Here is a 207740-nt window from a genome sequence, read left to right as displayed (position 1 = left end):
CTGCAGTATTTTCAGGGCTACAGTCAGATAAATACTTTGATTGGAGAAAGAAATGTGGTTTTTAAAATAAAACTTATCTGCAAAAATGCCACTCTTCTGAATGTTTCCAAAAGCCTAATTGTCAGTATCTTGTCAGAAACAATCTCCTAGGACTGAAATGAAAAGAATGTTGGGAGAGTTTGACTCAAAACTTAATTTTCTTAAAGAACAAAGGGAGAAAGGCTATCATGAACTAGCAATATCCTGGCTTTTGTCAATTAATTGAAATGATTTACTTAAAAAGGTATTGAGGGGCTTCCCTGCTGGTCCAGTGGCTAAGACTCCAGCTCCCATTGCAGGGGCTAGGGTTCGATCCCTGGTCAGGGAACTAGATTCCCTATGCTACTACAAAGATCAAGTATCCCATGTGTCGCAGCCAAATAAATTATTTAAAGAAGAAAAAGAAAGAAAAAAAAAAGCTATTGAGGTGGAAAAATCACATAAAGGTATAGAGAAATGTCCAAAGCAATGCTTATTGCCTTCATTTCCTAAACATTATTTGAGCCCATACTATGCACCAGGCACAGTTTCATACTTTGGGGAAACAGCAGGAAGCAAAGTGAAACCTCTTCCCTAGTGGTGCTGGCATTCAATAATGGAGTGGGGGCAAGGGGGAAAAAGCTAGAAAGCAGAATCCATATAGTGTGATGGTGATGGTGACAGTGGGAGGGGGAGAAGGATGGTAGGGGACACTGAACCCTGGGGAGAGCTGCAATTTTAAATCCAGCAATCAGCTCATGGACTAGATCTGAAAGAAATTAGGGAGGAAGCTGGGGGAGATTTTATGCTTTAGGAAGGAGCAAATGCAAAGGCCCTGAAGGTGAGTTTGTATCTGTGGTGACAACACAACTTCACTGTATTTCACGATGGTAGAAAATTGGAAACTGGAACTTCCCTGGTGATCCGGTGGTTAAGACTCCACTGCAGGGAATGCACGTTTGATCCCTAGTAAGGGAACTAAAATTCCACATGCCGTGTCCAAAAAATAAATTAAAAAATCAGAAACTGAGTAAGAGTCCATTAAAAACAAGGGAAAAAACAGGATAGATAACTCCCAACGACCAAGTCTGAGACAAGTTTGAGTTTGGAAAAGAGGTTTAGCTTGGAAAAGCAAATTTGAAAGTCTTCAACATGTAGATGACAATGAAAGTCACCTTGGCATCTGTGACTTAAAACATAGCCCTCGCAACATCTGGTTCATTTGAACCTGTTAGAAAAGGAGTCTGATAATTATAATAGAAACTAAAAGGTTGAATAAATTGTAGGAAACTAAACAATAACAGGAGGTATCTACTCAAAGAGAAGAAAAGAAAGTGCAATTCTTTCCAGACCTCAATATCAAAGAATAAATGTTTAAGCAATTTCCTACTATCCTTACCCATTCTTAATAACAAAGCAAGAATTCCAGTCTTATTTCCAAAAATCTCTCTAGGAGAGAGAGGTGAAGATAAGGTCGGTATTGGAGCTTTGCTTATGTAACTTCCTAAATACATAACTGTAATTTCAGCTTAGTTTCCCTGCTTACTAATGAACTTCGGCAATGTCCTCTATTGGAAAAAAAAAAAGTTTTTTTTTTTCTATTAGCAAATTTTTTAAAATTTGGCAGAAATAACTGCTGATGGAGAACTCTTAAACATCCATAAAAGTAAAAATTGTGCAAACAATTGAGAAAAACAGACTTGCTATTCTCTATAAGGAGAACAGGGGTGGATGAATGGATTGATAGATGATATAATGATATAATACTAGTTAGGAAAGAGTTAATAGCCCCTTGGTGATGTGGGACACTAACTACAATCAGAGAGTCCTGGAAGAGCAGAGGAGGATGGGCAAGACAAACCTGTGCTAATAGCTCAGCATAGAAAAAGATGTAACGCTGTCAATTCTGCTAGAAGTCCAAGAAAGCAAGGAAAACCTAGAGTTGAAAAGACCCAAGGGAATTCTCAGAGAATTTTCACGGAGCAGGTCTGCAGGAATTGGCATTTACTTGTCAGTTTACTGGCAGATGCAGAACTAAAATCTTTTTCTCACTCAAGTTTCTAAACTGAATCAAAGATTGTCAAGAAAACATAGGGTACATAAAACACGTGGTAGGTACAAACCAAAAGACACCTCAGTTGAGAAGGTGGTAGAGGAAATCAAGTTTATATTCTGAAGGAGAAAAAATTTTAGGCTTGCCAAATTGGTTTTGGAATTGGTTTTGGAAGGAAGTGGAAAAATTAGCATACCTTCACAGTAACTATAGAGAATGAAGATATATTCTAGTGATGATAATGAAACAAGATCTTTTATAATATAGTCAGCTTCCAAAAGAACCATATCCTTTGGACTTTCCTGACAGTACAATAATTAAAACTCTGAGCTCCTATTACAGGGGGCGCTGGTTCTATCCTTGGTTTGGGAACAAAGATCTTACGTACCTGAGTTGTGGCCAAAAAAATTTTTTTTTATTAAAAAAATATATATCCCAAATCAAGAACTATTTGAGTGTGGTCAAGCTCAGTTTGTTTTGGTAAAAACTCCTTCCCTACTTCTATGACAAAATTCAGCCATTTTCCCCATTTATGCCTTGTCCAGCAACTTTAATGATAAACTTTCCAACCCACTAATTCATTCATCCTCTTAACCTCTCCTGGAAGCATCCTGATTTGACTTCTACATTCACATCATCCATTTTCTCTACTGTTTGCAAACAGAGAATTCTGTGAGAGCCTTAGCCAGCTTTGACATCGGAAGACCTAAATCTGCATTAGGTCTTTATTTCTCTTCAGCAATCACTACTATTTTGGGAGCTTTTGATTCTCTTCCTGCCATGAGACCTGTTCTAAGCCTTTATTTTCTTAACCTCCAAAGCTGTCCACAGCCCAGGCTATCAAGAGAGGCTCTTGATTTCTTTTTTACTTCTTCTAGTTTTATTGAGATATAAATGACATGTAACACTGTACCTTTAAGGTGTATAACATAATGATTTGATTTATATACATCATGAAATGATTACCACAATAAATTTAGTGAATAAGCTTGATCTCATGTAGAGGTACTTCCCTGGTAGCTCAGACGGTAAAGCATCTGCCTACAGTGCGGGAGACCCGGGTTTGATCCCTGGGTCAGGAAGATCCCCTGGAGAAGGAAATGACAACCCACTCCAGTATGCATGCCTGGAAAATCCCATGGACCGAGGAGCCTGGTGGGCTACAGTCCATGGAGTTGCAGAAAGTCGGACACGACTGAGCAACTTCACTTTCACTTTCATGTAGATACAAAATGAAAGAACATTTTTTTCTTTGTGATGAAAACTCTTACAATTTACTCTCTTAAATTTTACATATGACATCTAGCAGTGTTATATTGTGTTGTACTTTATATTCCTAGTGCTTATTTATTTTTTAATTGGAAGTTTTTATACCTTTTGACTATCTTCATCCAATTCCATCTCCCCCCACTCCCTGCCTCTGATAACCACAAATCTGATCTTTTTAAATATGGGTTTCTTTGTTTGCTTATTTATTTTTGAAGTGTAATTGACCTACAACAGCCAATTAGTTTCTGGCCCACAACACAGTGATTCAATATTTCTATCTATTACAAAATGACAACCACAATAGATTTCTTTTCCATATATATCATTTTAATTATTTATTTGGCTGTGAGGGGTTTTCACTGCTGCGTGGGCTTTTCTCTAATTGTGGTGAGTGGGAGCTACTCTCTAGTTGTGGTGCATGGGCTTCTCACTGGGGTGGCTTCTCTTGTTGTGGAGCTCAGGCTCTAGAGCATGCAGGCTTCCGTAGTTGCTCAGTTGCGGCTCTAAAGCACAGGCTTGATGGTTGTGGTGTGGGGGCTTAGTTGCTCCATAGCATGTGGGATCTCCCCGGACCAGGGATCAAACCTGTGTCTACTGCACTGGCAGGCAGATTCTTCACCAATGAGCCCCCAGGGAAGCTCCACAAACGATTTCTTAATTACCTCTCCCTCCCTTCCTGAACAGTACTGTTTCCTTCCTTATCTGAAGTTTTTTCCCTGTTACATGGCTGTCCGTTTTCTTGTGCCCTTCAGCCTAGTCTCCAGCTACTTTATTGGAGTATTACTACATTCATGAACCCTTCTTTTTAATCTCTTCAGGCTCTTCTTCACTAGTACCTTCTTGACTACTGTCTGGAGGTCTTCCATGTTTATCATACTTAGGACATGCTTTGGCTTGGTCTTGCTCTCCCGTCTATCTTTAGCCCTATTTCTCTCCATGACAAATTCTATTTCGTGCTGTTTCCTGTTCCTATAACAGCTACTTGTTTCTGAGTCCACTGACTTACTCTCCTCAAGTTACATTCACAACACAGCTTCATTCCCTTTTTTCATGCCCCCTGCCCCCACCCTCGGAGAAGGCAATGGCAGCCCACTCCAGTCCTCTTGCCTGGAAAATCCCATGGACAGAGGAGCCTGGTAGGCTGCGGTCCATGGGGTCTCAAACGGACACGACTGAGTGACTTCACTGTCACTTTTCACTTTCATGCACTGGAGAAGGAAATGGCAGCCCACTCCAGTGTTCTTGCCTGGAGAATCCCAGGGACGGCAGAGCCTGGTGGGCTGCCTTCTATGGGGTCGCACAGAGTCAGACACGACTGAAGTGACTTAGCAGAGCAGCAGCAGCCCCCACCCTACATTTTGAAATTTCTCATCCCTGGAATTTGTGACACCTACGGGCCATCCTGGTTCTTCTCCTAAAAGTCCAACCAAAATGCCTTCACCATCTTCTTCCTCTGGATACTTCCTTCTTCAGACCCTCTTGGCATTGCAAACACTTTGGATCTCCTGGTCCAGTCTACTTCCAAAGCTGACTCTCCAGCCCTGAATGTTTTGGCTCTGTGGCCGCAGTCCATTATCTCTAACCCCTGAAGCCATGTGCTGTGCTCCTCATCTCTTTCTTTGCATTTTCACCTGAGACATGCTGGGACCTGATCTGCTCTGATACTTGTTCCTCGTTACATCACACGTGGTGACTTCTACCTAGCAGGCACATTAAAGCCCCCTGGCTGAATTATTTCCAAATGTTTTCTTCCTCCCTTCTGAGAATTCACTTAAAGTTGTCAATAATTTGGCGAGTCTCTTTTAAACAAATGTACTTTCTTTAGCATTGTGAATAGAGGGGATGGAAAAGCTGGGGCAGATGCAGATCTGCCTGGAATGTACTCCTGTTCTCTCCTCTCTTTCCTCTATATTACTCTCATTCTTGCCAGGCTGGCACACTTACCTTCATCCCTCAAAACCCAGCTCACAAAGCTCCTTGTCTGTGAAACCTCACATAATAACCGAGGCAGAATTAGGAGCTTCGTAGCTCTCTCAACACTGCTTCAGCAACAGTCCCACATCTGTCATAGAACTTCTCACTCATGCCACCCCAGTTACTAAACTGGACACCTCTCAAAGGACTTCTCTTCCTTTTCGATATTTCCAGTGCTAGTTCCTGGTCCACAACAAGGTGATTCAGGACATAAGACAAAGCAGACACCCAATATTTGTTACATGACCCTCAAGAGGTCCTATCTAAACTATCTAAGCTCTCTGATTGCAATTATGTAATTCTATGTGTGCGTGCTAAGTCATTTCAGTAGTGTCAGACTCTTTGCAACCCTATGGACTATAGCCTCTATCCAAGGGATTCTCCAGGTAAAAACATGATAGTGGGTTGCCATACCCTCCTCCACGGGATCTTCCCAACCCAGGAATCGAACCTGAGTCTTTATGTCTCCTGCATTGGCAAGCAGGTTCTTTACCGCTAGTGCCACCTGGGAAGCCCATATCATTCTATATGTTTGCACTGCTGCTGCTGCTGCTGCTAAGTCGCATCAGTCGTGTCCAGCTCTTCGCCACCCCATGGACTGTAGCCCACCAGGCTCCTCCATCCATGGGGTTTCCCAGGCAAGAGTACTGGAGTGGGCTGCCATTGCCTTCTCCATATGTTTGCACAAATGAGGCTAATTTCTTGGTAATCTTCACATTGTCACAATACCTTACACATGACAGAAAATGTAAAGTGCTTGCCACAGGCTCACACAAAGCAGAGACTCTTTAGGTCCCTTTGCCATCCCCTCTTCTTAGATATAAGATGCACTTCAAAAATATCTATCATTGCCTTAATGCTTTCTAAAGCCTTCATTATCTGTAGACTTCTATTGTTTAAAATCCACTGACAACTCAGTTTCTCTAGAAAATTGTTTTTTTTTTTTAATTAATCAATTTCTTTGAATGAGCTGAATCTTAGCTGTGGCATGCAGATCTTTGATCTTCATTGTGGCTTTTTTCTTTGTTTGTTTGGGTTGTGGCATGTAAACTCTTAGTTGCGGCATGTGGGATCTGGATCCCTGATCAGGGATCAAACATAGGCCTCATATATTGGGAGTACAGAGTCGTAGCCATTAGGCCACTAAGAACCCTAGAAAATTGTTCTTGAACAATCCTACTAGGGAATTCCCTGGTGGCCCAGTGGTTAGAACTCTGTGCTTTCACTGTTGGGGCCTGGGTTGGATCCCTGACCAGGGAACTAAGATCTTACAATCTGTGAGTTGCCCTGCCAAAAAATTAAATTAAATTAAAAATTAAAATTAAAAAAATTAAACAACAAGAAATAACCCTACCAAACATCCATAGTGAAGTCGCTCAGTCGTGTCTGACTCTTTGTGACCCCATGAACTGTAGCCTATCATACTCCTCCATCCATGGGATTTTCCAGGCAAGAATACTGGAGTGGGGTGCCATTTCCTTCTCATAACCTCTGAATTATCTCCCCTCCTCAGCATTCATGAAGAATAGTGTTGAACTTCATTAATTTATACTCACTGATAATGTGATTTTGACACTGTTCATTAGTATTATGTATGTTCACATTTTGTTTCCCCAACTATGTGAAAACTTCAGAGTAAGACTCATATCTTCTATTTCTTTTGTGTCTTATCTCTTTAGAGAAACTGATACCATGACACCCTCAATAAATATTCCTGACAGGCCAAATATTGACTGACAGAAGCAATTGGATAATATATCCCATGTTATCTTCTCAGTGGAAAACACTAAGTAAATCCATCAGTGTTATTATTGCTCCAGTGTGTGAATAATATAATTGCTACTGTTGATTGAATACCATCTTTACACATTATACTATACTTTCTAAACAAACATGGCTTTAAGTTGCCATGTAAATGCCCCAGATTTCCAAGTTTATCTCTCTAGCCTGAATCCCATTTTTGAGCTCCAGACTATTTTGACTTAGATCCTTCACGGACTTTTAAAACTCAACATTAAAAAAAAACCTCAACATTTCCAATATTACATTACTCTTAAAACACTCCTTACCACTGATTTCTTTCTTTTTTTTTTTTTTTTTACCACTGACTTCTATACACACTTCCAACCCCCGCCCTATCTTGCCTCTACCATATATCTAGCTACTCCTCCATCTTTTTTACCAGCTCATCATTCTCCAGCTGGCAATTAGGTATTGCAGTTACTCAAGGTTGGGGCTTCCTTGGTGGCTCAGACAATAAAGAATCTGCCTGCAATGTAGGAGACCAGGTTCGATCCCTGGGTTGGGAAGATCCCCTGGAGGAGGGAATGGCAAACCACTCCAGTATTCCTTGGAGAATCCCATGGACAGAGAAACCTGGAGGGCTACAGTCCATAGGGTTGCAAAGAGTCAGACACGACTGAAGTGGCTTAGCACAGATGGACATGCACAAGGCTGAATTCTAGGTTCTCTTTCTCTTTAGCTTGGACTTAACTAATATTGTATTTTCAGCCCAGGCTGCTCCATATATTCACCTCTTCAGTATCTCCTCTTGGAGGTCTCTGAGGCCTCTGCATACTCAATATGTTGCTACCAAGCAACTCATTCTCTCCCCTGGCCTTTCACTTTGCCCTAGAGAAACGACAAACTGATCCTCTTCTAGTGATCCTTGCCTCAGTGAATCCATCCAGGCACGGAACCAGGAACCTAGGAATTAGCTTTGACATCTCCCTTTTCTCAGTCCTTTTACTGAACCACCAAGTTCTATCCCTTTCATCACTTCAGTATGTCTCAAATCCATCCACTTCTGTCCATTCCCATGGCCTTTACTCTAGACCAATTGCCATGTTTTGCAATAGTGTACTCACACCCACTTTTGTCCTATTTCATTATCTAAGCCACAGGCAGAATGACCATTTTGAAATATACCTCACCATGTTAAACACAGCTTAACACTGGCTTCATGTTGCTTTAGGGATAATGTCAAGACTCTTAAAGTGGCTACAAGGCTGCCAGTGGCTATAAGACTTGACCTATTTCTCTACCTCATCTTACATCACAAATATCCTAGTTTTTCCCACTCCAGCCTCAATGGCTTTATTCTACAATTGCAAACCAATAATTCTGTTCTTGTAAACCAGTGAATTTCATTTGCAGATATGTTTTATTTTAGGCAAAGCAAGCATTTTACAGTTCTTCAGTTTAGCAGCTCCCTCTATTATCTTACTGCAAAAGGAAATGGCATCCCACTCCAGTACTCTTGCCTGGAAAATCCCGTGGACGGAAGAGCCTGGTAGGCTGCAGTCCATGGGGTCCCTGAGAGTTGGACACGACTGAACAACTTCACTTTCAATTTTCACTTTCGTGCATTGGGGGAGGAAATGGCAACCCACTCCAGTGTTCTTGGTTGGAGAATCCCAGGGACGGGAGAGCCTGGTGGGCTACCATCTATGGGGTCGCACAGAGTTGGACACGACTGAAGTGACTTAGCAGCAGCAGCAGCTATTATCTTACACATTTGTCAATATAAGGACCTGCCTGAACCCTGGAGGGGCATAGTATGGCAATGCATTTGAAATTGTGATTAGACTCTTGAAGACCCTAAACTCTTCTACCATTAGCTCTGATTCCTTTTTTCTGGAATGCCTATTTTTTGGCCATGCCATGGGGCATGCATGATCTTAGGTCCTCAATTATGGGACGGAAACTTTGGGTTCAATCATTACTTCCTTAAAGAAGGCTTCTGTAAGAAATAATTTAAAAAATAAATAAATAAAATAAAAAGAAGGCTTCTGTAAACTTGTTTAGGTCATTCCTCTTTTTATGTTCTTATATCATTATGCTCTAAGCCTTTTCTCAGAAGTACTTATCCCAGTTTCAATTTTACATAAATTACTCTGGTTATTTGATTAAGATCTCCCTTTCCCACTAGAATATAAACTCCCTGAAGTGCAGGGATCAAGTTTTTATTTACTGTTGTATCTCTGATACAAAGCACCTGCATAAGAAATACCTGTTGACAACAATAAAATTAAATAAGGTCAGTTCTTTAATTTCTAGTTCATTGCTATATCTAATTGTAACTCCATTGAGATAATGTAGTTTGTCTTCTGAAATACTCAGAAAATTCTTACTCAGTTTTCAAGGCTCATTTCAAGACTCTAGCTTTTCTTAATGTTCTTCCCACCACCCCATCCCAATAGACCTGTTTTCTCTCCTCTTTGTACCTTATAGTACTTCTTGCACATCCCTAATATTAGATAGATACTGACAAATTGTACTTTGTGTGTATACTTTTTTTGGAACTGCTTGCTCTCTTACAGAAGTCTTTGTAGGAATTTCATCTTATTTTTATAGCTTGACCATCTAACATAATGGCTGGCATTCAGTAGGTGGACAGTAAATATGCATTGGTTGGATGAATAATGATCTGTTTTGCAGGTCTAGGGGTGTACGTGATAAGGAAATGAAAGAAATATAGCACATACTAAGTGCTGAGCACTGTGGTAGGTCCTTTGCTGAAAGAATCTTATTTGATATTCATGTCATCTCAGGGGAAGTATCACTCACCTTTTATAGATCAAAAACTGAAGATAAGGCCTTTACTGCCTTTAAGATCACTTCCCTGTTAAGTAGAGAAGCAGACAGTCATGTTTCTGTTTGTTTTCACTATATTGTGTTAGAATTTAATGTACAGCTTTGGTGGACTGTAGAAAAAGACAATTAGAAAATGTTACTTTTCATTTTTTGAATACCTGATCATTAATGCCATAATTTTTAAAAAGACACCATTTCCTAAAATTCCTGTTTTCAGGACTTAACTGGTGGTTCAGTGGTTAAGACTCTGTGCTTCCACTGCATGGGGCATGGATTCAATCCCTGGTCTGTCCCTGGTTGGTGAAATAAGAGCCCACATGTCACAAGAAGAGGCCAAAAGAAAACAAAAAAATCAAACCATATAAAATATCGTACAATGAAATGAAAGGTGTAACCCCCACCATCCTTCATGCATTCCACTCTACAGAGGTAATCTCTGCTGACAGTTTCTCGTGTATCCTTTCAGAAATTATTATGATATTTCTTCTAGTATACTAAAATGCTATACTTTATATACATATAAAATAAAATGTGGATGTTTAATTTCATGTGAAGTTGTATAGCATCTAAAGTATTTTAAATTTTGTTTATGGATATATTCTACTAAACATGCAAAGATCATGTTGCATGAGTGCCAAGTTGCTTCAGTCATGTCTGATTCTTTGCGACCCTTTGACTGGAGCCCACCAGTCTGCTCTGTCCACGGGATTTTTCAGGCAAGAATACTGGGGTGGGTTGCCACACCCTCCTCCAGGGTATCTTTCCGACCCAGGGATGGAACCCAGATTTCCTTCGGCTCCTGCATTGCAGGCGAATTCTTTACCGCTAAGACACTGGGGAAGCCCAGATTATATGTTACACATGGATAAATTATGTTGTCTTTGTTGTTCAGTCACTAAGTCATTTGTAACTCCATGGACTATAGCATATCAGGCTTCCCTGTCTCTCACTATCTCCCGGAGTTTGCTCAAACTCATGTCCTTTTAGTCAGTGATGCTATCCAACTATCTTATCCATGGATAAACTATATATGACTCCAGAGTTATTTATGTTATAAGGCATCTCTGATATATGATGCTTATTCCTGGTAAAAATAACTAAATAAAAGTTAATGATCTGTGGTCTAAAAGAGACTACTTAATGGAAGACTTAAAAAGACAACTAAAATTCATGATAATGTCTGTTAAAATGGGGCCTCCTCTGGAAGCTTTAGAGCCCATGCTCCACAACAAGAGAAGCTACTGCAATGAGAAGCTTGTACACCACAGCTAGAGAGTAAACCTGCTTGCCACAACTAGAGAAAGCCCACCTGCCACAAGGAAGAGCCTATTCCCCACAAGGAAGACCCAGCACAGCCAAAAAAAAATAGGGGCCTCTCTTGGATTTGGGGAAGCTTGAGTTGGGGTGGGGAGTGGGCAGGGATGACCCCCTGTCTGCAGTTGGCTTAACCTACCCAAATTTGGTGTATGATTGGGTGAAGGTGGCCTTTCTCTTCAGCATTGTCAACACCATGGTGCACCTCGACCCCTTGGACCCCCGCCAGCCTCCCCAGTGTATCACAGTGCTCTACATTTTTGAGGAGATGTACTTTGACCTTGACATCATCGACTGGCTCTCTAAGTATATATATGACCACATTGGTGGGGAGCACTCTGCAGTGATCCCAGAGCTGGCAGCCACTGTGGCCACATTTGCCATCACCACTCTGTGGCTCTGTCTTATGATATTGTCTGCCTGTGGTCATGCCTTAACTGCTTGGGCCTCAACTTTGAACTCTGGGTACAGAAGCTGGCAGAGTAGGGGCCTCTAATGTGAACTGAAGCCTCACTTTTGGAGCAGATGTTCTGCAGGCTCCAAGCTATCTTTGGGGCCATGCACTTCTGAGCCATCATCATGTACAACCTTGTAAGCCTAAACAACCTTGAGTTCACAGAGCTGGTCGCCCAGCGTCTGCTACCCACAGAATTCCCAAAGACCATGCCTGCTGTCCTATTTGTCACCTCCTGTGATGTCCAACTGGGGAAGAAGCCAGAACAAACCCTGGCACAGGAGGAAAAGCAGAAGAAGGACAAAGAAAAGCTGGAGAAAGAGGGAAGGGAAGAAGGAGAGATCCTGCTCAGTTATCCCTGATTCCAGGTCCAGGCCTGGCCCATGGGCTTGACCGATAGAATAAAAGACTTTTCCACCTCTGAAAAAATAAAGAAAAAAATGGAACATTGATTTCTCCCTGTTTCATGAAAAGTTGGGGTATATGTGGGTTTGTGTGAAGCTTTCAAAGAGGACTTTTTAGGTAGTATTGCTATATTCACTCTATATGATATTCACATATTATCCATATTTTTTTAAAAAATTTGCCAAACATTTTGCCTTTGGTATTTTGTATATTTTCATCTTTACTGTTTGTGCCATAATTCCTATTCCCTTTCTGTGCCTTAAACCTGTCCCTCTTTCTGTTTTCCCTCTTCTGTTAATTCTCCATCAAGTCTCTTAACCACCCTAGCAAAACCTGAAGCAGTTTTGACTTATCCTATGCCTTGCCTTCCATATGGAATTTCTTAGTAAGTACAGAAGGTTCTGTCTTCCATCTATGTTATTCTGGATGATTGCAACGGCTTCCTATCTCACTTCTTTACTGTTGTATCTGTCAGTGTCTGTCTTTCCCAATCATCATGTTCATCTTTTCCAGATTAATTCTTCTAAAACATAGTTGTTATCAGTTTCTCATTAACCACTGAATTAAGTCTAAACTCTTTAGACCAAGATTGAAACCGTTCATGATATAACCTTGACTTATTTCTCTAACGTTATTGGTCTGTGATCTGCCATACAAATGTTGGGGAGTCATGGAGAAGGCAAACTGGATAATTCTTTGTTTTTTGAACAAGTTGAGCTTCCTTATGTGTGTGTGTGTGTGTGTGCAACTTGTGTATATGTAGGTATGTTTGTTTGCCTTGGCCGATGTTTAGCTGTGTCAAAGGACAGTTCAATTACCTCCTTCCTGGGTTCAGTTCAGTTCAGTCACTCAGTCTTGTCCGACTCTTTGAGACACCATGGATTGTAGCACACCAGGCCTCCCTGTCTATCACCAACTCTCGGAGGCCACTCAAACTAATGCCCATTGAGTCGGTGATGCTATCCAATCATCTCATCCTCTGTCGTCCCCTTCTCCACCTGCCTTCAATCTTTCCCAGTATCAGAGTCTTTTCAAGTGAGTCAGTTCTTCACATCAGGTGGCCGAAGTATTGGAGTTTCAGCTTCAGCATCCAATGAATGAATATTGGATTCATCCAATGAATATTTAGAACTGATTTCCTTTAGGATAGACTGGTTGGATCTCCTTGCTATCCAAGGGACTCTCAAGAGTCTTCTCCAACACCACAGTTCAAAAGCATCAATTCTTCTGCACTCTACTTTCTTTACAGTCCAACTCTCACACCCAAACATGACTACTGGAAAAACCATAACTTTGACTAGATGGACCTTTGTTGGCAAAGTAATGTCTCTGCTTTTTAATATGCTGTCTAGGTTGGTCATAAATTTTCTTCTAAGGAGTAAGCGTCTTTTAATTTCATGGCTGCAGTCACCATCTGTAGTGATTTTGGAGCCCAGAAAAATAAAGTCTGTCACTGTTTCCACTGTTTCCCCATCTATTTACCATGAAGTGATGGGACCAGATGCCATGATCTTAGTTTTCTGAATGTTGAGTTCTTTTTTTTTTTTTTTTTTGAATGTTGAGTTCTAAGCCAACTTTTTCACTCTCTTCTTTCACTTTCGTCTTTAGTTCTTCTTTGCTTTCTGCCATAAGGGTGGCGTCATCTGCACATCCTTCCTGGGTGACCTATGACAAATATAATCGGTCTTTCTTCTTTATTCTTACTTTTTATTTGTGTTTATTTATTTTACTATTAGGTTCACATTCATCCCGTGAAATAGTACATTAATCTAGGGAAAGGATTAGTTTTTCTCCATTTCTTTAGCCTCTGGCCACTAGATGCTAGATATTCTAGAAGTGAAAGTCATAGAAAAGTTTGGTCTTTAAGTAGAGCCACCATTATTTACTATCTAGTCAGTGTGAAAAGACATAGCAAATGAACAAAACAGATAATTCCTACCTTCATGGAGCTCACATGCTGGTGGGGGGAGACTGATATTAAAAACATTTTACTGGCTTCCCTGGTGGCTCAGTGGTAAAGAATTCATTTGGCAATGTAGCAGACATGGGTTTAATCCCTGGTCCAGGAAGATCCTACAAGTTGCAGAGTAGCTAAGCCCATGTACCACAACTACTGTGCCCGGACTCTTATTGTTGTTCAGTTGCCAAGCCATGTCCAGTTCTCTGCGACCCCATGAACTACAGCATGCCAGCCTTCCCTGTATTTCACTATCTCCCTGAGTTAGCTCAAACTCATGTCCATTGAGTCAGTGATACCATCCAACCATCTTATCCTCTGTCTCTCCCTTCTCTTGCCCTCAATCTTTCCCAGCATCAGGGTCTTTTCTGGTGAACCAGCTCTTCGCATCAGGTGGCCAAAGTATTGGAGCTTCAACTTTAGAATCAGTACTTCCAATGAATATTCAGGGATGATTTCCTTTAGGATTGATTGGTTTGATTTCCTTGCTGTCCAAGGGACTCTCAAGAGTCTTCTCCAGCACCACAGTTTGAAAGTATCAATTTTGGGGGGCTCTGCCTTATTTATGGCCCAACTCTCTCATCCATACATGACTACTGGGAAAACCAGTAGTGCTCTGGAAGAAAGTGAAAATGTTAGTCGCTCAGTCATGTCCGACTCTTTGCAACTCCATGGACTGCAGCCTGCCAGGCTCCTCTATCCAAGGGATTCTCCAGGCAAGAATATTGGAATGTGTTGCCATTCCCTTCTCCAGGGGATCTTCCTGATCCAGGAATTGAATTGGGGTCTCCTGCATTGCAGGCGATTCTTTACCAGCTGAGTTAAGAGGGGAATCCAATATACATATATTTAATAAGCACTGATAAGTACCATGAAAAAAAACTAAAGGAGAGAAAAAAGAAGACGAAAGAGACAATGAGCCTCTGTTCCTTTCTTTTCTTCCGTTTTCCTCCTCCCTCCCTCTTTTCTCTCCCCCTCCTCCTCTCTCTGCACAGGGGCCCTGGCCATGAGATCAGACCCCCAGGGTTCACTGCCACCTGCAGACCACTGACTCGGCTGAAGGACCCCAAACTGGGAGGATCAGTTGTAAGGCAGGAGGGCCACATCAGTCATTCAATTTAGCATGAAGGCCGTGAGCAGATACTCAGTGCTTGAATATATCTAGTCACCTTGGTCCTGGGGCAGCCCTGCTGGATCACTGCCCCTCAGGGCTCAGTGTTCTCACCTGTAAAACAGGCACAAGAGTCACTGGTTCTCCCCCTGTCTCCTCCTGGCCCTTCCTGTCTCCCTCTCAGGCTCCAGGAGACTTGGCTCTTGGCTTCTGACCTCAGGGCGAGCACCTAAGACTGAGTTCCTGGTACTGCCTTTCTGAGGCCCACAGAGCATATCTTACTCCTGGAGTGATGGGCATGGGTGGAGGGAACTGCCTTAGGTTATGAAGGGGCTCCAAGCTCAGGGGAGGAGGGTATATTTATCAAATAAGCCACAGAGTTGGGCTTCCAGCCCAGGGACCCACCTTCCAGGAGTCACTGGGTCACCACCGTAGTGACCTCTCCACGCTCCCCTCCCCCACACCTCAGGGAAGCAGCACAGCTTTGAAGAAAGCTTTCAAGGACTCTCAAGAGCCCCTCATCCTGCAGTTTTCCATCACCCCTGCTCCAGTGGGCTGCCTGTACCCAGGAAACTCTCTTTGATAACCCCAGAGCAAGACTCCAGCCTCCATGACCTTCTCTGAGTTCCTAAGGGCAGAACAGTTGGGAATCAAAGGAGAAGCAGCCAGGAAACCACCTGAGGCAAGATTAAAGGGACCAGAGAGGCTCATCAAGATTAAGGAGATCCAACCACCACTGCACACACCCTAATCTTGTCAGCAACCTCACCCTTTTGAAACTTTGTAGAAGGAATGAAGACTGTTACTGCCTTGATCATTATCACATACCCTTGCCTGACTATATAATCTCTACCTAGGCTTCCATGGTGCCTCAAAAAGTAAAGAATCCTCCTCCTGCAATGTAGGAGACCCTCGTTTGACCTCTGGGTTGGGAAGGTCCCCTGGAGAAGGGCATAGCAACCCCTTTCCAGTATTCTTGCCTGGAGAATCCCCATGGACAAAGGAGCCTGGTGGGCTACAGCATAGGGTTACTAAGAGTTGGACATGACTAAGCAACTGACACATATCCTCTTCAGGCACTAGCCTACGATGTTCCCCCTCTACTTGGAAAAGTAATAAAGCCACTCTTTCCTTTTCCTCTTAAAAAAGGAAAAGAGAGAGAGAGAGAGAATGAGTTTTGGTAGGGGTGAGGGTGAAGTGGGTAATTTTAAATATTACAGTCAGGAAAAGCCTCCTTGAGAAGCTTGCTGTTCCATCTCCCAGTAATGTCCAACTCTTTGTGATCCAATGGACTGCAGCATGCCAGGCCTCTCTGTTCCTCACCATCTCCCAGAGTTTGCCCAAGTTCATGTCCACTGCACCAGTGATGCCATCCAGCCATCTCATGCTCTGAAGCCCTCTTTTCCTTCTGCCCTCAATTTTTCCCAGCATTAGGGGCTTTTCCAATGAGTTGGCTGTTTGCATCAGGCGACCAAAATACTGTAGCTTTAGCTTCAGCATCAGTCTTTCCAATTTCCCTGGTGGCTCAGGTGGTAAAGCGTCTGTCTACAATGCGGGGGACCTGGGTTCGATCCCTGGGTCGGGAAGATCCCCTGGAGAAGGAAATGGCAACCCACTCCAGTACTCTTGCCTGGAAAATCCCGTGGACAGAGAAGCCTGGTGGGCTACAGCGCATGGGGCCACAAAGAGTCGGACACAGCTGAACAACTTCACTTACTTACTTAGCTTTAGCATCAGTCCTTCCAATGAGTATTCAGGGTTGATTTCCTTTAAGATTGACTGGTTTATCTGGGATTCTCAGGAGGTTTCTCCAGTACCACTATTCGAAGGCATCAATTCTTTGGAGCTCTGCCTTCTTTATGGTCCAGCTCTCACAACTGTATGTGACTACTGGGAAGGCCACTGCCTTGATTATATGCATTTTTGTTGGGAGAGTGATGTCTCTGCTTTTCAACACACTGTCTAGGTTTGTCATAGCCTTCCTGCCAAGAAGCAATCGTCTTCTGACTTCATGGCTGCAGTCACCATCTGCAGTGATTTTAGAGCCCAAGAAGAGAAAATCTGTCACTGCTTTCACCTTTTCCCTTCTATTTGCCATGAAATAACGGGGCCAGATGCCATAATCTTAGTTTTACTAATAGTTAGTTTTAAGCTGAATTTTCCACTCTCCTCCTTCAGCCTCATCAAGAGGTTCTTTAGTTCCTCTTCACTTTCTGCCTTTAGAGTGGTATCATCTGCATATCTCAGGTTGCTGATGTTTCTCATGCCTATCTTGTTTCATCCCTTATAACTCATTCAGCCAGGCATTTTTTATGATGTGCTCAGCGTATAGGTTAAATAAACAGGGTGACAACAGACAACCCTGTCATACTTCTTTCTCAATCCTCAACAAATCAGTTCCATACAGGGTTCTAACTGTTGCTTCTTGACTGGCACATAATCTTCTCAGGAGACAGGTAAGATGGTCTGGTATTCCTATCTCTTTAAGAACTTTCCACAGTTTGTTATGACCCACCCAGTCAAAGGCTTCAGCATAGTGGATGAAACAGAGGTAGCCAAAGATGGAGAAGCTGTATACAGTCAGCAAAAACAAGACCTGGAGCTTGACAAGCTTACATATGTGTAAAATCTGAAGCAGGAGACTGGAGGAAGTTATATGGAATATCTAAAGAAGTACAGGTAGAAAGAACAGTTTGTGCAAAGCCCTGGGAGAAGCATGCCAGGTATTTATGAGGAACAAAGAAGCCAGTGTAACTGAAGGAAGTTCTAGGCATTGAGGTCAGAGATAGAACAGTAAACTATTGTAGGAATTTCCCAAGTGATATGGGAAGTCATCAAAGGGTTTTGGGATAAGATGTGACAAGATTTACTTTAGGTTTTAAAAAACTGATTTGATTGCCATCTTGGGAAGAGACAGTAGGAAGCAAGAGAAAGTAGGGAGATTATTTAGGAAATTAGTCAAGCTTTATGGACTGACAATGGAGTTGTGACTTAATGAAATGAGAAAAGGTTGCAGGTGTAGCATGTTTGCAAAGAAAGATGATGAATTTAGTTTTGGATATGGCAAATAGATGGGCTTCCCCGGTGGCTCAGTTGGTAAAGAACCTGCCTGCAATGCAAGAGATCGCCTGCAATGCAGGAGACCTGGGCTGGATCCCTTCTCTGGGTCAGGAAGATCCCCTGGAGAAGGAAAGGGCAACACATTTCAGTATTCTGGCCTGGGAAATCCCATAGACAGAGTAACCTGGCAGGCTACAGTCCATGGGGTCGCAAGAGTTGGACATGACTTAGTGTTAAACCACCACCAATGGCAAATAGATGCCAATTAGATAAACAAGTTGTGAAATGGGAAATATGAAGCAATACAGTTGGAGAGTGAGTGGGAAGGGCTGGAGATTGAGAGTCATCAACCTATGAAAAGTGGAAGTTAGTCACACAGTCATGTCCGACTCTGCGATTCCATGGACCGCAGCCTCTCCCACTCCTCTGTCCATGGATTTCTACAGGCAAGAGTACTGGAGTGGGTTGCCATTTCCTTCTCCCAGGATCTAACCAACCCCGGGGATCAAGCCCAGGTCTTCCACATTGCAGGTGGATTCTTTACCAGCTGAACCACAAGGGAAGCCCCATCAACCTATAAATGCTATTTAAAACTCTTATGGTGGTGGGTTAGTCGCTAAGTAGTGTCCAACTCTTGCGATCCCATGGACTATAGCCCACCAGGCTCCTGGGTTCATGGGATTTTCCAGGCAAGAATAATTTAAAACTCTAAGGTTGGGTAAGATCTCTGAGAGTTGTGTGTAGTAACATCTGTAGGTTGAGTAATTTAATAGAGTAGCCAGCTGAGTAGAGAAGAAATAATTGGCTATTTAAAGTCACTAGACTTGTCAGTTATCATGTGTATAAACTTTCCATCTTGGACCTGGACTCAGTTTTGGAGTTGAGGGCTGTTATGTGATAATTTAAATCTATAAGGAACGTTTCATTTGAAATGGAAGTAGATGAGAAGAGATATCAGTACAGCTTACAGGACAGAAAAAATATACATGTTAGGACTAGGAACCAGACAATTTTGCTAGTTATTTAATAAGAAAGCATAGATCTTTCTCTTTTTTGATATGTAAAAAAATCTTATGGAAGTTTTTCTAGTACTTTTTAATTGTAATACAACATACTTCACAAACAATTTACCATTTTAACCATTTTGAAGTATACAATTCAGTAGCATTAATTACAATCATAATGTTCTGCAACCATCCACACTTTCAGGGCCTTTAAATTCTTCACATTAGACAGGCAAATTACAAATAATGATAGTATTTTCTGGTGGAAATTGAGTATTAGGAAGATGGGAAAAAACAAGTTTGCAATCTGAACTCTTCATTAGTGAGAAACGTTGGCTAGAAAGACTCTGCAGAGGCTTATCCATAGAAAGAGAAATGGGGGACCAGTGTCAAAAATAGGAAAGGTTGGAGTAAATACTAACAAAAATCTTAATACATACTTTCTGAGAGGATAAAAGTTCAGAACAGCTTTGGTCACAGTGAATAGGAATAAATTTTGGTCAATTTGGAGTTGATGAGGGATACTCAGGAAGAGAATAATGCAGGGTAAGGGGTGGTTTAAAAAGACAGTCTATAATGCAGTGGGACCAGGGAGAAGAAACTTGGAAGTTCCTAGGAGTTTAGGAGTTGGTGGGGAATAGGTCAGAAATCCAGAGCTAAGCAGAAGGCACAGATTCAGAAAGTCCTGGCAAAGCAGAAGTATTTGTGTAATTCCTAGGGCCCCAAAGAAAGAAGATCTTGCTTTAGCAATTATTTCTTTGGCAGAGCTGATGGGAATGGAATTGAAGCTTAGCAGGGGGTTAGGGAGGCAGAAACTGAGGCTCATTAAGAAGTTCAGAGAAGGCAGAACTGATTTGGTAAGAAAGAGTGTGCAATGTGATTACAATTTCCTAAGTTCCTGGAAGGCGTGAAGAACCAAAATTTGGTTCTGAAAAAGGTTCATTTTAGGGAGGTCAGAAGGCAGCCCGATGGACGGTTACAGGACGGGAGAGAGCTTTCTGAGGCGGCGGGTTTGGAAAGGATCTTCTCCCCTGGCCATACTTCCCTTCTTCTGTCTGTAACAGAAGAGGCCTGAAAAGCGAAGCCAGAGTAGGGATGTGGGGTGAAGCTGGGTGAAGGGGAGGCGTCCTGCCGGGGCGACACCCCCAGCTGGCCTTGACCCAGGCCCCGCCCCTGGTATACGTCATCAGTCCGCGCCGCGCGGCGCCGGTGGTACTCCGCCCCGCCCGCGCGGCGGTCGGTGCCCTGTCACTGCCTGCTCCGTCCATGGCTAGGGCCCTTGTGTTGTAAACTGACCACCAAAGCTCCCGACGCGGCCCTGGTCCTGATGGCGGCGGCGGCGGCCCTGGCAGCCGCCGAGCCACCTCCCGCGATGCCGCAGGCGGCAGGAACCGGAGGGCCCGCCGCCCGCCGAGACTTCTACTGGCTGCGCTCCTTCCTGGCTGGAGGTGGGTGTCCCCCTGGGGGACCTGGCCGCGCGCGGAGTGGCCAGGGCGGGTTCAGGGGCAGATCGGGTGTAAGCGGCCGAGATGACATTCTTGGACTCTGGCTGCTCCAATACCCAGCCAGGTGTTTGCCGGACCTGCTGTAATCTCTTTCTAATAATCACTGGACTAGTGACAGCAGGAATCTGGGGAGAAACCGCCTCGAGGATAGGCTGGGGATGTGGAAGGGTATAACCAGGCACTCATTCTTCAAGGTTGGATAACAGGGAAAAGAGGGGAGGCCCGTAAAGGACCCTAGGTTTCAGTGAAACATGCTGGGCACTCCTTTCTTTTATAGAGACTAGGCACGATCGAGTGTAGAATTGGATTTTACTGTTTGCTTAAAAGAAAGCAAAAAAAAAAAAAAAAAAAAAAAAAGGCAAATACTGGAAGACAGCTGTTTAAGAATGACTGGGAAGTTGTGCAAAACTGTCTGCAACCAAAACTGGTTCCGGTGGTTCTAGCAAACTGTGCAATAGCTACTTGACATGTAGCTGGTGAAACCCTACTGTTGGTGTGACTGTGGGGCCGGAAGTTTCATGTTATCTCTCAGAAATTTCCTCTGCTTTCCCATAAAGAGATGTTACTGTCTCTACCCTCTCTTAATGGACTGGGTTGTCATCACTTAATTATTTAAGGCTGGGACTTTTTAAAATTCCACATTATAAGCACTTGTAGAAAGATATGTGTACACTGCAGTAGTATTAAGAATTAGTTTGTTCTGCTGATAAAAAAAGGTCGTTATTTATACAAGGAAATATTTGAGTGCCTGCTCTGTTTCTGTTACAAGCTCAGTGTACATCAGAGAGCAAAACAAAGATCCTAGAGTTTACATTGGTTGGGGACTTGTGGTGAGAAAGACAATGAACAACATGAAAAAATAAGTTGTGCGGTATATTAGAAATGACGAAGGAAATGGGAAGAAGTAAAAAGGATAATGGGGCAAAGAAATGGAGACGCTAACTGGTACAGTATTAAATAGGATAATTTGTGGTATGTCTCATTGGGAGAATGACACAAGAAAACTTGAAAAGGGGAGGGAGTTTAGCAAGTTGATTTCTAAGGTGGAGCACTCCAGGGGGAGAGAAAAGCTAAAGGAAAATCTTCAAAGTCAAGGAGGGCCTTATCATTCAAAGAACAGCAGTGAGACCTGTGCTACTGGAGCCGAGTGGTATTGATGGGAAAAGGAGGTTAGAAAGTTAAAGGGGACGGGAAGTGAAGGGTCTTGCAAACCATTGTAAAGATTCTGACTTTTGCTAGAGTGAAGTAAGGAGCCATTACAGGTCTGTAGCAGAGAAGTGACATGATATGGCATGTTTCCAAAGGATCACTTTGGCTGCTCTGTGGAGAATAACTGTAGGGATGTAAATTTGGAAGATGGGGGACCAGTTTGGTGGTTATTGCAATAATTCAGATGTTAGATGATGGGTACTTAAATCAGGTTAGTAGCAGGGGAGGTGGTGAAAAATTATGATAATCTGAATATGAAAAGGATAAATGGTTTTCTGACAGATTAGAGATAGGGTAAGGAAGAGAAGTCAAGGGGGACTTCTTTGGGTCTGAACACCTGAAAGGATGAAGTTGAAACAGGAAGCTTATAGTTGGAGCAGCATTCATGATGGTGGTGGGGAAAGATCAGGAATTCAGTTTTGGGCATATTATGTTTTGTAATGTTGACACCAGAGTAGAGTCTTATGGTAACATGTAAGCCAGGTTAGCAACTAGGACTCTCATATGCTACTGATGGTAATGCAAATGGGTACAGACACTTTGGAGAAGTGTGGTTATCTATGGACATCTGTATACCCCCAGTTGATCCAGCTACGACCCAACAGTTCCACTCTGAGGTATATACCCAACATATGTATTTATGTTCTTATCTTTGATATTCATAATATCCCTAAAGAATAAGCAACCCAAATGTCCATCAGTGTTAGAATATATAACTGAAATATGGTATTATCATAGAGTGAAATACTAATAACACTGAAAATGAGTAAATTCCTTCCACACCAACAGTATGTATGAATCTTACAAGTGTAATAATGAACAGGAGGAAGCCAGATACACTCACTGCATACTGTGTGATTTTATTTGTATAAAGCTCAGAAACAGCCAAAGCTAAATCCATATTGTTGGAACTCAGAGGACATTTGGTTGTCTCTGAGAAGCAACAAATAGTGATTTGAGTATAAGAGAGGGACTTTTGGGAGACTGGTGATGTTCCATTTTTTTGGTTTGGGTGACCTTTCTGTGGATCATGGAACTAAGATCCCACGCACTGGGACTAAGAGTTCGAATGCTGCAATGAAGATCCCCTTTGTGGGACAGCCGAATAAATAAATATTAAAAAAGGAGTACTTACCTCAGAATGTAATTGTAATGATTAAATAAAAAAGTACCTGTAAAAGCCTAGGCACAGTGCCTGCAGGTGAATCTCTTAACCTAGTAACTTGTACAAAGGAAAGCATACTTGTTTTTTTAGTGATGATTATCAATGGTCTTTGGCAAGTATCTCAAGTTTAGTTGCTTAAAATGAAGATAAAGCCTACTTGACCTAACTCAGTGGACTTTTGTAATGATCAATCGAGCCATAAAGTAATATGATGAGCAAGATATTATAAAAGAAACTACTTATTCAGCAGATTCTAAATAATTTTTATATGGTTAATTCATAATGACTGGGAAGATTAACTATTCTGAAACCAAATATACCCCAATGCAAATTATTTTTAGTTTATCCTCAATTTTGAGTGACCATGACTGTTATTTCCATTAGTTCAAGTAAGAGAAGCTTGATATAGAAGCTTACATGTGGGTTTAATATTTGAGTACAAATAGGCAACTTATTTCTGGATATCTCAGAATATGGATTTTAGCACCAGTTACATGCTGAGCTATTAAGTAAATGTGTGTGGATTTTAAATGATTTTGTCTTAACATTTTAAAAAATTTTGTAAAGACTGCATTCATTCATTCATTGAGTAAATGGGTATTGAGTACCTATTGAGTGCCAGCCCCTGAACTAGTCTCTGGGGATGTTGTAGTGAAGCAACCCATGAAGTTCCAGTACTCTTTTATCTTTCTTAACGAATATGTGATGATGAACATAATCATAGAAAAGACACCAAGGACTTTTTTGTCCACCTTTTTATAATAGTAAAAACTCATTTGGTTGAGTGCTTGCTACATATAAGGTAGTTCGTAAAAGTGTCTTAGTCTGTTCAGGCTTCTATAACAAATATACTATAGTCTGGGTAACTCATAAGAATAAACTTCTTTCTCCAGGTTCTTGAAACCAGAAAGTCCAAGGTCTTGGTGCCAGCAGCTATCTGGGGAGACCCTGCTTCATCATAGCTGTCACCTTCTCATTGTGTTTTCACACAGTGCAATGGGCCAATGATACCTCTGAGGCCTCTTTTTGGGGGGGGATGGTGCTTGTGGGACCCGAGTTCCCTGACCTGGGATGGAACCTCTGCTTCTCATAGAGGGGGCACAGAGCCTTAATCACTGGACCCCCAGGGAAGTCTCTGGGGCCTCTGCTCCAAGGGCATTAATTCCATTCATGAGTGTCCTAATTACCTCCTCTAATACCACTTCCCACCTCTAAATACTGTTACTAGGAATTAGTTTTCAACATACAAATTTTCAGTTCAGTTCAGTTTAGTCGCTCCTTTGTGTCTGACTCTTTGTGACCCCATGAACTGCAGCACACCAGGCTTCCCTGTCCATCATCAACTCCCAGAACCTACTCAAACTCATGTTCATCGTGTCGGTGATGCCATCCCACCATCTCATCCTCTGTTGTTTCCTTCTCCTCTCACCCTCAATCTTTCCCAGCATCAGGGTCTTTTCAAATGAGTCGGTTCTTCACATCAGGTGGCCAAAGTATTGGAGTTTCAGCTTCAGCATCAGTCCTTCCAGTGAACGTTCGGGACTGGCTTCCTTTAGGATTGACTAGGTGGATTTCCTTGCAGTTCTAGGGACTCTCAAGAGTCTTCTCCAATACCACAGTTCAAAAGCATCAATTCTTTGGTGCTCAGCTTGCTTTATAGTCCAACTCTCACATCCATACATGACAACTTGAAAAACCATAGCTTTGACTAGACGGACTTTGTCGCCAAAGTAATGTCTCTGCTCTTGACATGCTGTCTAGGTTGGTCATAACTTTTCTTCCAAGGAGCAAGCGTCTTTCAATTTCATGGCTGCAGTCACCATCTGCAGTGATTTTGGAACCTCCCAAAATAAAGACTCTCAGTGTTTTCATTGTTTCCCCATCTATTTGCCATGAAGTGATGGGACTGGATGCCATGATCTTAGTTTTCTGAATGTTGAGTTTTACGCCAACTTTTTCACTCTCCTCTTTCACTTTCATCAAGAGGCTCTTTAGTTCTTCTTTGCTTTCTACCATAAGGATGGTGTCATCTGCGTATCTGAGGTTATTGTTATTTCTCCTGGCAATCTTGATTCCAGCTTGTGGTTCATCCAGCCTAGCATTTTGCATGATGTACTCCGCATATAAGTTAGATAAGCAGGGTGACAATATATAGCCTGGATGTACTCCTTTCCCAATTTGGAATTTCGGGGAACCCAAACTGTATACAACAAAAAGTCTTTCTATATTGTCACCTTAGAAGCATGCCAAGCTAGTAGGGCTGAACTGGATTCTGATTTATGTTAAAGCCCGTGTATGTACTTTACCCTTATCCACATGTCTGCACAGTGGCCTGTGGTAGGGACAAAATATATAATTGCTGGATGACTGAATGTAGTAGTGAAGGGACCCACAAAGTTCCAGTACTCTTGCATCTTTCTTAACAAATATGCAATGATGAAGAGCTGAACATAGTCATAGAAAAGACACCAAGGACTTTTTTGTCCACCTTTTTATAATAGTAATAACTCACTTGGTTGAGTGGTTATTACATGTAAGATACTTCACAAAAATGTCTCAATCTGTTCAGGCTTCTGTAACAAAACTACTAGAATCTGGGTAACTTGTAAGAATAAAATTCTTGTACCGTAAATGGATAACTGAATTTTACGGGTTAAATTTGGTTATTTCAATGAGAAGTCATCCAGAAGAAGACGTTTCAAACAGAGTCTTGTAGCTGTGTAAATACGTCCAAGTGTTTGTCCCATCACCACTTTTAGCAAGATTCCAGTGTTCATCAGCAATTAGGGGGAAGATTTACACTCTTTAAACTTATTTTCAGGCCTGACATGCTCAATTATTAAGTTATAGAGAATGGGAGCCAATCATCTTCCTGTCTCTGCTTCTGGGCAGTTCTACTTGTAGAGATCAAATGAGAATTAGAGAGTTTGCTAGCTGAATCAGTTCAGTTCAGTCGCTCAGTCACGTCTGACTCTTTGCGACCCCATGGACTGCAGCATGCCAGGCTTCCCTGCCCATCACCAACTCCCAGAGTTTACTCAGACTCATGTCCATTGAGTCGGTGATGCCATCCAACCATCTCATTCTCTGTCTTCCCCTTCTCCTTCAGCCTTCTATCTTTCCCAGCATCAGAGTCTTCAATGAGTCAGTTCTTCACATCAGTTCAGTTGTGTTCAAATTTATTTATTTTTTATTAGCCAAATTTATTTATTTATTATTTGTTTATTAGCCAAATAAGTTTAATCATGGTTTCTATTTGGAAAGAAATGGTATGCCATGTCTTCCTGATCTTTTCAAATTTTGTAGGTATTGCTGGATGCTGTGCCAAAACAACAGTTGCTCCCTTGGATCGAGTAAAGGTTTTGTTACAAGCTCACAACCACCATTATAGACATTTGGGTGAGTTGACAGATGCTGAAGATAAAAATGTCCATTTTCTGGGTTGGTTTCTAGTTGTGAACTGTAGTGGAAAGAGGACACAAAAGGGAGTTCAAGTTTGGAGGCAAATTTACAGGGGATGTAGCTGTTACCATTTTAATATTTTCATTTGCGATAGTGGTTATGTAGTTATCATTTTAGGGTACTAATGTACTCTGAACTAGAATCTTTGAATCATTGAAGTAAATACTACATATTTGTTTATTGAGATTAACAAATCACGTCCTTAACAGACACACGTAACAGCTTAGCTTGATTAAAAAAAAATACAGTTAGTGATACAGATTAGGTTGTTCCTTTAAACACTTAAGTGTGTGTTGTAGATACCTTAGGACAAACAGAATCCAGTGCAGTTAGTATATATTGATAAACTTGCATTGTTAAAGAAATATCAAGTCCTTAGTTGTCCTTTACAGACATAAAAATCAGCTATTATATTTAACTTGATCACTCTAATAACATATCATTGGTGGGAATAAGAAATTTTTATAGCTTTTTTGGAGGGCATTTTGATAATATGCATCAAAGTCTTGAAAAGATAGGTACTCTTTGGCTTTGCAATTCTAGTTCTAGGAAGTTGTTTTAAGAAAATAATCAGAAATATGCCCAAAGAGGTATATACAAGAATCAAAGTATTATTTCTGCTGGTTTAAAAACTAAGAGCCAACCAAAATGTTTAATAATAGAGAATTGGTTAAGTTAAATAATAAATATTATTTAAATAAATAAGTCCATATTATAGACTCTTTCACAATCATAAAAATTATAGAAGAATATTAACTGACTAGGAAGGATGTTTGTAACAGTTAAATGAAAAAATATTGCAAATGATTTAATGACATTGCATTTTATCTAAGTAAATGTGTGTTTAGAGAAAATGCTAGAAGGAGAAATATGAACATTAAATAATGCTCAATTTTCAATGGTGAGATTATAGTTAATTTTTTTCTCTAAGCTTATTTGTAATACATATTGAACATATATTAACTTTTTAATTAGAGGGCATAAGATTTAAAACAAAAAAATTAATGTGGACAGACACCAAGAAAAAAATTAGGTTAAGGCAACTAAGTCATAACACTCCCTCGCTTTTACAGTTTTATGCTTCAATGATGTGTGCTCTGCATGATCTATTCATCATTTTATAAGAAGGATATTTAACCAAGTGAATAGTTCAGTTATTTTAACAATTGGGTTTTTAAAAGATGATTTTATTTTTATTTATTGTGACTCATTTTATTTTCAGTAAGTAAATCTGCTCTTTAAATTGAAAGAAAAAAATTGCTAATATCCCTGTGTCTAGGAATGAATTTATTATCTTTACAGTGTACTGCTCACTCAGGTATAGAAAGAATCAGATCTTTGAAATTATTGAGAGACTGTATATAAAAGTGGGAAGGAAGGAAATTATTTTCTTTTGTTGTCTAAATTGAGGATCAAAGGAATTATATTGCTCAGTATCTGGTGGTGTTTAACAGTGATCCAACATCTGAATGTCTGAGCACTATTGTTTTATTCCTTTAAACTTCTCCCCATGCTGCTGTATGTTGTTTTGTTTCCTGATTTGTAATCATTAGGTTACATATTCACATTAGATTTCACGCTCTACAGGGCTGCATGCCATGGGTTGCAAGTGTACCCTACAAGGCATTCAGAATTTGAAATAGAATTCCTGGAGTGCAGCAATGAAGAGATTGGTGTACTTTCATGTATCTTTGAAATATACAACCCCCCCAAAAAAAAGTATTAGTGGCTTTTTAATTTATTTGAAACATGTTGTTGGGCATTTTATTCTAGATGCCTCCCTTTTTACATGCATAAGGTAGTTTTTAAACTTTGCTTAAATTTAAAAGTAAGCATGATTTTTCACAAAGATGAAAAAGATATGCTATTGAATAAGACTTCCACTTTAGCTTCTTTTAAAAAGTGTATAACATTACCTCCAAGGCATCAAAAACTACTTTTTATTTTGAATCAAAATTATTCTGACCAAATGAAAACCATGAGTTATAATTAGAATTTCTTCTTCCCCAATTTGCAGTGAGTATAAGGAAATTTTTTCCTGTAATATATTGAAAATCTTTGACCTCCATTTAACTTTTTATAACCAATGTGATATAAAAATAGGGAGTTGAATCATAATAGGCTTATTTAAAAATCCTCTCAATTTTGTTATTTTTACATTTTATTTTTATTTTTTGAATGTATATTTTTACAAGTTCATAATTCATAAAGTATAAAGCAAACATCTTTCTCTTTATCTCTTCATTAGAATTAAGCATTTTTACAATTTTCTTCCATTTCCCTTCAGAGCTTATGTGTATATACACAAGCATATGCTTATATTTTATCTAATATTCCTTGCAATTCTAGCTTGGTAAAAATAAGAAGGATACAGAAAAGGATCTAAATAACACACAAGCTCGATATAACATAGACACAGAAGACTTTGCACCCTACAGAGAATATATATTCCTTCCAAATATGCTTATAACACATGCAAAAATTGGTTCAGTGTTATACTATAAAGAAAAATCTCAATTTCCCAAAGTAATAATAGTACAGACTATAGGTTGAAGGAGAAAAAACAGTGTAATTATCTCCACGGATATTTAAATGCCATTTGAAAACATTCAACATCTGGTGTGTTTTTTTTTTTCCCTAACTGAGATTTTTGTGAAAAGCATATGGCTAGACTTGGTCTTTTAACAGAATTTGAGAGTCTTTGGCTTTTAACAGAACAATTTATATAATTTAGATTTCTTTTTCAGTTATAGATTTATGTTTTCTGTTCATTGTGCTTTTCTTGTGTCCTCCCCAGCCACCCTCCTTGCTCTTTGTCTCCTGGTTTCCTTGTTTTGAAAGTACGTTTATCTATTTCGCTTCTACTAATTATTTCTCTTTAAATATTTGTAACAAAGAATTTTAAAGAATAATTTAATAAACATATTTGGAGCCACACAGAACTTCAGAAATAATCATTATCAGTACAGATGAAACCTCCTCTTTACTTCTCGCTCATTGTCAGCCTTCCTGTTCCTGCTCCGTGGCCATTGTTCTAAATTTAATTTCCCCTAAATTGTTAAAAACACATTTGAATATCTTAATCTGAGCTTAATGTTAGTCTTTTCTTCCTGTAGGAAGGTATTTTTGATAGAACTTAGGGGTGATGTCTGAATATATTTAGTTTTATTATTCATATATTTTGGAAGAACTTTATGTATTATATGTATATATATTTATATACATAAATAGAATTCTTTTTAATAATTAGTCCACTTAGATATCTGTTTATTAAAAATGCTTTTGGGTTTATCTTTTCTTGGATGTTAGTAAGTACCTACCAGTTTTAATTTCTGGGAAGAGATCAAAAGGTTTCTTGAATTTTAAACTTTGAGATCAGCCCAGTGATTTACCTTCATATTTGATAAAATTTTTGTTTGGAAAATTTGGAAAGAAACTGGAACTTCAATAGTTTAATGATATAATTTAAATAGTTTAATAATGGAATGTAGAAGTCTGTACTACAAACAGGATTCATGATTGGTATTATTGGAATAATAAACATCAATATGTCAGACCAGAACTTAGTCTTTTGTTTATCTGTACTCCTAATTGAAGTATACTATTAATAAAAATTTGCCCTGAATTTAGTGTTTTGTTTTGTTTTGTTTTTTTTAACTTTTTATTATGGAAACTTTCAAGCATACAGAAGTAGAGAGAATGATATAATGAGACCCAGGTTCCCATCACTCTGCTTCAGCAATTAACAACGTATGGTCAATTCCATTTCTTATACCATACCCTCTTCCCACTGGCATATTTTAGGTTACGCTCCAGATATTATTCCATTCATAATTGTCTCAGCATACATCTCTAGACTAGAAAGACTACTCCAAAAATAATAATAATAATTTATTAATATTATATACTATTCATTAAATGTTCAGATTTCCATGAAAGTCTTGTCAGCTTTCTTTTTGTTTTTACAGTTTGTGTGTTTAATCAGGATTCATATGACATCAATATGTTACAGTGTTAGAATTGGTTGATATTATTACTTGTGGCCTATAACATTTTCCTATACTTCTTTACTTTTTTCCTGTTTATTTTTGGGGAAAGAAAACTCAGTTATTTGTCCTGTAGAATCCTCCATGTTCTGAATTTGTTGATTATGTCCCATGTTATTTTTAAAAATTAATTTACTAATGAATTAACTAACCACTGGACCACCAGTGTCCCATATTATTTAGTGTCTTCTTATATCACCTGTATTTTCTGTAAAGTGATAATTAAATCTAGACTTTGATTGGATATAGGTTCATTTTTTATTTATGGTAAGAATATATCATAGGTGGTGCTGTGTACTTGTGTAAATAGTTTTTTAATTGGTAGGTGTTTTGTTTCTTTTCTTAGCAGTTTCCTGCTTGAACAAACCATACATGTATCTGGGTCAGTCTAGGAAACCTTCCTTCATCCTTCTAGATACCTAGTCATCTGCATTGCAATATCTGGACTTTGAATATAATTTCTATGACTTTTTTTGGTTATTATAGATTTAATTAATAGTTTACTATAACTTGTAGCTGTTCTTGCTGTGTTTTACATGTTTACATGCTGTGCTTAGTCACTCCGTTGTGTTCGACATGTTTACATGAGGAATGTTTGTATTATTTGGACATATGATGTATTTCAAGTAGCTTTAAGTGTTATACAGAAATTACTATTCATGTAATTTATCAAGCAAAATTATATCATGAATGATGGCATAGTAATTTTTATCTGTGATTGTCATGAAAATTTGGATTTAGGTAGTTTTCTCTGTTGTAATAGTATTTTTCTTCTAAAAATCTTTCTAAAAATAGGAGTATTTTCTACATTGCGTGCTGTTCCCAAAAAGGAGGGATACCTTGGATTGTATAAAGGGAATGGTGCAATGATGATTCGAATTTTTCCCTATGGTGCAATCCAGTTTATGGCATTTGAGCAATATAAAACGGTACTTGAACTTTTATCTTTTTTTTTCCTCTTTTATATCTTTGAATAGCATACTTAGTTGTCAAGGCATTTGCTTTGGCCTTTAACGTTTCTTTGGATGAATGGGTAAAGTAATGACTTTTTGAAGGAATAAGACTTCTGATAATTTAAATTTTTAAATATAACTTGAGTTTGGAGTTATCTGTTCCAGAATTGTTAGTCATTTTTTACTAGATTGTTTATGTTCAGACTTATGAAGAAGAGCCAAGTGGATAATAGTAAATCCATAAAATATCAATAGCTTTTTGATGTGCTTTTTGTTTCTCAGTTGTAGGAGAGGAATGTTCAGACTTTGGATTTTCCTAATAAATAAAACAGTGAAACCATATTGTGAAAGTCTGTTTTTAAGTGATGTTATAAGTTGACACCTTTCCCCATCTTACTCACTAAGTTTCTCTTCTCTGCCTGACTGAAAGTCCATCCTTTCAAACATCTTAATGTAGAAAGGGATTAAATGCGTTACATATCACAGGGTATCTTAAAATGAAAAGTAAGCAGTAGAGATTGGGAACAACATTCTAACCTAGTCAGACAGATAGAGTCAATGCTATTATATCAAGACTTCAATAAATGCTTCATTTACATTTTATTCCTACTACTTCCATTCACACTTTAAGTATTTGTGGTCATCAGTGTGTAGTATAGTGTATTTGGCAATATTGTTTCTGTAAAAGTGCATAATCAGAGCAGATGCTACAGAGCAAATTGTTGTTGTTTAGTCGCTAAGTCGTGTCCGACTCTTTTGCGACAGAGGTTGCGACAGAGGAAATAACTGACCTCCTTTTGATGTGATATAACACTGCTCAGCTTTATATAATTGTGCTCATTTCACTCACATTCAGTACTAATTTCCTTTTTTTTAAAAAAAAGCTAGTTCTATAACCCTTTTGAAAACAATCTTTATCATTAAACAGTGAAGTTGGCAGCATTTAAGAAATGTCTCATTTAATTTGTTGCTTTTGGTTTCTAGCTAATTACTACAAAACTGGGAGTTTCTGGTCATGTGCATAGATTAATGGCTGGATCCATGGCAGGTAAGGAGTGGGTTTATTTTATTTCTGCAAATTAATTTCCTATTTAAATACTTAATTTGCTTTAGGTGGTATGTGTGACGTTGATCACATTCCACGCATTTGTTATCTTCCTATGCTTAATTATGCAAGAATCATTTATGTCCCAACTCAGAGGCTTTTACAGTAGGAGATGGTAAGGAGTAGTCTACACTTAAAACTATGTGAAACATATGTTCCCTTTGACAGATCTACTTCTGGAAATGTGTATTTTTTTCTTTCAAAAATTTTTTTTAAATTATAATGGCTGTAGTAATACATATTCCTATACAATGAAAATAGTTCCACTCCCAGGAAGCAGTCATATTATTAATAGCAATTTTTATGTTATACTTTTTTTCAATACTATTCTATAGGATTAGAACTTTTACAATTATCTCAAGACTCTTTGATGTATCAGTACATAGAGCTTTCTTATTTTTGTAAATAACTGTATTATATTTTAAGGTAAGAATGTACCACTATTAAGACCATGGGAAGGTGATATATCAAAATCTTAAATTTTTGTGAATATCACAAGGTTTATAGGATTTTGATTTTTTTTGGACCTAGATTTATAGTGTGCAACCTGACCTACCTTATCCATAGTTTTGCCTTATCCAGTGTTTACTTAGCTCTTTTTCACTTCTGATAGGCTGACCCAAGATCAGTAAGTAGAAAAAAATAACCAGGAATGGTATTCAAAATGTTCAGCAAAACAACTGTGGAGGTGCTAAAAAATAGGACAGGTTTTGAAAGCCTCCAAGTAACTTTTTCATGACTGGATCAGGAAATGGTTTGTGGTGGTGGTGGAAGTTCTGGTTATAGGAGAGGACTATCACAGGCATGATGGGGGGAGATCTTGGGAGCTGGAGCAACAGCTGTCTCTCAACTGGTATTTCACAATGGCATGACAGTTCTAACATGTACTGTACACTTTCTTTGTACTGGTCACAGACCTGAGTACTTGTATTTGACTTGTAATCTTTGAGCACTTGACATGTAGTTCAAAGAACAGTACTATGAAGAAAGTGCTATGATTATCTCTCATTTTACAGGAGAATTTTAATAAAGTTTTCAAATCTTAAAATTTATCATTTCTTACATGACTTAAAAAATTTTTTTTTTTAATTTTATAAGTGACTGGTCAAATTCTTTCTTTCAGGGTTGTAGGAAAGATAAAGTAGGATTATGAGTTAAATCCTGCTTTGTATTATTTTCTTTTCATGACACTTGTTTATTGATTGAACAGCATATTCATTTGGTGCTTTCAGCTTCATTTTTCTGAAATGAAAGGCATCTTAATGTCAAAATTTCATTACATACTGGAAAGTAATACTAAACCAAAGGAACTTCAGTTATAAGTTATTCAAAAATAATTTCATTTCTGTATTTTTGGCTGTGCTAGGTCTTTGTTGCGGCGCAGCCTTTTCTCTGGCTGTGGTGTGCAGGCTCCTCACTGTGGCGGCTGCTCCTGTGGCGCGTGGGCTGCAGGGCAGGAAGGCTGGTTAGCTGTGGTGCACGCATGGGCTTCCTTGCTTCGCGCATGTGCAGTCTTCCTGGACCAGGGATTGAACCCGTGCCTCTTGCATTGGCAGGTGGATTCTTTCCCCCTGAGCCACCAGGGAAGCCCCTCAATTATGTTTTAATTTTAATTTATTATTATTATTTTGGCTGTTACAGGCCATGTTGGAGTCTTCGATCCCTGACCAGGGATGGATCCCTCACCTCCCCTGCAGTGGAGGTGGATAGGCTTAACCACTGGACCACCATTGAAGTTCAATGTGGTATTTTAAAAAAGCTTTGACATAGTCATCATAAAGCGAGTCAGAACTTAGTTGAATAACCTCAAACTTACTTTACAGCACAGTATTGTTTTTTTATTTGAACAATATAAGATGTCATAATCTTTTCTCTATTTAGGGCTTCATAATTTTATACTTAGAGTAAAGGGTAAAATATGATTATCAGAAGAATAGTTCTTACCTCCCACTTATTCCAAGGATAAATAAACATATTTAAAATCTTCAGGAATTTTCAAGATTTATCAGAGTACAAAATTACTAAAAGTTTTCTTGCTAAATTCTAAAGTTTAAAATTACATTTAAATCATCGAGTTGCTTTTAGAAATATCAGACAACAACCCCTCCATACTCCCCCCGCAAAAAAAAAAAAATTGTAATTTTTAAACATCCTGGTTAAAAAGATTTTTTTTTTCCTTAGGAAGATTTGATTAATTGCTCAAATTCAAAAGAAACACACCATATAAAAACATGCTGAAATCAACTGGCTGAAAAATTGTAAAACTAGATCATCAGTTGAGTATTATAGTAATCATAGGCACTGTTTTTACCATTCTCTGAGGTACAGTTATGTTATGGCAGTTCCTCAGCCTGACTGATAGTCTTACAGCTTTTAAGCTCATGCCTCCTTTATCTTTACACATTTCTGTATGACCTCATTTTCTACAGAGTTTACTATTTTGGTCCCTTTGTTAATCCATTTATTTCATGTTAAGCCACTTGAAGCCAGTAAGAAGACAATGAGAAGGCTTGGGGCGTGTAAGAGGAAAGAAGAAATAAATGTAGTCTCGGAGAGCAAATGCGAAAGGCAAGACAGAGTGATCCAGATAGGAAGCAGAAAAAAAAAATACAGGAGTTGCAAAAGTTTACAGAAGTTTAAAAAAGAAAATGAATAGTGATGATTTGGATAAATAAATCCTAGCAAAATCTGATGTTTAACCAAATTGTGTCACCATGATCAAGCCTTAAAAAATGGTCAGTTTTTTTGTTCTTTTCTATAGTTGTTAAACTCCTTAATATGAACCATTTCAGTAAACATGAAACTTGTTTATAGAAAATCTCTCTTCATTTTATTTTGTAAAAATTTCCCTTGCAAAATATTTAGCACAAGCTGCAAAAAATTAGGCCACGCTGCAAAATACGTAGTTTCTTAAATATCTGGATAATTAGATATTTGCTGTGAATTAAACGTGGTATTACTGCCACACCTTGTCTTAGGAACATCACATTTGCACTGTATTAGTTTAGACTCAGACTTAAAAGAGGCCATTTAGAAAAGTCATTGCCTGGACTGCCAGACAAGACTAATTTGAATACCAATAGATTAAAAAAACAAGTTAAATAGTTGGGAAATGAATAACTTGAAAACAAATAGCTCAGATGGAGAGCTTAAAATCAAATTGACTGAAATGATTGACATTTCCAACAACTGGACTGCTGGAATTCTTTTTTTTAAATAATTTTATTTATGGCTATGCTGAGTCGTCATCGCTGCAGGAGTTTTTTCTCTAGTTGCTGCGAGTGGGGGCTACTCTTTAGTTGCGGTGGCTTCTCATTGCGGTGGCTTCTCTTGTTATGGAGCGTGGGCTCTAGAGCCTGGGGTAAGGAGTTGTGGTGCATAGGCTTCATTGCTTCATAGCATGTGGGAGTCTTCCTGGATCAGGGATCAAACCTGTGTCTCCTGAATTCTGGCGGTTTCTTTACCACTAAGCCACCAGGGAAGCCCTGACTGCTCGAATTTTTGAACTAAAAATTTAAATGTTAGAAAGTATTAAGTAAATGTCTGAGAAAATGCAATTATAGGGAAGGCAATATATGTTGTGATATGAACCAGAAAATTTAGTCTCAAATTCTACTCTCTGATACAGAAACTCTGTGGATTTGGTCAAGTCTCTGGTGGTTTACAAAACTGGAAGACTATTTTTAATCTAAAAAGTAACTCAGACGTCGACTATACTGTAATAAAGAAGATAAAAATAAAAACTCAGCTTGTTTATGGAATTTTTAATAAATCATGTTGATAAAAATCTAGGACTTAATAACTAAATTAGCTTATCAAGAGATTTTATCCCTAAAACAAATTGTTTCTATTACCTTGGACATTATATTTTTATTATGTTTAAAGTGAGTCACTCAGTCATGTCTGACTATAGTCCATGGAATTCTCCAGGCCAGAATACAGGAGTGGGAAGCCGTTCCCTTTTCCAGGGGATCTTCCCAACACAGGGATTGAACCCAGGTCTCCCACATTGCAGGTGGATTCTTTACCAGCTGAGCTATCAGGGAAGCCCCTTATTATGTTTAGTCAGTAACAAATTTGTCTAAATGTTATTTATTTTTCAGATTTTTTTTTCCTGTCATGCCACAGGGTATCTTAGTTCACTGATCAGGGATTGAATCCAGGCCCTTGGCAGTGAGAGCTGGAGTCCTAACCACTGGACTACCAGGGAATTCCCCTTACTTAAATTTTAAAAAGAAGATACTAATTATGCTTTGAATTTTTTTTTAAAAAGCGCCCTTCAAAAACAAATTTAAAAAAAAGTGCCCTTATTTTATTTTTAAAAGAATTCTTTAGGTGAGTTAAGCATATCTCCATTTTAGGATTAGAAAAAAATAAGTAAAAAGTCAAATGTCCTGCCTACTGCTATGGAGATAGTCAGTTTTTCTTTCCTGATATCTTATCTGACAAGTAATAGAACTTTTAAAATACTCATGATCCACTAACACTGTACTCTTTTGGTGCTAACACTTTAACTTCACAGTGGGAAGAATTTGAAAAGATGGTTTTTAGCTGATGATATTATTATATAATTCTGTCAGTAATATTATCTTTGATTTCATTGGATTTTCATCATTACTATATAATTTGAGCCATTACTAATGATAGGAAAGATATATATATATAAAAACTAATTCTTACACATTTTAAGTTTCTACTTTCTTTTCAGGTATGACAGCAGTTATCTGTACTTACCCTCTTGACATGGTTCGAGTACGCCTAGCATTCCAGGTGAAAGGGGAACACACTTATACAGGAATTATTCATGCATTCAAAACGATTTATGCAAAGGTATTTCATTTTTACTTTTCTTTTTTTTTTTTTTTCATTTATTTGGCTGCACCAGGTCTTGGTTGCAGCATGTGGGATCTAGTTCCCTGACCAGGGATCGAACCTGGGCCCCCTGCATTGGGAGCTCAGAGTCTTAACCACTGGGCCAGCAGGGAAGTCCCTCATTTTTACTTTTCTTGTCTATAACATGCCCTTTTATACTTAGGCAATTATTTTTAATGTTACCTAAGTAGTTTTTGTTTTACTTGTAATTATTAACATTAATAATAATTATGAAAACATATCTGTGTTTTAGTGTGGGTCCAGGATAATATTTCCATTATAATGTGTGCTTTTGTTCTTTTGCATTTGTCATAATGAGCTCAATGTAATTTTAATTCTAATTTTTCTTCATGCAAAAGGAAGGTGGTTTCCTTGGATTTTACAGAGGCTTGATGCCTACTATATTAGGAATGGCTCCATATGCAGGTATGTTTTAAATTTGGCAACATTTTGGCTTTTTCATTTTGTTGTAGGAATGATTTTAAAGTTGAGCATTTATTATTTAAGTCCCTAATCTATCCAGAATTGCTTTTTTCCTTTCTAAGCATAACCGTTGATTAAATAATTTATTCTTTCCCCAATGATTTGTAGTGTTACTTCTTAAAACAATAATAGAGTGCAGTTTTATAATAAGTCCTTATATTTGGTAGGACAAGTCCCTTGACCTTATGTTTCTTTTTTCCGAGTAATGTAAGGACTGTAGATATCTTGCTATTCCACATGCATTTTAGAATCATTTTTTGATGTTGTACAAAAGTCTTTGTTGGAATTCTGAATGAAATTGCATACAGAGCTTGGACATTTTTTGTTAGATATATTTATAGACACCTTATAAGCGTTGTTGTGTCTTTTAAAAACATTATGTTTTCAGTTTATTGCTCTATTTAATTTTTATATGATTTTATAGCTAGCCATTCTACTTGTTGGTATTATAGCCAGTTACCATGTAAGTGCTTTGGATTTCCTGTGTGGACTATCACATCCTGTGCAAATAACATCATTTTTCTCACTTCAGTTCAAATCATTATTTGTCTGTTTATGTTTATCTTGTACTAGCTAAGGATCTACAGTGCATCAGTGAATAAAAGTGGTGATAGTTGGCATTTTGGCTCATTACTGAATTTTGAAGGAAATGTTTTAGTATTTATTTAACTATTTATTTAGCCTAATGTACTATTTATCATGTTGAGGTAGTATGGTAAGAATTTTTTTTTTTTTTTATGGTAAGAATTTTTATCTGAACTGGTGTTGAATCTTATCAGACACCCTTTTCTGCATTTACTGAAATGATAAGTTTTTTCATTTAATCTATTAATTTGATGAATGACTTTAATAGATGTTCTAATGTCAGCCCAAATTGGTTGTGATACAGTGATCTTTTTATATCCTATTGGATTCCATGCACTAATTGTTTTTAGAAGTTTTACATCTATATTTATGAGGAGATCTGAAATTAGTTTGTAATTTTCTCTTCTTGTAACATCCTTGTGTGGTTTTGGGTGTCATGGTTAGATAGATCTCATAGAATGAATTGAAGAGTATTTCCTCATTTCCATCCTCAGGAACAATTTTTTTTTTCCCCCTCAGGAACAATTTGTATAAAATTATTAGAATTATCTGTTTCTTGAAAGTTTTTATTGTGAGATGATTTTTAAATACTGGTTTAATTTCTTGAATGGTTATATGACCATATAGGTTATATGACTATTTAGGTTTTCTGTCTCTGTGAGTGAGTTTTGGTAATTCATACCTTTCTTTACCATTTTGAACTTGACTGTTTTGTGTTTGTTTTCAACTTTCTTGGCAAAAACTTCTCCTTATTTCTTCATATTTTTTTCACATCTGCTTTATCTGTAGTTATGTTGTTTTCTTATTTCTTTTATCAGTTATCTGATTTTATAAAGAATCAATTTTGGATTTCTTTCTCTTATCTAGTCTACCTTTATTTTCCATTTCATAGATTCTTGTTCATGCATTAATTATCTCTTTTCTCTTGGGTTAATTCTTCAATTGTGTGTTACCTCATTAATTTTTGGCCTTTGGGTTTTTTTTTTGCCTTAACTACCTGCTTTAGTTTCATCCTTTGACTTTCTCATTTTATTCATTTGTTTTTACTTAAAATTGGAAAATTTCAAACATATTCAAAAACTGGCAGTAGTATAATGAACCACCATGTACCCATCTAACTTCATAGTGGTCACCTGATGACATATCTTTTTTCATCTATTCCCATTCCTTACTCTCTTCACCTTTTACCCCCAAAATTTTTTTAAAGCAAATTCACTTTATTATATTTCATCCACAATATTTCTAGTATTCAGCTCTATGCTTTTTTTTTCCACAAGTATAACCACAGACCATTATGAAACTTTTTTTTTTAATTCTTTTTTTTAAAATATATTCTTTTCCATTGGGGGTTATCATAGGAATTTAATATAGGACCTTGTTTATCTGTTCTATATATAAAAGCTTGAAACTGCTAATTCCAGTCTTCCCTCCTCCAGGCCCCTCTCCCCTGGGAACCACCAGTCTCTGTGTCTCTGATTTTGTTTCTTAGATAGGTTCATTTATGTTATCTTTTAGGTTCCACATAGAAGTGCGATCACATGGTATTTGTTTTACCATTATGAAACTTTCTTAATGTTATCTAGTATGTTGTCATTGTTCAAATTCCCCAAATTCATAATTTTTTCACCTAGATCCAAGTTAATATTTTCCTGGGTTATCTTTCTTCATCCCTTCATTTTCTACTTTCGCATGTTTTTGTTTTAGGTATTTATTTTGTAATCATCATATAGCTGAATTTTTTTTTTTAATTCAGTCAGTAAAATCTTTAATTACCAGTTGGTCTACTTAATGGTTATTGTGATTATTGATATATTTGGACTTGTTTCTTTACCTTGATATTGATTTCCACTTGTTGTTTTTCTTTTTATATTTCTTTTAATTCCTTTCTTATCTTGTTTGCTTATTTTCCTGAATCCTTACTCCCCCAATTTTTATAAGAGTAGAAGTTTATCTGCCTCCTCCTATGCTTGGTGGTCTTTGTTTATTTAGTTTGTTATTTCCTGTGGGGTTTTTTCCCTTGGGTGGTCTTTAACTATGAGTTTCTATTACCTTTTTTTTTTTTGCCACATCACATGGCATGTGGGATCTTAGTTCCCCAACCAGGGATTGAACCCATGGCCTCTGCACTGGAAGTGCGGAGTCTTAGCCACTGGGCTACCAGGGAAGTCCCAACATGTTACTTGATCTTAATTTGAGTTTCTGACCCAGTGATTCCATCTTCTCAAGGCTCAACGGCAGGATCGGTCTCAATGACTTGACTGTTGGTATCAAAATGTAGAGTCACTCCACTTATGTCATGGGCCACAACTCTCAAGTGGACCTCAGATTATATTTTTGGAAGGTGGTGCTGCTAGGGATTCCTAGAAACTAGGGATTCCTTTCTGTAAGCCCAGCAATGAATATAGTTGTTCTATAATGATGAAGACTCTTGGAATACCTTCATTGCAATTATGCTGGAATCAGAACGCTTTAGTTTTTTTACTATATTTTCTTCTCTTTCTAATATTTTGTTCTTACTTTTATTTTTGAAACATTTTTTACATTGTTATTGTATGTACATAATTTTGTTTCTTAATTTTTCCAGTTTCCCAAGTCTTTTTCATATTTCTGAATACTATTCACTTTTTAAAAATTTCTGTCATATTTCACTGAATACCATTCTACATAATTTGGTATTTCAATTTTTTTTCTACTTGTGTTTAATTTGCTATGAATTTCCTTGTTGTGATCTTTTTTTGTAGTTACAGTTTCTGTGTTTAAGTTTGGTGAATAGATTTCCCAAATATAAAGAAGTATATGAGTATTCTAAAGTTGTATATCATCATTATTAAATACTATAAGTTCATAAGAATTTTATATAAAGAATAAATGCATATATTGAGTTATTATCCTAGACTGAATTTTTGTTAGGGCTTATTTGTTCTTAAGCATTAAGTATCTTTTTAAATATGTTTTTAAAATTTAGTAGATACCAATATATCTTGAGTAATGTTTGGTTGATAGGAATGCTTGAATTTTGCTTTTTATTTTTTTTAACATATGACTTTTAATGTTTCTATTATAAAATAAATCATGTGCCTATTCAGCCAGTACCAATTGCACATTATCAATAACTTAACTCAGTATTAATTAGATTCCATGTGTCTTCTGAGTCACTCACTGTCATAGCTATTCCTTGAAGACAAAATTAGACACTGAATGAAATAATGCTTTATCACTTCTAAATTTGTTGCCTCTTCCTTACATTATCATTATTATAAATATGTCATATTTATTTAAAATTACTAATCATTAATTTAATTTTTGCTTATGTGAAATCTTATAAAACTGTTAATTCTATTCATGTTAATTCTATTCATACTCAACTACTACCTTTATTCAGTGAACTGAACATTATCCTAGTGTGTGAAAAACCAATGCTATAATTTTTTATAGGTGGTAATTTTGTTGTCTTTAGGTTATTTATAAACATTAATTAAATCTTTTCATCTTAGATTAAGCCAAATGTTGGAAATCAGGAAATGCATAGTTAGTTCCTTGAGTTAATTGGTTATTATGTAGGAATGGTGTCTTCTCACAGCTTACATTCTGTTAAGCATCGTGGTGAATTTATATTTTGTCTTTCAGGTGTTTCATTTTTTACTTTTGGTACCTTAAAGAGTGTTGGGCTTTCCTATGCTCCCACCCTTCTTGGCAGACCTTCATCAGACAATCCTAATGTCTTAGTTTTGAAAACTCACATAAACTTACTTTGTGGTGGTGTTGCTGGAGCAATAGCACAGACAATATCGTAAGTTTCTAATTAACTTAAGTCAAATATGTTTATCCAAGCCTGATTTTTAGCATTGGTTAGTTATTTTATTTTTTTCTAATAGATTATTAAAAACAGGATCCCTTGAAAAATATAGATATTAATTTAATACATTTTCCCATGTGCCTGCCCTTAAAGCATATTATAAGTAAGTTTGTGCAAAAGTGACCAAATTAGTTTGAACCTACTTAGTTTCTGTGGATTTTAAAAGAAAGGAAAAGGAAAGCTAGAAAGAAACACTGAATATAGTCGTCAGCCATGTTTTCTTATGAATTCGCCCATATGAGGTTTCTGAAATTTGAGCCATTTATCATATATGTGTATATGTGTGTGTGTGTGGGCACAACTTTTCTTGCAGTAAATCTTAAGGACCTGCTTTGTGCCAGAAACTATGCTAAGCATTGGGATTTTCACTGATGGAAGAACAAAATTGTTGCCTCAAGAAGCTCATACTCTTATTGAGACAGTAGCAATCAAGGGAATTCTATATTAATATAAGTTGTATTAGGGATATGGGACTTCCCAGGGGGCTCAGTGGTAAAGAATCTGCCTGCCAAGCAGGAGATGCAGGTTCTATCCCTGGGTCAGGAAGGTCCCCTGGAGAAAGAAATGGCAACCTACTCCAGTATTCTTGTCTGGGAAATCCCGTGGACAGAGAAGCCTGACGGATTACAGTCCATGGGGTCACAAACGAGTTGGACACAGCTTAGCGACTAAACAATAACCAGTTAGGGACATAGATAAATTAGGTGGAAAGTATAATGGAAAGGAGGCTTCAAAGAATTTCTGTAGACCAAGAGAGATTGGATAGATGAGATAAAATGAGGCTGGGATACTATGAGGCAGGAACATTTCAAGAACAGGAAGAAGGAAAGATTTCTGTGACTGAGGAGTATCCTAAAAAACAGGAAGACAACAGGAAGTACTAGAGTCACAAAAGCTCAAAAAAAAAATAGTATCCAATGGAAAAAAGAAAAGTCAAAATAAGATAAGTACTGAAAGGTAAGGTGTTCATTGAATTTTACAATTAAGGATTACTTTTGTGAAAGTAGACTCAGTATACTTTGTAGGAGCAGATGAGGTTGAAGGTAAAGAAAAAAGTGTAGTTTACTTTTAGAAATGTAGCTGTGGAACCTTGTTCATTTGCAGAGAATGCTCACCTTTAGCTAGTCTGTATTCTCTTCTTGGTTTTACTGCCCTTTTCTTTATTATTTACTTCCAGTTTAGAGCCTTAAAATCTGTCTTTTCTTTTCCACTTCTCTTCGTGTTCTACGCGCATTGACTCTTACAGATGCAATGGCTCTTCTCAGTGCCTTTATCCTCTTTCTAGTTGTTTTGTTTTTCCTTGGTTTTTGTAAGCAGTGCCCTGTCTTGGCCGTCATCCTTTCCCTTTCCAGGTACCTTGCTGATTCCTGTTTTCCTCCTCCTGCCTGTCTGTGCTGATACTGTTAAGACCTTGCCAGACTTTAGTCCGTTGCTCTTCCTGTAAACATCTAGAGTAGCTCATCTATCTTTAAGGATTCAAAGGTCACCCTCTGTACAGATAACTAATTTTATTGACATCTTCATACCGGTTCCCTCTGGTAACCTCTTGGATGTTTCCACCTGGACTTCTGTCAGTGCAAACTCCATAATTTATATACTGCTTTCTTGTTTTCTTTTTCGTGTCTGTCTTTAGCCCCAACTTTCCTATCATTATTGATAACCATTAATCTTATAGTCCTGATAATACCTTGAAAATCATTTTTCACATTGTACGTATCCAAACAGCTTTGCAATTTTTTACGTAAGAACATTGCCTGAAATGCTGTTTTCTTTCTTTCCCATTGTTACTTGCCTCGTTCTGATCCTTGTATATTGTCTTCTTCGGCTCAGTTCAGTTCGGTTCGGTTCAGTCACCCAGTTTTGTCCATCTTCTTACTTTCTCCCTATTAGTCAATTTCTTCTACCCAGACACATCTTTTTCTGCTTAGAGACTGAATTGTTCAGGTTGAGGTTTTGGTCCCTTTATTCCCCACAAAATTTTTTCATCTCTCCACCTCCCATTAAAAGATGGTTCGTGGGACTGCTCTGGCAGCTACCCAGGTTTGATCTCTGATCAGGAAACTAGATCCCATGTGCTGCAACTGAGAGTTCACATGTCCCAACTAAAGATCCTGCAACAAGGATTGAAGATCCGGCACAGCCAAATAAATAAATGATTTTTTTTAAAAGATGATTCTTAGAGGGGAATTCCCTGGGGGTCCAGTGGTTAGAAGTCTGCGCTTTCACTGCAGGGAGGCACAGGTTTGTTCCCTGGTTAGGAAACCAAGATCCTGCAAGCCTTGAGGCAGGGTCAAAAAAAAAAAAAAAGATTGGTAATTCATGGAGATGCTATTGAGATGTATAGGGGATTTCATATATTACTAGTGTTATTTCTTAAGCTGTTTGGTTGGTATATGGGTGGTTTTTTAATTATGACTGTTGCATAGTAAATTTAAATGTATATAGAAGTATATACTTATTTTGTCATATATCACTATGTGTATTTTATATATGTATTTATAATGTGTGGCTCAGCTGGTAAAGAATCCACCTGCAATACGGGAGACCTGGGCTCAATCCCTGGGTTGGGAAGATCCCCTGGAGAAGGGAAAGGCTACCCACTCCAGTATTCTGGCCTAGTGAATTCCACGGAGTGTATAGTCCATGGGATCACAAAGTGTTGGACATGACTGAGCGACTTTCACTTTATATATATATTTGTGTATATATATATATATATATATATGAATGAGAGCTTTGAATAAGAAAGTAGAAAGCAGTTTTATGGCAGGGAAACTGCCTCTAAGACTCAATTTTCTTAACATTGAGATAAGAGTACCTATCTCACACAATTATGAAAGATGGGATGAGATAATATACTTTACCTTGCTTAGCACAGGACCTAAATAGTCAATATCAGCCCTAAAATTATAATAAAAAAAAAATCACCTGAGTCCTACTCCAAAGAGATTACTTTTGTATATTTAATTTTAGACAATCTGAAAATTTGTAAGTAGAGGTATAATTGACATACTATATTACTTTCTGGCATATAACAATGATTTGGTATTTGTACATATGGCAAAATGATCGTGACAGTAAGTCAGGTTAACATTTGTCCCACCATACAGAGTTACAGAACCAGGCAATCTTTCCACATAAAATTACTTCTGTCCTCTAAATACAATTATCTGTATTGTTAATTTTAGCCCTTAAGGAGAATTTTTGTTGGCCTACAGTATACAAGGGCACTTGCTGAGTACTCTCAGGGTAGTGATTCTTAATTGGGGGTGGTTTTGCCTCTAGTGGACGTTTAGTAATGTCTGGAGACATTTTTGGTCACTATGGTTGGGGGTGTGCTACTGGCCGCTATTGGGCAGAAGCCAGAGATGTACCTACACATCCTACTGCACCAGACAGCCCCCACAACTAAGCATCATCCAATCCAAATGGCAATAGTGACAAAGTTAAGAAACCATGTCTTAGGGTTACAGCCATGGGAAGTACTCAGTTTATTTCTTCAGGAAGTGGCATTTCATTTTGCTTTGGGGAATAAATAGGACTTGACATTGGGTGATGAAAGAGAAGAATCACCAAACCCAAGAGAACCACTTCTGCAAAGCGCAAAGAGACCTCGGCTTTGTTATTTGGTTTTATTCATGTGCCTATATCCTGACTCCCAGGTTAGACAAAACAATCAGAGAATAGGAACACATTATTTCCTAGCATACATAGGACTTTGTATTTAGTAATTGCTGAGTAGAAAATTAAAAATCGTTTTTAAGTCCTTCTTTTTCTTCTTTTAGCTACCCATTTGATGTAACACGTCGGCGAATGCAGTTAGGGACTGTTCTTCCAGAATTTGAAAAGTGCCTGTAAGTTCTGCATTTGTCATTGTTCAATTTCTTTAGGAAATGTAATGTGTAAAATAAGTAGGGAGATAGGACTCTGATCTCACAAGTAGTCTAGAAATTTAATTTTATCTCCCATAGTGTGCTTTGGTTAACTTTATAAGGATTTAATCAGGTCCTAATCCTCCTATTGGGTTTCCCTGGTGGCTCAGACGGTAAAGAATTTGTCTGCAATGCAGGAGACTCGGGTTCAGTCCCTGGGTTGGGAAAATCCTCTAGAGAAGGAAATGGCTACCCACTCCAGTATTCTTGTCTGGATAATTCCATGGACAGAGGAGCCTGGCAGGCTACAGTCCATGGGGTTGCAAAGTGTAGGACCTGACTGAGCAACTAACACGTTCACTTTCAATCCTCCTATTAAAATTTTATTTTAGGGAATTCCCTGGCAATCCAGTGGTTAGGACTCAAGAGTTTCACTGTGGGGGCCTAGGTTCGACCCCTGATTGGGGAACTAAAATCCAGCAAGGCATGAAGCCAAAAAAAAAAAAAAAAAAAAAAAAAGTCATTTTAGAGCAGCTCTGTTAAATAGAAATATAATGGGAATCACATATGTAAGTTAAATTTTTCTGGCAACCACATTTAAAAAGTATAAAAAGAAAAAACAAAAAGTATAAAAAGAAACACATGAAATTGTTTTAAAATATTTTATTTAAACCAGTATATCTAAAATTTATCACTTTGTCATCTTAATTACATCCTTTTTATTTATTTATATTTTTAATCCCTTAAAAAAATACTACATATTTGAAATCCAGGGGGTATTTTACACTCACGGCACATCTCAGTTTTGGATTTGCCACTGAGTTTCATGTACTCAGTAGCCACATATGGCTAGTGGCTAACACTGTTGCACAGCATAGCACTAGAGAATTTTCTATAATTTATAACTTTCGAATCATTCTGTTTGGTGATGTTTTGTCCCTCAGGGAAAGAGCAGAATATTTATTCAGGAACTTGAGTTGCCTTTATTCACCCAAAAGATTTTTTTTAACAATTTCACTCCACATTGTATATTGAAAGAGAAAGACAAAGCCCAAAATGTTGGTTTGAAAGGAAAGAACACTGAAACAAGAAAGTCTTTACTGCTGAAATCTGAAAGACGGTCCTTCAAGCTTTAGTTCTATAACATCTGCTCACTATAGGATATAACTTGAGCAGAAATGAGAGCTTAAAGGGCAACTGTTCATATATCCTTTAAAAAGACTACATCAGTATTTCAAATATTATTATGAAATTGTGTTGCTATTAAATGTCACAGACATAATACAAACAAAATATATTGTATTAATGAACCCCAAAATTCTATGCATAATGCTTTGAACTTGTTCGGAATGAATTCTGTTTTATTGTTAATTTTTAGCTTGTTTTAACACTTGCTTTCCAAAAGCTACTCAAGACGGAATTTAGCTTCTTTTAAAAAAATGCTGTTATGATCCTGAAGTTGTCTCTTCGTGACTGGGCATAAAGGTGTCATCATTTTATCATTCTCTTTCAGTACCATGCGGGAGACTATGAAGTATGTCTATGGACACCATGGAATTCGAAAAGGATTATATCGTGGTTTATCTCTTAATTACATTCGCTGCGTTCCTTCTCAGGCAGTGGCTTTTACAACATATGAACTTATGAAGCAGTTTTTTCACCTCAATTAAAGAAAATCATGATTTCTTTTCCTTAATAACCTCTCAGAGGGAAAAATAAAATGTTAATTTAATTTGGGGGAGAACATTACTTGAAGGGGGATATTTACCCTGTCACAGGAACCACTGGTATTTTAGTACTTGATTTTTCTATTCATCACAAATCAAAAGTGCTTACTATACTTTTTGATGCCAGTAGTTATATTTTAGAACATTGCAAAAAAAAATTCCTAAGCTGATGCTGGTTAATCAGTAAGGTTACTGGAAACCATTTTAAAGTGTTATTTGAAAGTAGAACTAAAAAAAGAAAAAAAAAAAAGAAAGTAGAACTAACTTGAAATGAATTTAAGAGGTTGCCATTAGTTTTATTATGCTATTCCAAGCTTTTAATTTTAATCATGATTTTCAAAGGCTGTAACATTGGTTTTTGTTATTATAATAAACATGCTTGGTTATATTACAACAGAATGATGAGAACTGAAATTTTAAGTTATATGAAACATAGGTTAGAAGCCAGCATTGAAGTATTATTTATAATATGTCTCTTCTTTCTCATCATTCTGCTCCACTGGATAAAAGGACAAACACTTTTTCTTTTCATTTTTGATAAATACTGTATTCAAAAAGTAGCCATGTAGGCATTCATCAGTAAGTCATGAATTTTCAGGTCTTGCTTAAATGTTTGTACCAGTTTCTGAGTGATTTAAGTATGTTTTTAAATTTCACTATATTTCCCAAGAGCAGTAATAATAAATATTGAATATCTTTGCTCTCAACACAAATTAGCATTATAGATTTGTTTTTGTTAGATGATTTGGTGTATGTTAGAAAATTTATTTAAGTGGACTGTGAAATATCCATTAATATAGATGTGAATGTTGAAGAATGTTTCCAAGGTATTATGTTATGACACATCAACTAGTTCTTCCACATAAAATAATTTTAGTGCAATATAAACTTAAGTAGAAATGTAAAACATGATCTGAATTGCTATCCTTTATAGTAAAATGGTTTAAAATGTAAGAATTCCATTTATTATGTTCAGAGTACTTTTTTTTTTTTCAGAGTACTTTTTTATGTTTTATTGTAAGCATGACAAAAAATGAGAGGGGAACAGTTATAGTTCTGTCCTCCAAAATAGCAATTTGTAGAATTAATATGATTTTTAAGGCATTAGAAAACTAAGTTGAAAGTGTTATTTCTGTTTCAATTTTTATTTTTTTGCATAAAGATTTCTTGTCATATCTTGGTGAAATTATATGAACTGGTTTCATTTTCAAAGTCTTTATTTTACAATAAATGTTTATCTTTGTATGATATATAAGTATACCCACAGGTGTACATGTGTTCCTAAAACTATTTTGTATATTTTCATTTGTGGGCTACACTGTAGCTAAATACTGCTATCAAATCTCAAGATAATTTAAATGTATAAAATAAGTATCTCAGTTATGTTATCAATAAAGGGGACTGCAAATATTTTTTTAAATAAAAATTTGCATTCTATGTCTGTTATAGAGTATCTAGGTTATTAAAAATAAATTTTATTCATATTTCAACACTTAATCCTTTTAAAATCTCTCTTTTTACACTATAGAAGCATAAATAAACATAATCGGTCAGAATGGAAGAATACTTAAAATGGAAGAATACTTAAAATAATGACAGTATTTATATCTAATTTATTTCAGATTGATAACTCAAAGTGAATCTTGATAGATTATCTTGCATTTGAAGATCGACTATGTCTGTTTTGATTGCCATTGTAATTCTTTTCTTGCCTTTTGGTGGGTACAGCCCTCTGGTCTATGGAATGGGACAGTGATTTTGTCTAGGGATTGATGAGTGCTGTACCCTTTCTAGCTCTTATATATACACAGTAATGTCTTATCCCATTTTCCCCCAGGTACTCAACATTCATTTATTCAGCACCCATTGTGTGCCAGGGATTATGTCAGCATTTTTAGGGCATACCTTGAGACGTCTCTCAGCTGTCCTTACAGTCTGGTTTGGATTCCCAATAGCATCTATCTCTGGGTATTACACTGGCAGGGTATGTGCCACACTTTTTGGTTACTTCATGCTTACTTATGTTCTCCTAGTTTGTCCTTTCATGGGCAGAGTCATCCTTTCATCTCCTTTTAAGGAGCACAGTGTATGGCACCGTAATAGTTGTTTAGTGATGTTTGCTGATGAGCTAAAGGAAGGTTTGGTCCCTGTTTTTGGAGAAAATGTTCTACTAGGAAGAAATGAGGTATTACTAATGCAGAGAAAGAACAATTTAGGAAGTTTTTTTTCTCCCCCCCACAGAGATGTCTTGCTGCTAATTTGAGCCAGGATGAATGGCAAATAACAAAACCTATATTATATGAGTAATTCATTACATTGCAGAATTGGGCTGATGATATCTGACATACTTATATAGCAACCATATACTTAAACACTTCCTCAGATCAATTCTTTGAATATCAGACACTGTTAGGCACTAGGAATCAATGACAAATAATGAGTCATGTATATTTCCTGAGGATTTACTGTGTTCCGTTCCTTATTTTAAGCACTTCTGATGCCTTAACTCTGTTTCTGCAACAATACTGATAAGAATGGTACTATTAAATACTCCTTTTTTACAGTTGGGATGATTGAGAACCAGGGAGATCAAATAATGTGTCCAGGTTCACACAATAAGTGGTGGATCTACAATTCAAATTCAGCCAGTCTAAATCTGCAGCTTAGTCTACTAGACATGATGCTAGTAGACACACTAGTATCCTTCCTATTCAGGTACAACTCTAATATGTCAAGAAATCCAAATCAATTAATAGAATGATTACAGTTTTTAGAAAGTGCCTTTGTTTTCCCCATTCTTGAAATTGGTAATTTATGTTCTTTTTAGTTACTGCTTTATCTGGAGTCTTATCAGTCTTTTGAATTTTCTCCATTGTCTGTTTTTTATTTTGTAAATTTCTGTTTCTAAGGACAAATAATTGCTGATAAAGTAGAGTGATCTTTGTAAAAATATAATCAGGCAGGGGCTTCCCTGGTAGCTTAGTGGCGAAGAGCCTGCCTGCCAGTTCAGGGGACGCGGGTTCAGTCCTGGTCCAGGAGGACCTCACACACCGTGGGACACCTAAGCCACAATTAACTGAGCCTGTGCTCTGGGGCCTGTGAGCCACAACTATGAGCCCTTGAGCTGCAACTACGGAAAGTCCCTGAGTACCTTGAGCTCGTGCTCTGCAACAAGAGAAGCCACTGCAATGAGACCCAGGCACCGCAACTAGAGAGTATCCCCCACTTGCCACAACTGTAGAAAGCCTGTGTGCAGCAGTGAAGATTCAGAGCCGCCATAAATAAATAAACATAAATCTTTTAAAACAACAACAACAAAAACCCATAACCAGGCAATTTTATTCCTCTGCTGAAAACCTCCCAGGGCTTCCCATTGCATTTAGAATAAAAAGCAAAATCATTACCGTATCTTATACAGCCGTAAGTAAATCCATCTGCCTTGTGTCTACTCCAACCCTGCTGCTACTCACAGCAGGTTGTGAGGAAGCTAGGCAGTCCCTGTAGAGGCTAGCCTCAACTTGCCAGCCATTTGAGTAAGGCAACTTCAAAGTCGATCGCTCAGCTTCCTGATGATGCTTCATGGTCAAAGAAAAGCTTTCCTCACACAATCCTGCCCAAAATGAAAATTCATATGCTAAAAAAATGGTTATCTGGTGGTTCAGTGGCTAAGACTCCATGCTGCCAATGCAGGTGGCATGAGTTTGATCCCTGGTTGGGGAGCCAAGATCCCACATGCTGCACGGCTTGGCCAAAAGATTAAATAAATTTTTTAAATGATTTTTTTTACATAGATTAGATAATCATAGCAGGTATTCATGGAAAACCTACAGCTAGCATCATATTTAATGGTAAAATAGTAAATGTTCTCCCCCTGAGATCAGTAGAAGGCAAAGATGCCCGGTGTCAGAACTGCTGTTTAACCAGTGAACTTAAGTAAATGATGGAGAAGGAAATGGCAACCCACTCCAGTATTCTTGCCTGGAAAGTTCCATGGACCGAGAAGCCTGGTAGGCTACAGTCCATGGGGTTGCAAAGAGTTGGACACGACTGAGCGCTTCACTTCACTTAAGTAAATGAAGTTAAAAACAAAGATCAGAGGAAGAAGTAGAACTTCCTCTATTTGTAGATGACACAATTATTTACATAGAAAGTCTTAATGAATCTACTACTATCAACTTCTTGCAATTACTAGCAAGGTCTCAGGATATAAGGGAAATTTTAAAAACTGTATTTTTATATACTAACAGGAAGCAATTGAAAAACAATCTCATTTAAAATAGCATAAAATATAAAATATTTAAATTTAATAAAATATTAATATACAAGAGTTTTACATTCATAATTACAAGATGTTGCTGAGAGACATTAAAGAAAATCTATATAAATGGAGAGATAAACCTGGTTTATGAGTTAGAGGTCTCTATATTTTAAAGAAATCAATTCTCAAATCAATTTTTAAGTCTAATGCAATCTCAATCATACTTCCAATAGGCTCTTTGTAGAAATTAGCAATTTTTATACTGTGTACAAATTTTTATACAATTCAGTTTTTATACAAACTCATTCTAAAGTTTGAATAAAAATTTAAAGGACCTAGAATGTCCAAAGCAATCTTTAAAAGAACAAAGTACCTGTCTGTATTACTTACTCTACAGCTGTAGTAATCATGACAATGGGGTGCAGACACAAGGATTGACAAACATCAGAAGAACAGAATTGAGAGCCAGAAATGGACCTGCACTTAATTTGATTTTTTTCTTCAACAAGGTGCCAGAACAATCCAGTGGGCGATAAGTCTTTTCAGCAGGTGCTACTGGGAAAACTGGATATGCACATGGTTGGGGGGAAGTGGAGTGGGGGTGAAACATGACTCATTATCTACCTCATACCACACACAAAAATTAATTTGAGATGGATCATAGATCGAAATGAATAAAATGGTGAATTTCAAGAAGAAAACAAAGGAGAATATCTTTACTTCCTAGGAGTTGGCAAAGATTCCTTAGGTCACAGAAGATGAAAAGCATAGATGAAAAATGGATAAATCAGTCTCGATATAGATTAAAACTTCTGCATAGCTAAAGATCTTGTTACTGAACTGAACTTGGGGCTACTCACCTGTGCAGTAGAGCCACTGACACCTTGTTGTGGTGAAGGAAATGGCAACATTTATTATAAGGTGCTAATACAAGAAGAATGGGTGGCTCTACTCTAATATCCCAAAGTCCCTGAAAGCGTTTCAGCAAAGCATGTCTTGATAATTTTAAATGAATAAACATGAATATGAAAGACAACTTTTTAAAAAAAATTCATTGGAGTATAGTTGATTTACAATGTTGTGTTAGTTTCTGCTGTATAGCCAAGTAAATGATTTTTACATATACATATACCCACTTTTTAAGATTCTATTCTGATATGGGTCATTACAGAGAATTGAGTAGAGTTCCCTGTGCTATACAATAGGTTCTTATCTATTTTTTCAAAGTTATATATTTTACATATAGTAGATAAAGATTATTTTTGAGTTGGGTGATACCCTTATGAAGTATTTATTTTTTACTCATTTCTGTATATTTTAAATATTCCATTGCACATTATTTTTAAAGGTGGTTTTTAGTAGTGTATGTTAAAAAATTGATTTTTAATTCAAAAATTAAAAAGTAAAAGTGAATAGGAGTTGAAATTAGATACAGCCTTGATACAAATTTCTTTAAAGCCGGTTTTCTCAGGAAGGTGGCTAAGAGAGTAAGTTCCATCAAGGTAACATCTTCAGGATGGGAGGTGCTGGGTCACATTACAAGCCTGGAAGCTATCTAGTAATGAGTGCCAAACTGATGACAGAAGAGAATGCCCTAGAGAATGTAAGGTGGCTCTAGTGGTAAAGAACCTGCATGCCAATGCAGTAGACTCAAGAGACAGGGGTTTGATCCCTAGGCTGGAAGATCCCCTGGAGGAGGAAAATGGCAATCCACTTCAGTATTTTTGCCTGAAAAACTCAACGGACAAGAGGAGCCTGGTAGGATACAGTCCACGGTGTCACAACGAGTTGGACACGACTGAACACACACACACACACACACACACACACAATGTAAGAGTGCTTGGGATTCCACTGTACAAGTGGAGGGATTGTCAACGGATAGGAGGCATTACTGAAAAAAAAAAATGGAAAAAGGTTATAAAACAGGGAACAGATAGATTTAGTCATGTAGATTTAGTTTGTAGATTTAGTCATGGCATGATGAGGAAGTTCTCATCTGACAGTTCCCATTTTCTCAACTGAGTTTTCCAGGAAAAAAAAAGAGGTTTTCTTTTTTCCCAGAGTGAAAATTTCCAGATTTAAACAAGGGACGACTGAGCTTGGCCGACAGGAAATAGTTCATTCATTTTAAGTGCCTGAGTTGGACACATAGGTCGGAGAGTCTAGTGAAAGGGCGGAAGCATTTAGTATGGGCCAGATCACGAAGACTCCCAGTTTTCCCAACCCTAAGGCAAAGGGGCAAAGGCGCCTTCCGGCTCTCGGTTCCCCAGGTGCGACTCTCCACGACCTACTCACCTGGCGCTGGAGGAGCGGCCTGCGCATGTCTCTTGGGACCACGGCTGGTCGGCGCATGCGCACGGCGCCTCGTGGATTCGCGCTCCTTTTCCCCGCCACCGTTGCCCCCGGGTTCCCCTGATTTTACCCGGCGGCAGTTTGCTATCTCGGCGGCCAGAATGGAGCGAGTGGACGAACTGGAGCTGCTAATGGAGAAGAGTTTCTGGCAGGCGGCTGAGCCGCCGGCGGAGCTGTGAGCGGAGCCGGGGGTGGGCCTGGGAGTATAGCGGGAGATTTGAAAAGAAAGGAGCGGGAGGCCGCATCCATTCCTCCGCGGACCCGGGCTCCGAGCACGGTGGCCGAGCTCGGGTCCCGGCGTGCCCGACGAGCTTCCGGAGCTGGGGTCTGCCTCGCAGCCTCTCTCTGGCGCCGAGCCCGAACCAGAGCTTGAATACTTTTCCTCCTCCAGAGGTTCATTCTTAACCTCTTTCCTAAATCTGGGGAGTCTCAGCCGCCTTACATGTCTTCGGGGAAGGCAATTGTAACTGCTAGATCCTTTTCTTGAAGTTTAGATGGAGAAAGTTATTCAGGAAGTCTGTACTCTCAAGTCGGCTTAAATGATTGGGGAAACTTGACCGGCAAGCATAGTGTAGAATTTCTGTCAGTAGTTATGATAATGAGGCTAATTATGGTTGACGGATCTTTGCGCTTTGGGTTTTGATTAGCAATACCTTTTGGGAGATCCTTAAAGCATCCCAGCTGACTTTGGGAAATTCATGGCCCGTGGGTAGGTGGGGTAGTGAATGAAGGGGTTACAAAATAATTGTGAAATTGACTTGCCCATTAGAAATAAGAAATTTCTGAGTTATTCTATGAAGAATGGTTAATGTGACAGGTATTAAGCTTGCTTTCTCTACAAAGCATGAGCTAGTTGATCCCCAATGGAATTTTATAGGATCTCCTGCATTAAATAGTAGGTTGGACTAAATTTCTAAGTACTCGCCTGATTGCAATCTTAATATTATAATGAAACTCACAGTAGGACTTCCAACAAACCACCCATACTACATTTTCCCATAACAGACATCTTTTATGTTCAAAAGCATAGTGTCCTAGACATTTCCTTTTATTTGTACTTTGGGAAGGCTTGCACCAGTGGTAGGAATTTATTGTTTGATATTTTTCAATTTATCACTAGCCCTCATAATCATAGTCCCAAAGAACTCCTCATAGAGCTTATACTTTGAAAAACTCATATCATGAACGTTTTAAATGGGATTCCTTCTGATAAGTGGGGCTTCCCCTGGTGGCTCAGAAGGTAAAGCATCTGCCTGCAATGCGGGAGATCTGGGTTCCATCCCTTGGTGGGGAAGATCCTCTGGAGAAGGAAATGGCAAGGTACTGTAGAACTCTTGCCTGGAAAATTCCATGGATGGAGGAGCCTGGTAGGCTACAGTCCATAGGGTCGCAGAGTCCGACATGACTGAGTGACTTCACTTTCTTTCAGTTTCTGGGAAGTTTCTTTTCTTTTTTTTTTTTTTTTTCTCTAATAGGAATTCTGCTATGCCCTTGCTCTCTTAATTTTTTACCTCTTTTAGCCAGTGATCATTGTGATAAGCTTTCCGGAAGAAACCTAGAAGGTTGGTTTGTAGATAAAGGAGATTGGATGGCTTCTTATTTCATGCTTGTGCTACAGTAGTTTTGTATGTGTTATGCTTTAGATTTCAGAAGAAGAAGGTGGAAGCTTCCTTTTCTAAGATAGTTCTGAGCCGAGGAATGGATAACCGGTACCTGGTATTAACAGTCAATATTGTACGGAGTGAAGAAGGAAACCATGAAAAGCACCTAACCATCACTGCTTCCCAGTCACTAGAATATAAAGAACTGTGTATCCTTAGGAATGATTGGTAATTTTTGTGTGACTTTGAGCAATGATGTGGCAGAAGCTTAAGGGTACTGTCTTAAAAACTGTCATGTGGGCTTGTGTGGATGTTGCAATAATTTAATTGTTAATAAAGAGAATAGATATGAACTCAGATTAAATCTGCAAAAATAGTGCATCTCAGGTCCCTTATTCTAAAACTTGATTTTCATTGTCATTTGAAAATCAAGTGCAAGGGGACTTATTAAATTACTACTTCCTATTTCCCAGTACTTTCTGGGATTGCAGCTTAAAACTCGTTTAATTCTCACTAAGGGCAAAATTAGTCGTAAGAACATCCTTAGACTCTAGATTTCGCTACTCAAGCAATATATGGTATGTGAGGGGGGAGGGGGAGGGGGAGGTGCAGAGGTGAAGGTCTGACTTTGTCTAGGCTGCAAGTTTGACGGTTTGAACTAAATAAATATGATTTTGTTCTTGGTATATTGGGTTTGACATCATGCCTCAGGACTTACAGAAGCTGTAGACATAAGTTTTACAGAATGAGAGAATGAGAGAATCATTAAGAATGAGAGAATTAGTATTATAACAACCTCATCCATACTTGGAGCTATATGTTACACTATTAATGATTTGATAGTTTTTGCAGTAGATGGTGCAAGACCCAAAAATTTAGAAATTATTTCTTTACATAAAATATTCATTTATTTTTAGAGTCCCTTAACATGTTTAAATGTAGGAATCTAAATTTTGTGTACCTTATTTTTAGGTGCTCTGTACCAGTAGAGCCAGGGGACATCATTCATTTGGAGGGAGACTGCATATCCGATACTTGGATAATAGATGAAGATTTTGGATATTTGATTCTATATCCTGACATGCTGATTTCTGGCACAAGCATAGCCAGTAGTATTCGATGCATGAGAAGAGCGGTCCTGAGTGAAACATTCAGGGTGAATAATATTAACAGCCAATGTTTCTACAGTGTCTTAAGAGTTTACAGAGCACTTTTACACTCTTATTTAATCCTCCTAACAATCTTGTGAAGTAGATGGCATTAATTAGCTGCATTTTACATTTTACAGACAAGGAACATCAAGCTCAGAGAAGTTAAGTGACTTGTCCAGAGTTACTGTAGCTAGTAAATGACAAGGCTAGGATTCAAGGCCGGTACCCCAAGAATCCTTTGCATCTTATTTAACATTTAATAAAATAAGTAATTCTAATAATAAGATAAATAATTTAAGTGATAAAAATTTTAATTTAATACATCTGGGTATTTCCAAACTTGGCTTCATGTGATTCTCAGTAAAAGTAAATATGACAGTCTCTTTTAAAGATATTATAATGGAAAATTTCAAACATACACAAAGAGATGGTTCTTATAAACTCCCATGTACCCATTTTGTTGTTCTCAAAGATTGTATTTTGCAACTTAAAACTATTTTTCAAATTAAAACTGAGGATTTAAAAAACATGTAAGCACAATATTTTTGTCATATCTGATAAAATTAACAGTAATTCCTTAAGTTAATCTAATTCTCAGTTTATCTCTTAATGTCTTTTGTCAAAAATATCTTTTTATTCAGTTTGTTAGAATTGATATGCAAATTAGGTCTTCGTATTGTATTTGGTTGATATATCTCATAGTTTCTTTAACCTGTATTCTGCTTTTCACCCACTCCCTTTCAATGCCATTATTTTTTGAAGAACTTGGGTTTTTAATTGTTAAGTTTTTTTTCTTTCTCCTAGGGTATTCTTCTTTATACAGTTTGTATGTATTTAGAAAATAAAAATATACAGCTAAGTAAGAAGAGAAAAAGGAGGAGAAATACCTAAGTAGATTTTCTAATAGTCTTAGTTATCACTTATTTGTAGTTTTTTTTTAAATTGGTTGTTTTCTTCAGCTGTTTTGGGGGGGGGGGGGTTACTATTAACTTCTGTTTTAACTGCATATTATAAAGCAGACCTGAATACCTTAATCTTTTAAAACCTTATTTGGAAATAATTTTAGACTCACATAGAACTTAAAAAATTAGTACAGGGATTTCCTCTGTAAGTTAATTTTTAAAATTACTGATGGGTGTTTTGGTGGACTTAATATTGTTTTTTGATAGTTTCAAGGGGAAGATCCAGGCTAATAAAAGAGTTAATTGAAAAATAGTTTTTGAGTGTCAAGAACTTGTCAAAATCTCTGCTGTAGGGAATTCCCTGGTGGCCCAATGGTTAGGACGGCACTTTCGCTGCTGGGGCCTGGGTTCAGCCCCGGGTTGGGGAACTAAGATCCCACAGCTGGGCAGTGCCACCAAAAAATATCTCTGCTGCGAGTTTTTTTTGTGTTTGAGTATTTTACTCACATGAGTTTATAAGCTATGCCTTTGTTAATTATTCTATGTGGGTTTATTATAAAGTGAAATTAGAGACAAATATGTTAAATATTAATATTTTAGAATATATTGAACTTTTTCCATATAGGTTATTTTTAATTCTTTCAAAATGGAAATACAGTGATTTGAAAAATATCTTACTCATAATATAATTCAGGTAATTCTAAATTGAAGAAAGTGAAAGTCACCTATAGTTTCACTCACTAGAAAAGAATTGTTTAATATTTTGGCATTTGTCTCACCAGTGCACTTTGGCTATGATAGTGCAATAGGTTAGGTAATAAATATAGGATCATGTCCATTGATACATTGTGAAATAAAATATTTGTATGACTTTTTTTTGATAGAGCTCTGATCCAGCCACACGCCAAATGCTGATTGGTACGGTTCTTCATGAAGTATTTCAAAAAGCAGTAAGTGATAGTTTTGCCCCAGAAAAGCTACAAGAACTTGCTTCTCAAATTGTTCAAGAAATAAGGCATCTGAAGGAAATGTAAGTATTTAGGAGAGGAACTCTAGATAGAGTTTTGTTATATAGCTTCTTCCCTGGCATCTATAAGGTATTTGGCTCTTAGACTATTAAATATATCAGTATAATACTAGAATGCAGATTTCAGGGTTGTTGTATCCCACTGCAATTCTGTGAAGAGCTTCTGAAATTGCAGAGCAGGAATTCTTTGGCTAAAAATATCTAAGTTTTCTCTGTATGCACAGTAGGCTCCATAGCTGCACTCAGAGAATGTGAACTTTTTGCTTTACTTCTAGAAATAGTGTGACATCCTGAAAATTGTATGGGGTTGGGAATCAGATGAACCTCCTTTCAGATTCTAGCTTTGCCAAGTTTATGACTGAACAAATTACTGAAAGATTCTGAAAAGGGTGATAATACCTGTTTTGTAGACTTTCTGTGACAATGGAGATAATGTACCCACAAATGGCTAATCTTTGGCATCTTATGAGTGACTACCTGCAGAGGGATTGGCATATTCTGTCTTTGTTTCCTCCTTTACTTTTATTGCAGTTCATCTTTTTTTCACAGAAGTGTTTTTATTAGTGGAGATTTTGCTTTCCACACTAGTTGACATAAACCTACTTCTCCTGGTTGTAATTCTGTTTATTTCATTGTTTAAATAGGAAAAATGTGTTCCATAATTCCATGCCAATTTACTAATACGTACAACCTATTGTCTTTTTTAAAAAGATTTCTTTATATTTTGGCTGTGGTGACGTGGCTCTTCGTTGCTGCACTTGGGCTTTCTCTAGTTGCAGTGGGTGGGGGCTACTCTTCATTGCGGTTCATGGGCGTCTCATTGTGGTGGCTTTTCTCTTGTTTTGGAGCACGGGCTGTTGGCATGCAGGCTTCAATAGTTGCAGTGCTTGGGCTCAGTTGTTGTGGCCCATGGTCTCCAGAGCTTGTGCTCAGTAGTGGTACACAGGCTTTGTTGCTCTGTAGCATGTGGGATCGGAGAAGGCAATGGCACCCCACTCCAGTACTCTTGCCTGGAAACTCCCATGGACGGAGGAGCCTAGTAGGCTGCAGTCCATGGGGTCGCTAAGAGTCGGCCACGACCGAGCGACTTCACTTTCCCTTTTCACGTTCATGCATTGGAGAAGGAAATGGCAACCCACTCCTGTATTCTTGCCTGGAGAATCCCAGGGACGGGGAGCCCGGTGGGCTGCTGTCTATGGGGTCGCGCAGAGTCGGACACGACTGAAGCGACTTAGTAGCAGCAGCAGCAGCATGTGGGATCTTCCCGGACCAGGGGTCAAACCATTGCATTGCAAGGCAGATTCTTTTTTTTTTTTTTCTTTCGTTTTTTAATTTTATTGAAGTATAATTGATTTACAATATTGTGTTAATTTCTGCATGGCTAAGTGATTCAGTTATACACACATGTATATATTCTTTTTCATATTCTTTTCAGTCGTGGTTTATTACAGGATATTGAATATAGTTCCCTGTGCTATAAAGTTGGACCTTGTTTATCCATGCTAAATGTAATAGTTTGCATCTACTAACCCCAAACTCCCAGTCCATCCCTCCTCTTTCCCTCTTCTCCTTGGTAATCCCAAGTCTGTTCTCTATGTCTGTGAGTCTGTTTTGTATGTGCATGCTCAGTTGTGTCCAACTCTTTGCAACCCCAGGGACTGCAGCCCACCAGGTTCCTCTGTCCATGGGAATTTCCGTGCAAGAATACTGGAGTGGGTTGCCATTTCCTACTCCAGCAAGGCAGATTCTTAGCCAATGGACCACCAGGGAAGCCCCAACCTATTGTCTTAAAAATGTTTTAAAGAGGACTTCCCTGATGGTCCAGTGGTTAAGAATCCACCTTCTGATGCAGGGGATGTCATGGGTTTGATCAATTTTGTCCAATAATGTTCTTTGAAGTGTTTTTTTCCCCTTTAAGACAGGATCCAGTCTGAGAACATTTTTTAAAAAAATATTTATCTATTAATTTATTTGGCTGTGCCAGGTCTTAGTAGTATCATGCAGGATCTTTTGCTGTGGCATGTGGGATCTAGTTCCCCCACCAGGGAACAAACCTGAGCCCCTTACATGGGGAGTCTTAGCTGTTGGACCACTAGGGAAGTCCCCTGGTCTGGGTACATTTAAAGTTTTTATATATACTGTCAGATTGCTCTACAGAGACATTGTCCTGTTTCTTTCTTTCATTTTTTCCTGTTTTATTGAGATGTCAGAAAGTGTGTTAGTTACTCAGTCGGGTCTGACTCTTTGTGACCCCATGGACGGTAACCTGCCAGGCTCCTCTGTCCATGGAATTCTTTAGGCAAGAATACTGGAGTGGATTGCCATTTCTTTCTCCAGGGGATCTTTCCAGCTTCGGGGATTGAACCTGGGTTGCCTTCACTGTGGACAGATTTTTTACTATCTGAGCTACCAGGGAAGCCCACTGGGATATCATTGACTTTTAATATTGTATTAATTTAGGGTATGCAAGATAAAGCTTTAATATGTGTGTATATTTCAAAATTAATTTTTCATTTCTGTAGGCAGTATATTGGTCCTTGTTTCCCCCACATCCTCACCTATATCATCTTTTATCCTCTGGAAGGTGCCAGATTTTAAGCAGCCATTTTCAAACAAATAGCTTTTGCCTTGTGTGAGCTGATTGTGTTTCTGTAGGTCATTTGGGGCACTTTGCGAGCACTTTGGTGTTAGCAGTTGCTCCCTGGTTGAGATATTTCAGTTTTGCCTTCAACCTGAAGTTGGTTTTGTGCTTAGGCCAAGCTATCTTGGCAGAGCTAGGGTGGCTAATTCTGTCTTTCATGCTGAACTGGCTCTCCTCGAGGACTGATAGGGCTCTGCTCTGTTTGTTCTGGTAAGCCAGAGTTAGCAGAAACCTAGGAAAGAGGGAGCTTATTAAATTTGATAGTAGAAATGTTGCAGAGTTATATGGTTAATTTGCAGTGTTCTGGAGTCTCAGAGTTTGATGGATATGTTATTACGGTGCTGTCTTTAGAAGGTGAGAAAAATGGTAAGGTTTGTCATTTGAAAGGAATGTGCAGAGTATTGGTGGTTATGCTAGTACCCAGGTGAACTCAGGCCTGCAGGGAGAAAATAATGCCAGTAAATTTTTAAAACACAGTGTGAAAATGAAAGTCACTCAGTTTTGTCCGACTCTTTGGGACCCCATGGACTGTATAGTCCATGGAATTCTTCAGGCCAGAATACTGGAGTGGGTAGCCTATCCCTTCTCCAGCGGATCTTCCTGACCCAGGAATCGAACTGGGGTCTCCCACATTGCGGGCAGATTCTTTACCAACTGAACTATGAGGAAGTCTCAAAACACAATGTAGAGGGAGCATAAGGGCTAAGAAGTTAAATTCCCAAGCTGGAGCTGTGTGTCCTTTGGAAGTAACTTCTGAGCTTCAGTTTCCTCAGTTCTGAGGAGGGATGATGATAGTAGTATCTCATAGAGAGATAACAAGGGTTGAAAGTGTTCATGTAAAGCACCTAGAATAGTGCCTGGCCTAAAGTCAGCACTATATGAGTATTCAGTGTTACCATCTTCATATTTTGTTGAATTCTTGTCATACACCAAGTACTTTACATGGGCTGTTTTTCTTGATAGTCAAACTAATTTGTGTGGTAGTTATCATCTCACCTTATAGATGAGGAAACTGAGGCTTGGTTCACAATGAATGGCTCAGGGCTTCCCTAGTGGCTCGTTGGTAAAGGATCCACTTGGCAGCGCAGGAGACACTGCTTTGATCCCTGGTCTGGGCAGAGATGCTGCAGCGCAGCTAAGCCTGGGTACCACATCTATTGAGCTTGCGCTCTGGAGTCTGGGATGCACAACCACTGAGCCCGTGTGCCGCAGCTACTGAAGCCTGTGCGCCCTCGAGCCCGAGCTCTGCAACATGAGAAGCCACCACGAAGAGAAGCCTGCACATTGCACCTAGATAGTAGCCCCCGCTTCTGCAACTATAGAAAAGCTTGCACAGCAGCAAAGATCCAACACAGCCAAAAATAAATAAATAAAATTATTTTAAAAAAGAAACAATGACTGGCCCAAAGTTAATACATCTAGTAAAGATGTGTAAATAAAGAGTTAAGGATTCAAACCTAAGTGTGATCTGACACAGAAACACATGTGCTGTTAATATTCTGGAGTAATTATTAAGGTTGTGATGCTTAAATATAAAGATGGAGTAATTATTACGGTTGTGATGCTTAAATATAAAGATGGAGCTGGCAAAACCATCCAGGGAAGGTGATAGCAATTCTCAGAACTTTTTGGTCTCAGGACCCTGTTAACCCTAAAATTTTATTGAGGACCCTTAGAACTTTTGTTTATGAGGGTTATATCTATAGATAATTACTGTGTTAGAAATGAAAGCTGAGGCAGTTTGAAAATATTTATTGATTAATTCTAAAATAATAACAGCCCATGCCACATTAACATAAGTAAGTTTAATGAAAAATAACTATTTTTGAAAAAAAAATGAGACAAGTCACATTGTTTTACATTTTGGCAAATGTTTTAATTTTATAACTTAATACTAGATACCTGGTTTCTTATATCTGCTTCTGCATTCTCTATATTGCTATATTGTGTGTATGTGTGTGTGTGTGTGTGGACTCAGAAATCTCCTCTGTGTACTCAGGAGAGAACAAGAGCAAAAAGGCAAATAATGTTGTAGAATTATTATGACACAGTTTTGACCTTGCAGGCACCCTGAAAAACTGAGACTAGATTCTGTTAGTCTTTCCTGACTTTTGACCCAAGAAGTTAGTAGCCCTACAGATTGTCCTTTGATCTAGTAAGGCTGATGTTCCATTTCTGTTCCTATGGCCTTTTTTCCTCTTTTACATTTCTACTTTTCCATTGCTGGGCTTCAGGACCAACAATTGTGGTTTCTTTTTTTACCCCTGAAGTGTAACTGGGACCTATTAGACTTGAGATGTTAGGAGCTGGAGCAAATATAAGATTTGATGTCATGTCACTGTTACTTGATTTTTTGTGTGTATGTGGTAAAATACACATAGCATTAAAAAATCATAATCTTTTAGTTCTTACTTTTGGCCATGTGGCATTCAGGACCTTAGTTCCCGTGCAGTGGAAGCACAGAGTCTTTACCACTGGACCACCAGGGAAGTCCCCAAAATCACAGTCTTAACCACTTTTGAGGGTATAGTTTAGTGTCATTAGTACATTGACATTGTGTAAACGTTACCACTGTCCACTTCCAGAACTTTTCGTCTTTCCAAACTGAAACCTTACATCTGTTGAACAACTCCTCACTTCCCCCAGTCCCTGGCAGTCACCATCGTTTCTATGAATTTGAACGTAGTACAGGTACCTCATGTTAAGTGGTCATGCAGTGTTTTTCTTTTGTTATTGGCTTATTCAGTAATGGCAGATTTCATATGTGTTGTAACATGTATCAGAATTTCCTTCCTTTCCAAGGCTAAATAATATTCCATTGTATCACATTTAATTTATTTTTTCAGTCGTTGATGGGTGCTTGGGTTGCTTATATGAATGTTTTTGTCCTTGTTTACTTTTTTCATATTTAAAATTTCTTATTTTGACAGGTACCGCCTAAAATTGAATCAAGATGAAATAAAACAAGAAGTAGAGGAGTATCTTCCTTCATTTTCTAAATGGGCTGGAGATTTCATGCATAAACATACTTCAACTGACTTCCCTCAGATGCAGCTCTCTCTGTAAGAAACTGATTTTTGTGTATATGGTGTTTATGTGTTTAGTCCAGGATTTTATTCGAGATGTTGAATTAAAGCTTTTTAGAAGTCAAGTTGAACTTATCAGGTGGCGCAGTGGTAAAGAATCTGCCTGCCAACGCAGGAGACGCAAGAGATATGGGTTCGATCCCTGGGTTTGGGAAGATCCCCTGGAGTAGGAAATGGCAACCCACTCCAGTATTCTTGCCTGGAAAATTCCATGCACAGAGGAGTCTGGTGGGCTATAGCCCATGGGGTCACAAAGAGTCATACACCACTGAGCGACTGAGCACACACACAGAGATCAAGTCATGAAAACTAGCCTTTTTGTTTGCTTACTTTATAAATTACAGTCCTGAGTATCTTTCTGGGACCAAAAAAAATAATCTAATGAATAGAAAATTCTATTTTCATTTTAATAAAATTTGTAGTTTTTGGATGTAGGTATGGTTTTTTTAAAATAAAATTTTCAGTTTGTAAATATTTGGGGGTGTTTCTTAATATCACATATATTTCTCTGTGTTACTATCATGTATGGACTGTCTCATGTTGATTGCCGTGAATTTGTACTTTATGTTTAAATACTGTGTTTAGCCATTCAATACTGTTTGGCTTTTAGTTGGTTTCTTTTTTACTTCTTTTCCTGCTTAAAGTAGTAGCATTGGTATAAATTTGTAGGTAGTCCTTTTTTCCTCCCACTGTTTGCCCATTTAGCAAATATTTATTATATGCCTAATGTGTGCCAAGTAGTGATCTAGGTACTGGGATCTCAGTAGTGGAAAAAATAAAAAAGCCACTGACTTCATGGTGCTTCTGTACTACTGAACAAGTGAACAGCAAGGAGTCAGATCATGATAAGTGTAATGTAGAATAATGGGGAGGGTAAGGAAAAGGAGTTGAAGGGACGTACTTCTGTAGAATGATCATGAAAGGCCTCTAATAAGGAATGTTGAGCAGGAACCTGAAGAAAATGAAGGAGGGAGCCATGCAGCTATTTCTACGAAGAGCACTCCAGGCAAAAGCCCTGTGACTAACGCACCCCGCCAGTGGGGCTGGACAGAGTGAGGTGGAAGAGATAGTAGGACGAGCAGCTGTCCTAGGGCCTCTGCAGCCTTGCAGGACATTGGCTGCCATTCTGATTCCATGGCCAGATGTGATTTGGCTACCATGGGAAGCCATTGCAGAGTTTGCGCAGAGGGTTTTGATATCATTTCTTTCTTTTTTTAAAAATAGGCACTTTTATTTTTCTTTAAATAGTCATAACTTCCTTTTACATCAATATTCTTCATCGATTCTCAATATTCTGGATATTTTATATCATGACATTTTGTGATCTGATCTCATTTTAAGATTTTTGAGTCCGAAATCTTGGGAACAGTGAGTTCTTTGGACCAATATGTTTTCTCAAGTTCTCTGTGGTTCAAAGGACAGACAGCCTGGTTGTGAATCCCAGTTTTGCCACAGTTTTGCTGTGTAACTTTAGGCAAATTCCTTTACCTCGCTTTGCTAGTTTCTATATTTACTTTCGAAAAGATCAGTCTGGGTGCTCTTTTAAGACTGTGTTGTAGGATAAGGGCAGAGGTTGTGAGACCAATTTGGAGGTTCTTGAAGGAATCCAAAATAGATATGGTGGTGGCTTAGACCAGAGTGAGAGTTGTGGAAGTGATGAGTATCACTTGGAGTATAGTCAGATTTTCAAGGTAGAGATGATAGATTTTGGATTGGGTGCAAGGTATGAGGGAAAGACAAGTCAGTGGTGATTCTAGAGGAGAAAACATGATGAGTAGGGTCAAGAGAGAATGGTAGAAGAGAATCTGGAATCAGGGAGTGTAGACTACTGTATTGACAGGTTGTCGTATAAAAGGGTATGTAGAAATGGAATGTTAGCCAGAGGCTTATGAGGGATTGAGAGCTTTGTTTTTGTTTTAAAGTTGGGAGATACAGGACATTATATGCCAATGAGAAGAATTCCTTAGAGGGCAACATTATTCTTAGAGCTGTGTCATTGAGTAGGAAGAGAGGGAATGAGTACACAAGTTGAGGAGTGGACCTTATGGAGACAGTTATTTCTGTATATTGAAACCTCGGAACTGGACTACTTTATCCAAGGTACTTGGAAAATGTACAACCTTTTACATATGGCTAGAATTCTTTGAGAATTTTTTAAGTCATTTTAGAAGGTTACCAGCAATGTTTTCAATGTTCTGTGTCTTCTGGTAGGATTTTATTTATTTATATTTATTATAATTATTTGTAGTTGAGTGACTTTCAGTATATTCATAGAGTTGTACAACCATCACCACAATCAGTTTGTCAATAGGAACTTTGATATGTTTTTAAAAAGTACTTAGTGGTTGTGTTCATTTTGACAGTACCATACAGGAAAATATGAATGCTACAGAGAAGATTATCATGGCCCCTATACAAGGATGGGGCTTCCCTTGTGGCTCAGCTGGTAAAGAATCTGCCTGCAATGTGGGAGACCTAGGTTTGATCCCTGGGTTAGGAAGATCCTCTGGAGAAGGGAGAGGCTACCAACTCCACTCTTCTGGCCTGGAACATTCCACAGACTGTATAGTCCATGGGGTCACAAAGAGTCGGACACAACTGAGCAACTTTCACTTTACTTTATACAAGGATGACACACAAATTCATAAAGCATTCCATATTTTTATAAAGAATGCATATCACTTTGTTGTATACCTGAGACTAACACATTTTAAATCAACTATACGTCAATTAGAAAAAACACATAGTGGTTAAAAAAAAACTAAGGCTTATCTTGCTGTTAGAATTGCGTTTATTTGTCACATTCTTTACTTTTGTTGTGGTCGTAAATTTACAAACCAGGTACTTACCTGAAAAAAAAAAAAAGAAAAAAAAAAGCTAGAGTAAATTGGTTAATGTTTCTTGTTTTTATTTTCTTAAAGCATTTATTTACTATTTAATTTTTGGCTGTGCTGGGTCTTTGTTGCTGCAGAGAGCATGTGCCACTCACTGGCTGTGGTGCGTGGGCTTCTTAAATTGTGATGACTTCCCTTATTGCTGAGCACAGCCCCTAGAGCACAGGGTCAATAGCTGTGGCACATGGGCTTAGTTGCTCTGGGACATGTGGGATCTTGCTAGATCAGGGATCGAATCTGTGTCTCCTGCACTGCAAGGCAAATTGTTTACCACTGAACCACCAGGGATGCCCCTCTTGTAGTGTTTTTAAAAATGAATTTGTAAATGCTTTGTTCTTTGTTTCTTTGGAGCAGATTGCTGTGTCTTGCACAGGGGATGACTCTTGGTGCATAAGTCTTCACTATTATAAATCTGCTAAGTGTTTATTAAACAGTCATTCTTTTCCTGGTTCCTTGCTTTGTTTTGTAGTATTTCTGTCATTTTGGTCTCTTGATTGTCTGTAATAATTACAAACTTAATTTTGTTTTCCATCATTCCTCACTATTTCTTTCTAGTTGTTTTACCTTCCCTCCCTCCCTTTCTTTTTTTTAATTTTTTTTATTTTTCTTTTTTTACAAACCCTTGTGTCGAGGGCTGACTTTCAATAGATCGCAGCGAGGGAGCTGCTCTGCTACGTACGAAACCCCGACCCAGAAGCAGGTCGTCTACGAATGGTTTAGCACCAGGTTCCCCACGAACGTGCGGTGCGTGAAGGGCGAGGGGGCGGCCGCCTTTCCGGCCGCGCCCCGTGTCCCGGGACGAAGGGCTCTCCGCACCGGACCCCGGTCCCGACGCGCCGACGGGGACGGCGGGGGACCGGCTATCCGAGGCCAACCGAGGCTCCCGCGGCGCTGCCGTATCGTCCCTCCCTCCCTTTCTTTCCTTCCTTATTAGAGTCATTCCTTTCTTTTTGAGCCATTTGAATTTTCTTGAGATTTAGAATTGTGGATATCCATTTTTATGGTTGTTTAGGTATTAGCTTTTCTGTCACTGTTATTTTAGATTTTGTTCACATGTTTTTTCTTCTGGCTAACATTTTTGCAGTGACAGTAAGCTGCCATTTTCCTCAGTGTTATGGACTTACCTATTCAGCAGACACGTATTACGTGCTGTGTCTGTGCCCCAGATGGTTCTAGATGTTACAGGGAGACTAAAACCCTCCAAGAATGCAGTGTATTGGTGGTAACTGAAAACACAGAGGTGGAGGGGGATTCTGAGAGAGAACAGCAATCTGCTGGGGGCAGCAGAAGAGGCGTAGAGTCCTGGGAGGCAACCATGTATAAGCACAGGGAGAGGACTTCCCTGGTGGTCCAGTGGCTAAGACTCTGAGCTCCTAATGCAGGGGGCCTGGGTTCGATTTCTGGTCAGGGACCTAGATCCCACGTGCTCCGACTAAGACCTGGTGAAGCAAATAAAAATAATAAATAAATTTTAGAAAAAAAGGACATAAGGAAAGAGTAGAATTCATCAAAGGAGGCTTGGGGTGGACCCTCGAGGGATTTGTTAGCTTAGAAGCAGTGTGTCATGGAAGCTTAGGAAAGTTTGGGATTCCAAATCGTCTTTGATCTGAAAGGGATTTTGTGATTAAGTCTTAGATTTCCAGTAAAGTGAGGTGGTGTGACATGGTTTTATGTGAAAAAATAGTGGTAGAGCAAAGTCCAGAATAAGGAATTTCTTGATTCCCAGGTTGGCATTCTCATCTCTGTGTTTTGGTATGAGGCTCTTCTTTGTTTCAATTATTTCTGATAGGATTTTATGTGCCTGTCTATGAAGCAGGCACTTCTCTGTACTTTAACTTGCATCATTTCCCCAGCAGTTTATAGCTAGTCTTTAAAAAAAAAAAAAAAAAGTCTTTAGGCTTTAGAGCAGAGAACGAGACCTTAAGCTATTTAAAGAGAGAACCCTTCTTCTTTATCTTCATGACATTATATTCTCTGCCAGGTGGTTCTCAAAGGAGTTTTACAACATTATGTTGATGAAAAGAATAGTAGCTAAATATAAAGTACTGTCATTTGTTCTACAGATCTAAGTCTAAAACCATATTGCTTCTTTTTCTAGAGGAATGAAATTTTAGTAGCAACATTAAGTTTCATTATCTGTCTTCTATTAAATACATGGGCTTCTCGGGAGGCTCAGTGGTGAAGAAACCACCTGCCAGACAGTGCAGCAGATGTGGGTGCGATCCCTGGGTGAGGAAGACCTCCTGGAGAAGGAAATGGCAACCCTCTCCATTTTTCTCACCTGGGAAGCCCATGAACCGAGGAACCTGGCGGGTTGTAGTCCGTAGGGTTTCATATGACACTTGATGTCTAATATTAAAGTTTGCTTTATTTTAGAGACATATATTTAAGTGTGTCATGATCAGATAACTTCTAGTGAGAAAAAAACATTAGTATTTAAGGAATCTGATAAGTTGTGGCTTCCTTGAATTCTTTTATTGTCCTCTTCTCAGATTGCAGAACTATACATGTATTCTTGGAGATTATATTTGAAGCATCCTGAAACAGTTTTTAAAAAATTATTGAAGATAGCACTCTTTTTCTTGGAATATTTTCTGATTTATTAAGAACTAGCTGCTTGGGACTTCCCCGGTGATTCAGTGGTTAAGAGTCTGTACTCCCACGGCAGGCAGCACGGGTTCGACCCCTGGCACGGGGAACTAAGATCTCACATGCAGCATGGCAAAGCCAAAAAGTAAGCAAATAAAAAAAACAACCTATGAAATTAGTAAAACAAGTCAACTAAATCATGTATTCTGAGAGCAGAATTTTTATACTTTTTAAATCTTGATTTTTATATGATATAAAATGTTTTATTACTAGAAACTTTATCCTTTTCATTTATCCATTTCATTTCCATTAGGTTTAGTATTCAGTTCAGTTCAGTCACTTAGTCGTGTCCAACTCTTTGTGACCCCATGGACTGCAGCACACCAGGCCTCCCTGTCCATCACCAACGCCCAGATTTTATTCAATCTCATGTCCATTTTACTAAATCTAATTCCATTAGACTTAGTATTTTATATGACTTTGAGTATAAAATAGGATTAATAAAAGATTGCTCTTATCTGGCTTTATTTCTGCAGAATCATTTCCTGCTCTGAAAATGAGTAAATGTTAGATAAGGGTACAGGAGGCTTTAAAAGTTATTTTCGTCTCATCTGATTCCTTCGACATTCATAAATTCATTTTTTTCCTCCTTCCTGTGCTCTTGCCTTGTTTAACAGTTATGATATTAAAATCAGAACCTCTTTGTAATACTAAAAAAATGTTGAATATTAGTTTTAAATATTGATAGTGATAGAGGTGTATTCATTTAATGATTAAGTAAAGGATATAATGAGTATAGGAGCACCCAAGCTTCTCCAAGGATTGTCATGGGGATAGTGGGGTAGGGATGAAGTGTTGGATGATCAACCCCCAGACGGCATAGATAATAGGAAAAGACAGCTCATTCTTACTCAGTTTAATAGGGTGTTCCATGAAGGCGTAGGTCTGTTGTTACCTAGGGTGCGACCACATGCAAGCCATTATATATTCATCTGTGTAATAATTGTATATCAGAATACACAGGTTGTTATAGTGGCTCCAGCAATCCAAGTAGTGAGCGTTTTGCAATAATACAGACCCGAGGAAATAAAGCCCTGAGTTAGGAAGATTGTCAGGAATGAACTGAAAGGGACAGATGATAAATATTAAGAATATTTAAATTATATGACTCAGACACTATAGGATTCAAACTTGACTGTGCATCAGAATCACTTGGAGTTTGTTAAACAAATTGCTGGGTCTCACCTATACAGTTTCTGAACAAGTTGGTCTGGAATGGGGCCTGAAAATTTGCATTTATGACAGATTCCCTGGGTGATGCCAATGCTACTCATTAGGAAGCATGCTTTAGGAATCACTGCCATAAAGGTCTGCAGACGTGTTCCCATCCTCACATTCTGTGTTTGCCGTGGAAAGTCAATGCTAGCATAAAAAAAGTGAGCAGAGTTGTAATTAAATTAAATAAAATGTTTTAATTAAATGTTTCTATTTAAATTTTTTTCTGTTTTTTTTTTAGGCCAAGTGATGGTAGTAACAGTAATTCAACATGTAATATTGAAGTTACAAACTCGCTGGATATTGAAGAAAGCATTTGGTCCCCTAGGTTTGGATTGAAGGGCAAAATAGATGTTACCGTTGGTGTGAAAATACATCGGGGATGTAAAACAAAATATAAGATAATGCCATTGGAACTTAAAACTGGCAAAGAATCAAATTCTATTGAGCACCGTAGTCAGGTATAATAAGAAAATTGTCTGAATGTGTAATATGTTTAAATTTTTTTATATGTTTAAAAAGTAGTCTGCTTTATATATTTTGATTCAGTTCAGGTAATTTTTAATTTAACCCAGCATTTCCTATACGTAATTTACCACAGAGTTATTATCTTCATGTAACATCTACCTAGGATACTCATTTAGGAAACAGCAGTGTAAATTCATTCTTTTGTTTTTGACCTTTAATCTGATTATTACTGATTTTTATTTAAAATGAAATATAGAACTGTATCTTACCATTATGTTAAATTAAGGTTTTTTTATAATCATCTTCTCTTTGGTAAATATAACACTCTTCTATTGGCCTTCAAAATTGCCTGAAATATTATACTATTATACTAATAATAGTGAGTTAACAAAATAATTAACAAAAAGTTCTGTTTTTGTTTTTTTTTTCTAATTATTTCTGATCCCTCTACCAACCTCCACATTGGCTGTCTATGGTATGTCCTAGACAGTTTTAAATAAGCAGATAGGAGCTTCCCTGGTGATCCAGTGTTTAACAAGACCCACACTTCCAATGTTGGGGCCTTGAGTTCTATACATGGTTGGGAAACTAAGAGCCTACTGAATTATATAATCAGGGATTAAAGAGATTTTTCTCTTATTAAATCTTTCTTGTCATTCTCACTTATATACCAAATACCAAAGGTAGAAAAATTAGATTTCCCCTATTAGAAGACTCAAATGTTTCACTTTAGTAAAACAGAAAAAGCTGAAATTATGAACAAAGACTTGGTTAGATTAAAGCCTTCTTGAGAAAGGAAAATCATGCCAAGATACAAGAAAAGCTGTTTTTGAAGTCAAAGATTTGAAGAAATGTGTTCTATATATAATAGAAGCTGAAAGTTTCCACTTGTTTAAGGACATATTTGATTGAACTCACTTTTGAATGCTAACAGAAGAGAAATATAAAGGCATTTCAGTGTCTAAAGTGGTCTAGATTCAAAGATCTTTTTTTTTTTCTAAGGCCACTGCTCTAAATTAAAGTGCCTTCAAGGCAAGGAATATTATTTTATTTATTTTGTTCAGTTGGAACTTTTATCTTTGCAAGAAGAGAAGTTGCAGGAAGAACTAAGAATACAGTTGTATTTGTTGTATTTTTAAAATGAGAAAATTGATTTGAACAAGGCTCAAACAAATATACTGGTGTGTATATTGCATATTCAGGGTGTAAAAAACAAGCAGACAGTCAGAATTATTGTAAATCATTGATATATATATAGATATTGTGGGTGAGGAAAGATAAATTTCTCATCTTACCGGGTTTGACTTTCTCTACTTTGGTAATACAGAAAAAGCTTATGTTATAGACTAACTTCATTTAAGGAGGATTTTTATTTTGTAAGTGGGATTATTTTCTAAATATTCATTTTGAAGTTAGTAGTTTGGCATTTGAAACATTTTCTAAAGGAAAAATATTATATGGAGCTGTGATGTCTAAACCAGCTCACAAAACCTATTTAACTTGTGATATAGTTGAATTAAACTTGTGATATAATTAAACTATAATATTGTTGTAAAATTTCATTCCAGCTTCCTTTTATCAATATATGAAGGGAATGTCATTCAGATATTTTTCCCTCTTAATAAATCCCAGAAGCAGAGTCCTTTTCCTTCTGCCTCAGTTCCTGTGTAGGGAAAAACTAACATAGAAAGACCATTAATTTGACTCTCTAGGTCCACAGCCCCAAGGCTCATAAACCTTGTCGTTTATGAGTTCATTTTAATTTTTTAAAGTTTTATTTGGTTACCTGTGGTATATCTTTGGATACCTATACCATATTCTTGGACTTCCCTAGTGACTCAGATGGTAAAGAATTCACCTACTGGAAACCTGGGTTCAATCCCTGGGTTGGGAGGATCCCCTGGGAGAGGGCATGGCAAGCCACTCCAGTATTCTTGCCTGGAGAATCCCTGGACAGAGGAGCCTGGTGGGCTACAGTCCGTGGGATCACAAAGTCCATGGTGGCCTATAGCCCATGGGGATACGCCTGAGCGACTGAGCGCAGCACGTGCTGTATCAGGCAACACAAGTAGAGTGCTTGTAAGAAGGCCTCCCAGAGCACGCTACACAGGTTTAGATGTTACTGCTAAGGTGTTTTCATGAACTAAAGGAACTGCATCTAGCTTGTCTTAGATGGTTTCTCTGAAGAGCACCACATAAACCTAATGCACTTAATGCCACCTTCTGTTCTGTAAAAGCAGTAAACTCTGTAGAGTTAGTCTCATTAGGTTATCACAGTTACTATGACATAAATAATATGCATTTTATAGTGTTTAATTCATTTACTTATTTTAAACAGGGAAACTAGTGTCTAACGACTGTTAACTTCAAAATATAAAATGTCTCTTGATTAATTTCCCTCTTACGTTTATTGGAAACCTAAACATTTACTAAGAAAAATTCTAAATATTTATTTTTGTCTGTGTAAAGTGAGAAATACATACTACGTTTGTTTTGTGGAAATTAGATAGTTGGCAATGAATTTATTGTATTACCTGTCCTGAATTCAGATCGTGTTATTTTCAAAATGGAAATAATTTAATTGACATTGTGATTTTAAAATTATAATATGTATTCAGAATTCCCTGGTGGTCCAGTGGTTGGGACTCTGGTTTCACTGCCCAGGGCCTGAGTTTGATCCCTGAGGGGGGAACTAGGATCCTACGGCCATGAGGTACGACCAAAAAAAAAAAAATTTATAATATATATTGACTGTAAAACATATATGGAAATATTGAAAATTAAAATTTTACTTGACAAAATGTACCATGTTTTCACAGCTTGTTCTGTATACACTGCTAAGCCAAGAGAGGAGGGCTGACCCAGAGGCTGGCCTGCTTCTCTACCTGAAGACTGGCCAGATGTACCCTGTGCCTGCCAAACATCTTGATAAAAGAGGTTAAGCTGTTTTCTCTCAACTTTACTTCTCAGGGTTTTGTTTGTTCATTGTTTTTTCCCTTCAGCTTTTGCTGACATTTATACCTGACAATCAATCGTTCATTGTGCTTGCTAGGCCTAAAACATTTTGTAATTTATAAGTTGTGGTACTTTAAAAAAAAAAAAAAGAATTTTGACAGTGTACTATATAATTGAAAACATTGTTAACTTTTTTATTATATAAGTTTTTTTGTGTCATATTTTAGATTCCACATGTAAGTGATATCAGATGGTATTTGTCTTTCTGACTTACTTCACTTAGTATGATAATCTCTGGGTCCCTGTTGCTGCAAATGGCATTTTTTACTTCTTTTTTTATGGCTGAGTAGTATTCTGTTGTTTATATGTACCACATCTTCTTTATCCATTCCTCTGTCCATGGACATTTAGTTTGGGATTAGCAGATGCAAACTGTTATGTATACAATGGATAAACAATAAGGTCCTACTGAATAGCACAGGGAACTATATTCGATATCCTGTGATAAACCATAATGGAAAAGAATATGAAAAAAAAATATATATGTATGACTGAATCATTTTGCTGTAAAGTGGAAATTAGCACATTATGAATCAATTATCCCTTAATAAAATAAAAATTTAAAAATCTTCCTATACAAAACTTTATTTCAAACTTCCTATCTTATATTTAAGACACTGTCAGTTCAGTTCAGTCGCTCAGTCGTGTCCGACTCTTTGCGACGCCATGAACCACAGCACACCAGGCCTCCCTGTCCATCCCCAACTCCCGGAGTCCACCCAAACCCGTGTCCATTGAGTCGGTGATGCCATCATCTTATCCAACCATCTTAATCTCTGTCATCCCCTTCTCCTCCTGCCCTCAATCTTTCCCAGCTTCAGGGTCTTTTCCAACGAGTCAGATCTTTGCATCAGGTGGCCAAAGACACCTAATGCAACAATGGCATCTAATGAGACACTCTAGATAGCTGTATTTGTCCTTAGGTTGTTTAAAAACTTTAAAAACTTATCAAGTGAACCAAAATGGAAAGAAATATACCAAAATGTTAACAGTGGTTATTATTCTGGTGTAATGGGATACACAAATATTGCTCTTTATGTTTTGAATCTGAAAGTTTTACTTACATGTAATGGAAAAGACATATAATAAATTTTACTTAATTCTTAGAAAACACCCATCTGTTTTTCCCCCACAGAATTATTAAGACTAAGAAATCAGATGGCATTCTCTTTGTTTCACCGTATTAACAAATCTCCTACTGGAGAGGAGAAGACAAAGCTTGCTCCTTTGCCACAAATAATTGAGGAACAGCAAACCTGTAAATACTGTTCACAGATGGGCAACTGTGCTCTCTATAGCAGGTAAACACTGTCTTCCGAAAGTATTAATTCCAGTTAAGTAAGCACTCAACTCAGAATGATTTAACATTTTTGGCTGGTCTGGCATTGATGACTTCATTTTGGTTATTTAAAACGAAGGGAATAGGAAAGAGAAAAAAGCATAGTTAGTTCATATTATATAACAAGCCTATTTCTTTGGAGAAAAATAGAATGCTTTGAAAACTTTTTCCAAAAGTGGATATTTTAATCTTGCTGCATATAGTTTCTGGGGAAATGAAATAATTGTAGAACTTATAGAATATAGTTAAAGATGTAGTATAGGCATTGTGATTGTAACTTTTCTTAAATGATATTTCAAGAAATCTTCCATTTTTTAGTTGATGTTTTAATTTCAAACCTTTTGTATTTCAAAACTGGGAAATTGGTTTTTCTAGACAGTTTGATATAATCCATTAGATCTGTCTTGTTTATACATGTCTATTTTACTACATATGGCAAGTTTATTAGCTGTCTTATGAGCAGTTATATGTATTTATACCTTCATTGAGCTTCCCTGGTGGCTCAGATGGTAAAGAATCTGTCTGCAATGCAGGAGACCCAGGTTTGAACTCTGGGTCAGGTAGATCCCCTGGAGAAGGGAATGGCTACCCACTCCAGTATTCTTATGTGGAGAATCCCATGGACAGAGGAACCCGGCAGACTTGCAGCCCGCCAGGTCCCTCTGTCCATGGGGTCACAAACAGCTGGACACAACGAAGTGACTAACACATATACATACTATCATAGGTCAGTGAGAGTCTTGGAGGATGCAAGAAAGTGGTTAGATGCAAATTCAGACTAGGAAACAAGATCGAATCAGAACCAAACTTCTAATTCAGCCTGAAAATTCATATAAAGGACTTTTAAAAGTACAGTTGACCCTTCAACAGTGCTGGAGTTGGGGGCGCCAATCCTTTCTGCAGTCGAAAATCTGAGTATATCTCATAGTTGGCCCTCCACATACAACTGGGTGGTGAGCCCAGGTTGAATACAAGGTTTGTCCGCATTCTTGTCCGCATTCAGCCAATCTTGGATCGTGTATTGCTATTTACTATTGAAAAAAATGCACATGTAAGTGGACCCATAGAGTTCAGTTCATGTTGTTCAAGAGTCAACTGTATTGTATCAAAAGATCTCTTAGTGGTGAAGACCATGAATTGGGAAATTGGGACTATAATACAGGCACATTTTTTTGAAACCTTGTTTATTCTCCATGTTTTCTGTGCTATCCTATAGCATATTGCCCCTGAAATGACTTTTTATTTTTACTTTTTTCCCTGAAATGACTTTAAAAAAAGTAGGTGTGGTGGTTATAAAGTATGATGATTGTCACATATGTGTACTTACTTTAGAAATATCTCATTTCATAGCCAGTGAATTGTTTTATATGCATCTCTGACTTGGAGCTTTATCTTTAGGGCGGTTGAACAACAGATGGAAGACAGTTCAGTCCCGACCAGCATGTGGCCCAAAATAAAAGAAGAAACTCAGCATCTCAAGCTTATACACTTAGAGTATTTTAGCCTTTGGTGTCTAATGTTAACCCTGGAGTCTCAATCAAAGGATAATAAAGGAAATTACCAACATATATGGTTAATGCCTGCTTCAGAAATGTAAGTGGTCCATTTAATACAGTAAAACTTTAGTAATTTGGATTAGCCAGTGGGATGAGATTTGTAATTAATGACAAATACAGGTTATGTACCATATTAAAGGCATGAAGTTTCATATATTCATGCCAACTCCAGATGGCTGTCAATGAATTTTTTTCTAAGGAGAGAACCATTGTTATTTTTAGTAGATTAAATATACCTCAAGAAATCTTATTCTAAAAATTATTAGTAAAGTTACATCCTTTTTCATCAATGAAAAGTAAAAAACTTGAGTATATCATAAGGTGAATTTTAGCATATTGGCACAGTAGAAATTAATGAAGTTTTACTGAATATTTTAAATACTAGAGTATTTTTGAAGTTTTTTAGTAAGTTTTCATAGAGATTCAAATTCTCTAAAGCATGTCAGTATTGTATTTTGTGAGGTCTTTTTTTCTTTTACAAGTTACTTGTAAAGTTTTAATTTTGTGCATCTTTGCCTAGTATTTTTCTTTATGTACTATTTAGTTGTTTTTGACCCATTCTTTTTTTTTTCTTTCATTTATTTTTATTAGTTGGAGGCTAATTACTTTATGATATTGTAGTGGTTTTTGCCATACATTGATATGACCCATTCTTTTCTTTTCAGAGTGAATCTTGATAATAGTGTGACTTGAGACCTAAGATCGTTATTTCTTTAATGCTAGACTTTAACACAAGGTACCATCACAGGGAAGAAAGTTTAAGTCATTTTCAATAGACTACATAATACTTAAGTATTATGTGTACTCGCTGCTGCTGCTGCTGCTAAGTCGCTTTAGTCGCGTCCGACTCTGTGCGACCCCATAGATGGCAGCCCACCGGGCTCCTCTTTCCCTGGGATTCTCCAGGCAAGAACACTGGAGTGGGTTGCCATTTCCTTCTCCAGATACGTATACATAACACATAGTAAATATGTCAAGTGTGTGTGCATGCAGGCTTCTGAAATGTAGTATACTAGTAGTGCCGGAGAGACTGTAAATGCTTAATGCTTACTTCTGAGACCCAGTGGAATTGTCAATATGCTTACCATTGTTTTAGTAACAATAATTATAAATTCTCTTGTAAATACTAAAGAAATATGTTACTGCTTCCTTCACTTCAGGTTCAGAGTTAAATTATTATTTGTCTTTTGTAGTGTTAACCTGTATCAGAATAGGAAGGGGCGTGTCAGTCAAGATTCAAAGTGCTGATAAGCATGTTGTTCAGAAATCCCACCTGTGGGTACAATGATTCTTCCCCCCTCAAAAAAAGGGGAGAGCTCTCTAGCACCTGCTTAGAGACCTGGTGGTGAGAGATTTTTGGGTTTTTTTTTTTTGCCTTGCTGTGCGGCTTGTGAGGTCTTAGTTCCCTAACCAAGGGTCAAACCCATACTCACTGCAGCGGGAGTGTGAGTATTAACCACTGGACCACCAGGGGAGTCCCGAGAGATTATTATTTTTTAAATAAATATTTATTTATTTATTTGGCAGCACATGAGACCTTCCATCTTCATTGTGGCATGCGGAATCTTTCATTGAGGCATGTGGGATCTAGTGCCCTGACCAGGGATCAAACCAAGGTCCCCTGCATTGGGAGCCTGAAGTCTTTGCCACTGCACCACCAGGGAAGTCCCCTGAGAGAGTATTTTAAAATTAATTTCTCTTTTTCTTTCTCTTTCATAGGGAGGAGAGTGGCAGCTGCATTGGGAGCCTGATTAGAACAGAACATGTAAAGACAGTTTGTGATGGACAGTATTTACATAATTTCCAGCGTAAAAATGGAGCCATACCCATCACAAATCTAATGGCAGGTGACAGAATTATTTTAAGTGGAGAAGACAGAACATTGTTTGCCTTGTCTAGGGGATATGTGAAGGAGATTAACTCAACAACAGTAACCTGTTCATTAGACAGGTGACGAAATGTTCCCTTTTTGGGTGGGGAGAGTAAAGCTTTATTGATAAGTAAACATATACCATACAGTTCACACATTTAAAGTATACAATTCAGTGATGCTTAGTATATTCACCACGCTATGCAGTTAGCACCAAGATCCATTTTAGAGCATTTTCATTGCCCCTGGAAGACTCCCTACACCCTATAGTCACCCCCAGCCCCAGGCAACCACCAGTTCGCTTTCTATGTTTATAGATTTGCCTTTTCTGATTCATACACTATGTGGTCTTTTGTGACTGGCTTTTTTTTACTTAACATACCGTTTCTGAGGTTCATCTTCATGTAGTAGCTTGTACCAGTGCTTCATGCCTTTAAAAAAAAATTTTAGATAAAATTCGCATATCATAAAATTAACCATTAACCATTTTAAACATACAGTTCAGTGTGCGCGTGCTGTCACTTCAGTCGTGTCCGACTCTTTGCAGCCCTATGGATGTAGCACGCCAGGCCCCTCTAACCATGATGATTCTCCAGGCAAGAATCCTGGGGTGGGTTGCCATGCCCTCCTCCAGGGGATCTTCCTAACCCAGGGATTGAACCTTAGTCTCTTACGTCTGCTACGTTGGCAGGCAGGTTCTTTACCGCTAGTAGTGCATCGGCATTTAGCAGTTATCCAACTGCTACGGTTTTGTTTAGTACATTGTGTTACATATTAGTAATGTGGACGTGTGTGTGTGGGCGTGTGCTCAGTCGCTAAGTTGTGTCTGACTCTGTGACCCCAGGGACTGTAGCCCACCAGCCTCCTCTGTCCATGGGATTTTCCATGTAAGAATTCTGGAGTAGGGTGCCATTTCCTTCTCCAGGGTAGCTTCTCAGCCCAGGGACTGAACTCACGTCTCCTGCATGTCCTGCATTGGCAGGTGGATTCTTTACCACTGAGCCAGCCGGGAAGCCCAATATGGATGTAATCTTATCTAAAGAATTCTCACAACCACATGTGCAGCAGGCAGGACAGATGTCCTGTGTTGGCTGTAACACTTATATCTCCTCCTTAGCCCTCTGGGCGCTCACCATTTTGTTCAAATTGCTTTTTTCCATTTATAGTTGTGATATAAAGTATAAATTAAAACAAAGTAAGTTAATTTAAAGAAAAATATTAAGTAAATTGTAGAATAGTTGGTATGAAAATTTGTGGTTGAAGCTAATATCCATGTTCGTTAATATCCGTATTCCCCTCTTCTTGGACCCCCAGCCTTCCTTGCGTTTACTTGCAGGCATGCGTCACCTTTCTCAGTGGATGGAGATCAGTAATTGGGATCTAGAGGGTAACCGCAGTGGAAATGTCCAGGCCTGCTCTCCAGTAATCAGTAATCCTGGTTAAGCAGTAACCAGCCCTAGCCCGAGTTTCGTGATATTGGAGTATAAGCTGTGATATTTCTGCTGTTTCTTAGGAGTCCTTTCAGTCAGTCCTGTGAGGTATTTATTTAGTACCTAACATATGTTAGATACGTTGCAAACTCTTGAAGAATTTGTAGTCTTGTGGGTAACAAATAAATATATATTTCAGTCTAATATGACAAGTGTTTGAATTAATGGGAAAACAGGAGAGGCATTTAACCCAGTTTTTGGTGGCTCGGGGAAGGCGAGTGAAAACGGTCGTTCTAGATCTTCATCCTGTGGGTGAATGTTAGTCCTCTGAAGCAGTGTGGGAGGAATATACCAGACAGAGGGGACGAGGTGTGGACAGGCCTGATGGTGTGAGGCGGGGTGTTCTGGAAAGTGTAGGTACTAATTTACTTTCTGGAATGTAAAAGATAAAGGAGTTATTGGAGAGGTCAGGTCATAGAAGGGCTTATATACCATGTTAAGTGAACAGAAGAATGATAGTCAGATTTGCATTTTTTCTGTGAATGCACTGCGGAGAATAGAGTTAATCAGTGGAGGCAAAACTGAAAGCAGAGACACCAGGCACCTGCTATAGTGGCCCAGACTTGAGGTGATTGAGGGCAAGGTGGTTTTGACGGAGAAGGTGGAATGCCTTTGAGAAGTATTTGGAAAGTAAAATTGTCTGACACTGAGATCCTGATTGGATCTGCAGGGTGGGAGAGGGAAGAATCAAGACAGTCATGTAGATGCAAGAGTCATTACCTGAGGTCAGGTCCACAGGAGGAGGATAAGGCTTCAGCAGGGATAAAGAGTTGTTCAGTTTTGCAGACTTTCACTGCCTGAGTTTTAACTCAGTGGAAAGATCTTGCTGCTTGCTGGACATTCAAAACTGAAGCTTGGGTGAGAAATGGGGTAGGAGAGGAATGTGAGGTTAGGCCTGGTGATGTAGATTTGGGATTCAGACTCAGGCGGAGGCATGGGACCAGTGGGGAAATGACAAGAAAGAACAGTACAGAGGACCATGGAAGGGACCTCAGGAACATCGCAGGTTAGCCTGATAAGAGTAGTGGGAGAAGCCTTGGGGAAAGAGACATGTACTCCAGGTCTGAGGAGGCAGGGGCCATGTGCTCAGGATCCTGCTGGGGGTGGTGAGCCCACTTGAAGTTCAAGGAAGGCCAAGTGAGTTGTCAGCAGATGTTGTAGGTTTTGGATTATTAACTGTGCCCCCCCCCCACACCTTTTTCAATTTATTTGTTTGGCTGCTCCAGGTCTTAGATGCAGCATGCGAGAGTTTTAGTTGTGGCACGTAGGATCTAGTTCTCCAACCAGGGATTGAACCTGAGCCCCTACAGTGGGAGCTCAGAGTCTCAGCCACTGGACCACCAGGAAAGTCCCTTCACTGCATTGACTTCGGTGCCTTTTGCCTTCCCCTACTCTATTTGCTCCCCAATCCAGGACCCTATCCTGCCTTTGGTTGGCAAGTATGTATTAGGGGCTGGTAGCCATTTTCATAGTGATTCTGGCCCATTTACTTTTTATTTCTTTTTATTTTGGGTTGCACTGGGATCTTCATTACTGTGCATGGACTTTCTCTGGTTGCAGAGAGTGGGGCTACTCCCTAGTTGCACTGTATGGGCTTCTCATTGTGGTGGCTTCTCTTGTTTCGGAGCACAGGTTCTAGGTGCAAAGACTTCAGTAGTTGCAGCGTTCGGGCTCAGTAGTTGCAGTTCCCAGGCTCTACAGGTGAACTTAGAGCAGTCTCAGTAGTTCTGCAGCATGTGGAATCTTCCCGGACCAGGGATCAAACCCATGTCCCTTGCACTGGCAGGAAGATTCTTATCTGCTGAATCATCAGACAGCAACACATTTCTTATACCGACCCACTGACTATGTTAAATGAAAAATATTCACATACATACGTTTTGCTGTTTCAGGAACTTGTCAGGACTCCCAGAATCAACTTTGTTCAGATTGGACCAGGAAGAAAAAAATTGTGATATAGATACCCCATTAGGAAATCTTTCTAAACTGATGGAAAATACTCATGCCAGGTTTGTAACAATAAAGAATCTGAATATTACTCAAGTTTCCTGAGGAATATTATTAAAAACATTTTTTTTTTGCTTTTCAGCCAAAAACTTCGAGATTTAATCATTGACTTGCGTGAACCGCAGTTTATATCCTACCTCAGTTCTGTTCTTCCACATGATGCAAAGGACACAGTTGCCTGCATTCTGAAAGGTATGTTATAATCAGCATGCCTGTGTCCATTAATTTTTCTTGGTTCTATTTATAATTTAATCTATATTAGAGTCTAGTGTCTTAATTTATTAATTATTTAATAATTGTTTCTTTTTTTAATTTTTTTTAATTTTTTTTAATTTTTCAGTGGGTTTTGTCATACATTGATATGAATCAGCCATAGAGTTACACGTATTTAATAATTGTTTCTTATATATTTGTTTATTTAATTATTAATAATTGCTTAATTATTTATTTAATAATTTATTAAGCTTCTAATTATGGTTTTTAGACAGCATCTCTTTGGAAGTAGTTTACATGTGACTTTTAATATCACCATGACATTTCCTTACTTTGAGAAGACTATTGAAGAAAAGACTACAACAGAGGCTGCTTTTCTTATAAAGTAGTTAAGTTGCTCATTGAAAATTCAACAATCTTATTCCTGTTATTTTTAAATTTAAATGTAGGTTTGAATAAGCCTCAGAGGCAAGCCATGAAAAAGGTACTTCTTTCAAAAGACTACACCCTCATCGTGGGTATGCCTGGAACAGGAAAAACAACTACAATATGCACTCTCGTAAGAATTACTACTCTTTTGCTTAGAAACTGGGTATTTAAATCCACTTCTCTTCAGTTCAGAGAACGTGATACTGGATATCAAAAGGGCTGAATTTCAAATCAAAATGTCTTTGTTTCAAACTAAGAATGACACGAGAAATTGAAAAGCTCAATACCAATAGTTGTAATCATCTTATATATACCTTGCATTTAAGGTTATGTAAAATCTCTGTGTTTTCCTCTCTTTAAAAAATGACAAGTTGTATGAGGAGGTTGAAATAGATTCTTTTTTTTTTTAAAGAATTATTTATATATTTGGCTGCACCAGAAGTTGTAACCTTCGGGATCATTAGTTGTGGCATGTGGAATCTAGTTCTCTGACCAGGGACCGAACTTGGGCCGCTTGCATTGGGAGCACAGAATCTTAGCCACTGGACCGCTAGTGAAGTCCCTGATACAGATTCTTATTGAAAAAAAATTTTTTTTTCATGTCAGTAAAGTTCTGAGCTGTCTTAGAATGATGATGATGATGGCACCACATATTTACTGATTGATACTTTATGTCAGGCACTAGTCAAAAGTTTTTATGTACTCAATTTTGTCATGATATAAATAATATATTGGTAACATATCATTGATAACATGATAATAATGTCATGTTACTTTCATAAGACATTTTGGCTTTATAATTTTTTTTAAAGTTACTTTGGGGAATTCCTTGGCAGTCCATTGGTTAGGAGTCTATGCTTTCACTGCCAAGGTCCCAGGTTCGATCCCTGGTGGGGGAACTAAGATCCCTTGAGCTGTGCAGTCAAAAAAAAAATCAAAGGAAATAAAAAGTTACTTGGCTTGGCTCTTAGTTAAGTTTTCTAATTCTTTTTGAAAAATATAAATGTTAAAAATTATCGGGAGCTAAAAGTAATGCTCTTTTCCATTCTTTTGTTTATTAATAGGTAAGAATTCTCTATGCCTGTGGTTTTAGTGTTTTGTTGACCAGCTATACACACTCTGCTGTTGACAATATTCTTTTGAAGTTAGCAAAGTTTAAAATGGGATTTTTGCGCTTGGGTCAGATTCAGAAGGTACATCCCAATATCCAAAAATTTACAGAGGAGGAAATTTGCAGATCAAAGTCCATTAAATCTTTAGCTCTTCTAGAAGAACTCTACAATAGTCAAGTAAGTACAATTATTGTATAATCATACTGACAGTAATTTTTGCTGTCAGAATGAGGGGAGAAATGGCACTTTGAGAAATTCAATTACATTGACCGAATTTGCAGATTAATTTATATAAACCATAGGACCAGTTTATGAGTTTTAGTTTGCTCTTTGCTTCTGAGCTGAAACAAGGTTTCTGGTCTATTTTTCAAGGCTCCCATCTTCTAGTTTAAAATATCCTGGTAAAGGAAAACTCTGTTTCTCTCTACTCACACTTCTGACACTAACTACATAGAGTTAGTGCAGGCTCTACAGGTTAAGGGCTCAGCCCCATGAAACTGTTCCCTACTTCATTTCTGAATTGCAAGTTCAGATCTCCTGTGCTCATCTTGGGGATTCCTGTATCTTCCTCCTTGGGTTCCATAATTTGCTTGAATGACTCACAGAATGCAAGAAAGTCACCATATTAGCATGAACTCAGGCATGGTTAAAAGGGGCTTATGAATCTGCCCTGTGGAACTCTGAGCAGATCTAGGAGGCTGAAGCTTTTATCCTACAAATAAGAAATGAGGGACCTAGAGAGGCTTTTGTGCCCAGGAGGGCCCCGTGAAGTCCTGCTTGGTTTCACATATTGTTAGGTGATCTTTTGGGATTGGAGTTTTTCACTCAGCCTAATGTCCAAATGTCTGAAATCTGGGATATGGGAGGCAAAAAGAAAACCAAGGGAGCAAGCTACTGTGCTTTCCTCACGTCCCAAGGTCTCTAGCTGAGTTACCTTTTCTCCACCGTTCAGAGGCTTTATAGTTTTATATATAATGTCCAGGGCTTTTAGTTATACTTTGTGGGAGGGAAAAGTACTCCATCTTCCCAGAAGTGAAGTCCTAGTTCACATTAAAAAAAAAATTCATTAACTTACTGCCTCTTGAAATGTTCAGATTTCCATTTCGATATATCCAAACTTGAGTATTGTTATCGTGTCTGGAAAATTAACTTGATTTTTAAAAATTTATAGAAAAAAAAATAAAAAATTTTTGCATGTTGTGTTTCTAAATTAAAAAATATTGGGGATATCTGTTTGGGGGGACGAAGAGCTCTTTTTTGATCTTTTAATTTCAAACAGGAAAAACAAGGTCTGTTTCTTGGACATATTAAATTACTGATCTATTTTTTTTCTTTGTGTTTAGCTTATAGTTGCAACAACATGTATGGGAATAAACCATCCCATATTTTCTCGTAAAACTTTTGATTTTTGTATAGTGGATGAAGCCTCTCAAATTAGCCAGCCTATTTGCCTAGGGCCACTTTTTTTTTCACGGAAATTTGTGTTGGTGGGGGACCATCAGCAGCTTCCTCCCCTGGTGCTAAACCGTGAAGCAAGGTAAGCGGACATTAAAGTTTCAGTTTTAAACTAGATACTTTATAAGGGATGATATCAGTAGACTAATAATCCTGAGTTTGATTTGTTGACAGAGCTCTTGGCATGAGTGAAAGCTTATTCAAGAGGCTGGAGCAGAACAAGAATGCAGTTGTACAGTTAACTGTGCAATACAGAATGAACAGGTATTTGTAACAGTGTCAGCTATGAGTGATTTTCATATTTGTGTTCATCATCAAACTAAAATTATTTTTGTAATTCCCTTAGTAAAATTATGTCCTTAAGTAATAAACTGACATACGAAGGAAAGCTGGAGTGTGGATCAGATAAAGTGGCCAATGCAATGATAAACCTACCTAACTTTAAAGATGTAAAGCTGGAACTGGAGTTTTATGCTGATTATTCAGAAAATCCTTGGCTGGTTGGAGCATTCGAGCCAAACAATCCTGTCTGTTTTCTTAATACACATAAGGTAAAACACACACAAAAACTAATGTTTCCTTCATTCTTCTCCATTTGCCCTATTACTTAAATTCCTCAGTTTCAATAGTGATTGCTTCATTACAGCTTATCAGTTAAAACTAGTGTGCTTCTTGTGCTTTCACACAAAAGAATATTTTCTTTCTATAGATTCACTATCTTTGGGAGGAAGTTTATTCTGATGATTGATAGATGTCAAATTGTTTTGAAGTAGGAAAGCTAGAAAGTGAACACAAGTGTATAATTACATTTCCTAGAAAAATAATTGGCATTGATACTGTCCAAAGTTTGGGTTTACAAATGGACAGAAGGTAAGATAAACTGATGTCCTTTTCGGGACCTTTTTTTAAAAAAATAGACTTTATGTTCTAGAGCAGTTTTAGGCCCACAGCAAAACTGAGCTAAAAGTACAGAGATTTCCCATGTGTCTCCTGCTCCCACATATGCACCCAGAGACCTCTTTACAAATTTATCATTAAACAAAAAATCTGCACAAGGACTTTAAATGACTTGATTCTTATTTCTAGGAACTAAGAATAAAGCTTTGACTCTGTGTTCCTACAGTTTGTTTTATATACTGCTTCTCATTATTGATTTGGAAATCTTTACATAAGTTCAACTAAAAATATAGTCATCAATTTGATCTATGCATATCATTCTTAATATAATTATATATTTTGTTATTAAGATGGATGGAGTCAGCAGTTGGTTGCTAAAAATAGGGCCTTACCATTCATGTATCATGCTGGAATTTTCATTGTCTTGGACATTGCTCTAGTGTTTCAGAATGAAGAATCAACATTGAAGAGCAGGCAGACTCTGGAAAATTTATTCAGATAAACTGATCTTACAAATGACTGCTTTTATAGTTTTATGTAATTAAAATTTTTATTTTATTTTTTTATTGAGGTATAGTTGATATGACTGCTTTTATAAACCACAACTCTAATCTGTTAAAGTTATAATTATTAATCTCACCAGTGATTGTTCAGAGTCTTTATTTTTGCTACTCACATTTCCTGTCCCTTGGCATCAGGATTCCAAATAAGTTATATTAAAATTAATCAAGGTGATGTTGGGATGTCATAGGAGCCAAATAATTCTTTAAAATTTCTATTAGGGGTAGTAGAACCTAGGTAACTTTATTGCTCTATCATTTGTATAAAAAGTAACAAGGAAATGGAAAGAACGCAGATATTGGAGCCAGATCTAAGTTGAATCTTAGTGCCATAGTGTACTGTAAGGCTCGGGCAGGTTACTTAATCTCTTCTGGCCTTTGATGCCTATAAAATGGGGGATAACAATGTAATGTATGTGAAGCTCAGTATATGGTCAACTTTCATAGAGGTTTTAGTATGAACTTTATGTATCATGTTTAAGATGGGTTTCCTTCTAAAAGTGACTAATATCATTCATTTTTGTCAGTTCTTTTACATTCAACTTTAAGATGAAAATATTTTTCATCTGTGTCCATATCTGGTAGTACTGTCTCTGTGACCACTTGTATACTGACAGTACTCTTTACTTCAGAGATTGTTTCTCAAGCAGGACGTGCGTTTTTCTGTTTAGGTTCCAGCACCAGAACAAGTGGAAAAGGGAGGTGTCAGTAATATAATGGAAGCCAAACTCATTGTTTTCCTGACCTCAATGTTTATTAAGGTAACTTAGAATTGGATTTTGAGGGCAAATTAATATTAAGGTGCAGAGTAATAGGATGTTAGAATTCAAGGAACTTTAGATCTAGTATTAACTTTTGTTGATTAAGATAAGAGGACTGAAGCCTGAATGTTTTTATTTTGAGAACATTTATCTAAGACAGTAATTACTATATCTAAGACAATAATTACTGTATCTAATACAGTAATGGCATTTTGGGTTTCCACTTAGGATAACTCTCTGTAACATCAGATAATTCTGATTGTGTCGATTTAGTGCAGAAGTCAGTATGATTGGAGATTGGAAACTTGAGTGAAAAGGGAGAGCAGAAAGTACAATTTATTTCTTTGTACTTTTTTTGGTATGACATCATTGCTCTGGTGGCATACAAACCATTATATTGCTGCGAACTTCTAAAAATTCAGGGAGCAGTGTTCAAGGAAATTATTTCCTCTCAGGAAATGTAGATGTAGCCTTAGAGTAATTCAATAATTTATTTCCTTCTTGTAGGAACACGTGTTATACATAGGAACATGTATTATAAACATCAGTTGTCACATTATGTAAACATTTTATTTAATAAATTTAGTAAAGCTTAAATAACAAAAGTCAGGATTTTTTTCATTTTAAATTGTGTTCTTTTCTGTTTTTTGTTTTGTTTTGTTTTTCTTTTCTGTTTAAAACAGGCTGGTTGTAAACCCTCTGATATTGGTATCATTGCACCATACAGGCAGCAGTTAAAGGTCATCAATGACTTATTGGCACATTCTTCTTTTGGGATGGTTGAAGTTAATACAGTTGACAGGTACCAAGGAAGAGACAAAAGTATCATTCTAGTATCTTTTGTTAGAAGCAATGAAGATGGAACTGTGAGTTAATTGTGTTTTCTGCTTTGCTTTCTGATTTTTATTTTCTATTTGTTTGGGACATTGTTTACCTCTCTTCTTTAAAATTATGTTAAAAAACCACATAACATAAAATTTGCCGTCATAACTGTCTTTAAGTGTACAGTTCACAGGTATGAAGTATATTCAGTATGCAGTTGACCTCCAGAATGTTTTCATTTTGCCAAACAAATTCTATATCCATGAATAACCACTCCCTTATTCCCTCTCTTTTCATTTTCTGTCAGCAACTTCTCTATCTCTGTGAATTTGACAGAATTTTATGAATTCGTGAATTTTCCACATAAGTGGAATCAGACAGTATTTGTCCTTTTGTAGGTGGCTTATTTCACTTGTCATAATGTCTCAAGGTTCATCCATATTGTAGCATGTAACAGAATTTTCTTTTAAAGGCTGATTATTATTTCATTGCATGTATATACCACATCTTTTATCTATTCATCCATTAGTGGACATTTGGTTTGCTCCACCTTTTGGTTATTATGTTTGGAGCATTTTAAACATATAAACTTTCCTAGCTTCCTTTCAAAGTTGTATATAATTCCAGACTGTTTTTTGCGTTTTTATCTCTCCTTGACTTATTTTTCTTGACTATGTGATACCTGCATATAGTTTTTAAAATACACAGAGTAAAAAGTCTCCCTTCTTCCCTGTTACTCTTCTACTCAATTCTTACCCTCACATGTTTGGTTTTTTGGATTGTTTGTTTTTGCTAACCTTCTAGAATTTATTTAAGCATATGTAAGCGCATGAATCAGTATTGATGTTTCCCTCCTTTGTGCACAAAAGGTAATATATACACTATTCTGGACTTTGCTTTTTCCAATTAATAATATAGCTTGGAGAGCTTTACATGTCATTACACAGAAAGAGATTTCATTCTTCTCTTAAAGGTGCAAAGTTTTCCATCGTATATATGGATCATGGTATATTTAACCACTCCTTTGAGTCTTCTATAAGTTTTTATTACATTTAAAAACAATATTACAATAATGGGAGACAACTTCAGTTCTTTATGATATGTATTTAATGTTTGAAACACTGGATTGCCAAGGAAGTCCCTAAAATTTATTTTTTTATATATTTAAAATTTTTAAATATATTTTCATTATACATATTTAATCATTTAAAATTATGGCGAAGATATCATTGTTGTTGTTGTTTAGTTGCTAAGTTGTGTCTAACTCTTTTGCGACCCTCTGGACTGTAGCCTGCCTAGCTCCTCTGTCCATGGGATGTCCCAGGCAAGAATACTGGAGTGGGTTGCCATTTCCTTCTCCAGGGGATCTTCCCGACCCAGGGATCGAACCCATGTCTCCTACACTGGTAGGCAGAGTCTTTACCACTGAGCCACTGGGGAAGCCCCATGGATATTACACCCACGATAAAATACTTGAGGTTGGCATCATGGGCAAGTTTTCTTTCCCAACTGTCTGCACTTTGAATGTGTTGATGAATCTTTTTTGCGATGTTTTTGAAAGTCGGAAGATGGCTCGATAAAAACTGTTCTTTTTTAGAAAAAAACTCAAATAAGAAAACCCAAAGAATGAAAATTATATTTCTTTCAGCTAGGTGAACTGTTGAAAGATTGGCGACGTCTTAATGTTGCTATAACCAGAGCCAAACATAAGCTGATTCTCCTGGGATGTGTGCCCTCACTAAGCCGTTATCCTCCTTTGGGGAAGCTACTTAATCATCTAAATTCAGAAAAATTAATATCCTTTTTGTTTTGTATATGGTCACATTCGATTGTACTGTGTGAGTACGTTATATATTTGTATCAGTTAAAACTCAGTATCTTGTGTTTTCCATGGGCTTATTTCAAAAGACCTGATTCCACAAAGGAAAAAGAAAACAATTCACAGTAACTAATTTTAAGCAAAAAGTGAAATAATGAAGGTGATGGAGAAGAGTAGTTTGTGAAATGAGAAAGGGGAAACAAAGGGACTTGATTTCTCGCCTCAGAAACAGGGTGCATGTTGCCTAGAACACATCTAGGAAAACTGGTATCCCTTCAGGTTCCTCTCACTTCGATAACCTTAAAAAAATATGCATCTAGAACAAAGTATTATATTTAAAAATGAAGATTATTTCTTATCATGTCATAGATAATTTTAAAAATAGATCATCTCTTTAAAAAATTATATGAAGGTCTCACACTAAGACAGGTAAATCATATTGCTTAAGTACATTATTATCCATAGAATGTTATAAAAATACAAATTTTCTAGTAGCCTTGTTAAAACAGAATTAGAGAATGTTAAATAATAATGTCATGTGTTTTTACGTAATTCCACATTGTGTTAAATATATCTTCCTTAATTTATTTTATATCATTGATCTTCCATCAGGAGAACATGAAAGCCTTTGTCATCTATTAGGTGATTTTCAAAGAAAATAAAGCACTGTTTTCCTTGCTTTTTTCATACCATGATGATCTCCTCTAACTATTGCCTATTATTTATAATTTGGACATGCTATAAAATCAGTGACTGGTTACACTGTGATGATAACTTTTATCCCAAGGGTAAGAAATGATGTAAATATATATACTCATTCAGAGTTCCAGTTTTTGGTTTTATTTATTTTTTTGGTATAACCTTGTTAAACATAACCATACAACATTTAACATAGGATTTATTTTTTCAGTACAGGTGTACCCAAAACTAAAAAGTCTAAATTTATAGACATTATAAACGTGTCTCTGTAAAACGTAGAGTTTGATACATTTCCACCAGCTTTTAAAGATAGATTAACTTTTCAATCTGAAGTTTAAACTTTTAAGTTTAAATTTTCAAGATTAATTTGATCTTGTAGATTTTTATCCTGTTTTGTTTATTTGAAAGACCAGGTAAGAAAAGGGATTTGTTTTTGTCATTTAAGCACAATCTTGTGATAATGAAAAGTATGATTCTCTTCTGTATTTTGAGATCCCTGATCCAAAGGCCATTTTGCTGTTTTTTCCCTGACTTTTGCTTTCTGGAATCAGAGATGTTTTAAAAAAACTTATACTTAGTGTTTTAAATTATTACTTATAAATTTATTATTTCCAATTAATTTCCCTTACTCTCCTAGTTAGTTCCCCTTCCTCTCCTACTTTTTATTTTCAGTTTTTAGTGTTTTAGAGTAGATTTTGATATTTAAGAAAATAATTCTTATTATTCTTTTGGGAAAAAATTTTGCTGAATTGATAACAAATAAAAAAGATGTATCCCTATTTTCACCTATTCATGTTCATATGCCCCTTTGTTTTGGGGCATTAGTCAATTTTCCTTTTTTGAAGATGTTTTATAAAACAGAATTATCTCAAGGTGCTTGGTTACTTATATGATGACCAATTTTAACATTAGTATATCTAGCTTTGGGGGAGGATCTCTCATTTCTCTCAGTTTTTTTTTTTTCTTAATGAAAAGTACATTAAAAATTGTTGCCTCTACCGCACATGTTTTTTAAAAAATTATAATTTGATGTTTTTATTAAATAAATTTTTTTTTACTCTTAAGATCTCACTGTGTCAATGATTAATACTAAATAATAATTAAGTCCAGGGTTGTCCGCCATTTTTTCCAGTATTGCGAAGTGAAATATTGGCGATGTTCTAAAGCTGAAACCAAGGAGTACTGACATGCATAGGACGGAGCTGATCATGGAGAGACTATGGATTCGACAGGAAAAACAAGGAAGTTGCAGAGATAAGGCTTAAATATTGGTTGGTTATCATTAATTTATATCACAGGAAGGAATCTAAGATAATTTTAGTTCCTGGAATAAGAAAATTCTTTGACTTCACTAATGGTTGCTTTACAGATTTGTATGGCCTGCACAGTAAAGCCCAGTGGAAGAAGAACCTAGGGAGGAGTTCCATGTTTCTTGTCATTTGGGAATCTGTATTGATTACAAGATTCTAGGCACTTATTTCAAAGAAATAGGACTCATCTTTTATACATAAGATGCTGTGAGTTGGAGGCACTGAGTGAGCTGAACGTTAAACCCTGACTGGGCCCTCAAATTGTTGAGAATGCAGTTTATGACATCCATGCCAAGGACTAAGACGGCAGTGGCTACCAGTCACTAATGTTACTGGACACTCCCTTTGTGCAGGTCCAGATCAAGAGCACCATTAGCCTAGACAAGGTCTTCCTTATGGTGGAAAGCCAGGTTGTGAGGCCATTGCAGTGTCCCCATTCCTGTCAGCTCGGAGTTCCTGTCTCCCGAGTTCTCTTGCTGCCGCCTCTGGTTCTTTTGTTCTAAAGACTGGTCTTTCCCAGAGCTCTGTGTTTGTCTGGTCCTGTGCTCCCTCACCTTTGTGGCTGTTGACCAAATCTGTATACTCAGAACAGACTAATATTCTAGTTTAAAATTGTTCAGTGAGTTCTTTTTGCCAGCGGCTCTCAGGAGCCCATCATGGCGCCGCCCCCTAGACGGCGGGCGGTGGAGGCAACCGCGGAGAAAGCGCTGCGCTACCAGGCTTTCATCTCCCATGTGCTGCAGCGGGACTTGCAAAAGGTCCTGGACCGTCGCGACAAGGTATATGAGCAGCTGGCCAAATACCTTCAACTGGGAAATGTCACTGAGCGACTCCAGGAAGCTAATCACTCGGAGTTATAGATGCAGGTGGATTTGGGCTGTAACTTCGTTGACACAGTGGTCCCAAACACTTCACGAATCTATGTGGCCCTTGGATACGGTTTTTTCCCGGAGCTGACATTGGCAGAAGCTCTCAAGTTCATTGATCATAAGAGCAGTCTCGCAGAGCTCAGCGACAACCTCACAAAGGACTCCATGAATATCAAGGCCCATATCCACATGTTGCTAGAGGGGCTTAGAGAGCTACAAGGTCTGCAGAATTTCCCAGAGACTCAGCACTGACTTCTTCCAACCTCCCCTGACATTAAAGAGCCTGAATGTCAAATAAATAAATGAAATTGTTCAGTGTAATAAGGTTTAAACATACAATTCCTAATTCCAAATTCTGTTCAATACGAGGTGACTATAGAGTATCTGGCAAATGTGTATTTTGGAGCTTAACATCTCCCTTGAAGAAATATTTCTTAGCTTTAAACAAAGTGAGTCTTACTGAACAAGATTTGTTTACTACTTCTTACACTGGGGGGCAAGCAATCTAGGAAATAAAACGTTTCCTTTGTTCTCATGGTTTTATAAGATAAATATATAATCTTAATTTTACTTGCTTTTCTAAATGCACTTAGAATACAAACCCTCTTCTACTCATCATTTGGAGAGGAGAAAAATGAACAATTCAGTCATTTCAGTGTTTAACAGCAAGATAATGGAAGGGGTTAGACTTGTGTGTTTTAGACTCCTTGAAACACTGTAAAAACCACAGACAGAGACTTCTTTGGTCCAGCGGTTAAGACTCTATACTTCCAATGCAGGATGGGAGGGTTAAATCCCTGGTTGGGGCACTAAGATCCCACATGCCTTGGGATATGGCCAAAAAGTTAAAAAACAAAAACAAAAAATACCCACAGATGTATTTTGAGATTATAAAAATAGAGGCTACTTTTGTATTAGTTCAGCTTCTGGTTGTGTCAATAGTACTGTGACTTTGGACAAGTTATTTAATCTTTCTGAGGTTAATTTTATCTGTAAAACAGAAGTAATTCCTTTCTCATGGGGTGGTTCTGAAAATTAAATGAGGCTTTGGCCTAGGAACTGACAGCCAAAGAAATGAAACTTGACATTATCTCTAATCACTAAAACTCTGGTGCAAAACAGGCCTAAATATGAAAGGCAAGACCATAATTCTTTTTTAAAATATTTATCTGGTTGCACAGGTTCTTAGTGGCAGCACCCTGGGATCTTTAGTAGTGGCATGCAGGATCTAGTTCCCTGACCAGGGATTGAACCCAGACCTTCTGCATTTGGGAGATTGGAGTCTTAGTTGCTGGCCCACCAGGGAAGTTCTTGTAATTCTTAAAAAATCTTCATAACTTTGGAATAAGGAGGGCTCCTTAAGATACTATGGCATAAACTATAAAACTACAGGAAAATTAAGAATTTATATTTAGTCAAAGGTTGCCACAAGGAGAGAAAAATTAGCCCAAAGATATTGGCAACACACAACTGATGTCAAATTAGTATGTAGAACATTAAGTAACTTGCACAAGTCAATAAAAAGGTAAGTCAATAGTAAAACAGGCACCATTTCTTTGTAAAAATGAAATTCCAAATAGTAAACGCAGGTAGAGTTCTCAATGTCATCAGTAATGTGAGAAATAAAAAATAAACCTGCAATGCAATCTACCCACAAGACTGGCAAAAAAATGAAATACTTACAATTCTAGGCATTACAATGGACACAGCAATATAAAACAACACTGCTGATAGCAGTGTAAATTATGAGAAGTCTGGAAAACACTTTGGCATAAGCTGGTAAATTTAAAGAAAGGCATACTTGATTTTCAGTAAATCTATTCTTTTTACATGGCCAAGAGACTCCAGCATGTAGGAACCAGGATGTACGGACAAACTGGAAACACCCCAACCTGGAAACTCCTCGTGGACATGGATGATTTTGAACACCAGAAACAAGTAATGTTCGTAATGTTATTCCACTTGTGAAAAGTTTGTAAACAGGAAAAATAAACTACATTGATTAGGGGCACATACTTATGTGGTAGTAACATGCAGAAAAGTAAGAAAACGACTCTCAGAATTCAGCATCACATTTACTTATAGGGACATTGTGGCTAAAGGCGTCCCTCTACCCTCAAGATGACTCCTATCCTATGCTTGCTTGATCTGGTGCTCTTTATCCATCTGTTTATGATTCTTTAAACGTATATGTATGCTTTATACATTTTTATCTATGTAGGATTGTTTCACAAAAAATTAAAAACCAAAAGAAGTCAAGAAGCATGAGAATTGTACGCTGGCCAATGTGATGACGAGATAAACCTGTCTCCATTTCCACAAAACGCTCGTCTATTTCTAACTCGGCCACCATCTTAACTGCTCATCTAACTAGGTAACAGCTTACTTTCCGCAAATTGATATAACTTAAAGCCTAGTATCTGTCCATGAGGGATTTTTCCTCTCCGAAATGAGAAAACGCAGGTTTTATCTCTGCACCTCTTTCCTTTGATTACTGAGACTGTTCGTCCTTGCTTTTTATAAACCACTGGACTTACTGGTTAAAATTTGGGCTAAATAGTTTTAGTAGATTTCTGCCTAGTGTTAATTGCTTCAGATTTTCTAAATTCTTTTGGTCCCCTACGAGTTACTGAAGCAGGGACGCGCTCAGGTGTGTTAGATTAAACCTAGCTGGACCTTGCAGATGAATACGTTTGCACGTGGCTCGCTCGCCTCCCCTTGTAAATGGAACCCTAGTGCTCCGGCGAGGCCCCCAGATGAGAGCTCAGAGTCCGCCTTCTGTCTCCACAACCCAAGGTCTCCCTCATGCTCCTTCTCCTTCCGGTCCGGCTGGACGCGGAGAGGCTCAGCAAGGGCGGATTTCTCCGCGGCGGGCTGCGGGCTCTAGAGTCCCCCGCCCGACGCGGGCGCCGCAGGACCGCCCGGGCGTCCTCCCGCCGCCGGGAGCGCTGTGGGCCGCAGCGGGCCTGGTCGCAGACGCCGTGGCGGCCGCCGCGCGCCTGAAGGGAGCTGCTGGCGGGGCCCAGGGAGTCCCCGCCCGAGACTGTATTGCCACCGCCGCCATGGGTAAGGGGAGCGGGCCGCCCGGCCGTCCGTGCTGGGCTGAGGCCGCGGCCAGGGCAGGCGGACTGGCGGTGTGGGCATCGAGGCCTGCGAGTCGAGACGGGTCCGACCCGGGCTTGGGGCTGGGCGGGGGCAGCCGGGGACGCAGGGGCGCCCGGGGTCGCCATGGCAACGCGCGGCCTCCCCTTGTTCCCTCCCACCTCCGCCCCCGTTCGGGGGCCTAATGGCCAAGGTTTCGCGGTCCGACAGCTTACAGGGAGCCAGCACAGGGTCGGCCGGGGTGCCGCTCCAGGGTTGGGGGAACAGTCGGGGACGGGCGATGACTTTTCAGGTTTGGGGGTGGCGGAAGGAAGCGTCTCAGGTTTTGGCCTGGGTTCCGGACGCCGAGGGCGGGAGAGGGACAGCGATGCGGCGCAGGACCCCGGGTGAGCCCTCTGTGAGAGTGCTGGAGGTGTCCGGAGCCCTTGGGCCGTCTTGCTGTCTGGGAGGAAGGGAGGAAGGGAGGCAGGGAAGGGGTTCTAGGCCCAAGCAAGATGCTGGAACCCGCCATTGACCGAGTGTGGGGCAGCAACGCGGTCAGACGCATCCGCGAGCCCGGGCGGGGCGCGGCCCGGGTGTAAACGCTCCTCTCTTAGGAAGCTGCTGGCGACCACCAGGACCTACCTCCGATCATTTAGTTATAAAGGCGCCCTTTGTCTTGATTGTCTCATCGTACATTACATATTGTGATGGGCACTGTTAAAAAAAATGAGAATTGCTGCAGACTATGAAATATCGACTGGTTTCTTCTCCGAAAAAAGAGGGAGTCATGCCACGATGCAGTTTGGAAGAGATGATGTCTTGTGGGGAGAGTCTCCAAAAACTAGCTTGGCCATAGTATTTGTGACTGTTTGCATTTTTAAGTTGCTTAGGAGTCAGTGTCAGGCTTCACGCCTAGCTGTCTGTGATCAGAACTAGGATACTAGATCATTAGGAACCCTGGACTTTTTATCCAGTGAAGGAAAAACTGATATTTGGTTTACTTGCACTAGTAAATTTGTCAAGAGACTATGAGACAGTATACGAAAGTGCTTTATTTTTTTGCACGTCATTTTGTCATCTGTGTTTGCTGAAAATATTTCTGCCAGCACAACAGTAATGGGAGTATGGGGAGCATCTGAATTTATAAGAAAACCGAGGATGAAATTCGTGCGAAAGAAAATCTTTTGTGAATTGAAAATATAAGTTAAAATCAATTAAAAAATGCATCCATTAACTTGGTGTTTAACTGCATCAGCTGTGTGGAAGGTCAGGGAACTTTCACATGAAACTGGACCCTGCTTTTATTTCCTCTGGAAAAATAAAGGAGTCCCGGAATACAAAACTACAATTGCAATGAAAAAAGCAAGATAGAACCAGGGTTAAAATGAGTGAGAGTTGAATGGCTTCTCTCGTGTGCCCTTGTTTTATTATTTACCTGTCATGTTTGTTGTGGGTGAAACTGGAATCTTCGAATTTTAACTACTTTTTATTTTATTGCCAGTTTATTCTGAGTACTTTTTTGCCTTTGAATTCATGCTTTATGAATAGTTCCTGCTGTCCGCCTTTGTACAAGACCCTTAAACATTACTCCACACTTAAACTGCACAGAAAGATTGTAAAATGAATACCTGAGAATAGCCAATTAGCAGGATTTTGAGAATAATTCATGAACTTTAACCGGAGTGAGCATTGTCCTATATGCTTGAGAGACACAGAAAGAAGTTAACTAGGGGTGTAGGTTAGTTAGTTAGGAAGACTTGTCCACCAAGGAAAAGCAAACCACTGTTGGTTTTATAGCGGAAGGAAACGGTTTGGATTTTTTTTGATATCAGGTCTTGCAAGTGATGTTGGACTCCTTTCTTATGCTTTCAGCTACAAAAGACCCCACAGCTGTAGAGAGAGCAAACTTGTTAAACATGGCTAAACTCAGTATCAAAGGACTCATTGAATCTGCTCTAAGCTTTGGTCGCACTTTGGATTCTGATTATCCCCCCTTGCAGCAGTTCTTCGTTGTTATGGAACATTGTCTGAAACATGGTCTTAAAGGTACTGGAAAATTTTTTTTAAAAATCAACTTTGGAGCGTCCCCCCTCCCATCTTAAACATCCTTGAAAATGTAATTTTTTTTTTTTTGAGGCCATAATTACTGTTACTTTAAAAATACTGGGTGGGTTGGTTTTTGGAGAAGATACCCTACTGCTTTATGTTTTCTCATGGGTGGTCTTCAGAAAATCCTTAGTGTTTTGTAAAAAGTGCATTTGATTTAAATTTTTTTCTCAGCATGCTCTGAACTTTTTTGCATTTTAGACTATAGAGTTATTTAGAAAAATTTAAGCTTGATGATTCTGGTATAAACTGTTATTACTAGTTTGAGCTCTCTTCAACAAATACATTAAAATACTTGATTGTTGAAATATAAACCGCCTTAGTGTGTGAAAAACATATCTAGAAAAATTGTCCTCTGGATTGGGTTATTGTAGAAATGTGAGTACTCCCTGAAAATGATGAGAATACTGAATAATATTTCAGAGTATATGTATAATATTTCAGAGTATATGCATAATATACATAATATATAATAATATTTCATTATATATGCATACCATGACTTATTTAACTACTGTCCTCTTCGTGTACACTTAGGTTTTTTCCAGTTTTTTATTATTCAAATTGTGCCGTAAGGACATTTTTGGATATCTGCATTTGTACACATGTACAAATGCTATGGTTTCGTTAGGACTCCTTGGAGTAGAATTATTGGGTCAAGGATAGAGGCAACTTATGTCTATGAAGACTTCACTGATCAAACAACAGTGAATATGTTTCTCTCCCCACATTTTTGCCAACTCTTCATATTCCCACTCTCTGAATACTTCTTTTAAAACATCAGGAAGTCAACAGTCTTATCTGAGGCCTTGAGTTTTAATTTGTGTTTTGGAAAACTTCCTTTTTATTTAAAAAAATCAGTGACGTAGATCTTTATTTTCCTCCAACTTGCTAAAATGGAATTTGCCAAATGATGGCCAAAGTAGTTACATTTTAAACTCTTTTCCGAATTTATTTTCCTTTACTTTACAAAATATCATGAGACATATTCTAACAGTCAAATGTGTATTTTTATGAATCATTGTAAGTCTACTTTGTGCTGATTTATTTTTCTTCCCCAAAGAAAAATTACCTATCTTGTTGGGTGGTGCATATCTTGGGGGTACTGAATTTACAGGAGATTTTTGTTAGTATTAAGAAAGAAACAAAAAAAAAAAAAAAAAAGAAAGAAAGAAGCATAGTGATTTCATGGTTTTATATTACCCAAATCTTGGAAACAAAAGCAAAAGTAAAGTTGCAGTTTTTTGTGTTTACAAGTAAAATAACTATTTGTCCTTGGTTTATTAAATTAGTAAAGATCAACCTGCTAGGGCCACCAGTCTTACTTTGGTACTGGTAAAGAATGAGCCTAGTTGTTTTTTACTTTAATTGCCTACTTGCATATTTCTGATGTGGAAGAATGGCCAAGATGTGTATTTCTGATAAGGAAAATACCAGAATCCTGAGGAACAGGCTTCTGTTCAGTAGGGCTATGTAGTGACAAGAGAGAAAAGACTCTCTGAAAAATTGTATGTTAGGTTAGAAATGTTGAAATTAAATATTTAACAAGTTACTACAGTTTTGCATGTTTAAGTTGTATGCATTTATTATATTTTCTTTTTAAAGTGAGAAAATCATTTCTGAGTTATAACAAAACTATCTGGGGCCCTTTGGAGCTGGTGGAGAAGCTGTACCCAGAAGCAGAGGAAATAGGAGCTAGTGTCCGGGATTTACCTGGTCTTAAGTAAGTAGTCCTATTACTTGTTCATCCCTAACTATAGACCTGTATTTACTGCTCCTTAAAAGTACCTCACACTCTAGTTTATTATATTCTTTCTGCCTTATGTAGCCTTCTTGCATTCTCTAATAAAATTCTGTTTATTGTTAATCAGTTCAAATTTTATTTCCTTTATGAAATTTTTCTTAGCCCCTTCCATAAGAATTATGTGCTCTTTCTTTTATACTCTTATCACTATTCACTCCTGTATCATACCACTTACTTAATTTTTGCATTGCATTGCGGGAAATAGGGAAATTCTTTTAAGATAGGGTGTATCAATTATCAATTATGCAGTTCTGTTTCCTGAGTATAGAGCTAGTTAGCAGTAATAGGCCATCAGTACTATTTAGGTTAAATCCAGGACAGAGGCTCAGAAGTTTTGAATTTGCCAGTAAGCCATATTACCATATTACCAATATACCACAGGACTTGTGCAAATTACTTCTGTTGTTCTGAAAATTGGGACCTATAATGTCACCTGCCTGATTGACTAGATGAATGTAGAGTTGGCCCTTAATATCTGTAGGTTCTGCATCTGTGGATTTGACCCAACTTTGGATCAAAAATGTTTGAAAAAGAGATTTTCTAGAAAGTTCCAAAAAGCAAAACTTGAATTTGTCACATGCAGGCAATTCTTTACATAATATTTACATTGTATTAAGTATTATCAGTAATCTAGAGATGATTTAAAATGTCTGGGAGAATGTGCATAGGTAATACACAAATACTCTGCTATTTTATAAGAGGGACTTGAATATCCATGGATTTTGGTATCTGAGGGGGTCCTGGAATCAATCCTCTCAATACTGAGGAGAAACTGTATATGGAATGTCCTAAAAGCTGAATGTTCTAGCTAGTAAATCGTGATTGTTGAAAAGTTTTTGCATGTTTTTTGTTGTTAAGCCTGGGTTCTTATGTTCTTCAGGGTATGATTAAGATATAAGAGCTTCCTTTAATTTATCTTAATTCTTGTGAAAGAGATAACTTTTTTTAAAGAAGTGCTTTTCATTTTTTTGTCAGATTATCAGTTTACTTTCTCTTCAGTTCAGTTCAGTTGCTCAGTTGTGTCTGACTCTTTGCAACCCCATGGACTGCAGCACACCAGGCCTCCCTGTCCATCACCAACTCCCGGAGCTTACTCAAATTCATGTCCATTGAGTCGGTGATGCCATCCAACCATCTCATCCTCTGTCATCCCCTTCTCCTCCCGCCTTCAGTCTTTCCCAGCATCTGGGTCTTGTCTTTGAGTCAGTTCTTTGCGTCAGGTAGCCAAAGTATTGGAATTTCAACTTCAGCATCATTCCTTCCAATGGATATTCAGGACTGATTTCCTTTAGGATGGACTGGTTGGATCTCCTTGCAGTCCAAGGGACTCTCAAAAGTCTTCTCCAACACCACAGTTCAAAAGCATCAATTCTTTGGTGCTCAACTTTCTTATAGTCCTACTTTCACATCCATATATGACTACTGGAAAAACCATAGGTTTGACTAGACAGACCTTTCTTGACAGAGTATTGTCTCTGCTTTTTAATATGCTGTCTAGGTTGGTCATAACTTTCCTCCCAAAGAGTAAGCGTCTTTTAATTTCATGGCTGCAGTCACCATCTGCAGTGATTTTGGAGCCCCCCAAAAATAAAGTCTGTCACTGTTTCCACTGTTTCCCCATCTATTTCCCATGAAGTGATGGGACCAGATGCCATGATCTTAGTTTTCTGAATGTTGAGCTTTAAGCCAACTTTTTCACTCTTCTTTTTCACTTTCATCAAGAGGCTCTTTAGTTCTTCTTCACTCTCTGCCATAATGGTAGTGTCATCTGCATATCTCAGGTTATTGTTATTTCTCCCAGCAATCTTGATTTCAGCTTGTGCTTCATCCAGCCCAGCGTTTCTCATGATGTACCCTGCATATAAGTTAAATAAGCAGGGTGACAGTATACAGCCTTGATGTACTTCTTTTCCTACTTGGAACCAGTCTGTTGTTCCATGTCCAGTTCTAACTGTTGCTTCTTGACCTGCACACAGGTTTTTCAGGAGGCAGGTCAGGTGGTCTGGTATTCCCATCTGTTGAAGAATTTTCCACAGTTTGCTGTGATCCACGCAGTCAAAGGCTTTGGCATAGTCAATAAAGCAGAAGTAGATGTTTTTCTGGAACTCTCTTGCTTTTTCGATGATCCAGCGGATGTTGGCAATTTGATCTCTGGTTCCTCTGCCTTTTCTAAATACAGCTTGAACATCTGGAAGTTCACAGTTCACATACTGTTGAAGCCTGGCTTGGAGAATTTTAAGCATTACTTTGCTAGCGTGTGAGATGAGTGCAACTGTGCGATAGTTTGAGCATTCTTTGGGATTGCCTTTCTTAGAGATTGGAATGAAACTGACCTTTTCCAGTCCTGTGGCCACTGCTGAGTTTTCCAAATTTCCTGGCATATTGAGTGCAGCACTTTCACAGCGTCGTCTTTTAGGATTTGAAAGAGCTCAACTGTAATTCTATCACCTCCAGTAGCTTTGTTCATAGTGATGCTTTCCAAAGCCAACTTGACTTCTCATTCCAGGATGTCTGGTTCTAGGTGAGTGATAATACTATCGTGATTTATCTGGGTCATGAAGATCTTTTTCGTATAGTTCTTCTGTGTATTCTTGCCACCTCTTCTTAATATCTTCTACTTCTGTTACGTCCGTACCATTTCTGTCCTTTATTGTGCCCATCTTTGCATGAAATGTTCCCTTGGTATCTCTAATTTTCTTGAAGAGATCTCTAGTCTTTCCCGTTCTATGTGTTCCTCTTATTTCTTGCACTGATCACTGTGGAAGGCTTTCTTATCTCTGCTTGCTATTCTTTGGAACTCTGCATTCAAATGGGTATATCTTTCCTTTTCTCCTTTGCTTTTCGCTTTTTTTTTTTTTTTTTTCTTGGCCCCCCGCCCTCTCGCTTCTCTTCTTTTCACAGGTATTTGTAAGGCCCCCTCAGAGAGCCATTTTGCTTTTTTGCATTTATTTTTCTTGGGGATGGTCTTGATCCCTGTCTCCTATACAGTGTCACCAACCTCTGTCCATATTCTTCAGGCACTGTCTATCAGATCTAATCCCTTGAATCTGTCACTTCCACTGTATAATCATAAGGGATTTGATTTAGGTCATACCTGAATGGTCTAGTGGTTTTCCCTACTTTCTTTAAGTCTGCTTTCTCTTAGCTTTACGATTTAGGGTTTGGGGAATATGGTAATGTTATCTGTTGTTAAATCATCTAAATGTTTGCAAGTTATACTTGAGTGCTCAAAGTAATGACTTCTATTTATTGAGCAATGTATCAGGGTAATAAGATAACTGTTCTACATGAATTATCTCATTTAGAGCTTAAATCATCCTTAGAGTAGAGTTTATTAATAATTATATAGATGTGAAAAGTAAAGATCAAAGAGATTGTAAGTGGCAGAGCCACAGACTTCCCTGTGGTGCAGTGGATAAGAATCCACCTGCCGATGCGGGGGACTCAGGTTCTTTCCCTAGTCTGGGACGATTCCACGTGCCGCAGAGCAACTGAGCCTGAGTGCCTGTGCTCTAGAACCCACTTCTAGAGCCCGGGAGCTACAGCTACTGAAGCCCGAGTGCCTGCAGCCTGTGCTCCGAAATAAAAGAAGCCACCACATGGAGAAGCCTGCACACCACAACCAAGAGTAGCCCCAGCTCATCAAAACGAGAGAAAACCCGCTCGAAGCAGTGAGGACCCAGCACAGCCTAAATCAATCAATCAGTCGAGTTATTTTTTTTTAAATGGCAGAGCCAGGATTTAAACCCAGGTTTTAGAATTAAATAGCAAGTGATGGTCATACTTCATATTTCTCTCAGTGGTATATAAGGTATCACAGTTTTTAACAGGGCTTCCCAGGTGGCCCAGTGGTTAAAAAAAAAAAAAAAATGCCTGCCAATGCAGGAGACGTGGGTTTGACCCCTGGTTTGGAAAGGGCCTGCACTCTAGTATTCTTGTATAGAAAATTCCATGGACATAGGAGCTTGGGTCCATGAGGTCGCAGAGTCCAACACCCCTGAGCGATTGAGCACAGGCACAATATTTAAAGAGGAAAAAGGGAATTTAAACTCAAGAAACGTAAGAATTGCTTTTTATTTTAATATGAAAATACATGTTCATGTTGTTTTTAAAAAGCCAAACTCTACAAAAGTAAAAAATATTTTCTGAAGAATAATGTTCATTAAAATGCTAAGCCAAAAGAAATTTGTTAGCTGTTAGAAGTGACAATTAAGTTTTTTCCCACAGTACCAGACAAAAAGTTTTCTGTATAAGAAAATATAAAAGTGTGAGTGATGTATTTCTCTTTAAAAGGTCATTCATACTCTGTAAATCTTGGTTTTAATTTACTAAATAAATTTACTAAATAACCTGGATAAGAGAGATATGAGATTTAATTTTTTTTTAGCAAGAGAATACATCCACACTTTTATTTTCAATAAGCTTAAGTCCTTGAGAGGTATAACAGACACCACATGAATTTTGTCTTCGGTTGAAACCTTTTGGTGTCCTTTCACAGGCTCTGAAGAGCTCCAGTACCGTAGTCCTTCATGTCTCAGCACAGAAAAGGAATTCAAGAGGCAGAGTGATAGATAGATAAGTGATTTATTAGAGTAGGATGCTTGTGAGTCTTAAAAGTGAATGAGAAATACTGTGCCCGAGAACTTACTAGGTTACATTTTTATAATCAAGGGAAAAGGGGGGAGGGGGGGTGAAGACCTTCTTTGTCTTTCTTCAGTATACATCATGCTTCCATCATCAGTTCCTTCTCCAGGTTAAGCGGGGGAGTTTTCTTATTTCTATGTGGTCAAGCTGGGTCCACAGATTACCTTTTGTTTTTTTTTTAATGTGTGCAGAGAGCATGTCCTGGGGATCATTGACATACTGACCTCACCGGGCAGTATGTGAATCTCCTACCACCATTGTTTTATTGTTTAGGGGCACGTCTCTTGCTTCTGCATGGTTTTGTGGTTAAGCAAACCTGCTTTCCTGAGTAATCATTAACTTAGCTATTTACAGTCCCCTAGTGTGATTAAACTGTTTCATCACCTCTTTTATCCCTTTATTCTGTCCCTGTTACAATGACCTTAGCAGGAAGATGGCTTCAGAATTTGGCACAGGTCATGCCGCTGTTCCATAAGCATGGATTATCTTCCCCAGATGGTTTTGTTCAGTTTGCCATGAGGAGATACTGTGTTTTTTGTTTTTTTTTTTTGCCTGGTACACATCAGTACATCTCTTGCCTAGATAGAATTAATTTTCATCCTGAGCACAAACACCTTCAGTTTTAAGATCTGTGTGCTCCCTCTGGTCTGAGACTCTGCTTATAGGGAACAAAAATGGCCCTAGGCCACAACCTTTCAGACATATTTGTTATATTAGAAGTTTTGTTCCCAGCAGGCCTCCATATTAGAGAGGAGATTTGATGTTCTAAAGGACAACTGTATTAAAGAAACATTTGAAAAACAGCAAGCAGCCTGGTGATTCTCTCTGATTAGCAGCTAGATACCTTCTTAGCGTTGTTAATGCTTTTTAAAATTCAGATACAAGGCCAGTTATTTTTTGAGGTGATCATACTGCCTTTACTGATGCATTTTGCATAATCATGGTTAGAGGACTTTCTATTCTGACAAAATATTTCTTGTAGAAATATCCTCCCTGTTTAGAGAGTCATTTCTTTCAAGGCATGAAGTGGTACCTAGATGTCCTGTAGGTTCAGGCTTACCTTAGAGAATTAAATAGCTCTTAGGGATTGGTTTGCATGATCAAAGAACTGACTTAAAGCTCTAGAAACAAAGGTAAAACCATGATTAATTGCCTTTTCTCATTAATAACATGTGTCTCAACACAGGTAGAAGATGTAGTCTATAATCTTCAGGCCGAGACTGTTTTCTGACCATTTGTTTTTGCCTATCAGGACCCCCCTGGGTCGAGCAAGAGCGTGGCTTCGGTTAGCCCTCATGCAGAAAAAAATGGCTGATTACCTGCGCTGCTTAATTATTCAAAGGGATCTCTTGAGGTAATTGCCGTTAAATCATGTTCATTTTCACTTTTTATTTCATTTATGTCCTGTCCTCCAAAAAGGATAGAAGGTGTAGTATGAAAGGATACGTAAAACACATCGTGATGGCATAAAATGAAAGGAGGAGGAAAATGAGATAGAAAACTACGGTGGGGACATAACATAGATCAAGAACTAGCCTGAAAAATGAATACTGTAAGATTTTTATTGGCCAATAAGGTGGAAATTTGTATGTCATATTTTTAAATTTTAATTTTTGAGTTACAGTTAATTCTATGAATAAAAGTTTGTATTGAAATTTGGGGCTTTAATTCAAGAGGTTTCTTTTTAGATCTTGAAATCCAAACCACTGCTTTGGCTGTATTGTGGGTACTTTTAAAACTGTCTATTTAAATGGAGGGACAAATGTTTAAGACAGACTTTCAAAGCAAGGAGACTAGTTTTCAGAAGGAGTGGGCCTGCGGCAGCGCCCTCCATTCAGCCTTGTTCTCTCAGAGTGCCTCTGTGATGTTATGGAGGATCTGGTCATTTTTTATTTTACTCTTGACTCCAGTGGTACATCTTGGTTTTCCCATTTGTTAAATGGGAAATAACCATACTTTAAATGAGAATAACCATACTTTAAACACCTTCAATTTCTCAACCAGATTCTAAAGGTTATTTAAAGTGACTAAACAGTATACATGGGACAGTGATAACTAGAATCCTGAGTATTAGTTGTCAAGTCTTAGTCTTTAGACTCTCCTATTTGTTTCACCAGCCTTTTGTTTGAACATTTTTTGGGGATCTAGATATCCATAAATATCGTTAATGGTTACCTATTAAGAGCACTTTTAATACATATATACCTAATGAATTGATTTGAAATGTTTCATATGTTCATTTTGCTACTTAGTCTTTATCCCAAGGGTCTTGATAAGTCCTGGGATGAAAATTCAACTGTACTAAAAAGTACTGTTATCAGATCAGCAGCCATCACTATGTCTTTTGCAAGTCATAAATATTCACATTTAAATCTCAAAATTTTAAGTTGCTCACGTATAGAAAGGCTAATTTTAAGATACCTAACTTAATATTGGCTCCATGCTTGTTATAAGGTATTGAGATTTTACAGGTTGGTTTTTGAAATAAATTTGTGACTTACGATTTTTGTTATTTTAATTTTCACAGTGAATTCTATGAGTATCATGCACTAATGATGGAAGAAGAAGGCGCAGTAATTGTCGGGCTGCTGGTTGGCCTGAATGTGATAGATGCTAATCTGTGTGTAAAGGGGGAGGATTTAGACTCACAGGTAAGTGGTGCCAAAGGTAGTGTTTTCAGCCTGTGCTCTTCCTCTCTGATCCAGGTGTAGGCCGTGCTGTTAAGCCCTAAAGAAAAGTTAAGGATGAAAGTCAGTTGTATTTTGGAGGTACTTCTAGTATTTCTACTCTCTAAATAAGAATAACTTTATTTACTTCAGGTTGGAGTGATTGATTTTTCAATGTATTTAAAGAATGAAGAAGATATTGGAAATAAAGAAAGGTATGATTTTCTTAAGTTATTTCACATACCGTATTTTAGTCTGAAGTATGACTTTTGGTCGTACCGTTAGTTCAGAGACTCATTTTATTTTTTATTTATTTATTTTTTGGTTGTGCTTCAAGGCTTATGGGATTTTAGTTCCCCAACCAGGTACCAAACCCAGGCCCTTGGCAATGAGAATGTAGAATCCTAACCACTGAACTGCCAGGAAACTCCCCAGAGACCCATTTTAATTGTCAACTCTCATTTCTGTGATAAAAAGAGATATAAGTTTATTATTCATAAACTTAACAAATACTGGTTTATTTTGAGACAGTTGTGGTTAAATTTAAAATAAACTTATTTGGTCTACTAAAGAGAAAAGATAATTATGTAATATGAGAAGTGCTAATTATTGCTACAATGGCAGTCCATTACAGTATATAAACATATTAGATTAACATGTTGTATACTTTACACTTCATGTATCAAGTATATTTCTTAAAAAATAAATGCAAAAAGTTAAAGAATATACTAATGGTATTGTTTAATATTAGCATGTAATTTATTTAACAAAGGTTAATAGTTTTTTAGTTCATAGCTTACTGCTATTTGATTATAAAGATTGTTGAATTTTATTTGAAAGACAAGAAAATGTTGGACAGGGAAGCCTGGTGTGCTGCAGTCCATGGGGTCGCAAAGAGTCGGACTTGACTGAGCAGCTGAACTGAACTGAAATGTTGTTTTATCGTTACGGTTTCACAGCAGTTTTAGATGGTTTGGACCTTTTGTGTATTTCTTGTTTGTTTGTTTTTCTGGCCACCCAGTAGATTCCTTTCCAATTAACTAAAAGCTGCTTTTCCCTCCTCCTCTAGGAATGTTCAAATTGCTGCAATATTAGACCAGAAGAATTATGTTGAAGAATTAAATAGACAACTGAAGTAAGTATTATGGATACATAGATACTTAATACATTTTGGATATTGTCTTAAGTTTTTTTTTTCCCCCTTTTAGGTCCTCTTAACCCTATTCCTTTTTTATAAGCATTTGAAAAGGGGTTGAGGGGATAGAGAGTGAATGGAAATTAAGAATACAGAAAATTATTGGAAATAATTGATTTTCAGCAGAAAATGAGAGTTATATTTTTAAATAGAATCTTCAGAGACATTTGAAAATAGAATTTCAGACTTATCACCCTACACTTGAGCAAAAAGGCTAGGTAGGGTGAAAGTTTAAGTCATTTTGGTGGTTCAAAAATTAATTTTTCCTACTTTAGAGGACTTCATGTGTAAGTGTGGCAATAAAAAATTCAGAGAAAAAAAATTCAGAGAAGGCAGTTGGTGCATGTCAGTCAACATGATGAGTCCAGGATAACAAATTTTTTCTTGCCTTTGTGAGTATGTGTGATTCTGAATGAGTTTTTTCTTTATCAATTTCAGCAGCACAGTCAGCAGTCTCCATTCAAGAGTTGACTCATTAGAAAAGTCAAATACTAAGCTGATTGAAGAGGTATTGTCACCCAGCCATGGATAATTGTCTTTCAAGGACCTAGTATTGGCAAGCCTTTTCCATTTTAAGTGTGAATGTACTAAGCGTGTGCACATGTGTGCACACACACACAAACACATTTTCATCATTATGATGAAATACTTGTAGTTGTAATTGATCATCGTAAGTTTTAGAGAAACCACATATTATTCTCGGGCAAGTCCTTAGGTGACTGAATTATTTGAGATACCCAACTTCTAGAAATGAGCCCCTAAATGCAATGCATACAAACTCTTCTATAAATAAACTGTGAATCTCATTTCTCAACTTGGATGACCTATATTTAGATAGTGGAATCACCTATAGTTAGAAATTCCCATTAAAATGATCTCCTGTCCCCCTTGTTCCCATATTCAGATTAATTTTCCTTACAAGCATCACTCCATGATTATGTCCATCCTTTCTATAGCCTCGCATGTGTGAAACTCATCTGATGTACTCTGGTTTTCTGCATTGTCAAAGTAGCTATTTGGTGGTCACAAATCAGAAATTTATTTCAGCTCTTTTTTGTTTTAACTTTTAAAAAACTGTTTTGGCCATGCCATGCCTCTTGCAGGATCTCAGTTCCCTGATTAGGGGTCGAGCCAGTGCCACGGCAGTGACAGTGCTGAATCGTAACCACTAGGCCACCAAGGAACTCCCTCACATCTCTCACTTTTTTTTGTTTTTAATTAATTTATTTTTTAATTGAAGGATATTTGCTTTACAGAATTTTGTTATTTTCTGTCAAACCTCAACATGAATCAGCCATTGGTATACATATATCCCCTCCATTTTGAGTCTCCCTCTCCATCGCACCCCTCTAGGTTGATACAGAGTCCCTGTTTGAGTTTCCTGAGCCATACAGCAAATTCCCGTTGGCTATCTATTTTACGTATGGTAATGTACTATTAGTAAAGTTGCTTTGGGGCTTCCCAGATAGCTCAGTGGTAAAGAATCCACCTGCCAATGCAGGAGATGCAAGACAGATGTGGATTTGATCCCTGCGTCAGGAAGATCCCTTGAAGAAGGAAATGGTAACCCACTCGAGTATTCTTGCCTGGGAAATCCCTTGGACAGAAGAGCCTGGCGGGCTGCAGTCCATGGGGTTGCAAAGAGTTGGATACAGCTGAGCACACACACATGCCAAGTTGCATTTGAGATTTAAAGAAAAACAGCCTAGCCACAGAATTACCATGGGGGCTTCCCTAGCAGACAGAGAATCTGCCTGCAATATGGGAGACACAGGTTTGATCCCTTGGTTGGGATTCCCCTGGAAAAGGAAATGGCTACCTTCTCTTGCCTGGAAAATTCCACGGTCAGAGGAGCCTGGTGGGCTATGTCCCTGGGGTCACAAAGGGTCGGATATGAGTGAGTGACTTTCACTTAACCATAGAATTGCTTTCCATTTTCAGAATTACTTAGTCTCCAGGAAAGAATATGTTATTAGTACTATGAATTCTATTTTCCTTGCTAATTAGAATCCACATTCTTTTAGAACTGACCCAGTTGTCCCAAACAGGAAGTACATGATTGTATGAGTTTTCATTTTGATTGTTTAGGACCATTTGATAGTGTGATAGATTGGGACCGTTGGAGAGAGCTGCTCACTAGTTTGTGCCTCTTCTTGACCACAGGGGCACTGTGAAGTTCAAGTTGCATTTCTGACAGAGTGTTTAGAAATTTATCTGCAAGCCAACACTGGGGACTGGTTTCTGCTTTCCTCTCCTAGAATCTTTTTTTTCATTTTAAGCTTCAGAGTCAAGTCACTTACTTTGTTATTCATGTTTAATTTCCTTCATATTTAACTCTGATGGTGAGAGCTGTCTTATATTTGTGATGGTCACTCAGTGTGCCCAGATTTCACAAGGGTGCCCTGTTTGGTTATCATGAATGTCTGTATTACATTTTCATTTGTAGCACAGCTTTCCTTATAGATGTTGTCTTTGCACAAGTCTTTACAGTCTTATTGTTTAACATGCAAACAGTTGTCTTATTGTTTAACATGTAATTCTTCATATGCTTACTCATGCGCTTTGTATTCAGGACACATTGTAAGTCATATAAACAATATGTTTCTGCTGACATGATTTGACTAACAAAAGGAAATAGAAATACAATTTCTTTAGTTGGTATCTTGGGATAATAGCATTTTTCTTATGAAAATTGCTGTAGATGTGAGAGACATTTTACAAGTTTTAGAATTTTATCTTCTGTTGTGAATAGCCATGAACATAACCTGTAAAGCAAGTATAAATAAAGATGTTTAAAATCTTTTTTTTATTCCTCATTTTATTTTTAGTTAGCAATAGCAAAGAATAATATCATTAAACTCCAAGAAGAAAATCATCAATTACGAAGTGAAAATAAATTGATTTTAATGAAAACACAGCAGCACCTAGAGGTAAGTGTAGATTGATAACAGATTGACTTGCATCAGAAATAGCCATTTTTGGGGCTTTTGCATAGACTGGGTATTTCTGTGCTGTATTAACTAATAGAAGTGATTATAGAATGGATTTATTGGATGGCTCTAGTGGTAAAGAACCCGCCTGCCAGTGAAGGAGACATAAGAGACTTGGGTTCGATCCCTGGGTTGGGAAGATCCCCTGGGGAAGGTGTGGCAACACACTCTATATAGAGTAAAACATTTTCTGTTTTTGTCCTAGGTTACCAAAGTAGATGTGGAAACTGAGCTTCAAACATATAAGCATTCCAGGCAAGGGCTAGATGAAATGTATAATGAAGCCAGAAGGCAGCTTCGAGATGAATCTCAGTTAAGACAGGTAGTTTGCATTACAGTTACATTAGCAAAAATGTTATTATTTTACCCATAAGCGCTGGTTAAAATCTCTATCAGACTTACCTTTCTTGGTGTGAGATAGCAATCTCATTCCTGTAATTCCTTCTATCTTTTAAAACTCCCACTATGTCTGTTTTATTAGCAGTGTTTTTAAACAGTGTTATAGTCTGTTTGTGAAATAGTGCATTGTGACCAGCATTACAGAAAATAGAATAGAGTGATGTATTCAGATATCAATATCCAAACAGTAAAGTTGTATTTAAAGTTAACTTATTTTTTAACCCTTTAAGTTATGAAATATCAGCAGAAAAATACAAGTATGTAGCTTGATGGATTATAATATAAATACCTGTGTAACCAACCCAGATCAAAAAGAGAGTCAAGAGACATTTGTCTTAAGATCCTCTGATATAAAATTCTTTAAGAAAAGAAATGAAACTGTTTGTGAAATGGTGTTTTTTATTTATCTCTGGCCTTATATGGACTACATCGTTTCTTTGAGGAAAATTAATACTGAGTTTATGAGGCTTAAAAGTCCATAATTCTTGAGCCAGTAGAATAGTGATAATTAATAGAATGTGTAAGATGCTTTCATTTAACAAAATGTGCCTTTGAAAATATAGAACGTTGTTATAGGGCCTAGCTGATTGTGTTTAATGGGGCTTATAACTCAAAAGCAGTAGTCTGCATAGTGAATCTTGGTCTAATTAACTGTTGTGTATCTGACTTTGACATCCTGAAATAGTGTGTGAGTTGAGGCTGTGTTTAATTGCAGGATGTGGAGAATGAGCTGGCAGTACAAGTTAGTATGAAACATGAGATTGAACTTGCCATGAAGTTGTTGGAGAAAGATATCCATGAGAAACAAGATACTCTGATAGGCCTTCGACAACAACTGGAGGAAGTTAAAGCAATTAACATAGAAATGTATCAAAAGTTGCAGGTAAGGAATATTCTTAAAATCTTGGAATTTCTTGTTATATGAATTAAGAATGAATATTTGTATGAAGGATTTGGTTTTAAAGAGATGAATTCATTGTAATTGTGCCATTTTATTAGTAAAAATCAGTGGCTTTTTTCCTAAATGGAAGCTGAAGAAATGTAATAATGTCAAAGAACAGACAAAAATCACCTGAATTTGTTTCTTGAGGTTGACAGGATAACAGATGAAGATTAAATTTTTTGGTGAAATTTAATCAAAATATACAAGACATTTTTGTAAATTTTGTACAATAGAGTCCTGAGAGAGATTTAATTTTTTTGAGAGAGATTTAATTTTGATTGAAATGCTGTACTGTAATTGTTTTGAGTTTTCTGATCAAGTGATATTCCTGTTAAGTAGACATGTTGCCAAAAGCCTTTTACAATTTAATTTGAAAAAAATAGTGTATTTTCCAAGAGTTTATTCTGCCATCTTCTGAAAACATTGAAGGATGAGGGTTTTTTCCCCCCTTTATTATTAATGTATTTTTTTCTTGACTGCACTGCATGATTTATGGGATCTTAGTTCCCCAACCAGGGACTAAACCCATGTTCTCAGCAGTGAAAGCTCAGAGTCTTAACCACTGGACTGCCAGGGAATTCCCCCTTTATTACATTTTAAATGAAGACTAATAGTAGTACTGCTTTAGATCTAGGAGTATTTTACTTTTAATTCATTGTTTTTTAACTGAAGTGTAGTTGATTTACTATGTTGTGTTAATTTCTGCTGTATAGCAAAATGACTCATTTTCACATATATATACATTCTTTTTATATTCTTTTCCATTATAATTTATCCCAGGATATTGAATATAATTCCCTGTGCTATACAGAGGACTTTGTTGTTTATCCATTCTATGTGTAATAGTTTGCCTTTACTAACCCCAGACATCCAGTCCATCTCCTCCATCCACACACTTGGCAGTGAAAAATATGTTCTCTATGTCTGTGAGTCTGTTTCATAGATATGTTCATTTGTGCCATATTTTATATTCTACATACAAGAGATAACATGGTATTTGTCTTTCTGACTGACTTCACTTACTATGATGGTCTCTAGTTGTATCCACGTTGTTGCAAATGGCATCATTTCGTTATTTTTTTAATGGCTGAGTCCTATTCCACTGTATAAATACACCCCGTCTTTACCCAGTCTTCTTCTGATGGACGTTTAGGTTATTTCTGTGTCTTGGCTGTTGTGAATGGTGCTACTGTGAACATAGGGGTGCATCTAGGAATAGTTTAATCTGTAAATAAAGGCTGGTCTTTTCAGAATAAGAATCCCATAGCAAAATGGTATGCAAAGCTTATACATATTTGGGTTTAAAAAAATTCAAAGCCACTGTAGCTTTTATGTTTTTTCTAAATAGGGTTCTGAAGATGGTTTGAAAGAAAAAAATGAAATAATTGCCCGACTAGAAGAAAAAACCAGTAAAATTACTGCAGCCATGAGGCAGCTGGAACAAAGGTACAGCATTTCCAATCTTAGTTTCTTTTTGCTTTCTCTGTCCCCCCTTTTCTTTATTCAACTCTGACACCTGCCACAAAGACCATTAGGAAAATTTAGATTAGGACTTTTTTTTTTAAAAGCCCAGCAGAATTTTGCCTTTTTTGTTTTGATTGTTGCATGGAATCAAGTTGCTTTATATTAGCCTGATTCATTTGTCTTTGCCATTTTGTAGATTTTTTAGAAAGGCCTAATATTGGCAATTTTATATGGTTTAATGTATTACATAAGACAAATAAATACACAAACAAAACCTTGAAAAAGTGAAAAAGAACAAAATCCATGATTGAATTATCCCTGATTGATTTCCATGCATATTAGATTGTCATATCCCTTATCATTCATCATCTCTATCTGAAGTCAAGCTTTCTGAGTTGGCAGTTTAGTTGTGTTTCTTTGAGCTAGGACCCTCAACCCCACCCAAGAAATAATTTTGTTTAAATTGAATTGTTTTATATTGGCATTTTTCACTTTTATTGTTGGAAAATGTAATGTATTTCCATTGACCTGTCATGTTGGTGTCAACATATGTCTTATCATTGCTTTCTTTGAATCTACTTATGAAAAACATAACTATTAATGCTTTATTGACATGAATATTCTTTTATTGACATCCTCTTTCTTCTTTTTTCTTTTTTGTTTTCTTTATCCCCATTTTTACATTTTGGACATCTTTACTACCTTTTTCTGTCTTTGATTTCTGTCCATTCCATTATGAAGTGACAATGATTTGTTAACTCAAACTAGAACAATTGCAATGTCATTGGTGAAATGTGCCAGCAGTGACACTCAGGACCAGTATAAGCTGGTCAAAGATATATCTTTCTGAAGACCACTTGTATTTAAACAGACTGAAAGAGAATCAAAAATTTTATAATATATTAAATCGAAAAATAATTTACGCTATTATGTATTCTGAAAGGAACCCTGTACACTTCTTGATCAGCTGCCATGGTAGTACACTGCCATAAAGCAGAATGGGTGCACTTGGATTTCCAAAAACACATTCTTCAAACCTTGTGCACAAGGGCTTATTTGAGTCTTGACCCTTTGGAGGTCAGAATTTTCAAATGCAGTTTTATCTTTTTAGCTACTTTTTGATGAAAAATATAAAAATTGTTTAATAATAAGTTATCCTTTGGTTTCACAATGTGTTGGCACAGTTTTTTTTCCCCACCGGCCCACTCTTTATTTACTAGCTCCTTTACTGGTTTTTGAGTACGTTTTAAAATAGTTTATAACTCAGATTGGCCATCATCTTATGCTTTAGCTCCTTGACTTTCCAGTTCCTCTTAGCCCTCTTCTATAATAGCACAACTTCACGGCCTACCTCACTCTGACTTTTTTTTTTTCCATTTCTGTACCCTTTGAGAAAAGCTTGGGTATCCCATCTCCCCATGTTAATATTTTAAATTTAGATTTAGAGATAACTTGAATGTTACTCTCTTTTCTTTGAAAGTGGCCTTTATACTTTTGGATTGTGTGAGGGTTGCCCCATGGGCATGGTTTTTAAAGAAGAAAAGAGGTAACTTTTTTGGCTAGTTGAACAGAAATTTCTCTTATGAGTCCCTTCAAGGACTTAATGTCCCTTGAATTCTTGGGAGATGTTTTCTTATACAAGTAGTGACGTTAAATCTAAGAAATTGTAGATGGCCGTAGGAGACAGGGAGTGGAGCTGAGCACAAGGAGAAGCAATGACGTAAATAAAAGGAGAAAAAAAAAATCCACATTTTAAGCTAATTTTAAAAATTCAGTGATGAGGAGCAAAAATTATCTCTTGCAAATGTTGCCAACTAGTACTAAATTCTTTCGAATCCTAAAACACATACATATACACACAGAAGCATACACACGCAAAAAGCATTGGCATACTTTAGTAAGTGCATAAAGATTCTATAGGGAGGACTTGGCTATAATTTGAAGCAATTGCAGGTCTTTGCTCTTGGCCTTGTAGCACACTTGATTCCTGGCATACACATCCTAGCATAATATATAACAATGTGGCTTCTTCACCTAGTGTAGACATAAGTACTATACTTTTCATGGTTTTGTAAAAAGGCAGTAATGCACGTATTATACTTTGAAAATTAACTCCTTATGCTTTACATAAGTGGTAAAGGCTATATTGCTTTGCATTGTTAATTACGAACAAGAAATAAAGCAAATTTGAAGATAGTATTCTGGGCATATTATGTATTATATTGGAAAAAAAAAAATCACAAAACAATTTCTAGACATTGTGTGGCTCTTTCACGTTTGAGTTTGTGAGTTTTTCCCCAAACTTTGTTTTCATTTAGAAATGTTTCTATTTCCCCATTTTTCTTTTATTTGTCTTCTTCACCCTTTTACACCCTAGTTCTAGCCTCAGTTTTACCCAAAGTTGATTTGAATTACACCAGATTGCAGCAAGCAGAGAAGGCGCAAATGGAAATTGAAGATGAGGACAAGAAATATCTACAAGAGTATCAGAGTAAATTCGACAGTCTGCAGAAACAAATCTCCCAAAAGGAGAAACAGCTGTGAGTATTTTACTTGGAAATAAATACTTGTGTTAATATAATTTCCCCCTGTTTTCTTCCACCTTTTTTAGCACATAATAGAAGAAAACCTGTATTTTCATTTATTTAATGATGCTGACTAGATTGTAGAACTTTCCTTCAAAAAAAACTAGAAAGCACAGTTGTGATAAGATTTATGTTTTTGCTCCCTTTATTGTTTATAGAGTTACTTTCAACCGTCTTGCTATCTTCTTGCTCATGGAGAGTTTTATTCTTTTTGGTTGTTCAGCATTAATCTGATGGCCATTATGTTTCTAAATACTGAGTATAGTAGACCTTTGTAACTCCACGGAGTTTATATTATCAAAGAACATGATGTTTTCTGAGAATATGTTTATTAGTACTTCATATGATAGATCTACATATTACCAGCTAGGAAAAATGCCAAAAAAACAAGCTGTAGGCAAAGTTTTATACCATTTTTTATAAAATTACAACTTGCATAGGTGTATATTTACATATAGAAAAGTTTTAAGAATATAGATTCTGGGGACTTCCCTGGCAGTTCAGTGATTTAAGACTCCATGCTTCCACTGCACTGAGCTTGGATTTTATCCCAATCGGGGAACTAAAGTCCCGCATGCCACACAGCAAAAAATAAAAAAAAGAATACAGATTCTAGGAAATGATTATCTTGGGAGTAATGGCAAATTGACAGTAATGGCAATTGATAGTAAAAGTAAAACTACTTTTTACTTTTTTTAGATCAGTATTTTTTTACCCCAAGAAATACATATCACTTTTGTTATTAAAGAAAACAGCAAAACAGCAATAGAAAATTGTTATACATTATGTTTGAAAAAAGTTAAGATTGCTCAATTGTGTCCAAGTCTTTGTGACCCCATGGACTGTGCAGTCCATGTGTAACTTCATTAAGCAATATCATTCACCAGATATGATGTGTTACTTTAAGCTACCTTTAAATCCATTGCTTAAAAAAGCAACTATACTCCAATAAAAATTAGTTAAAAAAATCCATTGGTTGAGGTGTTCTTTTCTATTCTTGATGATTTTCTGTCTAGTGGTTCTGTCAATTATCAAGAGAGGATTTGTTGAAATATCCTAACTATAATTGTGGATTTGTGTATCTCTACTTTCAGTTCTATCAATTTTGGCTTCTTGTATTCTGGAATTCTGTTTGGTGCCTACACATTTAGCATTTCTTTGTCTTCTTGGTGAATTGACCTTTCATCATTTTATAATGTTCCTTTTTTGTCTCTGGTAATTTTATTTGCTCTGAAATCTACTATATCTCATATTAACATAGCCACTCCTGCTTTCTTCTGATTAATGTTTTTATGTAGTAAACAAAAGATCAATGTTACGTACATCTTCTATCTTTTTACTTTCAGCCTAATCTGTATATTTGAAGTAAGTTTCCTATAGTGCATGTTTTTTATCCATTTCGCCACGCTCTTTTGATGATATATTTAGCCCATTTGCACTTAGTGTAATTGTTGATATATTAGAGCTTAAATCTACTGTTTTATTTTTTCTGTTTTCATTCCTGTATTCAATTTTTCCTGCCTTCTCATGGGTTACTTGAACGTTATTTAGAACTCCTTTTTGATTTATCTATAGTATTTTTAACTGTATCTCTTTGTATAGATTTTTAAAAGTGGTTACTCTGGACATTATATTATATATTTGCAACTTTTCACTACTGATATCAACGTTTTACTACTTTGAGGGAAACCTTACTTCCACTTAGACATTTTTACACTCTCACAATATAATTTGCTTAAATATTTCCCCTATGTAATATTGAGAACTACATCAGACAATGATATAATTTGTGTTTCAACCATTAAACATAATTTGGAAAACTTCCTATTGTTCTTTCTTTCTTCATGATGCTCCAAGTTTTCCTTCTTTGTGTCTGAAGAAGTTGATTTAGCCATTTTTCTAGGTTAGGTCTGTTGGCAGCAAACTTCTTAGTTTTCTTTCATCTGAGGTCTTGATATCAACTTTATTTCTGAAGGGTAGTTTCAGAATATCTTTAGAATTCTGAATTGACAGTTATTTTCTTTCAGGACTTGAAAGTGTTATACTGCTTTCTTTTGGTCTTCATAATTTCTGATGAAAAGTAGACTGAATCATTGTTCTTCTAGTTGAAGATTCTTTCTTTGGATTTATGCTATTTCAGCTTTGGTCAGCTTCTTCAATTATTAGGCTTATATTTGTCAGATTTGGAAAAATTTCAGCCATTATTTCTTCAGATTTTTTTTTTCAGTTCCATTTGCTTTCTCCTCTCCTTTCTGGGACTCTCATAAATGTTAGATTTTTTGTTAATGGTCCTACAGGACCCTGACACGATTCTTTTTTTTTTTTTTAAGTCTGTTTTCTTTCTCTTGTTCAGTTTGGGTAGTGTCTGTTGTTCTGTTCTGTGTTGTTGTTTTTTTAATAATTTTGTTTATTTATTTATTTTGGGCTCTGCTGGGTCTTTGCTGTGCCGGCTTTTCTCTAGCTGCGGTGCTTGGGAACCATAGCGGTGGCTCCCTTGTTGCAGAGCACAGGCTCCAGGGCGTGTGGGCGTCAGTAGTTGTGGCCTGTGGCCTCCGTGGTTGCAGCTCCCGGGCTCTGGAGCACAGGCTCAGTAGTTGGTGGCGTACAAGGCTTGGTTACTTGTGGGATCTCCCCAGATCAGGGATCAAGCACCCGTCTCCTGCATTGGCAGGCAGATTCTTTACCACTGAGCTACCAGGGAAGCCCCTGTTGTTCTGTTTGGAAGTTCATTCTTTCCTCATCTTCTTTTCCTGTCATTCACTGAGATTCATGGCATGTGTGAATGAATCCCATTCATTGAGATTATTGTATTTTTCAGTTCTGAGATTTCCATTTGATTCTTTCTTTCTTCCAAAATTTCCTTCTTTCCTTCCAAAACTTCGTATTCATTAATTTGTTTCAAGCATATTAATTTTTTCCCAGAGGAGATAAAATATAAACTTTATTTTATTTTTTTAAATTTTTTTATTTTTTTTTTCATTGTAATTCCTACAATTTAAAAATGTGTTTCTTTTTTTTTTTTTTCATTTATTTTTATTAGTTGGAGGCTAATTACTTTACAATATTGTAGTGGGTTTTGTCATACATTGACATACAGTGAGATCTTGTTGGTTATCTGTTTTATATATAGTGGTGTGTATATTAATCCCCAAATTTTAATTTACCACCCCCTGGCCACTTTTCCCCTTTGGTAATCATAAGCTTGTTCTCCGTGTCTGTGGGTCTATTTCTGTTTTGTATGTAATTTTTTTTTCCCCAAGATTCCACATGTAACTGATATCATATGATATTTTGTCTTTGTCTGGCTTACCTCACTTAGTGTGATAATCTCTAGGTCCATTCATATTGCTGCAATTGGCATTGTTTCACTCTTTTTTATGGCTGAGTAATATTCCATTGTAGAAATATACTACATTTTCTTTATTCCTCTGTTGATGGACATTTAGGTTTCTTTCATGTCTTGGTTATTGTAAATAATGCTTCAGTGAACATTGGGGTGCATGTATCTTTTTGAATTATGATTTTCTCCAGATACATGCCTATGAGTGGAATTGCAGGATCAGGTGGGGTTTTTTCTAACCCCGTTTTTATTTTTTTTAAGGAATCTCCATACTGCTCTCCGTATTGGCGTCACCAATTTAGATTTCCTCCAACAGGGTAGGAGGGTTCCTTAAGCATATTTTTAATTGGTTATGGGAACATTTTTATGATGGTTGCTTTAAAATTCTTGTCAGTTAATTCCAGAATCTGGAATTATCTGACATGTTGTCATCTGTTGAGTTTTTTTTTTCTTATCCAAGTTGAGATTTTTCCTGGGTTTTGGTCTAACAAGTGTTTTTCAGTTGCATGTTGCACATTTTGGGAACTATGTTATAAGACTGCATCTTCCTTACATTTTATGTTTTTTTGTTTTTTTTTTTTTTACATTTTTTTTTTACATTTTATGTTTTAGCATCGTTCACTGAATCCACACCAGCAGGGGAATGTAGACACTGACCACTGACCCTTCATACCAAGCAGGGGTAGAAGCCCAGGACTATTCCTGGATGGACTGGAGAAGGGTGCCTAACTAGTGGGCAGGGATTGAAATCTGTGCTTTCCACTCATTGACACTGTGGAGTGAGAAAGTGGTACCTTGTTACCATGAAGTGGGAATGGAAATCCAGGCTGTCCTTTTGGTCTCTCTTGACACCATTCTGGAGGAGAGTGAAAAAGGTACCTCAGTGACACTAAGCAAGAGTAGAAATCTGGGTTCTCCACTTGGCCTTTGCTGACATTGTGTGGAGGGTAAGAAATGCCTTGTTACTGATGCATATAGAAGTCCAGGCTTTCCATGTGACTTCACCAACATCACAGAGGTGGTTGGGGAGGGATAGCTCATTACTGCTGGGTGGTGGTAAAAGTTCAGGCTCCCAAATTGGCTTTCTCTGATACTACCACAGGTGGATTGGAAGGCATACCTCATTATTGCCAGGTGAGGATAGCAATTATGCTCCCCACTTGGCTTTTGCTGACAGTGGTTGGGGTGAGCATGGTTTCTTCCTCTGGTGTTTTTTGGAGTAGGGCGTTTATTGTTGAAATAAAGTTTCTGTCATGCTAGGCTGCTTATTCCTGGCTCTTTGGCAGGAGAGAGTAGGCTTTCCTTGGGACTTTTTTCATCTGTGCCCATTGCTGTTTGTGCGTGTGGGATTTTTCAGCACCCAGTCTGAGCTTTTAAGGGAGCAAAGAGAAGCCTCAGGGCACTCCTCACCAGTGTTATTACGTGAATCCTGGGGTTCCTGGCTGGCCTGCTTTCTTCTCTTCCCCCTTTCAGAATATTCTTAAATTTGTTTATATATAATGTCTGGGGTTTTTAATTGTACTTAGTTGGACAGATAGGTAGAAATGTGTTTATTCCACCTTGTCCAGAACCAAATTAAGTTTCTTTTAAATCTACCATAAAAATAACATTTTGAGAAGCTGGTATATAGAATAAAGCTTTAGGCCAGGGAATATTACCTTGGTTGGAACCATGCATCGTTTGTACATTGTGAAACTAAAACCCTCCTGTTTTTCTACCTGCCACCCCACCCCCCACCCCCCCCCCGGCCACAAAAAAAGAAGCCACTTAGCAAACCAACATTTTCTCTTAATCTTTAAAGTTTCACAAAAGCACTTTCAGGACTTTCTTGGCCACAGAAATCAAAAGGAACATTTAAATCATCAAGTTTATTAATGGTGCCAAGGGTTTTCTTGTTTAATTCCTTGTGCCCTGCCAAAATGGAAAAATGTGAAAAGCAAGACTGGGACACTTAGCCAGTCAATAAAAGATAATCTTGAAACTTTAGTAACCTGTGTTACTGAATTGCTTTTCTAGAGTTTGACAGAAGTGTTAGGTAAGACAAGTCTGATATTTATTCTTCAGTGCTGCCTCTATTTGATCACTGCCGAAAGGATGACCCAAGTAATGCTCCAGGGACCTGGCCCTTCCCAGTAGGACTAACCTACACAATAGGACGCTGGTAGAGCTGGGGAGAAATACTTGTCCCTCCTGAAACCGTGAAAGTAATTTTGTTTCTCATTTGGTGCCATTTTGGTAGAGCATAAACATGTTGACAATTTAGAGATCATAGGAATCCCTGATGGCTGATAAAATTTGGAACTGTTTCTATAGAAATAGGCAATTGGGACTTCATCCAAGGAAAACAAATTCCTTTTTTTTTTTAACACATTCCCTTTTTTCACCTAAAATGGAAAAAACTTTTGGTTTCTTAACTCCTCAACCAGGAATTGAACTCACCACACCTCATGCAGTGGAATGTTGACCACTGGACCTCCAGGGGATTCCCTGGACATACATTTCTTTATAACATTTTGATGAACATCATTTTTTGGTATGCATAGATATTTTTGCTTTTTAGAAAGAGGAGACATGCTATATATTCTTTAGTATCTTGTTTATTATATTTATTATTGATACATCATGGACATTTTATCATATCAATTACTGTAGGTCTATACCATTGTATCTCAGTTAACCTCAAGGAATCATTTAGCCTGAAAAAAAAAGTGCTTTAATGTTTAAATTTGGATATATTTGATTACTAGTGATAGCCTTTTGTATTTCTTTTGTGAATTGTCAGTTCATAGCCTCTATTTTTTTCCTCTGTGGTGTTCATTTTTTAATATTTATTTGTAAGAGCTCTTTATGTATTTATTCTGGGTCTTTCACATACAGTGTAAATGTTTTCCAAGTTATAGTTTATTTTTAAACTTTGTTCATAGTGTTTTTTATTCATTTAGGCATTTTACAGTAGATTTATTATTTATTTTTTAGACATTGTATATTTTTTATATAGTTAGAGTTTCCCTTTTTTTCCTTATGGTTTCTGCCTTTGGTGATCAACATGTGTTTTGACAGTATATATAAAATAACTTAAAATCAATGTTTTTCTTTTGCTTTCTCACTCAGTTTTTTCTGATTCTGGATGATGAGGCCACTCAACACACTCTGTACTTTGCTTACTCAGTGTTAGCAATATATACCTGTCCCTCCATATCCCTTTTAAATCTGTGGTGAAATAGTATTTATCAACAATTTGTAAATTCCATTTTGAAGTATCTTGTCTCTTCAACTTGAATTATAAAATCTCAAATTTGCTTTCCTGAAAATAATTTGGGTATAGATGGAAATGCTAACCATATGAGGAAACAAAAGTAATTTTAACACAAAAAATTAAAATAATGTAATACTGTGATATTCTCAATATTATGACATAACATTATAATTAAAATGTAAAGTACAAGGAACTATAGCATTATTAGTGTATACCTTACCTGTTAGCAACTGCTTATGAGGTAATTATTGAAATATTTGGGGAGACTTTCCTAAAATGTGAGTTTTTGATTGCTTTCATTTTTCCAGCTAGCACCTGTTGTTTGACCGATGAAGTAGCGCTTTCAGACGTGAACTGGCATTTTTCAGACAGTCTGGATTTTCCTCCAGTGTCTCCTTGGTCTTAGACCTGTTCTGTAATGGGTCAGCTTCTAACAGTAATCTCGTCAAGTAGCACTTGACACCAGGATTGATTGCTCTGTTACTGATATTGAATTGACTTAGTGGTTGCTGTAATTCTTAAATCAGAGCAATACTTTTCATTAGTTTGTTGGAAAAATTTTCTCTTGGCACAGAACACGGTTCCATTTCTAAGACAGAACCAGGCCTTAATAGTATGGTGTGCCTTTCCAGGCATTTTCCATGCTTATCCAGTATTTATGTATGTAGAATTAGTAAATGACAGATAACGAGGTTTTTGTGATTGACAAATTAACTGAGATTTGAGATCTGAAAACCTTGTGCTACTGAGCTTGTTTTCTAAAAGGTATTTGTGAAAGAAAATCTGAAGAATTTAATTACAAAGGTGAAAGTAATCAACCAGTGAGATCCTCTTAAAGAATACATACAGCTGTCATGAAAGAAAGAGCACTGAGCTTGTCTCTGTATTATTTGTCATTCAAGGGTGCAACTGGAAACCGATCTGAAGATTGAGAAGGAATGGAGACAGACTTTGCAGGAAGATCTTCAAAAGGAGAAAGACACCATATCTCATCTCAGAAATGAGACCCAACAGATCATTACTCTTAAAAAAGTAAGTAAGAGTGGTAAACTTTAAAAATCCTTTCGGGATGAAAGTTACTTGAAAAGACAATCAAGTTATAATTTACATATATACAGAGGAAACAAAGTATAGTGGTCTTCTTTATTTATTTATTTATTTTTTTAGTGGTCTTCTTTAAAAATATCATTAAGGGGATTAAATGAATAGAAAATAGTTGATAGTAAATAGAGCAGTTATTTTTTTATAAAAAGCTGAAGGATACACTCCTATTTTTTAATGGTATGTATACGATGTGGAGTTTGTTTCTTTTAAATTGCATTTTCTGTCTTTTATTATTTTGAAGGAGTTCCTTAACCTCCAGGATGAAAATCAGCAGTTGAAAAAAATATATCATGAACAGGAGCAAGCTCTTCAAGAACTTGGCAACAAACTTAGCGAGTAATTTCTCTTTTTTCCTTTTACTATGTAGTCATTGACTTTTATAAAGTTATGAGTGTGCCAAACCAAATAGGCATAAAAGTTTAATATAAAAAAGAAAGATATCAACTATTAGAAACAAAGCCAAACAAAAACTTCAAGATTAACAGATAAGGGTGTGCACTGGGGAGAGGTTGTGTTAACAATTATGTTCTAAAATGCACATAGCTCTTAGGTCCAAACATTTTCCAGTAGATGAAATCTAAGACTATTGTTTAATTTCTTCAAATCATATTTTTCTCAGAAGTCAAATTTTCAGAATTGTTGGAGAGATCTTTTTCAGACTGTTCTGAGAAGGAGCCACCATTGTGAAAAGTGGATGTATTTGATGCTATCTGTAGTTGGGACTTAACTTCATACAGTATGGTTGGTTCTATCACATTGAAGTGTTACTGAGTTTCTGTGAGGACAAGAAGGAGAAATGGATTTCTGTCTTTCTCACATTTTCCTCCTTGTTCCACATTGTCTGTGTTTGGGATTAGCTTCATCTTTGTGCCCTGATTGAACATATTGTCAAATATCTAGGGTAAACGCTGGAAGGTTTGATTTAGTATTGAATATACCACTGTCACATTAGAAAATAAAAAGTGTCATTTTTTTTCATAATACAGAAAATTAAAGCTACAGACCCATAATTCTATCACCTAAATAAATCCCTTTGATGTTTTATATGGTTAGAAAATTGAAAGAGCATCAAAAGGGAACTTCCCTAGTTGTCGAGTGGTTAAGACTCTGCGTTTCCACATAGGAGTTGTGGGTTCGATCCCTGGTCGGGAAACTAAGATCCTATAACTGACGCAGCCAAAAAAGAGAAAAGTAAGATGAAGTGAGGTTGGGAGGGCGCAGGTCATGCAGAATAATATGAGACATTTAATTTTGTTGAAAGGGAAAGTTAATAATTCAGAAATAGTTTTTAAGCTTACCATTCAGGATCTGCATTTTCAAGTTATGACTAAATTTTAAAATTAGCATTCATTAATGTCATTCATTGGAATGGGTGAATTTAACTCAGATGACCATTATATCTGTTGAGAGTCCCTTCGACTGCAAGGAGATCCAACCAGTCCATCCTAAAGGAGATCAGTCCTAGGTGTTCATTGGAAGGACTGATGTTGAAGCCGAAACTCCAATACTTTGGCCACCTCATGCGAAGAGCTGGTTCATTGGAAAAGACCCTGATGCTGAGAAAGATTGAGGGCTGGAGGAGAAGGGGACAACAGAGGATGAGATGGTTGGATGGCATCACCGACGCAATGGACATGGGTTTGGGTGGACTCCGGGGGTTGGTGATGGTCAAGGAGGCCTGGCGTGCTGCGGTTCATGGGGGGTCACAAAGTCGGACATGATTGAGTGACTGAACTGAACTGAATTATCATTCATTGGAATGGGTGAATTTAACTCAGATGACCATTATATCTACTACTGTGGGCAAGAACCCCTTGGAAGAAATGGAGTAGCTCTCATAGTCAACAAGAGTCTGAAATGCAGTACTTGGGTGCAGTCTCAAAAACGACAGAATGATCTCTGTTCCTTTCCAAGGCAAACCATTCAATATCACAGTAATCCAAGTCTATGCCCCAACCAGTAATGTTGAAGAAGCTGAAGTTGAACAGTTCTATGGAGACCTACAAGACCTTCTAGAGCTAACATGCATAAAAGATGTCCTTTTCATCATAGGGGACTGGCATGCAAAAGTAGGAAGTCAAGAGATACCTGGAGTAACAGGCAAATTTGGCCTTGGAGTACGGAATGAAGCAGGGCAAAGGATAATAGAATTTTGCCAAGAGAAAGCACTGGTCATAGTAAACACCCTCTTCCAACAACACAAGAGAAGACTCTACACATGGACATCACCAGATGGTCAATACCAAAATCAGACTGATTATATTCTTTGCAGCCAAAGATGAAGAAGCTTTATACAGTCAGCAAAAACAAGACCAGGAGCTGACGGTGGATCAGATCATTAAGTCTTTATTGCCAAATTCAGACTTAAACTGAAGAAAGTAGGGAAAACCACTAGACCGTTCAGGTATGACCTAAAGCAAATCCCTTACAGTTATACAGTGGAAGTGACAAATAGATTCAAGGGATTTAGATCTAATAGACAAAGTGCCTGAAGAACTATGGATGGAGGTTCGTGACATTGTACAGGAAGCAGTGATCAAGACCATCCCCAAGAAAAAGAAATCCAGAAAGGCAAAGACCTCCTCTGAGGAGGTCTTACAAATAGCTGAGAAAAGAAGAGAAGGGAAAGGCAAAGGGAAAAAGGAAAGATATACGCATTTGAATGCAGAGTTCCAAAGAATATCCAGGAGAGATGAGAAAACCATGCTCAGTGATCAGTACAAGAAATAGAGGAAAACAATAGAATGGGAAAGGCTAGAGATCTCTTCAAGAAAATTAGAGATACCAAGGGAACATTGCATGCAAAGATGGACACAATAAAGGACAGAAATGGTATGGACCCAATCATTTCAAAATTCAAAGAGCAGAAGATATTAAGAAGAGGTGGCAAGAATACACAGAACTGTACAAAAAAGATCTTCATGACCCAGATAACCATGATGGTGTGATCACTCACCTAGAGCCAGACATCCTGGATGCAAAGTCAAGTGGGCCTTAGCAAGCAACACTACAAACAAAGCTAGTGGAGGTGATGGAATTCCAGTGGAGCTAAAAGATTATGCTGTGAAAGTGCTGCACTCAACATGCCAGCAAATTTGGAAAACTCAGCAGTGGCCACAGGACTGGAAAAGGTCAGTTTTCATTCCAATCCCTAAGAAAGCCAATCCCAAAGAATGCTCAAACTACTGCACAATTGCACTCATCTCACACGCTAATAAAGTAATTCTCAAAATTCTCCAAGCCAGGCTTCAACAATATGTGAACCGTGAACTTCCAGAAGTTCAAGCTGTATTTAGAAAAGGCAGAGGAACCAGAGATCAAATTGCCAACATCCGTTGGATCATCGAAAAAGCAAGAGAGTTCCAGAAAAACATCTACTTCTGCTTTATTGACTATGCCAAAGCCTTTGACTGTGTGGATCACAGCAAACTGTGGAAAATTCTTCAACAGATGGGAATACCAGACCACCTGACCTGCCTCCTGAAAAGCCTGTGTGCAGGTCAAGAAGCAACAGTTAGAACTGGACATGGAACAACAGACTGGTTCCAAGTAGGAAAAGGAGTACATCAAGGCTGTATACTGTCACCCTGCTTATTTAACTTATACGCAGAGTACATCATGTGAAATGCGGGGGTGGATAAAGCACAAGCTGGAATCAAGATTGCTGGGAGAAATGTCAATAACCTCAGATGTGCAGATGACACCACCCTATGGCAGAAAGCAAAGAACTAAAGAGCCCCTTGATGAAAGTGAAAGAGGAGAGTCAAAAAGTTGGCTTAAAGCTCAACATTCAGAAAACTAAGATCATGGCATCTGGTTCCATCACTTCATGACAAATAGATGGGGAAACAGTGGAAACAGTGACAGACTTTATTTTTGGGGGTCTCCAAAATCACTGCATGACTGAAGCCATGAAATTAAAAGACACTTGCTCCTTGGAAGAAAAGCTATGACCAACCTAGACAGCCTATTAAAAAGCAGAGACATAACTTTGGCAACAAAGTCCATCTAGTCAAAGCTATGGTTTTTCCAGTAGTCATGTATCGATGTGAGAGTAGGACTCTAAAGACAGCTGAGTGCCGAAGAAGTGATGCTTTTGAACTGTGGTGTTGGAGAAGACTCTTGAGAGTCCCTTGAACTGCAAGGAGATACAACCATTCAATCCTAAAGGAAATCAGTCCTGAATATTCATTGGCAGGACTGATGCTGAAGCTGAAACTCCAATACTTTGGCCACCTGATGCAAAGAACTGACTCATTTGAAAAGACCCTGATGCTGGGAAAGATTGAAGGCAGGAGGAGAAGGGGACGACAGAGGATGAGATGGTTGGATGGCATCACCGACACAATGGACATGAGTGAGTAAGCTCCAGGAGTTGGTGATGGACAGGGAAGCCTGGTGTGCTGCAGTCCCTGGGGTCACAAAGAGTTGGGCATGACTGACTGAACTGAACTGAATGTCACTCACAGGAGTAAGTGTCCCTTTTAGGTTTTACCAACCATGTGACTTAGGGCCATTTATTTAAGCTCTTTAAGCTCATTTCTCCATTTGTAAATTGGAGAGCTATAATATCCCTTTCTCCATTTGTCAATTGGAGAGTTATAAAATACCTATAGGGTTCTTTTTCTGATTAACAAAATACATATGCGAAAGCACCTAGCACAGTACCTTTCCTCATCTCAAGCAGAATATCAGTTTTTTTGTCTGTAAGATGAACAGGATGGATCTGAAAGTTACTTCCCAGTGCTTACATTCTAATCCGGCAACTTAAAATATAAATGATTAATTTTAATTTGAAAAGTACTTTTGATAATGACATATTTACTCTTAATTGATTTCTTATTGAAGGATCCTTATAAAGAGAAATTTTGATAGATTTTGAAAAGCTTTAAATGTTAATTATTCAGGACTTCCCTGGCAGCCCAGTAAGACTTCTTACTTCTGCCGCAGGTGGATTGGGTTTGATCCCTGCTTGTGGAACTAAGATCCCACATGAGCATGGTGTGGGAAAAAAAAAAAAGTTAATTATTCTGAATAAGTTATAATTGTAGATAAACTGTCTAGTATGAAGATTAAAGTAATAAACCTGAAATATTAATATTTGGAGAAAACATGGAATGTGAAATTTTGGATGAAATATTAGAAAAAGAAAAATCTAGACTAACCTATGTCATAATTACTGACAGTTTAAAATAAGTGAAAGAGGAAAAAACCAGCTTCTCCCTTATCCTCACTGAGGCTTAAATTCTAAGAAGAAACTTTTAGTCAAGAATAAATTACCAGAACTCTTCCAATGTCGTGTTCTGTATATGCTGTTCTTTCCATACAAAGAAACTTACAGATTTTTTTTCCTTCATAGAGGAATTTCAGGATTATCTGAGGCTTATATAATTTAGGGATGTTTTCCTATAGTGTCATAATTGATTGTATCACATTTATTACATTCTCCTGTTTTATTTTGACCTTTCTCTATGCTTTTTTCATGCTGTGGTCAAATATTTTCAGAAACTTAAATACGTATTCTGAAATGGAATTTAATTAAAATGAATAATACAGACATCTGTTCCCTGCCTAGGACAAGGAAAAGGTGTTGTTTTACATTGTGTTTGTTGGAACTGTAACTGATACTCTCTTTCTTTAGGATAGTTCGGCAATTTGTATCAGGGTGTAAGGGGCAGCATGCTTTTTAGGGTCTGATTTGTGAATAAAGGCATTTTAACCAGAAATAAATCAACACCAGTAAGTTTTCATATAGAAAGTATTTCTGTAGTGAACACCATTAAGTAAGCTATTTTTATTCCATATTCAGTTTTTCTGTATATACTATTGTGGCCAAAATTCCCATCAGCGTCCTTGGGTGCTTTTTGTAGATGTGAGTTCAGCTAAGAAAATTTGATTACTATGTTAGTATTTTTACACTGTGTGATTTTACATTTATTATTCCCACTGTAAGAGTTGCTATGAGCTAGATAAAAGACTAACACTGTTTTTAAGTTTTGGAACAAAGAACACGTGTAGGGCAAAGCAAGGTCCTAATGTTCTGCTTCAGACTTTAGTATTTTATGTATGTTTTAATCCAGTTATTTCATTTTTAATTTGTTAAGAAAAATAATACAAATGTTTTGGTCATTTCAATTTTAATGAATAATTTTATGGCAAAAAGATTTGAAACATGTTGAAAATTCATCAGTAGGTAATGATGTAAATTGCGTACTTTACATTGTTTTTTGTGGTATATTATGTAACCATTTAATATAATGATGTGGCAGATACTTAATAACAAGTCAGTAGCTCTAAGCGTTTCACAATATATTGTTAAGTTATATATGGAACTATGTAAATAATTTTTCCATTTGAAATACACATACTCATTGACATGTGGAGATTGATCATGTCTGGGTATTGAGATCACAGATAAATACTGCATGTTAACTAACACGTATTTTTAAAAGGTTAAAAAAGTATTATATCTTCCTTAATATATCCACTCTTACTTACCACTCTGTAGCATGTGCTACATAAAGAGTATTCATAATGATTAACTCACTGGCTTTTGGGTCTCAGAGATGAGGGTTTAAGTCCTGGCTTCCTCAGTTACCATCTTGTGACTTGTTACAAGTGACTAAACCTCATAAGACCTATTTTCATCTTTATAAGTGTTTCTGAAGATTAAATGAGATTACACATGCAAAGTTTATAGCATAGTGTCTGGTACCTCAACTATTTATTGACAGCTACAGTAAATGATAGCTATCATTAATAGTCATAACCACATGAAAATTCCAACATTCTTTCTTTAAAAAAAGCAAATTTTAAATCTCAAAACTATTTTTGCTTTAGGTCATTTAAGAAGTAATAGGAAAATGTTAACTATAATCCCACTAGCCAAAGAAGATTATTAGAATAATATAGTATATACAGTTTTATAGCCTATGAAAATTCAGTACCTTTCTAAGGAATTACTAGATGTTCTGTATTTTAAAATGTGTACTGAAATTTGAACCAATTTATAATCTTTTTAGATCAAAACTTAAAATCGAAGACATAAAAGAAGCCAACAAAGCATTGCAGGTGAGTTTAAGTATTTTCCTCAAGTAGGAAGGTATGGATATCTGTGAGTTTCCAGTAGAAGGTAAAGCCCTGTGTACTGTTGTTGAATCTTAGGATATACAGAGGCAGAAGCACTGAATGGGGAGCTTGTATGATGGGGTCCACCTCATCCCTATACCTCTAGAACACATTATTAAAATTCCTCATGTTGGAAATGACCTTAGAAATAGTTTTGTCTACTTTCCTATGAAGTATGGCATGGTTAGAGTGAAATTGACTTTGGATTTGATAATCCTTAAATTCCTGAGCCAGTCTGTTACTTACTAGTTTTTGATCTTCATCAAGTCACATATCGCCATGGAGTCTGTTTCCTCTTCTGACTTTGGCTTACAATTTTGCATAGGGTTGCAATGAGTATTGAGTATGTTAATTGAGTGAAAGTGATTTGGTACAATTGAATATATGGTTCTTAAAACAGAGGAGAAAATACAGTCTCTTCAATGACAGATGGCTTCTTACCACACAAGCTCCCCATTTCGTTTACCAAAGTGTTAAATGAAAGTCATTTAAAAAGTCAAATTGGGTTATCGTTACCATCTTTTTAAATTCCATATATATGCATTAGTATACTGTATTGGTCTTTATCTTTCTGGCTTACTTCACTCTGTATAATGGGCTCCAGTTTCATCCATTTCATTAGAACTGATTTAAATGAATTCTTTTTAATGGCTGAGTAATATTCCATGGTGTATATGTACCACAGCTTCCTCATCTATTCATCTGCTGATGACTTAAAAAAAAAAAAGGGAAGCAGTCTTTTGTTTTTCACCCTCTTGTCCCTTATCCATTCCAGCTTTTGCCACCATTAGGGAGCTACTTTTAATTCCTTTTAGTTGTTTCTTCTGGCATTTCCCTAAGTATTATGCAGACCTATGTATTGCCTCATTAACATGATGGATGAGGAGTTTTGCTAACTCTCCCCCTGGTCTGTCTACTCTTCACTGTTCTCCTGTAGTTAAGTGAAAGTTTTTGTGAAATATATTTACTGTATATTCTTTATTATGAGTATTTAAATACTGTTCCTTGCTGGGGCAGGTAGTATTATATATTGCAGTTGTATTTTCTTTCTTGAACTACTTTTCATTTCCTATAGAGCTAATATTTACTCCCCCTGACCTTTTTTAGTTGTATTTGAGAATCAGAGTTTTCTGATACCTTCAAACACTTCTGTTAAATGCTTTTTGATAGAAGTTTTTCACACGGTAAAAATGAACCAAGGAATCAGTTAGTTCTTTCTTTTTCCATCAGTCATCCTTATTGAAGTTCTCTGCTTTTTTTTTTTTTTTTTTTTTTGCTTACAATTTTTTTTTATTTTTTTATTTTTTATTTTTCAGTGGGTTTTGTCATACATTGATATGAATCAGCCATAGAGTTACACATATTCCCCATCCCGGTCCCCCATCCCACCTCCCAGACGCAGAAGTACAGAACAGACTTTTGAACTCTGTGGGAGAAGGTGAGGGTGGGATGTTTCGAAAGAACCGCATGTATATTATCTGTGGTGAAACAGACCACCAGCCCAGGTGGGATGCATGAGTCAAGTGCTCGGGCCTGGTGGGCTGGAAAGATCCAGAGGAATCGGGTGGAGAAGTTCTCTGCTTTATTGTGCCTGTATAGTCTGGTCTGGTCACTCTTGGCCTGGCATTTCCCTTTGCTGTCATTCATTCTTTCAGTGCTTTTTTTCTTTTTGCTGTGCCACACAGCTTTTGGAACTTTATAGTTAGCCAGCTAGGCATCAAACCTGGATCTTTGGCAGTGAGAGCATGGAATCTTAGCCACTTGATCAACATGGAATTCCCACTGGGTGATGCTTCCTTCAGTAGCCTCCTAGAAAATGGTGAATGAATAATAAAAGATTTTATGAATCTGTATGCCTTTATTCTGCTCTCACACCCTTTAGGAGATATGTAGGGATGTTTGCCCAACTGTCATTTTTTAAACTCTTTTGTAAAAATTTTTCACTGTGAAGTATATATCATATATGCAAGAGGACATGTACAGTACAACTTAAAAATGCTAGCGTACTGTTTTAGCTTGTAATAGAACATGTTTGCTCCCTGATTGCATTCCCTTCCCTACAGTAACAGTCCTCTGTTTTTGTTAATCATTATGTTTTTCTAACAGTTTTATTGTTCATATCTAGCCTACATTATCCAGATTTCCATTTTTATGTGTATGAAAATGGATTTATATATGACTCTGGTTTTTTTGTGTGTGTTTTTTTTGGTGCTTACTATTGTCCAGTTGATGGGTCTGGGACAGCTATTTTAGTTTCTTACATTTTCGATTTTATCTGATTTCTTCTTCATAGTAGTCTTATTTTTTCCTCTATCCCCTTATTTAATCCTATAAACTGGAAATTAAACCTAAAGGTTTGGTTGTATTCAGTTTCAACCTTCTGTGAGATATTTCTGTTACTATATTTTTAATATTCAGTATGCTCCTATTTGCTCATTTTTCCTTTTTAAAATAACATCTTGTTTTATCTCTGAGGATATTCCATTATAATTTCTTTAATGTTTTCTTTTATTGCTGCCATTCTGTTTCCTCTGAATCCTTTTCTTGTATTTGTTTATTTGGCTGGAGTATTTCATGCCCAAATCATTCCTTAAATGTTAGAAAATCTCCCAGTTTCGATGAAAGGCACAAAAATCTTTGAAGCCTGGTGTTTGTTGGTTAGGTGGGTGGGGATGGGTTGTAATAGACAGGGAGGCCTTGACCAAAGAGAAATCTGTCAACTTTCAATCTGTTGGGTATCTTCTCTCACTATTGGTATCTACATGACTTCTGTAAATCCATGGCTGATTCATGTCAATGTATGACAAAAACCACTACAATATTGTAAAGTAATTAGCCTCCAACTAATAAAAATAAATGAAAAAAAAAAAAAGATTTCTCTCTGGAGCAGTTGAGTTTGTTCAGAGAAGGATCCTTAATTCCATTTGGAGGATTTAACCTGAGTAGCTGACATTCTGGAATGCCAAGGGCAGAGAAAAATAGCCATTTGTTTGCAGAGCAGTAGCTTTCCCCCTTTAATTTTGACTCTACTTGTAAACAGCTTTGTTTTGTTGAGGAAGCAACTTCAGCTCCCTGGATCTTAAGTTTTTCTTATCTGTAAAACGAAAGCTTGAGGGTGCTATTCTGAGATCCCTTCTAGCTAATGCACTAGGCTTGCCCTACATTGTACAGCTTTTCTCCTTGAGAGAAGTGCAAGGTGACTTCCTAAGTCTGGAAATAAAAGTTGGAAGCTCAACCCTGATGTCAGAAGGTTACTTACTTTTGAACCAAATGATGGTGTTTGGAAATCTGCTTCATGTCAGGCTCTCGTCCTTACAAACATACCTGGGCAGCAAAGTTGCTTGCACTATGTGGCTTTGGGATATTTGGCAAATCAGTTTCCTTTTTATGGTGTTCAAGTTAGACTGAATTATCTTCAAGGCCTCATCTTGCTTTAAAAAAAATTCCATGATTCAAATCATGTGACTCTGCTGGTCAGTCTCTCTGTATCTGATGGGAGCTGTCTAGGGTTTTTTTTGTTTTTATATCTTCACTTCTTACAATCCTGTGTTCTAAGAAGCCTTAAGAGTGCCTGAAGTGTAGTAATCCAATACCATTTGTCTTACCTCTGCTATATCAGACAATAGGTGCTGGTTACTAAGACTGTGAAATAAAAATAGCTGGTATTAACCTTGCAGTCTTGATCCCTCAATGCTTACTCTCTCTTCGTCTTAGTTTCTTCCAAGAATTTTGCTGTCAGGTAGAAGAGGCTTTCAAGAAAACTCAGGCTTTTGAGAATGTCTGTGGGCTTTTCTGCTTGTAAGGTTTTTCTCTCGTTAGCTGGTATAGGTCCTATGTTGCTCGCTCCCTCTTCCAAATTAGAATCAGATGTACTTAAGAGTCAGATATACTTGGTTCTGTGGAAGCAGCAGCAGCTGTGTAGCTTAGTCTGGGCTGTTTCCGAAAGGGACATGTGATGAGATTAATCAGAAATAGGACTCCTTTCAAATTTAGGTCTTCTGGTTATAAAATGGGTACCACCTAACAAAGTTGCTTTCATAGGGGAAAAATGCTTTTCCTAGCCAAGATCTTGGTTGCTTAACAGTGAGTCAACTTAGTTAGAAATTTTAGGTATCATTAACTTTTACCTGTTTACTACACTTGCGATAAAAGTTTACATAGTATCGATTAAATTTGAGTTACAGAAAGGGGAAAAAAAATACTTTTTCTTAAAAAAAAAAAAAAAAGGGAAATTTATAGCCCTGTAGAACGACCTTAAGGTGAAGTCTTACCTAAAGGACTCTGATTTACAAATTCTCTTCAAATTTTGTGGATTAGTTGTGTATAATATATACATAATGCCAAACTCATGTATTTCACAGTGAAAACTTATCTTTAAATGTTTTTGGACTAGATATTAAGGTTCTTTCCTTATAGTTACTATCCATAGTGGATTTTTGTTAAAAACATTTGTCATGAAATGTTCCAGTATTCAGTTGTAAAATGAACCATCATCCAGTTTCACTATTTTTTTAGTCAATATATGGCCAATCTTATTATATAAGTATGTCCCTTTTTCCTCACCCAGATTATTTTGAAGGAAATTCCACATTTGTTTAATCTACAACTGTTTCAGTAAATCTGTCAAAAAAAAAAAAGGACTCATTTTTGGTTTATCTACATGCATATTCCTATAAAATGCTCTTGGTCAGAAATGTTTTCATGTATCTTTTAGTACTAATTTGAGCATTAATCATATTTTTCCTCTACCAGGGACTGGTTTGGTTGAAAGACAAAGAAGCAACACATTGTAAACTTTGTGAAAAGGAATTCTCACTGTCTAAGAGAAAGGTAAGGGAGAATAGGAAGTGAATCCAAAAGTTTTGGTGCAAATATGGCTAATTTTACTCATTTTTTTCCCTCTGATTTTTCCATTTAATAGCACCACTGTAGAAATTGTGGGGAAATTTTCTGTAATGCCTGTTCTGACAACGAACTGCCTTTGCCTTCTTCACCGAAGCCAGTACGGGTTTGTGATTCCTGTCACGCATTACTAATTCAAAGATGCTCATCTAACTTGCCATAATATTCCAGAACTATTCTAATGTATGAAAAGTACCTACAATGAATGATGAATGTTACATATGAACATGTGTACAATGTATTCAGACAGCCCTTAAGCAGCTTTCAGACAGCATTGGTACATTTTACTTTCACATATTCAACTCACAGGAACTCAATGTATAATTTGAGATTTCCTTTGCCATTTTTATTCAAAAATAACAGGGCATGCTTTAAAGTAACCTTAGCCTAATTCCTGACTGTAGTTATCATGTAACTCTTTTCTTAATGCCATGGAGAGGCCAGAGAGTATAGACTACATGTTTGCCTTATTTTGTAAAGGCCTTCTTAAAAATAGGGTTTCAGATTATTATTCTCCAGATTGTCAAATTGATATTTGATGGTGCCTGTAATTTTTTCTTAATGCACTTTAAAGCTTCACAGTTCTCCGAGAACGACTGGAAATGCATTTTAGAAGTATTAATATTTCAACAGGTTTTTCATTTGCTTGGTAAAGTGTCAACTGTATTTGCTTCCCCTCCTCTGCCCATTTTGCATTAGAAAATGCCTTCTCTGTAGTCAATGTGGTATTTTGCTGAACTTTCAGATACAGTGGGTGAAAGAGGTATTATTTTGTCTCAAAACCTTCCATTTTGAAAATAAGTTATGTCCATTTCTTAGGGATGACTCACACCTTTAAAAGTCAAAACATAGGAACTGCTCTGGCAGTCTAGCAGTTAGGACTCCACACTTGCACTGCAAGGGGGCACAGGTTGGATCCCTGGACTAGGATTCTGCATACCACATGAGCATGGCCAAAAAAGTCAAACTTTCCTAGAAAAAAATGTAATAGCCAGGATTATAGGCTCCTGATTTTCCCTTAAGCATTTAAGGAGAAATCTAAAATACAGTTAAACTTTGCCTTTGATTATGACAGGTTTGAGTTAAGAAGTTCTGTATTACCTCTCCAGTCCAGTAACTTTTAGGAAGCATTACACTGTGGCAGTCTACTACAGTAGAGTAAAATACCATTTATTAGCACCAAGGCAGGGCCTAGAGCAGACTGAAGATGGACTTTTCAGCCCTGCCACTGCATACATACTTGAACTATATCAAGCATAAAGTCAGTAAACACTAATCCCTGCATACCAAGAATTTAATCTTTAAAACTACCCTTGCATAATTTAATGTTTCAACAGCATCACCACTTGGGGTTCTACTTTTTTCTTAAGTCTTAATTTAAGTCATGCACTTTTGAGTCTGTACCTTTTAAACATGCCTTTATTGGTATCCACATTACTCCTAAGAGCACTAGTGAATAAATCATGGCTACTCCCTCCCCACTAAGATAGCATTGCTTATTCTACAGGATTATTATCCTGAGTACATACTTCTGTTGAGGTTTAAAATTAATTTTCTAAGTTGCCAAAGTATGAAACCACTATTTTACTTTCAGATTTCTTTTCCATAATCCAGTCAGTTTTTAGTCTTAAATCAGAATGGACATACAGATTTACAGGTGGTCTTTAATGCTCTGATAGGAGTATTTGAAACAGGAATTATATTCTTTGAACTGTTTTGTACTGATGGGATGGGTTAACATTTTTATGACGAGAATAAGCAAAAATGAAAAATTTCAAGTGCTGTTTTTTATTATTGTGCTTAAACTTTAAAATGTGATTCTCTTAAATGCCAAGCCTGGTTTCATTCAACAAATAAACCATGATTTTTAGTCCCAATTTAAATTCTTCACCACTCATTGCCATTGATTTGGCCCTTTTGTAGGCAGGCTTTTTCTAATAAATTGAAACTTGCTCCATTTTGTTTTGACTTGTATCTAAAAACCATAATCTAATTTTGGATTTCATGTAATAGAACTTTGTATTTTGTGAACTTTGTGTACCGTTCCCTCATCTAGTAGTACTATCATCTAACGCTATCAAGGTGCCAAGGAATTGTGATTGTAATTCTCATATTCACACTTCTCTAAAATGTGAATTTTATATAAAAAATAAAACACCTGAAAAATTAAGCCTGTTTTAGAAAAGTGGTGTGAGCCTAGTAGTTAAGGGAGTGAGTACAGGCAATAATAAGATGAATCATTGCTCCAGTTGATAGGTTCCACTTATGCTACCAAGCTGCCTTCTTTTAAGAACAGCAGAAATCCTTCGTCACTTTGTCTAATATTCAGTTAGACATAGTACCTTCTACCAATTTGATTTCTAATCATTAACTGACACAAAGCATTCTAGGACAGACGCCATACTCATCTCCCACATTGATATTTATTACATTAATAACATTTCTAGCAAAAACAAGTAACAAGTTCAATAACTGAATTCACATTGACAGGTTTCATTTTGATCCATTAGCCAATTTGGGAAAAAAAGCCATATTGATCAAAGGGATTAAAAGTAAAGCACCTTTTTTCCTTGCTACATAAAATTATTAAATACAACGGCTCTAAAACTCGAAACAAATTAGATGCAAAATCCAATCGCAAGACTCTCAAGACATGGACTTGTCTTACATTTTTAAAAGTAGTCATCTATACAGTTATTTAAAAAGCCATATGCTTTAACTATCTGGCTGGAAACTGAATATATCTGTGAGAATTATACTCCACGGTAAATACCTTTGTACTTGTAGTGAATCTCATGTCACCGAGAACCTTAACCTAGTCTAAGACATTTTGAAGAACTTACAACTATCACTTTTGGGAAACATTTTTTTGGTACTTCAGTCAAGTGCTGAGGGGATTTCTTCTAAAGTCTAGAGCTAGAATCTAAACTTCCAACACTCCCATCTGCAGGTAACACAATTATGAATATACGTTAAGTCCAGATACCTCCTAGATTGTTAATATTTCAGAGCTATGCTGGATGAATGTCTGAAAATATAGAATTAGCTGAGTTTATACTCCTGAAGTCACCTAAACTCATCTTTAGGTTCATCTTTAGGTTTTATATTTACAGTGTTGTCCAGGAGAAATTAAAGAGTAACACTAATTCTTCTTCTCCAAGCTCTATTCCAGATGTCTGCTTATTAAGACTTGTAGTTTATGCAGAGGTGAACCACTGTCCTCTTAAACTACTTCTTGTAGAGCTAATAGTAAAATACATCAACGCAAATCTTATGAAAGCAGCACATCCTCAGAAGTAACTAGTATATAAAAAGTATCAACATCAGTGGTTTGAATATAAAAATTTATTTTTTTAAGTCAAAGTATGCAACAAATAAAACCTACAGAAAACAGATTTTCCCATCACAATCTGTTGCTTTACCAAATAATATTTTGAAAACACATTCCTTCAGTCATTATAAAGTTCTTAAAATACAAAAGAAAGTAATTCTGTAAGAAAGTCTAGTAGACCAGATGCTGTTGTCAGGACTTTTATATGTGTGGTTATGCTTTTAGTACATCCCACGCCATCCACCTCCACTCATGCCACCTTGCCCATAGTAACCGCCACTGCCTCCACCACCACGGCCTTAGGAAAAAAAAGACATTAAGAACCATTTAGTAGAGGATACAAATGCATAAGTTATTAAAAATACAAACAATATTTTAAGTCAACTATACTTCAGTTAAAAAAAAAAGGAACAATATATGAACTTTAAACTGCACCACATATGGGGACTCAAATGGCACAACAAAAAAAAGACACTCACCATAACCACCCAAGCCATCAGGAGTACCATATCCTCCACTGTAATTGTTCCCCATTCCCATTCTTCCAACAGATCCATAGCCTCCCTGATTATCTTAAAAAAAAAGAAAAGAAGTTTGAGATTGACGTGCTGAGTGTCTGACTCGGCTTAATATTTAAAAAGCTTTACATACCCATTCCATCTCTGCCGTAGCCTCCCATTCCAGAACCTCCCATTCCAGAGCCGCCTCCAGGAGTTGAATTCAAGAAAAGTTCAATGTATCGATGTTCTTTTGAGTAATAGGGGAAAAAGGAATGTTGAATAAAATTTATAAATAAGTGCAAAAAGCTTGACTAGCAGCTAACATTAACATGAAAAAGAATGCTTTGCAAATTCCGAGTGGAGTGACTGAATGCCAGATACAACTAAAACCTAAGGTTCGTTTAAACTGTTCAAGCTTGAACTAGTTACCAGTGTTTTACACTTCAGTTTCCTTCTCTATAAAAGGACTGACTCATTATTTTAGAACCTGCTGGTATACATCTTAAAAATAATTCCAGAACTTCCCTAGTGGTTCAGTGGTTAACAATCTGCCTGCCAATGCAGGGGACAGTTTCAGTCCCTGGTTTGGGAAGATTCCACATGCTGCAGAACTAAGCCCACGTGCCACAACTACTAAGCCTGCACTTAAGAGCTACAACTACTGAGGTCCAAGCACCAGAGCACCTGTGCTCTGCAAGAAGAGAAGCTACCGTGAGAAGCCCACACACTGCAACTAGAGTAGCCCCTGCTTGCCACAGCTAAGAAGAGCCCTTTCACAGCAAGACCCAGTGTGCCAATAAAAAAAATAAAATCCCACTTGATAAATAACTATATATATTCCAGGCCCATTCATAGAACTGAATTAGCACCTTGAGAGTAGTGTCCAGGGCAACTTATTTTTATTAAGTATCAAGTGATTAATGTGTGGTCAGATTTGGGAATCACTAGAGATTAAATTTAATGGCTTAAAAACAGATTTGATGACATGGAGGAATAACTCACCCAGTTATCAATGTATAGATTAAGAAACAGTATTAATTTCCAAATGGCATAAAAACTTAGGCAAGTGCAACATTTTTCCTATTTAGTAACTTAAGCTCTAATAATCTGTGAAGTATAAAGAGCCTGAGTTAACTCTTCAATAGAAAGCCCCTTAAAAAGGCAAGTCTGAACTTAGCAGCAGCCACATGGTTTCAGGTCCCAGACCACTAAGCTCCTAGAACCTCTTACATTTGAGTCACAAATGAGAGGGTTATACCACTTACGCATGTTATTCTTATCTTTAGACATGGCAGCTACCGCATCTTCATGTGTCACAAACTCTACATCTGCTTCTCCTGTTGCTCTGCCATCAGCTCCAATATCAATGTGCACTCGGATTGGATTTAGTGGTGAGAAGAACTAAAGAAAACACTTATTTTAATTTTCTACTTAGATCACTGAAAGACAATTACCATGCACACTAGTTTTAAGTCTATTAAATGCAAAGTGATCTTTGAAATTAACCCAGGTGATATTAAATTAAAAAGTATTTTAAGCAAGAGAAGAGTTTACATTGTAAGGAAATAAGTCTCATTTTCCTGACTATACTGAGAGAAAAGCAAGCTTCCTAGGCCCACTCCCAAGAAAGGTATTTTAAAATTGTTTGAAGTGACCTGAAACACTGACATGCAGAGAAATTGGGTGTTATGAATAAGAACAACACAGTTTGATAAACCTACAACTGTATATGCATAGGTCCCAAAATATATCATTTAATTCTAACTGCAAGTTAATCAGATTTAAGTGACCCCACCAAAGCACCTGAAAATTAGTCCAGCTGGCTCCCAGTAAGATCAATTGCAAAACTTTTCTTTAAGGGCTAGATGATAAATACCCTCAGCTTTGTAGGCCATTGGGGTCTCAACAAGTAATGAGTGAGTGATTGACTTGGCCCAAAGGGCTAAATTTGCTTATTTTCTAACCAATTTGTAATGAAGCAGTTTCAAATCAGTAATAGCAGCCATCTACTCCCATTATTTTCAGTTCCTCATTTCTAATCACAGTCTGGGGAAGCCAAACCAAACCACTAAAACTTACTTGGCTTGTTACATAGAATACTCAAATTAGACACTGTGATTATATATAAAACCACTAATTACTAAAATTACTCACATTAGCAATATCATTTTCAGTTGCACGAAAAGGCAGTCCTCTCATATGTACAAAATGACCACCATGAAAACCCGAACTTGCATCACCAGCTCCACCATAACCATGTCCTCCCATACCTAGAAAATAAAATTTCCAAAAGACTATTTCTTTCCCATACACACCTTTTCCTATTTACACACTTTTCACCGACACCCCAAGTAATCTTAACACTTAGTTTTTCTAAATATCATATGGAAATTTTTCTGTAAGTATACATCTATATTAAGCCTTATGTAGGAATACACTGAAATATGCCTGAGTTGATTTTTGTATACAAATCACTTATACTAAGCAAATATTAAAATTCACCTAAAAATAACTTTTTTATTTTACCTCTTCCATCTCTCATTCTGTCATCAAAGCCATCATTTCCATAGCCATAATTATTATAACCACCATAGTCATCAAAACCTCCATAACCTGTGTAATTTAACGAGAAACACATGAATAAGCTTTCAAGAGATAAAATTTTATAATCTAGTTTATAAAAATGTATCTTCTGACAAGCACTCTGGTTAACTTACTGTTAAAAGTTTGCAACCTCTCCAACCAAGTTTGCAACACCCATTTTAGTGCATATTAAAAAAGCAGTTAACACTTGTATGAAAAGCACACATTTAGACATAAAAATTTTCATCCTGATTCCAAACAGAAAAGGTCAAAACGTGGCAATCTCTTAAAAATATGTTCGTGTAGGTAAACTAGGTGCCAATACATGCATCAGTCAAGTCCCATAGCTGCCCATGGGAATCCACATTTGTATGAACAGATTAACAGTAGGTACTGAAATTACTGCCATTTCTGTATTTCTTGACAAAGTGTCAGGAACGTTAAGAAAATGACAACAGAACCTTTGTTCATTAGATACACATACCACCATCATATCCATCACCTCCTCGTCGCATTCTGTCATACATACTTCCACGCCCAGCTCCATAATAACCCCCTCTTCCTCCTATTGGTCTATCATATGGTCCTGGTCGCTGGCCCAGCAATCTTCTTGGTGGATCATAAAATCCTTTGATTTCACTCCTGCTACTTCTGAAGATCTCAATATACCTATTTGAAAATGGTTTAAGGTACAGGTTTCAGCACAAACGTATTAGAGTAAATAAAATACTGGGCAAAATGCAGTAAGTTTTTCTACATCTAGACATAACCCAATTAAAATTGCCTAAATACACCAAAAGTTAACATTCCTTTATACCTACAAACTTAAATAATTAATATTTAAGTTTTAAAGACAAATTAAGTAATTTGAAAACAATTCACAAAATACAACTTTAAGTTTGTTTTGTTTAGTATATAATAGATGTTTAGAGAAAATAGTTGATTATACAAAAACATTTATCAACATCATCCTACAGAAAAATGGAAACAATCTAATTTTAATTTAAGCAAACTATTAGCATTAATTCCCCACCCAAATCTGTAGTTTCCAAGTTAAATTTAGATAATTATCAATTCTTTTAAACTACCCCAGAAAAATGTTACTGTTACCCCCCCATTAAGCAATAGTGACCCACAACCCCCAAAAATAAAAATTTAACACCATCCCAAACTCTCCATCCCCACCTGTGCCCTATTCTTTCCTTGTGTTTCCCCAGAGCATTTTCTGCTATCTCCTTTGAAGCAAACTGCACGAAGGCCTCCCCTGTGCTTCTCCCCTGGTAGTCCATCGTCAATGTTATCCCATTTGGCACGATTTCCAACCCTTTAACCCAAGGACAAATAACCCCATCAAGGGGAACAGTGTTAAAGGCTGAAACATTCCCATCTGAATCAAATATTTAAAACAAGTCTAAACAAAACAAAACAAAAAAAAAAAAGCTTAGTTTCCCCATCACCCCATAATACAAAGGAAGATCTTTTCAAATATTACTGGATTATATAATTTTTTTTGCGACCAATGTCTTTTAAAATTACACACAAACTCACAAAAGGCCACCTAACATTACATGGAAAAAAAAATTTAACTATGCTCCATATGCTAATTCATGATTCATCATACATAATTACTCTCAATTATGTTCACTGCATATTAGGTTTTACATATTTTTACACATTCTGTATTGAATATTAACTGGAGCACATTTCATAACTTAATACGTTAACCCAGATACACTCAAATCAAAAAGTCCCCCAAATAAATGGGTTTTACAAATTAAAAACTGAATAATAGAAATATAAAATTAAAATACTACTAAACTTTGACTAATACTAGAGGTACCTTGAAAGAACTGAACTATTTCCTCTTTGCTGCAACCAAATGGCAGTCCACGAAGTCGTACTGTCCCATCACTAGCGTCATTTGGACCATTATGTTTCATAACCCAATCCATCTCAATACCGTTTGATTTAAATGCTATAAAAAATAAACAAGCACACAAAGCAGTCAATCAAAATACACTCTTGCCAGAGGTACTGAAGAACCAACTCTCAGTGGTGCACAACAGCAAATGTAACACATGGTTATACAACGTTACAATACCTTTTATTTCAGGGCAGACAAAAAGATGGGGTAAAGGCAGTGAAACCTAACCCTCCCCCAACCCTGAATTTCCAAGTATTAAATGTTATAATTTTAAGAAAGCTTCATAATTCTACCATCAATCTTCAAACTTTTTGACCCTGTCCATCTAGTCTTTTCCTCATGTCTCAAATGTTCCTTCATGTTTTCCAAGTTTTATTATTTACTTGAAATAGTTACACAAATTCTTCAAAAAAACTCACTCAAAAGTTGTATACAGTACCACCATCCATTCACAGTAAGAGCTTAAGTGAGAAGTACAATGAGTACCCCTTTTGATGTTGGAAAAATGGTACTAAAGTCTAACCTTAATAGATGCACTTAATTCTTAACATAACAGATTGTTTCCGAAGGGGGAACAAAGTCCTGTTTAACTATAAAACTGATTTAAACACTCCCCAAAAACAAGTTTTAAAATTACTGACTTAATTAGGCCTAGTTTTAAAGCTGAGATAAAAGGACACCCCAAAACAGCTTTTTAAAGCTACCTGTTTGGCAATTATTGAAGATAGTATATTAAAAACCAGTTCACTACTTTTAAATAGTTTTTTTTTTGAAAAAAGTAACACAATCACATTCAAAAAGTTATTAAAAAATGGTACAAGAAGCCCTCCTTCCCCCCTCAAAAGAACTCATCCACCAAATTCCCATCCTGAGACAATCACCCTTTCTTTTAACAATTCCCAAACATTTTAAAGAGGTTAATGCAGAAGTCCTTCAGCTGCAGAAACTTACCAGATCTTATAAATTTCACTATGCAGCTGTAGGAATCCTACTCACCTGAATATTTCAAACCTTTCCCTCACCACATCCTCCCCTGTAAACAAAACAATTTGTTCACTTGATTCCTTTAAGCTTGAGGATATTTCATATAAGCAGTATTCACTAATACTTAATTTCACATGATCTAATTATTAGCCCAACTGTTTGGGGTAGCATCTGCAAAGAGGAAAAATTTCCCCCTAGAAACCATGCATTTAAAATAATGCTAATGTAGAAATTATCCAAATGTGGCTATCCAGCAAATTCCTCTGTATATGAATCACCTTTGTACTTTGTTTGCTTTGCGCCTGTGTGCTTAGTCCAACTCCGCCTTTTTAAAATGCTATCCTAAGTGCCACTCTAGACACAAATGCTCAAGATTTTTATCTGACATTACAACTATTATGCACGAAAATAACTGGGAAAAACTCTTAAGACAAAGGAAACTCTTGGCTTGAATCCCTAGTCTGTCACTCACAGCTACATAATTTATTAGTAAGCAAACTACTTAACCTCTGCATTCAACTGTAAAATGTAGCAGTGGTACTTATACCTCACTGGACTAGGAAGAATCCATGCTTAGTCTGCAACACAGTAATCATTCAACGGTGGCCACTGTTACTGGATTCCAAGGGGCCTTGTAAAACTAATGAAATAAGCTACAAACAAAATAACTGAACCTTAAAGGATAGGAACCTATCCTGAATCCTGAAATGAAATAAAGACTGTTACAAGTTTTTTTTCCAAGTTAACAGAGGCTTAAATTTTCAAGCATTTTTAGGAGTTGTCTAAAGCCAAGAGGGTGAAAAAAGGAGGGTCTCTGGAAAGGTTTACTTGGATACATAATCAGCTAAACAATTTAAAAAATAGTTCTAAGAGTCGCCCTGAAAGTAGGCTTTGGGAAAAGGAGACATTTTGGAGATCTTGATCATTTTCTTAAGGGGAAAAAAAAGGCAGCAACCCAAGACATAACCGTTTTCTATAAAAGGGAATTTAACAACAGAAGTGGAAAAAATGGGAAGGATCTAAACCTCCATTTGTTAACCTCCCAATGAAAAACTTAATTTGTTGTGAAAAGACCTTAGAAATGGTGACTTTATATAATTTAGAACATTTTCCCCCTCAATGTAAAGGTACTGTTTCAGGAACAAATACCTTCCTTCCTAAAGAGGGAAACTGACTTATCTTTACTATAAATCTTATTAGCACCTTCCAAGAAACACTAGCAAGGAAACTAGTTTTGATTTTTGGATCAGCCTGTACCAATGAGACCTATATAAAACAGTCTATTTAAGAAAAAACAAACTGTTAATACAATTCTATTTAGAAAACAAAACCAAGACGGATTCTAAACTCATTAAGAGAGTATTTGTTCTTATACATTAATAAAGCTGTCTCAGAAACTACCTAAGTAAAATTTACTAATTATTCAGGATAATCCATCTCAACCCTTCTTTGCAACAGTGTCTAATGGCTAATGTCCAGGGGCTAATTTTTTAAAAGAATTCCTAGTGTTAGAACCAATTAAAATACCAGCAGCTGGAATACTAGGATAATCTTGGTCAAGTTCTTTATGAGTTTTGAAATATACTTTCCTAAACATTATGCTACATGAAGGATGCCAGTCATAAAAGATCACATAATGTATGATTTTAAGTGGATGACACTTATGGTATGGGAACTGTATGCCAAAGCTGTTAAGAAAAAGCAACTAAAAAAGGCAAAAGAGACAAAATTCCTTTATAACACAGAGGTATATATCATCTTCATAAATATAACACAAAATAAGTATTTGATGCAGTAGTAACTTTCTAAATGGTAGCCCAACTGCTGCTAAAAAATGAGAAGGAATTTCAAAATTTGGTCAAGAAATTATAAAAAACACGGAAATTTTACATCATTCTGCTTTCATTGTGCTTGCTCCTTAATTTTAAAAACAAGAGACACCACCACTACCTAAAGTGAAGCGAAACCTCTAAAATGATTGGGTTCTTTTCTAGAACGACCAGCCTCTGCAGTTCAGTCACTTGTTTAACCGAAACACCACCACCAGAAGAACAGTTATTAAACATATTAAGGCAATTAGGTGGATTTCCAGATTACCATGCAGATGAAAAAGGGGGCAAGAAAAAAAGTTTCTAGGGTAATTCAATCAGCGAAGCTGTTACATCACATACTATTGATAATTTATAGGAAACTGGGCTGTCTTTTCAAAGTCCATGAGAAGCACAGAAAGTCTTCAGCAATAGGAACTGTAGCTTTTTTTAACGCTGTAAAAATAGCCATGCCTATACCTTTTGTACGGCTTCAATGAAAATTACAGACACAATTCTTCAATGTTCTAAGGACTAAAACCATCGCAACATCACATGACTGAACTTGCTGTTTGTCTTTCTGTTGAGCAGGCTTATTTTCTTGGTCAAAATGTTACTACAGTCCTACATCAAATATAAAACAGGCTTAGCTACCAAAAGAAAATAAACCATAACGGTGTTTTTAAGTATTTTGTTTCCACGGCCTTACAATCTTTGCACAAAACACAACCCCTGGAGACTTAATAATTCCTATACACACAGTTTTGCCATCACTGGTGGTGTTTTAACAACTGTTTCCCCCAAGTAAAACTCCTACTTAATTCTAACCCAGTATTTGCCAAACTATACAAAACCACTACACCATCCCACCCCCGCTCAATGGTTCAGAAAGCCTATTTTCATAGTTCATCTATCTGAAATAAGTCCATTTCAAATTCCTATTTGAGAAATCACTCGCTTTTCTGCTTACAAAACAATTACCCAGTCTTTCAGTAAGTTTAGGATAAGGATGGGAAGGGGGGAAAAAAAAAACCCTTTGGAAAATGAGTACGTACTCTTTTCGAAGTTCCAAATGTGGAATATAAGGGCCGGCTAAGCGTCCTTTATTCCGCCCCGGAGACTTTTCGTTTATCTAGCTGCCCTAGAGACCGAAGAGCTAGGGAGAGTACGCCACTTCCTAGCCCGGCAGCCAAGCCTGGCTTAAAAACCTTCGCCACCGGGCGGCGGAATTACAAAGGAGGCCGTCTGCCTCCTTTGTCCTGGATTTAGGAGTTGAGCGCCTTCGTCGCCATTGGCTTTCCTCCCCCAGCTCCAGCCTCTCTCATCTTGGGAATCTGCGTCAGAAGTCACTCGCAGTCCCGCCGGCCCAGGTAGCCCAGCCGAGACTGCGGAGGACGGGAGGCCTCGGTAGGAGGCCAGGCCCATCCGGCGCCATTTCCATCGGGAGCGCGCTCGACAGGCCAGATCCTCCCCACACCCAAGTGCCCAGACTTCCCCTGCTCGCTTCCTTCCCACCCCCATCCCTTGCGCGAAGCTTTAACCAACCCCCAGCCTCCTAAGTCAGTTTTCGGAAGCTGAGGGGCAAAAAGCAGAAAGAGGAGAAGGGCGGGAAGCCGAGGGCGCCGCGCTGCCGTACCCAAAATGGCGGAGGCCAAGCCAGCAGGGAATGGAGGGGAAATGCTGGATGACCCCCACTTCGGGGCTCGGCTTCATCCACTGAACTCCACCTGAGTTAATCCTCCTTCCGACAGGCCGCCTTCCTGGAAGTGGGAGATCGCCTGGGAGGCGACCTCTACACTTCCCCCACTCTGCCGCCCCACCCCCTCCCAGTCGCTCTGCCGTCCTTCTCCCGACTCCGCTCTCGAAACTACCAGCCCAACCTACCCCCTTTTACTTCAGATACCCTGTCGGGCGACAGTAGCGCCGACTCCGGTGCCCGCGGGGTCTGGTCGTGAGGAAGCAGAAGTCGCCCGCCTCGGGTAGAGCCCCCACAACGGTTCTTCCAACCGTCTCTAGCGGGGGCAACCGCTAAGGAAGCTGCGCAGCAGAGCTACTGGCTTGGGGGGATGGGAGAGAGCGAGCGAGGAGAAGTGGGTGGAGCGAGAGCAAGGGAGACCGGCCGGCCCCGCTCTCGCGAGACAAAACAGTTGCTCTCGCGAGACAGGAGAGTCGGTTTCGCCTTGGCGCCGGCGGGAGAAGTGCGCTTGCGCGTTGGTCGGCTGACTAGTTGGGCAAGAGGTGGAGAGAAGACGGTGTTGGTCAAATTAGAGAAAGAGGCCGCGAACTCCACCTTTCTGGCTTACTATAAGGCCATCAAATTCTCGGAACAAACCCTTCTGCTCTCTCTCGAGGAGGATATCCGTGCGTATTGCAGGAACCCGTGGTGTCCCGGTGTGGAAAAGTTCTCTGATGCTCTGCCGCATCACGAACGAGTTCCTGATGCGGCAGAGCATCAGAGAACAAGTTCTGTAGAGGCCCCGCCCTTACCCAGCGTCACCTGCGTGGAAGGGGCCCCACGTGGTTCGGCTGCCAAAAGTGGGGAGGGCTCTTCTTGTCCACCATGTTTGTGTTATGCAGTGAAAAGAGTAGGGCTTCTCGGCTGGAAAGATGCGAAAGTGACCACCAGGCCCTGACTTGGGCTGGGCCTCTTCCCCTGGTCTTGGCGTTGACGGCGCAGCCGCCCTAAAGTGTTCCTCTTTAGGGGCGGGCTGTGTTAGTTATTGAAGTTTCCAGGCAAATCTCTCCTCGCTTCCTCCTCTCCTTTGCATTTTCTCTTGGTTTTAATCTCTCCCACTTTGTAATTTCAGCTACCCATCTACCGCTTGCGTCGCCCGACTTTGAGTTGTTTTCCGAATACTGCTTTGCATTCTTGAAAAATGCGTGTACAAGTGACAACTAGTAAATAATTTTTGGTTGTGCTGGGTCTCATACCACTAAGGTTCCTAGTGACAGCTTTTGGGGTTAAAAAAAAAAAGCCGAATTTCTGTAAGAAGAGTGGAGGGCAGTCCTAGTACCGAGATCAGCGCAAGTTAAAGAGTAAACGAGATCAGTGAAAGTTAACTTGCAAACAAGGAACGTATATCAAATGCGGGGGAGAGACGGAAATGAGTGTGAGTGCGCAGATGTTCCTGCAGGTTGGGAATGTGGACAAAACTAGGTTTTAGGCCTTAAATATCCAGTCAGAGACTTTGTACAGACACTGCAAGCCCGTCGAGGGTGGGGTCGATGGGCGCAAGAAGTATTAGCAGTAGAGAAGCTAGAATAATTTTTCCTCCCTGAGGTATGCAGTTTGTAGTGTGGAGAAAGAAGGCCAGTTACCGTCATACAATGGAAACTTCCATTTCGTAGCTATAATACATCCGCAAACCTGCTTAAGACAAGTGTGAGGTAGTAAGAATTGGCTAGGTCATAATGTCCTGCCTTTTGTGAGCCCACTCCCTCCAAATAACCCTCAGAGAAATGGAGAAGAGAAAATGTGGTCTTCATTACAATAGATAGAAAAGCAAAACGTATAGTGTAGTAACGATAGCTCACGATTATCGAGAGCTTGCTTGAGCTAGGTGCTGTGTTCAATTCACTGACTCTTTATTACCCTGAAAATAATGTCCCCATTTTACAGATGATATGCCTAAGTTGTAGAGAAATTTTAAAAGATAACCAAGATCTCACACCTAGTGACAGAAGCTAGGATTGAAACCCAAATGGTTTTATCCCAGGGACTAGGGTCTTAAAAGCACTATGGACCTACCTGGGGATGTATTAAGGGAACAAAATATATTTAGGCAAATTGAAGTTAGTTCCCCTAAATAACGCTGCAGTTACCCTCATTTCTGGAGACTTGCAGTTAACAGTTTATTGGCTGGAGACTTTTGAACTGGCCTGAAACTTAGTATCACTGACTGCGGGTGGGGGAGGTTTCTTTTCTCTTTTTTCCTATTGATTGCTGTATTAGTAAAGACTCCAAGGTCCTACTTCAGATGGAGTTCTTCCCTGGATTCAAATTACATCATTATCCTTTCTGACTTTCAACCTGATTTGGTAAATAGAATTCTGTAATCCCTTTTACCCCTTACCTGAATTCAATTTGTTTACCGCCTGAGTTTGGCATTCTCTCCACATATTTTTTATGGCTATGGATCAAAATTCTAAAACCGTTCTAAAGACTTTTCATCACCAAACTGCAATGTTTTCTTTGGGGTTTTTTTTTTGGCCACAGTTTTGTTTGTATTGGGCACTCTGCTGTGCCAACATGAATGCTTAGGAAGGACTTGAAATTAGCAGATACATTCCTTTTGCCTTTTTATTATTATAGCAAGTAGGACGTTTTAAGCTTTTTAAAAAATACATTATATAGGGATAAACTTAATTTTTATTTGGCTTCCTATTTTGTGCATGCTCAGTTGCTCATTCATGTCCAACTCTTTGGGACTCCATGCACTGTAGCCTGCCAGGCTTCTCTGTCCATGGAATTTTCCAGGCAAGAAGACTGGAATGGATTGCTGTTTCCTACTCCAAGGATAGTCCTGACCCAGAGATGGAACCTGAGTTCTTGCATCTCCTGCATTGGCAGGTGGATTCTTTTGATACTCAACGCTTTTCTCAAAAAGTGCCTATCAACTATTCCCATCTGCAAGTTGAGTCCTTTAAGGCTTGGTGAAATTGGCTCACCACTGCTTCAGTGGTCCCTACAGAATTGTTTCCAGCTCAGTCCCTGTGGAATTGTTTCCATAGAGATGGTTAGAACTAAGAACTCCCAGCCGCATTGGGGTATTTGTTTTTTGTTTGTTTCCTCTTTGTCTTCCTTTCCATCATTTCATTGCTTTCCTATTATATGGAAATCAGAGGAACCCTGGAGAGGATCTTGTTAGAGGCCAAAATGAGAGAAAAGATGAAAAAGGAGAAGAAAATAGAAGTACCCACAGCTCCCAGAGGAAAACAAGATACAGACATGAGATCATGACTACACCACCAGGAAGAGAACAGGAAAATTCCATGCAGAGCTTGAAAAAAGAAGAAAGAAATTGAAGAGATTGCACTCTCCTGGGGGAGGGAAGGCACATTAATTAAAAGTTGGCTAAAATAGTTGTTCACATACCCCTACCGCATTCTGAAATAACATAAAAACAGGATTATAATCTTTGTCTATAGGAAAAGCAAATAAACTAACAACAAACCCACAAATAAGTTTCTAGGAGTGTTTCTAAATGGTTTCTGAGCACTAAATCTGTCGAACTAAGGTTTTGTGAAATGCTTATTCTTTTATATATTAATATATTTACTGTTTTTAGAAAGCAGTGATCTCCATAATAATTCAAAATTATTTCTCAAGACAAAGCTTAATTACACAGTTTACATTCTTGATATTTTGTTTGTTTCTTCAAATCACCTTAGTGTTTATTCTGGGATTAGGGAAACCGAGAGGTCTCATCCAATTTGAATAACCATACACTAAGTAAACAAATTGCGACTTAAAAAGAAGAAAGCATCTAGCACACTTTCTCTAGTTTTTGAAAATAATTTAAAATGTTGAACATTATTTCTGTTCCAGTGGATTGCTGGGGAGAACAGGGAAAACAGCCACAAAAGATAGCTACTTAAGGAATTTAAGTTAACTTGTTATACTGCTTTTAATATTCCATAAGCATATTGATAACTTAGAGAACACAGTATAGATATCAGACCATTCCCTCCCTTTCCCCACACATGATTTTAAACTTCTAAGTTGTAGTTAAAAATACATGTTTTCATTATATACATATCAATACATATGCCTCTTAGTGTACAAATAACAATAGTTATATTGGGGGTGAAGGTACTTTAACTAATTTTCACCACAGTCTAGCAAACTTATTTCTTGAACCAATAAATAGAATCAGAAGATAAAGTAATGTTCCAAACTTTATAAAGAAAATCAGTGACAAAATTACAATTGTCTTCGTAACCAGGGAGTCAGATCGGCCTAGGTTCTAACCCTAAGATTTCACACTTACCTACAGCTGTTTGATTCTGAGGCAGTTAACTTTCCTGAAACTCAGTTCTTGTTGCTGTTTGTTTGTGGCCACGTCAAGGTATGACCTGTGGGATCCCAGTTTCTTGACCAGGGATTGAACCCATCCATGAGAAGGATATGGCAACCCACTCCAATATTCTTACCTGGAGAATCCCATGAACAGAGGAGCCTGGTGGGCTACTGTTGATGAGGTCACAGAGTCGGACATGACTGAGTGATTAAGCCAAAAAAAAAATGCACCCTACTTTGGGAGTTTGGGGTCTTAATCACTGGACTGCCAAGGAAGTCCCCTGAATCTTAAGTTTCTTAGTGTCTAAAATGAATTGTTATATAGAGTAGAGATTAGTAGTTGAAATAATTCCAGTTCTGTCCTGTTTCTTGTCTTTTATATTGTTAATGTGGTCCTTCCTGTAAAACTTATTTCAATAGTGAATTTAGTAGAAAAATTTTGGAAAGTACAATGTCCTAAGCACTGTGTTGCGTGGGAGGGAGCAGCAAAAATTCCAGGGAAATCTGTAAAATCAGATGAGTACTAAGAATCATCTGTGGACAGAATGAGTGATATTTCACATATAAATGGACTTCCTTGGTGGCTCAGCTGGTAAAGAATCCACCTGCAGTGTGGGAGACCTGGGTTCAATTCCTGGGTTGGGAAGATCCCCTGGAGAAAGGAAAGGCTACCCACTCCAGTATTTTGGCCTAGAGAATTCCATGAACTGTATATTTCATGAGGTCGCAAAGAGTCAGACATGACTGAGTTACTTTCACTCACTCACATGTAAATACTGCTATTTTCCAACATAGGCAGATGTGGTTGCTATTAATAAAGTAGAAATTGATTTGAGGGCATTAGTAAAATCCTAGCATTTCAGTATATGTCAGTCTACAAAAAATGGCTGACTCTGTGCTCCTAATGCAGAGGGTCCAGGTTCAATCCCTGGTCAGGGTACTAGATCCCACATGCTGCAACTAAGAGTTCACATGCTGTAACTAAAGATCCTGCATGCTGCAACTAAAAAGGAAAAAGGCCCTGCATGCCCAACTAAGACCTGGCACAGCCTAATTGATTAAAGAAGATAGAATGGAGAGTTCCTATGTATCCTTCATTCAGTTGCCTCTATTATTAACATCTTGCATTTATTATGATGTGTTTGTTACAACTAATGAACCTACATTGGTTCATTATTATTAACTACACACTTTATATGGGGTTCACTAGTTTTTCCCTAACATCCTTCTGTTCCAAGATCTCATCCTGGATACTACATTAATTAGTCATCATTCTCCTTATGATTAGCCTTCTCTGTTCCTCTGAGGGATACTCTTCAATTGGGATATCTCTAATGTTTTTGCCATGATTAAGTAGGAGCAATGGGTTCTCAGGAGGAAGACCACCAAAGTAAAGTGCCATTTTCATCACGTCATATCCAAGGTAGATGCTATCAACCTGACTTATCACTGATGGTGTTACCCTTAATCAAACCTGCCTGACGCAGTACTTGCCAGATTTCTCCACTGTGAAGTTACTTTTTATTCTCTTATGCTCTACTCTTTTGGGAAAAAGTCACTGAGTGCAGTTCACACTCAAGGGGTATTTAAGCTCCATCTCCTGGAAGGGCGAGTAGCTAGATAAATTATTTGAAATTATTCTAGGGACTTCCCTGGTGGCCCAGTGGTTAAAAATCCGCCTTGCAGTCCAGGGGACATGTGTTCAATCCCTGGTCAGGGATCTAAGATCCCACATGCCACAGGGCAACTGTCTGTGTGCTGCAGCTACTGAATGTGCAGTCTTAAGAGTCCATGCTCCAAAACAAGAGAAGCCAGCATCATGAGATGCCCACATATTGCAATGAAGAGTAGCCCCTACTTGTCACAACTAGACAAAGCCCAAGACCAGCAACAAAGACCCAATGTGGCCAAAAATAAATAAAAGGAAAAAAAGAACTTGAGTTAAAAATAATTCTATGAGGTTTTCCTTTCATTCATTCTTTCATCTTTATATATATGTCCGTCAGACCCACAGATACTAATTTTATACTTTGAGTTATAATCTACATAACTTATTTTGTTGTTCAAATTGTTCTTTCTTAGGCCACTGGGAGCACTTTCAGGTTGGCTCCTGTATCCCTTTGACATACCCCTATTCTATTTATTTATTTGCTGACTTGCGGGATCCTAGTTCTTTGACCCAGGATCAAACCCATTCTCCCTGCAGTGAAAGTACAGTGTCTCAACCACTGGACTGCCAGGGAAGCCCACTTATTCTTTTTATTTTTTGAGATTGTCTTACTTTGTTCTATTAGAAGATGCTGAAGGCTTATTTGGTATTTTCTTTGCCTTTGCCCCAGAAGTGACCATTTCTCCAGGGAACCCAGTTCCTTTTATTTTGGGGAAATGTTATTTAATTTCCACATTCCTCAAATTTCATTTTCCTCTTGTTATTGAAGTGTAATCTTATTCCATTGTGATTGAAGGACACAGTTTGTATGCTTCCAAGCCTTTATATTTATTGAGACTTGTTTTATGGCCTAACCTATGGTCTATTCTGGAACATGCTCCATGTGCACTTGAAAAGGACATGCTGTTTACTGCTATTGGACTCCCAGATCTAGAAAACAAATGAGAGGTGGTTACCAGTAGGAAGAGGAATTGGGGAGGGGCAATAATTTGGTTGATAAATGGTAGGTCATGATGATAAGAACTGTAAGCTTCATCAGAAAAGTGAAAAGTTTCCAAAACTGTAGGTGTTGGAACATAAATGTTGAGGAAATCAGAATTAGTCTCAAGATTTTTTTTGACAAAGGCAGTGTTTCAGAGCTTCTGTTAAGTCCAGGAAACATGAGTAAAACTAAACGCAAAGTAGTTGAGTGCCATGAAACTAATTTAAAAATAGAATTTCCTCCAAATTTTTATTTAAAACATTTTATAATTTGACTTTCTTTTTATAGTTATTTTCTTTTTTCCAACAAGTAAGGTGCATAGTATTCATGTACACTTTGAATGCCAGTCAGCGTTCTGTTACTAAGTATTTACATTTTTAAAGAACTAAGTTGGCATTTATTAGTGAGTAGCATTGTTTTGAGGCAGCAGTCACAAGCAAAAGCCAAGTGGGTTCTTTTATATTAACAGCTACAGAATACAGGAGTCAACTTTCTGTTGTCTGTAGCACAGGAGACTATAAACAAGCTAAGACTATTATAGAGGGACAAATAAGCATCAACGTTCCCAGGCACACCCATGGGCAGGCTTAATGACTAAACTGTTTGAACAAGGAAGGTTTATAATTTCCTTACATTCACATGATAAATGGAACCAAGGTTAGAATTCAGGAAGATGTCTACCGTGTCCTCAAAAACTAACCTGATGGAACTGCAGGGAATGTAGTGAGACAGGGGATTGTCAAATGGGATTTTATTTTTTTCTGTATTATTTTATTGTTTATAAAAAGTTTCTATTCATACACTAAATTGATGATTAAAAACTAAAAAGTTTTAAAAGAGATATGAATAGTTTAGAAATCATATGAATTTAGATTTATGAGGTACCCTCTGGGAGTAATTGATTTCTATTTAAACAGTTTATTTGCTTGCCATTATTAAGGGGCATATAAAGCTGTACTAGGGATCCTAATGGAATGTAAGTGAAATTAGAGAAGGATAAATTAAATTCTTTGGATCATTTGAAAAACACCCTGCTGGTAGTGCACAGAGCTCTGCCTGAAAGCTGCAGCTCAGGACCAGCCATTAGATTGACCAGGATGCTAAAATTTGCCCAAGCCCATTTACTGGGTAAAGAAAGTCAAGTTGCTTAAACTTTACCTGCCTCAAACTTTCTCTCAGCAGTTCAGGAGGAAGTTAATTAAGCCTGCCTTTTTCTTTTCTTCTTTTGGAAAGATATACCCATCTTCTTGGGACTTCCCCCATGGCACTAGTGGTAAAGAACCTGCCTGCCAATGCAGAAGACATGACAGACTCAGGTTTGATCCTGAGTGGGGAAGATCCCCTGGAGGAGGGCATGGCAATCTACTCCAGTATTCTTGCCTGGAGAAGCACAGCCTGGTGGGCTACAGTCCATGGGATTGCAAAGAGTCGGACATGACTGAAGAAACTTAGCAGTCATACACCCATGTTCTTGGATTAAAAGATCTTCAAAATGATTTTACAACTCAAGTTAATCCACGGATCCAACACAATTCCCATCAAATAAGTGCATTTTTCTTACAGAAATGAAAACAAAATTAATTTTAAGGAGAGAGAGAGAAAAAAAGAGAGACATCTTCAAAAACAAGCTCTAGATTAGACTCTCAGTAGAGGCATATGGCTCATTCATGAAACTCTCTTCTCTCCCTGGTACCTAGCTTTGGGGTTGGCCTGCCACATAGTAGCTGTTGAACTGAATTTTGGATTTTTTTTTTAACACTAAAAAAAAATTTATATTGGAGCATAGTTGATTAACAATGTTGTGTTAGTTTCAAGTGTATGGCAAAGTGATTCAGTTATACATATACAAATATTTATTCTTTTTCAAATTGTTTTCCCATTTAGGTTATTATAGAATAGTTTTATTTATTTATTTATTTATTTATTTATTTATTTATTTATGGCTGAGTTGGGTCTTCCTTGCTGTACAAGGGCTTTCTCTAGTTACGGAGAGTGGGGGCTACTCTCTAGCTGCGGTGTGATGGTTTCTCATTGTGGTGGCTTCTCTTGTGGAGCACGGGCTCTAGAGTGTGCAGGCTTCAGTAGTGGCAGTGTGTGTTGACTCAGTAGTTGTGGCCCATGGGCTTATTAGTTGCACCTTGGCATGTGGGGGGTCTTCCCAGACCAGGGATCAAATCGGCATCCTCTGCTTTGCAAGACAGATTCCTAACCCCTGGACCACCAGGGAAACCTGTATTATGGAATATTGAGCAGTGTTCTCTGTGCTGTACAGTAGGTCCTTGTAGGTTATCTATTAAAAAAAAATTTTTTTAAGTTTAATCAGAGGATAATTGCTTTACCATCTTGTGTTGGTTTCTACGGTACAACCATATTAATCAGTTATAAGTCTACATATATCTGCTCCTTCTTGAACATTGACTCCAGCAGATCTTGATAGCCTCATCTCTGCAGTCTCCTTTCCTCATGCATATCTATTTCTATATCAAATTGCTTGCCCTGGGATTAATCTATGCACTCTACCCAAAATGCCTGTTTCCACCTTATGGAACCGCTGGATATTTGTGTGTGTGTATATGTGTGTGTGTTTTTAGACCCACTCAAATGTCATCTCTGGATGACAGCTCTGGGAGCTCATCTCTGGAGCTCCCTCTGACTGTCTCCTGGGCAGAGTTATTGCTCTGTCCTTGTCTTCCTAAGCATTTTATCTATATCTTTTCCTTTTTTTTTTTTTTTCTTTTCAAGTAAGTTTTATTTTATTTTTTTTCCCTTTATTTTTATTAGTTGGAGGCTAATTACTTTACAATATTGTAGTGGTTTTTGCCATACATTGGCATGAATCAGCCACGGATTTACATGTGTTCCCCATCCTGATCCCCCCTCCCGCCTCCCTCCCCATGCCCTCCCTCTGGGTCATCCCAGTGCCCCCGTCCTGAGCACTTGTCTCATGCATCCAACCTGGACTGGTGATCTGTTTCACACTTGATAATATACATGTTTCAATGTTATTCTCTCAGATTATCCCACCCTCGCCTTCTCTCATAGAGTCCAAAAGTCTGTTCTATACATCTGTGTCTCTTTTTCTGTCTTGCATATAGGGTTATTGTTACCATCTTTCTAAATTCCATATATGTGCGTTAGTGTACTATATTGGTGTTTATCTTTCTGGCTTCATAGTTAATAATAATGTATTGAATATTTGAAAGTTTCTGAGAGAGTAGATCTTCAAACTTCCACCACACGGAAAAAAAAACAAACCTTTTTTTGTAACTATGTTTGGTGATAGATTAACTAGACTTTTTGTGGTAGGTCATTCCCCAATATATATGAATATTGGATCATTATGTTGTAAACCTGAAAGTAATATGTCAATTATACCTTAAAAAAAGGAAAAAAGTAGGCAATATGGCAAGAAAGTTAAGCAAAACCCTTGTATAATAAACAAAAAGAAAAAGAAAACAACTCTGTAGACCTGGGAGCTGCCTAGCCATTGTTTATCCTCATCTCCTTGAGAACAAGAAATACATGTTAGGATGGGTTAATTTCTATTATAGTTAAGCAAAACACCCCATAGTTTGCTGAGTTTTTAAAAAGTTCTATAATTTTGAGAGAATTCTTCCCTACCTATGACAAAATCCATGCTTCTAGTAAAAGGAAAGGAAATACCCAGAATGTAAACAGTTTATCTCCACAGCATGAAGATACAGAAGATTCTTCACACATCCCACACCATTTTTCTGTATTTTATAGGTTTTCAGTAAAGAGAAAGTATTCTTCTTATAATAAAAAGCTTAATTTTAACAAATCTATATCATGAGCTCTAAAAAGTCTCCAACTGTAGCTTTACAAAATAACACAAAATTAAAACATGAGGTTCCTTAGACTATGTTAAGTCCAAAAAAAGTTATTGCTGATTTGCATGGTTATGATTCATTTTTTGATTTTCTAAGTTTTTTATGATGGAGTTTTTATAATTAGAAAAAATGCATCATTTTAAAAGGGCAGTAATATTCATTGGTAAACTATCAGTAACATATATGCTCTTTGGAAGTTTCACATATTTGATTAACAACATAGCTTATGCTAGTTTTGGCTACTCTAAGAATATTACTATGTTAAATATATCTACACTATGAAAAGAAAATATTCTATTCATCCAGTATTTTAAAGCAAATTCAATCTAGAGGCTTAAATCAAAGGATTACTTATCTTTAAATGCAGGTGTATTAGAATAATTACTTGACTTTGTACTTGGGAAATGTTAGCTGTTTCTTTGCATCAAGTAAAACATTAACTTTTTGATTTTTTTGCAGCAATAAGAAGGAAAGCAGTCTACCACCAGTTTTGAGAGTTTGCAGAAACAGCTTACAAAGAAAATGAAACTCCCTATTTTCATAGCCGATGCATTCACAGCAAAAGCATTTCGTGGGAATCCAGCTGCTGTTTGCCTCCTAGAAAATGTAAGTAGTATTTTGCTTTGAAGTACAGTGCCTGAAATCCTAGATGCTTGTAGAACCAAGTTTTACTTAAAAAAAAAAAAGAAAAGAAAAAAATCAGACCCACTTGTTTGTTTACCTTCCTGTGTTGTGTTCTCTGTCAAATGGTATCAACAATGTTCATGTCTGCAAGTTTATTTAACCAAATTTTATGATAAGACTGCTTATATCTAGATGGATGCACATGTCTAGAAAAGTAAGATTTATGTAAAGAAGAACTAGAGCCAATTAAAAAAATATATACCAAAAACAGGAGTAGGTGGCACTTCCCTGCTGGTTCAGTGGTTAAGACTTCCACTGCAGGGGGCACAGATTCTATCCCTGGACCAACAACAACAAAAAAAAGAAAACTCATCCATTGTAGCCACTGGATTTTCATTCAGTTAGCACCAAATGTGGAAGACAATGAAATTAGATGAGTTTTATGTGACTGAACATGGCTGATACTACATTTAGCATAAAAGATCCTAGCTGTATATTTTTAACCTTACCTATAGTTCAGACATTTAGAAATTCTTTTCTGGACCAAAAAGATGAGACATTTTGCAAGGAATTAAGTAATTTAGTAGAAAGATGGAAAGGAATTAAGCTGTAACATAGGGAGAACTTTTCTCATTTTAAAAATGGCTCTTTGAGGACCTCCCTGGTGGTCCAGTGATTAAGACTCCAGCTTTCACTGTAGGGGACATGGGTTCAATCACTAGTTGGGGGAGTTCCACATGCTACATGGTGCAATGAGGGGGCGGGGGAAGGCCCTCTGGTTAGATAAGTATTAACAGAATAGTTAAATATTCCTTGACCTCAGCTGCTTCCTGTTGTTACCTGGGTGTTAGGAAACAGGTCAATGTATCCTTCCATTCGGAGCAGTTAGTACAAGAGCGGAGTATCTGAGAATTATGTCAGCTACGCGGTAAGCAGTTGATGATCTTGAATAAGTCTTATTAAGTTGGGGCTTTCAAGGGCAGTAAACATCAAGCTGGTTACAGATTAAAATCACCCGAGGCGCTTTAAAAATTCCTGTGCCGGACCAGTCACAACAGAATCTCTGAGGGGTGAGACCCAAGCAGCACTGGTTTTTAAAGCTCCTCAGGTGATTCTAGTGTAAATCACATGGAGAATAGCTGCGGTTTTACTGAGCCCAGTGAATGTTGTTAATCGAATCCTTATATATTTTATTTTCTCCCTCAAATAAAGCAGCAATATGGTCATCAAAGTCCCCATCTTACCTTAACAATGCATTCATTATGCAATCCTGTGGCTGGCATTTTCCAACCACACAGTGCATAAAGTAATAACATTAATAGATTTTACAAAGTAACATAAGAACTTGGGGGTAATGGTGAGAGAATAGCTAACAGCTGGATTCTAAATCCTGAACTTTCTTTAGAAGCAATATGGCACACAGATTAGCTTCACATCAAGGGCTTGTGGAATTGACTAAATCTACTTGCCAAAAGTCTTAGTCTAAAAAAAAAAGCCTTAGTGTATTTATCCCATATTCCCATGTAATATTCTAGAAGAATTTTGAAAAAAGTTTTAAGTGATTTATGCACTCAATTTTTACCAGGATTTAATATTACTCCTCAATGTATTCCTTCTCACCTCTAGTACATTCACTAAACTCCAGACTTAGGATCTCTCTCTCTCTTTCACTCCCTATTAAAATATATTTTGCATATTATTTATATATTTGGAAAAACTAGGAAATACAAATTTAAACAAAAAAACTTAGCACAGTTCAAAGCAATATGCTTCAGTGTGAAAGGAAGAAAAGGAAGTCTGCCATCAGGGACGCGCTCTAGAGTCTCTCAGTTCATTTTTGTGCCTTAGACCTGTGAGATGAGGCTGGTTTGGTGGCCGGTCCAGGACAACTGAATAGGTATTTAAAGATTGGTTTGCTAGTTTTCTTTTCTTTAGACTTGAGGATCTCCTTTCCTGAAGGTTAACTTAGCACTTTCTCCAGTGCATGATCAATAAACATTAAAATGAAGTGAAAGGAGAAACTGTTGTTCTGCCCTTTGGATTTTTTTATCCACAGCTAGAGATAGTGGGTACTCGAAGCACCTAGAAAGAACACAAGTGAACTCAGGAAAAATCAGAGACAGATAAGGACTAAGCCTTATAATGCTGACCACAACTCAGTAGGCATTTAGCCTGTCATTATGCATTCTACAAGCATTTGTTGACACCTGCCGTGGGCCAGGCTCTGGGGTAGGGACGGGAGGTACCAAGACCAGTAAGTTTGCCTGTCCTTCAGGTGCTCAGAGTCTAGCAGGGGAAACAGATGCATAAACCTGATCGTTTTCCCGTAGTCACCACAGAGGCTGAAAGACCAGGTGCTAGGTCCCTTGGGGACCAGAGCATAGACCAACTTGCATTTTTATGGGTGAGAAAATACTTCAGATTTTAAGTTCAGGGTTTCAAAGGAATATTCTTTTTCATTTTGTTTTGTTTAAAATTATTTAAAATTGACTGAGATGAAACTATAGAAAAACCTGGTAGACTAAAGACTAGATAATTGTGCTTTGAACTTTTAAGATACTTGATAAGAGACTGCTGGAAGAAAAGGAAAACTTTCTGGGTAACAACATTCCCAGAACTTCTACAGTATTCTCAAGTGTTCTGTCATGGCCCTTCTAGACAAGTCTGTTTTTCAAATCTTCACTTGAGGAACACTGTGAAAGTGAAGTGAACGTGTTAGTGGCTCAGTCATGTTCGACTCTTTGCAACCCCATGAACTATAGCCCTCCAGGCTCCTCTGTCCGTGATATTCTCCAGGCAAGAATACTGAAGTGGGTAGTCATTCCCTTCTCCAGGGGATCTTCGAATCCAGGGATCAAACCCAGGTCTCCTGCATTGAAGGCAGATTCTTTACTGTCTGAGCCACCAGGGAGCCCTAGACAAGTCTATTTTTTAAATCTTCACATGAGGAAGCACTGTATATTAGGTGAAAGCAAAAACAGATTAAGGGCTAAATGTAACTAATATGAAACAGATATTTGAAAAAATATTTAAAACTTTAAAAAGCTGATGGCTGTTCTCAGATGTCTGACTATTTTACAGTAACGACTATATGTGGTGGTTGTGTCCAACTCTTATGTGACCCCATGGACTGTAGCCTGCCAGGCTCCTTTGTCCATGGGATTCTACAGGCAAGAATACTGGAGTGAGTTGCCATTTCGACATAGAAAATGTATAGAAACAATATTTTAAAAAATGAAATAGATACATTACAATGATAGCTGTGTTAAAAGCTATAGGAATTCCTGATCAGCTATTCAAATAGGTCATCAGGCTGTGGTAGTGATAAGAGGTGGTTTATTTTCCTGTAAACCTGCTTTACTAGTTAGTGAAAATAACATACCAACAAAAGTAAGGAGCCCATATTTATTCTTTCTCATATTCTAACAAAACCTTAAGACTTTGTGTGTGTGTGTGTGTGTGTGTGTGTGCTTTTAAGGCAGAGCTTCTCAAATGTGTTATTAACATTTTGGACTGGGAAGTTCTTTATTGTGTGAGGTGTCGTGTCTGTTATAGAATGTTTGACAGGTCCTGGGCTTTGACCCAGTAGATGACAGTAGTCTTCCCCTACTCCCCCAGCCATGACAATCAAAAATTGCCCCCAGTTGAGAACCATTGTTTCAAAAGATACCTTCTCTAAAGAGAGGTTTATTCTGGAGTTTTCCTGTTTAAATTATCCATAAAAACAACTTCAAGGCCCAGTGTATACATTTATTCCACTTCAACTGGCATTTCCTGGCTGTCTACCATGAGCGGGACACTGCTAGTATCAAATGTGATGCTCATAGATGGGCATTTTTATTCTTTTAAACACTGATAATCATTTCCAATGACAGCAAGGAGGATTGGCTTCACACTTTTAAGCAGGAATGCTTAGTTTTAGTTCCTAACTACTTGCTTTTCTGGTTTTCCTGGGTAAAGTTAGGGACAACCAAAAGCCACTTTTACAGCTTGGTAGGTTATGTATTTAAATGAAAAAAAGTGTATAGCAATCCTGAGTTCAATCCATGCTTTAACTCATGTGCAGTGGCCATTTCCACACTTGGCATCCTTTCTTAGAGAGGATTACTGACTCAGTGCGACCACACTGGGTCAGAGACTCCTGGGGTTTCTAGAGAGTTGCAACTTTGTATCTCAGTTTTATGCTCAGAAGAAGGATGCAGAGGGCAGAGAAAATTCTTCCAGGACACTGAAGCATTTTTCTTTGCCAAGTATTTGAAGGAGGAGAGCAATGCAGAGGAAGAGGAAATACTACTGTGGTAATCTCTGCTTCCCAAGTACCCTCACTGGCTTCTAGAACAAAACTCTCAGCTGGGGGCAGTGATTTCAGGCAAGTTCAGCCAGACACATTCTGTGCTAATTGGTTTTCATATGTTATTTCATTTCACCCTCACAACCACTTTATGAATAGGTTTTATTATTAATCCCCATTTTGCAGATGAGAAGACAGAGGCAGAGGAAGGTTGAGCAATTTATCTAAGTGGCTGACTTCAGAATCCCACCCCAGGCCTGCCTGACTGCAGGGTCCATCCTTTTAACCCACTGTATTCACTACTGGTGGCACAGTGGTAAAGAATCTGCCTGCCAGTGCAGAAGGTGCAAGAGATGCGGGTTCAATCCCTGGGTCAGGAATATCTTCTGGAAGAGGAAATGGCAACCCACTCCAGTATGCTTGCCTGGAAAATTCTATGGTCAGAACCTGGTAGGCTACAGTCCATGGGGTCACAGAGACACGACTGGGCATGCACACACACTCACTACTGGACTAGATATTCTCCCACAGTGCCCCTTCCCAGTTGGTAACATGCATCAGTCTTATAATTCACTCAATGCCTGTCTTCCTCACTTCTGTACATTCTATGAGATCTTAATCTATTCTGACTTGTTCCAACATCCAGGGCCTGGCACATGGGAGACACTAAATATCTGTTGAGTGAAAGTGGAAATAGTATAATCAATTGTATTATGCAAAATCTTCTAGGAGTTCTAGTAGAAGAAGCCAACCATAATTTTTAATTTATTTTTTAGTCTATTTTTGGCTGTACTGTGTCTTTATTGCTGTAAGCAGACTTTCTCTAGTTATAGCAAGCTGGGGCTGGCTACTCTCTAGTTGCGGTACCTGAGCTTCTCATTGAGGTGGCTTCTCTTGTTGCAGAACACAGGCTGTAGGTGCAAGGGCCTCAGTACTTGTGGCTTACTTGCTCCATAGCAATCTTCCTGGACCAGAGATCAAACCTGTGTTCCCTGCATTGGCAGGTGAATTCTTATCCACTGCGCTACTGGGGAAGTCTTGGCCAACGATTATGGATGGATCTTTTGTTTTCATTGATGGGGTGGGATGGGCAGGGCATGCAATGCAAGCCTGTGCTTTAGGTTCTATGATGGAGCTGGAGAGACAAGGCACATAAGATCCATTGTTGGTCAGTCACTAAGTCATGTCTGACTCTGCGTCCCCATGAACTGCAGCATGCCAGGCTTCTCTGTCCTTTACTCTCTCCTGGAGTTTGCTCAAACGCATGTCCATTGAGTTGATGATGCTATCTAACCATCTCATCCTCTGTCATCTCCTTTTCCTCCTGCCCTCAGTCTTTCCCAGCATCAGGGTATTTTCCAACAAGTCGGCTCTTCACATCAGGTGGCCAGAGTATTTAGGAACAACTGAAGATGACTTGCAGCTTGAGTGCTGCATTTTGTGGACATAACTTTGCAATCAGAAACCCAGTGTCTCAGAAGGAATCTCCTGTTTCTTCCTGAATGATTTAGAACTTTCTACATCCAAGTGCTTTTCCTTTGCTAGAAAGAAAGCAGAGGGACAAATGAACAGACGGAGAGCAAGACTATCCTGTTTAGGCTGTCATATTTATAAACTGCCACAAGGTGGGAGTATTTTAAAACTTTACTCTGATTTTCTGATTATTAATCTTTTGCGAGCCATATGGTTGATAGAACATCAGTGTCCCAACACAGTATATTGCAACTCAGAAAAACAAACATGGTTCTCTTTTTTACTGCTGGAAACTTGACTCCTGTGAGATTGGCAAAGGGAAATGGATATTAAAGCAAGAAAATTAATTGGTTCGGTTTATAACTATTGTGTGTTACATTTGAAAATAAGCTTGTAGTGTAAAATGGAAACATTATTGGAACCAAACTTCAGTATTGTTAATGAATGTAGTCTCACTCTTTTTTTCCCTAAAGCTCTCCAAGTTGAAGCAATCTTCAAGTTGAAGTTAATCTTCTCATGATTCACCATTATTTTGCTGTTTGGTTCCAGTGTAGAGATTCAGCCACCCATGGTGCATACTGAGCACTGCGACTATCAAACTTTTTATTGTCTCTGGCACCTCAGGCAAATAGGAGATGTGTTTTCAGTGTCCTGGGACAGAAATTCAAATTGTAACTGGTGAAATATACCAAACCAGAAAGGATTAAAAGAGCTGATGGTCAGTGAAGTGTGTGTTTTAACTGATGTACAAAAAAGCCCATTTGCAAAAGAACCTGCTACCAAAAGATGGTGATCTTGGCTAAAATGTGAAACTCTTCAATACTTTTAGAGACTCTGGTCCTAAAGGTCAAGGGAAGCAATAGGCGAAGAAAGGAAGGACAAGGATAGGAAGTTTGGCCAAGTCAGAAAGAGATAGGACTGGCAGACACTCAGGTTCCTGCAGCCAAGGAGGCAAATCTATGTTTTTCTTCATCAGCCCTTCAGTCACCTTTGAAGCTGATGATTGCAGACTCAGCCCTAGGAAATTAAATGGCTCCCAGTTTCATCAAGGTGTTACGTGCATGGGCAGGTAGGCCAGTTTCCACAGAGAACATTCTACAAACCCTGGGAAAGCAACTTGAGCTCCCTTCTGAACGTTGTTGTCTTGTTGGCCCCAGCAGCACTCAGCCTCCTCTGCTCAGGTGGGACTTCTCACTCCCTAGCCCCACGGGCATCCACACGTGTGACATGTGCTCATTCCACTTCATTCCTGCCATCCTAATTTTCCTTACCTCAACTTGCAGAATCCTAGAGAGTCAAAGATATCATGGAAGGAGAGCAAAGTGAAGTCAAGTGACTTGCCCAAGAAGCATCTCTAATTCAAACCTTTTGCCCAGTTTTTCCTGTCCAGCTCACCCAAATCTGACCTTTTGCTAGGTCCGCCTCAAGTCCTCACCTTTCAAGTCCTAGAGAACTTAACGTTAAAATCCATGTATCTCAATTACATACTCTTTGGTGTGGCCTACTGCTGCTTTCTGTGTCTGTCTTGACTCCTCAGCTGACAGGCTAAGGCTCTTGAACACAGGACCAGCTCTCATACATCAGGGCTCCCCAGTCGTTAATGTGCACACAGATCGTCTGGTTTCTGATGAAGATGGAGATTCTGATTCAGAAGGTCTGGGGTGGGGCTTGAGACTGCATTTCTGACAAATTCCCTTGAAAGTGGTGCTGATGCTGCTGGCTCAGCATGGCTTGGGTAATTGATTGATGTCTCCTTTTCCTCAGAAATGTTGCAGGAGTCCATTTTATCTGATAGAAATTGGTTTTTCTGCCTGTAGCATGTTGAAGGGATAATAATAGTTTCTTTGTTATGGGGAGGTAGTGCAGTATGTCAAGTTAAAGCACTGACTTTGAGCCACTCAAAACAAAAAGGTAATATTTTTCAAATACTTAACTATGTGTTGGACACTCTGATGAGTGCTTTATAAAAATGCATTATTGGATTAAATCTTTTGAAAGAAAAACAGTAGTTAAAAAAACCCCAAAAACTCATTGTGTTCTGTTTGGGTTTTCAGAAAATAAGTATTAATTTCTTAAGTGATTTCTCTTTCTGTAGGGCGACGGAGTTTCTACAGATTTTGAATACAGTGCTCCTTTAAGAAAAGCTTAGTAAGTCACCTGTGAGGATTTTTACATTAGCTGATAGTTAAGAAGTTATGACTAATTTTTTGTAACTGCTGTTTTGTGTCTTATATGCCTTTTCTCAATACATAAATTTTAATAGGTAAACATCTTTGTAATGTTATATGAGTACACAGAAAAAGTTCTAATCAACTAAAAGACAAGGATGTTTAACTTGACATAACTGAGATAAGTGAATTTTGAACTTATTAGAATAAAGTTTCAATTTCTATTTCTGGGTTTCAGAAGCTCAAGAGTAACAAGTTTGGCTAAAGCAAAAATGCATTTATCTTGTCTTGAGATTTCTCTTTTTATAATTAATTTTTATTGGAATATAGTTAACATCTTGAGATTTCCTTAGAATTTAGTATCTAAGTAGTGAGCATTTTGTTGATTAAAAAAATTGATTTTCATTCTCAAAAAGAAAATCTATTCTTCGACCCATTTTTTTCCTTGAGTTAAGAGGAATGTGTGTATGTGTATATGCATGTATATATGTTAAGATATTACACAAACTTTTTGTGTTTCTTTATCTGTAAGTGGATAAAAATATCTATGTTGAGTGTTTTAAAAATGAAAATTAAATGAATGCTGAATTCTCTCAGCAAATATTTATTGAGCTCCTACCATACCAGGATGAATACACGCATTGCTCTAAACCAGGACAAAGCAAAGTAGCACAGTGTGCTCTCACAGAGCTCTGAGTCAGAGGTTGGGGGTACAGCCAGTAAAGGGGCATAGTAAGTAATTTCAGGTGGTATAAGTACTGGGAAGGAGACAGAGCAGTCTGGAAGGTTTCCTGGAGGAGTTGACCTCTGACTTGAGCCTGACTCATTAAAGGGAGTGTAACATGCATAAATGAGGTCAGGGTGGTCCAGTCTGCTCAGAGTGGGCACCGAACATCTCTTCATCCAACAGGAATGACAGATTGTGGAGTTTCTGTTTGTAGCAATTGTTTTTAGGAGAGAGCACGTGCTCTCTGATAAAACTAGATAATAATCTGACAAAGGATAGCCCAGGTCGGTAGGTTTTTCAGAATCTGCTATAGCTTCCACAACTCTTCACATGGTGCTAAGTTCATGGATTTCTAAAAAACAATCTTTATAAAAGTGCCTTAAATTTCTTGGTGATTATTTACTTTAAGCGTATATGATTTTTTAAATTCTTTTTTACATTAAAATCTTTTAAGCATATAACTTTTAATATTACTAAACTGTCTTTTTTTCTTTTTCTTTTTTTCTTTTTCTTTTTTTTTTTTACTAGTGGTAGTTGCTATTCAAGGAAGTCTGATTTGTGTTTCTGGAATCTCACTAACCTTTTGTTTCTAATTTAGAAACTGGATGAAGACTTGCATCAAAAAATTGCAAAGGAAATGAACCTCTCCGAAACGGCTTTTATCCTAAAGCTACACCCAAATGACAACTTTACACAAAGTAAATACACTTTTTTTTTTTCTTTTAAAAAAATTCCTGAATGGTACCAGAAACTGTTTTTCCAGTGGGGGAATGACATTTAAGGAAAATGTCCATTTATTATTTGCATGCAGATAAGGAAGGTAGGGGAGTTTCTAATTTGATGTTCAGTTCATCTAAGGGAGCAGATGCCGATGAATTGGAATGTTTCAGATCCAGATCTAACATTGCAGAGCCCTAGAGGTCTTGCCTAGACTTTGCTCCTCCTTTTCACAACACGTTTCAGTGATTAATTATGCTAATACAATGTTTAGAAAAGAATAAGAAGATGACAACTTTTAACCCCCTTGTGTGGACATGATCTCATCTCTCTGTGGTTTTTCTCCTCTGAAGGTTCCTGCTTTGGATTGAGGTGGTTTACACCACAGAATGAGGTTCCTCTCTGTGGCCACGCTACCCTGGCTTCTGCAGCTGTGCTGTTTCACAGAATAAGTAACATGATTTTCTTTTATGAACTTATCAGTTAGTAAATAGAAATATTTTTAAAAACTCTCACACATTCTTTCCTGTGAACCAAAGTGACTGGTATAAAGACATTACAAAGTTTATTTCACATGATTTATTATGTAGAAACAAAACAGCAACCTTCAAGAACACTTTGATTTTTCAGGCATGTTGAATAGCCCTGGTTGCTGTTCTCTGAAATGCCATTTTCTTTCATTTATAATTTATTTTATTTATTTACTTTTGGTTGCACTGGGTCTCTGTTGCTGTGCGTGGGCTTTCTCTAGTTGCGGCCCACAGGGGCTACTCTGGTTGTGGTGCATGGGCTTCTCATTGTGGCAGCTTTTCTTGTTTCGGATAACAGGCTTTAGGCACAGGGGCTTCAGTAGCTGTGGAATGCGGTCTTAGTTCCTATATGGCATCCTCCCTCCCAGACCGAGGATTGAACCCATGTCCCCTGCATTGGCAGGTGGATTTTTATCCACTGTATCATCTGGCAAGTCCCACCATTTTCTTTTAAATAGGAGCTCTCTGGTCTCTGTGACCAACACAGGAGGACAGCTTGCAGGGCAGAATAGGTATTTAACATGACATAATACTGGGGAACTAAAAGACATACTTTCCCCCAAATGTGTACCCAACCAAACTGGAATTCATTTCACAGTAAAAGCTTCTTTATTCTGAATTTTAAATATTCATGAGATAAACTATATACATTTACCCTGTGAAGAAAGGATGCAGCACTTTAATCCTACCAGTTCCCATCTCAGCTACACTTAGTATAAAAAAGATCAGGGCTTTGTGGGAACAGGGCAGAGGAGAGAAGCCTGGAAATGTCCGAAAAGTAGAGATAGAAGCAGCCATGAACAAGTGTAGAAACAGAAAGTCAAACAAGGAAGTAAGCAGGATGATATGACAGAGGGGTAACTGGTGGAGTGGGGGATTTGAATAAGAAGTGCTTTTGGGAGTTACTTCACTTGAGTTCAGTTGCTCAGTCATGTCCGACTGTTTGTGACCCCACGGATTGCAGCACACCAGGCTTCCCTGTCTACCGCCAACTGATGACAGGGAGCTTGTTTCCTCTCTCACTACTCTTCCCGACAACCCTTCTAATTACACTAACTCTCTAGGTCGTTTTGCCTCCTTCGTTCACCATCCCTGACCCCCATCCCTGACCGCAGTCTGCCCTCCGGGTCACACTCCTTCCATCCCTTTACGGCTCCCTTTGTCCCTGTTCTCTTTTATTTATTTATTTATTTTGCTCAATCCAATTAATTTTTTTTCCATTTATTTTTATTAGTTGGAGGCTAATTACTTTACAGTATTGTAGTGGTTTTTGCCATACACTGACATGAATCAGCCATGGATTTACATGTGTTCCCCATCCTGAGCCCCCCTCCCGCCTCCCTCCCCTTCCCATCCCTCTGGGTCTTCCCAGGGCACCAGCCCTGAGCACTTGTCTCATGCATCCAGCCTGGACTGGTGATCTGTTTCACCCTTGATAGTATACTTGTTTCAATGCTGTTCTCTCAGATCATCCCACCCTTGCCTTCTCCCATAGAGTCCAAAGGTCTGTTCTGTACATCTGTGTCTCTTTTTCTGTTTTGCATATAGGGTATCATTACCATCTTTCTAAATCCCATATATATGTGTTAGTATGCTGTAATGATCTTTATCTTTCTGGCTTACTTCACTCTGTATAATGGGCTCCAGTTTTATCCATCTCATTAGAACTGATTCAAATGTATTCTTTTTAATGGCTGAGTAATATTCCACGGTGTATATGTACCACAGCTTCCTTATCCATTCATCTGCTGATGGGCATCTAGGTTGCTTCCATGTCCTGGCTATTATAAACAGTGCTGCGATGAACATTGGGGTGCACGTGTCTCTTTCAGATCTGGTTTCCTCGGTGTGTATGCCCAGAAGTGGGATTGCTGTGTCATATTGCAGTTGTATTTCCAGTTGATGTCTCTGCTTTTTAATAAGCTGTCTAGGTTGGTCATAGCTTTTCTTCCAAGGAGCAAACGTCTTTTCATTTCATGGCTGCAGTCACCATCTGCAGTGATTTTGGAGACCCCCAAAATAAAGTCTGTCACTGTTTCCACTGTTTCCCCATCTATTTGCCATGAAGTGATGGGACCAGATGCCATGATCTTAGTTTTCTGAGTATTGAGTTTTAAGCCAAAATTTTCACTCTCCTCCTTCACTTTCATCAAGAGGCTCTTTAAGTTCTTCGCTTGCTGCCATAAGAGTGGTGTCATCTGTGTGTCTGAGGTTATTGATATTTCTCCTGGCAGTCTTAATTCCAGCTTGTGCTTCATCCAGCCTGGCATTTCGCCTGATATACTCTGCATATAAGTTAAATAAGCAGGGTGACAATATACAGCCTTGACTTCCCAATTTGGAATTGGTCTGTTGTTCCATGTCTGGTTCTAACTGATGCTTCTTGACCTGCATACAGATTTCTCAGGAGGTAGGTCAGGTGGTCTAATATTCCCATTTCTTTAAGAATTTTCCACATTTTGTTGTGATCCATATGGTCAAAAGCTTTGGCATAGTCAGTAAAACAGAAGTAGAGGTTTTTCTGGAACTCTCTTGCTTTTTCGATGATCCAACAGATACTGGCAATTTGATCTCTGGTTCCTCTGCCTTTTCTAAATACAGCTTGAACTTCTGGAAGTTCACGGTTCACATATTGTTGAAGCCTGGCTTGGAGAATTTTGAGAATTACTTTATTAGCGTGTGAGATGAGTGCAATTGTGCAGTAGCTTGAGCATTCTTTGGGATTGGCTTTCTTAGGGATTGGAATGAAAACTGACCTTTTCCAGTCCTGTGGCCACCACTGAGTTTTCCAAATTTGTTGGCATATTGAGTGCAGCACTTCCACAGCATCATGTTTTAGGATTTGAAATAGCTTAACTGGAATTCCATCTCACCTCCACTAGCTTTGTTTGTAGTGATGCTTTCTAAGGCCCACTTGACTTCACATTCCAGGATGTCTGGCTGTAGGTGAGTGATCACACCATCATGGTTATCTGGATCACGAAGGTGATATTTTTTGTATAGTTCTTCTGTGTATTCTTGCCACCTCTTCTTAATATCTTCTGCTTCTGTTAGGTCCATACCATTTCTGTCCTTTATTGTGCCCATCTTTGCATGAAATGTTCCCTTGGTATCTCTAATTTTCTTGAAGAGATCTCTACTCTTTTCCATTCTATTGTTTTCCTGTTTCTTTTCATTGATCACTGAAGAAAGCTTTCTTATCTCTCCGTGATATTCCTTGAAACTCTGATTTCAAATGGGTATATCTTTCCTTTTCTCCTTTGCTTTTTGCTTCTCTTCTTTTCTCAGCTATTTGTAAGGCTTCCTCAGACAACCATTTTGCCTTTTTGCATTTTTTTTCTTGGGGATGGTCTTGATCACTGCTTCCTGTACAATGTCACGAACCTCTGTCCATAGTTCTTCAGGCACTCTGTCTATCAGATCTAATCCCTTGAATCTATTTATCCCTTCTACTGTATAATCATAAGGAATTTGATTTAGGTCACACCTGAATGGTCCAGTGGTTTTCCTTACTTCCTTCAGTTTAAGTCTGAATTTTGCAATAAGGAGTTCATGATCTGATACACTGTCAGCTCCTGGTCTTGTTTTTGATGACTGTATAGAGCTTCTCCATCTTTGGGTGCAAAGAATATAATCAATCTGATTTCAGTATTGACCATCTGATGATGTCCATATGTAGAGTCTTTTCTTGTGTTGTTGGAAGAGGTGTTTGCTTTGACTATTGTGTTCTCTTGGCAAAGCTCTGTTAGCCTTTGCCCTGCTTCATTTTGTACTCCAAAGCCAAATTTGCCTGTTACTCCAGGTATCTCTTGACTTCCTACTTTTGCATTCCAGTCCCCTATGATGAAAAGGACATCTTTTTGGAGTGTTAGTTCTGGAGGTCTTGTAGGTCTCCATAGAACTGTTCAACTTCAGCTTCTTCAACATTACTGGTTGGGGCATAGATTTGGTTTACTATGATATTGAATGGTTTGCCTTGAAAATGAAGAGACCATTCTGTTGTTTTCGAGATTGCACCCAAGTACTGCATTTCAGACTCTTTTGTTGACTATGAGGGCTACTCCTTTTCTTCTAAGGGATTCTTGTCCACAGTAGTAGATAGAATGGTCATCTGAATTAAATTCCCTCATTCTAGTCCATTTTAGTTCACTGATTCCTAAAATGTTGACGTTCACGCTTGCTGTCTCCTATTTGACCACTTCCAATTTACCTTGATTCATGGACCTAACATTCCAGTTTCCTGTGCAGTATTTGCTTTTTACAGCATCGGACTTTGCTTCCATCACCAGTCACATCCACAACTGGTCATTGTTTTCGCTTTGGCTCTGTCTCTTCATTCTTTCTGGAGTTATTTCTCCACTCTTCTCCAGTAGCATATTGGGCACCTATCAACCTGGGGAGTTGATCTTTCAATTTCCTATCTTTTTGACTTTTCATGCTGTTCATGGAGTTCTCAAGGCAAGAATACTGAAGTGGTTTGCCTTTGCCTTCTCCAGGACCATGTTTTGTCAGAACTCTCCACCGTGACCCGTCTGTCTTAGGTGGTCCTACATGGCATGGCTCATAGTTTCATTGAGTTAGACAAGGCTGTAGTCCATGTGATTAGTTTGATTAGTTTCCTGTGATTGGGAGCTACTTAAATGGGGATAATAAGTGAAGGTCTTATAGGCCACGTTTGCCCTGGAAGCAGTCTCATTGGCATGCTGGAAGGACGAGGGGCAGTATTCTTAGGATTAGCATTGTTAGCAGAGTAAAGAAAGCAGAATTTTTTCTGCTCCCCAACCCACCATGCCCCTTGTACCAGAAAGCAGAATTTAAAAAATTTTTTAATTTTTTAAATTATTTTATTTATTTATTTATTAGAATTTAAAAATTTTTTTGAATTATTTAGCTTATTTTTGACCATGCTGGGTCTTCGTTGCTTTGTGTGGGCTTTCTCAAGTTGTGGTAAGTGGGAGCTCCTCTCTAGTTTCAGTGCACAAGCTTCTCATTTGGAGGCTTTTCTTATTGTGGAGCACGGGCTCTAGAGCACATGGGCTTTAGTAGCTGCAGCTCACAGGCTTAGTTGCCCTGCAGTGACGTGTGGGTTCTTCCTGGACCAGGGGTTGAACCCATGTCACCTGTACTGGCAGGCAGATTCTTAACCACTGGACCACCAGGGAAGTCCAAGAAAGCAGAACTGAGCACCATGTGAAGTTGAACTGCAGAGCAGTGGCAACAAAGTCCTGATAGTCTTGCATAGGGTAAGCCTAAGGTTGGATGAGAAAATGCTTTGTAAATAGTGATGTCTTACACCAATTGTAATGAGAAGACTAAACTTTGAATTTCAGAATGTAAATTTTATTCTGTGAAAGCTAATCAGCAATGTGACATTTCCTCACCTTTGAGATACGTTCACAGAAATACTAAGGAAAAGAGTTAAGTCATAAATCTTTGTTTTTACTGAAAATGTTATTCCTTCTGAGATAAGTCACCCAAGTTGTATCAGTAATATAAAGGGATATTGTATCAGGGTTTGTGATCTAATCTTTAAATCAAGATTTTATATGTAGTTTGGCTTGTTTATGGTAAGCTTGATTTGTTCATATCAGACTGTTGTATATAACCTGTATTTTCTATTTGTTATCCCTTTGGCTTAACTTAAACTAGTAGAGTTCAGTAGAGTTTATAACTCTATAAACTCTATTGTAGGAGTATATAAAATATATAAAATATAAAAATATACATTAGAAAACATTATAGCAACCTTATAAGCTGTGCTTAATTATTTACCATTTTATAGGTAAAATGAAATTAGTATAAGTTTAATTACGACCCCATTTTATTGATGAGGAAATTGAGGTTTAAGGAGATTAAATAATTTTTTCAAGAGCACAGCATGATGTCACGACCAATCAGTTATGTTCTTGGTTCTCAAGTTAGAATCCAGTGGGAGTTTTCTCTACTAAGACCCCAGTAACCCAAACCTGGGACCCCTTTACTGGAATGAATGACACTGCCATCCAATCTTTAAAAGTGATCAAAAGAGACATGCAACTATATAACAAAGTTTATTTTTCTATTTCTTGATTCCTTTCAAACATTTGACAAAATAAAATTCTTTTTTTGGCCAGAAAATGTGAATAGCACTCTCACGTTTGTCACCCTGAGTGGGGAACTGAAGGCCAGAAAAGAAGAGGATGGTATCGTCCTGGACCTGCCTCTTTATCCAGCACATCCCCAGGTCAGCTTTTTAAAATTATTGCTACACACTGTATACAAATTGCCCATTTTACAGTGATTTTTTTTCTTTTTTCCTGATCTAGAAATTGCATGAAGTGGAGGACTTGATAAAGGTTCGTGAAAAAGAGTCAAACTTGAGCCCTGGGATTTGATCATCTGTTATTATTTGAACAAAGATTTGTTTTTGATCCCAAATATAGACCTTCTACCAATGTAAGTGTTCTAGTTTAAGCTTGGGTGAATACTGCATGGTGCCTTTGAGGTTTGAATTTTAATATTGAATCTATTTGGTGAAAAGGTTGACCAGTTTTTCCTAAACTCTTCATTATCTGATTAGCCTCCATGGAAAGATGGGGGAGGGGAGAGTGCCATGTGGCAGGCTGAGAAAAGAATGGCAACAGCCTGGCAGCAGTCTGTTTCCTGATCTCTTCAGTGGAGAATAAGGCTGAGATGATGGGGCTGTGCTTTGATGGAAGAGAGCAGAAAAGCAAGGGTACTCCAATAGAGAAGACAAGATATATATAGCAGCCTCCTCAAAGGGTCTGTGTGGGGATGGGGCTTAATGATAAGGATGATGATGATGATGATAAAGAACATTTTTGAGAGTCTCCTCTGTGCAGTACCATGCATTTTAATGCATTATTTCATTTAATTCTGTCACCCAGGGCAGTAGGCACTACAGTTGTCGTGTGTAGATTCTAGAATGCCAAAGCAGCCCTGGATAGCCAGGTGCTTAGGTTTTAGAGCAGTAAGGGCCCAGGTCAGGACAAGGTCAAGGCTGCCGTGAGAAACAATGATTCTGGGAAATGGCCTGTTATTGGTAGTAATGGGTATTTCTTAGTGAATTTTAAAATACAGCATTTGTTATCTCTTTAGTGTTTTGCTTTAAGTTTTCAAAGGATATAAGCAAGTATCATGGATTCTACTTTTACACTCAGCTTCTCCTACGGCTTGGGTTTTGGGAGACAAGCCAAGTTGAAAAATGAATTGCTTTAAGCATATTGGCAAAAAAAATAGAAAATCTTTACAGTGGTAGACCTTGTTCATGGTAGAAAGAACTTAACCTGATCTCTCTAAGCCTCAGGGTCAACATTTGTAAAATGAGAATGATGAAAGGTATTTATCATGATTATTGTCATTTTGGGCTTCCCAGGCGACTCAGTGGTAAAGAATCTGGCTGCCAATGCAGGAGACACAGGAGATAAGGGTTCAATTCCTAGGCTGGGAAGATCCCCCTGGAGTAGGAAATGGCAACCCACTCCAATATTCTTGCCTGGGAAATCCCGTGGACAGAAGAGCCTGACGGGCTGCATTCTTTGGGGTTGCAGAGTCGGACAATGCAATGCGGAGCATGCGTGCATTGTCATTTTGTGTTCCTAAAAACTGGCAATGAGATTCTCATTTGAGAATTAAACTTTCAAATTGACATAAGAATCCATGCAGAGAAGGGTTGGACAACCCTTCAGAGAGACTGGGAGGCCCGGAAAGCAGATGGGATTGGGCTGTAGGAGTTCCCATATCTAGAGGGGGGACATTGGTCAGCAGTGGTCACAGAGGCAGACCTTCCAGGCACTACCCACAGCAGAGTCTTGGCCATAGAACCTAGAGCTTCTCAGCCCCTAAAGAAGATTAGAGAACTTGAAACCACCCACTGACAATCAGACAATTACCACGTAACTCTAGTCTGTTCTGGCGGCAGCTAGTTGTGGTGCCAAAGGATGACTTGGAGGTGTTTTTGTCCCCTCACAACCTCCCTCAGCACCGCAAACCAATAAACAGACAAGCATACCGTGTCTCAGATATGAGCATGGTTACATGTAATCTTCAGTAAAGGGTGAACCAGGGTGTCTTTGGATAATGTTACTATGTTCTTGATCTGTAGTGTATAGCCTAAGTGAAAACAGCAAGCTTGTCAAGCAGAACAGCATTGAGATGAGTGCCCTAGTCCCCACTTCCAGTCATACTGCTGGCCCTGAGTCCTTCTTATGTAGAATCATCTAGTTACCACTGTAGCTACAGGAACTCTGCATATGTTATTTCATTTAATCCTCTAAGAAGCAGGCATAAAGCCCCCACCTCTACAGATAGTAGACAGTAGCAATTCAGAGCTTTGACTCCAGGGCTCCTCAGTCCTGGGTCAAAGTGTGTGTATGTGAGAGAGAGATTCTGGGCCTCCCTGAATCTTTTTATCTGTGGGGAAAATACCCAATTGAAGGAGTTGTGTATCGAGTCTTATAGTAACATGTATGAACAAGGCCTATCTTTGGCTCTCAGAGGCTAAACTCAACCCTTTTTAAGGTCCAAGTGTTCCTGAAAAGCAGGAAATTGGCCTTCTTTGAGAAATACCTTGAATTCTAAAACTGAAACTCTTGGGACTGGAGATATTGGGTGTGCCTGGCACAAAGCAGATTTGTGAGAGATTGTTCTCCAAGGACTTGACCCAAGACGCACTTCTGAGGAAGTTTTGGTCTGTCTCCATAGACTGCCATAGGTGACACGCTGGTTCAGGATGTTCGCTATTCCCCAGATACCAAAAAGCTCCTGGTCCGGCTCAGTGATACTTACAACAGGTAAATGAGATTTTTGACTTTGTCAGCGCTGTGGGAGAGGGCACCAGATTCATAGCTCTGGCTTGATCTGGCTGTGCCATGTTCAGTCGAATGATCTTCACAGCCAGGGTTCTGTTCCTGGGCAGGAAGGTTCTACTTACTATTCCTTCCTTCCTGCTGAGCCACTGGACAAGCTGCAGCCTGGCCTGCTTTATGGAGTCTGGGGAATGGGTAGTCTGTGGAATGGGTTTGTCCTAATCCATCCTGTTTATGAACAAGGTCATTTCTGGAGAGCCTGACAGTGAACACAGAGAATTTGCTGCAAGTGGAAACCACAGGGAAGGTGAAAGGACTCATTCTCACCCTCAAGGGAGAGCCTGGTGGGCAGACTCAAGCATTTGACTTTTACTCCAGATATTTTGCTCCATGGTACGGTGTGGCTGAAGATCCCGTAACAGGTACTTTTTGCCTTGAATCCTGAGGAAAGCTAAACAGTGGAGAAGGAGGAGAACAGCTATTTAAGTGCCCTCCACAATGAACTTTCAGGTTGTTTGGGTTTTGAGTTGCCTTTGTTTTCCTGTCTCCCCTCCCCATCTCTTCACTTAAGTCTCTTGTGAAAAACACAGTGTTAATGAGGCAGTATATAGCAAGGTTAAATTTTAGCATCAGACAGGCTGAGTTTGCATCCTAGCTTCCTAGCTGTTGACCTTGGGTAAATGACTTAACTTTTTACAGCTTTTGTTCCCTCTCTATATAATATGGATAATACCTCATAGGTTATGTAAACACAATGCATGTTAAACACAAAACATAATGAGCACAGTGCCTGGCACATGGTAGGTGCCCAGTAGCTGTTAGGTATTTTAACAACTAACGATAAAACTGGCTGCTTGAGCCAACACTTCTAGAGCTACCTGTTGCAAAATCCAGTGGCCAATGTCCACTATATTCCCAAAGTCCTTTGTCCTTTTCAGTGGCCAGCCTGTGTGATCATTGACCAAGATTTGGGTTTTGAAGGACCAAGTCCTGGACTGCAGGTGGGAATCAGGGACAGGAATGGTGTTTTTCTTCCTCCCAGCCTCCTTTCCCAGACCTGCTCACTAAGTGAGTGGAATGGGTTCAGGAACATAGGAATTCAGGATCTTCCACAAACCAGAAGCAGAGAGTTGAAATAAAAAGTTGGCAAGAATGTGATGCTTCCTACTTTCATCCTCCTTGATAAAAGTGGACTGACCAGCGAAAGGTGGGGAATGCTTTTTGGAGGAAGCTGATGGATAAGAAGTTATTAGTGGATTTACACATGCATGGCTGCTTCCCAGAGATTTTGGTTATCACAGAGGGAAGGCGTTTTCCCCCTTGTAATAATGCTTTTCTAGAGTGGGAAAGCTCTTCTGACAGTGATGGCCAACAATCTCGGTTTGCTTGAGACTGAAGGATTTCTCAGAGTAGGGATCTTCAGTGATAAAACCAGGACAGCCTCAGGCATACTGGGTTGCTTGGGCACCCTGTCCCATAGTATTTAGTATGTTTTTCTGAAAGAGAGACCTTTTTCAGACCATTCTTTCCTCTCCCAAATACTTTCCTGTCAGTTATTACTTTGTAGTTTGTTTCTTCATTTTAGTATTTATTCTCTGACCTAAACCTAGGGCACAATCATGTGAAAAAATATCTCACTAAAACAAAGCTCTTTTGGCACCAAAAAACTGGGAGCGTTGGTTTAATGGAAATTTTGGTCTTTTGCCAGAGTTCCCACCCTTCCTTGCGTGTATGTCTTAGGAGGAAGGATATATTTTTCCTTGATAGATGTAGATAGATTTACGCAAAAGCCTTAATTCTCCTACCATGGACTGACAGGGAATTGATAGACAAGAATTAAAGCCTGCAGTGTAATTCAGCCTTCAGAAAGTGTAAGATGCAGCAGATACATCTTTTGAAGGAGCTTATCCATAAATTCTCTGTCTTCCTTTGTATTTCCATTCATAATTCCACACTTTGCAGAGGTCATGGCCAACATAATGACTACGTTGTCTAAGGTTCAGTCAAACTGGATAGTTAATCCTTTATGAATTTAGCAGAGTTGCTCCTATTTTCTTTAGGATTGTAACATAACTTTTCACTTCTTTTAAGGGTCTGCACATGCTGTTCTCAGTAGCTATTGGTCTGAGCAACTGGGGAAGAAACACTTGCACGGTAGGACAGTTCTTTTTCAAATTTAAAAAAAATTTGCTAAACTTTAAGCTAGTATTCCTTCTCATATATACTGTCCACTTGAAGATGTAATGAAATGTTAACTATCAAAAAAAATGTTAACTATCACCCACATGAAAACTAAAGGTTTCGAATTCCTTCAACCCTGAATCTTCTGCTCAACAAACTCCACCCCAAACATCTTCCACCTGTTCTCCCAAAACACAGACACACTTCTAATAGTTAAGTGCCAAGTAAGTATTTGCTGAATAAAGTTAACTAGCTGTGTAATTTTGGCCCAGAAAGGTTCTTTATAATGTTTGAGTTGAGATTGGATGATTACCAGGGTCCCATTATGTGATTAAATAAAACAAATTGCCTTGAACCAATTCTCCTAGTGATTAATATATTGCTCAGGACCGAGAAAATAGATGGTAGTCAGTGGAGGTTACACAGCTCCTACCACATGCGGAACAGGCTACACAATCAAAGTAAAAGTTTGACCTTGGTGGACAGAAGTTCTTACTTAGTGGGATGGTTAAGCCTCTGTGACCCTGATTTGGGAATAGCAGGGTGGCTGTTTTCTTTCCATTGTGAACCTAATTACTTCCCTAAACTCAAGAAGCCTGAGGCTGTACCTCATGTTTGCTTGACAAGTGTGGTTGCTTGCTAACCACAAAGAGTAGGGAACTCCTTTTGTCCTTTTCAGACCTCGAAAGACAGGGCCTTCTCTGAAGGGCCCAAGAGCACCCCCTCTTTATCTTTTTAGCCTTTTAGTCCTAGGCTCTGTCTTTTCACTTGTGCTTGCTTACTCCTGGACTTAGACGGAGCCAGGGAGGAGGCTGCGGTTAGGGTGCGTCTGGGGATGGACCGGAAGTAATGGAGGAAGTGGTTCAGGAAGGGAAGACGTAGGGCGTGTGCGTCTGTGACCTCCGTCCTCAGGAGAACGGGGTGGGCTGGGCACTCTTACGAACAGATGAAGGAATGCATTCTCTAAAAAATTAGTTAATAGGTTTTTATTGAGAACATTGATTTATTACATTAAATAAGTTTCTCACGTACATTGTATTTCTGCTTCTACACATCTGACAGTGTGCTCACTATCAAAAATCTATTTTCTGTCCTTCACCATGCAGTTGATCTTTACCCATTTTGGTCCCGCCCACACCACCCTGCCCATCCTCTTCTGGTAACCACTCTCTGTTCTCTGTGTCTATGTGTTTGTGTTTGTTTGTTCATTTATTTTGTTTTCATTTGCTTGAAAGAATGTATTCTTTAAACTGACCTGGGAGATTCTAGAGCTTGTAATAATCAGTCTTTCACTATGTCTTATTAATTAAAGGGGTGAAAATGATCTTGATTTGTGACTTGTTTTATGTTTTCTTTAGCCTTTCAGTGTTCCAACCGGGGAGGAGAACTGACGATTTCCCTGCGTTCTGATGGACGAGTTGATATCAAGGGAGGCGCTGCTCTTGTTTTAGAGGGCACGCTGACAGCCTAGACTGCTTGCATTGCAATGATGCAATCTTGAATTACTATTTTCTGCGTAAAAAAAATGTAAGAGACTGCTTTGAATAAGATTGCATTGTAGTCCACTTGATCCTCACCTGAGAAATAGAACAATGAAGACTTATTAATGGGGATTTAATAATGCTTCCTGATGAATTAACTAAAGGAGTTTTGGTTTTACCTGTGAACATATTCGAATTAACCAATATCAAAGAATAATGTTGTCACCTTTAATTGTGACCACCAATCACAGAATGAGGAACACATTTATGAAGAGTAAGATTAAATCATTTAAACTCAGATGTGAATGCCTGATAGACTGTTTTGCAGCCATCGAAAAGATCCAATAGCTATGTGGAAATGTAGAAAAATAGTTCATAGTATAATACTAAGAAAGAAAATTATAGTAGACTATTAAATGTTAGCAATGTTATGCTATGTCTGTGGAGAATAGGAATTTATATGGACAGGAATGGATCATGAAGATAGAAAAGTAAAAGAGTTTTTGTGTGAACTGTAAGGTTGGAGTAATTTTAATGTACCTAAAAAATTATTTCCTTTATTGGAACATGCTCACGTTTAATACCTAAAAATCAAGACATGTAGCTAAATAACTAAAATGCCCAGAAATTTTTTAAATGAGTGATAATGAGTGATAGAGTGGTAATAAAATTAAACATGGAAAGTAACTTGATATCCTGCCTCTTTCCAAGTTCTTTTCAGGGTGGGAATCCCCCTTACTGTCATTCCCATGTATTCTTTCTGCAAGTTAGGTGCCCAGCTGGGATCTGAATTCTCACCCTATGGGTCAGATCTGCTGCTTAGCAATCTGATGTGGTTGGTAAAAAGCAATTTGCTGTCTCCAGTGTGTTAGACACTGGACTAGAAGCTGGCAGGGTAGAGAGCTGGGGGGCAGGATACAAAGGAGATTAGAGGGGGAGCTTGTAGAGCTCTCAAGGGACTCTTAACTGGGGCAACCAGACTCATCCTTTCATGAAAAGATAATGAGCACTTGTATTGGTCTGTGGTTAGGGTCTGCCATATGCAGACCCTGAGTGTTATGGCATAGTCAGGGGAGTGTTAAAAGACAGGGCTTTGAAAGATGGGCATGAGCAAAGCTTCAGAGATGACTGAATGTACACGGCCTCTAGATTTTGTCTAGAGTTTCTACATCTTGAAAGTAGTTACATTCTATAGGAACAGATATATAAAGGAAAGTAGTTATTAAACTAACAATCCAGTCAAAGAGATAAGACACAAGGACAGAGAAACACACAGACAGATAAATAATATTGAAAATGATTCTTTTTCTTTTTTGAAAACTAATCTTAATTGTTGTTGTTGCTGTTGTTTTCTATAGAAAAGACAGGAATCACAGCAATTGTGAGTCATCCCCAGTGTATGAGAAAGGGAGAACTATAGTTCTTCAGGTGTGTACTTCCCGGACAAGTAGCATTTGCACTACCTGGGAGCTTGTTAGAAAAGCAAATTCTCAGGCCCTATCCCAGACCCACTGAATCAGAAGCTCTGGAGATGGAGAACAGAAATCTAGTTTTTAACAAGCCCTCCAGGCAATCTGGGTGTACATTTTTGTCTGAGAACCTCTAGTATTCATGGTAATGAGTGATAGAGTGGTAATAAAAAACAGAAAGTAAGGTAATATCCTGCCTCTTTCCAAGTTCTTTTTGGGGTGGGAATTCCCCTTGCTGTCACTCCCATGTGTTCTGTAATATCCTAGTGTTCAGCCACTGTCTTCTTCCCTCTCAAGTGACAATTGCTTAAGTAGCTCAATTACTTTTATTCTCTATTGGTTTTTTTTTTTTTTTTGGCTGCACCAAGTGGCTTACTGGGATCTTAGCTTCCCAGCCAGGGATTTAACCCATGCCTTTGGCAGTGAAAAGTGCAGAATCCTAACCACTGGGCTGCCAGAAAATTCCCAATAACTTCTAAATGTGCATTATCTCAAAGTCTCCCTGACCACACCAATATACTTGCTGCTTAATGTAGTTTGGGAGGAGCTTTTCTTTTTTTCCCCTCATAGCTTCCAGTTCTGTTCAGCTAGAAAAATTAGCTGTGCTCAGGTGGGAGCTGTTCAGTAATGTGTTGGTAATATAGAGATTAGTTAATCAGCTATGATTTATTAATGATGAATTAATTATACCTGATTATGCAGTTCTGCTAGCTAAATGGAGCTTTAAAGGAGTTATTTTATTAATCATCATGGTGCTAATTGCAGACACTTACAGAAGGATCACTAATTAAACATGCAACCATGTGCAGAACAAGTTGAGCTGCTGAGACCTGCAATAATAAGAAACCCTGACTTTTAGGGGAACCAAAACAAATTTTATTTTATGCAATATTAGAGGGTTGGCTTGGCAATGTTAATCATTCACTGCAAATTAATATTGTAATTTTTCTCAGCAGGAATTGATCCTTAAATCAAAAAATATATAGCACTCTGCATGCATGTGTGCTAAGTCACTTCAGTTTTGTCTGATCCTATGGACTGTAGGACAGACTCCTCTGTCCATGGGATTCTCCAAGCAAGAATACTGGAATGGGGTGTTATGCCCTCCTCATATAGCACTCTAGTGAGATTCTAATGAAGGGAAAGGTTGTTCAAGCCTATATCCTCTTTATTTATTTGTTTTATTTTTTGACTGTGGTGGATCTTTGTTGACTTTCTGTAGTTGCGGTGAGTGGGGGCTACAGTTCGTTGCAGTGTGTGGGGTTCTCAGTGTGGTGGCTTCTCTTGTGGAGCACAGGCTCTAGGCACAAGGGTTCAGTAGTTGAAGTGCTCAGGCTTAGTTGCTCTGCAGCGTGTGAGATCTTCCCGGAGCAGAGATCGAACTGATGTCCCCTGCATTTCAGGGCATATTCTTAACCACTGGGCCACCAGGGAAGCCCCTATATTCTCTTTTATACATATGCAAGATGGTCTTTGCTGAACAGAAACCTTTGATTGATGGGATGTGACTCACAGCAGAGAAAGTCAAAACCACAAACCAGTCCTTTATATCGGAGAGCATCAGGTGAGTTCAAGACTGTGAACTCTTGGAGACCAAGAACACCTGTGAATTGAATCACAATAAGAGTATTCACAGCCTTGTACTATTGGAGCAGAGAAAGGAATGAGACTGTCCAGTTGAAGCAGCATGTGGTAAACTGAAAGTGAAAGTGAAAGTCACTCAATCCTGTTCAATTCTTTTCGACCCCATGGACTATATAGTCCATGGAATTCTCTAGGCCAGAATGCTGGAGTGGGTAGCCTTTCCCTTCTTCAGGAGATCTTCCCAACCCAGGGATCAAACCCAGGTCTCCCACATTGCAGGTGGATTCTTTATCAGCCGAGCCACAAGGTAAACTGAAGGGTAGGTGAATAATGGGAAAAGCATTTTCAATTTTTAGCTCTAGATGGATGAAAGCCATTTCCTGACTTTTTCTTGTTATGATTAATTGTTTGGAGTTATGCAGCATCCAGGCCTTCCCAGGTGGTGCAGTTGGTAAGGGACCTGCCTACCAGTGGAGGAAGATGCAGGAGATGGGGGTTCAGTCGCTAGGTCAGGAAGATCCACTGGAGTAGGAAATGGCAACCCCACTCCAGTATTCTTGCCTGGAGAATTTCATGGACAGAGGAACCTGGCAGGCTACATTCCATGGGGTTGCAAAGGCAGGCATGACTGAGCACACACTGCTACCACCATGCAGCATCCAACACCAACCTCCAGGGTTGTCTTAGCACCATAGTTGGAAACTTCTATTGTGAGTAGCCAAGGAGGTGGTGGCCAGCTTCCTCCAAGGAAGCCAAAGAGGTCAGGTGCAATCTCTCCCTGCACACAGAGGGCAGGCATGCTATTGGGGCTCAGTCAAGTCAGAAACTATCTCCTCGGAACTTGGATCCTGAACAAGGAAAGCAGTACTGTAGAGGCGGTGGCTGGAGGCCTATACTATAGAGGGCCACACTGTAGCTCATTCTCCAGCTCGTTCGTTCTTTTCTTCTTCTTTTTTTTTTGGCGGTGGTGGGTCTTGGTTGTGGCCTGTGGATCTTAGTTCCCTGACCAGGGGTTGAACCTGGGCCCCCTGCATTGGGAACGCAGTCTTAGCCACTGGACCACCAGGGAGCCCCTCTAGCTTGTTCTAACATTATTCCAAAGTGTAGCTGTTTTACCGGTTACTCAGTCCCCTCAGTCTCCTGCTGAAGACCTTTATTTTCAGATTTTTTACCATTAGAAGCTGTCCTGCAGAGAGCAGCTTTATTTATTTTATTTTCTGTGTCCTGGTACTTTTATTTCTTTACAATGGGTTTGAGAGACAGGGATTTCTGATTTGAAAAATATGTGTATTTTTCATTTCAGTAGCTATTGTCAGATACCTTTCCAAAAGAGTCTGTAGCTGTTCATGTTGCCAGAGCACTGTGTCCTTTCCACCACAACCCACTAGCAGAATTTTGCTAATCGGGTAAGTGATAGCTTATTATTACTTAATTTGCATTTACCTTTTGATGTTAACTTGCCATTTGTATTTTCTCGTCTCTGAACTCTCTATTCATATATTTTGCCCACTTTCAATTGCATTTTGTTACCAGTTTGCAAAAACACTTTCTTCATTATGACCTTTTGTCTGTCACAGGTATGGAAATATTTTCCCTGATGTTTTGATATATATTAAGGCAGTCATTATTTTCCATATTTTGTAGGTGAGAAAATAAATGCTCGGAAATGAAGCTGACTTGCTTAAGTTTACTCAGCTAGTATAATGATTAGGTCTGGATTTAAAACCAGGATGTGATTACAAACCAAGTGCCCTCACTATACTTCAAGGAATATCCTAGAGGGTTCCTCTGGTCACTATCCTGTAGAATAAGTTACCCCCACATTTAGAGGTATGGAACAGTCACTGGTTATGCTTAGAGATTCTGTCTGAGGAATTTGCACGGAACATCATGGGGAAGATTTGTTTCTATTTCGCGTACTGTCAGAGTGGTTCAAAGGCAGGGCTGAGATCAGCAAAGGCTTGTTCACCTACATTGGAGCCTGAGTTGGGAACACTAAGCAACTGAGAACTGGAACAGTTAGGCTTCCTTGGATACTTTTCTTTCTTTTTTTTTTTTGGCCATGCAGCTTTCGGGATCTCAATTCCATGACCAGAGATTGAACCTGGGCCCCTTGCAGTCTAAGCATGGAATTCTAATCACTGGACTGCCAGGGAAGTCCCTCAAAATTAACTACTTTTTTAAAATTTATTTTTTATTTTATTGGCCACACGACACGTGGGATCTTAGTTCCCCAACAGCAGATTGAACCTGCACCTCCTGCATTGGAAGCACAGAGTCTTAACCACTGGACCACCAGGGAGGTCTTGAACACCTTAATCTATATATAGTCTCTCCACATGATGTTTCCAGCATGGTAAGTTTAGGGTAGCTGGACTTGCTCTGTATAGGCTTGCTCCCAAGGCCCAGAGAGAGCCCAGGGGAAGCTGTGTCACCTATTGTGACTCTACCAAGAAGTCACATGGTTTTACTTTTGCCATGTTCTATTGGTTGAGGCATTTACAAAGGTCTGTCCAGGCTCACAGGGCAGGAACACAAATCCTATCTCTTGATGGAGGATTATTCATGCCACATTGAAATAAGAGCATGTGAGAAGGGATATATTTGACTACAGCTGTCTTTAGAAGAATATGATCTATCACAAGAGTGTTTTGAGGAATTTCCCACATCCTTGGGAAACTGGGAACAAAAAGGGTTAGCAAGAATAAGAAATACCTTCATAAATAGAGGAATAACAACTACAGTCATTGACCCATCATCAACAAACATATGGATGTGTTGTATTTATAGATCATCATCAAAGACTTTTGAAAGTGTTCTTAGCTTACTGAACCAGAAGATATTTTCAAGGAACCAGAAACATTTGAGCATCAGCTTTTAAGGACTTTGTGGGCTCTCAAGCCTGCTCTGAAAAGGAGATGGACCAGACTGGATTGCTCCACACTTAGAGTGAAACAGTGTTCTTTGGCTTAGTTCTTTATCTTCAGCTGTCTGAGCTGCTATAACAAGAATACCATAGACTAGGTGGCTTATAAACAACAAACATTTATTTCTTATAGTTCTGGAAGGTGGGAGTCCATGATCAAGGTGCTGGCAGATTTGATGTCTGCTGAAAGCCCGCTTCCTTGTTCATAGATGGCATTCTTCTTCTTGTGTCCTCACATGGTGGAAGGGGCAAGGGATCTCTCTGGGAGTCTCTTATAAGGACCCTAATCTGATTAGTGAGGGCTCCACCCTCATGACCTAAACACTGACTAAAGGTCCCACCTCCAAGTGCCATCACACTGGGGACTCAGTTTCAACATATGAATTTTGGGGACACACTTTCAGTCTATGGAAGCCCTTTTGGGTCAAAGCCTTGTAGTTACTGTTTCCTGATGCTGCCCAAAGCGTCTGGAAAGGCCAGAGTGGCTATTGTCAGGGATGAATGGTTTATGACTTTGTGCAAGAGCCAGTCGAGTTGATCACAATACCTTTGAGCCAGGTTATTTTAAGTTACAATAGACAGTTTGTTAATTTCATCAACCAACTGGAGACTCTTTCCTAGCTAAAATCATGATTTCAGCAAAAAAGAAAAGAAGAGGTAAGTTAAAAGTGAACACCTGTTCTTCTAAAATTGCTCTACTGCAGGTACTAGCCCTAGAGAGTTGGCAGATGGTTTTGTGTTTCTAAGCCTGACCTTAGCAGCCCTTCATCAATCTTGAGCTGATTGATTCTCAAGAAAGAGTAGACTCTGGTTTCCCAGGGTACCCAAGACACCTTTGCTATAGTTACTACCTGAAGACCAATTAATTAGTCCACACTGGTTCTCTCTAGTTTTCCTAACAAAACTAGAAAATCCTGGACACAGCCTGGCTGGGGAGGCTTTTTTTTTTTTTTATGGGGAGGCTTTTTAATTGCTCATTAATTATTGTCACTCTAGACATGGATTTTTCTAAAAGAGAGAAAAAAGCTTCATTTTGCATTGGGGAATACTGGTGATTTCCTAGGTCTGCAGCTATTAACATCTTCCATTGTGATTCCGGTATCAAAGGGGCTCCCATCTTTAAAAAACCTCCACCCATAGAACTGAAACTACAAACTGCTGCTCCCATCGAATTTATTTTTAATATTTATTATTTATTTATGGCTGCACTGGGTCTTCATTACTGTGTGCAGGCTTTCTTTAGTTGCGGCAAGTGGGGGCCACTCTCTAGTTGCAGTGCATGGGCTTCTCATTGCAGTGGCTTCTCTTGTTGCAGAGCATGGACTCTAGGGTACTTGGGCTTCAGTAGTCATGGTGCACAAGCTTAGTTGCCCTGTGGTGGCATGTGGAATCTTCCTGGACCAAGCATCGAACCCGTGTCCCCTGCATTGGTGGGTGAATTCTTAACCTATGGTCCATCCCATTGCTGACCTGGGGAGTCTGCCAAACATGAGAGAATTTGTCCCTTGACTATCAAGCACTTTTTATTTTTTAAATATAAGTGTATTTACTTGAGTTATTTTAAAGTCAAATGGGATTGTATTTTTTTCTTTTATGACTGTATAGTCAGGTCACCCAGATCACTTATGATGGCTCATCTCTTGCTCTCTGTACATCTCCTGCTCAACCCATGCCTGCTTCACCTGCATCTGCTGCAATGATTGATCTTCCTACATACTTGATCCAGATCCCAGCTAGTGATTGTTTTAACCTTTAGATCAGAACATTTCCGCCTGCTAGCTTCTCAAGAGGGGTGTGCCCTTCTGCTACTTTCCCCAGTAACCAATGAGCCAACCCGACCTCAATTCCCTGGCCCTCCCTCCAGGAGCCAAGACTGCTACCATCTTGTCCACCACCAGTTGCACAGAGTGGGGTTTCACTCCAGGACCTTGCTTCAGACGTGTAAGATCCCCCCATTCACCAGACCATTGATGTCTCTGCTGCTGACTCCAGGCTTTCTTGAAGCTGGGCCAGTAGAGGGCTTGCAAGCCTGCAGGGTGCAGCCCAACAATGATGTAGAGTTAATTCATAATCAACTCTCAGTTATTATCTGAATGGACATCTGGAGGTCTCACTCTTCTCACCCTCTCAGCCAGTTTCCCCTCTTCTGTCTCTCAACTGGATCGATTTCTCTCCTGGTCTCTCCTCAGTCTTTGTTCATCCTTCCATAACTTAGCTACATAAGCAAACCAAAACCTAAGCCCATGAATGCCTAACTGGGGAGGGTAAAGGTGGGCTGTGGGAATGTGTTTAACGTGAGAAGAAGTAATGTTAAGACTCATGTTAAAGGATTAGGTACTCTATGACTGTTCTCCTTTCAGAGAATAACCATAAATTGACTTTTGCTGCTAAGAACTTCCTCCTCATGACAGATGTTATTTCTTGGTAGCATTAAAAGATACACTGGGGCATATCTTTAAAATTTAAGAGTTTATTTGAGCAAAGTGAAAGAAAGTGAAAGTAGTTACTCAGTTGTGTCCGACTCTTTCTGACTCCATGGACTATAATAGCCTGTCAGGCTCCTCTGTCCATGGCATTCCCCAGGCTAGAATACTAGAGTGGGCAACCATTCACTTCCCCCAAGGAATTTTCTTGACCCAGGGCTCAAACCAGGGTCTCCTGCATTGCAGGCAGATTCTTTACTATCTGAACCACCAGGAAAGCCCCATTTGAGCAAAAATCTCTTCCAATCTGACAGTGCCAAAGCAGAAGTGGTTAGGAGCATTCCCTGACAGGGACTAGGGGCAAGGCTTTATTATCAAGAAGACTGAAGCAGAGCAAGGAAATTATTTAATTGGCTACAGCTCAGGCACCGTATGGGAAAGTCTACTTGGCTGTTTGGGATTGGTTGTCCTCAGGTTTTGACTTCCTACCCTGGAGGCATCCAGGGACTTAGATTTTGTTTTGCTTACGTTGCTAAGACATGAAAACCACCTGAGTCTAATGGCCTGCTTCTTTAATTAATTTAACAGTAATGTACACATTAATTTTTTTAAATTATAGACAATTTCAAGCATGCACAAAAGCGAAGACAGTAGTTACTACTTTGGCCTTCTTCCCTGCTGCTCCCCATCCTTTGCACCCACTGTGTAGCTTCAACATTTATCACGACCAATTCTGTTTCATAGATGTTCCCCAAACCCAGGAGTTCTGTGCTCCATATTTGGGGTCACCTGAAACCGTGTTTCCTCAGCTGAACAGGCCTAGGAGGCAACCCTGGATGTGGCAGACTCCTGCCAGTCTGTCTTCCACTCTGTCCTGTGGACTGAGGCTTGAGAACATCTCGAGTGTCACATTCTATTATACATGACGGGGAAATTCGAGGCGTCCTGGTGGTGGGCTGGACAAAAGGACAGCTGTGCTGGGCTGCCCACAAATTAGGGCATCTTTGGAGGCTGTTCGCCAATTCCCAATTAATTTTTAGGAGAGCTTTAATTATGCCATTAACAGTCCTCACTTAAACAATCACAAGGCACTCAGGCTGGGGGAGAAATGAGTAACTGACTAGATTTGCATAACCATTTACCCTAATTAGAATGTCAAAAGTTGGTGGCAAAGAGGCCAAGTTGTGCTGTGACTTAGTATCATTTTAATTTAGTCCAATTTCCTATGATTACAACTGTCTTCCTCTTTGCATCTCAGGTCCTCTTTCCTTCTAAACAATTTTTGGCTAAAACAGAATGGAAAACAGAACAACTATTAATAACTTGCTTGAGGACTGAACTCCTGAAAAACTCTAAATGGTTTCTTTCCTTAATCCAAACCATGATTTTAGTTTTCATCTAAACTTATGATTGCATAAACATTTAGATTTAGGTAATTTAGGCAGACACTTAGCTTTGAATCCAGAAGCCTCCTCTGTGTGTATGTGTGTGTAAGGTGGTAGAGTCATCTTCAGGTTGTCCCATGAGAAAAAATACTGTTTGAATAGTTACTTTTATTCCAATGTTTTAACACAAGGGTTGGTGTATAAAAATAATGATTGTTAAAAAAAAAAAAAATGATTGTAAGATGTGTTTATTAATAGGCAATATTATTTTAAATAGTATACAAAGTTTCTATGATACACCTTATGAGCTATAAAATTTGAAAACTACAAAGTCAGCAGAGACTACAGAATGCCAGGTCTCAGGCATAGAACCACCCTGACCCATTAGAGACTGTTTAGGCACGCATCAGTGGTTTCTGGGTCCGGCTGTTTTTCCGCCCTCATTCTCGTTTAGCAGCAGGAGGCCACCTATTTAATTAGTTGGGGGTGGGAGCGTCTGTAATCTCTTGGGGGCAGCTTTAGCCCCAGAGTTGGATAAGAGGGTGAATCCATCCCAGGGCGTGGCTGGCCTCTCCCCTGCAACATATGGGGAGCCCACCATGCCTTCAGCCCAAGTTCCAGCAGCAAGTAGGAGTGGAGGGGCCTTCCCTGCTGGGAACACACCCTGTAAAGCCAAGGGCAGGTGGCGTCACTAGTAGAGTTCAAGCAATTCTTAGACCAAACAGCATCTGGCAAACTGTGCCAATTGGAAATCAATGTCCCTCCCTGGGTGGGTTTAATTTTATGGTTGTTTGCACAAACTTACAGCTCCTAATGGGTAGGGCAGAGCTCAGCATCCTCCCAGGGTTGTTCCGATGGAGTCTGATGTCTCCACTGCCCATCGATAAGCTAAATTAAAGTCTGTTTACTAGAGGCTAGTTTGGAGCCTGGCTGGCAAGCCACTATTTATTCCAAGGCCTGGAGGTTCCCATGACAGGAAGGGGGACTCTTTTCAGGACTCAAGAGTGGGCTCTTGTCTAACACTCTGAAATGAATTGTCAGAGGAGATACATGTGCTGACAAAGCAAGAGACTTTATTGGAAAGGGCACTGGGCAGAGAGCAGCAGGTTAAGGGAATATAGGAGAACTACTTCACTATGTGGCTCAGAGTCTCAGGTTTTATGGGAATTTGATGGGTTTCCAGGTTGTCTTTGGCCGATCATCTTTATTGGCCCGTAGTCTGACTCAGGGTCCTCCCTTGCTGCCCGTGCATCTCTCAGCCAAGATGGATTCCAGTGAGAAAGACTCTGGGAGGTTGGTCATCTCCTCTGTCTTTTCATCCCTCCTAAATTCTCCTCGTTAGTTTGCTAAGCAGCACCACGTTCTTTACTGGGACCTCCTGTTATGACACAACTCAGGCAAGTGGGCTGGGCCAAGGCAGGTGGTTTCAGTCAACAGCTCCCTAACGGCATGGCCAACAATGCAGTACCTGTAACCCCCCAAAGTTTTACCAGAGCCTGAGGGAGACCTGTGGTTTCCTCCACTTGTGGCAGCGTTGAAAACTTATCAGTGTTCTGACTCTGTTAAACAGACCACTTTTCTTTGGACTGACATAAGATTTTACAGTGGTTAAGAGGTATGTTCTGGGATTTGCTTGGTGGTTCAGTGGTTCTCTTCAGAGAGTCCCTTGGACTGCAAGGAGATCCAACCAGTCCGTCCTAAAGGAGATCAGTCCTGAATGTTCATTGGAAGGACTGATGTTGAATCTGAAACTCCAATACTTTGGCTACCTGATGCGAAGAGCTGACTCGTTTGAAAAGACCCTGATGCTTGGAAAGATTGAAGGCAGGAGGAGAAGGGGATGACAGAGGATGAGATGGTTGGATGGCATCACCGACTCAATGAACGTGAGCTTGAGTAGACTCCGGGAGTTGGTGATGGACAGGGAAGCCTGACGTGCTGCAGTCCGTGGGGTCGCAAAAGAGTCAGACACAACTGAGCGACTAAACTGAACTGAACTCAGTGGTTAAGACTCCATGCTCCCAATGCAGGGGGCATGGCTTTGATCCCTATTTGAGGAACTAAAATCTCCCATGCCACATGGCATGACCAAAAAAAAAGTAGAGATTATATTCTGCAGTCAGACAAATTCAGGTTCCATCACTCATCAGCAGAGGGACACTGGGGCAAGTTTCTTTTTTTATTTTTCATTTTTCATCTGTAAAATGGGGATAATAATTGTACCCACCTTACTGGGCTGCTGAGAGAATGGAATAAGGTAATATGTTGAGGACTTCCCTGGTGGTCCAGCAGTTAAGAATCTGCCTGCCAGTGCAGGGGACATGGGTTTGATCCCTGGTCCGGGAACATTCCACATGCTGTGGGGCAATTCAGCCCGTGTGCCACAACTAGTAAAGCCCATGTGCCCTAGAGCCTGTGCTCCACAACACCAGAAGCCCACACACCAGAACAAAGAGTAGCCCCACTTGCTGCAATTTGAGGAAGCCCATGTGCTCAATGAAGACCTAGCACAGCCAAAAACAAATAATTATTAAAGAAACAGTATGTTGAAAGTATTTAGTATAGTGTCTAGCACATGGATGTAATTTTACTCCATCTTGGGTATTAAAAATGACAAGAAGGATAATAATGATAATTCTGGCCAGATATGAATGAACAGCATGCATGTGTGAGGAGATCTTCCCAACCCAGGGATCAAACCCGAGCCTCCGGTGTTGCAGACAGATTCTTTGCCATTAGTGCCACCTGGGAAGCCCATAAACAAGACAGACATGTTAAAATTGTCAGGAACAGAAGACGTGAGTGAGCAGTGCTGGTTTTAAAATCTTGAATTTTAACATTTTACCATTGAACGCCACAGTCTTAAAGTTATATGTGAATTCCTTAACTTGCTCATTGCTCTCTTTTTCTGACTCATTAGTCCTTATTTTTTCAAAAAAAGAGATAAAGATCCAAGCACAATGCTATGTTTTCGTTCACCCTGCAATGTATGGGTTGTTGCTTTAGAAACATTTTATGCCAATCCTCACTCCTGTGAGAACCAGCACTCTAGGGAACCCAGCAACAGCCATGACGACGACTTCTGTTGTGTTTCTCACGTGGATTGTCCTCAGGAGAGATTTGGATAATCAAGCTCAGACGCTGACTCATGTGGGAGAAAGACGTTTGTGTAACTGAGGACGCAGTTACTTTCTTCAGGGCTGGACACTCTGATGGTGTAAGAGCCTGCCTGGCCATATGAACCCTAAGCTCTGCTCTCCCACATCAGAGCCAGTTTTATTACAACAGACAACAAGGGCGCAGAGGCGAGAAGCCCTGCTTCTGAGTGAGGCTGGGTGAGGAGAACAGGGCAGGAAGGGCCAGTTCTCCCTGATGAATAGAGAGCAGGGTTGGCAGAGAACTGTGTAACGGCCAGAATCAAAATTTCCATGAGATGCCTGATTCCTTTTTTCCTTTATCTATGGTTTCCTCTGGATCTGCATTATTGGGGGCAGGATGAAAGGGTTGCTCTTTATCTAACAGACATAAACTGCAGTGGCTTCTGCCTCACAACCAGCCTCCAAGGGACCATATCACTGTTTCCTAACCATAGCTAGACATGCCTGACAAGTTGGTCAGTTCAGTTCTCTCTCCTGGATATACGAAAACTTGACTGTAATAGACAAGTGAGTTGGAGCAGAGTCATCTCATGATAATGCTCCAGGGCCAAGAGCAACAGCTGCTAAGGTCCCAGGTCACTTTCATTTGCATCCTGCCAGAGAAAGGGTTGTCTAAGCTTTCTTTGATTTAAGCAGGGTTTTCATTTTGTTTGGGCTATGCCTCGTGGGCATGTGGTCCCCGACCAGGGATCAAACCTGAGCCGGCAGTGGAAACTCAGAATCTTTGTGTGTGTGTGTGTGTGTGTGTGAGATAGGTGACTTTATTTCTTCATGTTCTAGAAAAAAAAATGAATTGTTTAGTTTACAGTATTTTTCCTTCCAGCAGTATGAGGAGTCAGGTACTTGAAGTATCAGGATGCAGGATGCTAGAAGTCATGTAGGTTGAAATTCAGTCTTTCAAACTAACCCCATGTGAGTAAACTGTAGACACACCCTCTGTATATTATCAAGGTTGCTAAGATAGAGTACTGGGGTCATTTTTGATGAGACTCTGGGAATGCCACATATGTTCACTGAGTACCTTGCTATTCATTATTAAAGTTAAGTATAGTAACAACTATTTTGCAGCGATATTTCCAATACACATTAAGTGAGGTAATGGTATAAAGAACTCTGCATGAGTGGTTGATTTCTGACTAAACTATATTAGCAATATCAGTTATTATCAAATACAATGAAGGCAATGATAATTTTATATCAGAATCTTAACCACTGGATGGCCAGGGAAGTCCCCCTTCCTTTGATTTAGTGAGCTGCTTCTCATGTCAACTTATACGTCCTTTTTGCTTAAAGACTGGTTCCAATTTTTTTTTTCTGTCACAAGAAACTTAAGTGGTGTTTCCTACTGAAAACTTGAAAAAAAAAAAAAAAGCAGAGAGGGATGAGTTTTGTACAGTAAAACTGTGATGTTTGCAAGTGATTTAATCCACAATCTTTGGGTTCTTCAACCTTGAGAATATCATCGTAACATAAAATATCCCCCATGAAAGGCATTTTCAGCCACAAGAGCTATAAGGTTGCATGGAGATGTGCATGCCAGGTGGTCAGCCAGCTGGATCTATTCCTTGGCTAAGTGATTTACATCTACGTCTAGTAACTTGGGATTTAAATTTGTGCCTACACAAAATGACTAAGTGCACTTCCTCAAGAATAGGTGATACTGGCGTGTGAATTTTTCAAGTGCTAAAATGTCTCTGAAAAAAGGTCCCTGGCTCATCTAAGCTGCACAAACTTGTGGAGCTAAGTACATAAAAAACAAAAAAATGAACTATAACATTACCTTCAGTGATTAATTGAAATAACCTCAGCTGTGTGAATCATCCAGTGAAGCAAGCCATGGGTTTCTTACAGTTATTACTAGAAATGGCTTCTTCCATAGGTTGCATGCTTCTGATCCCACATTTGGACACTAATTCAGACTAGGAGGGGCTTTCCAGGTGGCACAGTTGGTAAAGAATAGGCCTGCCAATGCAGGCACAAGAGACATGCATTCAATCCCTGTGTCAGGAAGGTCCCTTGGAGTAGGAAATGGCAACCCACTCCGGTATGCTTGTGTGGAAAATCCCATGGACAGAGGAGGTCAGTGAGCTACAGTCCATGAGGTGGCAAAGAGTTGGACACAACTGAGCGCACACGCGCGTGCACACACACACACGCACACACACACACACACGCGCACACACTCAGACTAGAAAGGCTCTGTTCTCGTCTTCTGAAAAGGGCTTCCTCTGAGGATCCAAATGTCAGTTTGGGTCCATTTATCAGTGACAACTTTGAAGCTGGCCAAAATCCCTGAGAAAGAAATCAGATTCCCTCTTCTAGCAGCCTCAAATAGGGAGGTTTCCATAGGATGTCACCAAGGGGTGGGTAACTTTATAACAGAGCTAAAGATATGAGACCCTGTTAGGACCAGTTCCATTTCTCTTCTTTTCTGGCTGTGGAGTGCATCCTTCCTCCGAGGACATGACCAACCTCCTCTCAAAGAGCTGCCCTTGGCACAACCCATCCTCACTTCTGCAGGAGCCACTCAGATCATCAGTGGTCTTACTTTAGTTTATTAGACTTCAAATAATTCACCAAAAGCTCCACCAACTTTTTGGAGTTTTCATGCTTCCAAGTCATAAGTTAGCACTCACAGCCTTCTCTCATAGAGCTTCCTAGTTGAGGATTCCAATGCCTTGCATTTGTCTAAGTCTCCCACTCTTCCTCTCCTCCCCACACAGTAGATAAAGGGCCTAGGATCAGACCATGTGGAACCAGCTAGATCTGTCTCTAGGCAGGTGTTGGATAAAACCAGAAAAGGATGGAATTAGCTTATGGGAACTCAGCAGCAGACACAGTGGTTTGATTGAACCGGGTCACCTCTTTGACTCCAGAGCAGTGATGCTACCCACCAGCGTCTGAAGACACACACTGCTACTGTTGTGAATTATGTCCCCACTTCTTTCTTTTTTTTCTTTTTATAAATAGATAGCAACAAAACCAGTTTTAAATATTCATGAGTGTAGAGTTTTGTGGGTTTTTTTCAGTTTGGCCAATTCTTTCTAGGGCCTAAAACAGTACTTTGCACATAGTAAGTACAATAAATACATGTTGAATAAACGAATGAAAATTAGTTTGAAACGATGGAATAAGTTGGTATGTTTGCCAAATGAATAGAAAAAAGTATGTATCATTATGGCTACCAATGTTGGACTCCACTTAAAGCCTAGAGATCTAGGGTACAGATGTCACATCAGCTAGGCATGATATCATTTTGCTCCCCACTTGGGATGTCAGAAGCAGGCAGGGAAGCAAGACTCGAACATGATGGTGAGGAGAGACAGGAACATACTGTCAGAGTTTAAGGACCCAGGGATCTGGACATTTAGAATAACTTGCGCAGCCAAGGTGCTGAAGTTGCACAAGGCGACAAAAAAGCGACACCAACTGGAATCAACAGAAATCCGCTTCCCCCTGGGGCAGGGAGCCAGCATCAGCGGCTGGTCTGGGCTGGAAAGGCCTCTGAGCTTTGCCTCTGTGCTGACTCAGGTACTGCTTGAAACCTGGGTTGCAATAAGAGCCACCCTTTGGGGGAGTCAGCCACCTGCTCACTGTGAAACAGCAGATACCACAATTTCAGAGCAGAAACAAAAGCAGCAGGTCGGTGGTCTCTGCCTTTGGATGGCACAATTTCCCCCGAAAGAGTCCTATTAGCAGGAGGAAAAAGAGCTGTGATGCTAGGGGGAAAGTTTCTACTCTCCCTTTGTGTGTGGGGTCCTTCCAAACACCTTTTCCTCCTCCCTTCTTCTTCTTGCTTCCTTCAACCAGTATTTATTGAGCATCTGTAATATGCTAGACACAGTCTATTAGATACTGAGATACAACTAGGAACAGAAGAGAGGCAGCCCCTAAATTCCAGGAATTTCCAAACAAACAACTAAGGACATACAACATGGATAGAACAGGAGCTGGATGATACAATGGAGCCAGCCAGGGAAGATCTGGGGCAGTGGCATTTGTGAATGGGGGAGCAAGCAGTGAAGAAGCCCCAAGGTGTGGGTGAGTGGGCAGTGGAGGAGGAGCAGCCTTTTGAGGAGAAGCAGTAAGAAGTGGTGTCAGAGAGGTGTGGCCACCAGCTGGGATCCTTATCTCCAGAGCACAGTGGAATCTCCCTGCTCTGAGCTCCTAAAGATACTAATTGTGTACTACCCCATGCCTAAAAGGATGAGCCCAATTTTTCTGCTCACATGTTCCTATCAGTAAAGATAAACCACTGGTATGGTCTTTCCTGGGCTTCCCAGGTGACTCAGTAGTAAAGAATCCGTCTGCTAATGCAGGAGACAAAGGTTCAATTTCTGGGTAAGGCAGAGCCCCTGGAAATGGCAACCCACTCCAGTATTCTTGCGTGGAAAATTCCATGGACAGAGGAGCCCAGTGGGCTACAGTCCACGGGGTTGCAGAGTCAGACACGACTGAGTGACTGAGCGTGCACACATACACGGGCTCCCCTGGTGGTTCAGTGGTGAAGAATCTGCCCGACAATGCAGGAGAGAAGGGTTTGATCCCTGATCTGGAAAGATCCTGCATGTCTCTGAGCAACTAAGCCTGTGCCTCACAACTATTGAGCCTGAGCTCTAGAGCCCATGCTCTGCAACGTGAGAAGCCTGTGCTCGGCAACTGGAGAGTGACCCCTGCCTGCCACAGCTAGAGAAAAGTCTGAGCAGAGTGAAGGTCCAGCACAGCCAAAAATAAAGTAATTAATTAAAAAATTGGTACATGCTCACGTATAAATAAAGGTATTTATATTTTGTCCTCTATAAAACATACCTGGAGATAGAACTGAAAAGAATGAGATAAAATGAGGATCAACAAAATTTCTAATCTTTTCCTCTAATGGACTATCCTGTGCCCTTCTTGGGGAGCAGGACCCTGGTTTACTACTCAATGTAGTTTCATTTCATTTCTTTCTTTTTTTTTTTTAAGTATTTTTATTTATTTATGTCGCACCACATGGCATGTGGGATGTTAGTTCCCAGACCAGGGATCGAACCTGTTCCCCCTGCAGTGGAAGCACAGTCTTAATCAATGAACCACCAGGGAAGCCCCTCTTTTCATTTCTTTTTACTATTTGTTTATTTATTTGGCTGCAGCAGGTCTTAGTTGTGTTGCACAGGTTCTTGCCTGTGGTGAGCAGGTTTCTCTCTAGCTATGGCTTGCAGGCTCTAGGGCTGCAGTCTTAACGGTAGCAGCTAGCAGGCTTAGTTGCCCCTCTGCATATGGGATCTTAATTCCCTGACCAGGGATGGAACTTGTGTCCCCTGCCCTGCAAGTTGAATTCTTAATCACTTAACAGAGAAGTCCCCCAGGATAGTTTCTTGATGTGCATTGGATCTCCACAAGTAGATGGTAAATTCCTTTAGGCTAAACACTATCTTATTCTTAATGTTGCATAGCACAGGGCTGAACAGATGAAAATAGTGATTACTGTCCAAGAGTCAAAAGCTCTAATTCTGGTGGACACACAGCGGGGCACTGGCGTGGAGGGTCTCCAAGGGGAAGGAGGGATAGGTCCTATGGCCTCTCTTTGGTCAAAGGAAAGATTTCTTGTATTAGTCAAGATTCAGCTAGGAAAGTAGAGCCGCTGTATTCGGGAAGAAGAAATTTATTGCAAGGATGAGGCCTTACACAACTGGGGAAGGAGCTAGGGATGTAAAAGTCCATAAAGGGTTGTTGGAGGATGAGAGAACTGTCGTTAAGCAGCCTGGCTGGGCTGAATGAGTCAGAGCTTACAAGGGAGTCTGGAAGCCAAGTGCCTCTAGCTGCTGGAGTAAGACAGGGTGGGAGCGCTGGTGCAGAAGTCAGCTTCTCTCTGGCCACCGTCTCTGTGAGTTCACATGAAGCATCTGATTGTAGGCCTGAGGCTGCTCTTGGTCAGCGGGGCTGGTGGTCAGGAGGGAGCACTGGATACACAATGAGGAAGAGCAAAGACAAGAGCGAGGTGCTGGAATCTACTGGCACCTTTATGTCTATCTCTCACGGCCTTTGACCCACAGTGATCTTCAGAGGATGGTAGCTGCACTTCTGCTTCCCAAAGCTCATGCAAATTCACTTTTGCCTAACTCAAACCCAGAATCACACAGGGAAAGGCATTATGAGAAACATAGCTTCCTGCCCAAGTTTAACACGGAACAGTCCAAGCACATCCCTGAAACCGATTCTCTTGGTTCTGCATCTGCATTCACGAAAAGAAGTATCATGATTACTGATTTGTCTTCTCAGATACCTCAGTGAGAGGAAGGGAAGGACCTGGGGTGGTGAATGCAAATATTTTGTGTTTGTCATATCAGTCATATCCGACTCTTTGTGACCACATGGACTGTAGCCTGCCAGGTTCCTCTGTCCATGGAATTTCCCAGGCAAGAATACTGCGTTGCCATTTCCTTCTCCAGGGCATCTTCCCAACCCAGCAATGGAGTCTGAATCTCCTGCATCTCCTGCATTGGCAGATGGTGGACTCTTTACCACTGCGCTACCTGGGAAGGCCGAATGCAAATATTTTAGTCACTGGAAAGGTGGAGCATCTCCTGAAAGTTAACACTTTAAAATATGTGTCTGTCAGTGAGAGACTGAGCCTCAAACTACAATGAAACCACAAAATCTGCTACCTAGTAAGGCCTGAGGAGCATTTTTTTGGCTTCTGTCTGTGATATTTCAAATTTGGCTGGCTCCAATGTGAAAGGCAGAAGGAACTCCTTTGAATTTACCTTCTTCTCCCTGTCCGTGACCACTCTATGGGTCAAACACTGAAGATCAGGGAAATAAAGCAAAAATGAGAGGAGACGTGGCTAGTCTACATCCTGGATAATTGCAAGAAGTGGTTTTATTTATCTAAACAAGCATCTATATCGCATTAAACTGTATACCAAGCATAGGTCTAAGTGCATTACAAAGAGTAACTAACTCAATTGTCATATCAATTCTATAAGATTTTTCTATTATTAACCTTCCTTATAGACAAGGTTGTTGTTGAAGCCTGGTGGGCTACAATCCATGGGTCCACAAAAGAGTCAGACATATTTTAGTGGCTGAACAACAGTAACAATACAGATAAGGTAGAGAGGTTAGGTAAATTGTTCAAGATCACACAGTTGGAATTCACATCATGCTTAATTGTACCTTTATGTGTAAAAGGTTCAAAAATTATTCACTGAATTCAAAAGCTGTAGAAAGTGATGAGTTCATTTTTGTTATCACTTGTAAAAACTATCCAGAATATGTAGTATTAGCTATCATTTAAAGAGTGACCTTTTTTTAAAAAAAATATTTACTTGTTGGAGCATAATTGCTTTACAATGTTGTGTTAGTTTCTGCTGTATACAGTGTGAATCAGTTACATGTATACATATATCCTCTCCCTCTTGAGTCTCCCTCCTATCCTGCTTCCCAAAAGAGTGACTTTCTTAGGGACCAGGCAGAGTTCTTTATTTCATACAGCTTAATGTAATACTACTGCCCTGCGAGTTATGTATTATGATTCTACTTTGTACATGGAGAAATCAGAGAAGTGATTTGTGTGAGAGCAGACAGTTGAAAGGAGATCCAGGATTCTAACTTGACTTCAAAGAAGCTAAGAGGAGGCTAAGATCCATCATCCAGAGTCCAGACCCTATAAGCCATTCAGCTCCTGGTGACTGGAAACTAAGTCAGGCTCCCAAGCCAGAATTCTCAAGCAGTGTGTAAAGTAACTGGGGGTTGGAGAATCAACTGGTGATTTAGTGAAACCTGTATTTTCTGAAGGTAAATGATCATTTCTGGAGTCTAGGATAGAGCATCCCATTTTTTTTCATCTCTCTTTTGGCCGCATGATTTGTCTCTGTCCCTTCTTAATTTCTACCCTCCCCTGGGTTTTCTCATCCCTGGATCTTTGAGGGACAAAGGACAGAGAGATGCAAGTCTTTGCCTCTCCTTTCCTTTCTCTAAACATATAAATCCTTTTGCAGGCTTTCCCCCTTGGTAATTACATAGCACTTTATAAAATTACAAGAATTTTGAAGACCTTGCACTTCTGATCTTTTTTGAAATATAAGTGGACCTCAACTTCACCATCCGTTAACCTTTTGCTGGCTCATCTCTGAAGTTTTTCAGGGCCTCAAAGTCCCCCAGTTGCCACTCTCTCCAGAAGGAAGCCCTATTCCTCATTTTCCTTATTTTGCTTGCAAATTTAGAATGAACAAGTGTTCTTCTCTCTTTCTTTTAATTGCATGTCTCTTTGGAGAGTGTTTATTTTAAAAATTAAACATTATTTTGGGTAATAAAGGAATGTTTATCCTTTAACCTATTCTATCCATTTTATGTAATTAATAATTTCTAGTCATTGATCTTTTGCTTTTAAAACAATGTTTCTCCTAACTTTCTACTCCTACTGGTATAAGCTCTTCCTATCATCCCCTCTGTCTCATCTCCATCTGCCAGTTTTGATTTCTGACCAACTCTAGACATATAATAACTGGCAATTCACCTGGTAAGATCATGCCCTCAGTATAGAAACAGTAGAAATTAATCTGACATGCATATTCTTTTGGCTTAAATGGCTAAGGATGTGTTTTTTGATAAGGAAGAATCAATTCTGCATTTAAAATGTGGATGTAGTGTGTGATCTTTACAAAGTAAGAAAATGTAAATTATTTGTCAGAGTTATTTTCACTAGGAATGCACTCATTCTGATTGGCATCTACCTATCATTTAAGTCACTTTTTTTCAGCCATTCAGCCTGGGTTGCTTATTACTTGTTATTTTTTAGGCACTGTGCTAGATACTAGTGTTATGAAATAAATGACACCATCCTTTAAGCACAAAATTTCTAATTCTATTCCTGAAACTTTTACTAGTGACTGCTGACTTTGGGAAAGCATCAGTGGATTTCAACTGCCCCAATATAAACTGAGGGGCTTACACTAAGTGATCTTAGTTTTAAAACCTCTGAAATCAGAGGCTATAGGAGATGTGACTTCTTGTCTTAATTCAGTCGTTAAGTTGCTCAGCATCTTTGCACCTATTGTTTAGTCTCTGGATTTCAGACCTCTATAAAATAAATGGAAGGTTTTAGAGGAGGTTTGGAAATGTGTATTCCAAGGAACTTTGTTAACAGAACGTTGTAGAAAAAAGGGTTCTGTGTTCAAGAAGGCTTAGGAAACTCTGCACTCAGAAAGTTTCTTTGCTCCAGGACTGCTCAGAAATTTTACTATAGCAATTTTGCTTTATGACTCTCTAAGCAGGTGATAACAAATGTGTTTCCCAAATTTACTGACGGTAGAATTCTTTTTCCCCAGAAGCATCTTTGTAGTACTAACAAATTGCCCTTCAAAATACATTTGGGAAATAAATGACTGTATACTTTCTACTGCCCTTTGTTGCAGCAATACTGTCTATTATTGGATCAATTTTCATGTCACATATCTGTTAGTTTATATTCCAACATAGCTGTGCTGTGTGCATGCTGCTGGACTTCCTTTTTCTCTTCAAGCTGTGTTTACAATTCTCCTGGTGCACAGGCAATTATATCAGCAACCCTGAATACATGGCCTGCAAAATCATACATCTCATTAACATTTTGGTCAGTAGTGTCCAAAACAGCGTTTTTTCTTTTACGGAAAAGTTCCTAAGAGTAGCATAGAGGAGGCTCCTTGGGGGAAGGATGAGATAAATGAACATGAGAAATAATAGCATTAGTCGGGCTGATTTCCATGAAAACTCAAAGAATTGTATTCGACATTTTGATGACTAAACACAGTCTTTCCTGTCACAGGAGTGCTTTTCTTGACCAAGACTGTTAAGAATCAGAGTAATAGAGCTGACTGGCTCCATGCAAAAGTCTGTGTTCAACATCTGTCATGTTGCAGATCATTAATGTGCAATTGAATTCTATTGTCTTCATGTTACTCAGCTTCATTTCATTGTCATTGCTTCAGCTGGGGATTAATCAACTATTTATGGGAAGACAGGACTTGGAGTCAGGGCAGTCACAATGG

General features: G+C 38.4%; 5 protein-coding genes and 1 pseudogene across 24 annotated transcripts; 5 read left to right on the top strand and 1 right to left on the bottom strand.

Moving 5' to 3' along the window:
• Positions 1–20419: 20419 nt before the first annotated feature.
• On the top strand, positions 20420–48309 carry SLC25A16 (solute carrier family 25 member 16). 3 transcript variants are annotated; one of them, XM_065922459.1, is made up of 9 exons: positions 20420–20663; positions 26401–26493; positions 31398–31531; positions 32540–32603; positions 37369–37490; positions 37892–37958; positions 42228–42390; positions 46242–46310; positions 47842–48309. In XM_065922459.1, exons 1-9 carry the CDS (start codon positions 20543–20545, stop codon positions 47996–47998), a joined length of 990 nt encoding a protein of 329 aa, XP_065778531.1. In that variant the 5' UTR covers positions 20420–20542; the 3' UTR covers positions 47999–48309. The 3 variants fall into 3 exon arrangements, with proteins under 3 accessions (XP_065778531.1, XP_065778533.1, XP_065778532.1); XM_065922461.1 differs by having other exon boundaries at positions 47814–48309; XM_065922460.1 differs by lacking the exon at positions 31398–31531 and having other exon boundaries at positions 20644–20663.
• A 6359-nt stretch (positions 48310–54668) lies between these two features.
• On the top strand, positions 54669–93410 carry DNA2 (DNA replication helicase/nuclease 2). 4 transcript variants are annotated; one of them, XM_065922456.1, is made up of 21 exons: positions 54669–54843; positions 56312–56497; positions 57242–57425; positions 59207–59352; positions 64921–65052; positions 72076–72295; positions 75122–75239; positions 76453–76618; positions 78055–78249; positions 79932–80162; positions 83465–83581; positions 83662–83771; positions 84242–84351; positions 85286–85510; positions 86677–86870; positions 86963–87052; positions 87135–87339; positions 88917–89006; positions 89690–89872; positions 91477–91625; positions 92243–93410. In XM_065922456.1, the coding sequence occupies exons 1-21, from the start codon at positions 54770–54772 to the stop codon at positions 92307–92309; spliced, it is 3192 nt and encodes a 1063-aa protein (XP_065778528.1). In that variant the 5' UTR covers positions 54669–54769; the 3' UTR covers positions 92310–93410. The 4 variants fall into 4 exon arrangements, 3 of the variants coding, with proteins under 3 accessions (XP_065778528.1, XP_065778529.1, XP_065778530.1); XM_065922457.1 differs by lacking the exon at positions 92243–93410 and having other exon boundaries at positions 89690–89808; positions 91477–91557; XR_010661514.1 differs by lacking the exon at positions 92243–93410 and having other exon boundaries at positions 54670–54843; positions 89734–89872; positions 91477–91611.
• Positions 93411–94312: 902 nt separating this feature from the next.
• Positions 94313–94777, top strand: LOC136158102 (protein UXT pseudogene; annotated as a pseudogene).
• Positions 94778–97467: 2690 nt separating this feature from the next.
• Positions 97468–140092, top strand: RUFY2 (RUN and FYVE domain containing 2). Of its 5 annotated transcripts, none has more exons than XM_065922453.1 (18): positions 97468–97591; positions 99482–99655; positions 101321–101438; positions 107416–107517; positions 108691–108814; positions 108983–109044; positions 109899–109964; positions 110463–110532; positions 112853–112954; positions 113220–113336; positions 114129–114296; positions 115705–115802; positions 118241–118360; positions 125904–126033; positions 126347–126441; positions 133128–133176; positions 137986–138063; positions 138155–140092. In XM_065922453.1, exons 1-18 carry the CDS (start codon positions 97588–97590, stop codon positions 138296–138298), a joined length of 1821 nt encoding a protein of 606 aa, XP_065778525.1. In that variant the 5' UTR covers positions 97468–97587; the 3' UTR covers positions 138299–140092. The 5 variants fall into 5 exon arrangements, with proteins under 5 accessions (XP_065778525.1, XP_065778524.1, XP_065778523.1 ...); XM_065922452.1 differs by lacking the exon at positions 97468–97591 and adding an exon at positions 97798–97858; XM_065922451.1 differs by lacking the exon at positions 97468–97591 and adding an exon at positions 97896–98013 and having other exon boundaries at positions 110466–110532.
• A 1373-nt stretch (positions 140093–141465) lies between these two features.
• Positions 141466–151310, bottom strand: HNRNPH3 (heterogeneous nuclear ribonucleoprotein H3). 5 transcript variants are annotated; one of them, XM_065922438.1, is made up of 10 exons: positions 151169–151310; positions 146390–146524; positions 145735–145873; positions 145034–145218; positions 144493–144579; positions 144121–144236; positions 143232–143367; positions 142118–142213; positions 141946–142038; positions 141466–141764 (listed from the first exon to the last, which is right to left on the bottom strand). In XM_065922438.1, exons 2-10 carry the CDS (start codon positions 146499–146501, stop codon positions 141688–141690), a joined length of 1041 nt encoding a protein of 346 aa, XP_065778510.1. In that variant the 5' UTR covers positions 146502–146524; positions 151169–151310; the 3' UTR covers positions 141466–141687. The 5 variants fall into 5 exon arrangements, with proteins under 5 accessions (XP_065778510.1, XP_065778513.1, XP_065778509.1 ...); XM_065922441.1 differs by having other exon boundaries at positions 145079–145218; positions 151150–151296; XM_065922437.1 differs by having other exon boundaries at positions 151150–151295.
• Positions 150499–185467, top strand: PBLD (phenazine biosynthesis like protein domain containing). Of its 7 annotated transcripts, none has more exons than XM_065922443.1 (10): positions 150499–150635; positions 162246–162392; positions 171668–171767; positions 172140–172268; positions 178430–178539; positions 178622–178651; positions 181020–181108; positions 181367–181545; positions 183215–183277; positions 184663–185467. In XM_065922443.1, exons 2-10 carry the CDS (start codon positions 162309–162311, stop codon positions 184773–184775), a joined length of 897 nt encoding a protein of 298 aa, XP_065778515.1. In that variant the 5' UTR covers positions 150499–150635; positions 162246–162308; the 3' UTR covers positions 184776–185467. The 7 variants fall into 7 exon arrangements, with proteins under 7 accessions (XP_065778515.1, XP_065778516.1, XP_065778514.1 ...); XM_065922444.1 differs by lacking the exon at positions 150499–150635 and adding an exon at positions 151489–151626 and having other exon boundaries at positions 172140–172238; XM_065922442.1 differs by lacking the exon at positions 150499–150635 and adding an exon at positions 151489–151626.
• The last annotated feature ends 22273 nt before the right edge of the window (positions 185468–207740 follow it).

This window comes from Muntiacus reevesi, chromosome 2 (assembly GCF_963930625.1).
Source record: "Muntiacus reevesi chromosome 2, mMunRee1.1, whole genome shotgun sequence".
Lineage (NCBI taxonomy): Eukaryota > Metazoa > Chordata > Mammalia > Artiodactyla > Cervidae > Muntiacus > Muntiacus reevesi.
The sequence above is the reverse complement of the archived record's forward strand: the minus strand, read 5'-3'. Positions and strand labels throughout refer to the sequence as shown.

Bases quoted from the DNA above. Each gene is read 5' to 3' on its own strand.
- HNRNPH3 (XM_065922438.1), bottom strand. From the start codon at position 146,501: ATGGATTGGGTTATGAAACATAATGGTCCAAATGACGCTAGTGATGGG. The intron at 145,219-145,734 runs GTGGGGATGGAG...ATTTTCAAATAG, and splicing joins AAGGAAAGAATAGGGCACAG to GTATATTGAGATCTTCAGAA. The intron at 144,237-144,492 runs GTAAAATAAAAA...TTTATTTTCTAG, and splicing joins CAGAATGAGAGATGGAAGAG to GTATGGGAGGACATGGTTAT.
- PBLD (XM_065922443.1), top strand. From the start codon at position 162,309: ATGAAACTCCCTATTTTCATAGCCGATGCATTCACAGCAAAAGCATTT. The intron at 178,540-178,621 runs GTCAGCTTTTTA...TTCCTGATCTAG, and splicing joins TTTATCCAGCACATCCCCAG to AAATTGCATGAAGTGGAGGA. The intron at 183,278-184,662 runs GTAGGACAGTTC...TGTTTTCTTTAG, and splicing joins GGGGAAGAAACACTTGCACG to CCTTTCAGTGTTCCAACCGG.
- DNA2 (XM_065922456.1), top strand. From the start codon at position 54,770: ATGGAGCGAGTGGACGAACTGGAGCTGCTAATGGAGAAGAGTTTCTGG. The intron at 56,498-57,241 runs GTAATTTTTGTG...CCTTATTTTTAG, and splicing joins TGTATCCTTAGGAATGATTG to GTGCTCTGTACCAGTAGAGC. The intron at 80,163-83,464 runs GTGACGAAATGT...TTGCTGTTTCAG, and splicing joins GTAACCTGTTCATTAGACAG to GAACTTGTCAGGACTCCCAG.
- SLC25A16 (XM_065922459.1), top strand. From the start codon at position 20,543: ATGGCGGCGGCGGCGGCCCTGGCAGCCGCCGAGCCACCTCCCGCGATG. The intron at 26,494-31,397 runs GTGAGTTGACAG...TTCTAAAAATAG, and splicing joins CCACCATTATAGACATTTGG to GAGTATTTTCTACATTGCGT. The intron at 42,391-46,241 runs GTAAGTTTCTAA...TTCTTCTTTTAG, and splicing joins GCAATAGCACAGACAATATC to CTACCCATTTGATGTAACAC.
- RUFY2 (XM_065922450.1), top strand. From the start codon at position 97,908: ATGACTTTTCAGGTTTGGGGGTGGCGGAAGGAAGCGTCTCAGGTTTTG. The intron at 112,955-113,219 runs GTAAGTGTAGAT...TTTTTGTCCTAG, and splicing joins AAACACAGCAGCACCTAGAG to GTTACCAAAGTAGATGTGGA. The intron at 115,803-118,240 runs GTACAGCATTTC...GAATTACACCAG, and splicing joins ATGAGGCAGCTGGAACAAAG to ATTGCAGCAAGCAGAGAAGG.